General features: G+C 45.2%; 2 protein-coding genes across 4 annotated transcripts in view; both read left to right on the top strand.

Moving 5' to 3' along the window:
* The window catches only part of CEP20 (centrosomal protein 20), a 95,900-nt gene extending 94,463 nt beyond the window's left edge, over window positions 1-1,437 (top strand). The window contains exon 5 of the mRNA XM_073647681.1: window positions 1,252-1,437. Coding sequence (XP_073503782.1) covers window positions 1,252-1,319 — 68 coding nt within the window. The 3' untranslated portion in view covers window positions 1,320-1,437. The remainder of the gene's footprint in view (window positions 1-1,251) is intronic.
* Window positions 1,438-163,187: 161,750 nt separating this feature from the next.
* MYH11 (myosin heavy chain 11) lies at window positions 163,188-282,300 on the top strand. 3 transcript variants are annotated; one of them, XM_073647678.1, is made up of 43 exons: window positions 163,188-163,339; window positions 166,554-166,909; window positions 177,996-178,152; window positions 214,504-214,531; window positions 231,742-231,844; window positions 235,256-235,276; window positions 241,439-241,531; window positions 246,168-246,231; window positions 247,679-247,777; window positions 248,460-248,603; window positions 249,162-249,257; window positions 253,564-253,682; window positions 256,311-256,463; window positions 256,658-256,831; window positions 256,921-257,094; window positions 257,191-257,305; window positions 257,432-257,625; window positions 258,831-258,952; window positions 259,743-259,812; window positions 262,080-262,240; window positions 264,005-264,113; window positions 264,265-264,396; window positions 264,513-264,719; window positions 265,024-265,161; window positions 265,252-265,375; window positions 265,708-265,879; window positions 266,136-266,348; window positions 267,166-267,310; window positions 267,395-267,601; window positions 267,680-267,784; window positions 267,892-268,044; window positions 269,254-269,502; window positions 269,587-269,799; window positions 269,932-270,144; window positions 270,373-270,534; window positions 270,691-270,819; window positions 270,903-270,991; window positions 271,089-271,212; window positions 271,290-271,498; window positions 272,418-272,526; window positions 272,949-273,121; window positions 275,252-275,284; window positions 281,182-281,340. In XM_073647678.1, the coding sequence occupies exons 2-42, from the start codon at window positions 166,571-166,573 to the stop codon at window positions 275,274-275,276; spliced, it is 5,826 nt and encodes a 1,941-aa protein (XP_073503779.1). In that variant the 5' UTR covers window positions 163,188-163,339; window positions 166,554-166,570; the 3' UTR covers window positions 275,277-275,284; window positions 281,182-281,340. The 3 variants fall into 3 exon arrangements, with proteins under 3 accessions (XP_073503779.1, XP_073503776.1, XP_073503777.1); XM_073647675.1 differs by lacking the exon at window positions 275,252-275,284 and having other exon boundaries at window positions 281,182-282,300; XM_073647676.1 differs by lacking the exons at window positions 235,256-235,276; window positions 275,252-275,284 and having other exon boundaries at window positions 281,182-282,300.
* The last annotated feature ends 6,058 nt before the right edge of the window (window positions 282,301-288,358 follow it).

The following is a 288,358-nucleotide window of genomic DNA, read 5'->3' as shown; positions in this document are numbered from 1 at the left end:
GCAGTGAGTGGCTGTTTGCTGACACACGTTACTGATTGTACAGGGGGCAGTGAGGGGCTGTTTGCTGACACACGTTACTGATTGTACAGGGGGCAGTGAGGGGCTGTTTGCTGACACATGTTACTGATTGTACAGGGGGCAGTGAGGGGCTGTTTGCTGACACACATTACAGTGTACAGGGGGCAGTGAGGGGCTGTTTTCTGACACACATTACAGTGTACAGGGGGCAGTGAGGGGCTGTTTGCTGACACACGTTACTGATTGTACAGGGGGCAGTGAGGGGCTGTTTGCTGACACACGTTACTGATTGTACAGGGGGCAGTGAGGGGTTGTTTGCTGACACACTTTACTGATTGTACAGGGGGCAGTGAGGGACTGTTTGCTGACACACGTTACAGAGTGTACAGGGGGCAGTGAGGGGCTGTTTACTGACACATGTTACAGAGTGTACAGGGGGCAGTGAGGGGCTGTTTACTGACACATGTTACAGAGTGTACAGGGGGCAGTGAGGGGCTGTTTACTGACACACGTTACTGATTGTACAGGGGGCAGTGAGGGGCTGTTTGCTGACACACGTTACAGACATTACTTCTCGTCCTGGAGTGTTAGGAGATGATGCCACTAGATCGGCAGTGTCTGGACCTGTGCTGGTGCCACCTCTATGACTGGAAGCCGAGAATAAAGTTAATTTCCTCCTGGCAGCGGGGCTCTTAGTGTCGGTGCAGCACGGTATCAGAACGCTATTAACCTGCAGATTAACACTATATCTGCAGGTTTATAGTGTTATTTTACATGACGTTAGGTTCCCTTTAATCATTTTATAATAAAGTATTTAAATTTCAAAATGAGCATGTGCTTGTTACTCACCCGATCTCTGCTAGCTACCATTGAGTGGAAACTACATGCACTATTGCAAATAAACCTCATTATCGGTAAAATGTTTAATTTCCCTTTTAATAGAATTAGAAGGTGGGGAAGACTGAGGGAATACAGAGATATAGATGCATATGTACTTATCTAAAATATTGCATGTTCCCATCTCCGTATGCTCCAATACAATATTAAGGTGATGCACTTTTTTCAAAGAGCTATTTCGTACTGGGACCAAGCAAGTTCTGAGTAGTGTTACATTATTTATAATGAATGGATGGGTCACATCATCATTGATATCTGCACACCTGTTAAAAGAAAATGTAAATCAGAATAATTTTTATTCTAGATTAAATATTTCATATATTTCTTATTTTTCAGGCGCTCATCTAGAACCCACAGAAATGATGCAGCCCAGCTCTGCAGATTCATATGTACCCAACAGATGACAACCTGTTATGTGTAGTTTTATTTATTTGTTGATTTTTTTTTATATATTTTAATAATTTTATTTTGGGGAGACTGCTGGAAAAACTGTACTTGTTGCAATAAAATTTTCAACATCTATATCCGTGTATTGAGTGCTTTGATTTCTAAGTTATATATTAGAATGGTAATAAATGATCCTCATTGTTCTATTTGTGTTTCTGTAATTGGACTGAATCATTACAAAAATATGCGAAATATACAGGAATAACATACCCGTATCCATCAGTTGAGGATTTGGCTTATGCTGAGCTGAAGCTTTTTATTTGGAGTGGATATTACTGGTAACTTTAAGTTTTTTAGTTGGATAAATCTAATGTACAAACTAATGTTCTAACTAGTGCCCATTACTCGAGTTTGCCTAGGGTGCTCAGGTATGCACAGAGTATCGCCGGTGCTCGAGTGACATGTTCAAGTTCCCCCGGCTGCATGTTTCGCTGCTGTTACTGCCACAAAACATGCAGGGATTGTCTGTGTTTTTCAGGCAATCCCTGCATGTTTTATGACTGTCTAACAGCTGCGAAACATGCAGCCGTGGGGACTCGAACATGTCACTCGAGCCCCCGCGATACTCGGTGCAAATTTGAGTAACGAGCACTTGCGATCATCACTAGTTTTAAGGTCTGTTGACACATGACAGGTCAAACCAGGTACAAACGCTTGGTGCACCCTTAGTGTGGCCAAAGCTGTTCAGTTCATTTTCTCATATGCTTGGTTTCCATCTATCTCTACTTTCTTATAAAGTCAGAGCTGTCAAAGGAAGACAGCAGAGATGGATGAAAATCAAATAGACGGGGTTGCACTGAGCTGCTTGGTTTGAACGGTACCATTTTGTTACTGGAGATACCCTTAAGGCCGGGGTCCCACTAGCATATGGCATCAGCTGTGATATGTTAATGACACTCGGCTCCTGCTCTGCTGCGAGCTGGAGCCGAGTGTCAGTCCTCTCGCACAGAGAGAATCGCTGCACATCTGCAGAGGAGACGGAGAAAGTATTTTCTCTGTCCTCTGTTACTGGTGTCGGCGGGAATCGCACCGCACTCAGGTGATATCCAAGTGCAGTGCGATGTTTCACACGCACCCATAGGCTTATATGGGTGCATTTGATTTGAATACAGCACACAATCGCAGCATGCTGCAATGTTTTTTCAGTCCTATCGGAGATGAAAAAAAAAAACGACACGGAGCACACCACATTGCTACAAATGCAATCTGATTTTTTTTATCGGATTGCATTCATCCGATTTAATCGCAAGTGACAGCGAGCCCTAAAGGAGCGCTACAGTTATTTATTTTTTTATATTTTCCCTTTGTTAGCAATTGTATGTTTGTGTAATGAGTGCAAATCACTTGGTGTCTGCTATGTGGAGTGGAGATAACTTTTTTTTTTTTTTTTTCATTGTTAGTCTTAGACTCATAACCAGGTATTTTATTTCATGAAATAAGAATTTGATACAATAGAAAAACAGAACTTAATATTTGGTACAGAAACCTTTGTTTGCAATTACAGAAGTCAGATGTTTCCTGTAGTTCTTGACCAAGTTTGCACACACTGCAGCAGGGACTTTATCCCACTCCTCCATACAGATCTTCTCCAGATATTTCAGGTTTTGGGGCTGTCACTGGGCAACATGGAGTTTGATTCCTCCAAAGATTTTCTATTAGGTTCAGGTCTGTAGACTGGCTAGGCCACTCTAGGACCTTGAAATGCTTCTTACGGAGCCACTCGTTAGTTGCCCTGACTGTGTGTTTCAGGTCTTTGTCATGCTGGAAAACCCAGCCGTGACCCATCTTCAATGCACTTACTGAAGGAAGGAGGTTGTTGGCCAAAATCTCGTGATACACACTACCCCATCCATCCTCCCTTCAATACAGTGCAGTTGTTCTGTCCCTTTTGCAGGAAAGCACCTCCAAAGTATGTTTCCCCCACCATGCTTCACGGTAGGAACAGTGTTCTTGGGGTTGTACTCATCCTTCTTCTTCCTGCAAACACAGCTAGTGGAGTTGATACCAAAAAGTTCTATTTTGGTCTCATCTGACCACATGACCTTCTACCAAGCCTCCTCTGGATCATCCAGAAGATCATTGGCAAACTTCAAACTCAAACTGGCCTGGACATGTGCTGGTGTAAGCAGGGGTACCTTGCTTGCCCTGCAGGATTTTAATCCATAACAGCGTAGTGTGTTACTAATGGTAATGTTTGAGACTGTGGTTCCAGCTCTCTTCAGGTCATTGACCAGGTCCTCCCATGTAGTTCTGGGCTGATTCCTGACATTTCTCAGAATCATCCTTACCCCACGAGGTGAGATCTTGCATGGAGCCCCAGACCAATGAAGATTGACAGTCATCTTGTGCTTCTTCCATTTTCTAATAATTGTGCCAACAGTTGCCTTCTCATCAAGCTTCTTGCCTATTGTCCTGTAGCCCATCCCAGCCTTGTGCATGTCTACAATTTTGTCCCTGGTGTCCTTAGTCAGCTCTTTGGTCTTGGCCATGTTGGAGAGGTTGGAGTGTGATTGTGTGTAGACAGGTGTCTTCTATACAGGTAACGAGTTCTAACAGATATAACAGGTAATGAGTGCAGAGTAGAAGGGCTTCTTAAAGAAAAACTAACAGGTCTGTAAGAGTCAGAATTCTTTCTGGTTGGTAGATGATCAAATACTTTATTCCATGCAATAAAATGCAATTTAATTATGTAAAAATCATACAATGTGATTTTCTGTTTTTTCTTTTTATATTTGGTCTCTCACATTTGAAGTGTACCTACGATAAAAATTACAGACCTCGCCATTCTTTGTAGGTGGCAAAACTTGCAAAATCAGCAGTGCATCAAATACTTATTTTCCCCAGTGTGTGTGTGTGTGTGTGTGTATACACACACACACACACACACACACACACACACACACTGCTCTGATGGAGTATTAAAGGTGTTGTCCATGTTTGTCATGAAAGTCTGCAGTCACTATCCAGGCTTAGGGTTCAAATCTGCAGACTTGTGAATCTTCACAGTGCGCGCTGTAAGGATCATCCATTGCCGGCGTTGAGACCGAGCAGTCATGTGATGACAAGTATGTGATATGCATACTCCCGGCCACATTCTGACTAGACGTGTAAGACCTTGCCCAATTCAAGTTATATGATGACCTGGTCTCGCTGCCAGCATCGGAGAATCCTTACAGTGCGCTGTGAAGTGTTCTCAAGTCTGCTTTCACATAGTGACTGCAGACTTTCGTGAAAGCCCTGGACAACCCCCTTTTTTTTTAATCAAATAATTTTTATTGAAAACTCCAAATACAAATTTTCCATCTTTCAAATAACATAAATGACATAGTAATTCCACAGTATAAAAGATGAGCAAAGTATCTCAACCTCAATTCCCTAACCCACCCTAAACCCAAATCCCAACATTCCAGAGAACCATTTTCAGAGCAGTTCTAGAATAACGGAGTATAACATTCGTAGAAGGGGGAAAAAAGTTAAAGTGACTAACAAAGGAATAGCCTGGTTAATATTCTATCTCTAATTAGAAGATTTGTGGGCAACCCTGGAGTATCCAACCAAGGACTCCATATCATGGCCAACCCCTTTTATGTATAGAATAGAAAAAACGAAAATGAAGTCTTAACGGTTGGTACAAAAATATAACAACTTTATTGATACAAAAAATACACATTTATAAGTCTGCAAGTGCAAGGGATGTGTGTACAAAAGAATGGCAATACCGAAAAGCAGCAGGGACACAGAGGTAGAGAATCGATCAATCCTGCATTAATCAGAATGCATGAGACTCGATAGGGATAGATGGAGAGGAACAGTAGTATATCACAAGAGACCTACAGGTCAATGATATAGCTGTGCCTTATCATAATCACCATGAACATCCATGTATATCAACAAAATCATTACCTCAAAATATAAAAATGTGCCCCACCAGGTGGTAAGAAGGACTAGTGCCTCTCCCTCCCAAAGAAATTGACTTGCTGCATCTCGGAGACCCGCACCACAGGTGCGTAAAAAAGCACAGTGGGCATGAGATTTCTATTAATCCCATCCACTTTCCTTGTACTGTACAATGCAGCTTTTTGGGCGAAGCTAAAACACGCCCAGAGTGCTAGTATTCCTGATTGTGGGCACACAGCTTTAGGGTCATGATAGACTGTTATAGAGTGCAATAATATAATTTTAGTGGATTATAGAATCAAATTTTTTTTGTATTTAAAGTATCATAACTTTAATATATATTTTTCCACTTTTATCATTGATAAGTATTCAATAGTGTAGTACGATTCTACATTCTTACAGCAGAGCTGTATCAGAGATAGTCTTTTTAGCCAGACACAATAGAAATGAGTGCAAAGGTTCATATTTTGGAATGTGTTTGCTTCAATGAAGTTAAAGGGGCTGTCTAGGTTTGGGGCTCAAGTCTGCAGTCATTCTATGTGACTGCAGACTTGTGAATCCTCACAAGTATCCGATTTGCATACTTAGGGCCACATTCCAACTAGACATGTCCAGCTTTACTCACTTCACTTGCATTGAGCGAGGCTGAGTACGTCTAGTCGGCTTGTGACCACATGTATCCAAATCGCATACTTATGGTCATGTGCCCTCCCGGCACCAGAAAATCCTGACCGCGCGCACTTATGTGAAGATTCTTAAGTGTGCAGTCACATAGAAGTGACTGCTGACTTGAACCCTAAGACTGAACAACCCCACTAGCTCCATTAGTGACACATCTGTATCCCATTTTTTCGAGGATTCAGATGGAAGCCTCAAACAATACTAAATGGGGACACAGAACTGATGTGAAATCAGGACAACAAAAGGATCAGGCCCAAGTCAGCCATCATCTGTCACAGTAGAGTTGGGAAGCCCCATACACGTTGTTTGTTGGGTTTCTCCTACTCTAATCTGTATGGGGGACTGTAGAGGGACAGGGTCTTTACAAAAAAAAAAAAATACTTTCAAGCCCCTAACAAGTTTTGTGATGCATTTTTTGTGATACTGCGTAATGTGTGCTCAAATCTATAACTTCTGTATGATGCTGAATTTATTACCTTTCATAGTCCACATGTTAGGGGTTCTTTTTGCCCACCACTCATTTTTGTTTTCCTCTCCTCTTCCACACCTCTTAACAATGACTGTCTCAAGAGATACCATCTCTGCACAGATTCAGCTACATTGTGTTTCTAAGTTCTTGTAACTTTCTGGATTAACATGACTTTGAGGTTTTGCCAAATTTACATCAATCTGTCCAACACTGAAGAGGTTAATTGCTGACATTAAACTATTGGGATAGCAGTTCAGCAACCTGTTTCTTTCCGGAGAGTAAGCCAAAGCTTTGAAAGTGACCATGTATGGGGAAAATGCAACAACAATTTATACGTTGTAGTATATGCTTCCATCCAGCAGACTTCTCTCTTCCATCAAGTTCTCTTGTCCGCATTCCTGAGACTTCTCCGAAACATTTTCCAGTGGAGCATTAAAATGTTAATGTCTTGTAGAGAAAAGAAAACGTGCCTGTCTTCTCAGTACGGCGTGATTTGTTCATGTAGATTACGGTTTACGTAATGGCAGCATTATATTTCAGTGTTCCTCATTTTGTAGGAGAACGCTCTAAGAACATCACCGTGGCAGAATAACTTGTGCATTCATATGGACCATTAAAGGGGTTTTTCTTAGGATAGGTCATCAGTCTCAGATCAGTGCAGGTTCCGCAGCAGCCAGTATACAGTCACTGCCCCACAGCCCCAGTACACTTTATAGTGCATATTCTCGGGTACAGCAGCCCAGCTCCCATTCAGTTCAAAGAAGCTGCTCTGCAGTACCCCAGAACAGCAACTACACAGGGTGCAGAGCTACAACAGGATGTGCAAACCACTGATCGTGGGGGTACCAGATGCCTGATCCTCACTGTTCTGATATTAATCTACCCTAAAGAGGGGGTTTTCTACTCCTCAAGTTTTTTGTTTAGCTGTTATAACCAAGCAGCTGACTACCAAAGAGGAAAAAAGATATACTTACCACTGTTAACGTGGCCTGTGATTGGCAGCAGAGATCATGAACCATCACTGCTGGAAGAGGAAGCACGTGGATTAGTGGGGAACCTGGGCAGGGTTAGAGGGGAAGGGCATCGTAAGGTGAGTATGATTTGTTTTGTTTACAACCCCAATTCTAAAAAAGAGTTGAGACGCTATGTAAAGAATAAAATAATATAATGAATTTGGAAATATCTTGTAGCCATAATTTATTCACAACAGAACATAGAATACAGATCAGAAGACATTTTTCCATTGCATTTTAAAAAGTTAAAGGGGTTATCCAGGACTATTTTTAATATTTTTACTATGGGCCTAAGAACTAACAGAAAAGTAGTTGCTAACTACCTGTTGTGCCCGGCACTGATCACAGACTGCTCCTGCCGGTGATTCAGCAGCTTCCGCTGACGTCACGTCGACAGAACGGCGGCTTTTATTCCATTCTGTTCTGTTGATGGTCCGTGACCTCTAACGACATGCTGATTGACAGCTGGCTCCCCGCTGCCTAACTGCGGGGAGCCAGCTATTTATCAGCATGATGTCGGCAGTCACATCCCGTAGTTAGAGCAGCCTGGAAGAAGAAGAACTGTTCTGTTGATGTGGAGCAGCTGAATCACCGGCAGGAGCAGTCTGTTAGCAACTACTTGCTTGTTATTTTTTAAGCCCATGTTAACAAAAATAGTCCTGGATAACTCCTTTAATTCATTTATGCAAATTGCCTCTTCAGCAATTTGAATATTTATTTTCCTAAAGGAGTATCGCATGGCTTATAAGCCTTACACTGGCATGCCTGCCAGGCATGTCACCCTCCACTAGGAGAAATGTTACCACTTACAGTGGTGTGAAAAAAAGTGTTTGCCCCCTTCCTGATTTCTTATTCTTTTGCATGTTTTTCACACTTAAATGTTTTCGATCACAAAACAAATTTAAATATTAGACAAAGATAACACAAATAAATACAAAATGTAGTTTTTAAATGAAGGTCTTTATTATTAAGGGAAAAAGAAATCTACGGAACAGTGTGTGAAAAAGTGATTGCCCCCTTCCCCTTAAAACATAAATTAACTGTGGTTTAGCACATCTTTGAGAAGCAGAGTTCAATTTCCCTAGCCACATACAGGCCTCGTTACTGCCACACCTGTTCTCAATCAAGAAATCACATAAATAGGCCTGACAGAGTGAAGTAGACCAAAAGATCCTCAAAAGCTAGACATCATGCTGCAATGCAAAGAAATTCAGGAACAAATGAGAAACAAAGTAATTGAGATCTGTTAGTCTGGAAAAGGTTATAAAGCAATTTCTAAACCTTTGGGACTCCAGCGAACCACAGTGGGAGCCATTATCCACAAATGGCGAAAACATGGAACAGTGGAGAACGTTCCCAGGAGTGGTTGGCTGACCAAATTTACCCCAAGAGCGCAGCGATGACTCATCCAAGAGGTCACAAAACCCCACAACAACATCCAAAGAGCAGCAGGCCTCACTTGCCTCAGTTAAGGTCAGTGTTCAGGACTCCACAATAAGAAAGACTGGGCAAAAATGGCATGCATGGCAGAGTTTCAAGACGAAAACCACTGCTGAGCAAAAAGAACATAAAGGCTGGTCTCAGTTTTGCTAGAAAACATCTTGATAATTGCCAAGACTTTTGGGAGAATACTCTGTGGACTGACTAGACAAAAGTTGAACTTTTTGGAAGGTGTATGTCCACTTTCATCTGGCGTAGAAGTAACATAGCATTTCAGAAAAGGAACATCATAACAGTAAAATATGGTGGTGGTAGTGTGATGGTCTGGGCTGTTTTGCTGCTTCAGTACCTGGAAGACTTGCTGTGGTAAATGGAACAATGAATTCTGCGGTCTATCAAAAAATCCTGAAGGAGAATATCCGGCCATCTGTTTGTGACCTCAAGTTGAAGCGCACTTGGGATATACAGCAGGACATTGATCCAAAACTCGTCCAGCAAGTCCACCTCTGAATGGTTTAAGAAAAACAAAATTAAGACTTTGGAGTGGCCTAGTCAAAGTCCTGACCTCAATCCGATTGAGATGCTGTGACGTGACCTTAAAAAGGCGGTTCATGCTCGGAAACCCACCAATGTTGCTAAATTACAACAATTTTGCAAAGATGCGTGGGCCAAAAATTCCTCCTGAGTGGTGTAAAACAGTGGTCCCCAACCTTTTTTGCACCAGGGACCGGCTTGAAGCAAGATCATTTTTCCATGGCCCAGCAAGGAGGGGGTGGGGTGGGCGGGGCTTTGGTCATATGGGGGCGGGGTAATGGAGGGATTTGGAGTTTAGTGCATACTTATCATATAGTGTAGACCAGGTCCCCGCCAGGAGCTATGCCAGGAGCCCCACATAATGTGCTGTGCCAGGAGCCGCATCACTGAGGCCCCATCACGCCCTGCAGCAGGACAGGGCAGCTGTCCTGACAGCTGCTGTTCAGCTGCATTTACTTCATCCCAGGGGCGGACACAGACTGTAGTGGGCCCCTGTGCAAGAAATTTTTGGGGGCCCCCCCCGCCCTTCATAAGGCAACAAAGTTATGTAAACATAACCCCCCCATGTGCATCTCTCACCCCACCATGTGCAGCTCACCCCCGTGCATCTCTCATCCCCCTCCGTGCATCTCTCATCCACCCCCCGTGCATCTCTCATCCCCTCCGTGCATCTCTCATCCCCCCCGTGCATCTCTCATCCACCCCCCGTGCATCTCTCATCCCCCCCGTGCATCTCTCATCCCCCCCCGTGCATCTCTCATCCACCCCCCGTGCATCTCTCATCCCCCCCCGTGCATCTCTCATCTCTCCCCTCCCTCCCATGTGCATCTCTCCCCTCCCCCCATGTGCATCTCTCATCTCTCCCCTCCCCCCATGTGCATCTCTCATCTCTCCCCTCCCCCCATGTGCATCTCTCATCTCTCCCCTCCCCCCATGTGGATCTCTCATCTCTCCCCTCCCCCATGTGCATCTCTCATCTCTCCCCTCCCCCCCATGTGGATCTCTCATCTCTCCCCTCCCCCATGTGCATCTCTCATCTCTCCCCTCCCCCCCATGTGGATCTCTCATCTCTCCCCTCCCCCATGTGCATCTCTCATCTCTCCCCTCCCCCCATGTGCATCTCCCATTCCCCCCACTCCTAGTTAATTGTATTTAAAAAAAAATAAAACTTGTTATACTTACCCCCATGCGATCCCTGCAGAATCCTGGCGCTCGTCCAAATCGCTGACACCAGGTTCTCCTGACTTCCGGCCATGTGACGGCGCCGTCACATGACCAGAAGTCAGGGGAATCATGAAGGTGCTGCCGCAGCAGCGCGGCGCTTAGCATGCGGCCGGGGGCCCCATGAGGAGAGAGACGCACAAGAGGGGGGCTCCGAGGGGGCTCCTACCGGCCGGGCCCCATACTGGAGTCAGGGCAGTCATGCCCTGATGGCGGCCCTGCTGGAGGCTGGAGGGGCCCCCTCTCCCCGCGGACCGGCTGAAAAACCCCAACGGCCCGGTCCTGGTCCGCGGACCGGCGGTTGGGGACCTCTGGTGTAAAAGACTCATCGTCAGTTATCGCAAATGCTTGATTGCAATTGTTGCTGCTAAGGGTGGCCCAACCAGTTATTAAGTTTAGGAGGCAATTACTTTTCACACAGGGCCCTGTAGGTTAGGATTCTTTTTCCCTTAATAATAAAGCCCTTCATTTAAAAACTGCATCTCGTGTTTACTTGTGTTATCCATTTATAATATTTAAATTTGTTTGGTGATATGAAACATTTAAATGGGACAAACATGCGAAAGAATAAGAAATCATGGAAGGGGGCAAACACTTTTTCACACCACTGTAGATCCCATTTAATACATATAGACATTGATGGCTGCAGCGCATTTAAAAAAAAAGTTGCAACATGGCTGTGTCTACAATTGGGAAGCATCCCCTCTTCTTACAACAGTCTGTAAATGTCTGTTGGAATTGGGGTTGTAAAATAAATCTAAGGTGGAGTTGGGCATATCATGTTTGCAACCTGTGCGTCTACCCAGTTGCCCAAGAAATAAGGGGGCAACATCTACCTCCAAAGAGGGTAGAATGGTGCATTATGTACAGGGGCCCTCTCCTGTCTGTGTCCGTCAGTCTCGATAAATTACACAATATCAGAGTTACAGGACAATAAGAGAGACATTTGTTGCAGTTATTTATTTTTAGCGCACCATTAATCCCATGCTGCTGTACATGTACAGTTCTGCTTATAAAAAATATACTGTGTATATTGAGCCATAGACTAATTCAAATGGGCATATATTTTAACCACTTCGCGCCAGAGCCTGTTTTTGCCTTCGTGACCGGGCCAATTTTTTCAATTCTGACCACTGTCACTTTATGAAGTAATTACTCTGGAACGCTTCAACGTATTCCCCTGATTCTGAGACTGTTTTTTCATGACATATTGTACTTCATGATAGTGGTAAAATTTCTTCCATATAACTTGCGTTTATTTGTGAAAAAATCGGAAATTTGGCAAAAATTTAGAAAATTTTGCAATTTTCAAACTTTGAATTTTCATGCCCTTAAATCAGAGAGATATGTCACACAAAATAGTTAATAAATAACATTTCCCACATGTCTACTTTACATCAGCACAATTTTGGAACCAAAATTTTTTTTTGTTAGGGAGCTATAAGGGTTAAAAGTTGACCAGCGATTTCTCATTTTTCCAACAAAATTTACAAAAACATTTTTTTAGGGACCACATCATATTTGAAGTCACTTTGAGGGGTCTTTATGACAGAAAATACCCAAAAGTGACACCATTCTAAAAACTGCACCCCTCAAGGTGCTCAAAACCACATTCAAGAACTTTATTAACCCTTCAGGTGCTTCACAGGAATTTTTGGAATGTGGAAAAAAAAAATTAACATTTAACTTTTTTCACAAAAATGTTACTTTAGACCCAATTTTTTTTATTTTCACAGGGGTAACAGGAAAAAATGGACCCCAAATTTTTTTGTGCAATTTCTCTTGAGCGTGCTGATACCCCATATGTGAGGGAAAACCACTGTTTGGGCGCACTGCAGGGTTCGGAAGGGAAGGAGCGCCATTAGACTTTTTGAATGTAAAATTTGTCTGAATAATTAGCAGACGCCATGTTGCGTTTGGAGAGCTCCTGATGTGCCTAAACAGTGGAAACCCCCCACAAGTGACACCATTTTGGAAACTAGACCCCTTAGGGAACTTATCTAGATGTGTGGTGAGCACCTTGAACCCCAAGGTGCTTCACAGAAGTTTATAATATTGAGCTGTAAAAATAAAATTTTCACATTTTTCCCACAAAACCGTTTTTCATCCCTTAATTTTGCATTATCATAAGGGTAATAGGATAAATTGCACCATGAAATTTGTTGTGCAATTTCTCCTGAACACGCTGATACCCCATATGTGGAGGCAAATTACTGTTTGGGCGCATGGCAGGGTTTGAAAGGGAAGGAGCGCCATTTGACTTTTTGAATGTAAAATTTGTTTGAATAATTAGCAGACGCCATGTCGCATTTGGGGAGCCCCTAATGTGACTAAACAGTGGAAACCCCCACAAGTGCCACCATTTTGGAAACTAGACCCCTTAGGGAACTTATCTAGATGTGTGGTGAGCACCTCGCACCCCCAGCTGCTTCACAGAAGTTTATAATATTGAGCCGTGAAAATAAAATTTTCACATTTTTCCCACAAAAAATCTTTTTCATTCTCTAATTTTGTATTATCATAAGGGTAACAGGATAAATTGCGCCATGAAATTTGTTGTGCAATTTCTCCTGAGTACGCCGATACACCATATGTGGGGGAAAACCACTGCTTTGGTGTACGGCAGGGTTCGGAAGAGAAAGGAGCGCTATGTTGGCTGGGATAGGCAGCAGACACCATGTCACATTTGAAGAGTCGCTGACATGCCGAAACAGCAGAAACCCCCACAAGTGACCCCATTTTGTAAACTACACCTCTCAAGAAATTCATCTAGGGAAGTAGTGAGTATTTTTTAATTTTTATATTTATACCATTGGGCAGTGAAAAAATCATAATTATATTTTTACCACAAAAAAATGTTTTACCCTCAGATTTTACATTTTCACACAGGGCAACGGGTAAAAATGGTGCCGAAATGTGTCACACAATTTCTTCTAAAAGTGGCAATACCCCATATGTGGCTGTATCGTACCGCTCAGCCATACGGCGAGATCTGGGAGGGACGGAGCGCTATTTGACAATTGGAGAACAAATTATTGTAGAATAGGCATTTGGATTTGGGAGCACAACATTTTCTGAATTTCTTTTGGGGGGCAAGGGTCATTTTGTTTTTCCAGAGCCTTTCTGCTACCAGTAACTTGGAAGTCCCTTATATTTTTAACAGATGACGGACCTGAGTGGGGACTAGCTTTTTTTGAGGACTGAGTTGAAGCTTTTATTGGGAACATTTTACGTAACATTTATCCGGCGCTCTAGGCTGAGCACTTACATCGGGGTTTCCATCTAAATTTCCAAGTGATGTAATTCAGATGAAACCCCTGCGGGATCCATTCACTGTAATGAGGCAGCAGAGTTACTCTGGACTCCGTCTGGCCTCTGTTTAGCGGTGTCCTTTTTTTCAGAAGTGCACAAAACTGTGGCCAACCGCACTTTTATGCACGCCTAAAACAAATGACACCGTGGGATCCCAGGCTAGACGGCGTCCACAGTGGCCTATATCTGTCTCATTACAGGGAATCTTCCGTCATGGGTTCCGGCTGAATCATGTATTTCAGAGATTTACACGGAAACTCTGGTGTAAGTGCTCAGCGCAGAGCACAGGATAAATGTGGGCAGAGCCTTACTGGGATCTTTGGGGACATAATAAACAAATCAGTAGCAGGTGAAGAATTGGTTTTATTTATTTTTTACGCCGTTCCTAGTGTGATATAACTGATTAGATTACTTTATTCTTCGGGTCGGTGTGATTACAGAGATACCAGATTGATATCGGGTTTTTATGACTGACAGCTGTCACACACTAAAAGACGCTTTTTTTGCAAAATCTAGTTTTTGCATCACCATATTTTGAGAGCTATAATTTTTCCATATTTCGGCCGACAGAGTCATGTGACGGCTTGTTTTTTGCGGGACGAGTTGACATTTTTATTGGTACCATTTTTGGGGACGTGACATTTTTTGATCGCTTTCTATTCCGTTTTTTGGGAGGTAAAATTAACAAAAACAATTCAGGAATTGTTTTTTGAGGTTTTTTTTTATGCCGTTCTGCGTGTGGTAAAAGTGATCAGGCAGCGTTATTCTTCGGGTCAGTACGTTTACAGCGATACTACACTTACTGTATTTTTTTTTATGTTTTGGCGCTTTTACACAATAAAACTATTTTATAGAAAAAAATATTTTTTTTGCATTGCTTTATTCTGAGCGCTATAACTTTTTTATTTTTCGGCTGATGGAGCTGTATGGCGGCTTTTTTTTTGCGTAACAAGATGACGTTTTCAGTGGTACCATTTTTATTTCTATTTTGTTTTTTGATCGCATTTTTTTCCACTTTTTGTTTGGCAATATGATGAAAAAGCATATTTTTTTGCTCCGTTTTTTATTTATTTTTATTACGGTGTGCACAGAAGGAGTTAATTAGTGTGACAGTTTTATAGCTCGGGTTGTTTCGGACGCGGCGATACCAAATATGTGTACTTTTTTTGGTTTTGTAAAAATATACGGATTTATTGGTTTAATATTTTATTTATTTTTATTTATTTTGTGATTTTTTTATTAATAGTTTAAAAACTTTTTTTTTACTTTTTTTCACATTTTTTCTTAGTCCCTGTATGGGACATTAATTTTTATTTTTCTGATCTCTGATCTCATGTAATGTAATAGACATATATTACATTACATGAGATCTTCCCTGACTGTTTCAGTCAGAGTCTCCTGTCTGGCTACAGCTGCAGCTGAGCCAGACAGGACACCATATATGGCAGAGCTGGAGGCGGTCATGTGACCTCCAGCTGCCATAGCAACCCCAGGTCCTGGAAGGACTCGGAGGTCTTCGGAGAGGTAAGTTGACGACCCCCTCTCCTCCTGCTGTCTCCTATATGCCGCGATCACTATAGATCACAGCATATAGAAGACAGCTAAGGGTTAACATCACTGGGACCTGATCTAATCAGGTCCCGATGATGTTCCCTGTCAGAGCTAACGCTCTGCACCGGAATCGCAGCGCTTGCAGGACCCTGGGGGTCCTGAGCGCTGCGAGACCACCCACCGTTTTTAAACGTCGGCGCTGCACAGAGCCCGGCAAGCGCCGACGTTTATCTACAGTGGGCGGTCGGGAACCGGTTAAAAGTTTGTACAATATTAATAACCACTGCATACTCCACAAAGAAAATGATTCAGTATTCGGTCGTCTGTTGTCCATAAAACCAAACACTATTTTATTACAGAGGACCAGTCACTAAATTAAAAGTTACTTTTTTTCCTAATTTTTTTACATGGTTTCAGAGATCTGGGCCTTTTTATTTAGTGCTAATTGTTATAATTAGGGATGAGTAAACCCGAACTGTAAAGTTCAGGGCTTGCATCGGACACCTGGTGTCTGATACCAAATCTCGAACATGAACTTTTCCCCAGAAGTCTAGTATACAGTTCGGGTTCGGATGCCTAATAAAGTTTGTTGAAAGGCTGCAGCACAGCCAATCAACAAACTTTTAGGCTGTGGGCACATCCCGAGCCAACATAGACATGCCAAGTACTGGCATGGCTGAGATTGGCCGGCGGACCACGTGACCCTGCCGGATCACAGGTGCCACCGCCATTCTGCTCTGATAAGTGTAGGGACAGGATTAGACTTTGTGTGTGAGCACTCTGCAAAAAAAGCCTCTGTGTGTACTCTGTATGCGCCTCAGTGGGAGTACTGTGCCTTTAAGCCTCTGTATGTACTCCTCACCCCTGCCTGTGGGAGTACTGTGCCAAAAAACCTCTTTGTGTACTCTGCACCCCCTCCTGTGGACGTACTATGCCTTTGAGCCTCTGTGTGTACTCTGTACCCCTGCCTGTGGGTGTAATGTGCCAAAAAGCCTCTTTGTGTACTCTGCACCCCCGCCTGTGGACGTACTGCACCTTTAAGCCTCTGTGTACTCTGCAGCCATGTCTGTACGAGTAGTGGGCCTAAAAAATAATTATACTCTACCGCTGTGTCTGTACAAGTTGTGGCCATGCCTAAAAAAATAATTACCGTATTTTTTTGGACTATAAGACGCACTGGACCATAAGACGCACCTAAGTTTTAGAGGAGGAAAATAGAAAAAAAAATGTAAGCAAAAAATGTGGTCATGATGCCCTGTTAAGGGGAAGGGGGTCTGCTGCTGACACTGGTATAGGGGTAGGGGTAATGTTCCCCAATTCTGTTAATATCCTCCATCCTGGTATATATGCCCCCCCCTTAATATTATACGTGGCCCCCATCCCCATCCTGATATGTGTGGCACCCCTCCATCCTGGTATACATGGCACCCCTCATCCTTATCCTGGTATGCATGGCACCCCTCATCCCTATCCTGGTATGCATGGCACACCAATCCCCATCCTGGTATGCATGGCACCCCTCATCCTTATCCTGGTATGCATGGCACCCCTCATCCTTATCCTGGTATGCATGGCACAGCAATCCCCATCCTGGTATGCATGGCACCCCTCATCCCTATCCTGGTATGCATGGTACCCTTCATCCCTATCCTGGTATGCATGGCGCCCCTCATCCCTATCCTGGTATGCATGACGCGCCTCATCCCTATCCTTGTATGCCCGCAATGATCTCGCCATGTGAGTCGCGCATGACGTCACTGCCATGCGCGGCTGACAAGGTGAGATCAGCTGCTGGAAGAGTCACTGCTCCTCATGCCGGGGAGCAGTGACTTCATGCTCCTTAATAGCCGGCACACAGTGTAGCCGCAGCTCGGCTCCTGCTGCTGCCGGGAGATCGCATGTGCCCGCAATTAAAGGACATGAATATTCACCCCTCCCCACGCCCATGGGCATTGAGAGGGGGTGAATATTCATGCCCTTTAATAGCGGGCACACGCGATCGCCCGGCAGCAGCAGGAACCGCGCTGCGGCTACACTGTGTGTCGGCTATTAAGGACAATGAATATTCAGTGAAAATTCATTTTCTTTAGCAGCTGGGACAGTGTAGGCTGCAGCAGGCAGCTGCTGCCTCCTATGCCCCACTCCTCCGCCGCTACCACTCTCCCCACACAGTATATATATATATATATATATATATATATATATATATATATATAAGAAAAAACCTGGGAGTCTGAACTGAAACGTAAATTGATGTGCATGCAAAATGTAAATGCATGTTCACATAAGGGCACTAGACAGAGAAAAACCAATGTCCCGCTCCTCCGCCGCTACCGCTCTCCCCACACAGTATATATACTGTATATATATATATATATATATATATATATATATATATATACTGCTGAAAAAATAAAGGGAATATTCAAATAACACATCCTAGATCTGAATGAATGAAATATTCTCATTGAATACTTTGTTCTGTACAAAGTTGAATGTGCTGACAACAAAATCACACAAAAATCATCAATGGAAATCAAATGTATTATCCAATGGAGGCCGGGATTTGGAGTCACCCCCAAAATTAAAGTGGAAAAACACACTACAGCCTGATCCAACTTTGATGTAATGTCCTTAAAACAAGTCAAAATGAGGCTCAGTATTGTGTGTGGCCTCCACGTGCCTGTATGACCTCCCTACAACGCCTGGGCATGCTCCTGATGAGGTTGTGGATGGTCTCCTGTGGGATCTCCTCCCAGACCTGGATTAAAGCATCTGCCAACTCCTGGACAGTCTAAGGTGTAACATGACGTTGGTGGATGGAGTGAGACATGATGTCCCAGATGTGCTCAATCGGATTCAGGTCTGGGGAACGGGTGGGCCAGTCCATAGCTTCAATGACTTCATCTTGCATGAACTGTTGACACACTCCAGCCACATGAGGTCTGGCATTGTCCTGCATTAGGAGGAACCCAGGGCCAACCGCACCAGCATATGGTCTCACAAGGGGTCTGAGGATCTCATCTCGGTACCTAATATATACCATATATTTATTTTGATTATCAATGTATGGGACTTATTGGCTATTGCCCTATTCTCTCTATCTTGACTACTGATCTGTTCTTGCTATTTGATTTGGATTCTTACTATTTGCCCTTTACTTGTCCCTCACTACAAATGGCCGCCACTAGTAGAGCATGCGCGGTGTACCACTGGTCTGGCTGCGTCTTACAAGACTTCCGCATGACGGGAGTGTTGTTCACTGATGTCACTGGAATAATTGTTCCCACCCACACTCTCGTCAGGAACTGGCCGGAAATGATGTGACGGAAGTGGATGACACCATCGCGCATGCGCCGTGATACCGGCGCATGTCCTAGTTACACCTGGTGAGGCAGATATATAAGGAAAGCCCTCATACACACAACCACAACCCCCCGAGGAAGCATACGTGAAACGCGCGTCGGGGTTACAGCGCGGTACCGAGTCCTTATCTCAAATATGAATGAGTCCTGTAGGTTGTTAGATGGGTAGTCATATGACTTCCCCTTACCGCTTTCACCCTATTCACACTCATTATTCAAGTTTACTGCTGATATACATCACTTGAGAATAGGCACTTTCCTTGCGTTCCACTTGGATAGAACTAGAGAAATTAAAGTCCATTGAGACTTATCTATGTATGTGCCTGCTACTTGCATTTCTTGAATCATGTAACAACTTCATAGATAACCCCATGTGGACCTAATGGGTTACCGCTCTGATTTTTTGTGTATTCCCCTCCATTGAGCTGCTATTTTTAACAATTTTGTCTTGTCTATTATCAATCATGTACAATAAAATTTGTTTTAGATGCACTTAATTTGTCATTGTCTATGACTTTTTCTCGGGTACCATACTCTGTTTTTTTGTAGGTTGTTGGTTCACGGAGTCGACTAAGCCGCCATGTGACCTTGGTCGGGCCGAGTAGGCACTTAGTCATGCCCCTCTGGTCCCTCCTTGCACCGAAGCACAGAGGTTCCACCACACGGACTCGTAACAGTTTGCACAGGCCATGGAACCCGGTGGCCCCCAGGCTCCTTCGCTCTCTGATCTGTATCAGGAGGTCTCACGTCAGAGATCTCAACAGGAAACTATCCTGTCCTATCTGCGGACTGTCAACTCCCGCCTGGACACGCTGTCCACCCCGTCTGTGTCCATCTCTAGCCGAGCGGCATCTCAACCTACTGGCGCCATGGCACCCGGCTCTGGACCCCGGCTCTCTGCGCCTCCACGTTTTGGTGGTGACTCCGTCTTATGTCGGGGCTTCCTAAATCAGTGCATGCTGCACTTTGAACTCCTGGCACATCAGTTCCCCTCTGACCGGGCCAAGGTGGCGTTCATCATGTCTCACCTCACTGGGGAGGCACTGGCATGGCTAAACCCTCTGTGGGAAAGAGGGGATCCCCTGGTGTCCGATCTTCTGGCTTTCCTCGCTGCCTTCCGGAAGGTCTTCGATGAGCCCGGACGAAAATCTGCTACTGCCTCCTCACTTCTCCGTCTCCGCTAAGGGAGTCTCTCCGTAGGCCAGTATGCCATACGTTTCCGAACCCTAGCATCTGAGCTTGCCTGGAACAACGAGGCCCTGGTGTCCACCTTCTGGGAGGGTCTTTCCGGACGGATCAAGGATGAGCTAGCCGGTCGTGACATCCCTTCCACCCTGGACGACATGGTGTCATTAGCTACCCGGATTGACATCCGTTATCTGAAATGTGCTAAGGAGACTATCTGGGAGAGAAGATTTACGCGTCTCGCTCCTGTATTCCAAAAGCCAGCCTCGCAACCAGCAATTCCCCGGGCATGTTCGCCTGAGCCCATTCCAATTGACCAAACCAAGATGGTCAAGTCTCGGCAGGAGATGCGTTGAGCTGAGGGGAGTTGCTTCTACTGTGGCAGTAAAGAGCATCTGATCCGTTCCTGCCCGGTGAGGCCGGGAAACTACAGTGTCTAGGACCGCTCAGAGAGGTCGTCCTAGGCAAGAGTAAATCCTCTCTGTCCTTGACTCTGTCTGTTTCTATTTCCAGTGGTGAGACCCGCTTCTTCGAGATTGCCCATCTGGATTCTGGAGCCGCTGGGAATCTCATTCAACAGGCTGTTGTGGAGCGGTATCAGATTCCTAATGTACGTCTGGCTGAACCGTTGGCGGTTGCCTCCGTGGATGGGAGGCTTCTTCCGGAGACCATCTTGGTCATCACGGAGCCTGTAACCCTTCAGGTGGGAATGCTGCACTTGGAGAAGATCTCCTTTCACGTGCTGCCCGGCCTCTCTCACCCCCTCTTGCTTGGTCTACCCTGGTTACAAAGACATGAGCCCATCCTGAATTGGAGATCTGGTGAAGTGCTCCGTTGGGGTCAGGAATGCCATGAGTCCTGTCTGGTTCCGGTTCGTCCTGCTCGACCCCCGTCTACTCCGGCTAATCTACCTGGTCTGCCGGCACCCTACTGGTCCCATGCGGACGTCTTCGACAAAACGGAACCAGAGACACTACCACCTCATAGGCCGTATGATTGCCCCATCTACCTGGTACCTGGTGCTTCTCCTCCCCGCGGGCGTATCTACCCCTTGTCGCTGGCTGAGACCCGGGCCATGTCTGAGTACATAGAGGAGAATCTTGCTAGGGGATTTATCCAGAAATCCACCTCTCCGTCTGGAGCAGGATTCTTCTTCGTCAAGAAGAAAGACGGCTCTCTACGTCCCTGTATCGATTACAGGGGTCTTAACCAGATTACCATCAAAAATAAGTACCCCCTGCCTCTCATCTCGGAGCTGTTCGACCACCTTAAAGGCGCCAAGATCTTCACCAAGCTCGATCTTCGCTGGGCGTACAATTTGGTCTGGATCCGCCAGGGAGATGAGTGGAAGACGGCATTCAACACCCGGGACGGTCACTGCGAATACCACGTAATGCCCTTTGGTCTCTGTAACGCTCCAGCCGTCTTCCAGGAGCTGGATAACGATCTCCTGTATTCTTGCGTGGTGGTGTACCTGGACGATATCTTGGTCTTCTCTCCGGATCTGCCCTCTCACCGGAGGGATGTTCGCCAGGTTCTGCTAAGGCTCTGGCAGAATCGCCTATATGCTAAGTTCGAGAAATGCCTCTTTGAGAAGACCTCTCTACCGTTCCTGGGCTATATTATCTCCGAGACTGGTCTGCGGATGTATCCCGAGAAGGTCTCTGCCGTCTTGAAGTGGCCCCAACCGGAGGGGCTGAAGGCGATTCAGCGATTCCTGGGCTTCGCAAATTATTACCGCCTCTTCATTCCTCATTTGTCCTCCCGGACTGCTCCCATCTCCGCGCTCCCCCGTAAAGGAGCAAATCCCAGGGAATGGACTTCCGAAGTAGAGGAGGCCTTCGTCTCCCTCAAACAAGCCTTCTCCTTCGCTCCTGTGCTGCACCATCTGGATTGCAACAAGCTGTTCTTCCTGGAGGTTGATGCATCCTCCTCTGGAGCCGAAGCGGTGCTCACCCAGAAATCCTCGTCCGGGAGAGTTGTAACCTGCAGCTTCTTCTCCAAGCTCTTCTCCTCGTCCGAGCGCAACTACTCCATAGGAGATCGTGAGCTGCTGGCCATCAAATTAGCACTGGAGGAGTGGTGTTACTTGCTGGAGGGGGCTCTGCACCCGGTGGTCATCTACACTAACCACAAAAACCTCGCTTATTTGCAGAACGCTCAAAGATTACATCCGCGTCAGGCCAGCTGGTCTCTATTCTTTGCTCGATTCTGCTTCACCGCCCGGCGGACAAGAACATTAAAGCTGATGCTCTATCCCGCTCATTCCTGTCTTCCGACCAAGAGGAGGAGCCTCTACATATCATCGACCCCTCCAAACTAATGACTGTGGCTCCATTTGACCTGTCTCATCTTCCACCCGATAAGACCTTTGTAGTGGTTCCGGATCGTAAGAAGGTTCTACTCTGGGGCCATTCATCCAAACTAGCCAGTCATGCTGGCCAGAGGAAGACCTTTCTGCTCATCGCCCGACATTACTGGTGGCCTTCCCTGCGCAAGGTTGTTGCGGACTTCGTCGCGGCTTGTTCCTCCTGTGCCCGTAACAAGGTTCCCAGGCACCTTCCATCCGGCTGTCTCCTTCCTCTCCCCCTGCCTTCCGCTCTGTGGCAACACATTGCAATGGACTTCATTACTGATCTCCCTGTTTCTGCCGGTTGTACTGTCATTTGAGTGGTCGCTGACCGCTTTTCTAAAATGGCCCACTTCATCCCTCTGACTGGTCTTCCGTCTGCATCTGTGCTGGCTAAGGACTTCATCCATCACATCTTTCGTCTTCACGGCCTACCCCTCCACATTGCGTCTGATCGCGGGGTTCAGTTCACTTCGCGATTCTGGAGATTTACGTGTAAGCTGCTGGATGTCTCCTTGGATTTCTCCTCTGCTTATTATCCTCAATCCAATGGTCAAGTGGAATGTATCAACCAGGTCCTTATCAGCTTTCTTCGGCACTTTGTCAATGCTCACCATAACGATTGGGTTGAGCTCCTGCCCTGGGCCGAGTTCTCCTATAACAACCATGAGAGCGAGTCTTCTTCTAAATCCCCATTCTTTGTGGTCTACGGTCAACACCCCCGGATTCTGTTTCCCGTCTCCTCTTCAGTGGACAATCCTGCCGCGGAGTCTCTGGTCAGCGAATTTTTGGCTATTTGGTAAGACACTAAATCTGCGCTTCTTCAGTCCTCCAAGCGGATGAAGAAGCATGCTGATAAGAGACTTCTGGATCCGCCTCAATTCCATCCGGGAGACCAGGTCTGGCTTTCCTCCAAATATGTTAGTCTCAAGATACCTTCCTATAAGTTGGGTCCGCGGTTCATCGGTCCGTTCGAGGTTCTGAACCAAATCAATCCCGTGGCTTACAAGCTGAAACTCCTGGTCACCTTACGGATTCCCAACTCCTTTCATGTATCCCTCCTCAAACCTGTTGTCCTTAATTCTTTCTCTGACGATCCAGGTACCGCTCCAGCTCCAGTCTCTGCTTAGGACATCTTTGAGGAAGAAAACATTTTGGCCACCAAGAGGGTAAGAGGAAAGACTTTCTTTCTAGTGGATTGGAAGGGGTTTGGCCCTGAGGAGAGGTCTTGGGAACCCAGGGTGAACATTCATGCCCCTGCACCTCCCTCTTAAAGGGGCCGCACGCGCCGTCCTATAGAGTCCCCGGCCAATGGCAGGAGGACTTCCCCTATATAAGGCACCTCTCCCAAAATGGAGATGCCTGTGCAAGGTTGTTGTTCCGTGTGCTTAACACTTGCTCCAGCCCTCAGGTCCCGCGGTCTATCAGTCCTGCCTCCCAGTCTGTCTGTCAGTCCAGCCCGCCAGCCTGTCTAACAGTTCGGTTCTCAAGTCTGTCTACAGTTGTGCCAACCAACCTGCTTACCTGGAGCACCTGTCTGTAACCTGCCATGCACGCCAGTCTACCTACCTGGAGCACCTACCTGTTACCTGTTGTACCCGCCAGCCAGTCTACCCAGAGCACCTGCCAGTTACCTGCCGTGCCCGCCTGCTCGCCTACCCGGAGCACCCGTCTGGCTATCTGCCGAACCAGCCTGCTTATCTACCTGATCCACCCATCAGCCTTCCTGCCGTGCTCATCCGCTGTACCGGTCAGTTCCTGCCATCTGACCCATGGGAGTCACCTGCTCTCACACAAGGTCGGTCCCAGAGTGGCACCTGGTCCACCTGCCCGGTTCTTGCATTTCTTTACATATCCAATATGGGGTCTTACGAGGGATTTATAGAGGGGTAATAGTACATTTGGATCACAGGATTTTATTTCTCTTTTTACACACCCTAAAATCTTGTTTGCTTTTCCAGCTGCTGCTTGACATTGAGTACTGCTGTTCAGCTTACTTGTAACCAGAATACCCAAATCCTTCTCCTGTTCTGTAATCTCTATTATGTTTATATTTAATGTATATGCAGCAGTACGATTACTCCGGTCGTGGTGCATTACTCTATTTATTTATTTATTTATTTATTAGCATTAACCCCTTAATGACTGCCAATACGACTTAAAACTGACCTGCGATATAAGAGACTAGTATCCTCTGAAGGGTGAAAATCCAGCAGCTATCAGCTGTACGTTATAGCTGACAACTTGCTGCATCAGCCACGATCAGTGTTGGCACCGACCATGGTCGTTTAACCCCTTAAATACTGCTGTCAATAGTGACTACAGCATCTAGATGGTTAACAATGTGTGTGGGGGGCTCTCTCTTTAACCCCATCGGCACCCTGAGATCTTAATCGTGTGGTCCTGATGTTTGCCATGGCAATTCATGGCCAAATGACGACCTTAAAGTCTTCCTGCTATAGTGGCCTGTTCAGAAGTGAGAAACATCTAGGTGGTAAAAATCCTGTTTTTCATTCCTGTCATGTCACTTTGCATTAATTCCTGAAAAGCATCTGAAGGGTTAAAAAATCACCTGAAAGCAATTTTGAATACGTTGTTTTTAAAACGGTGTCACTTTTGTGGGTTTCCAATATATAGGACCCCCAAAGTCACTTCAAAAATGAAAACAGGTCCCTAAAAAAATAAGTTTTGTAAATTTCCTTTAAAAAAATGGAAAATTACTGCTACATTTTGAAACTTTCTAAAATGTTAACAAAATAAAACAACATTTTACAAATGGTGCTGATGTACGGTAGACATGAGGGAAATGTTATTTATTAACGTTTTTGTGTGGTATGACTGTCTGGATTAAAGGGATAATCATTCAAAGTTTGAAAATTGCAAATTATTTGAAATTTTTGACACATTTCTGATATTTTTTATAAATAAACACAAAACATATCAAGCTAAATTTACCATTATCATTAAGTATAATGTGTCACAAAAAAACATTCTCAAAATCAATGGGATATGTTGAAGAATTTCAGAGTTATTACCACATGAAGTGACACATGTCAGATTTCAAAAATATGGCCTGGTCATTAAGGAGTACTTCATCTGCGATGTGTTTGCCCTTGCTGGAATGTTTTCCAGATCCTTTTGTAATATTATAATGTCAAAGGTTAATAATCAACATGTGCAGTTTGGAGGGTGCCTTGATCCATTGGAAAAGATAGGCTGTCGATAAAAAAATAAAAAAAATATACCGTATTTTTCGGACTATAAGACGCACCTAGGTTTTAGAGGAGGAAAATAGGGAAAAAATGTAAGCAAAAAATGTGGTCATGATGATGCCCTGTTATGGGGAAGGGGGTCTGCTGCTGACACTGGTATTGGGGTAATGTCCCCCAATTCTGTTAATATCCCCCATCCTGGTATGTATGCCCCCCTCCTTCCTGGTATACGTGGCCCCCACCCCATCCTGGTATACGTGGCCCCCATCCCATCCTGGTATACGTGGTCCACATACCGATCCTGGAATGCATGGTACCTCTTGATCCCCCATCCTGGTATGCATGGCACCCCTTGATCCTCCATCCTGGTATTCATGGCACCCCTTGATCCCCCATCCTGGTATGCATGGCACCCCTTGATCCCTCATCCTGGTATGCATGGCACCCCTTCATCCCCCATCCTGGTATTCATGGCACCCCCTGATCCCCATCCTAGTATTCATGGCACCCCTTTATCCCCCATCCTGGTATTCATGGCACCCCTGATCCCCATCCTGGTATGCAGGACACCCCTTGATACCCCATCCTGGTATGCATGGCACCCCTTGATCCCCCATCCTGGTATGCATGGCACCCCTTGAGCCCCCATCCTGGTATGCATGGCACCCCTTGATCCCCCATCCTGGTATTCATGGCACCTCTGATCCCCATCCTGGTATGCATGGCACCCCTTGATCCCCCATGCTGGTATGCATGGCACCCCTTGATCCCCCACCCTGGTATGCATGGCACCACTTGATCCGCCATGCTGGTATTCATGGCACCCCTTGATCCCCCACCCTGGTATGCATGGCACCCTCTGAGCCCCCATCACGCTGTCCAAAAAAAAAAAAAATAAACAATCATACTCCTCTCTCCTCCAGCGCTGTCCCGCTCTGCTGCTGACACTCTCACTGCCATGCACCCTCACACGGTGTGAGATGCTGTGTCGGAATAGTCACTGCTCCCCACGCCAGGACTATGTGCGTGGGGAGTAGTGACCATTCAGTCTCTTCAATAGCCAGCACATTGTACCGCAGCGCGGCTCCTACTGCCGCTCTGCGGTCAGTGTGTCTACTATTAAAGACCATGAATATTCACTACAACCCATGGGAGTGGGTTGTAGGGAATATTCATGGTCTTTAATAGCGGGCACACAGACCGCCGGCCGCAGCAGGAGCCGCACTGCAGTTACAGTGCGCCGGCTATTAAGGAAGATGAATATTTAGTGCTCTCCATGCCCATGGGCGTAGGGAGCAGGGAATATTAATTTCCTTTAGTAGCGGGCACAGGGTGGGCAGCAGCGGGCGACTGCTGCCTCCTGTGCCACGCTGATCCCCAGCTGCCGCTCCCCCACACCCACCACCATGCACGGCCATACAGTAATATAGTATTCGGACTATAAGATGCACCCCCCACTTTCCTCCAAAATTTTGGAGGAAAAAAGTGCGTCTTATAGTTTGAAAAATACGGTATATATTAGTAGAATTGAATAAAAACAGAACATTTTGGAAAAGGTCTCATATTTTTTTCTATTATACTGGGGATGTTCTGTTTTTATTGAATTATACTAACAAAAGTTTTTTTTTATCCTTAAAATGGCTGGATATTGCTACCACAGAGCAGGTGTAGTTTTTCATCCGAGCTGAGGATTCAATGGCTAGTTCAATGTGGGTGAGCTGGTTCACTCTCTCTTATTTATTGCCTTGATACATTACTTTTAGATTCAGAACAGCCACAGAGTTAAAATCATTTTTACTTAAAAGGAATCTGTCAGCAGTTTTTTGCTATTTCATCTGAGAGCAGTATAATGTAGGAAAAAATACCCTGAATCCAGCGATGCATCACTTAGTTTACGGAGTGCAGCCGTTCTGACACAATCAGAGTTTTTAGATTTAGCCATGCAGCAGAGCTGAGAAAGCTAACCCCGCCCACACTAGGATCTCAGTGTACATAGCTATAGACAGTGAGGTGCTTGTCATGGAAGGGGGTGGAGTCGGACCAGGGCTCACAAAACCAGCTAGTCACTAGGGGTGTGTCCATGTGATAAAATCTACGTTGAGTTCACATCTAGGGAGCTACGTATTCGAACTCGAGAGCATGCTAGGGACATTGTTGCGGCAAGGGAGGTGGAGGACTTGGTGTCTCTGAAAACCATCCCCAAGCATTTTAAGCTCTTCCACAACTCTAATCCCTGTGGTTTTAAAATAAGAGGGATTGACAGAATTCATTGTGGAATTAGGGGAGGGAACACTAAGAAAGCTCTGGCTCAACTTGAGCTTACATGGATTGTTAATTTGGGAACTATGTCACCAACCGGATTAAATGAGAAACTTAGGGTTTCTGACCTTTCTTATGATCTCTACATTTTTAACCCTGATTTTATATTTGTGTGGTTTTAATTCTCTTCAATTTCGCCTCTTTACCCTAGTAAGATCCTTCCTTTATTTCACAGCCACACCGCTGAGGCCTGGGTCCGCCGATTCGTTGGAGATGTACGTCCCGTTCTTTTTGGTGTGCTCGCTGTGGCCTTCCGGTGTGCAGTCATCCCTCCAGTTCGTATAAAGAATGTAAAAAGAATGGAAATTTCGATCCTATAGTCATGGACAGTCCTTGATTTGGAAAGGATTCTCTTGTATAAATTATATGTGCCACACTTCTTGATATATGTCTTGATGTACATTGTTCTAGACTGTTATCTGTATATATTGACATATGTGACATATGTGCATATGTGTGCTTACATATCTAATTGTAAGACAAGTCTATCTCTCCTTCCTCTTCTCTTTTTCATCTTTTTTCAACTTTTATTTTTATGTAATACTTTTGGATGATACTATGATCTGTGTTGGGGGGCACCATGTGGGTTATTTTCTCTGCGGTATGCCCACTGTGGGCTTTCATCTATAGAATGAATGGCCCTTACCTTCTTCTGTATGTGGGCGCTGCGTGGATTGACTTTGTGGCGGTGCTTTCCGGGGCGGATGCTTGCTGGAGTGCCTTCTGTCTGTGTTTGTATGAGTGGTCCAAGTTCACAGCGGAATGTATGATGATGAGATGAGACGCCGGTAAAATGGCGCCGGCAGGCGCATGCGCACTGAAACAGTTTGTCCATGGACGGGCAAAGGCCTCCGTCATTTCCGGCATGCACTAATGACGTCAGATGGGGATTTCCCCGGATGCATGCCTGAAAGAAGAGTCGGATCTCGTGCTTCTGGAGACGCTGTGACAGCGCTGACATGCGGTGCAATAATTGGCGGACATTGGACGGGGATACTTATAAATGTGGTGAGGCATGACTTTTTACATTACACACTCCCCTTGAGAAAGCACTGAGTGTGCGAAGCGTGCGTCGAGGCGTTACCTGTGGTGCGGGACCGGGCATTTTTACATTCCTGATGAGTAAGTTCGATAAACTTAAACCGGTGCTCCTATTTGGCAGGGCATTAACTTATAACTCTTTTGCATAGACTCATATTATTTCAGAAGTTGTATTAGTATATTTAACAGCAAGGTTTATATCGAGCTGAGCCCTATGTAGGGACGTTTTTTGTATATTTACACCCTATGTTGTTCACTGGGTAGAGAGGTGGGGCCTATATTGGAAAGAAAACCCCTCCTATGACTACTAATTTATATGTATGAGATCTGAACATCGGGAGATGTTGTAGTCTTCATGTGTTCTTCTGTTTTGCAGAAAATTTCATAAGGAACAAAACTGTTTAATAAGTAATGAGTTGCAGAATATCGCGTCAATGTCGCAATGGCAGTGACCTCTTTTGTTATATATGTGGAGATTATACCCTTAAAGCCCAGAAAAGGAGTATAACTGCAGTTGTTAAGAAGACATATGAGTTATATTTTGGATGCAAAATTAGTGACCAAGACAGAGCATGGGCTCCTCATTTATGCTGCTCATCTTGCACTACGAGTTTGAGGTCTTGACTGATGAGTGTGTGACCATCGATGCCGTTTGCCATTCCAATGATCTGAAGGGAGCAGAAGGACCATATAACCGATTATTACTTCTGCATGACAAATGTATCCATTTTTTCTTCTAAGAACAGGAGGTCTATTGGATATCCCAACCTTGCTTCTGCAATTAGACCAGTGGCGCACAATGAAAGATTGCCAGTTCCAAAACCACCGCCGGTGTGGAGAAAAGAAGATGACAATGAAATGACGGTTGATTCATTAGAGATGGAAGCTGCTGCTGATTCAGATTTCAAATCATCAATATCAACTACTCCCCGTTTAATATCTCAAGCAAGACTCAATGATCTAGTCAGAGATTTGGGTTTATTAAAGAGTCAGGCAGAACTTGTTGGATCAAGGTTGCATGGGTGATATCTGTTGCAACCAGGTACAAAATTTTCAGTATTTCGCAGTCGTCATCAAGATTTGACCAAATATTTCAGTCAAGCTGACAGTCTCACTTTTTGCAGTGATATTACTGGATTGTTTTTTGTCCTTGGAGTTGACCATGACTCAAGGGAATGGCGACTGTTCATTGATTCATCGGTCTTAAGTTTGAAGGCTGTCTTGCTACACAATGGCAATGTCTACCCTTCGATACCTATCGAAGAACAGGTTGAAAGTCTTCTTCAGGCTTACAAGTCAATGACGTGCAACATGTCACTTAAAATACATTTCCTTCATTCACACATTGACGTTTTTCCCACCAAACCTCGGAGCTGTAAGTGATGAACATGGTGAAAGGTTTCATCAAGACATTTCCCAGATGGAGAAACGGTACCAGGGAAGGTGGAGTCCCTCGATGCTGATTGACTATTGTTGGAATCTTGTCCGTGAATGTAGCGTCGGCGTCCCTGCCTCCTGCTAGGCAGGGACACCGTTCCCCTCACCTCTCCGCTCCGTGCCCGGCGTCTTCCTCCCGCTCTGCTGGCGGCGCGCGCTCCCCCTCTCTTAAAGGGGCCGCGCGCGCCGTCCCAAGGAGTCCCCGGCCAATGGCCGGAGGACCTCACCATATATAAGGCACCTCCTCCAAAATGGAGGTGCCCGAGCAATGTTGTTGCAAAGCCTTTCAACTCTGCTTCAGCCATCAGGTCCCGTTACCAGTTACCTGCCAGTCACCTGCCAGATTCCTGCTTGATACCTGCCTGATATCTGCTTACCTGCTGGCTATCCTGTGGTCCGACAGTCTGCCTACCAGCACCTGCCAGTCTGTCTATGGATCAGTCCGCCTGCGGACCAGGAAGTACCTGCTAGATACCAGCCTGATACCTGCCTGCCTGTCCAGAGACTCTTACTCGCTCACCTGGGAGCGCTCACCTGCTACCTACCTGCTAGCCTACCTGGAGGCTTAGCCGTCACTTGCTGTGACCACCTGCCTGTCCAGAGACTCTTACTCGCTCACCTGGGAGCGCTCACCTGCTACCTACCTGCTAGCCTACCTGGAGGCTTAGCCGTCACTTGCTGTGACCACCTGCCTGTCCAGAGACTCTTGCCCGCTCACCTGGGAGCGCTCACCTGCTACCTGCCTGCTAGCCTACCTGGAGGCTCTGCCGTCACTTGCCGTGACCACCTGCCTGTCCAGAGACTCTTGCCCGCTCACCTGGGAGCGCTCACCTGCTGCCTGCCTGCTAGCCTACCTGGAGGCTCTGCTGTCACTTGCCGTGACCACCTGCCCGTCTAGAGACTCATACCCTGCTGTCACTTGCCGTGACCATCCGCCTGTCAAGAGACTGTCCCCGTCACTTGCCGTGACTTCCTGCCCTTCTACCCAGAGACTGTCCCTGTCACTTGCCGTGACTACCTGCCCGCCTTCCCTGGGAGCCACCCGCTTCCTTACAAGGACTGCCCCTTTGTATAGTTGCTCAGAGGTTCCACCTCCCAGACCCGTTACAGTTTGCTCGGGCCATGGAACCCGGTGGCACCCAAGCTCCCTCGCTCTCGGACCTATGCCATGAACTGTCCCGTCAGAGGTCCCAACAGGAGTCCATCCTGAGCCACCTGCGTAGTGTTAACTCCCGCCTGGACACACTGACTACATCTTCGGGACCGGCTTCCAGTCGCACGACTCCTACCCCGGCAGCGCCGCTGCCCATCAATTCCATGGCATCTCTTCCCGGTCCCCGCCTCACCGCCCCGCCTTGTTTAGGCGGAGATCCTGGTCAGGCACGGGGCTTCATTAACCTGTGCACTCTGCACTTCGAACTGTTGGCACACCAGTTTTCCACCGACCGAACCAAAGTAGCCTTCATCATGTCCCATCTCACGGGGGAGGCGCTGGCTTGGCTAAATCCTCTATGGGAAAGAGGAGATCCCCTGGTGTCCAATCTGCCAGCCTTTCTCTCGGCTTTCCAGAAGGTCTTCGACGAACCAGGACGGAGGACCTCATCCGCCTCATCTCTGCTACGCCTCCGCCAAGGAAGTCTCACCGTGGGCCAATATGCCATACGGTTCCGTACCCTTGCTTCGGAGCTTGCCTGGGATAACGACGCCCTGGTGTCTGTCTTCTGGCAGGGTCTGTCCGGCCGTATTAAAGATGAACTCGCCGGTCGGGACATTCCTACCACTCTTGACGACTTAATTACACTTGCCACCCGGATTGACATCCGGTTCCAGGAGCGCACCAAAGAGGTCACCCGTGAGAGGAGGTTTCCACGCCTTGCCCCTACCTTCCAGAGATCCGTCACTTCCTCCGTTACTCCTCCGGCGCACTCACCCGAGCCTATGCAGGTCGACCAGACCAAGATGGTCAAGACCCGTCAAGAATTACGCCGTGCCGAGGGGAGCTGCTTCTCTGTGGCAGTAAGGAGCACCGGATCCGTTCCTGCCCGGAGAGGTCGGGAAACGCCTGTGTCTAGGATCGCTCAGACAGGTCACCCTAGACAGAAATAAACCCTCTCCATCTCTAATGCTGTCGATCTCTATCATCTGCGGGGAGAACCGTTATTTTGAACTGGCTCAACTTGACTCTGGAGCTGCCGGAAATCTCATTTCTCAGTCCCTGGTAGAGAAATACCGCATTCCCACCAAACCTCTGGCTGTACCCTTATCTGTCACCGCCGTGGATGGGGGCCTCTTACCACATCCCATCCAACTCATCACCGAATCCATAACTCTGCAGGTGGGAATGCTGCACTCTGAGAGCATCTGCTTCCATGTTCTGCCTGGACTCTCTCACGCCCTCTTGCTAGGCCTACCTTGGCTCCAGAGACACGCTCCCATGCTTGATTGGCAGACCGGATAAGTTCTTCACTGGGGACAGGACTGCCATAAGACTTGTTTAGTTCCCGTTCATCCTGCTCGTCCTTCTCCTACCCCAGCCAATCTACCCGGCCTACCGGCTCCCTATTGGTCTTTTGCGGACGTCTTTAATAAAAGAGAAGCAGAGACATTACCCCCTTATAGACCATACGACTGCCCAATTGACCTGGTGCCCGGCGCTACTCCTCCCCGTGGGCGTATTTACACTTTGTCCGCTGCTGAGACCCGGTCCATGTCTGAATATATTGAGGAGAATCTGGCCCGGGGATTTATCCGGAAATCTACCTCCCCGGCGGGAGCAGGCTTCTTCTTCGTCAAAAAGAAGGACGGCTCACTCCGTCCCTGTATAGACTATAGAGGCCTTAACCAGATCACGGTGAAGAATAAATACCCCCTTCCGCTCATTCCTGAATTATTTGACCGTCTGAGGGGGGCTAGAATCTTCACCAAGCTAGACCTCCGTGGGGCGTATGATCTGGTCCGTATCCGTCAGGGGGATGAATGGAAGACGGCATTCAACACCCGGGATGGCCACTATGAATATCTTGTAATGCCCTTCGGTCTCTGTAACGCTCCCGCCGTCTTTCAAGAGTTGGTCAATGACATCTTCCGTGACCTTCTCTACTCCTGCGTGGTGGTGTACCTGGACGACATCTTGGTCTTCTCTCCGGATCTTCTCACTCACCGGAGGGACGTTCGTCAGGTCCTGCTCAGACTCAGGCAGAACCACCTCTACGCTAAATATGAGAAGTGCCTCTTTGAGCAGACCTCGCTTCCGTTTCTAGGCTACATAATCTCTCAGACCGGACTACAAATGGACCCTGAGAAACTGTCTGCCATCCAGAAGTGGCCCCGACCAGAGGGGTTGAAGGCTATTCAGCGGTTCCTGGGCTTCGCCAACTACTACCGCCTCTTCATTCCGCACTTCTCTTCCTGGACTGCCCCTATCTCAGCGCTCACCCGTAAGGGCGCTAATTCCAGAGAATGGCCGCCCGAAGCAGAGGAGGCCTTCCTTTCCTTAAAACAAGCTTTTTCCTCCGCCCCTGTGCTGCATCGTCCGGACGGCAACAAACAATTCTTTCTAGAAGTCGACGCTTCCTCCTCCGGAGCCGGAGCAGTACTTACCCAAAAGTCGTCTTCCGGAAGAATGGTAACTTGCGGCTTCTTCTCCAAACTCTTCTCCTCTTCTGAGCGCAATTATTCTATAGGAGACCGAGAATTGTTGGCCATTAAGCTGGCACTGGAGGAGTGGCGTTACCTGCTCGAGGGGGCTCTGTTAGAACCTTGCTGTTAGGTTTTTTTTTCCTTTGCTGGTCACATGACCTTGTTGGCCTATTTAATCCTGCTCCGCCCTTCTGGCTTTGCTGGACTTCATTGTATATCTACTTTCTAGCTAGCCTGTGCTCTGTATCTAACTCTGTTAGTTTGCTTGGTCTACTGACCTCTATGTTCTATATATTTTGTTTGTTCGTCTGTCTGCTACTATTTCTGTTAGGAGGTGTCCCATATTCCTCCCAGTCCTTAGTACTTGTAGGGATTCCCTCCCCACATCTATAGGTCTCCGTACAGACTAGCTTAGGACTTTAGCAGGTCTGATCGCAGGATCAGGTCCCCTGTTACATCGTAGGGATTAAGCTGAGTTCTATCGTAGGGACAGATCTCCTCTCTTTCCTTAGCTCTGGTAGCAGAACATAACAGTAAGTCCAGCCAGCAAATTCTCTAAGGAAAGATTTTTCTGTTCCATCATGGTGTCGGTTCAGGATTTGGTTCATCGCCTGCAGGGACTCTCTCTGGAGGTGGCCGAGCTCCGTCAGCACGTGAGTAACTGTCCTGGAGCACATTTCTTGGAGCCTAAGGTATGTTTGCCGGATTTATTTTTTGGTGAACACCGAGAATTTTTTTCATTTAAAAATGCTTGCTTATTGTATTTTCGTTTGAGACCTAAGTCCTCTGGGGATGAATCCCAGCGCGTAGGGTTCATAATGTCACTTTTGCGCAAAGAGCCTCAGGAGTGGGCCTTTTCTTTGCAACCTAGTGATTCATGCTTCAGATCAGTGGATAGTTTTTTTTCTGCTTTGGGACTATTATATGATGATCCTGACCGTGTCGCATCAGCTGAGACTGAGTTGAGACGTTTAAAACAAGGATCAGGTAATGTTGAAAAATATTGTACTCATTTCCGTCGTTGGTCGACTCAAACAGGGTGGAACGATTCTGCTCTGAAAAGTCTATTTCTTGCTGGGCTCAGTGAAAGGGTTAAAGACCTGCTAATTGCTTATCCTACACCTGAGGATTTGCAACAGGCTATGCAATTAGCTATACGGGTGGATAGAAGACTGCGTGCTAGGGTTAATGAGAGCAAATCCTCTGCTATGTCAGTTTCTGGTTATGATAATGTGTGTACTAACAGTGGTGAACCGATGGAGATTGGATCGGTGGCACCTCGCTCTCAAGAAAAAGACCGTCGTTTTTCGGAAGGCTTGTGTTTCTATTGCGGAAAATCTGGTCATTTGATTAAAGGCTGTGAGCTTCGTATGAAGAAAGAAAAAAAAATGGTCAGTCACGCCCGTATTGCCTGTTTAAATTCCAAGGGTATATTTTTAGCTGCTTCCACGATTGCTCAGGAAAAATTAATGGAATTTCGGGTGTTTGTTGATTGCGGGTCTACACTGAATGTAATTGATGGGGGATTCGTGGAAAAACTCAATTTAAAACCTGAACCTTTATCATCCCCCATTGCTGTGGTTTCTGTGGATGGCTCCCCTTTGAAGAATATTACTCTCAAGGTCAGTGAATTTCCTCTCACTATTAATGGTGTTCACCATGAGAAATTGGATTTGGTAGTGTTGAATAACTTGCCTTCTCCAGTAATATTGGGTTTGCCCTGGTTAAAATTTCACAATCCTGTACTCGATTGGTCTACCAGTGAAATTAAATCCTGGAGCCATAAATGTTATGACAAGTGTTGTAACGGGCGTATTGCAGCTTTGGATAGGGGAGAATTGCCTGTTCCTATTCAGGATTTTTGGAGAGTTTTTTCTGAGAAAGAATCGCAGGTTTTGCCTCCCCATAGAGACTATGATTGTTCTATTGAATTTGTCCCTGGAGCGACTCTTCCTAAAAGTCGTTTATTTAACCTTACTATTCCTGAGAGGAAGGCTTTGGAGGAATACATACAGACAAGTTTGGCCGCCGGTCACATTAGGCCCTCTAAGTCTCCTGTGGCGGTTGGATTTTTTTTTGTAAAAAAAAAGGACGGCGGTTTACGTCCTTGTCTGGATTTTCGTGAGATTAACAAAATTACGGTACGCAATCCTTACCCACTGCCATTGATTCCTGATCTGTTTAACCAGTTATTGGGGGCCAAGTGGTTCTCTAAAATTGACCTTAAGGGGGCATACAATCTGTTGCGCATGAAGGAGGGTGATGAATGGAAGACTGCTTTTAACACTCCTGTGGGTCATTTTGAGAATCTGGTTATGCCTTTTGGTCTTACTAATGCTCCTGCATTTTTTCAGAATCTGATTAATGACATCCTTAGACCTTTGATCGGTAAAAATGTGGTTGTGTATTTGGATGACATTTTGATTTATTCGCCAGATCTGGAGTCTCATTGGCGGAGCGTGCGTGAGGTATTACAGTTATTAATGGACAATTCGCTTTTTGCTAAGCTGGAGAAATGTGAGTTCGCTGTACAGAGAATTAGTTTTTTGGGCTACATTATCTCCAGCAAAGGTTTTGAGATGGATCCGGTTAAGGTTCAGGCTGTGCAGGAATGGCCTAGGCCTATTGGTTTGAAATCGATACAGAGGTTTTTGGGTTTCGCCAATTACTATAGAAAATTCATAAAAAATTTTTCTAGTATTGTCAAACCTCTGACTGATCTCACCAGGAAAGGTGCTGATGCGGTTCAGTGGTCTTCTGAGGCCATTGAAGCTTTTGTGTATCTCAAGGAGAGGTTCACCTCTGCTCCCATCCTTATGCAGCCTGATGTTACTAGGCCGTTTTTGGTTGAGGTTGATGCTTCCTCTGTGGGGGTTGGCGCAGTATTGTCTCAGGATAACGGGGATGGATTACATCCCTGTGCCTTTTTTTTCAAAAAAATTTTTGGAGACTGAATTGAATTACGATATTGGTAATCGGGAATTATTGGCTATTAAACTCGCATTTGAACACTGGCGCCACTTCTTGGAAGGTGCGGAATTTCCCGTTCAGGTTCTTACGGATCATAAAAATCTGATATATCTTGATGCTGCCAAGCGCCTGAATGCCCGTCAGGCTAGGTGGGCACTGTTTTTCTCGCGGTTTAATTTCTCCGTTACTTACATCCCTGGTACTAAGAATGTTAAGGCGGATGCCTTGTCTCGCAGTTTTTCTCCCATAGTCGGTGCTGAGAAAGAGGAAAAGATTTTACAAGAAGGTGTTGTGATAGCTGCTTTAGACTCCGTTTTGGAAGATGAGATTCTTAAAGCTCAGGAGAATGCCCCATCTAACACTCCTCATGGGAGGTTGTTTGTGCCTGGGACCTTTAGGAGAGATTTGTTTGTTGAGTGTCACGAATCTCGGTTGGCAGGTCATCCCGGAATCTCTGAGACCAAGAGACTGGTGGGTCGCAGTTTTTGGTGGCCTGGATGGCAGAAGGAAGTCATTAAGTGGGTGCGCCAATGTACTATATGTGCTAGATCTAAGTCCTCACATACTCCTGCTGCAGGGTTGCTTTGTCCTTTGGAGGTCCCCAGTGCTCCTTGGACACATTTGGCTATGGACTTTATAACTGACCTTCCCCCCTCTGAGGGTTTTACTGTCATCTAGGTGGTCGTGGACCGTTTTAGCAAGATGTGTCACTTGGTTCCCTTCGTCAAACTGCCCTGCGCTAAAACTCTCGCTAAGGCCTTTGTCAAGGAAATTGTCAGACTTCATGGCGTTCCTACTGACATTGTTTCTGATAGGGGTCCTCAGTTCGTGGCTCGTTTTTGGCGTGCCTTTTGTGACAGGTTGGGAATTCATTTGTCGTTTTCGTCCGGATATCATCCTGAATCTAATGGCCAGACAGAAAGGAAAAACCAGGATGTTGAGCAGTTCTTGCGTTGTTTTGTGGCAGACAATCAAGAGGGGTGGTCTGAGTTTCTGTCACTTGCCGAATTTGCTCTGAACAATCATACATCTTCTTCTGCTGGTTGTTCGCCTTTTTTTTGTTGTTCTGGGAGACATCCGTCGTTTGGGTCGTTCTCCAAGTTGGGATCTGCCGTGCCTGAGGAGGAGAATTTTTCCGGTGATTTGGAAAGAGTTTGGACGGATGTGCGTGGTAATCTTCAGGAGGCCAACAGAAAATCTAAAGACTACTTTGATAGGAAACGACAGGAGGTTTTGTTCGCTGTTGGTGACATGGTTTGGTTGTCCTCTAGGAATCTGCGGTTGAGGATTCCTTCTAAGAAATTGGGTCCCAAGTTTGTAGGGCCCTTTAAGGTGCTTCAGGTTGTCAACCAATCTGCTGTTAGGTTGGAGGTTCCTACCTCCTGGAGAATTAATCCGGTCTTTCATATCTCTCTGTTAAAAAAAGCTGTTGTGTCGGATGGTGACGCCTCTGCCTCTGTTCCTCCGGTGGTGGAGGACGGGGAATATGAAATTTCTCGCATCCTTGACTCTAGACGGTATAGAGGTAGTTTGCAGTATCTTGTGGCCTGGAAAGGTTTCGGACCCGAGGATAACTCTTGGGTGAGGTCAGATGATGTTTCCGCGTCCAGACTTATCAGAGCATTTCACAGGAGATTTCCTGATAAGCCTGGTCCTAGGGGATCCGGAGGATCCTCTTAGAAGGGGGGGTACTGTTAGAACCTTGCTGTTAGGTTTTTTTTTCCTTTGCTGGTCACATGACCTTGTTGGCCTATTTAATCCTGCTCCGCCCTTCTGGCTTTGCTGGACTTCATTGTATATCTACTTTCTAGCTAGCCTGTGCTCTGTATCTAACTCTGTTAGTTAGTTGGTCTACTGACCTCTATGTTCTATATATTTTGTTTGTTCGTCTGTCTGCTACTATTTCTGTTAGGAGGTGTCCCATATTCCTCCCAGTCCTTAGTACTTGTAGGGATTCCCTCCCCACATCTATAGGTCTCCGTACAGACTAGCTTAGGACTTTAGCAGGTCTGATCGCAGGATCAGGTCCCCTGTTACATCGTAGGGATTAAGCTGAGTTCTATCGTAGGGACAGATCTCCTCTCTTTCCTTAGCTCTGGTAGCAGAACATAACAGGCTCTTCACCTGGTAATAATTTACACGGACCACAAGAACCTGGCTTACCTCCAGAGTGCCCAGAGACTTAACCCGCGCCAAGCCCGGTAGTCCTTGTTCTTCGCCCGCTTTAATTTCATTCTTCATTTTCACCCGGCTGACAAAAACATCAAAGCTGATGCCTTATCCCGATCCTTTTTGGTCTCTGATCTTGAGGAGGAGCCTAAACACATCATCGACCCCGCCAAAGTAATGCAAGTGGCCCCCGTGAATCTAAATCGTCTTCCACCCGGTAAGACGTTCGTAACTGTTCCTGATCGTGAGAAGGTTCTACACTGGGGACACTCGTCCAAGCTAGCTGGCCATGCTGGTCAGAAAAAGACCCTCCAGCTTATTACCCGGCATTACTGGTGGCCTACCCTGCACAAGGACGTAATAGACTTTGTTTCAGCCTGTGTGTCCTGCGCCCGCAACAAGGTTCCGAGACATCTGCCAGCCGGCCGTCTCCTTCCACTTCCTGTACCTGCTGCCCCGTGGCAGCATATAGCTATGGACTTTATAACGGACCTCCCTGTCTCTGCCGGTTGTATGGTCATATGGGTGGTCGCTGACCGTTTTTCCAAAATGGCTCACTTTATTCCCCTGCCGGGTCTCCCGTCTGCATCAGAGTTAGCTAAAGACTTTATCCATCATGTCTTCCGTCTTCATGGTCTTCCTCTCCACATCGTATCCGACCGAGGGGTTCAGTTCACCTCTCGTTTTTGGCGAGCCATGTGTAAACTGCTGGGGGTCACCTTGGACTTTTCTTCCGCTTATCACCCACAGTCCAATGGCCAAGTAGAACGGATCAACCAAATTTTAACCAGTTACCTCCGGCACTTTGTTAATGCTCACCATTCCGACTGGGTGGATCTTTTACCGTGGGCCGAATTTTCTTACAATAATCACGAGAGCGAATCTTCCTCCAAATCCCCGTTTTTTGTAGTCTTCGGTCAGCATCCTTGGATCCCGTTTCCCGTCTCCGCCTCGGTGGACAATCCGGCTGCGGAATCTCTCGTTAACGAATTTTCCTCCATTTGGGAAAGTACCAGATCCGCACTTCTTGAGTCATCCGAGCGGATGAAAAAACAGGCTGACAAGAGACGTCTGGATCCACCACAATTCCGTCCTGGAGATAAGGTCTGGCTCTCGTCCAAATATGTCCGGCTCAAGATTCCTTCCTACAAGTTAGGGCCTCGGTTCATCGGCCCACTGGAAGTTATCAAACAAATCAACCCGGTGGCCTATAAATTGAAACTCCCGGCCAATTTGCGGATTCCTAACTCCTTCCATGTATCTCTACTCAAACCCGTGATACTTAACTCTTTTTCCAAGTCTACAGGTATGCCTCCTGCTCCGGTTTCCGCTGAAAACGAGTTTGAGGTAGAGAACATTCTGGCCACCAAAAGGGTAAGAGGAAGGACCTTTTTTCTAGTGGATTGGAAGGGGTTTGGTCCTGAGGAGAGAACATCCATGCCCCGCTCATCCTTGATAAATTTCTGTCTGGCCTAAAAAAGGGGGGGCCTAAAGGGGGGGGTACTGTAGCGTCGGCGTCCCTGCCTCCTGCTAGGCAGGGACGCCGTTCCCCTTACCTCTCCGCTCCGTGCCCAGCGTCTTCCTCCCGCTCTGCTGGCAGCGCGCGCTGCTTCCTGGCCTCTGTGCTTAGGGCGCGCGCGCGCTCCCCCTCTCTTAAAGGGGCCGCGCGCGCCGTCCTAAGGAGTTCCCGGCCGGAGGACCTCACCATATATAAGGCACCTCCTCCAAAATGGAGGTGCCCGAGCAATGTTGTTGCAAAGCCTTTCAACTCTGCTTCAGCCCTCAGGTCCCGTTACCAGTTACCTGCCAGTCACCTGCCAGATTCCTGCTTGATACCTGCCTGATACCTGCCTGATATCTGCTTACCTGCTGGCTATCCTGTGGTCCGACAGTCTGCCTACCAGCACCTGCCAGTCTGTCTATGGATCAGTCCGCCTGCGGACCAGGAAGTACCTGCTAGATACCTGCCTGCCTGTCCAGAGACTCTTACTCGCTCACCTGGGAGCGCTCACCTGCTACCTACCTGCTAGCCTACCTGGAGGCTTAGCCGTCACTTGCCGTGACCACCTGTCTGTCCATAGACTCTTGGCCGCTCACCTGGGAGTGCTCACCTGCTACCTGCTGTAGCATCGGCGTCTCTGCCCCGTTCTAGGCAGAGATGCCGTCCCTCTCACCTCCCCGCTCCTGGCGCGGCGTCCTCCAGCGCTGCTCTCCCCGCTGCTTCCGGCGCGCGCTCCTTCCCCGGCAGTGTGCTTAGGGCGTGCGCGCGCGCGCTCCCCCTCTCTTAAAGGGACCGCGCGCGCCGTCCTAAGGAGTCCCCGGCCAATTGCCGGAGGACCTCCCATATAAAGGGCACCTCCTCCAAAATGGAGGTGCCCGAGCAATGTTGTTTGCACCTGTGTCTCACCTGTGCTTCAGCCCTCAGGTCCCGTTGCCAGTTACCTGCCAGTTACCTGCTAGATTCCTGCCAGCTTGCTGCCTTTGTCCTGCCTGATATCCAGTCACCTGCCTGCTAGCCTGAGGTCCGACGGTCTGCCTTCCAACTCCTGTCAGTCTGTCTATGGACCAGCTTGCCCGCTCACCTGGGAGCGCACACCTGTTACCTGCCTGCTAGCCTACCTGGAGGCTCCGCCGTCACGTGCTGTGACCATCTGCCTTTTCAGAGACTCCTGCCCGCTCACCTGGGAGCGCACACCTGTTACCTGCCTGCTAGCCTACCTGGAGGCTCCGCCGTCACGTGCTGTGACCATCTGCCTTTCCAGAGACTCCTGCCCGCTCACCTGGGAGCGCCCACCTGTTACCTGCCTGCTAGCCTACCTGGAGGCTTCGCCGTCACGTGCTGTGACCACCTACCATTCCAGAGACTCTCGCTTGCTCACCTGGGAGCACACATCTACCATCTGCCTGCTAGCCTACCCGGAGGCTCTGCCATCACAGGTCGTACCTACCCTTTACCCAGAGACTGCCCCGGTCACTTGCCGTAACTCCCTGCCCGTTCATCCAGAGACTGCCCCGGTCACTTGCCGTAACTCCCTGCCCGTTCTTCCAGAGACTGCCCCGGTCACTTGCCGTGACCTCCTGCCCGTTCTTCCAGAGACTGCCCCGGTCACTTGCCGTGACCTCCAGCCCGTCCACTCAGAGACTGTCCCGGTCACCTGCTGTGACTGCCTGCCCGTCATCCCTGATTGCCACCCGCTCCCTTACAAGGACCGCCCCCTTGTATAGTAGCTCAGAGGTTCCGCCTCCCAGACCCGTTACAGTTTGCTCGGGCCATGGAACCCGGTGGCACCCAAGCTCCCTCGCTCTCGGACCTGTGTCATGAACTGTCCCGCCAGAGGTCCCAACAGGAGTCCATCCTGGGTCACCTGCGGAATGTCAATTCTCGCCTGGACACTCTGACTGCTCCGCCAGCAACCTCCGCCAGCGCCATGATTCGCAATCCGACAGCTCCGCTGTCCACCAACACTATGGTATCCTACCCCGGACCCCGGCTTTCTGCACCTCCTCGCTTCGGAGGCGACTCCGCTCAGGCTCGGGGCTTCATAAATCAGTGCACCCTGCACTTTGAACTCCTGTCCCACCAGTTTAACTCCGACCGGGCCAAAATTGCCTTCATCATGTCCCATCTCACCGGAGAGGCTCTGGCCTGGCTAAATCCTCTATGGGAGAGAGGAGACCCCCTGGTGTCCAACTTGCCTGCCTTTCTCACGGCCTTCCGGAAAGTCTTCGACGAACCCGGACGGAAGACCTCATCCGCATCGTTACTGCTACGCCTCCGTCAGGGAAGCCTCACCGTGGGCCAATATGCCATACGGTTCCGTACCCTTGCCTCGGAGCTGGCCTGGGATAATGACGCTCTGGTTTCAGTCTTCTGGGAGGATCTGTCCGGCCGTATTAAAGATGAACTTGCCGGTCGGGACATTCCTACCACCCTCGATGACCTGATAGCTCTTGCCACCCGGATTGACCTGCGGTTCCAGGAGCGTGCCAAAGAGGTCACCCGTGAGAGGAGGTTTCCACGCCTAGCTCCTACTTTTCAGCAACCCGTCACTCCCTCCGTCTCTCCTGAGGCTATGCAGGTCGACCAGACCAAGATGGTCGGTTCTCGCCAAGAATCTCGCCGAGCCGAGGGAAGCTGTTTCTATTGTGGCAGTAAGAAGCACTTCATCCGTTCCTGCCCGGAAAAGCCGGGAAACGCCAGTGTCTAGGACCACTCGGAGAGGTCGTCCTAGACAAAAGTAAGTCCTCTCCGTCTCTGACCTTACCGGTCTCTATTGCTTGGGGAGAAAACCGTCTCTTCGAACTCGCCCATCTGGATTCTGGAGCTGCTGGAAACCTCATCGCCCAGTCTCTGGTAGAGAGATACCATATTCCCACCAAGTCCCTGGCGGAGCCATTGTCAGTTGCTTCCGTGGATGGAAGACTTCTCTCGGAGACCATCCTGCTCGTCACCGAACCTATAACCCTACAGGTGGGAATGCTGCACTCTGAGGAGATCTCATTCCATGTGCTGTCCGGACTTTCTCACTCCTTGTTGCTAGGTCTACCTTGGCTCCAGACACATGAACCCGTATTGAACTGGCGGTCCGGTGAAGTACTCCGATGGGGTCCTGACTGCCATAGGACCTGCCTGGTTCCGGTCCGTCCACTTCGCCCTCAGCCTACTCCAGCTAATTTACCTGGTCTCCCGGCTCCCTACTGGCCCTATGCGGACGTCTTCGGTAACAAGGAAGCTGAGACGTTGCCGCCCCATAGGCCATACGATTGCCCGATCGACCTGGTACCTGGCACCACTCCTCCCCGTGGGCGTATCTACCCGTTATCTGCAGCCGAGACCCGAGCCATGTCTGAGTACATTGAAGAGAATCTGGCTAGGGGATTTATCCGAAAATCTACCTCCCCGGCTGGAGCCGGATTCTTCTTTGTCAAAAAGAAAGACGGCTCGCTACGTCCCTGTATTAACTACAGAGGACTCAATCTCATTACGGTAAAAAACAAATATCCCCTGCCACTCATCTCCGAATTGTTTGACCGGCTCAAGGGCGCCAGGATCTTCTCCAAGCTGGATCTTCGAGGAGCGTATAATCTGGTCCGTATCCGTCAAGGAGACGAGTGGAAGACGGCATTCAATACCCGGGACGGTCACTACGAGTACCTTGTGATGCCCTTCGGTCTCTGTAATGCTCCCGCGGTCTTTCAGGAACTAGTCAATGACATCTTCCGTGACCTCCTGTACTCCTGCGTAGTGGTATACCTGGACGATATCTTGGTCTTCTCTCCGGATCTCCCCACACACCGGAGGGATGTTCGTCAGGTCCTGCTTAGGATTCGGCAGAACCACCTTTACGCCAAATACGAGAAGTGCCTCTTCGATCAGACCTCCCTTCCGTTCTTGGGCTATGTCATCTCCCAAACAGGTCTGCAAATGGATCCCGAGAAGCTCTCTTCCGTTCTAAAATGGCCTCGTCCTGAAGGTTTGAAGGCGATACAGCGATTCCTGGGCTTCGCTAATTATTATCGTCTTTTCATCCCACACTTCTCGTCTCGGACTGCTCCCATATCTGCACTTACCCGTAAGGGGGCTAACCCCAGGATATGGTCTCCTGAAGCCGAGGAGGCCTTCCTTTCCCTAAAGAAAGCCTTCGCCTCTGCTCCCGTCCTGCACCGTCCGGACTGTAATAAACAATTCTACCTGAAGGTTGATGCTTCCTCCTCCGGAGCCGGAGCGGTGCTCACCCAGAAGTCTTCTACCGGGAGAATGGTAACGTGCGGCTTCTTCTCCAAAATCTTCTCCTCGTCGGAGCGCAACTACTCCATTGGAGACCGGGAATTGCTAGCCATCAAATTGGCACTAGGAGAGTGGCGCTATCTGCTTGAAGGGGCTCTCTACCCGGTAATTATCTACACGGATCACAAAAACCTGGCATATCTCCAAAATGCCCAGAGGCTCAATCCTCGCCAGGCCCGGTGGTCGTTGTTTTTTGCCCGCTTCGACTTCACTCTTCATTTCCGTCCGGCGGACAAGAACGTCAAAGCTGATGCCTTGTCTCGGTCTTTCCTGTCCTCCGATCAAGAGGAGGAACCTACGCACATCATCGACTCCTCCAAGGTGATGAATGTGGCTCCCTTGGATCTAACTCGTCTTCCACCCGGTAAGACGTTCATAGCTGTGCCAGATCGGGAGAGGGTTCTTCGCTGGGGACATTCTTCTAAACTAGCTGGCCATGCTGGCCAAAAAAAGACCTTTCAACTTATTGCCCAGCATTACTGGTGGCCTACCCTACGTAAGGACGTGGTAGACTTCGTCGCGGCCTGTTCATCCTGTGCTCGTAACAAAGTTCCCCGACATCTACCTGCCGGCCATCTCCTGCCCCTTCCCGTACCTGCTGCTCCTTGGCAACACATCGCTATGGACTTTATCACCGACCTTCCAGTTTCTGCCGGTTGTACCGTCATTTGGGTTGTCGCTGACCGTTTTTCTAAGATGGCCCACTTCATTCCCCTGCCTGGTCTTCCGTCTGCACCCGAGTTGGCTAAAGACTTTATCCGCCACATCTTCCGTCTCCATGGTCTGCCCCTCCACATCGTGTCGGATCGTGGGGTTCAGTTCACCTCTCGTTTCTGGAGAGCCACTTGTAAGCTGCTGGACATTACCCTGGATTTCTCCTCCGCTTACCACCCTCAGTCCAATGGTCAAGTGGAGCGGATCAATCAGATCTTGTCCAGCTACCTCCGGCACTTCGTGGATGCTCACCACTCGGACTGGGTGGATCTTCTACCGTGGGTCGAGTTCTCTTATAACAACCATGAGAGCGAGTCCTCTTCCAAATCCCCGTTCTTTATAGTTGGTGGCCAACATCCCCGGATTCCACTTCCTGTCTCCGTTTCTGTGGACAACCCTGCTGCGGAGTCTCTTGTCAGCGAATTTTCTACTATTTGGGAGAGCACCAGGTCCGCTCTTCTTCTCTCCTCTGAGCGGATGAAGAGATATGCTGATAAGAGACGTCTGGATCCGCCCCAATTCCGTCCGGGAGACAAGGTTTGGCTCTCATCCAAACATGTGCGGCTCAAAATACCCTCCTACAAGTTGGGTCCTCGATTCATCGGCCCCTTCGAAGTCCTCAGGCAAATTAACCCTGTGGCCTACAAATTAAAACTCCCGGCCACCCTACGGATCCCCAACTCCCTCCACGTATCTCTCCTCAAACCCGTTGTCTTTAACTCTTTTTCCAAAAATCCAGGTGCCCCTCCTGCTCCGGTTTCCGCTGATGACATCTTTGAGGTAGAGAGTATTCTGGCCTCCAAGAGGGTAAGAGGAAAAACCTTTTTTCTGGTAGATTGGAAGGGGTTTGGTCCTGAGGAGAGAACTTGGGAACCCAGGGAGAACATCAACGCCCCGCTTCTCCTTGAAAAATTTCTTTCTGGCCTAAAAAAGAGGGGGCCTAAAGGGGGGGGGTACTGTAGCATCGGCGTCTCTGCCCCGTTCTAGTCAGAGACGCCGTCCCTCTCACCTCCCCGCTCCTGGCGCGGCGTCCTCCAGCGCTGCTCTCCCCGCTGCTTCCGGCGCGCACTCCTTCCCCGGCAGTGTGCTTAGGGCGCGCGCGCGCTCCCCCTCTCTTAAAGGGACCGCACGCGCCGTCCTAAGGAGTCCCCGGCCAATTGCCGGAGGACCTCCCATATAAAGGGCACCTCCTCCAAAATGGAGATGCCCGAGCAATGTTGTTTGCACCTGTGTCTCACCTGTGCTTCAGCCCTCAGGTCCCGTTGCCAGTTACCTGCCAGATTCCTGCCAGCTTGCTGCCTTTGTCCTGCCTGATATCCAGTCACCTGCCTGCTAGCCTGAGGTCCGACGGTCTGCCTTCCAACTCCTGTCAGTCTGTCTATGGACCAGCTTGCCCGCTCACCTGGGAGCGCACACCTGTTACCTGCCTGCTAGCCTACCTGGAGGCTCCGCCGTCACGTGCTGTGACCATCTGCCTTTTCAGAGACTCCTGCCCGCTCACCTGGGAGCGCACACCTGTTACCTGCCTGCTAGCCTACCTGGAGGCTCCGCCGTCACGTGCTGTGACCATCTGCCTTTCCAGAGACTCCTGCCCGCTCACCTGGGAGCGCCCACCTGTTACCTGCCTGCTAGCCTACCTGGAGGCTTCGCCGTCACGTGCTGTGACCACCTACCATTCCAGAGACTCTCGCTTGCTCACCTGGGAGCACACATCTACCATCTGCCTGCTAGCCTACCCGGAGGCTCTGCCATCACAGGTCGTACCTACCCTTTACCCAGAGACTGCCCCGGTCACTTGCCGTAACTCCCTGCCCGTTCATCCAGAGACTGCCCCGGTCACTTGCCGTAACTCCCTGCCCGTTCTTCCAGAGACTGCCCCGGTCACTTGCCGTGACCTCCAGCCCGTCCACTCAGAGACTGTCCCGGTCACCTGCTGTGACTGCCTGCCCGTCATCCCTGATTGCCACCCGCTCCCTTACAAGGACCGCCCTCTTGTATAGTAGCTCAGAGGTTCCGCCTCCCAGACCCGTTACACCTGCCTGCTAGCCTATCTAGAGACTCTTCCCTGCTGTCACTTGCCGTGACCATCCGCCTGTCAAGAGACTGTCCCCGTCACTTGCCGTGACTTCCTGCCCTTCTACCCAGAAACTGTCCCTGTCACTTGCCGTGACTACCTGCCCGCCTTCGCTGGGAGCCACCCGCTTCCTTACAAGGACTGCCCCTTTGTATAGTTGCTCAGAGGTTCCACCTCCCAGACCCGTTACAGTGAATCATCGGAGAGTGATTATAAGCGAAAATCAATGGCAAAACATTTCTAAACTTGATCTCTGTTGCTGATTTTTCATTCGGAATATTGGAATATCACATGCCACCACGAATTTGACAGTATTCAATGCATACATATAATTGCATTTTTCTCAAAAGTCATACGTGATAGAGCAATTCTGAAGTTATTTTTGAACTCAGCATGGCAATTCTGATAAGATTCATTCAATTTCATGCAGTAAACAAAAACCTTGTTGAACAGTGTAATATACGAGGTTACAACCAGGTTTCGCCTGAGGAAGGCAGCACTAGTTAGTCCTCAGGAGCACATAACCCTGAAATATGCAGTGATTATACACTAACCATTATAAAAGTGTCTAATCTGTTACTTACTACCATATTTTATCTAAGATTCAAGACATACTTGTAAGGAGAGATGAAAAAGGTAATGGGGATGACATATAAATATACTGAGGAACTCTATATAACAGAATATAAGAAAAAAGAAAGGGAAGAACGGCTGGCACATCTATTCTTTCTTTTAAAAAAGATATTGAGTCTTATCACCTCTAGAATGAGCTCAGCGTGTCCAAACAGTGAGAAGATAAGACCATACATGGCCCAAGGACAGAAAAAGCAAGACTCCCTAAAGTAAGGCTGTGTTCACATGTGCAGTAATCAGCAGTTAGAACGGATCCAGCAGCAATCCGTTACAGTCTGCAGGTGTAAATGCATCTTTCTCCTGTTCACAATAATTGTTGAAGTCCGTATCTAATACAGATAACAGCCCATAGTCCGCAATGTTTACTGGTAATGAAATGGTGCTGGTATATGCACACAATAAGAATTTGCTGCAGATATTTCTGCACCAGAAACGTGTCTCTTGGCAGGAAAATCGCCTTAATATTGCTGCATTTTTTATAGGATTTTTACCTGTTCTTTAGAATGGGTGAAAAACACTGCAAAAATGCTGAAAGAGTAGAAGAAACTGCATGAAACTGCTTCAAATCAGCAAGGAAAAAAATAAGCTGCTTTTCCATGAGATTTCAGACATCTCATTCACTTTTCTGGTGCTATCAAACATAGAGTTTTTGGGATCATTGAGCTCTATATTACAAATATGTCTGTCCCTCCAGTTGCAAGAAATTAACATTTCCCTTGAGGGAAATTTATATTTTACTTTATGTCAGTTCAGTTTTGCCTGTCGGTGATAAATTGCAATTTGCAACAATTTTTATTCAAAAAATGTGACATATACCCAAATCAGTAATAACCCACAAGCGCACAACAATATTTCATACTCACCACGGGTGGGCCTGTGTGCTCTCAAATGCCAGAGCAGAGCTTCAGTTCCAGTCCGGCCCTGTATTGAGGCCATGAATGGAGTAGCGTAGTTGTTGGGAACACTAAAGGTTTCCCTATGGGCAGTATGTCTGTGTGAGCACATAAAAAGGATTGGACGAGATTAAGAGTGTGGCTTAGTGAACAAAACATTTGGCTGCCTCAATCCATGTCCCTTTTTCCTGTCTTTCAAAGTTTGGAAGTATTCACATGCGCAGTCAGCTCATACACACAGTTGTATACATCTTGGACAGGGGTGGATATATTGCCGGTGCAGCTGCACCTGGGCCCAGAGGTGGAGGGAGGCCCACCAACACCAGCGACTTCTTTAGCTGGATGTGCAACCTTAGACGCACATTCATCTGAAATGAATTGCGGTGCAGGGGTCCTGCCAGCTCCATGCTCTGCAATAGGTGATGCCTGCCAATTAGAGGCTGGCTGCTGACATCGGTGTGCCTGTGACAAGGGGTGCATGGCAGTGACGTCATGTGTAGCGGTGGGGACGCAGAAGTCAGCTGCCAGCTACTGTGCCGGCTGTAGAAGAGGACACTGTGTGGGGTGGGAGCGAGGAGGAGGTGAGTAGTATCATTTTTTTTAAATGTATTGGAGAACAGAACAGAGCACATTATCCCAGGGAATGGACCAGGATGGGGCACATTATCAAAGGAAGGGGACCAGGATGGGGAACATACCAGGAAGGGGACATTATACCAAGAAAGAGACCAGGATAGGGGACATTATACCAGGAAGGGGATATTATACCAGGAAGGGGACCAGGGTGGGGAACATTATACCAGGAAGGGGACATTATACCAGGCAGTGGACCAGGATAGGGGCCATTATACAAGAAAGGGACCAGGATGGAGGACATTATACCAGGAAAGGGACATTATACCTGGAAGGGGACCAGGGTGGGGAACATTATACCAGGAAGGAGACATTATACCAGGAAGTGGACCAGGATAGGGGACATTATACCAAGAAAGGGACCAGGATACGGTACATTATATTAAGAAGTAGGCCAGGTTGGGGCACATTATCCCAGGAATGGGCCCAGTATGGGGGACATTATTCAGGAAAGGGGTCGTCCCTTATTACGTACCATTCTCTCGAGTTATGTATGGAGTGGTCCCTTACTACGTAGCATCCTCTGTTGTTATGTACAGTGCTGTACTATTAATACATAGTATTATGTCTTGTTATATATAATACCGTCCCTTAAATAGCGTATTCTCATTATTTTTGTTAGTCGCATTGCCCTCTCTATTACATAGCTGTCTCTTGTTAGATGTAAATGACTGCTGATGGAGCAGCACCTGATCAGAAGACCAGTCCATCAGCTCCTCCATTGAAAAGAAGCTTTCCCATGCTCCATCAGCAGTCATTTTATTTTATATCTAACATTTTATATTTATTTATTTATTTATTTATATTTATTATATCTAGCTATTTTATATCTAACCATCCTGTCTGGATGGTATGTAGTAAAGACAAGTCATATATATTGTGAGGCAGTGACCGGGATCGTATACGAGGGACGTTATATATCCCCCAGAATGTGTACAGAGACCTATTAAATCCATTGGAGTGCATTGCAGTCACAGACACAGCTGCGGCTGCAATGCAGGAATGAAGGTGAGCAATGACCTGGTCAGACTACCTGGCTAAGGCAGATTAGTAAAACCCGGCAGGGTCTTCATTTCTTGGAGGAGGTCACAGGAGGCAGTGGGGCGGCCTCCTCCCTCCAACCCGGGTTTTCCAGTGGCTTTTGCCACAGGTCCTTTAAAACCCCTGCACTAAGGATTAGTGTTGTTCTATGTTGGATCCTGCTAGGAGCAAATCAGGAAAGCTCAGCAGGATTGAGTGTGGCTGAACCCCACCTGGGAAGGCTCTGCACCTGTCAGGCTCTGAGCGGCTGGCGCGGCTGTTGCCCACGGCAACCGTTGTTTAAAGACTTGTGTTAACCCGGCTGCGAACCGGAGGACTGTCCTGTTTACCCGTGAGTTGCTGAATAAAAGCTGTTTATGTTGGACTTGCTTGGATCACTGCCTCAGTTTCTGCACGGTGTGAACACCGCCGCCTTACAGCTTAGTGGAGAATGCGGGCATTGTGACTGAGGCATACCCCCACCGGCAGCTGCATGACCACAATCCGGCCTGCCACCTTTCAGTTCCACCCCGTGGACAAAATGGACGAACTAGTAAAGCAACTGACACTCGCCCAGCAGCTGCTGCTGCAGTCTCAGCGGCAACAGCAGGAGCGGGAGCAGCAGCGTAACCAGCAGCAGCAAAAAACAAACGAACTGCTGCTGCAACAGATTGCTGCCCTGCGGGAGACACCCACAGCATCAGCCCCGGAACGTCGAGAGGCCCGGGACAAGGTTCGCTCAGCGTTGAGGAAGATGGGACCGGAGGACGACGTGGAAGCCTTCCTGACCATTTATGAGCGCACAGCGGAGCGAGAAAACCTACCGACCGGCCAATGGGTAGAAGTTGTGGCTCCGTTTCTGGTCGGCGATGCCCAAAAGGCCTACTTCGACCTAAGTCGAGAGGATGCCCAGGACTACCAGAGGCTCAAAGGTGAGATCCCTGCCCGGCTGGGGGTCAATACATACGTGAGGGCTCAGCGTGTGTTTTCGTGGGCTTATGTGGAGACCCGATCTGCCCGGTCTCAGGCTTATGACCTCCTGCAGCTGGTAAAGAGGTGGCTTCAGCCTGAGACTTTGTCTCCTGCCCAGATGGTGGAGAAGGTGGTGGTTGACCGGCTGGTGAGGACTCTGCCAGCCGCTATCTAACGTTAGGTGGTGCAAGGGGACCCCGGCACACTTGACCAGGTGGTCAGCCTGATCGAGCGCTACTCGGCCACTCAGGACTTTATCCCGGACTCTGCCCCCTCGCGGCTGTCACGCCGATCCCTGCCAACCCAGGAGTCGGGAAAAGGGTCGCGTCCCTCTGCTGGGGACAGTCAGCACCGTACCCGTGCTGAAGGGGAACCTCGGAGTAAGAGTGGCAGGAGACCGATTCCCTCCCAAACTGTCATAAAATCTAACAGTACCTCCACCCTTAGGTGCTGGCGGTGTCAGGGGCCGGGACATGTGGTTGCTAATTGTCCCCTGACTACGGAACCCATGGACTGCGGATATAGCCGCCGGGTCTCAATGTATGCCCAGACCGTCTGCACAGCGAACGCCGACCCCCGGGACAGTGAACTCCAACTATGCCAAGTACTGGTTAATGGGTACCCCACGGAGGCCCTCCTGGACTCAGGGAGCCTCGTGACTCTGGTACATGGGTCGCTGGTGGCAGGAGACAACCCCAGTGGACGGCCAGTCGGGGTTGTGTGTATCCATGGGGACCTCCGAGAGTACCCAACTGCGGAGGTAGTTTTGTCGACGCCATGTGGAGACATAAAACATGTGGTGGGAGTGGTAAAAACTCTTCCCTACAGGACTGTGTTGGGAAGAGACTTGCCCCTGTTCTGGACTCTGTGGAAAAACAAAATTCACTCTCCCCCGGTAAAATGTATTACAGACGCTGTACCCGACGAACCTGCCGTAGGGGTGTCCAACCTAGGGACAGAGTGTGACCCCGATAGGTTTCCCTTAGAGGTGCTGGCAGGACAGGTCGAGGAGACCCCATCGATCCCCGAGCTGGAAGTGTCCTGGGACACGTTTGGGATGGCTCAGCTACAGGATCCCACCCTGACTCAGGCGCGGGAAAGGGTGGTAGAGGTAAACGGCGTAGCCCAACAGCCCAATGCAGATACTGTATTTCCACGCATGGTAGTCAATGGTGAGTTGCTCTATAGGATAGATAAGATCAGGGATGAGGTTGTGGAACAGTTGGTAGTACCTCAGTCGTACTGTCGGGTGGTTCTAGATTTGGCACACACACACTTGCTGGGTGGACACTTAGGGAAAAAAAAACACAAGAACGTATCTTGCGGAGGTCAAAAGGAACTGCGAATCCTGCCCCGAATGTCAGTTGACCTCACCCACCGCAAGTTTCCGTAGCCCATTGGTACCCCTGCCAGTGATAGAGGTACCTTTTGAACGGATTGCAATGGATTTGGTAGGGCCCATTGTAAAATCCGCCCATGGCCACCAACATATACTGGTGGTCGTCGACTATGCCACCCGGTACCCGGAGGCTATACCACTATGCCACACCTCGGCAAAACTGATTGCACGGGAGCTGTTTGCCATGTTCTGTCACCTTGGACTACCTAAGGAGATCTTGACGGATCAGGGGACCCCTTTTATGTCCAAAATTACAAGGGAACTGTGCAAATTGCTAAAAATTAAACAATTGCGCACCCCGGTGTACCACGCTCAAACCGACGGGCTAGTAGAACGGTTCAATAAAACCCTCAAGTCCATGTTAAAAAAGGTGGTTTTTAAGGACGGAAGGGATTGGGACATGTTGCTACCCTATTTGATGTTTGCCGTCTGTGAGGTACCCCAGGCTTCCACAGGGTTCTCTCCCTTTGAGTTATTGTACGGCAGACACCCTAGGGGTCTGTTCGACGTAGCCAAAGAGACATGGGAACAAGAGCCGACTCCACATAGGAGTATAATTCAACACGTGGCTAGTATGCAGGAGCGGATCGCGGCGGTCATGCCCATCGTGAAAGAACATCTGTTAGATGCCCAGGCAGCCCAGAGGCGCACATATAATAAAATAGCCAGAGTCAGGTCTTTTAACAAGGGTCGATCGGGTGTTAGTACTGGTACCCACAGCCGAGAGTAAGCTCATGGCCAAGTGGCAAGAGCCATATGAGATTCTAGAAAAAGTGGAGGAGGTAAATTATCGGGTGTATCAGCCCGGAAGGAGGAAACCTGAGCAGCTTTACCATGTAAACCTGCTAAAGACTTGGAAATATCGAGAGTGTTTAGTTACAGATGTCACTCCGGGCATATCAACAGAGAGTTCTCTACCTTCAGCCAGCGAAGCGTCCGAGCGGGAGGTCAGGATAAGTGATGCCCTCACTAAACAGCAGCGACGGGAGGCTCGCTCGCTGGTGCAGCACAATACCGACGTGTTCTCAGAGTTACCAGGTAGGACTACGCTTATCCAACATGACATTGTCACTGAACCTGGGGTAAGGGTGCGAATAAGACCGTACCGGGTGCCCGAAGCCCGGAGGCAAGCAATCATGGCTGAGGTAAAACAAATGCTTCAGTTAGGCATCATAGAGGAATCACGGAGTGAGTGGGCTAGCCCCATCGTACTGATTCCAAAACCAGACGGATCGTTACGCTTCTGTAACGATTTCTGGAAATTGAATGAAGTGTCAAAGTTTGACCTTTATCCAATACCCAGGGTGGACGAGCTGATTGAGAGACTGGGGCAGGCCCAGTACTTTAACACGCTCGATCTCACCAAGGGTTACTGGCAGGTACCTCTCATGGATTCGGCGAAGGAAAAGATCGCCTTCGTAACTCCGGAGGGTCTATATCACTATGTGGTCTTACCTTTTGGGTTACATGGGGCCCCGGCTACATTCCAGAGGTTGATGGACATAGTGCTCAAGCCTCATCAGGAGTACGCATCCGCGTATCTAGATGATATTATCATCTTTAGCACCGACTGGCATACGCACCTATCACAGGTACAAGCGGTGCTGGATTCTCTCAGAGCTGCGGGGTTAACGGCAAACCCCAAAAAATGTGCGATAGGGCTAGAGGAAGCCCGATATTTTGGGTATGTGATAGGCCGAGGAGCTATCAAGCCCCAAATCAATAAAGTTGAGGCCATAAAAAACTGGCCTAAACCGTCAAGTACAAAACAGGTGAGGGCGTTCCTTGGCATCCTTGGGTATTACCGCCGGTTTATACCTAATTTTGCTGGGCGAACGGCGGCCCTGACCGATCTCTTGAAAGGAAAAAAATCGGTAATGGTTCGGTGCAACCCTCAGGCAGAAGAAGCTTTTCAGTCCATGAAGTTGGCTCTGTGTGGACAGCCGGTCCTCATCAGCCCCAACTCCAAGGAAACCTTCATTGTACAGACAGATGCCTCGGAGGTAGGCCTAGGAGCGGTATTGTCACAAAAAGTGAATGGTGAAGAGCACCAGGTCACCTATTTGAGTAGAAAACTTGTCCCGGCAGAGAAAAACGATAGCGTGGTAGAGAAGGAGTGTTTGGCTATTAGGCTATGTGCCCACGATGCAGAAATGAAGCAGAAAATTTCTGCAGCATTTCTGCATCTCCCTGGCAGAAAAAACGCATGCAGATTGTGCATGCGTTTTTCCTGCAGAATACATGCGGAATACATGCGGATTCACATGCGTTTCCGCATGCAGATTGACAAGCGCTTTCCAGGCGATTAGCATCACTTGGAAAGTGCTTGACAACTAGGTCACACTATATAAATCCATGCAAATAGCATGGATTTATATAGTGTGACCGTAAAACAATGCTTAAAATAAAGCTATACTCACCCCCGATGCCCCGGCGTGTGCTGCAGCGCTCGTTCCTGTCTGGTTCCTGGCTGCCGGCATATCGCGAGACACAGCGGTGAATGGCCTGCGGTCACATGACTGTGACGTCACCGAAGGTCCTTCAGCGATGCCGGCATGCAGAGAGAGCCGTCGGAAAGGTGAATATAAACTTTATTTGTTATTTTATTCTTTTTTTCACAGGTACAATGGTACCTAGGTCTGGATGAGAGTCTTCTCTCCTCCAGACCTGGGTACCATCCGCACATAGAAACGCATATAATCCGCGTGTACAAATGTACTGACACGGATTATATGCGTCTCAATGCAAGTCAATGGCGGCTCTTCCGCTGCGTGTCCGCAAAATTAATGAACATGCTGCGGATTTTTGAGCGCCGCTGAAACGCTGCGGAAAAATCCGCAGCATGTGCATTGACATTGCGGAATGCCATTGAGGACCATGTGGTGCGGATTACCAAGCGTTTTTGATGCGTTTCCGCTGCGGAAATTCAGCAGCGGAAACGCATGAAAAAACGCATCGTGGGCACGCAGCCTTAAGTGGGCCTTGGAATCACTACGTTATTATTTACTCGGGCGTCAGTTCCGCTTGGTGACGGACCACTCACCCTTGGTATGGATGAGGAATGCGCGAGTCACCAGGTGGTTCCTGTCACTGCAAAATTTCAGTTTCTCTGTAGAACATTGCCCTGGGAAGTTGCAAGCAAACGCGGATGCCCTGTCCCGGGTACCCTGTATTGTGGCAAATGTTCAACCCCACAAGTTTGAACAGAGGGGGGGATATGTGAGGCAGTGACAGGGATCGTATACGAGGGACGTTATATATCCCCCAGAATGTGTACAGAGACCTATTAAATCCATTGGAGTGCATTGCAGTCACAGACACAGTTGCGGCTGTAATGCAGGAATGAAGGTGAGCATTGACCTGGTCAGGCTATCTGGCTAAGGCAGATTAGTAAAACCCGGCAGGGCCTTCATTTCTTGGAGGAGGTCACAGGAGGCAGTGGGGCGGCCTCCTCCCTCCAACCCGGGTTTTCCAGTGGCTTTTGCCACAGGTCCTTTAAAACCCCTGCACTAAGGATTAGTGTTGTTCTATGTTGGAACCTGCTAGGAGCAAATCAGGAAAGCTCAGCAGGATTGAGTGTGGCTGAACCCACGCCTGGGAAGGCTCTGCACCTGTTAGGCTCTAAGCGGCCCGGCGCGGCCGTTGCCCACGGCAACCGTTGTTTAAAGACTTGTGTTAACCCGGCTGCGAACCGGAGGACTGTCCTGTTTACCCGTGAGTTGCTGAATAAAGCTGTTTAAGTTGGACTTGCATGAGTCACTGCCTCAGTTACTGCACGGTGTGAACACCGCCGCCTCACAATATATATATATATATATATGACGCGCCCCCTGGGCCTGTGCTGTGGTGCAGCGTTGCGCACGCGGGGAATACCCGGAGCCGGATCTGTTGGGGGTAGTAGTCCTCGTGGCGGTGACCCGGTCCGTGCCCAGGGTGTCAAACTAAATGGCAGTCTTTAGCAGTAGATGTTAGAGTGTTCGACTACGCCACCCGTTGAATGCGGCTATGAAGCCGCCGCTGCAGGGCAGACCGCTGAGGCCGGTGGTACGGATGTGCAGCGTGGATGGTATAACCCCCAACGGGAGGGGTATGGCCTCAGGGCAGCCGACGTGAATGATGGGGTTAGCAGAGTTGCACGCAGGCACCAGGAACCACTCAGAGACGGTGCGGTGTAGTTCAGGGTCTTTACTGGTGGCAAAGGTAGACCCTCCCGGAGTACTGGCTAGCGATCAGGGCCTGGTCAGTCTGTGAGCAGATAGGATCTCCCCTGGCCAGGTGGAGTTGTAGGCCTCCCCAACTAATTGTACTCTTCTGGCTACCTTGCTAGAGGCGGGTAAAAGTAGCCCACGTCCCTGAGTGTACCGTGTGGTGCTCACCCGTATGGCCGGTGACTCGGGGCCTTCTGGTAGCTTCCGCTCCACGACGGCGGTGGTGGTCCCTTGCGTGTGACCGTGCCTTCGGGTTTCTGGGCCAGAGGACCTGAAATCCCCTGCCGGTCGGTTTCTGCTGCTGGGTAAGGATTAGTCCCCACAGCCTCGGACTCCGGGTCCGGTGAGAACTCTTCAATCAGGGCGAGCTCTACAGCTTCCAGCCCCTGACTCCTTTTAGCACTGCTCCCACTGAGCTCCTGATCTTTCTTTCCTTGCTTTTGCTACACTCCAGACCAGACTGTGTCTCTGTCTGGGACTCCTCTTCTTCTCCCTAACCCTGCCTCAGCCCTAGTTTTATATAGGGGAAGTTCTTCCCCTCCCAGGACTGGGCAGGAGGTGTGGCATGCATAGGATTCCTGACCAGGAGACCTCCCACCTGCTCTCAGACGTAATATTGCTATTACTGTGGAAACCAGACCCCTGGGGTGCCACATTCCCCCCTAGTAAAATTTAGTACTCCGGGACTAAACATATTTTTGTAAACATAATAAGTTATAAACAGAAACAGTACAATAAAGAAAAACACATTAGGATGGTCACGGCGTGTCCGCAACCGGGTGCAGTTTTTGAAGAAAACAAGGGTGTCCATTTCACCAAGGAACAGGGAGCCGTAACCAGATAGGGGTCTGTCCTACCCCGAGTCTTTAACAGTCTTAGTCCTTTCCTGAGTTACGCTCCAAACATATATACAAAGGATTCCGGATAATCCATAACTGACACCTATAAAATAACTGGAAATACATAATTATTTACAAGCAACAATAAACAGGTAAATACAAATAAAACAGTCTAAACACTTTAGATCCTCCAACGTACGGGCAACTGGCCTCTAGTGGCTCTAGTGGACCTACGGAGCTTACTGACTGGTCCTGAGCTACAAGATGTAGGAGCTGTCAAAGGTAAACTGGGCAGCTGTCTACGGGCTCTTTGGCTCACTAGGGGTACGGCAGGCTCACTATAAGCAGAGGGTTGATTCTCCTGGTCTGCTTGTGTGGGGTCTTCTGCCTCCTGGACCGGCTGCTCTTCCAGCTCTACCTGTTTCTCCGTAGGCACTTGGGATGCTGGTTGGAGGAAGGTGAGGACGGGTACCACAACAGCGCCATTTACTTGAGTCCAAGACCGAGGGAAGTCTCCGAGTACAGTACGGACCATCTCTTCCCTTTCCTCTGCGGGTCGAGGGTCTTCTTGTTCTTCTTCAGGGTTTCGTAGCTGTTCGGGACACTTCTTCAGGTGATCTCGGGAGACAATGGCTGTGGTTTCTCCTCCGTCCTTACTGATTGTGCAGACCTTTGGGTTCTCATGGCTTGAGGGCAGTACGGTGTACGGGTCTTTCTCCCACTGGTCGTCCAACTTGTGGAGCCATCTCTTCCTCTTCAAGACCTGCTCTGCAGGTACCAGGGGAACAGCGGGAGCATACTGGTTGTAAGCCTTCTCCTGTCTTTCTCTAGCTTGACAGAGACTTCGCTCAACGCTCTCCTGTACTTTCCGGTACTGCTGCTGCCTCTCTGTGTCCCAGTCTGCTTCTGGTGAAGTGTCCTCGGGTGTCAGGACTCCCATATCCAGATCAACAGGCAGCTTACCAGGTCTTGCTCTCATCAGGTAAGCCGGGGTACAGTTGGTAGAACCTACCGGGATGTGGTTGTATAGGTCCACCAGATCAGGCAGTTTCTCAGGCCACAGACTGCGTTCTTCCAGGGGCAATGTTTTCAGAAGGTCTATCACCACCTGGTTCATTTTCTCACAGAGTCCATTGGTTTGCGGATGATAGGGTGTTGTTCTTATCTTCCGGCAGCCATACAGAGTGCAGAACTCCTGGAAGACTTCCGCTTCAAAGGCAGGTCCTTGGTCCGTCAGCACCTGTTCTGGGTATCCGTGTGGACGGCAGAAGTGCTGCTGGAAGGCTCTAGCTGCTGTTTGAGCCGTTAAGTCCTTGACCGGGACCACCACCAGGAACCGGGAGTAATGATCTACGATTGTGAGGGCGTAGACATACCCAGATCTGCTTGGAGCCAGTTTCACATGGTCCAGGGCTACCAGTTCCAGTGGCTGTCGGGTGATGATGGGCTGCAAGGGAGTCTTCTGGCTGGCACGGTCCTTCCTTCTTAGGTGGCACGGTCCACAGTCTCTGAACCACCTCTCGATGGTTCCTCTCATGCCTACCCAGTGGAACCGCCCGCGCAGCAGGAACTCCAGCTTCTTCCATCCAAAGTGCCCAGCTCCGTCGTGGTATGCCTCCAGTACCATAGCCGCGTCTCTTCTTGGCACCACTACTTGCCAGATCAGTTCATGCGTCCGGGAGTTAACCATTCTGCGGCACAACTTCCCCTTGTAAAGGAACAGTCGACTCTTCTCAGCCCACAGTTGCTTGGTCTCCTCCGGAGCGTCTGGGTCAAGGCGGGCATCTGGCTGAGTCAGCATCTCCTTCACCAGTCGGACGGCGGGGTCACTGTCTTGCGTTTCCGCCCAGTTGTAATGAGGTAAGGGGTTGAACGTAGCGGATTGCTTACCCCTTACATGGTGGGAATACTGGATAGTCCCATGACGGTGGAACGCGGGGAGTTCAACTTCTTCCAATTCCTCTGGATCTTCCCCTACGTCCGGTAGGTTTGGCATTCTGGACAGGGCATCCGCGTTGGTATTGGAGCGTCCTGCCCGGTATTTGATCGTGAACTCATAGTTGGACAGGCGGGCCATCCATCTCTGCTCCAGGGCACCGAGTCTTGCCGTATCCAGGTGTGTCAACGGGTTGTTATCCGTGTACACGGTGAACCGGGAAGAGGCGAGGTAGTGCTTAAAGCGTTCGGTGACTGCCCACACCACCGCCAGGAATTCTAGCTTGAATGAGCTGTAATTCTCAGGGTTTCTTTCGGTGGGTCGCAGTTTTCAGCTGGCGTAAGCAATTACCCGTTACTTCCCCTGCTGGATCTGGGACAGTACGGCTCCTAGCCCGATGTTACTTGCGTCGGTGTAGAGGATAAAGGGCTGGCTGTAATCCGGGTACGCCAGGATTTCATCCCCCGTGAGGGCCATCTTCAGCTGGCGGAAGGACTCTTCTTCTAACTTCTCCCATCTGAAGGGCGGCTTCTGGTTCTTGGCCTTCCTGGACTGGCCTATCAGGAGGTCCTGCATAGGAGCTGCCTTTTTGGTGAAACCGGGAATGAACCTTCGGTAGTAGCCTACCAACCCGAGGAACTGCCGCACTTCCTTTACGCTGGAGGGTCTTGGCCATTCCTTAATCGCGGTGATCTTATCAGGGTCGGGAGCCACTCCGTCAGCACTCACCACGTGTCACAGGTACTGCACCCTTGGTTTCAGGAGGTGACACTTGGAGGGTTTCACCTTTAGGCCGTAGTTTGCCAGGGCTTCGAACACTTCTGCCAGGTGTTTCAGGTGGTCCTCGTAGGTCTTGGAGTAGACGATGACATCGTCCAGGTATAACAGGACCGTCTCGAAGTTTCGGTGTCCCAGACAGCATTCCATCAACCGTTGGAAGGTTCCTGGTGCGTTGCAGAGTCCGAACGGCATGCAGGTAAACTCGCTAAGTCCCATCGGGGTGGTGAATGCGGTCTTCTCCCGGTCCGCCTCTGCTACAGGAACCTGCCAGTACCCGCTAGTGAGATCCAAAGTAGAGAAGAAGTTAGCAGATTTTAAAGCGGCCAAAGACTCCTCTATCCTTGGTAAGGGGTACGCATCTTTGTGTGTGATACGGTTGATTTTCCGGTAATCTACACACATTCTCATGGTGTTGTCTTTTTTTTTAACCAAGACCAGTGGAGCTGCCCAGGGGCTACAGCTATCCCTGATTACCCCAGCCTCCTTCATGTCTCTAAGCATTCCCTTGGCGTGTTGGTAGTGTGCAGGGGGTACGGGTCGGTATCTCTCCTTTATGGGAGGATGGTCTCCCGTGGGGATATGATGTTCTACCCCCTTTACTCGCCCGAAGTCTAACGGGTGTTTACTAAACACTCTCTCGTACTCTTGAACCACCCGATAGACTCCCTGTTTCTGGTGTGAGGGAGTGGAGTCAGTACCCAAATGTAGTTGCTGACACCAGTCCTCTATTGCTTTCTTAGAGCCGTTACCTTCCTCTGGATGAGATGGAGGCAAGGGTTCCACGGACTGTACAGAATTTTGATTGATGGTATACAATTTGGCTAGGGTAGCATACCGGGGCAGGTACACTTCCCTTTTCCCGATGTTTATTATGCGAACGGGCACCCTCCCATGGCGTACATCAACCACCCCCCGTGCTGTCAAAATGGTGGGCCTACTGTCTGAGTAGACGGGTTCTACCATTGCTTGGTAGTCTCTACCTCTTAGACCAATAGCTGCCCGGCACCAAATCATCATTTCACTTTTTGGGGGCATGGCAATAGGGAAAGGGTCACACATTCTCACGCTTCCAATCTCACCACCGGAGAGTTCCACCTGTTGCCGCCGCATCAGTGCCCGGATCTCTTTTTGGAGCACTCGCTGTTGGCCGGAGCTGGCGTTCTTGGCAACCTGCTGTAAAATGAAAATCACCTCTGCAAGACAATTTTCAATCACATTAGTTCCTAGAGTTATCTTTGGGTGACTCTCGCGCTTGTCAATGTCTACAATGATCAGTCCCTGTGCTGCCAGTTCGACTCTACCGACTTTAATGGTCATCTCTTTAAATCCGATCTGTGGCACGGGTTGACCATTGCTGGCGATGATACTCAAGTCGTCGTCAGGGTAGCGGGTTATATCCGAGTCATTCCAGTACTGCTTAAAGAGCACGTACGGGATGGTGGTGACCTGTGACCTGGTGTCAAGTAGGGCACTCAAAGGAATGCCATCCAGTACTATAGGCAAGACTGGACGTCCTCCCACGTATTTGTCACGCCAGTTCGATGGGCCTGGTGATCTTATTCCTAGGGGTTGGCCCTCTACCCCAGGTTGTGCCAGTTTAAAGGACAGTACCTTGCCATATGTCCGGGTTGATTGCAGCGGCGGCAGATGGGTTGTCCGTCCTCGTTGTATCGGTCGCTGGGTCTTCCTCTGGCCGGTGGGGTCCTCCTTGGTCGACGCCACGGGATGTCCTCCGGTCCGGATGCCAGCTGGATCTTCCCTGGAGCAGCAACCTGTAAAGACTGCACAGTTCGGGTTAGCGCAGCTACGCTTTTAGCTAGCTCTTGGACCTGATGGTGCAGGTCTGGAGCCGGGTCATTGTTCAAAGCCTGCGCATCAGCTCCCACAGGCCCTGCCGACAAGGGCGCCGCCTCCTGGTGGTAAGCGGTAGTAGGGCGCCTGTGGGCCACAACGCCACCCGGTGCCGGTTCTCGGAGCACCCGGATGGCTCTGTCCTTGAACTGTGCAAAGTCCAGATGAGGATCCTGTAAGGCCATTGCCCGCAACTGGGTTCGGTGGGCATTGCAATATAGTCCCTCTATAAATTGTTCGGTCAATAGCCTGTCCTCGTTTCCCACGCCGTCAGGGTCGGCCTGCTTAATGGCTCTCAGGGCCTCTTGTAGGTTTAGTGCATAGTCCCTTATATTCTCATGTGCTCGCTGTTTGCACCCGTAGAATCTAAGCTTAATCTCAGCTGAGGTGCGGGTATCAAAGGTGTCCTTCAGCCGGATTAATATCCCTGCTACAGTCCTCCTCCCAGGTGGCCAGGACTTTACCTCCCTTTGGGCTGCCCCGAATAGTTGGGCCACCAGGATGCTCACTTTTTGCTCTTCTGTGAGGGGGTACACCTGGAAGAGGCTATCCAGCTTTTCTCTAAAGTCATTGAGGGTATGTGACTCCCCTGAGTACTGGGGTAGCCAGGCTGCCCCAGGGATATAGGGCGTCGTGAAAGGCATGACCGCTGCAGCGGTGGCGCTGGCGGTGGCTGTGGCAGTGAAGCTCTCCTCCGTATCCGACATCCTCCTCCCCCCTAGTGGACCGTGGCCTACCTTGCGATGATCCTCTTCCGTAGGCCGCGGCTCCGCAGTGGATCGTCAGGGTCGAGGACCTTCCGTCGCGCTCCTGTGACGTCGGCGTCTGCTGGGCTCCTTCCAGGACCTTACGCAACGTCCGGACGTGAGGCGGAGCTCCAGTTCTCGTGCGCTTTCGGAGTCCACGCCCCTCTTCTTCCCGCGCGGCGTCTCCAAGATGGTGTCCAACGGCGGGAAAACTCCACGGATGGCGGGAAGAAGGCAGAAGATGGCGTCCAACGGCGGGAAAACTCCACGGATGGCGGGAAGAAGGTAGAAGATGGCGTCGGATGGCGGGAATCTTCACCACAGGTAAGTTTAAAAGTCTCTTTTTCAGGCACGCAGTACCCGGTGGTTGCGGGCACGTAATCCTGCCGACTACGCCAAAAGTTGACGCGCCCCCTGGGCCTGTGCTGTGGTGCAGCGTTGCGCACGCGGGGAATACCCGGAGCCGGATCTGTTGGGGGTAGTAGTCCTCGTGGCGGTGACCCGGTCCGTGCCCAGGGTGTCAAACTAAATGGCAGTCTTTAGCAGTAGATGTTAGAGTGTTCGACTACGCCACCCGTTGAATGCGGCTATGAAGCCGCCGCTGCAGGGCAGACCGCTGAGGCCGGTGGTACGGATGTGCAGCGTGGATGGTATAACCCCCAACGGGAGGGGTATGGCCTCAGGGCAGCCGATGTGAATGATGGGGTTAGCAGAGTTGCACGCAGGCACCAGGAACCACTCAGAGACGGTGCGGTGTAGTTCAGGGTCTTTACTGGTGGCAAAGGTAGACCCTCCCGGAGTACTGGCTAGCGATCAGGGCCTGGTCAGTCTGTGAGCAGATAGGATCTCCCCTGGCCAGGCGGAGTTGTAGGCCTCCCCAACTAATTGTACTCTTCTGGCTACCTTGCTAGAGGCGGGTAAAAGTAGCCCACGTCCCTGAGTGTACCGTGTGGTGCTCACCCGTATGGCCGGTGACTCGGGGCCTTCTGGTAGCTTCCGCTCCACGACGGCGGTGCTGGTCCCTTGCGTGTGACCGTGCCTTCGGGTTTCTGGGCCAGAGGACCTGAAATCCCCTGCCGGTCGGTTTCTGCTGCTGGGTAAGGATTAGTCCCCACAGCCTCGGACTCCGGGTCCGGTGAGAACTCTTCAATCAGGGCGAGCTCTACAGCTTCCAGCCCCTGACTCCTTTTAGCACTGCTCCCACTGAGCTCCTGATCTTTCTTTCCTTGCTTTTGCTACACTCCAGACCAGACTGTGTCTCTGTCTGGGACTCCTCTTCTTCTCCCTAACCCTGCCTCAGCCCTAGTTTTATATAGGGGAAGTTCTTCCCCTCCCAGGACTGGGCAGGAGGTGTGGCATGTATAGGATTCCTGACCAGGAGACCTCCCACCTGCTCTCAGACGTAATATTGCTATTACTGTGGAAACCAGACCCCTGGGGTGCCACATATACAGTACAGACCAAAAGTTTGGACACACCTTCTCATTTAAAGATTTTTCTGTAGTTTCATGACTTTGAAAATTGTACATTCACGCTGAAGGCATCAAAACTATGAATTAACACATGTGGAATTATATACTTAACAAAAAAGTGTGAAACAACTGAAAATATGTCTTATATTCTTGGTTCTTCAAAGTAGCCACCTTTTGCTTTGATGACTGCTTTGCACACTCTTGGCATTCTTTTGATGAGCTTCAAGAGGTAGTCACTGGAAATGGTCTTCCAACAATCTTGAAGGAGTTCCCAGAGATGCTTAGCACTTGTTGGCCCTTTTGCCTTCACTCTGTGGTCCAGCTCACCCCAAACCATCTCGATTGGGTTCATGTCTGGTGACTGTGGAGGCCGGGTCATCTGGCGTAGCACCCCATCACTCTCTTTCTTGGTCAAATAGCCCTTATACAGCCTGGAGATGTGTTTGGGGTCATTGTCCTGTTGAAAAATAAATGATGGTCCAACTAAACGCAAACCGGATGGAATAACATGCCGCTGCAGGATGCTGTGGTAGCCATGCTGGTTCAGTATGCCTTCAATTTTGAATAAATCTCCAACAGTGTCACCAGCAAAGCACCCCCACACCATCACACCTCCTCCTCCATGCTTCACAGTGGGAACCAGGCATGTAGAGTCCATCCGTTCACCTTTTCTGCGTCGCACAAAGACACGGTGGTTGGAACCAAAGATCTCAAATTTGGACTCATCAGACCAAAGCACAGATTTCCTCTGGTCTAATGTCCATTCCTTGTGTTCTTTAGCCCAAACAATTCTCTTCTGCTTGTTGCCTGTCCTTAGCAGTGGTTTCCTAGCAGCTATTTTACCATGAAGGTCTGCTGCACAAAGTCTCCTCTTAACAGTTGTTGTAGAGATGTGTCTGCTTCTAGAACTCTGTGTGGCATTGACCTGGTCTCTAAACTTAGCTGCTGTTAACCTGCGATTTTTGAGGCTGGTGACTCAGATAAACTTATCCTCAGAAGCAGAGGTGACTCTTGGTCTTCCTTTCCTGGGGAGGTCCTCATGTGAGCCAGTTTCTTTGTAGCGCTTGATGGTTTTTGCAACTGCATTTGGGGACACATTCAAAGTTTGCCCAATTTTTCACACTGACTGACCTTCATTTCTTAAAGTAATGATGGCCACTCGTTTTTCTTTACTTAGCTGCTTTTTTCTTGCCATAATACAAATAGTAACAGTCTATTCAGTAGGAGTATCAGCTGTGTATCCACCTGACTTCTGCACAACACAACTGATGGTCCCAACCCCATTTATAAGGCAAGAAATCCCACTTATTAAACCTGACAGGGCACACCTGTGAAGTGAAAACCATTTCCGGTGACTACCTCTTGAAGCTCATCAAGAGAATGCCAAGAGTGTGCAAAGCAGTTGTGGCGCCCCTGAGGGTTCGGTCGCCACAGAAGTATTGCATCTCATCCAGAGGTGTGGTATCTCACTCTCAGGTAAGGAAGGAGTATGGCTCAGGTCCCTGACACTACATCCACTACACCACATTTCCGGGGGACAGGGCAATAATGCTCCTACGAGAGAGCACAAGTGTCCCTGATCCCTGGCTGGAGTGGGGAGGAACCACCTAGAGAGGGGGAACTATGTAGTGGGTGGGTGGAGGACGTAGATCCTGGGAGCACTGGAGTAGGAGATATAAAAGTAGGAACCATTTTGGTTCAAGGGAAGTAGTCAGTCAGAGGAGGAGAGTGTCAGGAGCAAGGGCTCTGTACGAGCTCTGCTCCACAGGCAGGCCTAGTTAAGAGGCCTGAGCCTGGAAGGAGAGAACAGAGGAAAGAGGGAGCAGGAAGGCTCCAAGACAGGAACCGAAGGGACCCTAGGGGTACGGGCCGTGCAACTGCCACCCGTACGCCCGCCGCTGCCAGGAGGTAGGGGGGTCAGGCCAGAAGAAGGGAACCGGATCCCTCAACCATCAGAGACTACAGGGCTCAACTGGGAACCGGAGGCTGCAGCACTTCAAGTACAGCAAGCCGTCCACACCAGCCACTAGGAAAGTAGCCACATAGGGCCAGGGGACGGAACACACGTCGCCCGCTAAGGCCCGAGAACACTGGACAGAGGTGCCGCTAGGTGTAAGGTACAAGGAGAGAGGCCAGAGAGGACACACAGAAGGGGGTCCTGCTAAATGCTCCAGAGATACCTGAGGGTCGACCGAGCCCCTTACTGCGTGAGCACAGGACGCCGTGGGCTCTTACACTGGCCCTGTAAGTGGAACTGCTTAAACCGTGAGTAAAGGATCTGGGACTGCATCATCTGGACTCTGTGATGATTCTTGCACCGCGACACATTGCACCATCACCACCATCATCCCTACACGCTGCCCTGAAGCTACACTCTACCTGTGGGGAGTTACATCACCTTGCTGCACATACCACCAGCTTCAGCGGACTGCCCCGCAGCGGCGGTTACCAATAACCGCATTCCACAGGTGGCGTAGTCGGACATTGATATTAGTACACATAGACTACCCCTGGTTTGACCGCCCTGGGTCACGGACCGGGCGGGTCACCGCCACGGTGACTACAACCCCCAGCATCTACAAGGCCCGGCTCCGGGTATCGCCACGGACCAGGGGGCGTGTCACAGTCATCAAAGCAAAAGGTGGCTACTTTGAAGAGCCTAGAATATAAGACATATTTTCAGTTGTTTCACACTTTTTTGTTAAGTATATAATTCCACATGTGTTAATTCATAGTTTTAATGCCTTCAGTGTGAATGTACAATTTTCATAGTCCTGAAAATACAGAAAAATCTTTAAATGAGGTGTGTCCAAACTTTTGGTCTGTACTGTATATATATATATATATATATATATATATATATATATATACACCTTTGGTATTTCAGTAATCATAATGACCATAAACATCATGCTGCCAGATCATTCTTACTGGACAATTAAAACTGAAAACTAAGCCAAAAAAACAACAGCGGAATTGCTTTTATTTCACCAATTCATCCCATTTTTCCCTGTTTTTCACGGGATTATATCATAAAATGAATGGTGTCATTCAAAGCTATGACTCTTCCTGCAACAAAAATAAATAAAATAAACAGAAAGAGTCACTAGAAAGAGAGGCCCAGCTTGTTATATAAATCTCTGTCATATTAAAGAAAACATTTGAGTAAAATTCTGTGTTAATATAATCGATGATATTAATTCCAAAGACCGTTCACCTTTTGATATATCATTATGTCTTCTCCAAATTCTTTTTGGCTTTTTGTCCTGTTTTGATTATTTTTTACGAATGCAGTCGCTCAGTCGCGCAGTTTAGAGGAAGCTCTGTCCACATTGCTTATTTGTGTTCTGTATAAATATATCCCTATATAATCTATTGTCGTACTATTCCACAGCTGTGGCCCTAATCTAAACCCCATCAAACCCTCGTAGCCTGGGGCCAAGATTTGTTGTTGTTTATGTTGGCAAAAAATATTAACATTTCATTTAATGTTTAAAAGGAAGTTTTACCAAGACTGACCAACTTTAAGAAACACATCAAAAACGACATAGTCTTGTAGTTAGATTAATGTTACTTTTAATCTTTTATTATCATTCTTAGATTATTATAGCATGTATTGGCTAACTAATGTGTTTTCTAAAGAGAGAACCAACAAAAATGTTATCTGAGCACGTAAAACTGAACCTAACAAACTTGTTAATAGGGGTTGTCCACTTCAGGAAAAATCTTCAGCAAGCGCTGCAGGTTACCGTATCCTTACAGTGTGTAATACACACACCGTTAGGATTTGGCTTCTCTTGCCAGTCCCAACAGTCGTCACGTCATGCGAGTGCAATTATGCGATATGAGAGAAGGTCATATCTCATTTAGACATCTATTCACTGATGTACACCACCGAAAAACATGTTCAATTATAGAAAGAAGAGAAAAGGAGCGAATAGAAAAAAAAAATCTATTCAAATTAATCTTTATTGTAAATAATTAAAATTGATTTATTCTGGTATAAATCACATGCATCTATTAATGCATATAAGGTCGAAGTCTAGATGATATTCAACGACGACCCACAGAAATCCCGGTTGCACAGTGACGTGAGATCGATGTTATAGGGAATATCTAACCCGGTCCCTTAAAGTCAATAGCTTAGAATTATAAAAATGTTATACCCCACTTGTGATAATAGATATATCTATAATTACATCAAAATATGTCAAATTACTGATTATGTACTATGACTTCTATCGGACAGTTAGCTATTCCATGTGTGGCTAAATTGGTGAAAATATGGAATATAATTCTGATACTATCTGAATCAATTTACTGTTATAAAAAGAATGATTCATACACTGGGCAAGTTGAATGTATTGCCATACCCAGTTAGAGGCACAAAATCATAATGCCGCTTATACAGACTGTGCAGTGTATGCTAATGGGTGCATACATGGTCTTATAACCACAAAGGGTATAGCCCTTTGATGATAGACCATAACCATGTCACCCACAGCTTGTTGGCGGTGCGTTCAACCCCGCCGGTGTATCGGCATGTGTAGTCCCTGTTGGTATGAATCACGAACAGCAACAGGGCTGCATGAGCGCAGAGAAGATCTCTACTACAGGGGTAGTCCGTATATCGGGCCACACCATGTGCCGCCAATACTTCTGTCTGATGCGGTCAGTAGCTAAGCCGCATTAAGCGTATGCACAGCTGATCGCTTCAAATATAGTCACCGCCAGGCAACAACTAGGATTTTGCGCTGTGTCAGCGGTGTATAGCGGTATATAGGTAAAGTGAACGTTGTGGTCACAGTATTAATCTATAAAGGTACATAGTAACTTCCCACAGAGGTACTGCATCTCAACCAGAGGTGTGGTATCTCACTCTCAGGTAAGGAAGGAGTACGGCTAAGGACCCTAACACCTGCATCCAACACACCACTACAGGCAAACGGGAGGGCAAGATGTCTCTGGTGCTTGCTGAGCCCTCCCCTTGGCTGGAGTGGGGGGAACCTAGTGAGGGGGAACCATGTAGTGGGTGTTGGTGGAGGAAGTAGCTTAGGGGAGCACATGAGAGGGAGGTATAAAAGAGGGAGCCATCTTAGAAAGACAAGTCAGTCAGAGGAGGAGAAGTGAGGGGAGCAGAGGCTCTGCAGGAGCTCTGCTCCAGAGGCGGGCCTAGCCAGTGGGGCCCAAGACTGAAAGGAGAAGAGAGAGAGAGGAGCAGAAAGGCTCCAGGAACCAGGAAAGGACCCCAGGGGTACGGGCCGTGCAGAAGGCCACCCGTACGCCCGCATCTGCCAGGCGGTGGAGGGGTCAGGCCATCTAAAGGGAACCGGTCCCTCAACTAGCGGAGGACTTTATGCCCAACTAGAAACCAGAGGCTGCAGTACTTTATGTCCTGTAGCCGCAAGTCTACGCCTGTCTCACCGAGAAGGTAGCCATATAGGACCCAGGGGACGGAACAGACGTTGCCTGCCAAGGCCCGCGAGTACCGGACTGGAGATACTAGGTGTGAGGTGCAGGAAGAAGGCCAGAGAGTGAGGACACACAGAAGGGGGTGCTGCCAAGTACTCCGGAGTTACTTGGGGGTAGACCTAACCCCTCCCTGAGTAAACACAGGATGACGAGGGCAGTTACATGGATCCCTGTAATCTGGACTGCAACAACTGTGAGTAAAGATCCTGGGACTGCACTTCCTTGACTCTGTGTTTCTTGCTGCGCCATCAACCCCTGCACTACAACGCCCAGCATAACCTTCAACACCTACACTGCCCTGGAGCTAGCTCTTCCTGTGGAGAGCCACACCATCCCTGCTGCAGTAACATCAGCTTCAGAGGACTGCTCCGCAGCGGCGGCTCCCTTTGGCCGCATTCCACAGGTGGCGTCACGAACTCTATAAAAACACTATAAATCCCCTCCTTTTATTGACCGCCCTGGGTCACGGACCGGGTCACCGCCACTGTGACATCCCCCGGCATCTACTGGCCCGGCGCGGGGTACCCCGCGGCGCAGGGGGTGCGTCATACTTGGCGTCACGAACAGGATTTCATGCCCGTTATCACCGGCTACTGTGTGCCTAGAGACTGTGTTTTATACTGAATGTGGCGCCCGCCCCAGAAGAACGGGCGCCATTATGTGCGAGCCAAACGACAGCAAGAAATCACCTCCCATCGTGGGCCGGGTCCCAGAATGGCACCAAAGGCACGGCCCATCCTCAGCAACTGTGGCTATAACCCTGGACCTGTCCATCGGTCTGGAGGAGACGCCCCCGGATGTGACCGACAACAAGCAGACATGGGACCGCCCCAGAAAGGGGAGAGGGAAGAATAAAACTGGGAGACGGGGTGTGGTCTGGGCCCATTTAGACAGACCATACCCGGCAGGGAACATGGAATCCCTGCCAGCGGCCTGCTACGACCGGAGGCACCCTTCACCCTGGAGGGGTTAGTTGCCAGGCTGTCCTGGGAGGATTCAGAGTTCCTCTACGCCGGGATGGAAGACCTGAACCACAGGATGGAGAGGGCCCAGCAAGATGCTATTGACTCGCCCAGGGGAATGGGGATGACTCGGTACCCGGGCCTTTAGCCTGGCCTTTAGGAATGTCGCGGTGGTCGGCTCCCGGGCCCGTACCCTGGGGTCTCTCCTAAAAAAGGGTGGATAGTTTGTTAAATTTATAAAAGAGTTCGTGACGCCACCCGTGGCTTCTGGTGAGGATCACCAGTGCTGCACAGTCCACTGAGGCCGATGATAAGGCAGCTCGATGGTATAGCTCCCCACAGGTGGAGCTAGGCGTCAGGGCAGTGTATGGCGGGATAATGCAGGACAGGCGAGACCCAGCCGTGTTAGAGCAAGAACAGGGACAGACACGATAGTCACTTCGGTACCTTTTACTGATGGAAATTCAGGCACGTCCCGGAGCACTGTAGGGTGAAGGGTGCATGTCAGGATCCTCCCCAATGAGTTGGTTTTGGGCCTCCTGTTTCTTGCCTTCTGCGTAGTAAGTTTCTGACCTGCCTGGAGCTAGGCGTAACTTTGTCTCTGTCCTGCGCTGGCTGACCTTGTGGTAGGGCCTTTCCTTGGAGTACACGCTCCTCAGCTTGCGGGGCCTATGTGTCTCCTGGCTCTGTTACGTATCAGCACTTTAGCGATCCTGGGACTTGTAGTTCCCCAGGGATTCCGGTTATATCTTACTGGGTCATAGAGATCCCGGTAAGCTTCGGACCTGGTGTCCGGTAACTGCTTCGGGGTGAGCTAGTTAAGCTCCTCTGCCCCCTATGTACTAACTCTCCACTCGCCTTCGGCCTACTCGGGCCCTCACTAGGCTACTCACACTAACGGCAGCTTGCCGCGCTTCACCGATCTTATGGCGCCGGCATACCTAAAGCTCACCACTCTGAGCTACGCTGAGTCTTGGTCTGGATAAGCTCCACTGCAGGAAAGCAATTGCAGGAGCTGGAACAGGCTTTTGTCCTCTGAGGTTACTCTTCTCAGACTGTACTGGACTCACTGCTAAACCAGACTGAACTCGACTCTGACTCCAACTAACTGTCGACTCCAGACTAGACTAACTGCTGCCTGGCTCCACCTTCAGTATTTATCTAACGGGCTCCCTCTGGTGGTCTGAGGTGGAAGGTGGAGATGTGTGAATGGTTGTGGGGGCCTTTTGTGGAGGAATCCATCAATACACCCTTCTAGGATCTGTGATACCAAGCACAGCTGGGCGTCACACTATCACAAGCTGGAAAAAGGAGATGGTGGAAAGGATGGCAAGCCGGCAGCAAACAATGCTGCCAAGCACAGGCAGCGCGCCAGCCTTGGCGGATCCGGACCAGCGCCAAGAGGCAGAGTGCAGCGCAAGAGCGGCCGCGGGAGCAGGTAAGAGGAGTCTCCCTGTCCCGGGCGCTAGAGCCGCTGACCTGCTCCTGGGCCCCCTGGTGGAACCGCCGATCCCGGGCGCTACTGACACCGGCCCGCTCCTGACACCCCAGAAAGGCCGTCTGCCCCCGGGCGCGGAAGACGCGGACCCATTCCGGACCCTCCTCCCAGGACATCTGTCCCCGGGCGCGCCCGCCCTAGACGTCCTCCAGGCCCCAGAACCGTCACCTCCGGGCACCAGTGACACCGGCCCATTCCTGGGCCCCTTATGGGAACAGCCTCCCCCGACACTCGAATGGGTGTGTAGACGCCGTCCCTGGGATTGGTCCGCGGAGGTGGAGGACCAGCGGTCTCCACTCCTACCAGCTCCCCTGCCCCCTGCCGTCTCCCGAAGTGAGGAGGATCAATTTGAGTGGGACAACCCTGGGGGAGACCTCATGGGGTTTCCCCAAGAAACGAAAGCAGAGGCGGCCCGCAGGAGAGAGCACTGCAGGAGGGAGCTGGAGCAGCTCGAGAGGGAGTGGCACATCCGACGGGTGCGTTGGGAGAAGCTGGAGACCCGGAACATGGAGGAGAAGGCCCGGGCCCCCAAAGACAGGAGGGCAGCATACGGTCCCCGTGCCGAAGGGACCGTAGTGAAGTTCAACCTGGAAGGAGGTTGGGGCATCATCCGGGACCCGCAGTCCGAGACAGATCTTTTTGTGAACCGGAGGGACGTGGAGTCCCACCTAAAGGAAGGTCACCTGGACCGGAATCTGTACCCGGGTGATTACGTCACCTACACCAGACACAGAGGTGAGAGGGGCTGGTATGCCCTGAATGTCCACCGGGTGGGAAAGGGAGCAGTTCCTCACCTTACAGCGCTGAAGACCCGGCTGGGCCAGCCTACAGTGGACAAGAGCTTCCCCGGAGGGAGCACCGCTACTAAGCATAGTAGCTGGAACCTTGAACTATATATAGTTGCCCGGAAGGGTATAGCAGGAATACTGCAAGTTTGAAAAAAAAAAAAAAAGAAGTTTATTTGTTTTTGTGTGCGTAGTTACCCGGAAAGGGTACAAAGAACTGACAGGCTGAGGACTGTGAGCAGCCAAAGACTTTCAGTGTAAATAGTTGCACTTCCTAAAGTGCCCCTTATTGGTTTTATAAATATACAACAATGACCTGAGAACAAAAACCCGTTTGGCGTGGCCGAAGACGTGGTCCAACACCTGGATCACCTATGCCCTGCAGCCACGCCCAGGGCCTACGTTGAGGGTTTTTGGACGGGTCCCTCATGCTCATGTTGCTCAAATTGCACCTTGATAAAGAAAATGGACACCTGGTTGCAGATCATGCTTTAACCTGTTAAGGAACAGTTTATATGAAAAATGTTTTGTCTGGAAAATGTTTTATAAGTGAAGGAAAATGTTATTTAACAAGTCTTATAATGTTTTAATATGGTAACCTTAAACGTTTAAGAAAATGTGCCTCCCATAAAGGGAAGAAAAGATGTTATGTTTATGATCTTCTAAGCGAATGCATTCAAAAATTTTGCATGTCTTTAAAATTGTTTTTACTCTGTTCCAGCCTGCGGACGTGCTGTGTTTTACCAGGGGGTATGTGGCGCCCCTGTGGGTTCGGTCGCCACAGAGGTACTGCATCTCAACCAGAGGTGTGGTATCTCGCTCTCAGGTAAGGAAGGAGTACGGCTCAGGACCCTAACACCTGCATCCAACACACCACTCCAGGCAAACAGGGGAGGGCAAGATGTCTCTGGTGCTTGCTGAGCCCTTCCCTTGGCTGGAGTCGGGGGAACCTAGTGAGGGGGAACCATGTAGTGGGTGTGGGTGGAGGAAGTAGCTTAGGGGAGCACATGAGAGGGAGGTATAAAAGAGGGAGCCATCTTAGAAAGACAAGTCAGTCAGAGGAGGAGAAGTGAGGGGAGCAGAGGCTCTGCAGGAGCCCTGCTCCAGAGGTGGGCCTAGCCAGTGGGGCCCAAGACTGAAAGGAGAAGAGCGAGAGAGAGAGGAGCAGAAAGGCTCCAGGAACCAGGAAAGGACCCCAGGGGTACGGGCCGTGCAGAAGGCCACCCGTACGCCCGCATCTGCCAGGCGGTGGAGGGGTCAGGCCATCTAAAGGGAACCGGTCCCTCAACTAATGGAGGACTTTATGCCCAACTAGAAACAGGAGGCTGCAGTACTTTATGTCCTGTAGCCGCAAGTTCACGCCAGTCTCACCGAGAAGGTAGCCATATAGGACCCAGGGGACGGAACAGACGTCGCCCGCCAAGGCCCGCGGGTACCGGATTGGAGATACTAGGTGTGAGGTGGAGGAAGAAGGCCAGAGAGTGAGGACACACAGAAGGGGATCCTGTCAAGTACTCCAGAGTTACCTGGGGGTAGACTGAACCCCTCCCTGAGTAAACACAGGACGACGAGGGCAGTTACATGGATCCCTGTAATCTGGACTGCAACAACTGTGAGTAAAGATCCTGGGACTGCACTTCCTTGACTCTGTGTTTCTTGCTGCGCCATCAACCCCTGCACTACAACGCCCAGCATAACCTTCAACACCTACACTGCCCTGGAGCTAGCTCTTCCTGTGGAGAGCCACACCATCCCTGCTGCAGTAACATCAGCTTCAGAGGACTGCTCCGCAGCGGCGGCTCCCTTTGGCCGCATTCCACAGGTGGCGTCATGAACTCTATAAAAACACTATAAATCCCCTATCCATCACCCCCTTTTATTGACCGCCCTGGGTCACGGACCGGGTCACCGCCACTGTGACATTCCCCGGAATCTACCGGCCCAGCGCCGGGTACCCCACGGCCCAGGGGGCGCGTCACTATTACTTGCATATCTCGGGACAGAGTCCCTGATGCACGTTTCACCGGTATACCGGCTTTTTCTAAGGCTTTAGAAAAAGCCGGTATACCGGCGAAACGCGTGTCAGGGACTCTGTGAGGTCATAGTACATAATCAGTAATTTGACATATTTTGATGTAATTATAGATATATCTATTATCACAAGTGGGGTATAACATTTTTATAATTCTAAGCTATTAACTTTAAGGGACCGGGTTAGAAATTCCCTATAACATCGATGTCACGTCACTGTGCAACTGGGATTTCTGTGGGTTGTCGTCGAATATCATCTAGACTTCCACCTTATATGCATTAATAGATGCATGTGATTTATGCCAGAATAAATCAATTTTAGTTATTTACAATAAAGATTAATTTTAATAGAATTTTTTTTTTAGATTCACTCCTTTTCTCTTCTTTCTGTAATTTAACAAGTATGCGATATACATACTTATGCCGATAAAAGTCTCAGCCACGTTTCACAATGTTCCATTGAGAGACGCAGCTGAAACTTTAATCAGAGCCGAATCCTAACAGTATGTACATTACACACTGTTAGGATTTGGCAAGCGGCAGCTTAAACAGGAGAGCACAACCCTTTAATTGGGTATCACTGGATACCTGCCATGAGACAGATATATTATGGCTTTCAATGCTTAAACCACTGTAACGCTGGTGGGAGTGGACCCACTGTGCCATGGACTGAAGGGGCATGACTAAGTGTCTTCCTGGTATTCACTAGAGCCTCTGATGGTAAGGATAAGCTAGGCTGCCGGTTGACAACAGTTACCAAGCCAGGGCAGTCCCCAGGACTGCAGCAGCTGACCGGAGGGTCAGAGACTCTGGTATACGGTATTGATGGACAAAAGTGTAGTCAGATGGTCTGAGGTCGGGGAAGGCAGCACAGGTTCAGAGTTAGTAGCCGAGGTCAGGAGCTGAGAGATCAAGATAAAAGAGAAGGCAAGCCGGGTCGATAACAGGTGGGAGTAAGCCGGAATAAGGCAATACAGGACTAGAGGCAGAGCTTCTAGAAACCTAAGTTCAGGGGAGGAATGGAGGTTGGAATCGCCTGATATATCACCTGCTGGCAGGTAATAGGCCAGGGAAGCAGATCTCTGCAGGACAGCATGGAAACAAATTCCTGCAGAGATTGGCCCCTATGACTCACAAACAGCAGAGCTGAAAGAGAAGCACCAGGCAACTCAGAGAGATGGTCAGGTACTGGGTGGAGCAGAGCGAAACACGCGGTGAATAGGTCGTCGGTTAGAAGGAGTGCGAGTGGCACAAGCTGATTCTGTCGTTTTAAAGAATGCTGAAGTTTGTTAAAAGAGGTAACGTGCACATTCTTTGGGGGTCTCTCACTTGGAAGCCGCCCACTCTCTAAACCTCACAGTATAGAACAAGGGACACTGGCTGCGAGAACGACATCAAAGGCACTGGCAAAACCACTTAAGGATAATGACCACTAGCGTTTTCCTTGAGCGGCTTCACCTGAAAAAACTCTGCGGCTGCGCAGTCATCTAAAAGACTCTGTGTGCACATAGCATCACAAATCGTAGTGTGGATTTCATGTGCTTGTTCTTTCTGCAAAAATGTTTCAATTTAGATGCGAGTATAGTACTATACATTCCATCAGTCCTTCTTTCTCCTTACGTTTCTGAATATTTCTTAACAAAGTTGTTAAAATACACAGGGCAGCAGGGGGGCTATAAGAAAGCATTTTGGCTATTTTTAATGTCATGAGAACTCAAGGGTTGATCTACCAGGATTTTTGCTTTTCCTTTACTATTTTCCAGATAGTGAACAGTTATCTGTAGTAAAGTAATTTTATAGAAAAGTGTAGATTGCTGCAATGTGTATATGTCTGTAGTTGATCTAATAATAGTGACTCCTTTTTTATGTTTAGAACAGTTCAAGCTCCCAATTTGTTTTATGATTGAAAGGGAAGGAGTAAAGACGCCATACACATTAGATGGGTGTTGTCCGAGCGATGGTTTCGGGAGACTGTTTGGCCGACAGCTCTTCCATACACAGGAGCGCTCAATCGGCTGAGCACTCTTGTGTTCTCTATGAGAAAGCTGCTGACTGACATGTCTACTAGTGGTCTATCTCCTGGAGACAATAAGATCTGCAACCTGAAATAGGAGATAGTGGATCGATATTTCCCCCCGACAATAAATTGTTCGGGGCACCCATTCACATTAGAATGTGAACCGAATGGGAGCGGGGAGCCGGCTGTCAATCAGCACGATGTCAGCAGTCACGCCCCATCAACAGAGCAGAGCGGAAGAGAAGCCACTGCTCTGCCGACGAGATGTCCGCGGAAGCCACTGAATCGCTGCAAGAGTGGTCTGTGAGATCGGTGCCGGGCACAACAGGCAGGTAGTTAGTAACTACCTGCCTGTTAGTTCTTAGGCTCAAAGTAATAAAGATAAATAGTCCTGGATAACCCCTTTAAGTGCTTTTGACATGACAGATCACTTCCTGAGTCTCTGTCTCCCGAGATTGTTTCCCAGCCCACCTCCAGCCTCTTTAGCTTGATTAGCTTGCCTGATGTCTGACATTACAGACAGTGAGCTATCAATCAAGTTAAAGAGGCTGGTGCTGGATGGGGAAACTTCCTGGGAAGGCAGAGGCTCAGTAAGTGCTCTGTCATGCCCAAAGCACTTAACACATTTTAAGGCCATGAATTAAAATGTTGATATTTCAATGGAACAGCAACAAATAGAAGATATAAAGGTGTCGATGGATTTAGCTTTTAAAGACCTGCATAGAAAGCTTCATACTGGGAAACAGGCTTTATTACAACCAAAACCCAATAAGAAAACAAAATGAGCATATACCCTATAGCAAGTAAACAAGTAAATAGTAATAGTTCATGTAAATAACATAGGGCACTTAGTTATCACTATTTTGATCAAGACAGAATAAAAGCCTCTTTAACTTGATTAGCTTGTCTGGCGCCTGATGTCACAGACCGTGAGCCATCAGTCAAGCTAAAGAGGCTGGTGCTTGGTGGGGAAACAACTTGGGGAGGCAGAGGCTCAGGAAGTACTCTGTCATGCCCAAAGCACTTAACACGTTAATTAAAATGGTGATGTTTCAAGGGAGCAGCAACAGATAGAAGATATAAAGGTGTTGATGGATTTAGCTTTCAAAGACCTGCATAGAAAGCTTCATACGGTCAAACAGGCTTTATTACAAACCCATAATTGTGTACGTATTGTGCAAAAATCCATTCTATAGATCTAAATAAAACCATTACGTTATATTACTTCTGCTTTTATGCACTGATGTAAGCTGAAGATTCCACATGTATTGACTCACCTCTAATGATTACATGACTTTCTGGTAAGAACACAATATATTCTCTGTAATACCTCACAGTCACCTCATTGTATACATTCTATCTGTTTTCTGGCTATGAATGGGTAATATATTACAATACAAGGATTCCCTATGTGGTGCTGGTATTGCCCAATAGCTTCCAGGCTCCGACCTCTTGTAGTTGTAACTCAAAGTGATAAATCCCAGTGACGGATAAACATCTCTGTAGAGAGTTTCCTTTCCATAACTTCAGAACAAAGGTAGTTCCAGTTACAAGTTGGGCCGTGTCTCCTGCCAGAAGTTTAAGCGTATGTTCACACGTGCAACTCATCTACACCTTGTTGACTTTTTTTGCATAGAAATTGTCCAGAATAAATTGCGAATTTCTATATTTGCAATAAAGAAGATGAAAACTGTGGCAAATCCAGAGATGTAGGTAAAGTTGTAATGGATACTTCCCTTTAGGCTACATTCTGCGGGTTTGCTATGGCAGTGGCACACATTGAAATCACAGGGCCCCATAGCAAAAGTTTTACTTGCCCCTCAAAAAAAAAAAATATCCCTATTGAAGCCCCTTAGTGTGTTCACCAGCATCACCCAATTTATGGCTATTTTAGAATAATGCTCTCAACCCCCCCCCCACACACACACACACACACACATACACCGGGTATGGTATCCTCGCAGTGAATCCTATACCTATTTCTGGTTTAAATCCCCTTTCTGCTTCAAATTTTAAATTTCCTTTCCTAATGTTCAAGGTCTTCAAGGAGGAAAGTTTGCAATAATGCTCCATTTTGCAGACAATAAAATTGTTTTCCACTGCTTTTATCACTAATCCGTATACATATTGAATTCAGTGGTGCTTGGAAGTTTTTGGACCCTTCAGAATTTTACACATATCTGTATACATTTGACCTAAAGCGACAACAGATTTTCAAATAAGTCCTATAAGTAAATAAAGAGGATCAAATCAAATAATTGAGGAAAAATTATTAGACTTTCTATTTTTTTTTATCGAGGAAAATTATCCAATATTATATATCTTTGATGGCAAAAGTATGTGAACCTATAGAACTAGCAGAAAATTTGAAGATGAAATTAAAGTCTAATGTTTTCAAACAATGGGATGACAATCATCTGTGAGTGGGCGACGAGTTCTATTTAACCCCTTTACAACACAAGGTGGTTTGCACGTTAATGACCAGGCCAATTTTTACAATTCTGACCACTGTCACTTTATGAGGTAATTACTCTGGAACGCTTAAACGGATCCTCCTGATTCTGAGACTGTTTTTCCGTGACATATTGTACTTCATGACTGTGGTAAAATTTCGTCGATATCACTTGCGTTTATTTGTGAAAAAAATGGAAATTTGGTGAAAATTTTCCAATTTTCAAAATTTTAATTTTTATGCCCTTAAATCAGAGAGATACAGTACAGACCAAAACTTTGGACACACCTTCTCATTTAAAGATTTTTCTGTATTTTCATGACTTTGAAAATTGTACATTCACACTGAAGGCATCAAAACTATGAATTAACACATGTGGAATTATGTACTTAACAAAAAAGTGTGAAACAACTGAAAATATGTCTTATATTCTAGGTTCTTCAAAGTAGCCACCTTTTGCTTGGATGACTGCTTTGCACACTCTTAAATGAGAAGATGTGTCCTAACTTTTGGTCTGTGCTGTATGTGTGGCGCCCCTGAGGGTTCGGTCGCCACAGAGTTATTGCATCTCATCCAGAGATGTGGTACCTCACTCTCAGGTAAAGAAGGAGTATGGCTCAGGACCCTAACACCTGCATTCACTACACCACATTTCCGGGGGACAGGGCGAGATTGCTCCTACGGGAGAGCACAGTCCCTGATCCCTGGCTGGAGTGGGGAGGAACCACTTAGAGAGGGGGAACTATGTAGTGGATGGGGTGGAGGACGTAGATCCTGGGAGCACATGTGTAGGAGGTATAAAAACTAGACACCATCTTAGATCAGGGGAGTTCCAGTCAGACAGTGAGAGGAGGAAGGTGACAGGAGCAGAGGCTCTGCACGAGCTCTGCTCCGGAGGCGGGCCTAGCACTGAGGCCCAAGTCTGAGAGGAGAGGGAGCAGGACGGCTCCAGGAATAAGGAGAGAAGGGACCCTAGGGGTACGGGCCGTGTAGCAAGCCACCCGTATGCCCGCCGCTACAAGGAGGTAGAGGGGTCAGGCCAGAACAGGGAACCGGGTCCCTCAACTAGTGGAGAAACAGCAAATGCTTAACTAGGAACCGGAGGCTGCAGTGTTTCAAGTGCTGTAGCCACAAGTCCACACCAGCCGCACTAAGAAGGTAGCCACATAGGACCCAGGGGACGGAACATACGTCGCCCGCCAAGGCCCGAGGGTACCGGATAGAAGAGGCGCTGGGTGTGAGGTGCAGGAAGAGGCCAGAGGAAGGTACACAGGATGAGGTCCTGATAAGTGCTCTGGAAATAACTGAGGGTGGACTGAACCCCTCTCTGAGTATGCACAGCACGATGGGGGAAGATTGCTTGGTACCTGTAATCTGAACTACAACAACAGTGAGTAAAGACCCTGGGACTGCACTATCCTGTCTGTGTTCCTTGCGGCGCCAGCACTCACAGCTGTAGAACGCCCTGCAGAATCACCACCATCATCCAGTCACGCTGCCCTGAAGCTACACTCCTCCTGTGGGGAGTCACATCACCTTGCTGCACATACCACCAGCTTCAGCGGACTGCTCCGCAGCGGCGGTTACCAATAACCGCATTCCACAGGTGGCGTAGTCGGACATTAACATTTGTACACATAGACTACCCCCTTGGTTTGACCGCCCTGGGTCACGGACCGGGTCGCCGCCACGGTGACTACAATCCCCAGCATCTACAGGCCTGGCTCCGGGTACCCCACGGCCCAGGGGGCGCGTCATATGTCACACAAAATAGTTAATAAATAACATTTCCCACATGTCTACTTTACATCAGCACAATTTTGGAACTAATTTTTTTTTTTATTAGGGAGCTATAAGGGTTAAAAGTTGACCAGCGATTTCTCATTTTTCCAACAAAATTTACAAAACCATTTTTTTAGGGACCACATCATATTTGAAGTCACTTTGAGGGGTCTTCATGACAGAAAATACCCAAAAGTGACACCATTCGAAAAACTGCACCCCTCAAGGTGCTCAAAACCACATTCAAGAACTTTATTAACCCTTCAGGTGCTTCACAGGAATTTTTGGAATGTGTAAGAAAAAAATTAACATTTAACTTTTTTCACAAAAATGTTACTTTAGACCCATTTTTTTTAATTTTCGCAGGGGTAAGAGGAAAAAATGGACCCCAAAATTTGTTGTGCAATTTCCCCTGGGCACGCAGATACCCAATATCTGGGGAAAAAACACTGTTTGGGCACACGGCAGGGTTCGGAAGGGAAGGAGCGCCATTTGACTTTTTGAATGTAAAATTTGCTTGAATAATTAGCGGACGCCATGTTGCATTTGGGGAGCCCCTGATGTGCCTAAACAGTAGAAAACCCCCACAAGTAACATCATTTTGGAAACTAGACCCCTCAGGGAACTTATCTAGATGTGTGGTGAGCACCTTGAACCCCCAGGTGCTTCACAGAAGTTTATAACATTGAGCCGTAAAAATAAAATTTTCACATTTTTCCCACAAAAATGTTTTTCAGCCCCCAATTTTGCATTTTCATAAGGGTAACAGGAGAAATTGCACAATGCAGTTTGTTGTGCGATTTCTCCTGAGTAAGCAGATACCCCATATGTGGGGAAAAACTACCGTTTGGGCGTACGGCAGGGTTCGGAAGGGAAGGAGCACCATTTGACTTTTTGAATTTTGGAAACTAGACCCATCAAGGAACTTATCTAGATGTGTGGTGAGCACCCTGAGCCCCCAAGTCCTTTACAGAAGTTTATAACATGGAGCCGTGAAAATAAAAAAATCAAACTTTTTTCACAAAATTATGTTTTAGCCTCAATTTTTTGTTATTTTCACAAGGGTAAGAGGAGAAAATGGACCCCAAAATCTGTTGTGCAATTTCTCCTGAGTACGCCAATACCCCATATGTGGGGAAAATACAGTGTTTGGGCGCACGGCAGAGTTCAGAAGGGTAGGAGCACTGTGTGACTTTTTGAACGCAAAATCGTCTGGAATCGAGAGAGGACGCCATGTCGCGTTTGGAGAGCCCCTGATGTGCCTAAATAGTGGAAACCCCCCACAAGTGACCTCATTTTGGAAACTACACCCCTCAAGGATTTTATCAAGGGGTATAGTGAACATTTTGAACCCAGAGGTACGATACAGAATTTGATAACATTAGGTCATCATATTGAATAAGTTGTCATTAGTCTTGAGCGCAAGTGCTCGCTGCTTGAGTTTGCATCGGGTACTCAGGTATTCACCATGCATCAAGGGTGCTCGAGTGACAAGTTTGAGTCCTCGCCCGCATGTTTCACGGTTATTAGACACCCAAAAAAAACCATGCGGAGATCGCTCGTGCATGGCAGGCAATCCCAGCGAGTTTTTTTTGGCCGCGAAACATATGGGGCGGAGACTCGAGCATGTCAGTCGAGCACCCACGATACTCAAGGCATACCCGAGCACCCGATGCAAACTCAAGTAGCGAGCACTTGCGCTCAACACTAGCTGCCATATCGTCATCTTATTTTCTTTTTTTTTTTACTTTTGAAAAAAATCCCTAGCCCAATCCTAACCCCAACCCCAACCCTAACCACAACCCCAACCCCAACCCTAACCCTAGCCAAACCCTAACCCCAACCCTAGCCCTAACCCTAACCCCCAACCTCAACCCTAAAGCCCAACCCTAACCCTAGCCCAACCCTAGCCCAACCCTAACCCTAGCACAACCCTAACCCGAGAGTTTATTTTTTATGCCGTTCCTCATGTGGTATAAGTGATTACACGACTTTATTCTTCGGTTCGGTGCGATTACAGCGATACCAGAATAATATTGGGTTTTTATGATTGACAGCTGTCACACACTAAAAGACGCATTTTTTTGTAAAATCTAGTTTTTGCATCGCCATATTTTGAGAGCTATAATTTTTCCATATTTTGGCCGACAGAGTCATGTGACGGCTTGTTTTTTGCGGGATGAGTTGTCGTTTTTATTGGTGCCATTTTCAGACACGTGACATTTTTTGATCGCTTTCTATTCCGATTTTTGGGAGGCAGAATAAACAAAAACCAACAATTCAGGAATAGCTTTTTTTAAAAAAAAATTTATTCTGCTCCGCATGTGATAAGGTAGCTTTATTCTTCGGGTCAGTACGTTTACAGCGGTACCACATTTATATCGTTTTTCTATGTTTTGGCGCTTTTACATAATAAAAGCAATTTTATAGAAAAAAAACATTTTTTGCATCGCTTTATTCTGAGAGCTATAACTTTTTTATTTTTCGGCTGATGGAGCTGTATGGTTTTTTTTTTTTGCGGAACGAGATGACGTTTTCAGCGGTACCATTTTTATTTATATTCATCTTTTTGATCGCATGTTATTCCATTTTTTGTTTGGCGGTATGATGATAAAGCATTGTTTTTTGCTTCACTTTTTTTTTTTTTTTTTTTTACCGTGTTCACTGAAGGGGTTAACTAGTGGCACAGTTTTATAGGTCAGGTCATTCCGGACGCGGCTATACCAAATATGTGTACTTTTATTATTATTTTTTTTTCAGAATAATATTTATTGATGTGTACATTATATTTTTATTTTTGTTGGATTATTATTATTATTATTTTTTTTTAACATCTTTACAATTTTTTTTTTATTTTTTTTCACTTTCTGACAGTTTTTTTTACTTTTATACTTTGTCCCACTATGGAACTTTCAGTTTTTTTACCCTGATCGCCTGCATATTACAGGAATGGAGCACCATATCTGTGCTATGCAGGCTGTCAGCGCTGCACAGGTCGAAGATAGTTTGGTCATGCACTGCGCATGACCAAAAAATCTTCCTGCTGTCTGGTGACCCGGATGATGTCATGACGACATCGGGTCGTCATGGCAACATCCAGGAAGCCGCGGCAGACAGCGCTGGAGACCGGAAGAGGAGGTGAGTATTGCAATCACCTCCCCTTAGCCACTGCAATGCTGCGATCAACTTCGATCGCAGCATTGCGGGGGTTAATGTGCCGAGAGCGGTGCGGGACCGCTCCCTGCACATAGCACCGGGTGTCAGCTGTGACAATCAGCTGACACCCAGCGGCGATCGCGCCCGCACAGCCTGTGTGCGCGCGCAATCGCAATGACGTATTAATAGGTATCAGGCTCTTAAAGCCCAGGGCGCAGATACGTATTAAAACATCTTGGCCTTTAAAGGGGTTAAAGAATATGGATCTAGCAAAGTCTGATCTTCACAAAACATATTTATGGAAGTCCAATAAAGAGGAGATGATGAAAAGCTGCACTCACCGTTTATGTAAAAATAAGAGTCCTTTATTTCATATTCGGATAAAATGAATGAAAAGCAGGGAGTGCGGGGAGGAGGTGGACGACTGCTGTTTCACGCTCTAACTAGCGCTTCTGCGGGTAAAGGACTCTTATTTTTACATAAACGGTGAGTGCAGCTTTTCATCATCTCCTCTCTATTGGAGTATTGTTTCTGCATTTTAAAGCTGGCACCGCAAGTTTATGCAATGTATATTTGCAGTTAAGATTCAGGTGCAGTCATTACGCATTTAGAAGGTGGTGCAGGCTCATGAAGTCATAAAGCCCACAATTGATTAACATACTTAAATTAATAAAAGAACCACACTACCATTATATATGGGGTAAACTTATTTATTGGTCGGGTACCTTTGTCAAGTTTAATCAAATAATCAATATAGTAAATCCATAAATAATCAAATACATTAAATATTAAAACTGCTCCAGACATAAATAAATAATTTAATAAATAACTCATTAATAATTATCTCCATACGGATCCACCCAAGTATCTGGGTGACCCATCCTCTGACAAAGCACCCAAACCTAGCAGTATAAATACCAAAGCAAAATAACCGGGGCGGGAGGGCGGAGCTTCTTCAGCTCTTGAGGTAAAACTGACCCCTCCTGACAGGAGCCGTCACCTTATATAGGCATATGCCCCCACTCTCCCCCCCTTTCAGAACCAATCAGCTGTTCTCCATTTCCCACTCAAAAAAACCGGTTCAGGCCAGATTTGTACCACTTCTGAAACTTCCAAGTAATATTGTCAGTTACCTCATAACCTGACTAGACCATGTAATACATTAGGGGCTTATTCCCTCATGATGTCCCCATTTAAGGCAATGTGGCCATCTCATTCTCCATTTAGCTATATTTATGGAAGTGTATCTTGGCACGAAAAAAAAAAGAATTTTCTTAGTACCTTAGAAAAAGAGGTGTTGCACATCAGGCTGAAAAAGATTACAAAACCATCTTTAAGGCTGTGTGCCCACGATGCGCTTTTTAAGCGTTTCCGCAGCGGCCATTCCGCTGCAGAAACACTTAAAAAACGCATGGTAGAAGGTCTGCCATGTTCCCCAATGATAATCTGTTTGTGCTGTGCACATGCTGCGGAAATTTCCGCTGCGGATTATCATTGCGGAAAAAAACGCAGCACTACCACTTATTTTGCGGAAGTGCTGCGTTTTCGCCGCCATTGACTTGCATTAGACCGCATGGATTACGCATCACTGTATATGTAGATGCGCATTCCATGTGTTCTAATGTGCGGATGGTACCCAGGTCTAGAGAAGAGGAGGCTCTCCTCCGGACCTGGGTACCATAGAAAACTGTTAAAAAAAAGAATAAAATAAAAAATATATACTTACCTTCTGGCGGCCCCCGCTCTCCTTCTCTTCACTTGCCGGCAGTTCGCGATGGACTGAAGGACCTGCAGTGACGTCAGAGTCATGTGACGGGTCACGCGATGCTGACATCGGCAGGTCCTTCAGTGTAACGCGATCTGCCGGCAGCCGGGACGATGAAGCAAGACAGCGCGGGCCATCGGAAGGTAAGTATAGATTTATTTTTTTATTTTTTTACATTATTTTACGGTCACACTATATAAATCCATACTGTTTTTTCTACAGGAAAATGGCATGCCGAGTCGGCCATTTTCCTGTAGATTACAGGCCACCGAAAACCGCTCATTCTGCTCTGCCTCTCCGCTCACAGCAATACACCGGCCCGGCACCAGGCCCCCAGCACCCCAGGTACGAGGCCACCAGGACCAGGGCACCAGACTACCAGCACCCCAGGTACCAGGCACCAGCACCCCAGGTACCAGGCCCCCAGCACCCTGGCCCCCAGCACCCCAGGTACCAGGCTACCAGTACCCCAGGTACCAGGCCCCCAGCTACCAGCACCCCAGGTACCAGGCCACCAGCACCCCGGCCCCCAGGCACCAGCACCAGGCCCCCAGCACCCCAGGTACCAGGCCACCAGCACCCCGGCCCCCAGCACCCCAGGTACCAGGCCACTAGCACCCCAGGTACCAGGCCCCCAGCACCCCAGGTACTAGGCACCAGTGTCACGGGTGTGTCGCCACGAAGATCGTCACGATTACACAGCCTGACTTCTCACAGCTGAGTTTTTTTTTTTTGTGTTTTTCGGCAGTGAGGGAGTTAACTCTCTCTCTCTGTGCTAGACGAGGTCCAGCCTCGCCCAGCTGCAATCAATGCTGCAGTAGTGGGACTCCTTCAAATGCCTGCCGGTCTGTTAGGGAAGTGTCGGTGAAAGCATTTCATACAGAGCAGATCGTGGTATTTTGGAGTTCTGAGCTAAGTGTATTTGGTGTGGTTTTTCCCTTCCTTGCTTTATCATTTATCTCCTTTCCCGTTGGTGTTCCCTCTGTAGTTGTGGTGTAGTTTTTGTATGCAAGGTGGTTTTTGGTTTGACCCTTGTACTGTCTCGTTCGTCTAAGTACTGAGTGTTGGCATATAATTTCCTGTCCCCTTTTGTTGTGATCGGGGTCCTTCTCAGGACTAGATTACTGAGGTGCAGGGATCCTCAGGAGGTAGGGGTTACGCTGGCGGCCTGGACCTCTGTACCTTTAACAGTACCTCCAGGTAGAGGGATTAGTCAGGGCCCCAGCTTAGGGTCAGCTTAGGCCCCTGACCTCCTGTACGCAGAGTCAGTGTGACAACCAGTCCACCAGCACCCCGGCCCCCAGCACCACAGGTATGAGGCCACCAGGACCAGGGCACCAGACTACCAGCACCCCAGGTACCAGGCCCCCAGCACCCCGGCCCCCAGCACCCCAGGTACCAGGCCACCAGTACCCCAGGTACCAGGCCCCCAGCTACCAGGCACCAGCACCCCAGGTACCAGGCCACCAGCACCCCGGCCCCCAGCACCCCAGGTACGAGGCCACCAGGACCAGGGCACCAGACTACCAGCACCCAGGTACCAGGCACCAGCACCCCAGGTACCAGGCCCCCAGCACCCCGGCCCCCAGCACCCCAGGTACCAGACCCCAGCTACCAGGCACCAGCACCCCAGGTACCAGGCCACCAGCACCCCGGCCCCCAGGTACCAGGCCCCCAGCACCCCAGGCCACCTGCACCAGGCCACCAGCACCCCGGCCCCAAGCACCCCAGGTACCAGGCCACTAGCACCCTAGGCACCAGTCCACCAGCACCCCAGGTACCATGCCACCAGCACCCCGGCCCCCAGCACCCCAGGTACGAGGCCACCAGGACCAGGGCACCAGACTACCAGCACCCCAGGTACCAGGCACCAGCACCCCAGGTACCAGGCCCCCAGCACACCGGCCCCAGGCCACCAGCACCCCAGGTACCAGGCCCCCAGCTACCAGGCACCAGCACCCCGGCCCCCAGCACCCCGGCCCCCAGCACCCCGGCCCCCAGCACCCCAGGCCACCAGCACCCCGGCCCCCAGCACAGCACCCCAGGTACCAGGCCACCAGCACCCCAGGTACTAGGTACCAGTCCACCAGCACCCCAGGTACCAGGTCACCAGCACCCTGGCCCCCAGCGCCCGGCACCAGCACCCTGGCCCCCAGCGCCCCAGGTACCAGGCCCCCAGCACCCCAGGTACCAGGCCCCCAGCACCCCAGGTACCAGGCCCCCAGCACCCCAAGTACTAGGCACCAGCACCCCAGTGCCAGGCACCAGACCCCCAGGTACCAGGGCACCAGGCCCCCAGGTACCAGGGCGCCAGGCCACCAGGTACAAGCATGCCTCCACTTCTGCTGGCTTCCTGAAGGACCCTGCCTCCTGTGACACCAGCTCCACCGCCCCCAGGTAAGATACCTATTCAGACTATAAGACGGACCTCCATCTTATAAAAAATATATTTTTTCCTATTTTCCACCCTAAAATTTTGGGAGCGTCTTATGGTCTGGTGCGTCTTATAGTCCGAAAAATACGGTAATTATCTGTTTGACTCAATATACCAAGATCATTTTCAAATTGATAATTTTGTGCAGCCCCCAAATGATGATATAAATATACAAATAGCCCTTGTGGGAAAAAAAGGTTCCCACCCCTATCCTAGTTGATAAATTTGATGCAGTTTTGGGGCTCATTCAGACGTCCGCTGATCTCGGTCCGATCACGGACCACAATGCACGGATAGGCTGCGGGTCTTCCGAACTGAGTGTTCCGGCCTGAAAGAAATATGTGACCTATTAGTTACACTACTTTGTACTCAAAATTTGTGGCAACATTTTTCAGAGTTTATGCTCTCATAATACACTGCTCAAAAAATAAAGGGAACACTCAAATAACACATTCTAGATCTGAATGAATGAAATATTCTCATTGAATACTTTGTTCTGTACAAAGTTGAATGTGCTGACAACAAAATCACACAAAAATCATCAATGGAAATCAAATTTATTAACCAATGGAGGCCTGGATTTGGAGTCACCCCTAAAGTTAAAGTGGAAAAACACACTACAGGCTGATCCAACTTTGATGTAATGTCCTTAAAACAAGTCAAAATGAGGCTCAGTATTGTGTGTGGCCTCCACGTGCCTGTATGACCTCCCTACAATGCCTGGGCATGCTCCTGATGAGGTTGCGGATGGTCTCCTGTGGGATCTCCTCCAGGATGGCACATCAATGCGAGCTGTGGCAAGAAGGTTTGCTGTGTCTGTCAGCGTAGTGTCCAGAGGCTGGAGGTGCTACCAGGAGACAGGCCAGTACACCAGGAGATGTGGAGGGGGCTGTAGGAGGGCAACAATCCAGCAGCAGGACCGCTACCTCCGCGTTTGTGCAAGGAGGAACAGGAGGAGCACTGCCAGAGCCCTGCAAAATGACCTCCAGCAGGCCACAAATGTGCAGGTGTCTGCACAAACGGTTAGAAACCTGCTCCATGAGGGTGTATGAGGGCCCGATGTCCACAGATGGGGGTTGTGCTCACAGCCCAACACCGTGCAGGACGCTTGCCATTTGCCACAGAACACCAGGATTGGCAAAGTCGCCACTGGCGCCCTGTGCTCTTCACAGATGAAAGCAGGTTCACACTGAGCACATGTGACAGACGTGACAGAGTCTGGAGACGCCGTGGAGAGCGATCTGCCTGCAACATCCTTCAGCATGACCGGTTTGGCAGTGGGTCAGTAATGGTGTGGGGTGGCATTTCTTTGGAGGGCCGCACAGCCCTCCGTGTGCTCACCAGAGGTAGCCTGACTGCCATTAGGTACCGAGATGAGATCCTCAGACCCCTTGTGAGACCATATGCTGGTGCGGTTGGCCCTGGGTTCCTCCTAATGCAGGACAATGCCAGACCTCATGTGGCTGGAGTGTGTCAGCAGTTCCTGCAAGATGAAGGCATTGAAGCTATGGACTGGCCAGCTCGTTCCCCAGATCCGAATCTGATTGAGCACATCTGGGACATCATGTCTCGCTCCATCCACGAACAGACTGTCCAGGAGTTGACGGATGCTTTAGTCCAAGTCTGAGAGGAGATCTCACAGGAGACCATCCGCAACCTCATCAGGAACATGCCCAGGCGTTGTAGGGAGGTCATACAGGCACGTGGAGGCCACACACAATACTGAGCCTCATTTTGACTTGTTTTAAGGACATTACATCAAAGTTGGATCAGCCTGTAGTGTGTTTTTCCACTTTAATTTTGGGGGTGACTCCAAATCCAGGCCTCCATTGGTTAATAAATTTGATTTCCATTGATGATTTTTGTGTGATTTTGTTGTCAGCACAATGAGAATATTTCATTCATTCAGATCTAGGATGTGTTATTTGAGTGTTCCCTTTATTTTTTTGAGCAGTGTATTTAGAGAAGCCAAAGAAGTTTCATTCTGAATCTGGGACAATATCTAGAATTTATAGCACATTAATCCATGGAATTCAAAGCAGCAAGAACATATGGTGAGTGGTCATGTGGGTTCACATGGGTTAAATCATAATGAAAGGAGCCACTTCTGAAACAAGATCCTTCTTTCATCTTAAGGAAATTCAGCTTCAACAAGTAATTGTTTCACCCTTCAGGCAGTTCCTGATAAGATGGTTTGGAAACATTGCTAACACCATTAAATCTCTAGAGCATCTTAGGAGCAATGATTGGTCGAAAAAATTGTTAAATCGAGAGAACATCACAATTATTGTCCAGCAGTCGAACAATCGGCGATAATTCACTGTATTGTACTTGATAGCATTTTTATGATCTAAAAATCACTGTTTGGCAGTGTCATATCCCTTGTGTGAAGCAGCTCCTGCTAGTTGTTAGCAGAGGGGACAGGAGGAAAGATAAATAATCTCACAAGAGATCGCAATTACTAAAAAACGTGATCATTTCCAGTAGACAAATGCATACACTACCGTTCAAAAGTTTGGGGTCATTTAGAAATTTCATAATTTTTTCAAAGAAAAGAACATTTTTTTTTCAATGAAGCTAACATTAAATGAATCAGAAATACATTCTATACATTGTTAATGTGGTAAATGACTATTCTAGCTGCAAACGTCTTGTTTTTATTGCAATATCTATAGGTGTATAGAGGCCCGTTTCCAACAACCACCACTCCAGTGTTTCAATGGTACATTGTGTTTGCTAACTGTGTAAGTGTGGCGCCCCTGAGGGTTCGGTCGCCACAAGGGGGGATATTGCAGCCTGTCAGCAGGTGTAGTGTCTCCTCACCCAGGTAAGGAAGGTGCACTGGTCAGGACCCTAATCTACATTCAACACTACACACTCCTGACGTATGGGAGGCAAGTATGCACCATAGTGCTGCCTCAGCAGGATCACAAGTGGGGGGAACCAAAAGTTAGGGGAACCCTGTAGTGGGTGAAGGGTAGAACACAGTTTTAGTTTACACACATAATTTAATATATAATAGCCAGCCATCTTGAGCACAAGGTTCTTGGTTCCGTTCTTGATTCTTAGTTCCTATTCATGGAGTGTGATCTTCACAGCTGGCAGCGGCCATGTGTTGGAGCCTGCAGCATGTTGTAGATGCACGGTCCTAGTGCTCTGACCTTGACATGAGGAGCGGGTATGAGTTAACAGTGTCTCTACCCCGGTCAAGTTCCCTTGCTCAAGAAAGTCAGGAGCTATAGTGAAACGGCTCCACAAGCAAAAGGATCCCAGGGAGCACGGACGGAGCGGCGTACGCAACCTGTACTCTCCATTCTGGCCTAGCCAGAGGGACTCCTGCTGCAAGAGGGGTACCGGCCCCCGATATCTGACTTTGCCACTTCACGTCTCTGTCAGAGAAGCCCGGTAGGCTACAGTGGATCCCGTCGGGTGACGGGCAGAACGGAATTGCCGCCTTACCCTATATCTGTGCATAGTCCAGAGGGAGACCCAGCCTTTGCACGTACACGGACAGGAGAGGTCGAAAGGGACAGTTTAGGAACACTCAGAGGGTCCTGATCGAAGTGCCTGAATATCCTGGGTGCGCTGAGCCCTCGTCTCTGGTGGCCGCAGAGCGCCGTGAGGAGCAGGGAGAAGCCTTGCCGCTGCTTACAAAAACCGTGAGTAAAGATGTGGAAGACTATCCCTAAGGCCTCCGGACTCTTATTATTACACCGCACCGCTCAGCACCAGAACTTCCTCACTACTACTCCCTCCATCCGTACCTCTGCCCTGAGGCCCAGCTCCGCCTGTGGGGAGTTATAACATCTCAAGTTGCCATAACATCCAGCCTCAGAGAACTGCTAACAGCGCTGGTGGCGCATCACCAGACACCGCAGGTGGCGTAGTCGATAAATACCACTCAACCCTGATAGCCCATTATTTTTAATGTGACGGCCCTGGGCACGGAACGGGTCCAGGCCACGACTGCCTCCCCAACATCTGACCCGGCTCCAAGTACCCCATTTCCCAGGGAGGGCTGTGAGCGTCGCATAAGAAGGCTAATGGATGTTTAGAAAACCCTAGGAAACCCTTGCACAAGTATGTTAGCCCAGCTGAAAACGGTTTGGCTGATTTGAGAAGCTATAAAATTGACCTTCCTTTGAGCTAGTTGAGGATCTGGAGCATTACATTTGTTTGTTCTATGAAACTCTCAAAATGGCCAGAAACAGAGAACTTTCATGTGAAACTCGACAGTCTATTCTTGTTCTTAGAAATGAAGGCTATTCCATGCGAGAATTTACCAAGAAACTGAAGATTTCCTACATCGGTGTGTACTACTCCCTTCAGAGGAGAGCACAAACAGGTTCTTACCAGAGTAGAAAGAGAAGTGGGAGGCCCTGCTGCACAACTGAGCAACAAGACAAGTACATTAGAGTCTCTAGTTTGAGAAATCGACGCCACACAGCTCCTCAACTGGCAGCTTCATTAAATAGTACACACGCCAGTGTCAACGTCTACAGTGAAGAGGCGACTCTGGGATGCTGGCCTTTAGGGCAAAGTGGCGAAGAAAAAGCCATATCTGAGACTGGCTAAAAAAAGGAAAAGATTAATATGGGCAAAAGAACACAGACATGGGACAGAGGAAGATTGGAAAAAAGGTTTATGGACAGGCGAATCAAAGTTTGAGGTGTTTGGATCACACGGAAGAACATTTGTGAGATGCAGAACAACTGACAAGATGCTGGAAGAGTGCCTGACGCCATCTGTCAAGCATGGTGGAGGTAATGTGATGGTCTGGGGTTGCTTTGGTGCTGGTGACTCGCCCAGGGGAATGGGGATAACTCGGTACCCGGGCCTTTAGCCTTAGGGATGTCGCGGTGGTCGGCTCCCGGGTCCGTACCCTGGGGTCGCTCCTTTAAAAGGGTTGGTGGTTGGTTTATTTAATTTATAAAAGTTTGTGACGCCACCTGTGGCTTCTGGTGAGAATCACCAGTGCTGCGCAGTCCACTGAGGCCGGTGATAAGGCAGCTGGGTGGTATAGCTCCCCACAGGTGGAGCTAGGCCTCAGGGCAGTATATGACGGGGAATGCAGGACAGGCGAGACCCAGCCGGGTCAGAGCAAGAACAGGGACTGACACGGTAGTCACTTCAATACCTTTTACTGATGGAAGTTCAGGCACGTCCCGGAGCACTGTAGGAAGAAGGGTGCATGTCAGGATCCTCCCCAATGAGCGGGTTTTGGGCCTCCTGTTTCTTGCCTCTGCGTAGTAAGTTTCTGACCTGCCTGGAGCTAGGCCTAACTTTGTCTCTGTCCTGCGCTGGCTGACCTTGTGGTAGGGCCTTCTCTTGGAGTACACGCACCTTAGCTGCGGGCCTATGTGTCTCCTGGCTCTGTTACGTATCAGCTCTTTAGCGATCCTGGGACTTGTAGCTCTCCAGGGATTCCGGTTTATCTTACTGGGTCGTAGAGATCCCGGTAAGCTTCGGACCCGGTGTCCGGTAAATTCTTTGGGGTGAGCTAGTTAAGCTCCTCTGCCCCCTATGTACTCACTCTCCACTCGCCTTCGGTCCCGCTCGGGGCCCTTACTGTACTACACACACTGCAGCCGGGACACTGCTCTTCTTCGCCGCTCTCAGAGCGTCGGCACACTCCTAGCTCTCTATCCTGAGCTCAGTGAGTTCTAGTTTGGACTCACTCTACAGACTATACTGAACTCTTTCTGCAGGAACTGCTAGGCTCTGGCTCGACTGCACTGAGTCCTTCTGTGTCTGAGCAGGAAACTGCTGAATCACGTTCTGGGCTGCCTGGCTCCACCTTCCCTTTATATCTCCCTAATGGGCTCCCTCTGGTGGCTTGAGGTGGAAGGTGGAGGTGTGTGTATGCTGTGGGGTCCTCTTGTGGAGGAATCCGGTAATACACCCCTCTAGGATCTGTGATACCAATGGGCGCAGCTGGGCGCCACACTGGTAAAGTGGGAGATTTGTACAAGGTAAATGGGATTTTGAATAAGAAGGCTATCACTCCATTTTGCAACGCCATGCCATACCCTGTCGACAGCGCTTGATTGGAGCCAATTTCATCCTACAACAGGACAATGACCCAAAGCACACCTCCAAATTATGCATGAACTATTTAGGGAAGAAGCAGGCAGCTGGTATTTTATCTGTAATGGAGTGGCCAGCACAGTCACCAGATCTCAACCCCATTGAGCTGTTGTGGGAGCAGCTTGACCGTATGGTACGCAAATAGTGCCCATCAAGCCAATCCAACTTGTGGGAGGGGCTTCAGGAAGCATGGGGGGAAATGTCTCAAGATTACCTCAGCAAATGAACAGAATGCCAAAGGTCTGCAATGCTGTAATTGCAGCAAAGGGAGCATTCTTTGACGAAAGCAAAGTTTGAAGGAGAAAATTATTCTTTCTAATAAAAATCATTATTTTTAACCTTGTCAATGTCTGGACTATATTTTCTATTCATTTTTCAACTCATTTGACCAATAAAAGTATGAGTTTTCATGGAAAACACAAAATTTGTCTGGGTGACCCCAAACTTTTGAACGGTAGTGTATATTGAGAAAGTAAACTACAGTACTTTGCTTATACAGTTGACTGGTGCTTGTTTGACCATTTAGGCAATGTTCACACATATTATTTTCAAAGAGTTTTATGGAGCAGATGTTCTCCAAAATCCTCCTCAAAATCGCTTGGAAAGCTCTTCTATTAATTTCTAAAAAAAATCCACTTTGCTGTTCAGATGAAGAGTTTTTCAATGTTTTTTTTTTATCTGAAGAGGTTTTGGAAAATGCCTGATGGAAAAAAAGATACACGTCACTTCTTTGAAGCACATCCTGATGGAATCAGCTCCAAACTAGGCACCAGGATTTCTACTGCTGTTCTGCCCTGTTGTAGAGGGCAAAGGATCTCTTAATGTGCCCAGGGGGACTGCTTCCTTCAACCCTTGATGTCATCTATTCCTTGGTAAATTCAAAAAAACTAAACATGTTCTATTGGCCATGGATCAATCTGAGTGGAGGAGGTACTACATCTAGGTGTCGGCAGATGTCACTTCTTTATACACCATAATACCACATGATCTTCTGCTACTTTTCCTTAAATGATTCTTAAACACTTATAGTGTTGAGGAGAGCCATAGGATCAAATACTTAATTAACCTCAAGACATAGGAGTTTGAAAGAAAAGACCTATAAAGTGTATTATTTTACCTTTCACAAGCTTGTTTAGATCAAAAGATGGCTGCCTTTTCCTGTTTCATTACACCATGCTTTGGTAAGCAAGATGGTGACTTGACCTATGACTACATCCTGTTGTACATGTGGCAAAGGTGGAGACTTTATTTATGACTACATCCTGTCGTACAAGGAAGTTCCGGGAGGAAGCTGAATTCTATAGAAGGACTAACCAATCACAGAGCGACACATCGCTTGGAGACACCCAATCGAGACCACGCCCCCTGATGACCTCATGGACCAACCCTGATGACCGATGACCTCATGGATCCGCCCATGGACTTGCCCATTGCCCAATCCATTAACCAGTGAATACATCTGGGTACTCCCATTCTAGGGCTAACTGAGCCATTTTACAGAGTTTATATAAGTCTATGTTCGGGTTCAATAAAGACACTTGGAGCTGTGCCATAGCTGATCAAGGAGAGCTTATATCCGACTGTGTGTGTCTGATGTTATTCTTTCTTGCATGCACTTGATCATATCCATTAGGCCAGGAGCAGGCAACTAGTGAACATATCAAAGTGTTCACCCTAACAATAGTGACTATGCACATGATCATCAGAAATTTCTTATATCTGACATTAGGTTTTGCTAAAACTTTATATTATTTTTTATTCTAATTTTTATCTTCAATTATCTGGCACTTCAATGGTGGCTAAATTTTCTCTATCATTTGCCAATATTTATATGTCCTGATTAAAGCGCAAATATTTATTCAATTCTAATCCACTTTTGTCTAATATTGTCTGGTATGGTCGCTATATCGATGACTACCTCATTATATGGAGAAGGGTGGGGCAGTATATTGACCGTGCCAGACAAAAATGACAGCACCTATAGTGCTGGCAGAATGTGGATCTAGAAGAACTGCCACTCAAAAATAGTGGGTGGCAAGTTACTGAGCAGCAGAACTATAACTGTTCTTGGACATATTAGACTGGTATGTGCACAAAAAATCGGTTCTAACTTGTGAGGAATAAGGACAATAAAACCATGCATTTAAAGTCCCACTTCAGCAATTTTTAAATGTAATTATTAGTTAGCTATCAGTAATGTACAAACAGTATATGCATTAAAATATTTCTAGATTGCAGACTTCTGCCGTTTTCAGCGCTGCTCTGGTTCTCTCCTAGATCATGTGACCGCAGTTGTGACCAACTAATTCACTACAGCGTCTTCTGCGTGGACCGGAAGTCACTTTCTCAATGTAAGTCCATGATACTCAGAATGAGGCTTATAGACTTACATTTAAGGAAAGAACTAACAGTTCGTGGTATGAGCTAGCGAAAAACAGCTGTGGTCACATGAGGCAGGAGAGAGACTGGAGCTGCGCTGAAAACGGCAGAAGACAACGATCAATAAGTATTTGAATGCGCACACTTAACATACATTACTAATAGCTAGTTAATGCTGAAATAATTCATTTGTAGGTTTATAGTTAAAGAGGATTTTACTAGTGGGCATGGAATAACAAAAGCAATGTGATTGATTCATGCTGGCCCTCTAAAAGCGGTGCAAAGACTGTAAATGCCACATTTCTAAGCCGGCAGTTTACAAGTCACTGCACGCCTCTTCAGAGTGAGTGGTTTGAAATTGGTCCCGTATCTTTCCTAAAGTGCTCTTTCTTGTTCAATCCCTGTTTACTAGTTAACCCAATGCAGCCTATTTTAGTCAACCGCAGCCATCTGAAGGAGGATTGTGCCGTAGCCCTCTGGGTTTTAACTTGACACCATATTTAGTATGTTACAATGTGGCTGGCTTCTATATTTCATATCCGGTATGTTGATGGGATTCCTAGAGGATCCTTGCTTTCCTTTTTGGGATGTCTCAGAGTCCCCTTGCATCGGGAGGTTGTCAGAGGTTGTTTTACTGGGAAGGCTTGGAAAGCTGAAAGCTGCAGTCTCTTTCTAAATTCACTTGGCATTGATGAGGAGCAGAGATGTGCAGCGCTGCTGAATTCTCTCCAGTGTCAGTATGGTTGGATACACAGCTCTCTCCAGCTTCAGTGCACCCCGTCTGCTTACTATTACTACAGGGACATCGGAAAATTGGATCCCTTCTATTAAAGCAGATAGATTAGAATAAAACATCCTTAAAAATGCACAATTTGTAGTTTTAACTTCAGTATTGCCCTAAATTTCTGAAGGAATCATCATTTTGACATAAAAATAAGTAGAGCAGTCAAATCAAAGTCAACTTATAACCATGTGCAACGTTCAGTAAGTTCAACTCGGAATTCCATACAACACAAGAATTGACATCTATCAACCCTCAGGATATTGAAAGATTTCTACCTCTGTTCCTATGTATTGTTCTATAGATAAAGTATACATACAGAAATGCCGTTGTGGGGGGCGTAGAGGTAGCAGGTGCACTGTGGACCTGAGGAGGTTGAAACGTCCCTATGTTACATTGTCCCTTGAAGTAGACCACCAGTATATACACACTCATACACATCATATGGACAAAAATATTAAGGCACACCTCTTAATCATTGAATTCTGGATTTTTATTCAGTTCCATTGCCACAGGTGTATATAATAAAAGCCTTACATCACCAAGCACAATGTCAAGCTTCGGATGGAGTGGTATAAAGCTGCCATAGTTGGAAACAAGTTCTGAGAAGTGACGGATCATGCTTGTCTATTTAGCATATGATGAACGAGTTTGGGCTTGGTGAAAGCCAGGAGAACGTTACCTGCCTAAAAGCATTATGCCAGCTGTAAAGTTTGGTGGAGGAGGGAAAATGCTGTGGGATGTTCAGGGGTTGATATAGGCCTCTTAGTTCCAGTCAAGGGAAATCTTAATGTTTCAGCATACCAGACATTATAATCTGTTGTAACTTCCAACTTTTTGGGAACCTATAGGGAAGGCCGTTTTCTGTTCTGCATGACTGCCCCAGTAAACAAAGCAAAGTCTGACATCACTAATGCTCTTCTGGATGAATGGGCAAAAATTCCCAAAGACATGCTCCAAAATCTTGTAGAAAGTCTTTCCAAAAGAGTGTGAGCTGTCATAGATGCAAAGGAGTGGCCAACTCCATATTAATGCCTATGGATTTAGAATTGTGGTGGTGTGCCCCTTTAAATTATACAATAATAGAATGTAGTGGCATGTCATTACACATGATTACATTTTCACAGTATTAATCTCACTTAAAGAAGCACTCCTCCTATGAAAGTTTTTATCCTCTTAATATATTGGAGTCATCATATTACATAGCTCTGTGTACTTACAATTGCTCATTTTGCTTTTCTATCCAGTTAATTCTTCTCTTTTCCATTAGGTCTATGACATCACGTGATTAAAAACTGACTAGCTGAATCCTTCTGAGCTCCATGTAGAAACCGGAGGTCAATTTTCCTTGCATGAGTCATCATTGGAGCTACAATTCTATATCACTGCAAACTCCCTGGCAGCCCAGCTCCACCCCCTCTTCAACTCCTGACCCAGCTGCTCGTCTCCTCCACCTCCCTGCCAGGTAGTTTGCAATGATGTAGATGCAAGTCTGCATTTTTAGTGGCAGGTGATGGCTGAATTATTCAGCCATTGTTTGCCTCTAACAGCCGCAGGTGGAGCGGAGCTACCCCCGTGGCTGTTAACTTGTTAAATTCCGCTGTCAATCAATGACAGTGCCATTCAACGTGTGCCGGCAAGGGGGGGGGGGGGCATTATTCTATGCACCAATCGGCATGCCCATAACGTGATAGCATGGCGTCGATGTGATGCCATGACCGTTGGGGGTCTGCTGAAGACCCCCATGCCTGTCATTACGATACTCCTGTGAAAGCCAACCTGTAGCTGACGTTCAAAGGAGATTGTGATTTTAGCTTTGCACTGCTATGTATAGCACAAGCGATCAGACGATCGCAACTTCATGTCCTTTAAGGGGACTAGCAAATACAATAAAAAAGTGAGTGTTTTTTTAAAAAAATATGAAAAAATAAAGAAATAAAAAAGTTCAAATCACCGCCCCTTTTGCCCCATGAAAAATAAAGCAATTAAAACAAAACAAAAAAAACCCCACATATTTGCTATCAATGCATTCGTAGAAATCCAATCTATCAAAATCTAAAATAAATAAATCCGATCAGTAAATAGCGTAACAAGAAAAAAAATTGAAACGTCAGAATTACTTTTTTGGCTGCCGCAACATTGCAATATAATGCACTAATAGGCAATGAAAACATTGTCTCTACCCCAAAATGATATCAGTAAAAACGTCAGCTCAGGGTGCAAAAAATAAGTCCTCACACAGCTCCAGATCCTGAAAATTGAAAGAGTTATGGGTCTTGGAAAATGGCGACACAAACAAACAACTTTTTTTTTATTTTTATTTTTTTTTTACAAATTTCAGAATTTTTTTCAGCACTTAAATTTAAAAAAAAACTACACGTTTGGTATCCAAGTAATCGTACTGACCTGGTGTCACGTACACACTTTTCAGCACGTGACGCGGGTTTATCACCAAGGGTTAATTTATATCCTCTCACTCAATCTAGCACTCAACCTCTGTTACAGCTATAAAGTGAGCATAAATCACACCCACCCCGGCACAGACTCCACAACACGGATACAGATATGCAGCATGCTGCCACCACTCAACAAACACACAGGGTGATGAGTCCAGAAAGTAAGTTACCGTCAGACAATTAAAAAAAGTCACACACTCTCTGAAAGACAATGGATTCTTTAGAGCAAGCAAGGATCAAACTTATTAAAGATTTTAATCTTTAATATAAAATATATAGTGCTTACAATAAAAGATATAAAAAGAGGAAAATAAAATGACACACGAAAATATGCAAAACAGTTAAACTGAAAAGGGAGAAACAACAGAAATACCTAAACGTTTCAGTCTACAGCTATCTTCTGCTTTCTTGAGGAAAGGAGAAATTAATTATGGATCACAATCAGCAGGCGCTGATCTCCACATGTGAACAACTTTCCTATTGTGTCATCCATCTTTTATGCGCCTGGTCCTGGGCTCATATTTCCAGGACGGCCTGGATTGGACTATTTAAAGATTGCTGTTTGTGACTGGATGGCAGCTAATTTAGGGGCCAGGACCTTGCATTTCAAATATCATGTGTCTCTAGCTACCCCCTCCATACACTACATAGGAAATATTCACCTTGATTATAATCACCATCTGCCCACACTTTGAAGCTTGGCTCACTAAACTGAGGTATCACGGTTGACACGTCTCAGTACTCTTCCAGGAGACCCCCTATGGTTCTGAGTTCTAAATGTAACTCTACTGCTGATATATAATCCCCTACAATTAAATTTTCCTTCACACCTCTAGAATCATATTCACAAGTCAGTTTAAGCTCATAGTGAATAAAACCCCCAAAAAACAATTGTGGAATCACACTTTTTTTTTGCAATTTCGACACCTCTGGTCTGGGAGACTTTGCTCTCCACAGTTCTACTGTCTATCGAAATGGACGACTTGCACTTTTCCTGCCTGAACAGATCAATTTATCCATTGAGGGACAGTCAGGAGACCTACATACACATGTCCACCAATCCTGCCAAAAAAGTCATGCTTGGCTGACATTTTTCTTATGTGCATGGAGATCTTTAGGAGCCATTCTCATTTGCTGTGGAGCAATGCTCTTTAACCTCTGGTGCAGTCAATCCACATTTTTTCAGGAAAAGCGGGTCATGTTACTCTTATTAGGCACTCACCGAACCAACCTATAGTGCTCCACAGCACCCCTTAAATAGGATATCATGATCTTCACTCTACTCTACTCTTCCCTTACTCTACCACCAAAAAATTGTCAATCCAAAATCATCACAGCCAAAATAGAAGCATAAATGAGCAACGTCTCTTAGAAAATATAACTTCTTTATAAAGGGCTTAAAAACATCTTTATTTATAAATCATAAAAAAATAATAAATCAATATAGCAAAATATCAATACAAATGGGGGGGTACAGATGAAGTGAAGATTGGTAAACCTGGTAAGTAACGTATATGGCACACTATATAAACACCACATAAGGTCAAAGAGCATGTCCCAGATACAGACATAGTGTCAATACATAAAAAATAACAAACACAGATCACTTGATATTTAAACGAAGTAAATATCATTCAATTATATAATAATAAGTCACAATATGACCTGCATAAGAAGACTCAAAACATAAAGGAACTATGCATGTGATAGCAATGGGGAGTAAAGGTAACGTTACCTATAGGGCACCAGACCAGGGACCCACCACACTCGACGCTCGTTTCACAGAGAAATGCTTCATCCAGGGGTCACCCCTTACTCTGTTGCACCAACTTCTTTGACACATTGTCATGATTACAACAGGTCACTCGTGTTAATATCCTCCAGAAACATAGCAACAGGTCCAAGCAGGCTCATGAGCTGTGCCTGCTCCATATCTAGCAAATGCTAGCTGGGTTATACAGTCAGCATTTGCCTCTAATAGCAGCAATCGGAGTTACGCTCTGATCGCTGCTGCTAATCCCTTATATACTGCCTGCAATCTCTGACTGCAGCATTCAAGTTGCATTGACCAGGGTGGAACCACTGTGCCACGGACCGAGGAGTGCCTGGAGGGGCGTAACTAGGGGCCTTGCCTAATCCGAACCCGGAGAGCTTGCCAGAATCTGTAAGTGAACTGCAAACCTTGATCGGACACAGATGACGACGAAATGTTTGATGAAGCTGTCAGCCAGTTCGAGAGCAGACGGAAGAGCAGACAATGGGGTAAAATGCGCCATTTTGGAGAAGCGATCTACGACTACCTAGATGACAGTGCAGCCCTCGGGAGAATCGGTAGCAAGTCGTCTGGGGACTTTATTGCGAGCAAAATTCGGACAGGCAGACACGTAGGCATAGATATCCCTACTGTTATGCACACGCCCGGGCTAAGCGGCGTGTGCGTGTGATTGGTAGTGATTCCACTGGACCGTGCCGGAGAGTGAATGCCTGGAGGGGCGTGACTAAGTATTCACCCGATCCGACCAGGGTCGCACGACGGCATACGACGCCAGTGCACCAAGGAGGAACCGAGCAGAGGGACCAGGTGCTACTCCAGGACAGACCCCGGACACGGCTGTTGACCCACACAGGGAAATACAGGAACAGGCTGGTAGGCTGGCACACAGACTGGAGGGTATAGGCAGGCACGACTGGTATGCAGGCAGGCGGGTATGCAGGCAGGGGGGTAAAGGCAAGCACAGCTAGAGTGCAGACAGGGAGGCACTAGCAGGTAGGAACACAGGCGGGATAGGACCCAGTACACACCGGGACTCAGGAACAATACAGGCAGAGGGTTACAGGCAAGCACAGCTAGAGTGCAGACAAGGAGGCACTAGCAGGTAGGAACACAGGCGGGATAGGACCCAGTACACACCGGGACTCAGGAACAATACAGGCAGAGGGTTACAGGCAAGCACAGCTAGAGTGCAGACAAGGCTGAGCAGGGAGGACAGGGCTCTGTTCACACGGAACAGACAGGAAGGGAAAGACAGAGCCAGATACTCACACAGTACTTGCAGAGACAACAAGCAGGAGTTAGGTACGAGTTCAGACTCTGCAGAAAAAGGAAGGGAACGGACATAGAGGCAAAACAGGTAAAGGACAGGAGAGAGTTCAGACTGGAACTGAGTGTACGGAGGAGACCGACACTGCAGAGGGATACAGGAGCGGGTCTGGGAATACGGCCCCCAGAGAGGCGGAACGAACAGGCAAGGAGCGTGTTCAGACAGGACAGACCAGACACAGGAGCGGGTCTAGGAAAACGGCCACTAGAAGGCGAGAGGAACAGGCTAGGAGCGAGTTCAGACAGGTCAGACAAGATACAGGAACGGGTCTAGGTAATCGGCCCCTAGAAGGCAGGAGGAACAGGCTAGGAGCGTGTTCAGACAGGACTGACAAGAGACAGGAGCGGGTCTAGGTAATCGGCCCCTAGAAGGCGGGGGGAACAGGCTAGGAGCGTGTTCAGACAGGACAGACAAGATACACAGGAAGGACTCAGTTCAGACACGGGAACTAATACCGCAAAGCAGGAGACATACAGGACACAGTTCAGACAGGCCTGGAAATACAGCCTCCAGGAAAGGCAGACAAGGAAACAAAGGACGGGACCTGGCACCTTCAGAGTGCAAGCACACACTGAAGGAAACACTTATGCTCAGGCACGGATAGAAGGGAGCTGCTGAGCTATATACCAAGTGACAGACAGCAATAGGCTGAGGACGCACAAGGGGTGTGACCCACAGCAGGTACAAAAGGCAGGAAGTGATCGGGCGCCGCCCTTAAGCAGCAGAAACAGACACAAACAGACAGCATGGAGGGAAGCCAGAGAGACATTCTGGACAGGAGATCAAGTGCGCCCTCTTGCACAGTGGGAGATGGACCACCATGCAAGGACGCCGCCAGGTATGTTACAGTACCTCCCCCCTTACGCCCCCTCTTCTTCAGGCCTGCCAGAATCTTCCGCAGGGAATTCGAGGGCCAGTCGTTCACTGGGTTGGAGGGGGACAGAGACTTAAGGGTAATCTCTGCTTCGAGGTACATCTTGTCAAGCTCACAGGAAGAAATAGACGGGTTATCACGTACATAATGAGGAAAAGTCACTGTCTCTTCGTTATCTGGTGGTATCCCGGAGGATTCAGGAAACAACTGGAGGTCCTCCGCCGGGTCAGAAGAGTGCAGAGGCTCAGAGAAAACAACTGCTTCAGAGTACACTAGGTCGGACTCACTGGAGGAAGCAGGCGAGGTATCGGGTACCGAGTATAGGAAAGTCTCTGTCCATTCACCACCAGGTGGCACCCCGAAGGGTTCTGGAGACAGCTGGCGGTCCTCCGCCTGGTCAGAGGGGTGTAGAGACTCACGGGTAACCTCTGCTTCAGAGTACACTAGGTCGGACTCACTGGAGGAAGCAGGCGAGGTATCGGGTACCGAGTATAGGAAAGTCTCTGTCCATTCACCACCAGGTGGCACCCCGAAGGGTTCTGGAGACAGCTGGCGGTCCTCCGCCTGGTCAGAGGGGTGTAGAGACTCACGGGTAACCTCTGCTTCAGAGTACACTAGGTCGGACTCACTGGAGGAAGCAGGCGAGGTATCGGGTACCGAGTATAGGAAAGTCTCTGTCCATTCACCACCAGGTGGCACCCCGAAGGGTTCTGAACACAACTGGAGGTCCTCCGCCTGGTCGGAGGGGTGTAGAGACTCAGGAGTAACCTCTGCTTCGGAGTACACTAGGTTGGACTTACTGGACGAAGCGAGCGAGGTATCAGGTACAGAGTATAGGAGAGTCTCTGTCCTTTCGCTACCAGGTAGCACCCCGAAGGGTTCAGGAGACAACTGGAGATCCTCCGCCTGGTCGGAGGGGTGCACAGACTCTGAGGTAACCACAGCTTTGGAGCATCCTTGGACATGCACACCGGTTAAAGAGAAAGAAGCATCTGATGATCCCAAGACTACCTTCCCGGCTTCCCCGGGGGACTATAGACCGGTGGCCTTAACATCGCATGCGATGAAGTCCTTGGAGAGAATAGTACTTGCTCACTTGTGTCCGAGGGTGATGGCGCATACTGATGCTCTTCAGTTTGCGTACCGGCAGGGACTGGGGGTGGACGATGCTGTAGCGTCTCTGCTACAAACAGTACATTCCTTTTTGGACAATGATGGAACCACAGTGCGTGCTTTGTTCTTTGATTTCTCTAGTGCGTTCAACACATTACAGCCACTCTTACTGCGTGGAAAGTTGATTAAAATGGCGGTGGATGAGGGACTTGTGAATTGGATAATTGACTACCTGTCGGATAGGCCACAGTTTGTTAGGTGGGGGACGGCTACATCAGATAGTGTACTGAGCAGTGTCGGAGCCCCGCAGGGAACAGTGCTGTCGCCATTCCTCTTTACATTGTACACAGCTGACTTTCAGTATAAATCAGACCGTTGTCACCTCCAGAAGTACTCGGATGACTCTGTGATAGTTGGCGGTATTGGGAAGGACCAGGATGAAGAGGAATATAGAAGGGTAGTTGCGGACTTTGTAGTATGGTGCCAGGCTAACCATCTAGAACTAAATGTTAAGAAAACCAGGGAGTTGGTGATGAGCTATGGAAGGTGCAAGAAGGTATGCCTACCTGTTACCATTGACGGTCAGGATGTGGAGATGGTGGACAGTTTCAAATATTTGGGGGTTTACCTGGATAGCTAGCTAGACTGGAAGTGCCACATGGAGAAGGTCTACAAGAAGGGGATGAGTAGATTGTACTTCCTAAGGAAGTTAAGGTCTTTTAATGTGTGTGGCAAAATGCTTGAGGTGTTCTACCAATCCATTGTGGCTAGTGCCACCTTTGCGGCAATAATTTGCTGGGGTAACAGTGTGCGTGTTGCTGACGCCAACAAGCTCAACAAACTTATAAAGAAGGCTAGCGCGACGGTGGGCCTACAGTTTGGGACTTTTGAAGAGGTGGTAGAGGATAGGATTAAGAAGAAGTGCAGAGCTATAATGGGCAACAACACACACCCGCTTTATGAACTGTTTGCGAAACAGAAGAGCACATTCAGCAATCGCCTAATACAACTAAGGTGTAAAAAGGAAAAATACAGGAGATCGTTTGTTCCAACAGCTATGGGGGTGTTTAACAAATGTCTGAAAAGCAATGTCTAAAGCATTCCAAATGTTATGTTATCATATGTGTCATGTTCGAGATCTGTGTTCTGCTGCTGTGATACCGCAATTTCCTCCGGGATAAATAAAGTATATCTTATCTTATCTTATCTTATCTTATGCCGGGTGCAGGAAGTTCTCCTGTGTGGAGTCTGGATGGGCAGAAGTCTCTTCGGCCAGGAGAACTGGTGCACTACCCACGCACATTACCCATTGGGGTTTCTCCGGGATACAGGGAGATGAAGCTTCAGTAGGGACTTCAAGGTTGGGGTCAGGAGGTCTCAGGGAGGACAGACCCTGGCGTGACGGCTTGCCTCTAAGTCTAGCACGTCTGGGCTGCCTCTTGAGGTTGAGAGAAGTATTCCGGAAAGCGTAGTCACCCTGTGAGGATTCTGGGTGGGCAGTAGTCTCATTGGGCTGGAGGACTATTGCGCTACCCACACACATTACCCGTCGGGGCTGCTCCGGGATATTGGGAAGTGAAGCTTCAGCAGGGGCTTCAGAGTTAGGGTCCTCGAAGACCATACGAAAGGCCACCAGGAAGGCCTGCAGGTCAAGGATGACAGGATCCCATGCTTCCCATAGGGGGGTGACCCATTTCAAGGCATCACCCGCTAGGTAGTCAATCATAAAGGCCACTTTAGCCCAATCGGAAGGAAAATAGAGAGGGTAGGCCTTAAAGTGTAGCATGCATTGCTCCACAAATGCACGACACTGTCTTGGATCCCCATAGTAACGTGGCGGATCCGCAGGAACGAGGGCTGATAGATCCATCTGGACGGGTGCGTAACTCGCCTGGAACTCAGCTAAAGGGGAAAAAAAATTTATTTATTTTATTTTAATGCATGTATTCGCTGGAAAACTTCTCAAAGAGCGAAGGCCGTGGGGCTCAACGGGAACCATGGCCTGAGCATGCTGTTATGCACACGCCCGGGCTAAGCGGCGTGTGCGTGTGATTGGTAGTGATTCCACTGGACCGTGCCGGAGAGTGAATGCCTGGAGGGGCGTGACTAAGTATTCACCCGATCCGACCAGGGTCGCACGACGGCATACGACGCCAGTGCACCAAGGAGGAACCGAGCAGAGGGACCAGGTGCTACTCCAGGACAGACCCCGGACACGGCTGTTGACCCACACAGGGAAATACAGGAACAGGCTGGTAGGCTGGCACACAGACTGGAGGGTATAGGCAGGCACGACTGGTATGCAGGCAGGCGGGTATGCAGGCAGGGGGGTAAAGGCAAGCACAGCTAGAGTGCAGACAGGGAGGCACTAGCAGGTAGGAACACAGGCGGGATAGGACCCAGTACACACCGGGACTCAGGAACAATACAGGCAGAGGGTTACAGGCAAGCACAGCTAGAGTGCAGACAAGGAGGCACTAGCAGGTAGGAACACAGGCGGGATAGGACCCAGTACACACCGGGACTCAGGAACAATACAGGCAGAGGGTTACAGGCAAGCACAGCTAGAGTGCAGACAAGGCTGAGCAGGGAGGACAGGGCTCTGTTCACACGGAACAGACAGGAAGGGAAAGACAGAGCCAGATACTCACACAGTACTTGCAGAGACAACAAGCAGGAGTTAGGTACGAGTTCAGACTCTGCAGAAAAAGGAAGGGAACGGACATAGAGGCAAAACAGGTAAAGGACAGGAGAGAGTTCAGACTGGAACTGAGTGTACGGAGGAGACCGACACTGCAGAGGGATACAGGAGCGGGTCTGGGAATACGGCCCCCAGAGAGGCGGAACGAACAGGCAAGGAGCGTGTTCAGACAGGACAGACCAGACACAGGAGCGGGTCTAGGAAAACGGCCACTAGAAGGCGAGAGGAACAGGCTAGGAGCGAGTTCAGACAGGTCAGACAAGATACAGGAACGGGTCTAGGTAATCGGCCCCTAGAAGGCAGGAGGAACAGGCTAGGAGCGTGTTCAGACAGGACTGACAAGAGACAGGAGCGGGTCTAGGTAATCGGCCCCTAGAAGGCGGGGGGAACAGGCTAGGAGCGTGTTCAGACAGGACAGACAAGATACACAGGAAGGACTCAGTTCAGACACGGGAACTAATACCGCAAAGCAGGAGACATACAGGACACAGTTCAGACAGGCCTGGAAATACAGCCTCCAGGAAAGGCAGACAAGGAAACAAAGGACGGGACCTGGCACCTTCAGAGTGCAAGCACACACTGAAGGAAACACTTATGCTCAGGCACGGATAGAAGGGAGCTGCTGAGCTATATACCAAGTGACAGACAGCAATAGGCTGAGGACGCACAAGGGGTGTGACCCACAGCAGGTACAAAAGGCAGGAAGTGATCGGGCGCCGCCCTTAAGCAGCAGAAACAGACACAAACAGACAGCATGGAGGGAAGCCAGAGAGACATTCTGGACAGGAGATCAAGTGCGCCCTCTTGCACAGTGGGAGATGGACCACCATGCAAGGACGCCGCCAGGTATGTTACACCTACTTATGGATAGCCACCAGTAGTGGCGAGAAATCAACTGTAGCGTCTTCCTTTGTTCCGCGTGACCAGCCACCTAGGATGAGTGGCCCCATGACAAAACTCGCTCCCTCTCGGATTCGGCTACAAGGGTTTTTCCTGGGGGAATTCGCGACAGGCTGACTGGAGCGACAGTAACCATCTTGGACGCTTCAATGATAAATTGAGGATCCTCCTTTTGGTCCCCGGACAGAAATGAGCGAGAGAGGGCATCAGCTCTGATATTCTTGTCATCGGACCTGAAATGTAACAAAAAGTTAAAGCGGGCAAAAAACAAAAAACACCTGGCCTGGTGTGGATTAAGTCTCTGGGCAGACTGAAGATACACCACGTTCTTATGGTCCGTGTAAATGACCACCGGATAGATTGCGCCCTCCAGCAGGTATCGCAACTCCTCCAAAGCCATCTTAATGGCGAGTAACTCTCGGTCACCGATGGAGTAGTTACGCTCTGGAGCGGAGAAGGCCTTAGAGAAGAAACCGCAGGACACTCGGCGACCCGAGGAAGACTTTTGAGTGAGTACAGCCCCAGCCCCTAACGAGGATTCGTTCACCTCTAGGAAGAATGGTTTGTTCAAATCTGGACGATGGAGAATGGGAGCGGTGGAGAAGGACCGTTTCAGAGAGCGGAAGGCCTCCTCAGCCTCAGAGGACCAGTTCTTTGGATCGGCTCCTTTTCGGGTCATGGCAGAGATGGGAGCGGTAAGAGTGGAGAAGTGAGGAACGAATTATCGATAATAGTTAGCAAAGCCAAGAAATCTCTGAATTGCTTTGACTCCAACGGGCAGCGGCCATTTAAGGATGAAAGAGACTTTCTCAGGATCTATCCTGAGTCCGGTATCCAAGATAACATAACCCAAGAAGGGAAGGATGGACTGCTCAAAAACGCATTTCTCATACTTGGCGTAGAGTCGATTCTCCCTAAGACGCTGAAGAACTTGCCGAACTGCTCATCTGTGGGAGGCCACATCCGGGGAAAATACCAAAATATCATCCAGATACACAACAATGCAGGAATAAAGTAGGTCTCGGAAGATGTCATTGACAAACTCTTGAAAAACTGCAGGTGCGTTACTGAGACCGAAGGGCATCACTTGGTATTCATAATGCCCATCCCTGGTGTTGAAGGCCGTCTTCCACTCGTCTCCCCGGTGAATGCGGATTAGATTGTAGGCGCCTCTTAAATCTAATTTGGTGAAGATCCTGGCATCCCTTAATCGATCAAACAACTCAGGGATTAGTGGGATAGGGTATTTATTCTCCACTGTGATGTGGCTGAGACCCCGATAATCTATACAGGGTCGGAGATATCCATCTTTCTTTTTGACGAAGAAAAACCCGGCCCTGGCGGGAGAGGAAGACTTCTGAATGAACCCCCTGAAATTCTCCTGAATGTATTCCAACATAGCTTGAGTCTCAGCTGGGGACAGAGGATAAATTCGGCCTCTAGGGGGTATAGATCCGGGAATCAAGTCGATAGGGAGTCATACGGCCTGTCAGGTGGCAAAGTCTCTGCTTCCTTTTTGTTGAATATATCAGCAAAAGACCAATAGGTGGACGGCAAACCAGGCAGCGACGCTGGAGAAGATGGGCTCTTAGCCAGACGTACGGGGGCCAGACAATTCTCATGACAGGAATGTCCCCAGCGGAGCACCTCTGCAGTCCTCCAATTCAACACAGGCTTGTGTTGTCGTAGCCATGGTAGGCCTAAGAGAAAGGCATGAGACATGTGGGCAAGGACATAGAAGGCAATCCTCTCAGTATGAAGCATCCTGATATGGACCTCGAGTGGCTCAGTGATCAGACGAACCGTCTCCCGAAGAGCTCTCCCATCGACAGATGTTTTTGCAAGAGGGTTTTGGAGCGGACGAACTGGGATTTGGAAGCGATCCACTACAGCCTGGAGGATAAAATTTCATGCTTCCCCGGAATTCAAACACGCAGTCTCAATAAACTGGAATTCACCGGTTGTCACGGCCACAGTAAGGGTCGGGGTAGAGAGGTGTCTTTTTCGTCTAGGGAGGCCTCTCCTATCAACCCTAGACGCTGGAGTTTTCCGGCTTCACTGGACAGGCACGAATGAAGTGACTTATGTCTCCATAGTACAGGCACTGACCTTTAGCGGGCGACCCCTCTGTCGCTGTTTAGCGAGAGCAAAGCGGTCAACCTGCATGGGCTCAGGAGAAGCCACGGTAGGGGACGGCGGAGGAACCGGCCTTTGGAAGGATGGAGCCAGGTGCCGGGATCCTCTCTCACTTGCCACCTCCCGGAAACGCTCCTGGAAACAAAGCACTATACGGATGGAGAGGGAGATCAGGTCCTCGATGGTAGTTGGTAGATCTCGATCAGCTAGCTCATCCTTAATATTTACGGAAAGCCCCTCCCAGAAATTCGTCACCACCAGCACCTCGTTTTTCCAGTTGAGTCCGGATGCCAGAGTGCGAAAGCGTACCGCGTATTGTCCCGCCAATAAGCTGGACTGGCGTAAACGGAGAAGAGTGGAAGACGAAGAAGTGGTTCATCCAGGTTCATCGAATACTTTACGAAAAGCCTCCAAATGCCGGCAAGTTGGAGATGTTCGGATCATCTCTCTCCCATAATGGATTTAACCATGCCAGGGCCTTGCCTCCAAGGTGTGACATCAGGAATGCCACCTTAGTTTGGTCCGACGGGAAGAGGTGAGGTAGAAGTTCAAAATATAACTGGCACTGATTAATGAACCCCCAGCACAGCTTCGGATTACCATCAAAGCGTGGTGTAGCGGTGAGTCGAGGTCCTGAACCTTGGACAAAAGAAAACAGATGGAGAAGGTCCTGAAGACGACAGGGCTGCTTGTACATGGGAGGACTTAGGCTGCGTGCCCACTATGCGTTTTTCAAGCGCTTTTGCCGCGGAATTTCCGCAGCAAAAACGCTTAAAAAACGCTTGGTAATAGGTGCCCCATGGTCCCCAATGATAATCCGCATGTGCTGTTCACATGCAGCGGAAATTTCCACAGCGGATTATCATTGCGGAAAAATACGCAGCATGTCCATTAATTTTGCGGACACGCAGCGTAATCACCGCCATTGACTTGCATTGGACCGCGTGACATCCGCATCACTGCATCTGCACAAGCGGATACCACACGGTTCAATGTGCGGATGGTACCCGGTCTGGAAGAGAGGAGACACTCATCCAGACCTGGGTACCATAGAAACTGTAAAAAAAATAATTTAAAATAAAAAATAAAGATTATACTCACCTTCCAATGTCCTCCCGTTGTTTTCTCCCCTCCGTCTGGTCTGCTGTATGGGTCGCAGTGTTGTGAAGGACCTGCCATGACGTCATTGAGTCATGTGACCTGACACATGACTCAATGACGTCACTGCAGGTCCTTCACACCACCGCGAGCCGCCCAAGACACCGGACGCAGCAGAGAAAACACCGGGAGGACATCGGAAGGTAAGTATAATCTTTTTTTTTTTTATTTTTTACCATTCTTATTCTTTTTTTTTTAACTAACTTGGTCACACTACTATAAATCCATGCCGGTTGCATGGATTTATAAAGTATGAACAAGTTGTCAAGCTCTTTTCCAAGTGATGTTAAAATCGCTTGGAAAAGTGCTTGATAACCCGCATGCAGAAATGCATGCAAAAACGCTTGACTAACGCTTCTACCTGGCGGGAAAAATGCATGTAAAAACCGCATGCGTTTTTCCTGCCAGGGAGAAGCGTTTGTCAAGCGTTTTTGCATGCATTTCTGCATCGTGGGCACTTAGCCTTAGGCTATGTGCCCACGATGCAGAAATGAAGCAGAATGCGGATTCTATGCGTCTCAATGCAAGTCAATGGCGGCCATTCCGCTGCGCTTCCGCAAAATTAATGAACATGCTGCGGATTTTTGTACGCAGCATAAACGCTGCGGAAAAATCCGCAGCATGTGCATAGAACATGCGGAATCCCCTTGGGGACCATGGGGTGCAGATTACCTAGCGTTTCACAAGCGTTTATGCTGCGGAAATTCCGCAGCATAAGCGCTTGAAAAATGCTACGTGAGCACGCAGCCTAAGTGAGATGTTTAAAGCCTCCAGCTTGATAGTCAGGGACTGTAACTGCATCGTCAACTTCTCCTGCACGCCTTTCTGTCGGCAAAACACTTGGTACATGGTCTGATCAGACAGGAGCCAGGTCCCAGCGGATTCCATGGCCTGAGCTAACTGTCACGTACGTGGTTTGTGGAACCACTGGCCACAGACCGAGGAGTGCCTGGAGGGGCGTAAGTAGGGGCCTCGCCCAATCCGGCCCCGGATGCACCGCGGCTTTACGACTCCGCGATCCGAGGAGTGATGAGGGAGGTGGCCCAGTTGTTACTCCAAAACAGACCAACGGACGCGCAGCGGCTGGGCCCAGTAGGACAGCTAGGTTGGGTTGCTCCGGAGTGCAGCAGGATTGCACCAGAGTGCGGCAGGCTTGATTGCACCGGAGTGCAGCAGGATTGCACCGAAGTGCTGCAGACTTGGTTGCAACGGAGTGCAGCAGACTTGGTTGCACCGGAATGCATCAGGTTTGTTTGCACCAGAGTGCAGCAGGTTTGTTTGCACCAGAGTGCAGCAGGTTTGTTTGCACCAGAGTGCAGCAGGATTGTTTGCACTGGAGTGCAGCAGGCTTGGTAGCATGAACTAGTACACACCCTTCACAACATAGACTGTGGAACAGGAAGTTGCTCAGACACCTCCCCAGTGGGGAGGAAGCAATATGTACAGTGGGGAAAAAAAAGTATTTAGTCAGTCACCAATTGTGCAAGTTCTCCCACTTAAAAAGATGAGAGAGGCCTGTAATTGACATCATAGGTAGACCTCAACTATGAGAGACAAAATGAGAAAACAAATCCTGAAAATCACATTGTCTGATTTGGAAAGAATTTTTTTTTTCAAATTTTGGTGGAAAATAAGTATTTGGTCAGTTACAAACAAGCAAGATTTCTGGCTCTCACAGACCTGTAACTTCTTCTTTAGGCTGTGTGCCCACGATGCGTTTTTTAAGCTTTTCCGCAGCGGCAAAAACGCTGCAGAAACGCTTAAAAAACGCATGGTAGAAGGCCTGCCATGTTCCCCAATGATAATCCGCATGTGCTATACACATGCTGTGGAAATTTCTGCTGCGAATTATCATTGCGGAAAAAAATGCAGCACTACCAATTATTTTGCAGAAGCGCGGCGCTTTCGCCGCCATTGACTTGCATTGGAATGCATGTAATCCACATCACTGCATCTGTACATGCGGATTCCATGAGTTCCAATGTGCGGATGGTACCCGGGTGTGGTGGACAGGAGACTCTCCTCCGGACCCAGGTAAATAGTACCTGTAAATAAAAAAAGAATTAAATAAAAAATAAATATTATATTTACCTTCTGATGGCCCGCGCTGCGCTTGTCCTCCCTTGCCGGCAGCTCGCGGTGGACTGAAGGACCTGCGCTGATGTCATTTAGTCATGTGACGGCAGGTCCTTCAGTGTAGTGTACCACGAGCTGCCGGCACGCCAGGATGGAGCGAAGCAAGACTGCAGGCACCATCAGAAGGTAAGTATAGATTTATTTTTTTATTTTTTACCATTCTGTCGGGTCACACTATATAAATCCATGCTGGTTTCATGGATTTATATAGTGTGACCAAGTTGTCAAGCACTTTTCAAGTGATGCTAAAATCGCTTAGAAAGCGCTTGTCAACCCGCATGCGGAAATGCAAGTGAAGAACGCTTCACATCCGCATGTCCCTGGCAGGAAAAACGCATGTACAATCCGCATGTACAATCCGCATGTACAATCCGCATGTACAATCCGCATGCGTTTTTTTCTGCCAGGGAGATGCAGAAACGCTCAGGAAAAATCCTGAGCATTTCTGCATCGTGGGCACATAGCCTTAAGAGGCTCCTCTGTCCTCCACTCATTACCTGTAGTACTGGCATCTGTTTGAACTTGTTATCAGTATAAAAGATTTGTTTTCTCATTTTGTCTCTCATAGTTGGGGTCTACCTATGATGTCAATTACAGGCCTCTCTCATCTTTTTAAGTGGGAGAACTTGCACAATTGGTGGCTGACTAAATACTTTTTTCCCCCACTGTATGTAATGTCTCACAGCCATTGGCTCGAGACATAATAGCAAGTGCCCGCGCTGGCCCTTTAAGAGGGCAGGAGAGCACACGCGTGCCCTAAAGACATGGCTGGAAGCAGGCAGAGCACGGGGGAGGGAAGCGCCGGCTGCAGCGCGGGTGAGTGAAGTGACACGCCGGAGACCCTGCTTGTTAGAGCGGGGATCTGGCGTGGTGCTAACAGCCTGCCATGTTGGTACTTTTGTATATGAGACCAGGATTTTAGTTTATTACTGCAATATTGTTATGTTGCAGTATATATAACAAGTCATAGATGATGGAAGGTTCAAGTCCCCCAAAGTCTGTTCTGTAAAAATATAAAATTATATGCTGAAAGACATAAAGAGACAGCAAAGCGCCAAAATTGTGTTTTTTTTTTGGTTCCTACAACTCCACCAAACAATGCAAACAGTGATCAAAACGTTGTATATTCCCCAAATCAGTATAAATCAAAACATCAGCTCACCATGCAAAAAATGCCCTTAAACAGCTCCATTGATCCAAAAATGAAAATAAGAGTCCTAAAAAATGGTGACATAAAACAATTTTTTTTCAAATATTAGATTTTTTTTCACCATTTAACCCATTAAGAACTGATCCACTCTGTACATTAATGACAGAGCCTCATTTTTTAAATGTGACCACTGTCACTTTATCAGGTAATAACGCTTCTACGGATCCCACTGACTCTGAGATTGTTTTTTTATTGACATAAAATTTGTTCGATATGACTTGCGCTTATTGGTGAAAATATTGGAAATTTAGCGAAAATTTTCAAATTTTCTAAATTTTAATTCTTATGTCCTTAAACCAGAGCATTATATCAACAAAATAGTTAATAAATAATATTTACCATGTCTACCTTACATCAGCACAATTTTTGAAACATAATTTTTTTTTGTTAAGAAGTTAGAAGGGTTAAAAGTTAATTAAAAATTTCTAATTTTTACAACAAAATTTACTAAACCAATTTGGACATGGTTCCAATTTGTTAGCGGACACCATGTCGCTTTTGGAGAGCTCCTGTGTGCCTAAACATTGGAGCTCCCCCACAAGTGACCCCATTTTGGAAACTATACCCCTCAAGGATTTTATTAAGGGGTATAGTGAACATTTTGAACCCAGAGGTACGACACAGAATTTGATAACATTAGGTCATCATATTGAATAAGTTGTCAGTAGTCTTGAGCGCAAGTGCTCGCTACTTGAGTTTGCATCGGGTACTCAGGTATGCACCATGTACTGCGTGTGCTCGAGTGACATGCTCGAGTCCCTGCTCCGCATGGTTCACGGTTATTAGACACCCAAAAAAAATCATGCGGGGATCTCTCGTGCATGGCAGGCAATCCCCGCAAAGTTTTTTTGGCCGCGAAGCATATGGGGCGGAGACTCGAGCATGTCACTCAAATACCCACGATACTCAATGCATACCAGAGCACCCGATGCAAACTCAAATAGCGAGCACTTGCGCTCAACACTAGTCACCATATCGTCATCTTTTTTTTTCTTACTTTTGAAAAAAATCCCAACCCCATCACAACCCTAACCACAACCCCTGCCCTAACCCTAGCCCAACCCTAACCGTAGCACAACCCTAACCCGAGAGTTTATTTTTTACGCCGTTCCTCGTGCGGTATAAGTGATTAGACGACCTTATTCTTCGGGTCGGTGCGACTACAGCGATACCAGAATCATATGGGGTTTTTATGACTGACAGCTTCACACACTAAAAGACGCATTTTTTGTAAAATCTAGTTTTTGCATCGCCATATTTTGAGAGCTATAATTTTTCCAGATTTTGGCAGACAGTCATGTGACGGCTTGTTTTTTGCGGGATGAGTTGACGTTATTATTGATGCCATTTTCAGGCACGTGACATTTTTTTGATCGCTTTCTATTCCGATTTTTGGTAGGCAGAATAAACAAAAACCAACAATTCAAGAATTGTTTTTTTTTTTTTTTTTTATTCTGCTCCGCTTGTGGTAAAATTGATAAGGTAGCTTTATTCTTCGAGTCAGTACGTTTACAGTGGTACCACATTTATATCGTTTTTCTATGTTTTGCACTTTTACATAATAAAAGCAATTTTATAGAAAAAATAATTTTTTAGCATCACTTTATTCTGAGAGCTATAACTCTTTTATTTTTCGGCTGATGGAGCTGTATGGTGGCTTGTTTTTTGCGGGACGAGATGACGTTTTCAGCGGTACCATTTTTATTTATATTCGTCTTTTTGATCGCGTGTTATTCCATTTTTTGTTTGGCGGTACGGTGATAAAGCATTGTTTTTTGCTTCGTTTTTTTTTTTTTTACCGTGTTCACTGAAGGGGTTAACTAGTGGGACAGCGATACCAAATATGTGAACTTTTATTGTTTTTTGTTTTTTTATAATAATATTTATTGATGGGTACATTATATTTTTATTTTTGGTGGATTATTTTTAATTTTTTTTTAAATATTTTTACAATTTTTTTTTTTAATTTTTTTTTTCACTTTATGACACTTTTTTTTACTTTTTTACTTTGTCCCACTATGGGACTTTCACTTTTTTTTCTCTGATCGCCTGCATGGCACAGGAATGGAGCACCACCATCCCTGTGCCATGCAGGCTGTCAGCGCTGGACAGGGAGAAGATAGTTTGGAGATGCACTGCGCATGTCCAAAAAATCTTCCTGCTGTCTGGTGACCCGGATGTTGTCATGACAGCATCGGGTCGTCATGGCAACATCCTGGAAGCCACGGCAGACAGCGCTGGAGGCTGGAAGAGGAGGTGAGTATTCTGATCACCTCCCCTTGCCACCGCAATGCTACGATCTACTGCGATCGACTTCGATCGCAGCATTGCGGGGGTTAATGTTCCGGGAGCGGTGCGGGACCATTCCCTGCACTTAGTACTGGGTGTCAGCTGTGACAATCAGCTGACACCCGGCGGCGATCGCACCCACACAGCATGTGTGCGGGCGAAATCGCCAGGGCGTATAAATACGTATCTGTTCCATAAGTCCCAGGGCACAGATACGTACTAATACGCCCTATGTCGTAAAGGGGTTAATGTTGATGATTATGGCTTACATCCAATGAAAACGCAAGTTTTGTATTGAAGAACGGAAATAAATTAACTTTTTGATATTCTAATTTAGTGAGAAGCACTTGTATATGTATATTTATACTGTAAGGATTCACACTCTCAGGTAGGCATTAGGTAGTGTTCACACAGGAAATGCAGTTTGGTCCAAAAATGCAGTTTTATTGCTTTCATAAAACTCCAAGGAATTCAAAACCAAAAACAGCCTTGTACCTTTTGGGTACAAAGGTATCACAGCAAATAAACAGTTCATTCAGCAAGCACATATATGTCAGTGCGGGCTCATCTTAACAGATTATAGTCCTTCCTCACAGAAGAGATGCGGTCCTGTCAGTCTTGGTATCCCCTTGAGCCTGAGCTCCAGCAGCGTCCAGCACCAAACATAAGTGTTCATCTCCATGCACAGTTCACACTGAACAGGCTGCAGCTTCTACCACATTAATCTGCAGCTCCAATACACAGACTGCTCTGGATTGCAGCTGCAGGTCACATTTTGGCTGGCCACTCACCAGCTTCGACACACTCCACCCTGCTCAACATCCAGCAGACTGACACAGGGTGAACCCATTTCCTGGTTCTTAGACACCTAGCCAGATACATCTAATTAAAACCTGCAATGCTAATCAGTGCTAGGGGAATGGATAGGCTAGGACTCAGGAGGCCAGTTGTCCTGTAGTGATAATCACCTGCTGATAAAACACTGATTGTATTGAAACAGCAAAACACAGCATAGTCAGTAACACATAGCTGGAATCAAGGTCTCTGCTCCTACATTATGGTGCTCTCAGATTAAATAGCAAAAACCTGCTGACAAATTCCCTTTAATAGGCATTGTAAAGCAAGGCACTGTGTACTTATCTTGCTTATTAGTTTGCTTATCTTGGCGCACAACATTATTATTGTTATTTTACTATTACCATACTATTTATTTAGCACTGTGCACACATGTCATAATGCACAGAGATGCTCTTCTTACACAATAGCATTTTCTTTAGCTAAGCACACATACTGACACTCACCCACAAAAAAAACCTACTTTACTACTAAATGTCTACAATGTTCCCATGCTGCTGATCACCAAATCAACCATAAATCCACTACTAAATGGAGATTATCACAGGTTGTTTTTATGTTGCAATGTATATGTTAACTCTTTTAGTGTTCATTTAGTGTTTTTTTATTTTCAGGTGCGTTACTGAATGTATCCACCTGAAAAAGATGTCATGTGCACACTGTATACTGTAAGGATGCATCTGCACTGGATGACTATTGTGAGTATTATACGTTTCATGACAAATGGCCTTTGTAATAAGGCTAACAATCACCCAGCGAATTAGCAAAATGCTCGTTCGTCAGGTGAAATGATTTCTAAGTTTGCTTAAAAAACATCATTCTTGGCAGCACATCTTCCTATGTAAACAATAACAGCTCCCTAAACTGTTTAGCGGCTATTGCTGAGAACGGCAAATCATCTCACATTTGGCAAATACTCGGAAAATTATTTCTCAATCACTATATTTCCCCTAGTAAAATAATAACACTTACAGTGGGTACGGAAAGTATCCAGACGCCTTTACATTTTTCACTCTTTGTTTCATTGCAGCCATTTGGTAAATTCTAAAAAGTTCATTTTTTTTCTCATTAATGTACACTCTGCACCCCATCTTGACTGCAAAAGAAAACAGAAATGTAGAAATTTTTACAAATTAATTAAAAAAGAAAATCTGAAATATCACATGGTCATAAGTATTCAGACCCTTTGCTCAGTATTGAGTAGAAGCACCCTTTTGAGCTAGTACAGCCATGAGTTTTCTTGGGAATGATGCAACAAGTTTTTCACACCAGGATTTGGGGATCCTCTGCCATTCTTCCTTGCAGATCCTCTCCAGTTACGTCAGGTTGGATGGTGAACGTTGGTGGACAGCCATTTTCAGGTCTCTCCAGAGATGCACAATTGGGTTTAGGCCAGGGCTTTTGCTGGGCCAGTCAGGAATGGTCAGAGAGTTGTTCTGAAGCCACTCCTTTGTTATTTTAGCTGTGTGCTTATGGTTATTATCTTGTTGGAAGGTGAACTTTCGGCCAAGTCTGAGGTCCAGAGCACTCTGGAAGAGGTTTTCATCCAGGATATCTCTGTACTTGGCTGCATTCATGTTTCCTTCAATTGCAACCAGTCGTCCTTTCCATGCAGCTGAAAAACACCCCCATAGTATGATGCTGCCACCACCGTGTTTAACTGTTGGGATTGTTTTGGGCTGGTGTTGAGCAGTGCCTGGTTTTCTCCAAACATAGCGCTTAGAATTATCACCAAAAAGTTCTATCTTCGTCTCATCAGACCAGAGAATCTTATTTCTCATAGTATGGGAGTCCTTCATGTGTTTTTGAGCAAACTCTATGCAGGCTTTCATATGTTTTGCACTGAGGAGAGGCTTCCGTCAGGTCACTCTGCCATAAAGGCCCGACTGGTGGAGGGCTGAAGTGATAGATGACTTTGTGGAACTTTCTCCCATCTCCCTACTGCATCTCTGGAGCTCAGCCACAGTGATCTTGGGGTTCTTCTTTACCTCTATCACCAAGGCTCTTCTCCCACGATTGCTCAGTTTGGCTGGACGGCAAGATCTAGGAGGACTTCTGGTGGTCCAAAACTTCTTCCATTTAAGGATTAAGGAGGCCACTGTGCTCTTAGGAACCTTGAGTAATGCAGAAATTCTTTTGTAACCTTGGCCAGATCTATGCCTTGCCACAATTCTGTCTCTGAGCTCCTTGGGCAGTTCCTTTGAGCTCATAATTCTCATTTGGGCTGACATGCACTGTGAGCTGTGAGGTCTTATATAGACAGGTATGTGCCTTTCCAAATCAAGTCCTATCAGTTTAATTAAACACAGCCGGACTCCAATGAAGGAGTAGAACCATCTCAAGGAGGATCACAAGGAAATGGACAGCATGTGACTTAAATATAAGTGTCTGAGCAAAGGGCCTGAATACTTATGACCATGTGATATTCAGTTTTTCTCTTTTAATAAATTTGCAAAAATTTCTACATTTCTGTTTTTTTTGCAGTCAAGATGGGGTGCAGAGTGTACTTTAATGAGAAAAAAAATGAACTTTTTAGAATTTACCAAATGGCTGCAATGAAACAAAGAGTGAAAAATTTAAAGGGGTCTGAATACTTTCTGTACCCACTGTATACTCACCTTCATTGCCGTGCTGTTCCAGCAGTGTCTGCACTGTCTCTCCCAGGCTCCCTGGGGGCAGCTTTACGGACCCCTCTTTTAGACATAATTGACATCAGGAGGAAGTGAGAGAGCAGCAATAGCTCTGACTTTCTCCAGATTTCTGATTTGTCCGAAGGAGGTATCACTAAAGCGGCCACTGATTGGCTGTAGGATGCCCGGGAGAGACAGTGCAGACACTGCTGGAACAGTACCGGCAATGCAGACACAGGTGAGTATAAGTGTCATTATTTTACTGGTTCGAAACTTACTGATTGAAAAGGGGTTATCCGACTAGTTGACAACCCCTTTAAGTTCTCCAAATTTAAGTTCTCCTACTACAATTTATTTAAAGATCATAAAATCCTTAGCCTTACAAATAGGCAACATTAAAAAAAATCTAGAAAGCTGCTCATACCCTTTTTAATAAAATCATTTAATCAAAGAATGTCCTTATTTTTACCACTATACCTGGAAACACTGAATTGACACTTCTCAAATGCATAGATATAATCAAAGACCCCACCAGATGTTCTATTTGCTCCTGGTGGTAATTAGAAGTGACACAAATTAGTTCAATAAAATAGTTTTTTATTTGAAATATTTTAAAAAAATTATTATTATATTAAAAAAAACAGAAAAAGGTGCAGGAAAAAAGGTACAGGAGCTATCATTCACAGAAAATGAAAGCGATAATAGTAATTACAACATCAATTATAGTTCTAAACCATGTTCAAAAAATGTATATTTATCTTGGTTTTCATTTGCACATTGCCACCTTGGCTTAAACTACTAATGCACAATGTCCTTAGGAATATTGAGATACTGTCTTATTGCAGACCCTCCAGATAGAAAGATATGCTATTTTAGGCTCAAAGGCCATATACTAATTAAACATGGGAGGTTAAATTTCATGCATATAAGGTGCTAGTGCAATTGCAAATATGATTTTGTCCAATACATTCTATTGCCTACTGCCCTCTGACCTCAATAGTTAGTTATTAATGATGAGCGAGCATGCTCGCCACTGCTCGGTACTCGCCCAAGCATCTCAGTACTCGAGATGCTCGGAGCTCGCCGAGTACTTTCGCGATGCTCTGGCGGGAGCTCGGATCCCCGTCCTGCATGTTTGGCGCTATTTAGAGCACCAATCATGCAGGGATTGTCTGCCACTCACTGTAATGTCACAGCCATGGTGGTTGTGGCATTACAGTGATTGCCCAAATCGATGGGAACAGTGCTCACAGTGAAACATGAAAAGCCGGCAATTCATCAGCGGCATATACCGGTACCCGACAATGTAGAACAGAAAGAATAGAGAATCACACATCGATTAGATAGATAGAAACATGTCAGTCACATATATATGAAGTACAGTGATAGTGTTGATTACTGTACTTGTCATTTAATGTTAAAATAAAGGATTTATTAAAAAACAAATTGGCGTGGGGTTCCCCGTAATTTTAGTCTCTAGCGGAGGTTAAGCAGACGGCTGGGGCAGATGTTTGAAGCCTGGGAAGGGGGTAATACCCACTGAGCTTCCAAGGCTACTAATATCAGCCCTCAACTGAATACCTAGCCTTTACTAGCTATTAAAATGGAGGACCCCCCCAAAAAAATGACGTAGGGTCCCCCCTATTTTAATAGCTAGCAAAGGCTAGGCAGACAACTGGGGGCTGATATTAATAGCCCAGGAAGGGTGCTATGAATATTGGCCCCCTCCCAGGCTAGAAACCCCAGCCGTCAGCCGCCCCAGAAATGTGGGGTAATAGGGATGGGGTTGATGTCAGCTTATAATGCCAGCTGACATCAAGCCCAGGTTAGTAATGGAGAGGCGTCTATGAGACGCCCCCATTACTAACCCCATAGTGAAAGTTTAAAAAAAACACAAACACCCAGAATAAAGTCCTTTAATTGAAATAAAGACACAATTATTTAATGTTCTAAATTAAACTCTACTTACCGTCACGCCCATTCCAGCTGAAGCCAACGATCTCCTGCAATAAAAGTAAAATAATAAACCAACCTCATCCTTACCTTTCCATGGTCCCCAGGACGGCTTCAGCTCAGCTACAGTGACATGACAGGCTGGATCGCAGCAGAACGTTGCCATCCAGCTTGCCATGCCTCAGACGCTGAGAAGCTCCTCAGTGAAGCTCCTCAGTGTCTGGCTGTGACAGCATCCAGATGAGCCGAGTTCATGTCCAATGAACTCAGCTCACCTCATGCACGTCACTGACAGCGTGGGAGAATTCTCTTGCGTATGCGGTGCCGGCAAATGATGTCACAGCTTGAGCAGGAGAATATTCCCACGCTGGGACTACATTGAGATGGCAGGCTGGATGGTAGCAGAACGCTGCCATCCAGCATGCCATCCTTCAGAGACACTGCGGAGCGCAGGCAATGTTTCTGAAGCGTGACAAGCTGGATGGCAGCGTTCTGCTACCATCCAGCCTGCCATCTCAATGCCATCCCAGCGTGGGAGAATTCTCCTGCTCAAGCGGTGACGTCATTTGCCGCCACCGCATGTGACGCGCCCCCTGGGCCGAGTGTGCGCGTGTGTGGGATACCCGGAGCCGGGTCTCTGGGGGTTGTAGTCTCCGTGGCGGCGACCTGGTCCCGTGGCTCAGGGTGGTCAAACCAGTGGCAGTCTTTATAGGGTTTTTGTGGTTTAATGTCCGACTACGCCTCCCGTGGATTGCGGTCAGGGTGTACCGCCGCTGCGAGGCAGACCGCTGAGGCTGGTGTGGTGTGCGCAGCAAAGGATGGGATAACTCCCCACGGGAAGAGTATAGCCTCAGGGCAGGGAACGTGGATGATGGGAATGATGGTGCGCGGGCGTCCCAGTACTAGTAGTGCTGTTTGCAGTGAGAAAGCAGGAACGACTCAGAGTCTTTGCAGTGTAGTTCAGGGTCTTTACTGGTGATATTAAGGCAGACCCTCCCGGGAGTACTGGCTAGCATAAGGGGCCTGGTCAGTCTGCGAGCAAGCAGGAGTTCCCCTGGCCAGGTGGAGTTGTAGGCCTCCCCGTCTATCTGCACTCTTCCTGGCTACCTTGCTGTAAGCGAGTGGAAGTAGCCCACGTCCCTGAGTATACCGTGTGGTGCTCACCCGTATGGCTGGTGACTTGGGGCCTTCTGATAGCCTCCGCTCCTCGATGGCGATGCTGATCCCTTCCTTGTGACTGAGCCTCCGGGCTTCTATGGCCAGAGGACCTGGAATCCCCTGCCGGCTGGGTTCTACTGCTGGACTTAGAGGTTCCCACAGCCTCGGACTCCGTTGTCCGGTAGTAGTCTCTTCAGCCAGGACGAGCAATATATCTGTTTCCAGTCCCTGGCACTCAGCTCCTGCTCCTACAGAGCTCCTAGCTGTCTCTTGCCCTGTGTCTAGAACTTCACTCCAGGCTCTGACTGACTAATCCCGACCCAGTTTATAAGGGCAGATTCCTCCCCTCCCAGGTCTGGGCAGGAGGTGTTGCATGCTTAAGGGCTCCTGACCAGAGAAACCTCCCACTTGCTCTCAGACTTAATATTTCTATCACTGTGGCAACCAGACCCCTGGGGTGCCACATTCCCCCCTAGTAAATTTTAGTACTCCGGGACTAAACACATTTTTAATAAAACACAAATACAGGGTGTAACGGGTCTGGGAGGCGGAACCTCTGAGCAACTATACAAGGGGGCGGTCCTTGTAAGGAAGCGGGTGGCTCCCAGGGAAGACAGGCAGGTAATCACGGCAAGTGACAGGGACAGTCTCTGGGTAGAAGGGCAGGTAGTCACGGCAAGTGACAGGGACAGTCTCTGGACAGGGAGGTGGTCACGGCTAGTGACGGCAGAGCCTCCAGGTAGGCTAGCAGGCAGGTAGCAGGTGAGCGCTCCTAGGTGAGCAGGCGAGAGTCTCTGGACAGGCAGGTGGTCACGGCAAGTGACGGCGGAGCCTCCAGGTAGGCTAGCAGGCAGGTAGCAGACGAGCGCTCCCAGGTGAGCGGGCAGGCTGGTCCATAGACAGACTGACAGGTGTCAGAAGGCAGACCGTCGGACCGCAGGCTTGCAAGCAGGTAAACGGATATCTGGCAGGTATCAAGCAGGTAACAGGCAGGAATCTGGCAGGTGACTGGCAGGTAACAGGCAGGAATCTGGCAGGTGACTGGCAGGTAACAGGCAGGAATCTGGCAGGTGACTGGCAGGTAACTGGAAACGGAACCTGAGGGCTGAAGCAGAGTGAAGGCTTTGCAACAACATTGCTCGGGCACCTCCATTTTGGAGGAGGTGCCTTATATATGGTGAAGTCCTCCAGCCATTGGCCGGGGACTCCTTAGGACGGCGCGCGCGGCCCCTTTAAGAGAGGGGGAGCGCGCGCGCCCTAAGCACCATGGCCGGGAAGCAGCGCGCGCTGCCAGCAGAGCGGGAGGAAGACGCCGAGCACAGAGCGGAGAGGTGAGGGGAACAGCGTCCCTGCCTAGCAGGAGGCAGGGACGCCGACGCTACAGTACCCCCCCCCTTTAGGCCCCCCCTTTTTTAGGCCAGAGAGAAATTTATCAAGGATGAGAGGGGCATGGATGTTCTCCCGGGGCTCCCACGTTCTCTCCTCAGGACCAAACCCCTTCCAATCTACCAGAAAAAAGGTTTTTCCTCTTACCCTTTTGTTGGCCACAATGTTCTCTACCTCAAACTCGTTCTCAGCGGAAACCGGAGCAGGAGGCGTACCTGTAGACTTGGAAAAAGAGTTAAGTACCACGGGTTTGAGGAGAGATACATGGAAGGAGTTAAGGATCCGCAAGTTGGCCGGGAGTTTTAATTTATAGGCCACCGAGTTGATCTGTTTGATAACTTCCAGTGGGCCGATGAACCGAGGCCCTAACTTGTAGGAGGGAATCTTGAGCCGGACATATTTGGACGAGAGCCAGACTTTATCTCCAGGACGGAATTGTGGAGGATCCAGGCGTTTCTTGTCAGCGTGTTTTTTCATCCGTTCGGACGACTGAAGGAGTACGGATCGGGTACTCTCCCAAATGGAGGAGAATTTGCGAACGAGAGATTCCGCAGCCGGATTGTCCACCGAGGTGGAGACGGGAAATGGGATCCGAGGATGCTGATCGAAGACTACAAAAAACGGGGATTTGGAGGAAGATTCGCTCTCGTGATTATTGTAAGAGAACTCGGCCCATGGTAGGAGATCCACCCAGTCCGAATGGTGGGCATTAACGAAGTGCCGGAGGTAGCTGGTCAGGTTCTGATTGATCCGCTCCACTTGACCATTGGACTGTGGATGGTAAGCGGAGGAGAAGTCCAGAGTGACGTCAAGCAACTTACATGTGGCTCTCCAGAAGCGTGAGGTGAACTGAACCCCACGATCTGACACGATGTGGAGGGGCAGGCCATGGAGACGGAAGATGTGGCGGATAAAGTCTTTAGCCAGTTCGGGTGCAGACGGGAGACCCGGCAGGGGAATGAAGTGCGCCATCTTGGAGAAGCGATCAGCGACCACCCAAATGACCGTACAACCGGCAGAGACAGGAAGATCCGTTATAAAGTCCATAGCAATATGCTGCCACGGGGCAGCAGGTACTGGAAGAGGAAGAAGGCGACCGGCTGGCAGGTGTCTCGGAACTTTGTTGCGGGCGCAGGACACACAGGCAGAAATAAAGTCTATTACATCCTTGTGCAGGGTAGGCCACCAGTAATGCCGGGTAATGAGCTGAAGGGTCTTTTTCTGACCGGCGTGGCCAGCTAGCTTAGACGAATGACCCCAGTGTAGGACCTTCTTCCGATCAGGTACAGTTACAAACGTCTTACCGGGAGGGAGACGATTTAGATTCACGGGAGCCACTTGCATTACTCTGGCGGGATCAATAATGTGCTTAGGTTCCTCCTCTAGATCAGACACCAGGAAGGATCGGGACAAGGCGTCAGCTTTGATGTTTTTGTCTGCCGGGCGAAAATGAAGAACAAAATCAAAGCGGGCAAAAAACAAGGACCACCGGGCTTGGCGCGGGTTAAGTCTCTGGGCGCTCTGAAGGTAAGCCAAGTTCTTGTGGTCCGTGTAAATTATTACCGGGTGAAGAGCCCCCTCGAGCAGGTAACGCCACTCCTCCAGTGCCAGCTTGATGGCTAACAATTCACGATCTCCAATAGAATAGTTGCGCTCAGAAGAGGAGAAGAGTTTGGAGAAAAAAACGCAGGTTACCATTCTCCTGGAAGATGACTTTTGGGTAAGTACCGCCCCGGCTCCGGAGGAGGAAGCGTCAACTTCTAGGAAGAATTGTTTGTTGCCGTCCGGATGATGCAGCACCGGGGCGGAGGAGAAGGCCTGTTTTAAGGAAAGAAAGGCCTCCTCAGCTTCGGGCGGCCATCTTCTGGGATTAGTACCCTTACGGGTGAGCGCAGAGATAGGGGCAGTCCGGGAAGAGAAGTGCGGTATGAAGAGGCGGTAATAGTTGGCGAAGCCCAGGAACCGCTGAATAGCCTTCAACCCCTCTGGTCGGGGCCACTTCTGGATGGCAGACAGTTTCTCAGGATCCATTTGTAGGCCGGTCTGAGAGATTATGTAGCCCAGAAATGGAAGAGAGGTCTGCTCAAAGATGCACTTCTCATATTTAGCGTAGAGGTGGTTCTGCCTGAGCAGGACCTGACGAACATCCCTCCGGTGAGTAGGAAGGTCCGGAGAGAAGACCAAGATGTCGTCCAGGTACACCACCACGCAGGAGTAGAGAAGGTCACGGAAGATGTAATTGACCAACTCTTGAAAGACGGCAGGAGCGTTACAGAGACCGAAGGGCATTACAAGGTACTCATAGTGGCCGTCCCGGGTGTTGAATGCCGTCTTCCACTCATCCCCCTGACGGATACGGACCAGGTTATACTCCCCACGGAGATCCAGTTTGGTGAAGATTCTAGCCCCCCTCAGGCGGTCAAATAATTCAGGAATGAGCGGGAGGGGGTATTTATTCTTCACTGTAATCTGGTTAAGGCCTCTATAATTTATATACATGGACGGAGTGAGCCGTCCTTCTTTTTGACGAAGAAGAAGCCTGCTCCCGCCGGGAAGGTAGATTTCCGGATAAATCCCCGGGCCAGATTCTCCTCAATATATTCTGACATCCGCATAAGACCAATAGGGAACCGGTAGACCGGGTAGACTGACTGGGGTAGGAGAAGGACGAGCAGGATGAACGGGAACTAGACAAGTCCTATGGCAGTCCTGTCCCCAGCGAAGGACTTCTCCGGTCTGCCAGTCAAGCACGGGTGCATGTTTCTGGAGCCAAGGTAGGCCTAACAAGAGTGCGCGAGAGAGTCCAGGCAGAACATGAAAGGAGATGCTCTCAGAATGCAGCATTCCCACCTGCAGAGTTATGGATTCGGTGATGATTTGGATGGGATGTGGTAAGAGGCCCCCATCCACGGCGGCGACAGATAAGGGTACAGCCAGAGGTTTGGTGGGAATGCGGTATTTCTCTACCAGAGACTGAGAAATGAGATTTCCAGCAGCTCCTGAGTCAAGTTGAGCCAGTTCGAAATAGCGGTTCTCTCCGCAGGTGATAGAGACTGACAGCATCAGAGATGGAGAGGGTTTACTTTTGTCTAGGGCGACCTCTCTGAGCGATCCTAGACACAGGCGTTTCCCGACCTCTCTGGGCAGGAACGGATCCGGTGCTCCTTACTGCCACAGTAGAAACAGCTCCCCTCGGCACGGCGTAAGTCTTGACGGGTTTTGACCATCTTGGTCTGGTCGACCTGCATAGGCTCAGGTGAGTGTGCCTGGGGAGTAACGGAGGGAGAGATGGGTTTCTGGAAGGTGGGGGCTAGACGTGGAAACCTCCTCTCACGGGTGACCTCTTTGGCGCACTCCTGGAATCGGATGTCAATCCGGGTGGCAAGTGTTATTAAGTCGTCGAGAGTGGTAGGAATGTCCCGACCGGCGAGTTCATCTTTAATACGGCCGGACAGACCCTCCCAGAAGACAGACACCAGAGCGTCGTTATCCCAGGCCAGCTCCGAAGCAAGGGTACGGAACCGTATGGCATATTGGCCCACGGTGAGATCTCCTTGACGGAGGCGTAGCAGAGACGATGCGGATGAGGTCTTCCGTCCGGGTTCGTCGAAGACTTTCCGGAAAGCCGTGAGAAAGGCTGGCAGGTCGGACACCAGGGGATCTCCTCTCTCCCACAGAGGATTTAGCCAAGCCAGAGCCTCCCCCGTGAGGTGGGACATGATAAAGGCTACTTTGGACCGGTCGGAGATAAACTGGTGGGACAAGAGTTCAAAGTGCAGGGTGCACTGGTTTATGAAGCCCCGAGCTTGAGCGGAGTCACCTCCGAAACGAGGAGGTGCAGAAAACCGGGGTCCGGGACAGGATACCATGGTATTGGTGGGCAGCGGCGCTGCCGGGTTGCGAGTCATGACACTAGCGGTGGTTGCAGGTGGAGCAGACAGTGTCCAGGCAAGAGTTGACACTCCGCAGGTGACTCAGGATGGACTCCTGTTGGGACCTCTGATGGGACAGTTCATGACATAGGTCCGAGAGCGAGGGAGCTTGGGTGCCACCGGATTCCATGGCCCGAGCAAACTGTAACGGGTCTGGGAGGCGGAACCTCTGAGCAACTATACAAGGGGGCGGTCCTTGTAAGGAAGCGGGTGGCTCCCAGGGAAGATGGGCAGGTAATCACGGCAAGTGACAGGGACAGTCTCTGGGTAGAAGGGCAGGTAGTCACGGCAAGTGACAGGGACAGTCTCTGGGTAGAAGGGCAGGTAGTCACGGCAAGTGACAGGGACAGTCTCTGGGTAGAAGGACGGGTACTCACGGCAAGTGACAGGGACAGTCTCTGGACAGGCAGGTGGTCACAGCTAGTGACGGCAGAGCCTCCAGGTAGGCTAGCAGGCAGGTAGCAGGTGAGCGCTCCTAGGTGAGCAGGCGAGAGTCTCTGGACAGGCAGGTGGTCACGGCAAGTGACGGCGGAGCCTCCAGGTAGGCTAGCAGGCAGGTAGCAGACGAGCGCTCCCAGGTGAGCGGGCAGGCTGGTCCATAGACAGACTGACAGGTGTCGGAAGGCAGACCGTCGGACCGCAGGCTTGCAAGCAGGTAAAAGGATATCTGGCAGGTATCAAGCAGGAATCTGGCAGGTGACTGGCAGATAACAGGCAGGAATCTGGCAGGTGACTGGCAGGTAACAGGCAGGAATCTGGCAGGTGACTGGCAGGTAACTGGAAACGGAACCTGAGGGCTGAAGCAGAGTGAAGGCTTTGCAACAACATTGCTCGGGCACCTCCATTTTGGAGGAGGTGCCTTATATATGGTGAAGTCCTCCGGCCATTGGCCGGGGACTCCTTAGGACGGCGCGCGCGGCCCCTTTAAGGGAGGGGGAGCGCGCGCGCGCGCCCTAAGCACCGTGGCCGGGAAGCAGCGCGCGCTGCCAGCAGAGCGGGAGGAAGACGCCGGGCACAGAGCGGAGAGGTGAGGGGAACAGCGTCCCTGCCTAGCAGGAGGCAGGGACGCCGACGCTACACAGGGTATAACAGAGCATAACATATGTACAAGAAGTTTTAGTCTTTAGAGGTCACGGCGTGTCCGTAACCGGGTGTCCATGTCACCCAACAAGGTGAAGTCTTGGAGCAGAGTAGGGGACCTGTCCAAAGCAAACCCCAAACGTTGGCCCTGGGCGTGGCTGCAAGGCTGAGGCTAGCTACTTTGGGCCACAAGGAGACCACGCTAGACAGGTTTTTCTCTTCCGCGGCCATCTTCGCAAGAGGCACCAAGGTGCAACTATCTACATATCTCATATATATTCAGCTCTGGCTGGGAATAGCACGCGTGCTGGGTCACGCGTGCAATAGATTTTAAGTGCAATAATTACAAGTGCAGCTAGACCATGGCCGGAAGCTGTTAATCCACTCTCCTCTCTTCTTCTTCACACAGGTATTTAATCCATCCATCCGTTTGTGTGCTGTCTGATAAGTGTGAACAGAGTCATATTCTCTAGCAACATTTTTCCATGGTATTTAATCCATCCATCCGTTTGTGTGCTGTCTGATAAGTGTGAACAGAGTCATATTCTCTAGCAACATTTTTCCATGGTATTTAATCCATCCATCCGTTTGTGTGCTGTCTGATAAGTGTGAACAGAGTCATATTCTCTAGCAACATTTTTCCATGGTATTTAATCCATCCATCCGTTTGTGTGCTGTCTGATAAGTGTGAACAGAGTCATATTCTCTAGCAACATTTTTCCATGGTATTTAATTGTTTGGTCCTGCATCTTTTTGTCTTTTTGTTTTGTTTCTATTTTAAAATGTTCAAAGCCTTCTCTTTCACTGGTTTATGGCCTCTGTGTTTATCTTACATAGCATTGCCTGCTCTAGCCCAGTGCTAATTGGCTAATTACTCAGTTTGTCCAACTGGTGCTGGCCTCTAGCAGACATTTCATTTCATATATATTCAGCTCTGGCTGGGAATAGCACGCGTGCTGGGTCACGCGTGCTGGGTCACGCTTGCAATAATTACAAGTGCAGTTAGACCATGGCAGTTGGGCAGGAGACAGGTAAGGTGCATAAAATTTTCATACAAACATGCTTCTTGGTCAGTCATACTGCATTATGCATTAGTCTTATCAATCTGCTTTTTATTTGTTTTCACTTCTGCTTTCTCACAACTCACCCGCCCTTCAAAACATTCTGTGCACTCTCTCTATATCAGCCCCTCCCTTCTCCCCTCTCCCATGTATAACTCTGAGGCTCTACTGACATTCCTCACCCACTGCAAACCATCCTCTACCTCCATACAGCATTCAAAACGTTCATACAAATCATTAGACCACCTGCTCTTTCTCTTCTTTCTCCTTTTACTAGTCGCAGGCGACATCTCCCCCAACCCTGGGCCCCCCTCCACTAGCGTACACCACTGTCCTCCAGCTGCATATAGAAACCCTGCTAATCTTATTAACGTTCAGTGCATGCCCTCTCCTATTGATTACTATTGCGCTCTCTGGAACGCACGGTCTGTGTGTAACAAACTAACTTACATCCATGATTTTTTCCTCTCTAATTCTCTTAACCTTCTGGCTATCACAGAAACCTGGCTTCAGCAGCTAGACACCACCGCTGCTGCTGCTCTCTCGTTTGGTGGGCTGAAATTTTCACATACCGCCAGACATGGCAACAGACAGGGTGGAGGTGTTGGTCTGCTCCTTTCCTCACAATGTGCTTTCCAGGTCATCCCCCCGGTTCCCTCACTTATGTTTCCTTCCTTTGAAGTCCACACCATCAGACTCTTTAAACCCTTCTCCCTGCGAGTGGCAGTCGTGTATCGCCCTCCAGGCTCCGCCCGCCAGTTCTTGGATCACTTTGCCACCTGGCTTCCTCACTTTCTATCCTGTGACATCCCCACCCTCATCATGGGCGACTTTAACATCCCCATCGATGACCCCCTCTCCCAATCTGCCTCTCATCTACTTTCTCTAACTTCTTCATTCCGTCTCTCACAGTTTACGAATTCTCCTACCCATGAAGACGGGAACACTCTGGACCTGGTTTTTTCCAGTCTCTGCTTGCTGGATGACTTTACCAACTTCCCTCTCCCGCTCTCGGACCACAACCTTCTCTCCTTCTCTGTTAAGAATTGTCTCCTCACCCGGGACACCCCCACTTACCACACTTATAGGAATACACGTACCATTAATACCCAGCAGCTTATGGACAATCTCCACACATCTTTAGCCCCCATCTCCTCCTTCTCCTGTCCAGACTTGGCATTGTCACACTACAACAATACACTGAAGAGCGCCCTAGATGAAGCAGCTCCTTCTACTCGCAGAAAGATCCGACACAGACAACGGCAGCCCTGGCACACGATGCAAACACGCTTTCTTCAACGTTGCTCGAGGTGTGCTGAGCGTCAGTGGAGAAAATCTCTTTTAGCAGAGGACTTCATCCACTATAAATTCATGCTCAAAACCTATAACTCTGCCCTTCATCTGGCCAAACAATTCTACTTCACCACCCTCATCACTTCAATGTCCAACAACCCAAAACGACTTTTCGAAACCTTAAACTCCCTCCTGAAACCTAAAGCACAGGCCCCCACCACCAACCTCAGCAGTGAGGATCTGGCCACTTATTTCTTGGAAAAAATCAACCACATCCATCAGGACATCTCAGCCCAATCTCCTCAGTGCCTGGATCCCCTTCCCTACTGCACTTCAAGCTCACTAGCCATCTTTGAGCCTGTCACAGAAGAAGAGGTTACCCAGCTCCTCGCTTCTTCTCGGCCTACAACCTGCAACAGTGACCCCATTCCTTCACATCTCCTGCAGTCCCTCTCACCGGTGGTCACCACTCACCTGACTAAAATATTTAACCTCTCTCTTTCGTCAGGTATCTTTCCCTCATCATTTAAACATGCCATCATAACCCCTTTACTTAAAAAGCCATCCCTGGACCAGAACTGCACTGCTAACTATAGACCTGTCTCTAATCTTCCCTTCATCTCTAAACTCCTGGAACGCTTGGTCCACTCCCGTCTAATCCGCTATCTCTCAGATAACTCTCTCCTCGACCCTCTACAATCTGGTTTCCGCTCCTTACACTCCACTGAAACTGCCCTCACTAAAGTCTCTAACGATCTACTAACAGCCAAATCCAAAGGTCACTGCTCCCTGCTGATTCTCCTGGATCTCTCTGCAGCATTTGACACTGTGGATCACCAGCTCCTCCTCACTATGCTCCGCTCTATAGGCCTCAAGGAAACCATTCTCTCCTGGTTCTCTCCTCCTACCTCTCTGACCGCTCCTTCACTGTATCTTTTGCCGGCTCCTCTTCCCCTCCTCATCCCCTTACTATCGGGGTTCCTCAGGGCTCAGTCCTAGGCCCCCTCCTCTTCTCTCTATACACTGCCCCTATTGGACAAACAATCAGCAGATTTGGGTTCCAGTATCATCTCTATGCTGACGACACCCAACTATACACTTCTTCCCCTGACATCACCCCTACCCTAATACAAAACACCAAGGATTGTTTATCTGCTGTGTCTAGCATCATGTCCTCCCTCTATCTCAAATTGAATCTCTCCAAAACTGAACTTCTTGTGTTTCCCCCCTCTAGTAACCTAACTCTACCTAATATCGAAATTACCTTGGAGGGGTCAACCATAACTCCCAAGCAGCACGCCCGCTGCCTTGGGGTCATATTCGACACTAACCTTTCCTTTACTCCCTATATCCGATCACTCACTCGCTCTTGTCACCTGCATCTTAAAAACATCTCCAGAATCCGACCTTTTCTCACTTTGGAAACTGCTAAAACTCTTACTGTCGCTCTTATTCACTCTCGTCTGGACTACTGCAACTCTCTTCTGATCGGTCTCCCTCTTACCAAAATTTCCCCTCTCCAATCTGTCCTGAATGCGGCAGCCAGGGTCGTATTTATGTCCAGCCGCTTCACCGATGCCTCCACCTTGTGCCAGTCATTACACTGGTTACCCATTCACTACAGGGTCCAATATAAACTCATTGCTCTCACCCACAAAGCTCTCTACAGTTCTGCACCACCTTATATCTCCTCTCTCATCTCAGTCTATCGTCCTACACGTGCCCTCCGTTCCACAAATGACCTAAGGCTAACATCCCCCATAATCCGAACCTCACACCTCCGTCTCCAAGACTTCTCTCGTGCTGCACCAGTTCTCTGGAATGCTCTACCCCAGACGATCCGATTGATGCCTAGCCCCGATGTCTTCAAGCGCGCTTTAAAAACCCATCTCTTTAAACAAGCCTACCACCTCAACTACTCAGTAAACTAACTTTCCCCTGTTCCCTCCTAAATACTATTCAGAATCTGCACCCTACTGTTCATCTGTTTCTACACCCTCCATGCACTCGATAACTGCACTCGGTAATTGAGTATTGCACTTTAACATACAGGCTGATGACCGGATCATACAGCTTTATATGATAATCCCGACTTATTATAATTGCCAGACCTGAAATAACAAGCACTTTCCACCTATTGTGTCCCCCCATTTCCATGTAGATTGTAAGCTTGCGAGCAGGGACCTCACTCCTGATATAACTGTTTAAACTGTCTCACCTTGTATTGAATTTATTGTTTGTACATGTCCCCGCTTAATTGTAAAGTGCTGCGGAATATATTGGCGCTATATAAATAAAAATTATTATTATTATTATCTACAATGTAGTTCCGGTTTCTCAGCGTCCATAACCTGTCAGTCCAAATAAACCTGCAGGGTAACTAGAGAAACAGAATTAGTAACCAGATAACAAAAACATAAACCTTTTTCAACATTGGCAATTTACAAGCAAATTCACATTACATTTTAGATTCTCCAGCGAGCGGGCATTTGTCCTCTAGTGCTCCTGGTGGATCTACGTAACCCACTATCTGGTTCTGCACTACAGGGTGTAGGAGGTGTTGTTGGTAGGTCTAGCAGCTTTCTGCGTACTCTTTAGGGGCACGGCAGGCTCACTACTAGCAGAGGGTTGATTATCCTGGGCTGCTGGTATGGATTCTTCTGCCTCCTGGGCCGGCTGCTCTTCTGACAATACCTGTTCTTCTGTAGGCCCTAGAGGGGCTGGCTGGAGAAAGGTGAGGACGGGTACCACGACTGCGTTGTTGATTTGAGTCCCGGACCGGGGAAAGTCTCCGAGTACGGTACTGATCATTTCTTCCCTTTCCTCTGCGGGTTGAGGGTTCTCTTGATCTTCATCAGGGCTTTGCAGCTGCTCGGGACACTTTTTCAGGTGGTCTCTGGAGACAATGGCTGTGGTCTCTCCTCCATCCTTACTGATTACACAGACTTTTGGGTTATCATGACTTGAAGGCAGTATTGTGTACGGGTACTTCTCCCAATGGTCGTCCAACTTGTGGAGCCGCCTTTTTCTCTTCAAGACCTGCTCTCCAGGTACCAGGGGAACAGCGGGAGCATGCTGGTTATAAGTCTTCTCTTGCCTTTCTCTTCCTTGAGACAGACTTCGCTCGACGCTCTCCTGTACTTTCCGACACTGCTGCTGCCGTTCTGTATCCCAGTCTGCCTCTGGCGAGGTGTCCTCAGGTGTCAGGACTCCCATATCCAGGTCAATAGGCAGCTTACCAGGTCTTGCTCTCATTAGGTAAGCCGGGGTACAGTTGGTGGACCCTTCGGGGATGTGATTGTATAAGTCCACCAGGCAGTTTTTCAGGCCAGAGACTGCGTTCTTCGAGGGGCAACGTTTTTAGCAAGTCTATCACCACCTGGTTCATTTTCTCACATAGTCCGTTGGTCTGAGGGTGATAGGGCGTTGTTATTATCTTCCTGCAGCCATACAGATTGCAGAACTCTTGGAAGACCTCCGCTTCGAAGGCTGGCCCTTGGTCAGTCAACACTTGCTCCGGATACCCGCGTGGACGGCAGAAGTGCTGCTGGAAGGCTCTAGCTGCTGTTTGAGCCGTTAAGTCCTTGACAGGGACCACCACCAGGAACCGGGAGTAGTGATCTACGATGGTGAGGGTGTAGACGTACCCAGATCTGCTTGGAGCCAGTTTTACATGGTCCAGGGCTACCAGTTCCAGTGGCTGTCTGGTGATGGTGGGCTGCAGGGGAGTCTTCTGGCTGGCACGGTCCTTCCTTCTTAGGTTGCACGGGCCACAGTCTCTACACCACCTCTCGATGGGTCCTCTCATGCCTACCCAGTAGAACCGTCCACGCAACAGGAACTCCAGCTTCTTCCATCCGAAGTGTCCTGCTCCGTCATGGTATGCCTCCAGAACCATAGCCGCGTCTCGTCTTGGGAGCACTACCTACCAGGTCAGCTCATGTGTTCTAGAGTTGACTATTCTCCGGCACAGCTTCTCCTTGTAAAGAAACAGTCTACTTTTCTCCTTCCACAGTTGCTTGGTCTCCTCCGGAGCGTCTGGGTCAAGACGGGCATCGGCCTGTGTCAACATTTCCTTCACCAGACGGACTGCGGGATCACTGTCTTGTGTCTCCGCCCAGTTGTAGTGGGGTAAGGGATTGAACGTGGCAGAGTGCCTGTCCTTTACACGGTGGGAATACAGGGTAATCCCATGACGGTGGAACACAGGGAGTTCGACTTCTTCCAGTTCTTCTGGATCTTCCCCTATGTCCGGTAAGTTTGGCATTCTGGACAGGGCATCCGCGTTGGCATTTGAGCGTCCCGCCCGGTATTTGATGGTGAATTCATAGTTGGACAGGCGGGCCATCCATCTCTGCTCCAGGGCACCAAGTCTTGCAGTGTCCAGGTGTGTCAACGGGTTGTTATCCGTGTACACGGTGAACTTGGAAGAGGCATGGTAATGCTTGAAACGTTCGGTCACTGCCCACACCACTGCCAGGAACTGTAGCTTGAATGAGCTATAATTCTCAGGGTTCCTCTCCGTGGGCCGTAGTTTTCGGCTGGCGTAAGCGATTACCCGTTCTTTCCCCTGCTGGATCTGGGACAGTATGGCTCCTAGCCCGATGTTGCTCGCGTCCGTGTGGAGGATAAAGGGCTGGCTGTAGTCAGGGTACGCCAGGATTTCATCCCCCGTGAGGGCCATCTTCAGCTGGCGGAAGGACTCCTCTTCCAGCTTTTCCCACCTGAAGGGCGGCTTCTGTTTTTTGGCCTTCCTGGATTGACCTATCAGGAGGTCCTGCATAGGAGCTGCCATTTTGGTGAAACCGGGAATGAATCTTTGGTAGTAGCCTACCAACCCGAGAAACTGCCGCACTTCCTTTGTGCTGGAGGGTCTTGGCCAGTCTTTAATCACGGTGATCTTATCAGGGTCGGGAGCCACTCCGTCAGCACTCACCACGTGTCCCAGGTACTGCACTTTTGGTTTCAGCAGGTGACACTTGGATGGTTTCACCTTTAGGCCATAGCTTGCCAGGGCGTCAAACACTTCTGCCAGGTGTTTCAAATGGTCCTCGTAGGTTTTGGAATAAACGATGACATCGTCCAGGTATAACAGGACCGTTTTGAAATTCCGGTGTCCCAGACAGCATTCCATCAACCGCTGGAAGGTTCCTGGTGCGTTGCAGAGCCCGAACGGGGTGGTGAATGCAGTCTTCTCCTTGTCCGCCTCTGCTACAGGAACCTGCCAGTACCCGCTAGTAAGATCCAAAGTGGAGAAGAAGTTAGCAGATTTTAATGCAGCTAAAGATTCTTTTTTTCTAGGTAACGGGTACGCATCTTTGTGTGTGATACGGTTGACCTTTCTGTAGTCTACACACATTCTCATGGTGTTGTACTTCTTTTTCACTAGAACTAGTGGAGCTGCCCAGGGGCTACAGCTGTCCCTGATTACCCCAGCCTCCTTCATGTCCCGCAATATCCCCTTTGCATGCTGATAGTGTGCAGGGGGTACAGGTTGGTATCTTTCCTTTATGGGTGGATGGTCTCCTGTGGGGATGTGATGCTCTACCCCCTTTACTCGCCCGAAGTCTAGCGGGTGTTTGCTAAAGACTCTTTCATACTCCTGAACCACCTGGTAGACTCCCTGTTTTTGGTGTGAGGGAGTGGAGTCAGTACCCAAATGCAGTTACTGACACCAGTCCTCCATTTGTTTCTTAGAGCCGTTACTGTTATGTTCTGCTACCAGAGCTAAGGAAAGAGAGGAGATCTGTCCCTACGATAGAACTCAGCTGAATCCCTACGATGTAACAGGGAACCTGATCCTGCGATCAGACCTGCTAAAGTCCTAAGCTAGTCTGTACGGAGACCTATAGATGTGGGGAAGGAATCCCTACAAGTACTAAGGACTGGGAGGAATATGGGACACCTCCTAACAGAAATAGTAGCAGACAGACGAACAAGCAAAATATATAGAACATAGAGGTCCGTAGACCAAGCAAACTAACAGAGTTAGATACAGAGCACAGGCTAGCTAGAAAGTAGTTATACAATGAAGTCCAGCAAAGCCAGAAGGGCGGAGCAGGATTAAATAGGCCAACAAGGTCATGTGACCAGCAAAGGAAAAAACCTAAGAGCAAGGTTCTAACAGTACCCCCCCTTCTAAGAGGATCCTCCGGATCCCCTAGGACCAGGCTTATCAGGAAATCTCCTGTGAAACGCTCTGATAAGTCTGGACGCGGAAACATCATCTGACCTCACCCAAGAGTTATCCTCGGGTCCGAAACCTTTCCAGGCCACAAGATACTGCAAACTACCTCTATACCGTCTAGAGTTAAGGATGCGAGAAATTTCATATTCCCCGTCCTCCACCACCGGAGGAACAGAGGCAGAGGCGTCACCATCCGACACAACAGCTTTTTTTAACAGAGAGACATGAAATACCGGATTAATTCTCCAAGAGGTAGGAACCTCCAACCTAACAGCAGATTGGTTGACAACCTGAAGCACCTTAAAGGGCCCTACAAACTTGGGACCCAATTTCTTAGAAGGAATCCTCAACCGCAGATTCCTAGAGGACAACCAAACCATGTCACCAACAGCGAACAAAACCTCCTGTCGTTTCCTATCAAAGTAGTCTTTAGATTTTCTGTTGGCCTCCTGAAGATTACCACGCACCTCCGTCCAAACTCTCTCCAAATCACCGGAAAAATTCTCCTCCTCAGGCACGGCAGATCCCAACTTGGAGAACGACCCAAACGACGGATGTCTCCCAGAACAACAAAAAAAAGGCGAACAACCAGCAGAAGAAGATGTATGATTGTTCAGAGCAAATTCAGCAAGTGGCAGAAACTCAGACCACCCCTCTTGATTGTCTGCCACAAAACAACGCAAGAACTGCTCAACATCTTGGTTTTTCCTTTCTGTCTGGCCATTAGATTCAGGATGATATCCGGACGAGAACGACAAATGAACTCCCAACCTGTCACAAAAGGCACGCCAAAAACGAGCCACGAACTGAGGACCCCTATCAGAAACAATGTCAGTAGGAACGCCATGAAGTCTGACAATTTCCTTGACAAAGGCCTTAGCGAGAGTTTTAGCGCAGGGCAGTTTGACGAAGGGAACCAAGTGACACATCTTGCTAAAACGGTCCACGACCACCCAGATGACAGTAAAACCCTCAGAGGGGGGAAGGTCAGTTATAAAGTCCATAGCCAAATGTGTCCAAGGAGCACTGGGAACCTCCAAAGGACAAAGCAACCCCGCAGCAGGAGTATGTGAGGACTTAGATCTAGCACATATAGTACATTGACGCACCCACTTAATGACTTCCTTCTGCCATCCAGGCCACCAAAAACTGCGACCCACCAGTCTCTTGGTCTCAGAGATTCCGGGATGACCTGCCAACCGAGATTCGTGACACTCAACAAACAAATCTCTCCTAAAGGTCCCAGGCACAAACAACCTCCCATGAGGAGTGTTAGATGGGGCATTCTCCTGTGCTTTAAGAATCTCATCTTCCAAAACAGAGTCCAAAGCAGCTATCACAACACCTTCTTGTAAAATGTTCTCCTCTTTCTCAGCACCGACTATGGGAGAAAAACTGCGAGACAAGGCATCCGCCTTAACATTCTTAGTACCAGGGATGTAAGTAACGGAGAAATTAAACCGCGAGAAAAACAGTGCCCACCTAGCCTGACGGGCATTCAGGCGCTTGGCAGCATCAAGATATATCAGATTTTTATGATCCGTAAGAACCTGAACGGGAAATTCCGCACCTTCCAAGAAGTGGCGCTAATGTTCAAATGCGAGTTTAATAGCCAATAATTCCCGATTACCAATATCGTAATTCAGTTCAGTCTCCGAAAATTTTTTTGAAAGAAAGGCACAGGGATGTAATCCATCCCCGTTATCCTGAGACAATACTGCGCCAACCCCCACAGAGGAAGCATCAACCTCAACCAAAAACGGCTTAGTCACATCAGGCTGCATAAGGATGGGAGCAGAGGTGAACCTCTCCTTGAGATACACAAAAGCTTCAATGGCCTCAGAAGACCACTGAACCGCATCAGCACCTTTCCTGGTGAGATCGGTCAGAGGTTTGACAATACTAGAAAAATGTTTTATGAATTTTCTGTAATAATTGGCGAAACCTAAAAACCTCTGTATCGATTTCAAACCAATAGGCCTAGGCCATTCCTGTACAGCTTGAACTTTAACCGGGTCCATCTCAAAACCTTCGCTGGAGATAATGTAGCCCAAAAAACTAATTCTCTGTACAGCGAACTCACATTTCTCCAGCTTAGCAAAAAGCGAATTGTCCATTAATAACTGTAATACCTCACGTACGCTCCGCCAATGAGACTCCAGATCCGGCGAATAAATCAAAATGTCATCCAAATACACAACCACATTTTTGCCGATCAAAGGTCTAAGGATGTCATTAATAAGATTCTGAAAAAATGCAGGAGCATTAGTAAGACCAAAAGGCATAACCAGATTCTCAAAATGACCCACAGGAGTGTTAAAAGCAGTCTTCCATTCGTCACCCTCCTTCATGCGCAACAGATTGTATGCCCCCTTAAGGTCAATTTTAGAGAACCACTTGGCCCCCATTAACTGGTTAAACAGATCAGGAATCAATGGCAGTGGGTAAGGATTGCGTACAGTAATTTTGTTAATCTCACGAAAATCCAGACAAGGACGTAAACCGCCGTCCTTTTTTTTTACAAAAAAAAATCCAACCGCCACAGGAGACTTAGAGGGCCTAATGTGACCGGCGGCCAAACTTGTCTGTATGTATTCCTCCAAAGCCTTCCTCTCAGGAATAGTAAGGTTAAATAAACGACTTTTAGGAAGAGTCGCTCCAGGGACAAATTCAATAGAACAATCATAGTCTCTATGGGGAGGCAAAACCTGCGATTCCTTCTCAGAAAAACTCTCCAAAAATCCTGAATATGAACAGGTAATTCCCCCCTATCCACAGCTGCAATACGCCCGTTACAACACTTGTCATAACATTTATGGCTCCAGGATTTAATTTCTTTGGTAGACCAATCCAGTACAGGATTGTGAAATTTTAACCAGGGCAATCCCAATATTACTGGAGAAGGCAAGTTATTCAAAACTACCAAATCCAATTTCTCATGGTGAACACCATTAATAGTGAGAGGAAATTCACAGACCTTGAGAGTAATATTCTTCAAAGGGGAACCATCCACAGAAACCACAGCAATGGGGGATGATAAAGGTTCGGGTTTTAAATTGAGTCTTTCCAAGAATCCCCCATCAATTACATTCAGAGTAGACCCACAATCAACAAACACCCGAAATTCCATTAATTTTTCCTGAGCAATCGTGGAAGCAGCTAAAAATACACCCTTGGAATTTAAACAGGCAATACGGGCATGACTGACCATTTTTTTTTCTTTCTTCATACGAAGCTCACAGCTGTTATGTTCTGCTACCAAAGCTAAGGAAAGAGAGGAGATCTGTCCCTACTATAAGACTCAGCTGAATCCCTACGATGTAACAGGGAACCTGATCCTGCGATCAGACCTGCTAAAGTCCTAATCTAGTCTGTACGGAGACCTATAGATGTGAGGAGGGAATCCCTACAAGTACTAAGGACTGGGAGGAATATGGGACACCTCCTAACAGAAATAGTAGCAGACAGACGAACAAACAAAATAGATAGAACATAGAGGTCCGTAGACCAAGCAAACTAACAGAGTTAGATACAGAGCACAGGCTAGCTAGAAAGTAGATATACAATGAAGTCCAGCAAAGCCAGAAGGGCGGAGCAGGATTAAATAGGCCAACAAGGTCATGTGACCAGCAAAGGAAAAAAAACCTAACAGCAAGGTTCTAACAGTACCCCCCCTTCTAAGAGGATCCTCCGGATCCCCCAGGACCAGGCCTATCAGGAAATCTCCTGTGAAACGCTCTGACAAGTCTGGACGCGGAAACATCATCCGACCTCACCCAAGAGTTATCCTCGGGTCCGAAACCTTTCCAGGCCACAAGATACTGCAAACTACCTCTATACCGTCTAGAGTCAAGGATGCGAGAAATTTCATATTCCCCGTCCTCCACCACCGGAGGAACAGAGGCAGAGGCGTCACCATCCGACACAACAGCTTTTTTTAACAGAGAGACATGAAAGACCGGATTAATTCTCCAGGAGGTAGGAACCTCCAACCTAACAGCAGATTGGTTGACAACCTGAAGCACCTTAAAGGGCCCTACAAACTTGGGACCCAATTTCTTAGAAGGAATCCTCAACCGCAGATTCCTAGAGGACAACCAAACCATGTCACCAACAGCGAACAAAACCTCCTGTCGTTTCCTATCAAAGTAGTCTTTAGATTTTCTGTTGGCCTCCTGAAGATTACCACGCACATCCGTCCAAACTCTTTCCAAATCACCGGAAAAATTCTCCTCCTCAGGCACGGCAGATCCCAACTTGGAGAACGACCCAAACGACGGATGTCTCCCAGAACAACAAAAAAAAGGCGAACAACCAGCAGAAGAAGATGTATGATTGTTCAGAGCAAATTCGGCAAGTGGCAGAAACTCAGACCACCCCTCTTGATTGTCTGCCACAAAACAACGCAAGAACTGCTCAACATCCTGGTTTTTCCTTTCTGTCTGGCCATTAGATTCAGGATGATATCCGGACGAAAACGACAAATGAATTCCCAAAATGTCACAAAAGGCACGCCAAAAACGAGCCACGAACTGAGGACCCCTATCAGAAACAATGTCAGTAGGAACGCCATGAAGTCTGACAATTTCCTTGACAAAGGCCTTAGCGAGAGTTTTAGCGCAGGGCAGTTTGACGAAGGGAACCAAGTGACACATCTTGTTAAAACGGTCCACGACCACCCAGATGACAGTAAAACCCTCAGAGGAGGGAAGGTCAGTTATAAAGTCCATAGCCAAATGTGTCCAAGGAGCACTGGGGACCTCCAAAGGACAAAGCAACCCCGCAGCAGGAGTATGTGAGGACTTAGATCTAGCACATATAGTACATTGGCGCACCCACTTAATGACTTCCTTCTGCCATCCAGGCCACCAAAAACTGCGACCCACCAGTCTCTTGGTCTCAGAGATTCCGGGATGACCTGCCAACCGAGATTCGTGACACTCAACAAACAAATCTCTCCTAAAGGTCCCAGGCACAAACAACCTCCCATGAGGAGTGTTAGATGGGGCATTCTCCTGTGCTTTAAGAATCTCATCTTCCAAAACGGAGTCTAAAGCAGCTATCACAACACCTTCTTGTAAAATGTTCTCCTCTTTCTCAGCACCGACTATGGGAGAAAAACTGCGAGACAAGGCATCCGCCTTAACATTCTTAGTACCAGGGATGTAAGTAACGGAGAAATTAAACCGCGAGAAAAACAGTGCCCACCTAGCCTGACGGGCATTCAGGCGCTTGGCAGCATCAAGATATATCAGATTTTTATGATCCGTAAGAACCTGAACGGGAAATTCCGCACCTTCCAAGAAGTGGCGCTAGTGTTCAAATGCGAGTTTAATAGCCAATAATTCCCGATTACCAATATCGTAATTCAGTTCAGTCTCCGAAAATTTTTTTGAAAGAAAGGCACAGGGATGTAATCCATCCCCGTTATCCTGAGACAATACTGCGCCAACCCCCACAGAGGAAGCATCAACCTCAACCAAAAACGGCTTAGTCACATCAGGCTGCATAAGGATGGGAGCAGAGGTGAACCTCTCCTTGAGATACACAAAAGCTTCAATGGCCTCAGAAGACCACTGAACCGCATCAGCACCTTTCCTGGTGAGATCGGTCAGAGGTTTGACAATACTAGAAAAATGTTTTATGAATTTTCTGTAATAATTGGCGAAACCTAAAAACCTCTGTATCGATTTCAAACCAATAGGCCTAGGCCATTCCTGTACAGCTTGAACTTTAACCGGGTCCATCTCAAAACCTTCGCTGGAGATAATGTAGCCCAAAAAACTAATTCTCTGTACAGCGAACTCACATTTCTCCAGCTTAGCAAAAAGCGAATTGTCCATTAATAACTGTAATACCTCACGTACGCTCCGCCAATGAGACTCCAGATCCGGCGAATAAATCAAAATGTCATCCAAATACACAACCACATTTTTGCCGATCAAAGGTCTAAGGATGTCATTAATAAGATTCTGAAAAAATGCAGGAGCATTAGTAAGACCAAAAGGCATAACCAGATTCTCAAAATGACCCACAGGAGTGTTAAAAGCAGTCTTCCATTCGTCACCCTCCTTCATGCGCAACAGATTGTATGCCCCCTTAAGGTCAATTTTAGAGAACCACTTGGCCCCCATTAACTGGTTAAACAGATCAGGAATCAATGGCAGTGGGTAAGGATTGCGTACAGTAATTTTGTTAATCTCACGAAAATCCAGACAAGGACGTAAACCGCCGTCCTTTTTTTTTACAAAAAAAAATCCAACCGCCACAGGAGACTTAGAGGGCCTAATGTGACCGGCGGCCAAACTTGTCTGTATGTATTCCTCCAAAGCCTTCCTCTCAGGAATAGTAAGGTTAAATAAACGACTTTTAGGAAGAGTCGCTCCAGGGACAAATTCAATAGAACAATCATAGTCTCTATGGGGAGGCAAAACCTGCGATTCCTTCTCAGAAAAACTCTCCAAAAATCCTGAATATGAACAGGTAATTCCCCCCTATCCACAGCTGCAATACGCCCGTTACAACACTTGTCATAACATTTATGGCTCCAGGATTTAATTTCTTTGGTAGACCAATCCAGTACAGGATTGTGAAATTTTAACCAGGGCAATCCCAATATTACTGGAGAAGGCAAGTTATTCAAAACTACCAAATCCAATTTCTCATGGTGAACACCATTAATAGTGAGAGGAAATTCACAGACCTTGAGAGTAATATTCTTCAAAGGGGAACCATCCACAGAAACCACAGCAATGGGGGATGATAAAGGTTCGGGTTTTAAATTGAGTCTTTCCAAGAATCCCCCATCAATTACATTCAGAGTAGACCCACAATCAACAAACACCCGAAATTCCATTAATTTTTCCTGAGCAATCGTGGAAGCAGCTAAAAATACACCCTTGGAATTTAAACAGGCAATACGGGCATGACTGACCATTTTTTTTTCTTTCTTCATACGAAGCTCACAGCTGTTATGTTCTGCTACCAAAGCTAAGGAAAGAGAGGAGATCTGTCCCTACTATAAGACTCAGCTGAATCCCTACGATGTAACAGGGAACCTGATCCTGCGATCAGACCTGCTAAAGTCCTAATCTAGTCTGTACGGAGACCTATAGATGTGAGGAGGGAATCCCTACAAGTACTAAGGACTGGGAGGAATATGGGACACCTCCTAACAGAAATAGTAGCAGACAGACGAACAAACAAAATAGATAGAACATAGAGGTCCGTAGACCAAGCAAACTAACAGAGTTAGATACAGAGCACAGGCTAGCTAGAAAGTAGATATACAATGAAGTCCAGCAAAGCCAGAAGGGCGGAGCAGGATTAAATAGGCCAACAAGGTCATGTGACCAGCAAAGGAAAAAAAACCTAACAGCAAGGTTCTAACAGTACCCCCCCTTCTAAGAGGATCCTCCGGATCCCCCAGGACCAGGCCTATCAGGAAATCTCCTGTGAAACGCTCTGACAAGTCTGGACGCGGAAACATCATCCGACCTCACCCAAGAGTTATCCTCGGGTCCGAAACCTTTCCAGGCCACAAGATACTGCAAACTACCTCTATACCGTCTAGAGTCAAGGATGCGAGAAATTTCATATTCCCCGTCCTCCACCACCGGAGGAACAGAGGCAGAGGCGTCACCATCCGACACAACAGCTTTTTTTAACAGAGAGACATGAAAGACCGGATTAATTCTCCAGGAGGTAGGAACCTCCAACCTAACAGCAGATTGGTTGACAACCTGAAGCACCTTAAAGGGCCCTACAAACTTGGGACCCAATTTCTTAGAAGGAATCCTCAACCGCAGATTCCTAGAGGACAACCAAACCATGTCACCAACAGCGAACAAAACCTCCTGTCGTTTCCTATCAAAGTAGTCTTTAGATTTTCTGTTGGCCTCCTGAAGATTACCACGCACATCCGTCCAAACTCTTTCCAAATCACCGGAAAAATTCTCCTCCTCAGGCACGGCAGATCCCAACTTGGAGAACGACCCAAACGACGGATGTCTCCCAGAACAACAAAAAAAAGGCGAACAACCAGCAGAAGAAGATGTATGATTGTTCAGAGCAAATTCGGCAAGTGGCAGAAACTCAGACCACCCCTCTTGATTGTCTGCCACAAAACAACGCAAGAACTGCTCAACATCCTGGTTTTTCCTTTCTGTCTGGCCATTAGATTCAGGATGATATCCGGACGAAAACGACAAATGAATTCCCAAAATGTCACAAAAGGCACGCCAAAAACGAGCCACGAACTGAGGACCCCTATCAGAAACAATGTCAGTAGGAACGCCATGAAGTCTGACAATTTCCTTGACAAAGGCCTTAGCGAGAGTTTTAGCGCAGGGCAGTTTGACGAAGGGAACCAAGTGACACATCTTGTTAAAACGGTCCACGACCACCCAGATGACAGTAAAACCCTCAGAGGAGGGAAGGTCAGTTATAAAGTCCATAGCCAAATGTGTCCAAGGAGCACTGGGGACCTCCAAAGGACAAAGCAACCCCGCAGCAGGAGTATGTGAGGACTTAGATCTAGCACATATAGTACATTGGCGCACCCACTTAATGACTTCCTTCTGCCATCCAGGCCACCAAAAACTGCGACCCACCAGTCTCTTGGTCTCAGAGATTCCGGGATGACCTGCCAACCGAGATTCGTGACACTCAACAAACAAATCTCTCCTAAAGGTCCCAGGCACAAACAACCTCCCATGAGGAGTGTTAGATGGGGCATTCTCCTGTGCTTTAAGAATCTCATCTTCCAAAACGGAGTCTAAAGCAGCTATCACAACACCTTCTTGTAAAATGTTTTCCTCTTTCTCAGCACCGACTATGGGAGAAAAACTGCGAGACAAGGCATCCGCCTTAACATTCTTAGTACCAGGGATGTAAGTAACGGAGAAATTAAACCGCGAGAAAAACAGTGCCCACCTAGCCTGACGGGCATTCAGGCGCTTGGCAGCATCAAGATATATCAGATTTTTATGATCCGTAAGAACCTGAACGGGAAATTCCGCACCTTCCAAGAAGTGGCGCCAGTGTTCAAATGCGAGTTTAATAGCCAATAATTCCCGATTACCAATATCGTAATTCAGTTCAGTCTCCGAAAATTTTTTTGAAAAAAAGGCACAGGGATGTAATCCATCCCCGTTATCCTGAGACAATACTGCGCCAACCCCCACAGAGGAAGCATCAACCTCAACCAAAAACGGCCTAGTAACATCAGGCTGCATAAGGATGGGAGCAGAGGTGAACCTCTCCTTGAGATACACAAAAGCTTCAATGGCCTCAGAAGACCACTGAACCGCATCAGCACCTTTCCTGGTGAGATCAGTCAGAGGTTTGACAATACTAGAAAAATTTTTTATGAATTTTCTGTAGTAATTGGCGAAACCCAAAAACCTCTGTATCGATTTCAAACCAATAGGCCTAGGCCATTCCTGCACAGCCTGAACCTTAACCGGATCCATCTCAAAACCTTTGCTGGAGATAATGTAGCCCAAAAAACTAATTCTCTGTACAGCGAACTCACATTTCTCCAGCTTAGCAAAAAGCGAATTGTCCATTAATAACTGTAATACCTCACGCACGCTCCGCCAATGAGACTCCAGATCTGGCGAATAAATCAAAATGTCATCCAAATACACAACCACATTTTTACCGATCAAAGGTCTAAGGATGTCATTAATCAGATTCTGAAAAAATGCAGGAGCATTAGTAAGACCAAAAGGCATAACCAGATTCTCAAAATGACCCACAGGAGTGTTAAAAGCAGTCTTCCATTCATCACCCTCCTTCATGCGCAACAGATTGTATGCCCCCTTAAGGTCAATTTTAGAGAACCACTTGGCCCCCAATAACTGGTTAAACAGATCAGGAATCAATGGCAGTGGGTAAGGATTGCGTACCGTAATTTTGTTAATCTCACGAAAATCCAGACAAGGACGTAAACCGCCGTCCTTTTTTTTTACAAAAAAAAATCCAACCGCCACAGGAGACTTAGAGGGCCTAATGTGACCGGCGGCCAAACTTGTCTGTATGTATTCCTCCAAAGCCTTCCTCTCAGGAATGGTAAGGTTAAATAAACGACTTTTAGGAAGAGTCGCTCCAGGGACAAATTCAATAGAACAATCATAGTCTCTATGGGGAGGCAAAACCTGCGATTCCTTCTCAGAAAAAACTCTCCAAAAATCCTGAATAGGAACAGGCAATTCTCCCCTATCCAAAGCTGCAATACGCCCGTTACAACACTTGTCATAACATTTATGGCTCCAGGATTTAATTTCACTGGTAGACCAATCCAGTACAGGATTGTGAAATTTTAACCAGGGCAAACCCAATATTACTGGAGAAGGCAAGTTATTCAACACTACCAAATCCAATTTCTCATGGTGAACACCATTAATAGTGAGAGGAAATTCACTGACCTTGAGAGTAATATTCTTCAAAGGGGAGCCATCCACAGAAACCACAGCAATGGGGGATGATAAAGGTTCAGGTTTTAAATTGAGTTTTTCCACGAATCCCCCATCAATTACATTCAGTGTAGACCCGCAATCAACAAACACCCGAAATTCCATTAATTTTTCCTGAGCAATCGTGGAAGCAGCTAAAAATATACCCTTGGAATTTAAACAGGCAATACGGGCGTGACTGACCATTTTTTTTTCTTTCTTCATACGAAGCTCACAGCCTTTAATCAAATGACCAGATTTTCCGCAATAGAAACACAAGCCTTCTGAAAAACGACGGTCTTTTTCTTGAGAGCGAGGTGCCACCGATCCAATCTCCATCGGTTCACCACTGTTAGTACACACATTATCATAACCAGAAACTGACATAGCAGAGGATTTGCTCTCATTAACCCTAGCACGCAGTCTTCTATCCACCCGTATAGCTAATTGCATAGCCTGTTGCAAATCCTCACGTGTAGGATAAGCAATTAGCAGGTCTTTAACCCTTTCACTGAGCCCAGCAAGAAATAGACTTTTCAGAGCAGAATCGTTCCACCCTGTTTGAGTGGACCAACGACGAAAATGAGTACAATATTTTTCGACATTACCTGATCCTTGTTTTAAACGTCTCAACTCAGTCTCAGCTGATGCCACACGGTCAGGATCATCATATAATAGTCCTAAAGCAGAAAAAAAACTATCCACTGATCTGAAGCATGTATCACTAGGTTGCAAAGAAAAGGCCCACTCCTGAGGCTCTTTGCGCAAAAGTGACATTATGAACCCTACGCGCTGGGATTCATCCCCAGAGGACTTGGGTCACAAACGAAAATACAATAAGCAAGCATTTTTAAATGAAAAAAATTCTCGATGTTCACCAAAAAATAAATCCGGCAAACATACCTTAGGCTCCAAGAAATATGCTCCAGGACAGTTACGTGCTGACGGAGCTCGGCCACTTCCAGAGAGAGTCCCTGCAGGTGTTTAGCCAAATCCTGAACCGACACCATGATGGAACAAAAAAAAAAAAAAAAAATCTTTCCTTAGAGAATTTGCAGGCTGGACTTACTGTTATGTTCTGCTACCAAAGCTAAGGAAAGAGAGGAGATCTGTCCCTACTATAAGACTCAGCTGAATCCCTACGATGTAACAGGGAACCTGATCCTGCGATCAGACCTGCTAAAGTCCTAATCTAGTCTGTACGGAGACCTATAGATGTGAGGAGGGAATCCCTACAAGTACTAAGGACTGGGAGGAATATGGGACACCTCCTAACAGAAATAGTAGCAGACAGACGAACAAACAAAATAGATAGAACATAGAGGTCCGTAGACCAAGCAAACTAACAGAGTTAGATACAGAGCACAGGCTAGCTAGAAAGTAGATATACAATGAAGTCCAGCAAAGCCAGAAGGGCGGAGCAGGATTAAATAGGCCAACAAGGTCATGTGACCAGCAAAGGAAAAAAAACCTAACAGCAAGGTTCTAACAACAGCCTTTAATCAAATGACCAGATTTTCCGCAATAGAAACACAAGCCTTCAGAAAATCTACGGTCTTTTTCTTGAGAGCGAGGTGCCACCGATCCAATCTCCATCGGTTCACCACTGTTAGTACACACATTCTCATAACCAGAAACTGACATAGCAGAGGATTTGCTCTCATTAACCCTTGCACGCAGTCTCCTATCCACCCGTATAGCTAATTGCATAGCCTGTTGCAAATCTTCAGGTGTAGGATAAGCAATTAGCAGGTCTTTAACCCTTTCATTGAGCCCAGCAAGAAATAGACTTTTCAGAGCAGAATCGTTCCACCCTGTTTGAGTAGACCAACGACGGAAATGAGTACAATATTTTTCCACATTACCTGATCCCTGTTTCAAACGTCTCAACTCAGTCTCAGCTGATGCGACACGGTCAGGATCATCATATAATAGTCCCAAAGCAGAAAAAAAACTATCCACTGATCTGAAGCATGTATCACTAGGTTGCAAAGAAAAGGCCCACTCCTGAAGCTCTTTGCGCAAAAGTGACATTATGAACTCTATGCTCTGGGATTCATCCCCAGAGGACTTGGGTCTCAAACGAAAATACAATAAGCAAGCATTTTTAAATGAAAAAAATTCTCGGTGTTCACCAAAAAATAAATCCGGCAAACATACCTTAGGCTCCAAGAAATGTGCTCCAGGACAGTTACTCACGTGCTGACGGAGCTCGGCCACTTCCAGAGAGAGTCCCTGCAGGTGTTTAGCCAAATCCTGAACCGACACCATAATGGAACAGAAAAATCTTTCCTAAGAGAATTTGCAGGCTGGACTTACTGTTATGTTCTGCTACCAGAGCTAAGGAAAGAGAGGAGATCTGTCCCTACGATAGAACTCAGCTGAATCCCTACGATGTAACAGGGAACCTGATCCTGCGATCAGACCTGCTAAAGTCCTAAGCTAGTCTGTACGGAGACCTATAGATGTGGGGAAGGAATCCCTACAAGTACTAAGGACTGGGAGGAATATGGGACACCTCCTAACAGAAATAGTAGCAGACAGACGAACAAACAAAATATATAGAACATAGAGGTCCGTAGACCAAGCAAACTAACAGAGTTAGATACAGAGCACAGGCTAGCTAGAAAGTAGTTATACAATGAAGTCCAGCAAAGCCAGAAGGGCGGAGCAGGATTAAATAGGCCAACAAGGTCATGTGACCAGCAAAGGAAAAAACCTAAGAGCAAGGTTCTAACAGTTACCTTCCTCTTGTTGAGATGGAGGCAAGGTTTCTACGGCCTTTACAGAATTTGGGTTTATGGTGAACAATTTGGCTAGCGTGGCATACCGGGGCAGGTGTACTTCTCTCTCCCCGATATTTATGATGCGGACAGGTACCCTCCCATGGCGTACATCGACCAATCCCCGTGCTGTCAAAATGGTGGGCCTACTGTCTGAGTAGACGGGCTCTACCATTGCTTGGTAGTCTCTACCTCTTAGACCAATGGCTGCCCGGCACCATATCATCATCTCACTTTTCGGGGGCATGGCAATAGGGAACGGGTCACACATTCTCACGCTACCAATCTCACCACCAGATAATTCCACCTGTTGCCGTTTCATCAGTGCCCCGATCTCTTTTTGGAGGACACGCTGCTGGCTGGAACTGGCGTTCTTGGCAACCTGCTGTAAAATGAGAATCACCTCTGCTAGACAATTTTCAATCACGTTAGTTCCCAAGGTTATTCTAGGGTGACTCTCATGACGGTCAATGTCCACAATAATCAGTCCTTGTGCCGCCAGTTCGACTTTACCGATTTTAATGGTCACCTCTTTGAATCCCACCTGCGGCACGGGCTGACCATTGCTGGCGATGATACTCAGGTCGTCTTCTGGGTAGCGGGTTATGTCCGAGTCATTCCAGTACCGCTTAAAGAGCACGTACGGGATGGTAGTCACCTGTGACCCAGTGTCTAGTAGGGCACTCATAGGAATGCCATCCAGTACCACAGGCAAGACCGGACGTCCCCCTACGTATTTATCACGCCAGTTCGATGGGCCTGATGATCTTATGCCTGGGGGTTGGCCCTCTGCCCCAGGTTGTGCCCTTTTAAATGACAGTACCTTGCCATATGTCCGGGTTGATTGCAGCGGCGGCAGATGGGTTGTCCGTCCTCGTTGTATCTGTCACTGGGTCTTCCTCTGGACGATCCTCCTCTGTCGGTGCCACGGGACGTCCTCCGGACTGGTGGCCAGCTTGATCATTCCTGGAGGAGAGACCTGTAAAGACTGCACAGTTCGGGTTAGCGCGGCTACGCTTTTAGTTAGCTCTTGGACCTGATGGTGCAGGTCTGTAGCCGGGTTGTTGTCCAAAGTCTGCGCACCAGCTCCTACAGGCTCTGCAGACAAGGGCGCCGCCGCTTGATGATAGGCAATAGCAGGGCGCCGGTGGGTTACAGCGCTACCCGGTGCCGGTTCTCGGAGCACCCGGATGGCCCTGTCCTTGAACTTTGCAAAGTCTAAACCAGGGTTCTGCAAGGCCATTGCACGCAACTGGGTTCGGTGGGCGTTGGACAGCAGACTCTCAATGAATTGCTCAGTTAACAGTTCATCTGCATTCCGCACACTGTCAGGGTCTGCCTGTTTAATGGCTCCCAGGGCCTCTTGCAAACTCAAAGCATAGTCTCTTATACTGTCTTGGGCCCGCTGCTTGCACCCATAAAATCTCATTTTGATCTCGGCTGAGGTGCGGGTATCAAAATTGTCCTTCAGACAGGCCAAGATCTCTTTTACGGTCTCCTTGTCCCGGACTGACCAGGACTTTACTTCAAGCTGGGCTGCGCCGGTTAGCTGGCCTATCAATATGCTCACTTTCTGGCCCTCCATCAGGAGGTATACCTTAAATAGGCTGTACAGTCTCTCTTTAAAGTCGCTTAGGGTATGCGACTCCCCTGAGTATTGGGGCAGCCAGTCCGCTCCGGGGATGTAAGGCATTGTAAATGGCATTACTGCGGCAGTGGCCGCGCTGGTGGTAGAGGGTCCCTCCGTGTCCGTCATCTTCCTCCCCCCTAGTTAAGTGTGGCCTACCTTCCGGCGATCCTCTTCTGTAGGCCGCGGCTCCGCTGGTGCTGCTCCGGACGAGGACCTTGCGTCGCGTCCTGGTGACGTCAGCGTCGCTCTCTCTCCCTTCCAGGACCTTGCACAGCGTCGGTACGTGGGGCGGAGCTTCGGGTCTCGCGTGCTTTCGGCGTCCACGCCCCTCTTCTTCCCGCGCGGCGTCCTGAAGATGGCGTCCGATGGCGGGAAAACTACTTCGGATGGTGGGAAAACAGCTGAGGATGGCGGGAAACTTCTGAAGATGGCGGGAAACGGCTCCCGATGGCGGTAACCTTCACCACGGTAGGTATGACAGTCTTTTGAAGGCACGCAGTACCCGGTGGTTGCGGGCACGAATTCCTGCCGACTACGCCAAAGTTGACGTGCCCCCTGGGCTGAGTGTGCGCGTCTGTGGGATACCCGGAGCCGGGTCTCTGGGGGTTGTAGTCTCCTTGGCAGCAACCCGGTCCTGTGGCTCAGGGTGGTCAAACCAGTGGCAGTCTTTATAGGGTTTTTGTGGTTTAATGTCCGACTATGCCACCCGTGGATTGTGGTCAGGGTGTACTGCCGCTGCGAGGCAGACCGCTGAGGCTGGTGTGGTGTGTGCAGCAAAGGATGGGATAACTCCCCAGGGGAAGAGTATAGCCTCAGGGCAGGGAACGTGGATGATGGGAGTGATGGTGCGCGGGTGTCCCAGTACTAGTAGTGCTGTATGCAGTGAGAAAGCAGGAACGACTCAGAGTCTTTGCAGTGTAGTTCAGGGTCTTTACTGGTGATATTAAGGCAGACCCTCCCGGGAGTACTGGCTAGCATAAGGGGCCTGGTCAGTCTGCGAGCAAGCAGGAGTTCCCCTGGCCAGGTGGAGTTGTAGGCCTCCCCGTCTATCTGCACTCTTCCTGGCTACCTTGCTGTAAGCGAGTAGAAGTAGCCCACGTCCCTGAGTATACCGTGTGGTGCTCACCCGTATGGCTGGTGACTTGGGGCCTTCTGATAGCCTCCGCTCCTCGATGGCGGTGCTGGTCCCTTCCTTGTGACTGAGCCTCCGGGCTTCTATGGCCAGAGGACCTGGAATCCCCTGCCGGCTGGGTTCTGCTGCTGGACTTAGAGGTTCCCACAGTCTCGGACTCCGTTGTCCGGTAGTAGTCTCTTCAGCCAGGACGAGCAATATATCTGCTTCCAGTCCCTGGCACTCAGCTCCTGCTCCTACAGAGCTCCTAGCTGTCTCTTGCCCTGTGTCTGGAACTTCACTCCAGGCTCTGACTGACTAATCCCGCCCCAGACCCAGTTTATAAGGGCAAATTCCTCCCCTCCCTGGTCTGGGCAGGAGGTGTTGCATGCTTAAGGGCTCCTGACCAGAGAAACCTCCCACTTGCTCTCAGACGTAATATTTCTATCACTGTGGCAACCAGACCCCTGGGGTGCCACACATGCGCAGGAGAATTCTCCCACGCTGTCAGTGACGTGTATGAGGTGAGCTGAGTTCATTGGACATGAACTCGGCTCATCTGGATGCCGTCACAGTGAGACACTGAGGAGCGCAAGTATGCCTGCGCTTCTCAGTGTCTGCAGCATGGCAAGCTGGATGGCAGCTTTCTGCTGCGATTCAGCCTGTGATGTCAATGTAGCAGAGCTGAAGCCGTCCTGGGAACTATGGAAAGGTAAGGATGAGGTTGGTTTATTATTTTACTTTTATTGCAGAAGACATTGGCTTCAACTGGAATGGGCGATACGGTAAGTAGAGTTTAATTTAGAACAATAAAGAATTGTGTGTTTATTTCAATTAAAGGACTTTTTTCTGGGTGTTGTGTTGTTTTTAAATACTTTACTAGAAATTCATGGCGGTCATGTCTAATATTGGCGTGACCCCATGAATTTCGGGCTTAGGGCCAGCTGATAATACAAAGCCCATTCCTGGATGCTGTACCTGGCTGACATACAAAAATATGGCGAAGCTCATGTCAAAATTTTTGGGAAAAATTAATTAAAAAATAAAAATAAAAAAATAATTTAGGGACGGCATCTTTATTAGCCCCTCTCTGGAGTAAAGGACTTACACATATGTACAAAAAACTGGTAGAACTTAAGTTGTTTTTACCTGGTTAAGAAAGATGCTATGCTGTCAGTGCGGGAGCTCCTGTACACTGCCCCGACGTGCACGTTTCGGCCAGCCCATAAAGGTTCTGCAGTAATACAGGACTGAGACCTTGGGGAATGTATAACTAACTTTTGAGGTCAGAGGGCAGTAGGCAATAGAATGTATTGGACAAAATCATATTTGCAATTGCACTAGCACCTTGTATGCATGAAATTTAACCTCCCATGTTTAATTAGTATATGGCCTTTGAGCCTAAAATAGCATATCTTTCTATCTGGAGGGTCTGCAATAAGACAGTATCTCAATATTCCTAAGGACCAGGGCCGGCCCGAGAGATTACGGCGCCCTAGGCGAAACTATTTTGTTGCACCCCTACTATTCTTGGCAGTAGATGAAAACTTGGGATATAAATTTAGGAGCAAAATAAACCACAACAATAATGATTAATTAACTCTCTCCTAACTCTTTAATCTTCTGAGAAGTTGTATAGGACAAATATATACAAAGTAATCAATAACACAAAACAAAAACGACCATAGGTAATTAAAATTTTTGTTTCCTTGCCTTTTTTTTTTAAAAGGATGACACTAAGTCACCGAGATTAATTTGTTTAGCAACTTCAGATTCTATCGAAATTGTTGCCAACCCAACCAACCTCTCTTGCGTCATATTTGCCCTTAAATATGTTTTAATTAGCTTTAGTTTTGAGAAGCTTCTCTCTCCTGAGGCCACGGACACAGGCAGAGTCAAAAGAATTCTTAGAGCCACCAGCAGGTTGGAGACACTTTCTTTCAAGTCAGATTTAAGCAAAAGTTCAAGAAAGTCTTTTGGTGATGAATCTTCTGGAACACGTCTTGACATTGCCTGCAGTTCACCACATAGCTCTATGGCATCGATGTCTTTTACTTCGTTGTGTGTAAGAGACTTCTCCAGAGCTTTACACTTATCCAGAACAAATTTGCTTGGTTTTCCCTCAAGTGAACGGATGTGGTACAAAAATCCAAATTTCAATTCCATTTCTTTCAGCTGAGTGAACCGCTCATCAACTGAATTTATAGCAGTATCTAAGATCGCAAAGTAAAAGTTAATTTTGAAACTCTGTTTCTCATCTCTTATGGGCTCATCTTTCCCTTCATAAGAGAACTGTCTGTTTTTTTTCTTTAAACCTTTTGGCGCAGAACTTGACTCAAAATTAGCTGGTATGCCAAGCTCCTCTGCGATTTCCCTCGCATCAACTAACAGCTTCTCAAACTCTTCATCGCTTCTTAATGATTGCAGATATTTCTTTGTTTTGTCAAGGTGTTGAGAAGCAGCAGCTAAATCGAATTCTTGTGACTGAAGTAACTTACTTGTCAAATTGATTTCAAACAAAATGTTGAACCATACTAGAACAGATGTAACAAAAGAAAAGATTCCAACTTGTTTAGCAAGACCTTGAGCTTCTAGCCGGGAGACATTTCCAGAGCTTCCTGTGAGACTAATATTTTCTGCTATGTCCATTAGGGCATCATGGACTTCGCTCACTTGGTAACGGAGTGGGGCCAGAGCATCAATTCTACTTTCCCACCTTGTTTCGCTTAGAGGTTTTAGAGTCAGAGATGGTAAATGACGCATGAGTACTTCCCAACGCTGAGTTGACGAAGAGAAAAATACGTAGAGATTTTGAACTAACAGGAAAAAAGTTGTCGCTCCAAAACAACATTTAGCGGCATCGTTGACGACTAAGTTTAGAGAATGGGAGCTGCAAGGCACAAAGAATGCACGTGGGTTTATGTCCAAAATTCGTCTTTGTAGTCCAATGTTTTTTCCCTTCATGTTGCTCCCATTGTCATAGCCTTGCCCTCATAAGTTGTCCACAGAGAGCGACAGTTCTTCAAATTTGTTCAAGACAGCGGCTGTCAAACCACCTCCAGTTGTATCAGAAACAGGAATGAATCCCAAGAAGTGCTCTTTAATTTCAAACTTTTTGTCTTCTGATGTGGAAACGAACCGAACAATGATAGTCATTTGTTCAACATGAGACACGTCAGAAGTACAATCCAGCACTACAGAAAAGTATTTTGCAGTTTTGACATCGTCAAGAATCTTTTCCTGAATACCATTACTAGCAGTTGAATCATCTCATTCTGTATTGTTTTTCCCAAATAATGGGCATGAATCTCTTTGTCCCGGATTTTCCGAATGTGCTCACACATGACGGGATCGAACATAGCCAAATACTCCACAAATTTCAAAAAGTTCCCATTATTAGATGCAAACAATGCATCATTTGATCCACGGAATGCTAAGTTTTTGCGTACCTAGTACCCTCACTAGAGCTATCAACCTTTCTAAAATTTGATGCCAGTATTTTTCTTGCTCTTCAATTTTGCGTAAGTGTTCTTCGTCAATGGTCTTGTTCATCTTAAGTTTATTTTCGAGCTCCTTCCATTTTTGAAAGCTAATCATGTGATCTTTGCTTTTTTCGTGGCTGGCTAAAACAGCAGATATGTATTTCCAGTCATTTACACCATCAGTACCTAAGGCTGAGCGTTTGATGATTCCTAGTTGAAGTGATGAGTCTGGAAACAACGTGCAGCAAAAACAAAAAACTGAATTTTTCGGAATAGAATACATTAGCCAATTGCGTTCAAGACTTTCACCATTGACAAGACGACGTTTATAGTGAACACAAGAAAATTTTCTACGATTAGTGTCCAAAGGAAAATCGAAATCTTTAAGTTGTGTGGGGCCGAGTTTTACTACATCTAGGCGTAAGTCATCATTGATTACGGTCCACGTAGCGGGATCGTCCGAATAGTCTTTGCGTAGTATTTCTATAGATGTACCAGCCTCCATGTCAGTACTGGTACTTTGATCAGATCTACCACCAGATATTGATGGTTGTAGTTCACTATTTTCAGCATGAGAAACAAATTCTATTTCCACATTCGATATTTCTGAGGCAACAGAAGCCTATTGTTCCAACGTTTGGAATTCCGCGTCTTCATTTCTATTGCTTAGATATTTTAAAAATGACCCTTTGATTATTGAAAGTGATTTCTCCTCCTCAGCTTTTCTTTTACGGTTCTGAAACCCCGAAAGTTTTTTCTTCTTATCAGCCATGACTCGTTACAACACACAGCATTTACCTAAAAGTTAACGCGCCTAATAGTTATCTGAACATTATATAATACGATTTTACTTTTAAGACAAAAACCACAAATTTCTTTAACAATTTCCAATGTTTCCAATATTTTTGAAAATCAAAACAATATACCTACCTCGCAGCGCCTAACACTTTAGAACCTAGGCCAAAAATTTACTAAAAACCTCCTATTTTCTATTTGCATTCATGAAACCTCATGGAACAATGAATCTAATCAATATACAAAATAACAGCAATGGCTCACATGATAAAGCATGCAAACAGTAGAGACAAACCTCGAAAATATTATAATCGCGTGCGCCGATATGCAAAAAACGTAGATACTATCTCCCTTGCCTTAGCTGGCCTGACTGGCAGTCCAGTCAGTCTACGCCAATGCGTCAAAACAGACTCCTCCCACTAGCCGCATCGACTGCTGATGACATCTATCAATATAATCGCCAACTAGTACCTAGTACCTAAAGTCCAAACTACATATAAATAGGCCATAAGGTACACCTACCTTTTAAGTATACGTATTTTTTTCTCTCGGGCGCGCCCTTAGTGTAGTGTGTGCATTTTTGGTTGTTTGCTTTGCCAACATTTGAAAACTTAGGAGCAAAATAAACGCGCGGGATCAAACACCTGTCAGCAGACGATGCAAACGACTCACGTCCGTAGTTTAGCGCCTCCTTTCCATACGTAAATTGAAGCTCAACGGTTTTTCTTTTAAATTTATGGTAAAAAAATGTATGTACACTTTTTTCTTTCCATCCCTAAAACTTTTTGCCTTTTGAAAAGATTTTTTATAATTTTTTCTATTTTTTCTCTGGCGCCCCCTTAGGGTCGGCGCCCTAGGCGGCCGCCTAGTTCGCCTATACGTTCGGGTCGGCCCTGCTAAGGACATTGTGCATTAGTAGTTTAAGCCAAGGTGGTAATGTGCAAATGAAAACCTAGATAAATATACATTTTTTTAACATAGTTTAGAACTATAATTGATGTTGTATTTACTATTATCGCTTTCATTTTCTATGAATGATAGCTCCTGTACCTTTTTTCCTGCACCTTTTTCTGTTTTTTTTTAATATAATAATAATTTTTTAAAAATATTTCAAATGAAAAACTATTTTATTGAACTAATTTGTGTCACTTCTTATTACCACCAGGAGCAAATAGAACATCTGGTGGGGTCTTTGATTATACCTTTTTAATAAAAATAAATGAAATGACTTCTTTCCTATAAGGAGGATATACACAGGATATATAATCATTTCAAGTAGTGCTGCTTATTTAATAAAACGAATGTAACATCTTACAACTACTATGTTCTGCCAAAGTTACAAACAAAATCCCTTGTAAGTATGAAACGAGAGATTGCCGCAATAGGCGGACTTGGAAGAAGCGCTTAAGGTAACAGGGGATTTGCATGTTTACACATCGCAGTATAACTAATTCTTAAGGCTGTTCAGCATTAACGGGTTAAATGGAGGCGCTCGCCCTTATTTATGGCATTATATGTTTAAAAGACTCCTCTCTTTCCTTCAAGTCATCCAGCAGCCTCTCTCCTACCCTGAGAACAGACAGCCCCTAACATAGAAGAACACGGTGCAGAAAGAGTTCCCGTCTCCTTATTTGGGCAGATGGAGTCATATCATCATAGAGGTTTTTTTTTTTTCCTTTCTCAGGAACATGCATGGGAAGCCCCCAGCTATAACCACACAGCCAGTGAGGCTGGGAATCATATACTCCCCACTAGGGAGTAGGATGTCCCTGAGCTCCAAGCCAGATGTGGATGACAGGAATTATCCTATTCCTTACAAATAATGCAAAATATATCGGGAGAGAAGTTATAGAGAGATACAATCAGGGGTGAACATATCAGTTGCACAGGGGCCCAAGATGTAAGGGGGCTCACTCCTACCTTCAGCTTCTGTCACAGACGCATAAAGGGGCACAGTATGAAGGACCCATATACTGTTCTTGCACAGGGACCCTCTTCTGTCTGTATCCGCCCCTGTATATACCACTAGTTAATGCTGTATGTTTACATTCCGTGCTATTTGAAAAGTATTTGTTTGTTTACAAAACTTTGCTACATGTTAATGTAAATATTTCAATAATGTTATAACGCTCAAATAGGATCTAACTTTCCCCATTAATGTAGATTATATCAAAGTTTGGGGTCAGGAAGCAGAAAGGGGGCTCTTTAAATACATTCATTTACTGTATATAGGTGTTCTATGGACACACTATACACATTAGTTTCTGTGTATGTATCAGCCCTTGGTAACAAGCTATGAGAAGAAAGAACAATACATGCCCTGCGCTGGTTTAGGTTTCTTTACAGGGTAAAGTTTACAGAACTTTTTTAAAGTATTGGGTAAAAAAGTTGGATCAAAAAGTTTGCAGTGATGAAGTGCGCCTTCCATATCTTCTGCAATGATAGAACTTTAGTAGTATATTCTATTCCAATGGTAAAATCCTATTTTGGCAGCTGAGGGGTTACTGTCAAATCCACATCCACACTGTACTAAGGTGCACTGACCAGCCCATACCTAATAGCAGAGGATGAGCTCTCAAGCCCTCCCTCCAGCTCTCCCCAGGCTGCATCCCTCCCACTGAGGAGATGGCTCAGTCTATATAGAGGGACTGCAAACTGAAGGGGAATTTGGACTGTCCCAGCTGTGAGCTGCACAGGTTCCAGTCTCTGTCTTCAAATCAGCCTCTGCTTAAGTAATTGGATATCTGTAAGTAGGCACTGTTGTTTTTACTATAGGATTCAGTATCATTCTATTTACAAAATAGTGTAATGTACAAATATATAGCTACATACAGAAAGGATAAGAAGAGGGCGACTGTGGCAGTGAATTAGTTAACATACATCGATGTTTCAAGCCCAGTACCTGTGCAGAAGTTGAATGTGTCATATGTCATAGGGTTATCATAGTCTGTGTTAGGTTAACCTTGCAGTCATAAAAGTTCAGTGCATCATGTGAAAGTGTCAGATTTTCAGCACAATGAGGGCTTCAGTCATGGGTGTCAAAGTGCAAATGACTAAGAGCAGGTACATCTCGTATTCATTTTAGAAATAATGGCAAAATATGTTCCTTTTTTTTATTTCAAATATATTTTTTTTCCGTTTATTCTGGTTTTATAGGATTTTTGTACAAAACAAACATAATGTCATATAGTCAAGGACAGATGTTTTTGTTACAAAGTATCACAACATATACAGAAAATAACATCACTGTTTAGATGTATCGAAACCACAGCTAAGTCTCTTTTCCATCTATTAGTCTTTCCAAACTTCATAAACCCTTTCATTTCCATAGCTATATTGAGCATCCGTGCTTTTAATATAGAATTATCCACTATGTGAGGATGCTGTTGCCTGGATCACAGGATTGTATAACAAGCATTGTTTGGACTCTTACTTTTACTAATTGACGTTTTACTTTACTTTTTTCGGACTGACTTTTTTCCCCCTAAAAGGTATTTGTTATGAATCATTACCGTGTCTTCAGGGTAACATGACCTTATATGGGTCCATGCAAAGGACCGCTGCTGCCAAACGCCTGTTAGCTCCATGTCTTCTAATATCCTATTGATCTGCACATATGTAATATTCTAAGTAAGCAATTCTAGCAAATAATTAATATTAAATTGCATTTTTATGTTACGTTAGCTCCACAGGGAAGCTTTTTATTTTCATTGAGTTTTTATTTCTGTTTTAACCCTTCAAGGGAAATAGGGTATATATACTGTACATTAGGCTAGACTAAAGAGATTGAATAAAGAAAAGTATCTGTAACTTAAGACAAGAAGGAGAAGGTCTTGTCAAAACGTTCTGCGACTTTAGGTCACCAAATATTGAAGGAACCTTTCATTAGATTCATGTCTCCTGAGCCTAGATCAAAACATGGTTGTACAATTGCAATTTCTTTGAAAACACTGCAACGTTTCAGAGTAGACCTACTTAGAAAAGTCAGCCAGGGAGTGTTGGGAGAGACCAACTGGAGTGGGCCAGGGAGAAGTCTTCCAGGGACCACATCGGACCAGTCATGTCTAACCCTATAAGTATGTTTACTTGGTTATGCCGCAGCGTTTTAGAGTAAAACATACCTGTGGTTCAGGTAGCATGAACCTATTGACAGGTTCCCTTTAATTGTGTGCTACTGTCGTAGCATTTTTTCTTTACTGTTGCTTGTATAGGGCCAACATATTCCGCAGCACTGTATAGAGATGTATCATCACCGGCATCACATTCTGTTTCTCATAAAACTCACAAATTTCAGTTATTCATTGATAAAGGCCCCCATACACATTAGATAAAAGTCGGCTGAATCCACCGAGCTTATGATCTAATGTTCATGGGGCAACCTGACTTTTCCCCAGCAGATGTCAAGGTAGAGAGGGATCAAACATGTTGAATTCCAGTGCCATATCCTTGAGTGCCATTCCAGTGCCATATCCATGAGTACCATATCCTTAAGTGCCATTCCAGTGCCATATCCTTGAAATATCTGGCCCTTGCCAGAGGTGTCTGGCAGCAGCTTATTCCGCACTCCCCAGTGAAAATACATGCTGGTCCAAGCATGCATGCATAAGGGATAGCTCATAAAAGATAACTGTTGGCTATCCAACTTGGGCACCTTAGGAAGCCTACTGACCTGTATCAGTCTGTTTTTGAGGTGTCAGAGATAAACTAAATCCTATCTGGTCTTTTCAAGGATTTATCAATTGTATCTGGAATCCACCATAAAGGCCAGTGACACATTGTTGGTTATCACCAGTGTTAGTAACTTGTCTTTCATCTTTGTTTGTGTTTGAGCCAGACAACATACTAATATGTTTTACATTCCTCCTCTGCAGATCTCCTGCAGATAACATTCTTATTGTCACGTCAAAGTATGGAATAAACTGTGCTTTGGTGGGAACTTAGTGTAACTCAAAGGGGCTTTCCTAGTGTAAGTTCCTTCCTTGCACTAATTACTGGAAAAAGTTGAATAGTGGAAATGGATTAAAGAAAAACTGCAGAAGACAAACTATCTTTAAAAAACCCAGATAATTGAAAGCCTTTTCCTCTATGCTTTTTTTCCCTTCTGATTTATCGTGTTTAGATCTAAAGACGGTGAAACTACATCATTCACCTACATTGTATCAACCAAAGCTGGATCATAGACATCATGATATGACCAGTAATGAGCCTTTGCTGCCCTCACGCTACCGAAACCAGCAATATTCAGAAAGTATATTAAGCATTGATTACCAGATATAGTTCTTGGGTTAATACCATGTAAAAAGTCAAATAAAATTGCTTGTCACCAGTATAATAAGTACTTCTGTTCCACTAAGAGTACATAACAGTCACCCTACTAATTGGGCTTTCACTTCATTTGAAATTGGGCTTTTACTTCTTCAGTAATTGGGCTTTTACTTCTTCATTCTTTAGGTGGCATTGGCTAACTCATGGCAGGAGCTTTTATGAAGCTTTATGTAGATAGTCCATCATACCAAATCTATACCCTTGTGTTTGTCATCACCTGGTCCTGTAGACTAATTGTTTCCTAATCACTAGAACCAGGCTTTCAATTCAGCTAATTACCTCCTGTACTTTTAATCTCAAGTTCTTATCCTTCCTTCAACTGTCTTTTTTCCTTCCTAACCACTCACCAGAATAATACACTCAAAAAAATCCAGATTTAGCTCCATTAAATGGAAAGTTTGGGGGTATTTTATGAGAACGGACATAACCGTAAAGCCTAAATACCCTTCCTCTTCTCTTGTCTGAGTTCTGCTTGTAGTCCATTTGGTGTGGTAAAGAGAATATATATTTATTTATATTATACATTTGCCATGTTAGTTTGAATATACTGCATATATAGATTTATATACATTATCTACACATTAGCTTTGACCACCTTTTATCATTATTAAGCTTCTCTTTTCATTTTTTTTTAGGTGACCTTTAAGTCAAAATGTCGCAAAAACCACTGACTGAGGATGAGAAGTTCCTATTTTTGGACAAGAACTTCATGAACAGCCCCACAGCCCAAGCAGATTGGTCGGCCAAAAAGTTGGTTTGGATTCCTTCTGAGAAACATGGATTTGAAGCTGCAAGTATCAAGGAAGAAAAAGGTGAAGAGGTTATGGTTGAATTGGAGAATGGAAAGAAATTAACCGTAGGCAAGGATGATATCCAAAAGATGAACCCCCCCAAATTCTCCAAGGTTGAGGACATGGCAGAGCTGACTTGCCTAAATGAAGCATCTGTGCTGCACAATTTAAGAGAAAGATATTTCTCCGGCCTTATCTATGTAAGTCATTGGTGATATAATATGATGATTTTTTTTTGTTATGTGCAGAATAGCTTCATGGTTGTAAATTGTGGGATCTATATATTTTGGTAAAAAAAGGGGAAAAAGATGGGATATACCTACTTTTGACCCAAAGCCCAGGCACTGAACTGCTCATTTTCACTTTTTATAGTATATTTTAATATATATTTCATCCTTAAAATCGACATTCCCTCATCCTTAAATCAGACGAATTTTGGTATTTGGTCAATGGCACATATAGTAAAAGGGAAAATAGCAAACATAACAATTCTGGGGCTGGAACAATTGTGAAGTTGTTCCCTATCCTATGGAAAGGGAATAACTTCCAAACCTGGCACTAACCCTTTAAGCGCTCTATAAAAAAGTATGCCAATCATGGAGTTCATGCTCAGCTGTCTGACTACAAATGGGAGTCATCATCAATGAGCCAACCTGACTCAATGGAGTGTAGTGCCAAGTAAGGAAAGGGGGCATATCAACCTGAGGAAGGGGTTTTCCTTAAGTGGCTTGCTTTCGATCATAAAATACATCAGCGATCCTTTTCTTATGTCTTCTATACACGTGATTATTGGTAAAGTTGTTTTTCTAGTTGCCTGATCTGTAAAGGATTCATATTGGACTAAAGTCGTCGGCTCCTTCCGATATCAGCGTGCGCCACCAACAGTCTAATGTGTATAGAGGCCTCCCAACTCTTTCCAGACAGATAATGTTGGGGTAGGTAAGGATCCAGACTGTCTGATTTAGACTGCCGATTCTTTTGTTCTCGAATAAATTAGATGTCTAGTAGCAAAGGTCTCATAGAGAACACAGGAGCGCTCAGCCGACCAAGTGCTCCTATGTACGGAGGTGTCAGGAGAGGTAGCTGCTTGGCGAACAATCGGCTGAACCATCATTTGGCCGACATCTGTCTAATGTCTGTGGGGCCTCAAAGTCAGTTCTGGACTTTTATAGCCCAACATAAGATTTAGTATATTTTTACATTTTGTATAAGAACTAAGAGCAACCAATGAGATAAAACACATTAGGGATATTTAAAGAGGTGGTCCACTACTATCAATGTCTACTACCAATGTCTGATTGGCCGGGGTCCGACACCCCGCACCCTGCCAATCAGCTGTTTCCTGTGTCGGTCGCCCGAAAGTACTTACTTGCAGTGCTGGCCGTCCACTTGTAGTACCCTGCCTCGGCCACTACAAGTAGACGGCCAGCTACGCAACTAATTACTTCTGGCCGACGGCCGCTGCCACCACCGATAACAGCTGATCGTCGGAGGTGCCGGGTGTCGGACGTTGGCCAATCAGACATTGATGACCTATCCTAAGGATAGGCCATCAATGTAAAAGTAGTGAACAACCTCTTTAAGTACAAGTTAACTTATAATTGTTTTTTGGAGTGAACATAGGAGAACATACAAACTCTCTGCAGCAGATGTTGCACTGACCTGAATTAAACCCATGGCCCCTCGTTCTGTAGCTCAAGAGTGCAAGCCATTAAGCCACCCATGTACATAAGAACATCTTAATATCTTTTCTACATCTTCACATCTTCTATGTCTTTTTCACATTTCTACACTGACTCACACATATTTGTTAATAGAAAGCAAGTGAGGGTCATTGACATCCATTCTCCGTTCACTGTTTACATCTGCAGATATTCACATATGTTGATCCATCGTCCACCCGGGCAAAAGAGCAGCTGCTGACTGGTCTAATACATACTGTACATGCTGTTACCAGGGTTGCGCCTGTATTTGCATAGTCCATAGAGGTGAGCGCATCCGCTGTCCTCAACCTTGCTTAGCTATTTCTGCCAGACCTATAGACAGTGAATGTAGCAACAGGGCACATGCTCGACCACCGCAAAACTCCTCCTCACTGGAGTCATGCAGTGATGAGATCTGGGAAGTTTGGGACCGCAGGGGCCGTCCGAAGTCATGTACCTACCAATAAGTGTAACAATGTATTTCCCAGCAAAATTACACATCTGATCCTCATACCATGTTTATTAGCTATGTTCATCTAGCTTTTGCCTGTGTTCAAGGTCTAGATTTGTCCACATGGCACAATGGACATGTTATATGGCATGAAAGCATAGCTGATAGCAGTTTTTGGGTTTCATTCTCTGATAGTCGCTTGGATAAGCATTGGCACAGGGTTTCAATGTCAAAACAAAACAAAGTTTATTTTCCTTCATAAACTTTACAGCTCCAAAATGAAAGCAGCCTTACTTCAGCACAAATGAATAACATAAACAGTCCTTTCTTCAGCACAATAAAACAAAGTAAATGTGACGGTCTTACCTATTTCGGTATTGCAGGCAGTGGCAGCTAAAGCAGTTTTAAAGAGAAAAGACAAACTGGTTGGCACTCCGTATGGTTCTGTGGTGCTCGTGGTACAAGTGCAGATCAAACCAAAAAAGGATCCTGGTACTCACGTGTGGAATAATTAGCTGTTTATTGTGATTTCAACATAAAAATCATCAGATGTTTCAGCCCATCCCAAGCTTTTTTCGAATATTGAAAAAAGCCTGGGATGGGCTGAAACATCTGATGATTTTTGTGTTGAAAGCAGTTTTAAACACTTTCAGAAATAAAGACACCTCTATTCAGCTACAACACAACTCGCCATCTGAGCAGTCTCAGCTGCCTATCATTCAACTTGTAAAAACCGGACTGGAATATGGGAGCGACCTTTCCCACCCAAGCTCTTTTAGTCACTCCTAAATCCCGTACCTAAAATCCACTTAAACAAACTACTCAGTAACCTAGTGTTACTAGTAAAGACTTGCCCGGGATTTACATTACCAAAGCCAGCCACCTTGGTGGCACATACACGCTGTGAACCACTTTTCCTGACGCTCTCTTTCACAGCATATGCACAAATTCTAATGTTGGATGACGAGATTATGGTTTATCTAATGTCTTGAAATGTATTACATACCATAAGTAAATGAAAAGAGCCCGTCTGTGATTTTCATGCTGCTTCCCATTCCGGTGAACCAAGGTTAAGGCCCCTTCCCACTCATAATAAATGGGGGCATGAGAGTTGAGAACTGCATACACTTGACGGTCCTTACATGGGGCCTGTAAACTAATTAAGCCCAAACAACTATTCTTTGACCCCATGGCTCAGCTGTAGCATTGTCTAGACTTTTATATTGATATCAAGTGAGACTTGAGGCCAGATACATGAATACATGCTTCTATGTACATAATGATTTTGGAGGGTGAATCATCCTAAATTAACTAAATTTTGTAAGACAACACAACCGTTTCTTTATTACTAACCTTCATGTTTCCAAACAGGCACTATTTCAGGAATGTATTTTACACATAATGCTGATAACAATTATTAATTAACCCCCCTTTGGAGTCCAAAAATTGGGAGAACACTGAGACCGGATTTCTAGTTGTATTTGTATGGTACTACCATGTAAGGAAAGCATGGAATGTAATTTAGGACCTTTGGTAAATCTTTAAAGGGGTTGTCCGGGCATAGGTAATTGATGGCCTATCTACCTGATAGCTCATTAATAGCAGATCGGTGAGGGTCCAACACCCAGCGTAACCAACCATCAACTGTTATTTGCTCTGGCAGCACCCGCGTGTAAACACTTTGAACGGAGCTGCTGAGTGCACCTCCTTTCAAAGAGTAATGGCCACTATCGGCCATTGATGGCTCCCGCTATTTTGGGTAGAAGCTTTACTGCAGTAGCCGGCAGTGGCTGCTGCACTATGAATGGAGCTGTGGTTTGTGGAACAACTTCTTTCAAAGTTTTTACAACAAGCTGATACCAGAGCAACAAACAGCTGATTGGTGGGGCATCGGTCATCGGACCCACACCAATTTGCTGAAGATGACTTATCATGTAGATAGGTCATCAAATATCTAAGCCCGGACAACCAGTTTAATCAATGGTACAGTACAATTCTTGTCTGGCATGGTCCCTGCAGTTGTTTCTCATCAAAATTACTAAACAGCAGCCCTGTAACAGCAACTTGCCCCAACAGATGAGGTGGAGAAACAGTATATTTGTCGGTGATGTTATTAATCGCCATATCACCAACCAAGGTCATGTGAAGCAAAGTACATGGGGAATCGTCAATTACACCTCTAGAATAGATTAATAGGGCATCTGGGTGTAGAAAGAAGGGTGATTTTTTTCCCGAGAAATGTAGGGGGGTTTCTTCTAGTGGAGACCACGAGCTGATGGAAGGAGATTTAGGAAACACTCAGAAAGGAAAAGGTATGCAAATTAGCTCCTACAGGAGGAAGAAAACTGTCTCTCTAGTGACCCTTTTGAAAGTAGCTGCCCTATAAGCCAACATTTGGCCATTCACCGAGCCTTGCCACATGACTAATGATATTTAACCAAACAAGAGTGTTATCCAAAAGGAAAATACACCCATCTGCAGACAGCTATTTCAGGGTTCTTGCCTCTCCTCAGTACAGAGCGGGAAACTGGTTGCTAAAGGGTCTTTGACAGAGGTCTAGGAGAGTACTGTTTTTTCTTGTGCAGATCACTAACTTTTATTGAGCTAGCCCATGTTCTCTGGAAAAAAGAAGAATATGAGTATAATTTTCACTAGAAAGTCCAGAGGGTAAAGTTTCTCCTTGTAGAGAGCACCAAGTTAGCATAGGGAGACTTATAGTCCATGCAATGCTCCCCTGGGAATTTAAATGTTTCTTTGCTTAGGAATAACACCACTTTTGTCAATGGGCTATGACTGGTATTGTATCTCATCCACTTTAAAGTAAATGAAACTGCAATGCAAGATACTACTCTACTACATGATTATCTTCCAATCTGATGAGATACTGAGAAAAAGGCACTCTGTGAAATGGAACTCATGCTCTCCTGTTTACAAGACAGATGCAATAACCCAGTACGCCACAGAAACATCACCTGTGATGTTCCTGTGGCGTACTGGGTTATTGCGCCTCTCTTGTAAACAGGTGATTATGAGTTTGAATCCACAGAGTACCTGAGATACTGAAAAAGTTACAAATCACCAGTCCATCTGTATGATATGTTTATAGTTGGCACCATTGACTCTCATACAGCCTTAAAGAATAGCCATTGATTTATTTTTTTCCATAACTCAATAGTAGATATGAAAATACAAAGCTTTGTAATATTTTATTGGAGAAATTTGTTCCTTTCTCCTTTTTGACTGATCTTTCATTCTCAAAATTCTCAAAATTCATTCTCAAAAATCTGTCTTCAGTGAATACAGACTTTCCCATTACTTAGATAGGATATGACAGTAGGTGCTCATATCCTTCTATGGTCGGCCTCTAGCTCCTCCCTCTCTTCTCCATTGGATTTTAAAAGCACCAACCATCATCTCCTATCTCTGTAAAGAGAACGTCTGTCTTCACTGAATATAGATTTTACCAATGAATTGAGAGTTAAAGATCAATACAGGAGGTGAAAGGAGCAGATTTCTCTGATAAGATATATTACAAAGTTGCTTATTTTCACGTGTACCATTGATTCATGAAACAAAAATTAAAATGCCTGTTACTTTTTAAGTATTATTTAGTTTAAGACCGCAATGGATGAAATCGCTTATGGTCTAAGTAGTAGAAAGATTGGTAGATATACACACAGGAAAACATATTGGAAGAGGTTTTAGACGACCTATCATCTGGAAAAGGTCCAGCCTATGGTATGAAATGGCATAGTCAGATAATAGCTGAAGTAGCCAGTATTAAGGGCGGCATCCTGTTACATATTGTGAAGCTCTTAATACAGTAATGTTGAGCTTTAAATGGAATAGTGGTAATTTTTGATTAATTAGGTAATCTAATGTCGGTAACAATTATCATTCTGTATACAGACATCTATTGAATGTCTGAATCTGGAGGCTATATATCTATATATAATACATGTCGTGAGCTGTAATCCCATGTTGAGGAATGAGGACTGTCTGTTCAGAATTTCCCTTTGCCAGAAGGGGCACGTCTAGTCTGCCAAGTCACCTGGGTGAAGACTTGTCTGTGAATTAGGCTTTAAGTGCATATACTGACATGCTCGACACTTCATCAAGTGCAATATTATGTCCAAAAGGCAAATGAAATCCAATAAATATCTTCCCACACTACAGACAAGCTTAACTGGCCATGAAATGAGTTTTCTTTTCTTTGATCGTCAGTACAAGAAGTAGGAAGGGTTTTCGCAGAATACGTAGAATTACATTGAGCACTACATATATATATATATATATATATATATATATATACATATATATATATATATATATATATATATATTATTTATATGTTACATCTATACAGATAAAATCTCACATAAGAACATTTAGTTGTTCAACCTTAAAAATCAAAGATTGAAGAATACATGTAGATACGTCTCACATATATGTATAATCTGTAATGTGGAAATACCTACAAATCTACTGACACTTATAATAATAATTGTTATTTATATAGCTCCAACATAATTCGCAGCACTTTACAATTATGACCATAGGCCAAGTAATTAATCAGCGGTGGGACTAAGTTTTTCCCCCTAATTTAACTTTTATTTAACACACATACAGATAAGTGTATACATATCTAAATCACAATATATAGTTGCAAGTTTTATACAATATTACACTTAAAGGGAGTCTGTCCCCCAAAATGCCAATTCATTTACACAAACATTTATATAAGAGACATAGCTTCTATAAAAAAAATTATACCAGGTGTATACAGTTTATCTTAATATTTGCAGAAATCATTATTATTTTTTAAGATGCAAATGAGGGTGCTTTGGTGCCCCCTTGGAGTGACCTCTGCTTTGGTGCCCCCTTGGAGTGACCTCTGCTTTGGTGCCCCCTTGGCGTGACCTCCGCATTGGTGCACCCTTGGAGTGACCTCCGCATTGGTGCACCCTTGGAGTGACCTCCGCATTGGTGCACCCTTGGAGTGACCTCTGCATTGGTGTACCCTTGGAGTGACCTCTGCATTGGTGTACCCTTGGAGTGACCTCTGCATTGGTGTACCCTTGGAGTGACCTCTGCATTGGTGCACCCTTGGAGTGACCTCTGCATTGGTATACCCTTGGAGTGACCTCTGCATTGGTATACCCTTGGAGTGACCTCTGCATTGGTATACCCTTGGAGTGACCTCTGCATTGGTATACCCTTGGAGTGACCTCTGCATTGGTATACCCTTGGAGTGACCTCCGCATTGGTGCACCCTTGGAGTGACCTCCGCATTGGTGACCATTACGCCCTCCTATTTGCATATTAAAGCCAGTCCCTTATTTTTATTGACAGCTCTCCATTGTCAAGAGCAAATGTTGTCTGAAATCACTTTGAGTGTCTGCATCTGTGCACTGACACTGGAATATCATAGCGGTGTCAGTGTGGGCGCGCAGGCAGTTGGTGTGCTCTGACACCTGGTCCCGCCTGTCTCTGGCCTCCACTTGAGGAGGAGTTGGTGTTGAAGTGAACAGATGGCACAAAACCCTTCCACCTCACTGAAGCTACTTGCTTATTATACTTTTTAGGTTCGTTGAGCCACAAACGGACAGGAACCAGTCCTTAGAGGGTGCCCACATCCACATTGTGTGCGCACCCGCCCTGACACTTGGAGCGCACCCTGCACTCTTCCTGGGTCAGTGCACAATCGCAGATGTGTAAACTTATTTTAGACAGCGTTTGCTCCTATCAACAGGACAAAGGACTGGCTCCAATATGCAAATAGGAGGGCATAACGGTGCACCAAGGCATAGGCTTGCCGAGGGGGCACAGAAGCGCCCTCATTTGCATATTACATAAATGTTGATTTTCAGAAAATATTAAGTTAAACTGTATATGCCTGGTATGATTTTTGTATGGGCTACGTCCCCTACAAAAATGTTTATGTAGTTTTATTGGCATTTTGGGAGTGACAGACTCCTTTTTAAGAGAGACTGGTTGGGTTTCCATTACCTATTGAAAGCATGTTTTGTACATTGTTCCAGATCACCTTTTAGGCTATAGATGGTTATATGATACTATGAGTTTATCGTTACAGGCACGTATTATATGGTACAGTGTCTGCTGGTATTATTATGTTAAGACTGTTAACACCCTTATTTCTATGATACGGATCCCTGACCCAACTTGTATTTCCTGATAGAGGAGATAAGAACTTTTCTATCTAAATTGTTTGTTAAAAATAAATAAGAGGGAACAAAGATGGCCATTGTTGTAAAGCAAGACAAAACCTATGTATGTGAGAGTATGTGCATAAAGATGTTTAGAAAAGATGGTTCATTATACCCCATAATGGTGCGTTCTACAAAAGAATCATCTAGTATTAACAAAATTTGTGGCAAGTACCACTATTAATTTAACATCAACACATTAAAGAGGACCTGTCACCAGGTCAAAAGTGTCAGGTTTTTATTTTACTCTTGTTTCTCCCAAGTATACTGTTGTTTTCTTTTTTTAAAATCCTCCATACAGTTCCAGAGATATGGGCTTTTTTATTTAGTGATAATATTTATACTTTTTACTAAGGGGACTTTGTTCACAGGCTAATTATGCAGAGCAGCCTAATGACACACCCCAGAGGATCCTGTGAGTCACACCCTCCTGTAAAGACCATAAAAAATAGGAGTAAATAAAAGGTCCCATATCTTTGGAACTGTATCACAGATTAAAAAAATCCCAGAAAACTGAGGGGAGCAAAAGAACAAAATCTGGCCTCTTTTGACCTTCTGGCAGGTCCTCTTTATATACTCCCATCCTTAACCACGAAACGTGCCCACCCAGACCTTGAACAAGCAAGTGATGCTGTCATACCTACTGTACCTTCCATGACTCTAATCTGCCCTCCTCACACACCCAGGCAGCCGCCTGGGCCTCTGTTTGACATTCGCGACTAGCAAGGTCCAACACGTTCTCCATACAGCTAGTGCTCCCATATTTATGTTCACCCTGCCAAGAAGCTTGTACATACTGACCTACTTTACACAATCTAAAATATTATAATGAATAGGGTGGGATGGGTTGGTCTCTGGGCTCTCTTCGGTAAGGAATGATCTACCACTACCTTGTCCTCCTCCTACCTCCCTATTACTAATCACTGTTTTCCACCTCTTCTTCCACTTCCTGCTGTTTCTACCATGTTCTCTCCTTCAGCAGCTAGACAAAAGCTTAACTCTCCCTGGGTCATTCTGGTGCCTTGCGGCCATTTTATCTCTATCGAAATCACTACTACACCTCCAACTGCATACTATGTTCCAAGAATGACCTGACCTCCTATAAGACTTTTTATGCTGAGTCCCTCATCCTTAAACAGATGTGGCTTATGCCATTTAGAGGTGCTACTACTGGTTTATGAGCCTTGCCTCTGGCATCACTGTCCCAGAACTTTACAACTTGCCATGCACAACCTAATTCTGCCCAGATGTTCAGATGTGAGAATCAGACAACATATAGTTTCCCTCAAACATTAATGAGAACTTCTGACCACTACGTTCCAATCCTCCTCTTTTCTAATAGTTCCCATTTGGTTTGGGGACAGAAATGTCTCTGACATCCTGCCATCTTCACTAATATGTCTGCCCATAGAGGCCACCCCCAAACACCACAGACCTAAGATATTTCAGGGCAGGTCTCTCCAACTGCAACTTGCAGCTAGTGCCCCAATGCTAGACAATGGGCAAAACAAAGATTGGAGAGGATGGACCTCGACTTATCTGTTCCTGTTTTTTTCCACCTGGATACGAAGTCTCGAGATCTGCTTAGGGTTTATGAGTAGGTATCTATATGTGTCAATGCTACCATCAAATTAAATATCATATTGACCCTAATAGTCATGTTTATGGTAAAATTATTTCAATCTTGGGATTTCTTGCTTGTTCATTAAATTTTTATTAGATGGTTTTCCCAATAGTAGTTGGTCACATCTGCTGTAATCCCAAAAGATAAAACTGAAATCTCTGGGGGAATTTGGCAGCATGTTTCCAATTTCCATGCAGCACTCCCGCAGGTAAATGACAGTATTACACTCTTCCCAATTAAATTCACGGTTTTGTCTATGCAATGCATTAATGTGCTGAGTCCCCCTGGAGAATAAGATAAGAGTCCTCAAAGAGAAATCCCCTCTATTAATTTAGATTTTTTTAATGGGATTTCTAAACCAGATAACCACTTTTAATTCTGCTATGAAGAACAAAAAACACAAAATATTTCAATAAATCATTTGCCTGGTAAGATTTCCCCACACTACATGTAGATGCACTGTCTATTCCATACTGCACCATCCTGGTATTGGACATTATTGGTTCTCTGTTGGGGGAAAGAGGTTGCACTGGGGTCTAGGTTGACCCTTTGCTATATGATGGGGGTAGCAATTCTATAAATGACCAGTCTGAGTCTGGAGATGTAACGTCATGTCACAATTAGGATTTTAGAGATTTTGGCTTAATGCACTTGTACAGAAAAAAAAATAGGAATGCGTAAAATTGTGGTTTGGTGCTGAGATCCATAGCACAATGAGAAATGCAACCCAACACCGGTGGAATGCACTTAACCTTGCTACATAGGATAATGGAAACAGCAAAAAGTATCTGCGTCATATATTGTCGAACTGTTCCTCTGCAACAAACATATTCCCATTTATGTTCTTTCTGTTTCTAAATACCAAGCAAACCATACATACCAGCGCTTTAAACAAGACGGACTTTGTTCTCCTTTTATGGCCATGCCAAAAGGGATCTCGGTACCCGTATGTCAAGCCTTTTTTCTTCAGGTGCCAGAAGATGAAATAACTAATATATTAATATTTCACGCACAAATAACACAACTAATCATGTCATATATCTGCATTAAATCGTTGCTATGATTTATAATGATGACCTTAATCATTTGACATGAAATTTACATACTGTCGGAAACCACTTATGACTTACGTTGGGTTCATCTGACCCTGCTAATGGTCTCATACATGTATATGTATCCATGATTGCTTTCATATATGTACAGGTTTATGCAATCACAGAAGGGGGCAGTATAGGGGGTAATATTCCTGTTATATGAATATGCCTCGTCTTTGTATTTCAGACATATTCCGGTCTCTTTTGCGTCGTGGTCAACCCTTACAAATCCCTACCAATTTATTCGGAGAAGATCATTGACATGTACAAAGGCAAGAAAAGACATGAAATGCCCCCTCATATCTACGCAATAGCTGACAACGCCTACAGGAGTATGTTACAAGGTAAGATTACCTGTTGTCAAGTCCAAAGGGCAAAGTTTATTCTATATATATTTTTTTTATATTAGCGCCATGGTTTCATAATTGAGCCTTTTCAAATACGCTTTCAACAAATTTGGCCTATGATGACGTTGATGAGAATTCTGGTTATTTTGATGCCAAGTTTAGCGTTGAAGATTACACAATTCTTGCTATTAAAAATACCCAAACCTCTGGAATGGCAAAAATCTCTGTGTGAACTGAGCATAAGTTTTGGTTGGGAAAGAGCTGGAATGTAATGTTGTAATCATATGTTAGACGTGTTACGATGCCCATGCGGCTCAGACACTGGCAAATACAGACAGAAGAGGGCACCTGTGCAAGAACAGTATATGGGACCTTTGCAGCCCAATAGCACATCATAATACAAAATTCCACCAGCTTTGGAGATGACAGCGGGCCCCCTTACCTCTTGGACCAATGCTATGTCTGACCTTAGACCTTGGATCTCTCCCAACTTTCCCATACACATACAGTTATATGAAAAAGTTTGGGCACCCCTATTAATCTTAAGCTTAATGTTTTATAAAAATTGGTGTTTTTGCAACAGCTATTTCAGTTTGATATATGTAATAACTGTTGGACACAGTAATGTTTCTGCCTTGAAATGAGGTTTATTGTACTAACAGAAAATGTGCAATCTGCACACCAGAAAAGTGACATTAATATTTAGTAGATCCTCCTTTTGCAAAAATAACAGCCTCTAGTCGCTTCCTGTAGCGTTTAATGAGTTCCTGGATCCTGGATGAAGGTATTTTTGACCATTCCTCTTTACAAAACAATTCCAGTTCAGTTAAGTTTGATGGTCGCCGAGCATGGACAGCCCTCTTCAAATGATCCCACAGATGTTCAATGATATTCAGGTCTGGGGACTGGGATGGCCATTCCAGAACATTGTAATTGTTCCTCTGCATGAATGCCTGAGTAGATTTGGAGCGGTGTTTTGGATCATTGTCTTGCTGAAAGATCCAACCCCTGCATAACTTCAACTTTATCACTGATTCTTGAACAATATTGTCAAGAATCTGCTGATACTGAGTGGAATCCATGCGTCCCTCAACTTTAACAAGATTCCCGGTGCCGACATTGGCCACACAGCCCCAAAGCATGATGGACCCTCCACCAAATTTTACTGTGGGTAGCAAGTGTTTTTCTTGGAATGCTGTGTTTTTTTGCCGCCATGCATAACGCCTTTTTGTATGACCAAACAACTCAATCTTGGTTTCATCAGTCCACAGGACCTTCTTCCAAAAAGAAATTGGCTTCTCCAAATGTGCTTTTGCATACCTCAGCCGACTCTGTTTGTGGCGTGCTTGCAGAAACGGCTTCTTTCGCATCACTCTCCCATACAGCTTCTCCTTGTGCAAAGTGCGTTGTATAGTTGACCGATGCACAGTGACACCATCTGCAGCAAGTTGATGCTGCAGCTCTCTGGAGGTGGTCTGAGGATTGTCCTTGACTGATCTCACCATTCTTCTTCTCTGCCTTTCTGATGTTTTTCTTGGCCTGCCACTTCTGGCCTTAACAAGAATTGTCCCTGTGTTCTTCCATTTCCTTACTATGTTCCTCACAGTGGAAACTGACTGGTTAAATCTCTGAGACAGCTTTTTGTATCCTTCCCCTGAACAACTATGTTGAATAATCTTTGGTTTCAGATCATTTGACAGTTGTTTTGAGGAGCCCATGATGCCACTCTTCAGAGGAGATTCAAACAGGAGAACAACTTGCAAGTGGCCACTTTAAGTAGCTTTTCTCATGATTGCATACACCTGGCTATGAAGTTCAAAGCTCAATGAGGTTACAAAACCAAAAAAAGTGCTTTAGTAAGTCAGTAAAAAGTAGGTAGGAGTATTTAAAACAAGAAAATGATAAGGGTGCCAATACTTATGCACCTGTCAAATTTTGTTGGAATGCAGATTGCACATTTTCTGTTAGTACAATAAACCTCATTTCAAGGCAGAAACATTACTGTGTCCAACAGTTATTACATATATCAAACTGAAATAGCTGTTGCAAAAACACCAATTTTTATAAAACATTAAGCTTAAGATTAATAGGGGTGCCCAAACTTTTTCATATAACTGTATATGCTTGGCATAGTTAATCTTTCTATGGGGAGAGCTGAGTTAATTGCTGCCCAACTTGTCTGGTAGTGGACTTTTGGTAGGAGAACAAAGAAAGAAATATAGGAGTTTGAGTTCAAGACACCATCTGTCAGGAGAGAGTCAGGAGTCCATCATAGACATCAGATGATCACCAAGTCCTGCTGAAGTTGGTGGGTATGGCTGACAATGTGACGGAGACCTTTAGTTAGCTCTTTGTCCTCATACATGTCCATACTTATCAATTTTAGGCCATATACTTTCAATTAAACTATGGTATCTACTTGCTGCAAAGGGGGCGCAGAGCTCAGGTCAGTGGCTCAGCCATACCAGCGTTTGGCCAACACCTATCTCATATGTTCGGCAAGCATCAAAACTGTTAGATTGGGTTCGGTGACATACTCCACCTGACAGCAATCAGCAATATTTGGAAAGCCCAAACTTGGATTTTTTTGTCTTATATCTGAATTTTTGGAAGTCTTTGTGATGAGAAATAGGGAAAGTCTAGCTTTTGACTCTGTCTGCATCTACCGTATATTAAATCATCGGCTAATTCCAAAGTGTTGAAATTAAAGAGTGACTACACTTTCACAAACATTTTGACATGTCATAGAGACATGTTAGAAATTTTGATCAGAGAGCGTCCGGGTACTGAGACCCTCACTGATCATTAAAATGGAAGGGCAAAAGCATTCAGCAGACACCTGCTCTCCTCAAAGACTGAAGACTGGCTCAAAAGATAGACCATGAGCCCATCATCCTCTATAGGAAGGAGAGAACGTGCCTTTGCTTTTGAAATGTCAGAACCTGACCAATCAGAACATCTGGCAAAAGAACTTCTGACGTGTCTCTAGAATACGTCAAAACTCTTGTAAAAGTGCAAATACCTTTTAAAGGGAACAAAAAGAAAAGCAATGAACTGGAATATAAGTTGGCATGCATGCAGCTTGTAGGGGCACGTTCACACTGGCCACTAAACAGACAAAACCTAAGATCAAAACATAGTAAGCAAATACCCTACTGTAAATAAATAAATAGCAATAGTGCATGAAAATAATAGAGGGTACTTGGTTAACATAATTTTGATTAAAAAAAAAACGTGAAAGGCATCCCACCACATCAAGGTGACCTTATTCGGGATAGTCCTAACCTCTAGTATTAAAGCCTTACCATGTGTCTAATGACGTAAATGTGAATAAGGGCTCAGAAGGACCGAGACACTGACTAATGGACACCCAGCCATGGGGAGCTATATAAATCAAATGTCCAGCTCAATGAAAAGGGAGGCCACACAAAGCGCAAAAACCTGAAACAAAAACCAAAAGCAATGAACTGGAATATAAGTTGGTATGCAAGCAGCATCTAGGAGCATGTTCTTTCTGGCCACTAAACAGACAAAACCTAAAATAAAAACAAAATGAGCAAATACCCTGCAGCAAATAAATAAATAGCAATAGTGCATGAAAATAATATAGGGTACTTAATTATCATAATTTTGATTAAAAAAAAATGTAAAAGCCATCCTACCATGTCACGGTGACCCTGTTTGGGACGGTCCTAACCTCCAGTATTAAAATCTTAACATGTGTCTCGAATAGGGTCACCGTGACATGATGGGGTGGCTTTTGCGTTTTTTTTTAATTAAAATTATGATAACCAAGTATCCTATGTTATTTTCATGCACTATTGCTATTTATTTATTTACTGCAGGGTATTTGCTCATTTTGTTTTTATCTTACTTTTTAAAGGGGTACACACCGCTAGGATTCAGTTCTGCATTCTGGTTTCAGAAAGTATGCAATTTTTCATACTTGTGGTCATGTGCTGATTAAAGACCTTAGGGGGCACATGACCCCATACTTGCAGACTACTGTAAATGACAAGCAGAGACAGATCCTAACGGTGTGTGTATTACACACCGTTAGTATTTGCCAGACTGCACGTCTTGCCAGAAATGTACTTTGAGGACAACCCCTTTAAACAATGAGCAGTTGCATATGCTAGATATATATGGTAAGGTATCCATCCATGTCGCATCTGTGACTTGTTCCCAGTGTCACACAGAGCTGTAGAGACATCAAGAAAACTATGTCCTTCCAAATAAAAAAAGACAAGCAGCAGGAAGCCGGCGGTGGATGTACAGCTCTATTGCCTTTTTTGGTGGTTGGAGCAAACGTTACACAGACCTAATAAATCCTTGGGAGCATTTTTGCAGAGTGGCGATGTGAAGATTGCATTCTTCGCTTTATTGGGGGGATGTTCATATAAACCGTGGTCACGTTAGACCCATGAGATAAATCACAATGTGAGGAGCTTGTTTACAATTCTGGACTTTATTAATTGTTTTAGGGTTAGGAATATTATCTAGAAGCTTTGACCTATAGAATAAGCGTATGGATTACTCTGCCATTAGATGATATATTTGCCTTGGTGGTTCGTACCAATTTTGGAGATTAAATTCAATGTCTATGATGAGAACTGAATGATGTTCCCTCAACATATATATTTTCACATGCATGAGTGGTGCTAAATGTGGCCATATTACAGGTGCACGCAGTGTCGGACTGGGGTGCCAAGGGTCCACCAATAACAACATAACAACTCCAGGGCCCCACTTTTAAGCTATATACAAATGTGACATTATCTTCAATCACAAATTTATATAACAATGAACTGGGTAGATTAAATGAATAAAATGCTGCCTTTGTCTGTACATAGTGATTCATGTATATTGTGTTCATATAAGAGTGTGGAGGCCCACCGGAGGATTCTCCTGCTCTCCTGTGGGCCAGTCCGAGCCTGGGTGCAGGAGGATGTGAAGTTGTAACAGATAGTTGTGGGCTGATTGATGATTAACCCAAGAACTAAACCACTGTCTTTTTTTTTTTTTTATTTTAGTTCCTAAGATCTTCCACTCAATTTATTCTGATTTATTTTTCGATGTATAACTGCATTGACAGCAGTTTTTATGTATGATAAAAAGTTATAATATATTCCTTAGATACACACAGATACACCTCACACCTCTTGTAAAAGGCTATGTTCACACGTTGCGTTTTTGGTGCGTTTTTTTTTATGCAGTTTTTAATGCAAATTTGCACCTGCTTTTTACAGTACCAACAAAGTCTATGAGATTTCAGAAATGCACGCACCTTGGTTTTTTTGTACTCATTATTTAGAGCTTTTGCTTGATTTTTGCAAAATGCAGCATGCCACTCCTTTCAGCGTTTTTTTCAGAGTTTTTCACCCATTGGTAGTGGAAAAAACGCAGGTATCAGGTTTTTCTACGTTTTCAGTGCCAAAACCTGCTGAATTCATTTTTTTGGGCGCTAAACTTTATCAACAAGCGCAAGGGACAATGTACAGTTGCAAAAACGCTCCAAAAATGCAGGAAAAACCAAGGAAAACCTGCTTTTTGGAGGCAGAAACTTGCTTGCCAAGAGAGCAGGTTTTGCTGCAGAAAAAAACTGCACCAAAAACGCAACGTGTGAACATAGCCTTACAGTGCAGTTATCAGAGTTGTGTCTTGTAAGGAGCTGTGCACACTTGTGATCATCACATGGATCAGAATAGATTTACATCCACTGGAAATTAACATTGGAACCTACTATTGACTGACAAAAAGCAGAGATCTTGGGAACCAAGTGAAACTGATATAGAGAGTATATTAGAAATTATAATAATTTCTTATTATAAATAAAAACTCATTTTGGGTCAGACAAGGTCAGCACCAGCGTCTTATTAACTCTGGGGATAAGCAGCTGCTGGAGATTGTTCTGATAAGCACATCGCTCAGAGGAGGACCCCTCACTGCCATCATCTGTACTCTAAATCAGTATGTTCTGCAACTGAAGACAGGCAAATAAACTGGGGAAAAATATGGGGTTTAGAACCCTCTTACTTGTAATTTTTTTTTTTTTTTGCAGGAATTAGGACAAATCCCCTAAAAAGTGATTTATAAAGTTTTATAACTTTCCATGTTGTAAAAAATTATTAAAAAAAAGAAAGTTTAGTTACTCTTTAAAGCACCACTCCCACATTTTTTTTATTGCAGCTCTGGAGTGGTGCTACTAATGTAATGCCCCTACACTTAGACTAAGGCCATGTTCAGTATTGGGTCAGTATTTTACATCAGTATTTGTAAGTCAAAACCAGGAGAGGAACAATCAGAGGAAAAGTATAATAGAAACACGTCACAACTTCTGTATTTATCACCCACTCCTGGTTTTGGCTTACAAATACTGATGTAAAATACTGACCAGATACTAAATGTGTGAACATGGCCTTATACTTACCATCCGCCGTCTTCTTGCTGGAGCAAGCTGGAGGTCACTTTTCAATGCAAATCTATGAGATCCTTATTCTGGCTCTCATAGACTTACACTGAGAGCTTGCGACTGTTAGGCTATGTTCCCACACGTTGTGTTTTTTTCAGAAATCTGCAGCAAATCTGATCTCTGGCAGGAAATCAGCTGCGTCAAATCTGCATTTTTTGCTGCGTTTTTTATGTGTTTTTTTCAGCGTTTTTTTCCACTGTCCTTCTGTCTCTCTTTATGCATGTACATAAAGTTCTGTGAAAAAAAGAACCCCATTCTATTCTGCCATCAAAAATGCTGAAAAAAAAACTGAAAAAATGTACCTGCGTTTTTTTGGTGCATTTTTTCAGCGTTTTTTAAATCACCCATTATTTCCTATGGGTGCAAAATGCAAAAACGCTGAAAATACGCTGAAAGAAGTGACCTCTATTCTCCAAGAACACAACCAAGGCGCAAAATACGCAGCAAAAAAAAAACACAAGATGTAGAACAGAGAATTCTGGTTCCTCATAGACTTTGCTGGTACTGCAAAACGCAGATGAAAATTTGCATAAAAATCTGCAGCAAAAAACTCAGAAAAACCCAACGTGTGGGAACATAGTCTAACTGTTACCTCTGACTTTCAGCCAATCAGAGGTTGCGGTCACAAGTTAGCGGTGCAACAGGGGCGCGGGGAAGAGCTGTAAACAGCGGGTGGTAAATGTAATATTAAGGGAGGGGAACTTAGATTAGTAGCACCAAAAAAAAGGCTGGAGTGGTGCTTTAAGCCCTAAATATGTTAGGATACATAGAGCAAATTTCAATTTGTTGGAATTATTTATATTAGATCAGTCTAATAATTTATTATAGAAAGTCAGGGTTGGCTAGAAAATAATAGTGTGCCACCACTGTTCCCATTCACCTAATGTAATGTTTATTATTGTATGCATTCATTGTGGATTCATAATAATTATTATTATAATATTTATTATTATTCTGTTTCAATTGTAAAAGCCAACATAAAAGTTAGTGTAGTAGTCATAAACAATAAGTGGGCTTCATTTGGTTTTTGTGGCTCAGGAGCTGGATAGATATGGCTATAATGTTTTATTGACTGGATTTTCCTTGCGCCTTCCTCTATTATTATCCCGACTATATATATATATATATATGTGCTGGCTTGAGAAAGGTTCTGTGAACCGAAATGTTGCCTTTGGGCTCATTAAAGTCCATTTTTCTATAATATTTTTGGAGTGCTGCCTCTTGATATTCTTTATATATATATATATATATATATATATATATATATATATATGTGCTGTCTGTTTGCTGAGTAACTTCTGAAGGATCGGTTGAGTTTTCCTGTTAACAAACCACTTTTACAGCTCGTTCTTGTGTTAGAAAGAGATAAGATAGACAAGGACCAGAAGGAACTCTCTGTTTAAGCTGATAGTACGGAAACAGAAAGTAGTTCATTATATGCAGCACATTTAATATGTTCCTCCACTGGCAAATATAGGAATATTAGAGATCACAAAGGAGATCTTTGACCAAAAAAAAAGAATAAAGCTCTTGAATCGACTTTCTAATATTCTTTCATATATACAGTAAGGGGTTTTATGACGTTCACTAATCCTGCTGAACATTTCCATAAGGGCAAGCCTCTTTCTCATGCTTATTGAGGTCCATATTCCTTAACAAGAAGTTTTGCAGAAATTGTAGTTGAGGAAATATCTTTCGTAAGGTCTCTTGAGCTGTTTCAAGGCAAAACCATGTGAGTTTTACTCCTTGTTTAAAGCGTATGTGCGTTTTTATTTTTTCATTGAAATTATAAGGAAAAAAGATGTAATAGTTCTATATGTAAACTGTGCTGTCAATGCAGACTTGGACTGGCCCAAAGGAGAACAGGGGAAGCCTCCGGTGGGCCACCACCCTCTTATATGAGCAGTACTTGGCACAATATACTGGAATCACTATGTACAGACAAAGGCGGCATCTTATTCTTTTAATATTCTACCCAGGTCATTGTTATATAAATTTGTGATTGAGGATAATGTCACATTTGCATGTAGCTGAAAAGTGGGGCCCTGGAGTTGCTTACTGGTGGGCCCTTGGCACTGCAGTCCGACACTGTGTCAATGGGACATAATATGGTGCCTCCTTTTATTAGGCTAAAGTGTCTAAGCCTTGGGTCACACGACCGTATGTTCTCTTATCTGAGAGAATCTCTTTGATGTGGAGAAGATAGGGAAAAATAAATTCTCCATCTTCTCCATTCTGTCAGTCTGTGAAAATCGGACTGCACTTGGCTGTCATCTGATTTTATTGACGGTCTCATGAACTTGCATGGTCAAGTGTGATCTTATTTATGGATGCAAATCGTGCATGCTGCAAATTTTTCCTTGGACAGACTCGGTCCAGGGAAAAAATCGGACATGTGCGCGACCCCATAGAATAACATTAGTCCGACAGAAAATACAGTCACCTGCACGAGCCCTTATACTGAAGTGTCTCCATCCTGGAGCATCCTGATCAGTTACTTTACAGCTGAGAAATCAAGAGAAAAGACTTAAGGAGTAGATTTCTTCCAAATCTGGTAATGCCCTCAGGCAGACACAGCTGGCAACAATGCAATGGTTCTTTATCTAAGAGCTGGAATTACGTGAACCATCTATATACAATTAGAAACATCTGCACCACCGCACCATAGTAAAGCTTTTCTCTGAATGACTGTTGTTCCAATGGGTCTGAAATATTTATACAAGATCCTCGAAATCTAATAATAGACCTGAATTATTGTACACAAGTTTCCGCCAAATCTGATAATTTCTGCAGGAAGAGCACGCCATGTCAGGAAATCCGATTACGAGACATTCTGATGCCCTTAAAGAAGTTGTCCACAACTCAGACAAGCCCTTCTCTAATACTATATCCCCCCATGTAAGATAAAAAATGCCTGTACTCTCCTCCGGTGCTGGTCGCTGTTGCAGTGATGTCTGCACCTGGCATCCTGGGCCACGTGTAGTATTTTTATGTCACGTGGCTCCTGCATCCAATGGGCCATTGCACTCTCGTGTCCTTCGGACAAAACTAACATCTGGAAGCAGTCAGGACTTCCAGATGTCAGTTTTGTCCGAAGGAAGTGACAGTCTTATATACACCTCTTACTACATTTGGTTTGAAAAAGGCCTCATGTGGCTGAAACGTTGCATGTACTTTTTACCTTCTATATGCAGTAACCATTAAAGAGAGTCCTTGGAGGACAACATCCGATGCCTTGGACTTTTTTCGATTTTTCATGATCTGGCAGTATTGTGGGGAGTTGCACAAAACTGCACTGATCAAGGACTGGTGCATGGGACAAGACACTCTTTAAATGGAAGTAAGAGTGAAGTGACCCATTAACAGCAACAGTGCTCACATGTCATAATGTCATGCAAGCCCCAAGAAACCGAGCACTGACATCGCAGGAACGTCGCCAGCTTCGGAGGTGAGTACAAACTGTTTTTATTTTACAAGGGGGAATATGGTAACCGAGAAGGGGATGTCCGACTAGTGAATATCCCCTTTCATGCCCCATACTCATTGGATAAAGATTAGCTGAATCGATTTCGGGGGGGGGGGGGGGGACTGGCCAACCATCCAATGTATAAGATGGCTTGTTGACTGATGTCAATGAAGAGAAGGATTAGGCAGTTGGAATATTAACTCCTTAGCCTCTTGTTTTCAGGGAGAGCTGCCAGAGGAGTCTGAGAGACTTTCTCATTTTTCCCTATTGAAAAGACACGAATGTTCAGAAAAGCGCTTGTGTGTTTTGCTGACAACTATGGCCAGCTTTAGAATTAATAGCGAGCGAAGGAGCGCTATTGTTGGCCATAGGCATAACAGATCTTGTCCCTATCTGTCAATTTTATAATAATTGCATCTTCTCTTTGTGCTTTTATTTATAGTGAATTAAGCAGATTCTTTTTTTTATAAATGTGGGCTGTCCCAGGATTCAAACTCACAACCTCTTGTATGACAGGCAGGAGCTTTAGCAATGAGCCCTAAGCTGCACACCTAGATATACGGATATTGTTTTTCTGCCTAACGAGCTAAACAGTATTCTTTTTCTATACAATCATATTGTACTGGAGCAGCACAAGAGAAGTTTTGGTGATGTAGGTGGAAAGTTTGGTTTATGAAGGGTGTTAGTCTTAGATTGTTACCAGAATGTAGAGCTCAGCAGGGGTGGACATTAAATTGGGGAAATCTGTGCAGCTACACAGAGGCCCAAGAGATAAGGAGCCTCATTTCCATCTCAAAAGCAGGTGGAATTGTGCGTTATGATGAACTATTGGATTGCAAATTGTTCTTGTCCTTTTCGGTCAGTGCCGGCCAGTGGAGCTCAGGTAGGATGGAGAGTGTAGAAAGAGATGAGGTAGGAGATACAGAGAGGTACAACTCTATTAAGGGTACGGGCATCGGTGTAGACGTTGGACAGCTAAGCCTTGCTTCAGCATTCACAATCATTTGAAGACGGGAGAGCTTGGAGAAAGGAAAACTGATTAGCAATGAGTGAGTTGCAATGACTAAGATGGGAATAATTCAGAGCTGGAATAAAAGTTTGGTTTGTTTCCAGTAAGAAAAGGGCATATTATGGAGAAGTTTTATAGAAAATGTAGAAAACTGCATGAGTATCAATGCCCCAATCCATCTTTGACATCAGTATTGCTTTTGGCAAATGATCTACAGTTCTACAGTTATCTTGTAAATCCATCAGTGGATTATATCTGCTGTTTACGGGATTTTACAGGCTCTAAAAGGGTCTGAAAAACATCCTGTATCTCTTTTGAAGCTGCAAGTAATTTCACTTCCCCCATAGGGTGTTTTTATCGTCATGGATTACTGCATAATCTATTCTTAAAATCCATCCAGCAGCACAAAATCACGTTGTATATTGTATGGAATGTTACTTGCTGGCACTTATATGCACCATGATGTCCCAGTTTCAGCCCCTCTCGCTCTTCCAGCAGTTCCACTTCTACGCTCATCTTGACACAGGAAAGCTTTTGGTTCCCCTGTCGTACATGTTGAATGGGGCTGGTTTGTTTCAGCTAAGCTATACCCTCTTTCTAGCCATGGCTGATGCATATAGAAGGGGGCTGGCCTTGCTATTAAAAATAGATCCACCAGCCAGCCTCATTTATTATATGGGAAACGGAAGGGGGGTAGAGGAAGATCTTTTCTGCACCGAGACAAAAATGGAAATGGTTATGACGTGAGCGAAGCTAGTACTGGAACATTGGGAGACATTTGAAAAGTAATATTAAGGTACAAATTGAATTAACATTTGATACACAAACATGATATTGTGTTGCTGGACAATTCCCCTAAACTAAATGTATGAACGGTATTCATGAACTTCCTTAGCTCCCTTTACTGTCAGAATTTTATCACTTAGTAAACTTTTCTTTTTATTTAGTCATCCCCCAGGTATAGTAAAATTATGATTTTTTTTTTATGATTTTTTTTATAATATTCTTTATTACCTTATTTTGCTTCCTTCTTTCTGAACACTATATTGCAGTGCTGTTTCAATTCATGCTTCTTTAAAAGCTGCTTTTAACTGCTGCTCGGCAAGATTCTTACACTATATTGTCTGTGGCCGGGAATTCCCTTGTTTAGTTAATGAGGTTAAGAGCAGAAAGGCTCATACAGGGAAAATCTCACACACAGATTGTTTGAATATAGCATATTGATCAGGAAGTAGCTTCTAAAGGTTCTTGAACTGACCAGATGAAACAATAATGTAGGAAAGTTTTTGGGAGAGAAGGAAACAAAATAAGGTAATGGTTTATGTTACAAAATTTCACACATTTCCAAAGCTTAATGGCTAATGGATAAAAATAGAGGTTATTTACTCTGTGATGAAATTTGTGGGCCACAAACCCCCCCCCCCCCCATACAGATATGTATACATTAAAATATGCCTATCATCTGACTACTAAAAATTTAAATGGGAACCTGTCACCAGCTGCTGCAATGACACCCATCGGACCTAACTGTCTGAATTTGCATACCTGGCTGAAGAACTTTAAAAAGTTTTTTTGGGGATGAACAGGGGAATCAGGACATAATGGACAACTTTCTGAAATTCATACATGAAAAAACTGGTGACAGGTTCCCTTTAACTTAGCACCCAATGCTAGCAGCTTTGACAAAGACCAGATATTCGGTGGGACTTGCATGCACCCTTCATACTCTTCTTTCCTCATCCACCTCTCATATAATATTTCATTTTGCATGCAAGTAAAGTTTACATGAGCAGAGGTGTAATGGGCCGATCGGTGAGGGTCCCATCTTCCTATAGGTAAGTCACAGTGATAATAGTTTTGTAGATTGGAATAGCTCTTTATACATGGAAGGCAGGATTGTGCAAAACCAAATAATTTATAAATATCATTAGAAGTGAGAGGTTTACAGATATTTTAGGGAACAAAATTCTAAATTAACAAATGAGATATCCTAAACTATACATGTAAGACACGCTCAGATCTGCTTACTCAAGACCAAGGAAAATAAACCATTACAGTTCATATCCTTGTTTGCTTTTTCCTGTTACACACAATTTACACACAAAACCCCCACACACAAAAATGATCTTCAACTGAAGGAATCTGTCCTTCATTAACATTCTCCTAACTCTATGGTGATTTTTATCATTTCCATATATTTTACATTTAAAGGGGTTGTACCAAGTTTGGAAGTTATCCCCTATCCATAGGATAGGGAATTAATTCCCAATCGCTGGGGGTCTGATTGTTGGGACTGCCACTGATCCGAGAACCGGCGCTCTGAAGAGCTCCGTATGAATGGAGTTGTGGTCAATCAAGCACCTCTGCTCCATTTATTCTTTATGGGACCGGCGGTGATAGCCAAGTACAGCATTCGGCTGGTTTTCAGCACTTCCTTAAGAATGAATGGAGCGGCATTCACATGATCGATCACTATTCCATTCACACTCTCTCTCGTCCATGGATAGAGGATATCTTCCAAATTTGGTGCAGCCCCTTTAAAGAGTTTGTCTCATTTTCTTTCTTCAGGAGTGCACCGCTCCTCTTGCCTCCCTGCTTCCCGTTTGCCAGGGGGCGGTGCGCTCCCGAAGATTGACAGTTTGGACTGGCCGCAAGGTTGTACTGCTGGTCCGAAAAGAGTGCTTTCCCATGCTGCCAACAGAAGCAGCTTTGCCATCGGCAACATGAACGAAGTGCAGGGGGACTGAAACTGACCGGATACAGCAATCTAACTTCAGAGCGGCACTAAAACATAGAGACGCTACTTTGGTCTCATGCCGCCATCTTGGGACCGCAACTTCTGACTGACGGAAGTCATAGGTGACGGTCACAAACTCTCAATGTAAGTCTATGAGAGCCTCGTTGAGTTGTGATTTCTGGATCGTCCAGCTACCACTGGAGCAATGCGGCAGGTCACAAACTGCAGAAGACTGTTTCTAGGAAATGTAATATTGGTGGCAGAGAACTCAGATTAGTGACACCACTCCAGGAGTAAAATAAAAAAGACGTTGAAGTGGTGGTTTATACGATCTCTCCTGACCTTCAGGACATCTTCCATGGAGGGACCATGGTGTTCGCAGCTTGCGCAGACACATCGGCTTGTCTATAATGGTGGCTGTGCTTGATATTGCCGCTGCTTTGATTCACTTATGGGACTGTCTGGAGTGCTAGGCAGAGCCGCATGTACAGATGTGCCTGTATAAAAGAGGCTTTGCGCTCATACAACTCATCACTGCTCAGACTTTCAAGCTCTGTCATAATGATAGCTTATCAATGATTACGGTACATCCTGAAAAACATATTTTTTACTCGTTCCTTTTGTAAGCAATTAGAAGGAAAATTTACTAAAGTAAAAGGCGAATTCTTGTGTAGTATAGGTAAAGCTTAAATGGAGTTTTCTAAGATTTTTAAGATTTTTCAGAATTTGCATGAGCAAAGGGATCACTGTAAAATAAAGAAGTGTTACTTACCACTTCATTCCCTGTGGATCCAGCACCACTGCTAAGGTTGTCTCAGCCACGACCAGAAGTGATAACTTCACATCCATCAGCACCTGACACTGACCCAATCAGTGGCCATAGCAGTCAGGGACCAATGGATGGTAATTCATCACTTCTGGTCCTTGCAGAGACCACTCGAGTGTCGGCCTGGGGGAATCAGGGAATCTGTGTGTTAAACATTTCTTTATTTTACAATAGACCCTTGCTGTCACAAATTCTGAAAAGGCATGAAAATCCCATTTAATCACCATTTTCCAATTCTCTGCTTATAGTCAGTGGATAGGAACATTAATGTCTGGCTTCTCTAACCTACTATGACAATATCTTATTAGGAATGTCCATGAGGCCACTGAATGGAAAATGCAGTATCATAGGACATCCATTCATCCAGGGTCATAATTTTGTCCAGCTGCTACACAGATTCCTCCACCCTGTGCCATTGCACTGGTTGCTCTTCTGCTGCAAAATCCAATATAAACTTATCACACTCACCCACAAAGCTTTACACAGTTCTGTACTGCCCTATATCTCCTCTCTCATCTCTGTCTACCACCCTCCTATGCCCTCCATTCTGCTAATGACCTAAGACTAACATCCTCTATAATCCAACCTCACACTCCTGTCTCCAAAACTTCTCTCGTGCTTTGACAGTTCTCGGGAATACACTACCCCAGCAAGCCCTAAAGACACAGACTTACCACCTCACATCACTAGTCTAACTAATCCCTGTTCTCACTTCCTTCTTGAGAATCTGGTCCTTCCAATCATCTCTTACTGTAACATACCTGGCGGCGTCCTTGCATGGTGGTCCATCTCCCACTGTGCAAGATCGCGCACTTGATCTCCAGTCCAGAATGTCTCTCTGGCTTCCCTCCTTGCTGTCTGTTTGTCTGTTTTGGCTGCATAGGGCGACGCCCGCTGAACTTCCTGTTTCTTGTACCTGCTGCGGACACGCCCCTGTTGCATCTTCAGCCTATTACTGTCCATCTTTGGGTATTTATACCACCTTCTTCCTCAAGATGGCGCCTGAGCACTGTGTCCTGTCAGTCGGCTTTTTGTCTCTGACATGCCAGGTCCTATCCTGTTTTCCTGCCTGTTTTCCAGTTCTGTGTCTGAACTGTGGTCTGTTCTTGTGAACACGCTTCTTGCCTGTTCTTTCGCCTTCTAGGGGCCGTATTCCTAGATCTGCCTGTCTGGGCCTTGCGGTATCTGTTCCCGTCTGAACAGAGTCCTGTTTGTGTCCCTGCCTTGCGGTATCTGTTCCTGTCTGAACTGAGTCCTGTCTATTTCTCCTGTCTTGCAGTATCTGTTCCCGTGTCTGAACTGAGTCCTGTCTATGTCTCCTGCCTTGCGGTATCAGTTCCCGTGTCTGAACTGAGTCCTGTCTGTGTACTCTTGCCTGCTGCCTTTCCTGGAGGCTGTATTTCCAGGCCTGTCTGAACATGCTCCTAGCCTGTTCCTCCCGCCTTCTAGGGGCCGATTACCTAGATCCGTTCCTGTATCTTGTCTGTCCTGTCTGAACACGCTCCTTGCCTGTTTGTCCCGCCTCTCTGGGGGCCGTATTCCCAGACCCGCTCCTGTATCCCGCTGCAGTGTCGGTCTCTTCCGTACACTCTTGGTGAGGACCGGGGAGCGCCGCTGCCTGTGCGGGTACTTCCGCTGCGAGAACCCAGGACATGAGCGGGCGCTCGCAGGAGAAGTATCCCGACCTGCAGCGCCGCTCCTCGTTCCTCTCTTCCGCATGGAGGTCAGCGACGCCGGCGGTCCATCCGCTGCTACCGGCCGGGAGATGAGCGCCTCGCGGCGCTCATCTCCCGGCTGCATCGCTGCTCAGCTCCGTCCCGCAGATGAGCCGCTAACGGCTGCCATCTTTTTTCAGAAATCCCGCGGCGCTGATTGGCTGCTGCCGGACCAATGAGCGACGCGGGATTTCCTGGACAGACAGACAGACAGACAGACAGACAGACGGGATAACACGATTATATATATATAGATGGGTCCTCCTGCCAGGGTTCTGCCATGATCTATTTGCATGTGCAAAACTATAATATATTTTGCAAAAAAAGATTTGAAATTGAACAAACATTAAATCCTTTGCATTTGGCCCAATCTGATGCTTAAATAGGGCTCCAATACAAGTCTGAATTAAAAAGTAATTTTTTTGTAAATCGTGAATTGCTCTGTAGCACACAAGTCAAACTCTGGCCTGCAGGCCAAATCTGGTCCTCAAGTTGATTATATTTGACTCGCAACGACGTCAGGGACTATATAAGGCCATTGTAGTGTATGGAGGACTAGATGGGGCCCATTATACTGTATGGAGCACTATGTGGGGTCATTATTCTGTATGGAGCACTATGTGGGGTCATTATTCTGTATGGAGGACTATGTGGGGTCCATTATTCTGTATGGAGGGCTATGTGGGGCCCATTATACTGTATGGAGGACTATGTGGGGCCATTATACTGTATGGAGGACCATGTGGGCCATTCTACTGTATGGAGGACTATGTGGGGCCCATTATACTGTATGGAGGGCTATGTGGGGCCATTGCACTGTATGGAGGACTATATGGGGCCCATTATATTGTATGGAGCACTGTGTGGGGCCTTTATTCTGTATGGAGGGCTATGTGGGGCCATTGTACTGTATGGAGGACTAAGTGGGGCCCATTATACTGTATGGAGGATTATGTGGGTCCGTTATACTGTATGGAGGACTATGTGGGGACCATTATACTGTATGGAGGACTATGTGGGGCCCATTATACTGTATGGAGGGCTATGTGGGGCCGTTATTCTGTATGGGGGACTATGTGGGACCCATTATACTGTATGGAAGACTATGTGGGGACTATTATACTGTATGGGGGACTATTATACTGTATGGAGGACTATGTGGGGCCAATTATACTGTATGTAGGACTATGTGGGGCCCATTATACTGTATGGAGGACTATGTGGGGCCCATTATACTGTATGGTGGACTATGTGGGGCACATTAATCTGCATGGAGGACTATGTGAGGCCCATTATACTGTATGGAGGACTATGTGGGGGGCTATTATACTGTATTATGTGCTAATTTTATTTTAATTATTAATATCAAGGTTGGCCTGTGACTCTGTCCAAGTTATTAATATTGGTCCTCTGTGCATTTGAGTTTGACATCCCTGCTCTGTAACATGCTGTGTTATGTACCCTGTACTATGACTGCCCTAAATATGAAGACAAGGTACTTCATAGCGGAGTTTTGATAACTAATGCCCAATGTGTGCTACCATACAGATTCTTTTTCCATAGTCCAGAATCTGATTTAAAGGGATTTTCGGTGCCATGAAGAAAAAGCGATGTTTTCTTTGTGGCCTGGACAACCCCTTTAAGTGTTAGCAGTATCAGTGGCTGTGGATGCTTTGTACTGTAGAGCCAGCGCTCTGTCTGGGGAATGATACATGATAAAGATTCCCATAGCCGGTCCCTGATCGGTATTACTGCCTGTTTGTATCCATTTATGGTAAAACTGCCGACATCGCCGTGATAAACGTCAGATTATGCTTCAGATTAGGAAGAAGTTGCTGTTTTCAAAGCCCTGAGAATCGTTAGATATGAGATAAGAACAAAGCGTCATCCTGCAAATTTACAACATGAATCCTTGTAAATGAAATGGGGAGGAAGCTCCGGATTCTCCTTTGTGACTTTCTAGGGACTTTCTAGGGACCGCAATATGTGAACATGATTGATTTCTAAATGTCAGATCCAGACAGAGTTGCCAACTTGACTTTTTATTTTTTCTGAACTATCAAAAAATCACAGATAGACAATATTTTTTATGGACACATTGGAAAAACATAATAAATCATTGTGATTATAAGTGATACATATCTACAGCCCAGAATTCTGATATGAAGACATCCACTGTGACCTGTGATATGATGATAATTACAATCAGAATAATCTGTATATGTTTCTTCAGCTTCAAAAAAATCACAGATGCTTCAAAAAATTTTTTACGGACAGGGCAAAAAAACACCCTATTTTTATGGACTGTTCTGGAATTTCTGGACGGTTGGCAACCATGCATCCAGAGATGAGATAAAGCTGATAGAATACCAGTAGTCAGAGTGAAAGGTTTTTTTGAGAGGTTTATCACTTATTCAGAGGATAGGTGATAAATGTCTTGTTGCTTGGTGCCTCACCATTGGGACCTACAGTGCTGGCCAAAAGTATTGGCACCCCTGCAATTCTATCAGATAATACTCAGTTTCTTCCTGAAAATGATTGCAATCACAAATTCTTTGGTATTATTCTCTTCATTTCATTTGCTTGCAAGGAAAAAACACCAAAGAGAATGAAGCAAAAATCAAATCATTGATCATTTCACACAAAACTCCAAAAAAGGGCCGGACAAAAGTATTGGCACCCTCAGCCTAATACTTGGTTGCACAACCTTTAGCCAAAATAACTGCGAACAACCGCTTCTGGTAACCATCAATGAGTTCCTTACAATGCTCTGCTGGAATTGTAGACCATTCCTCTTTGGCAAACTGCTCCAGGTCCCTGATATTTGAAGGGTGCCTTCTCCAAACTGCCATTTTGAGATCTCTCCACAGGTGTTCTATGGGATTCAGGTCTGGACTCATTGCTGGCCACCTTAGAAGTCTCCAGTGCTTTCTCTCAAACCATTTTATAGTGCTTTTGGAAGTGTGTTTTGGGTCATTGTCCTGCTGGAAGACCTATGACCTCTGAGGGAGACCCAGCTTTCTCACACTGGGCCCTACATTATGCTGCAAAATTTGTTGATAGTCTTCAGAATTCATAATGCCATGCACACGGTCAAGCAGTCCAGTGCCAGAGGCAGCAAAGCAACCCCAAAACATCAGGGAACCTCCGCCATGTTTGACTGTAGGGACCGTGTTCTTTTCTTTGAATGCCTCTTTTTTTTTCCTGTACACTCTATGTTGATGCTTTTTCCCAAAAAAGCTCTACTTTTGTCTCATCTGACCAGAGAACATTCTTCCAAAACGTTTTAGGCTTTCTCAGGTAAGTTTTGGCAAACTCCAGCCTGGCTTTTTTATGTCTCGGGGTAAGAAGTGGGGTCTTCCTGGGTATCCTACCATACAGTCCCTTTTCATTCAGACGGCGACGGATAGTACGGGTTGACACTGTTGTACCCTCGGACTGCAGGGCACCTTGAACTTGTTTGGATGTTAGTCGAGGTTCTTTATCCACCATCCGCACAATCTTGCGTTGAAATCTCTCGTCAATTTTTCTTTTCCGTGCACATCTAGGGAGGTTAGCCACAGTGCCATGGGCTTTAAACTTCTTGATGACACTGCGCACGGAAGACACAGGAACATTCAGGTCTTTGGAGATGGACTTGTAGCCTTGAGATTGCTCATGCTTCCTCACAATTTGGTTTCTCAAGTCCTCAGACAGTTCTTTGGTCTTCTTTCTTTTCTCCATGCTCAATGTGGCACACACAAGGACACAGGACAGAGGTTGAGTCAACTTTAATCCATGTTAACTGGCTGCAAGTGTGATTTAGTTATTGCCAACACCTGTTAGGTGCCACAGGTAAGTTACAGGTGCTGTTAATTACACGAATTAGAGAAGCATCACATGATTTTTCAAAGGGTGCCAATACTTTTGTCCACCCCCTTTTTTAGGTTTGGTGTGGAATTATATCCAATTTGGCTGTAGGACAATTCTTTTTGTGTTTTTTTCATTGAAGACAAATTAAGTTAAGAGAATAATACCAAAGAATTTGTGATTGCAATCATTTTCAGGAAGAAACTGAGTATTATCTGACAGAATTGCTGGGGTGCCAATACTTTTGGCCAGCACTGTACATCGATCACCAGATCAGGGGTCCTTACCCTCTTCTTTCTCTTTAGTGGATGATCCATGGGAGAAGGAGCTGTGGGCGAGCATATCATCACATATAACAACACATTTTACATTGCGCATGTGTACTCATACTTAAAAGCTCTTTACTGGGGGTGAAAATAATGCCTTAAAGAGGGGTATTCCCATCTCCGAGATCCTATCCCAATATGTAGAAGGTATAATAATAATATTATCAAATATTTCAAATTAGAAATGTAGTATAGTTTTTATGATTCGTTATGTCTCATTCCTTATGTGCAGGGCATTGCAGGACCTTAGGTATCCATGGTTACGACCACTAGCAACTAGCTAACTAACTGTCACTATATCAGTGGTCATAACCATGGATACCTAAGGTCCTGCAATGCCTGCACATGAGGAAAGAGACATAGCGAAAAAGAATAACTATACTACATTACTACTTGGAGGGATTTGCTAATATTATTAATATTAATCCTACTACATATTGGGATAGGATCTTGGAGATGGGAATACCCCTTTAAGCCCCCAAACATTTTAGACAACTATCTCTCCCGGCTGACCTATATACAGGAATGCTCGGCTCAACCAAGCGCTACTGTGTTTATTATGAGAGACACTACAAAACACATGTTTAATATGTACATGTGCATCTCACAAAATTAGAATATCATCAAAAAGTTAATTTATTTCAGCTCTTCAATACAGAAAGTGAAACTCATATATTTTTTTACTGCAAGGAAAGTGAAAAACCTGCACCACCTGCAAGCAGCTGCAATAGTCCGTGCAAAGCTGAGCATGTACAATGCAGACACCTAAATAGGACTTGGTAACATTTCAGGTGCAAAAGCTCATAAAAAAGTTTAAACAGTCCAAAATAACCATAAGAAAAAAAAATGAGCTGCACTCACCAGTCCTTAAAAGCAATATCTTTATTCCATAAGGATAAAAGGTCCGGCAAGCAGGGAGAGCGGGGAAGAAAAAAGCTGACAACAGCTGTTTCGCGTGAAAACGCTTCTACAGATCTGTGTTAATGTTGATGATTATGGCTTACAGCCAATGAAAACACAAAAGTCATTATCTCAGTAAATTGAAATAACTAACAAAAAACACCTGAAAAGGCTTCCTAAGCGTTTAAAAAGGCCCCTTAGTCTGTTTCAGTAGGCTCCATAATCATGGGGAAGACTGCTGACTTGACAGATGTCCAGAAGGCAGTCATTGACACACTCCACAAGGTCCCAGAGTTCCAATTTTCATTTGGAAATCAAGGTCCCAGAGTCTGGAGGAAGAGTGGAGAGGCCACAATCCAAGCTGCTGGAGGTCTAGTGTGAAGTTTCCACAATCAGTGATGGTTTGGGGAGCCATGTCATCTGCTGGTGTTGGTCCACTGTGTTTTATGAAGACCAAAGTCAGCGCAGCCGTCTACCAGGAAATTTTACAGCACTTCATGCTTCTCTCTGCCGACAAGCTTTTTGGAGATGGAAATGTCATTCTCCTGCAGGACTTGGCACCTGTCCACACTGCCAAAAGTACCAATACCTGGTTTAAAAGCAACAGTATCACTGTGCTTCATTGGCCAGCAAACTCGCCTGACCTTAACTCCATAGAGAATCTATGGGGTATTGTCAAGAGGAAGATGAGAGACACCAGACCCAACAATGCAGATGAGCTGAAGGCTGCTATCAAAGCAACCTGGGCTTCCATAACACCTCAGCAGTGCCACAGGCTGATCACCTCCATGCCACGCCGCATTGATGCAGTAAGTGATGCAAAAGGAGCCCGACCAAGTATTGAGGGCATTTACTGAACATATATTACAGTAGGACAACATTTCAGATTTTAAAAACATCTTTCAAGCTGTTGTTATAAAGTATTCTAATTTACTGAGATAATGACTTTTGTGTTTTCATTGGCTGTAAGCCATAATCATCAACATTAACAGAAATAAACACTTGAAATAGATCACTCTGTTTGCACCTGTATGAGGGCCTCGACCAACTGATGGTAGAGGAAGATGTCAATCTGGCATGTCCGATTTCAGACTGCTGATCGCATTGTCCTTCCAGCAATAACCCGTTGGCCAATATTTCAGCTGGTGGCTTTCTCATAGAGGACACTCTTGTTTATGGGAAAGTCAGCTGAGATTACTTTTGGCCAAAGCATCATTTGACTGGCAGCCATCTATGGGGCATGGCCGGCCTTAGTCTTATCTTCCCACTTCACCAGCCAGCAAGATGACTGTACTGCTTCTGCACAACCACTTGGTGCTGACCGCTCTGTGGGATTCTAGCATGTACCCAATGTAATAGGGATTTTAGATCCAATCAGTAATTATATACAATGATTGCAGCAGATATGATGATCGGATCAGCAGAGGACTGTACTGAGAGGTGATACAGAAAGAAAGAATAGAATGTCAATCAGTTTTTTTAACATTACAGTGATGTTACAAATGCATGAAGTGTGCGGTTGTGTTGCACTGTGCGATCTCGACTTATTGAGTAAGTGTCGCTCTTCTATACTGTTATTGAGTGTAGTTGTAACATAAGAAATCATTCAGGAGAAGTGGAAACAAAGCTTCTTATAAAGAGTGAGAACACCGCTGGCATTCACAACATTTTCCTGTGCAGTTCTACATGTATAACTCCGAGGCACAATGCCACATTACAGTAACATCGAATGCACATATATGGTGCGTTGGCCTCTAGCCCATAATCTTGGATATACTACACAGACACCTGGGGATCCTAAAAATGTTTGTTAATATGTGACTGGATTATGGAAGATCATTCCTGACACAGCGCAGACCCCGTTCCATATTTCTATAGAGCTACTGTTAATAACTATACTGTACTACACACGTGGTCAAAATTATTGGTACCCCTCGTTTAATGAAAGAAAAACCCACAATGGTCACAGGAATAACTTGAATCTGACGAAAGTAATAATAAATTATAAATCTATGAAAATGAACAAATGAAAGTCAGTCATTGCTTTTCTGCTTCCACAGATTTTAAAAAAAAAATTAAGCTCATGAAATAGGCCTGGACAGAAATGATGGTTCTTCTTAACTTAATATTTTGTTGAACAACCTTTTTAGGCAATCACTGCAATAAAACGATTCCTGTAACTGTCAATGAGACTTCTGCACCTCTCGACAGGTATTTTGGCCCACTCCTCATGAGCAAACTGCTCCAGTTGTCTCGTGTTTGAAGGATGCCTTTTCCAGATGACATGTTTCAGCTCTTTACAAAGATGCTCAATAGGATTTAGGTCAGGGCTCATATAAGACCACTTCAGAATAGTCCAATGTTTTCCTCTTAGCCATTCTTGGGTGTTTTTAGCTGTGTGCTTTGGGTCATTATCCTGTTGCAAGACACATGACCTGCGACTGAGACCAAGCTTTCTGACACTGGGCAGCACATTTCTCTCTAGAATCCCTTGATAGTCTTGAGATTTCATTGTACCCTGCACAGATTCAAGACACCCTGTGCCAGATGCAGCAAAGCAGCCCCAGAACATAACAGAGCCTCCTCCATGTTTCACAGTAGGGACAGTGTTCTTTTCTTGATATGCTTCATTTTTACATCTGTGAACATAGAGCTGATGTGCCTTGCCAAAAACTTCCATTTTTGTCTCATCTGTCCATAGGACATTCTCCCAGAAGCTTTGTGGCTTGTCAACATGTAGTTTGGCAAATTCCAGTCTGACTTTTTTATGATTTTTTTTCAACAATGGTGTTCTCCTTGGTCGTCTCCCATGAAGTCCATTTTGGATCAAACAATGATGGATGGTGCGATCTGACACTTGTTACGGATCCGGGTGGTGGAACCTCTGTGCTGCGGTGCAAGGAGGGACCAAAGGGGCGTAACTAGGTATCAACTCGGACCGACCAAGGTCGTACGGCAGCTCAATCGACTCAGAGACCAGGGAGGGACCGAGCAGAGAGACCAGGTGCTACTCTGGGACCGACCTTGTATGAGAGCAGGTGACTCCCACGGGTCAGAAGGCAGGGACTGACCGGTACAGCAGATGAGCACGGCAGGCAGGCTGACAGGTGATCCGGGCAGACGGACTGGCAGACACGGCAGGTAACAAGCAGGAGCCTCCAGGTAGGCTGGCTGGTAGGCACGGCAGGTAACAGGCAGGTGCTTTTAGGTAAACGGGCTGGCAGGCACGGCAGGTAACAGGCAGGTGCTTCCAGGTAAGTGGGCAGGCAGGCACGGCAGGTAACAGGCAGGTGCTTCCAGGTAAGCAGGCAGGCAGGGCCCATAGACAGACTGGCGAACTGGACTGTAGACAGACTGTCGGGCTGAAGAGTAAAGCTGGCGGACAGGGCTGGTAGTCAGGCTGGCGGACTGGACTTGTAGTCAGGCTGGCGGGCTGGACTGGTAGTCAGGCTAGCAGCGGCACCTGAGGGCTGAAGCAGAGTTTAACATGTGGCACCCCAGGGGTCTGGTTTCCACAGTAATAGCAGTATTACGTCTGTGAGCAGGTGGGAGGTCTCCTGGGCAGGAATCCTAAGCATGCCACACCTCCTGCCCAGTCCTGGGAGGGGAAGAACTTCCCCTATATAAACTGGGGCTGAGGCAGGGTTAGGGAGAGGAGTTCCAGACAGAGATGGAGTCTGGTCTGGACACGCAGAAACAGGGACAGATAGACATCAGGAGCTCTGTAGGAGCCAAGGAGAAGCGCCAGGGGCTGGAGCTGTGCAGAGCTCGCCCTGGGAGAAGGTACTAAAACCGGACACAGGAGTCCGAGGCTGTGGGGACTAAGATATACCCAGCAGCAGAATCCATCCGGCAGGGGATTCCAGGTCCTCTGGCCATAAAAGCCCGGAGGCTCAGTCACAACGAAGGGACCAGCACCGCCATCCCAGAGCGGAGGCTAACAGGAGGCCCCAGGTCACCAGCCATACGGGTGAGCACCACACGGTATACCCAGGGACGTGGGCTACTTGTAACCGCCGAAAGCAGGGTAGCCAGGAAGGGTACAGACTAACGGGAAGGCCTACAACTCCACCTGGCCAGGGGAACTCCGGCTTACTCGCAGACTAACCAGGCCCCAACTACTAGCCAGTACTCCCGGGGGAATTTGCCTTGTACCATCAGTAAAGGCCCTGAACTGTACCCTCGCGTTTCCGTGCTTCCTTGTCGCACCGTTAGTGCTGGGACATTCACACCATCACTCCCAACATCATCCACATCCGCTGCCCTGAGGCCATACCTCTCCCGTTGGGGGTTATATCAACATTGCTGCACACCTATACCACCGGCCTCAGCGGTCTGCCCTGCAGCGGCGGTTTCATAACCGCATTCAACGGGTGGCGTAGTCGGACACTAATACCATCATACCAATAACCGCCACTTAGTTTAACCACCCTGGGCGCGGACCGGGTCACCGCCACACGAAGACTACTACCCCCATCGGATCCGGCTCCGGGTATCCCCCGCGCGCACGCGCGCCGCACTACAGCACTGGCCCAGGGGGTGAGTCAAACACACAAGCTACTACCTTGCACGGGCACCTCCATTTTGGAGGAGGTGCCTTTTATATGAGAGGTCCTCCGGCCATTGGCCGGGGACTCCTTAGGATGGCGCACGGCCCCTTTAAGAGGAAGGGAGCGTGCGCGCCCCCTAAGCACAGTGCCCGGGAAGCTGCGCGCGCCGGCAGCAACAGAGGCAGGCGCGCCGGAGGATGCCGGGCAGGGAGCGCGGCGGTAAGTGGGACGGCGTCTCTCCCTGTCAGGGAGCAGAGATGCCGATACTACAACACTGATGTTCCTTGAGCTTGAAGTTCACCTTTAATCTCTTTAGAAGTAATCCTGGGCTCTTTTGTTACCATTCATATTATCCGGCTCTTTGATTTGTCATCAATATTCCTCCTGCGGCCACGTCCAGGGAGGTTGGCTACAGTCCCATGGATCTTAAATTTCTGAATAATATGTGCAACTGTAGTCACAGGAACATCAAGCTGCTTGGAGATGGTCTTATAACCTTTACCTTTAACATGCTTGTCTATAATTTCCTTTCTAATCTCCTGAGACAACTCTTTCCTTTGCTTCCTCTGATCCATGTTGAGTGTGGTACACACCATGTCACTGTGGCACCCCAGGGGTCTGGTCTCCACAATAATAGCAATATTATGTCTGAGAGCAGGTGGGAGGTCTCTTGGTCAGGGATCTTATGCATGCCACACCTCCTGCCCAGTCCTGGGAGGGGAAGAACTTCCCCTATATAAACCTGGGGCTGAGGCAGGGTTAGAGAGTTCAGAGGGAGAGTGCAGCCAGGAGGGCTGACAGGGAGCTGTGGCTCCGGCTGGGCCCAGCTCCTGGGCCATGCCAGAAGTAGAGAAGAGAAGCAGCATAGGAAGAAACAACAGGAGCTCTGTGGGAGCAGTGTTACAAGGAGTCAGGGGCTGGCAGCTGCAGAGCTCGCCCTGACTGAGAAGATTTCTTACCGGACCCGGAGTCCGAGGCTGTGGGGACTAACTCCTACCCAGCAGCAGAATCCGTCAGGCAGGGGATTTCAGGTCCTCTGGCCAAGAAACCCGAAGGCACGGTCACACGCATGGGACCAGCACCGCCGTCGTGGAGCGGAAGCTACTAGAAGGCCCCGAGTCACTGGCCATACGGGTGAGCACCACACGGTACACTCAGGGACGTGGGCTACTTATACCCGCCTCTAGCAAGGTAGCCAGAAGAGTTCAGTCAGTTTGGGAGGCCTACAACTCCGCCTGGCCAGGGGAGATCCCATCTGCTCAAGGACTGACCAGGCCCCGATCGCTAGCCAGTACTCCGGGAGGGTCTATCTTTGTCACCAGTAAAGACCCTGAATCACACCGCATCGTCTCTGAGTGATTCCTGCTACCCCCATCATCCACGTCGGCTGCCCTGAGGCCATACCCCTCCCGTTGGGGGTTATACCATCTACGCTGCACTATCCTACCACCGGCCTCAGCGGTCTGCCCTGCAGCGGCAGCTCCATAGCTGCATTCAACGGGTGGCGTAGTCGTCCTACATCTACCGCTGATACAGCGCCACTTAGTCTGACTCCCTGGGCACGGACCGGGTCACCGCCACGAGACTACAACCCTCAACAGATCCGGCTCCGGGTAAGCTTCCGCGTGCGCAACGCTGCGCGACACAGGCCCAGGGGTGCGTCAACTTTTGGCGTAGTCGGCAGGATCTCGTGCCCGCAACCACCGGGTACTGCGTGCCTGAAAAAGACTGTTCAAACTTACCTGTGGTGAAGATTCCCGCCATCCGGCGCCATCTTCCGCTTCCTTCCCGCCATCGGTGGAGTTTTCCCGCCATCCGGCGCCATCTTCAGCCTTCTTCCCGCCACACGTGGAGTTTTCCCGCCATTGGACGCCATCTTGAGGACGCCGCGCGGGAAGAAGAGGGGCGTGGACTCCAAAAGCGCGCGAAAACTGAAGCCCCGCCTCACGTCCAGACGTCGCGTAAGGTCCTGGAAGGAGCCCAGCAGACGCTGACGTCACAGGAGCGCGACGGAAGGTCCTCAACCCTGACGATCCACTGCGGAGCCGCGGCCTACGGAAGAGGATCATCGCAAGGTAGGCCACGGTCCACTAGGGGGGAGAAGGATGTCGGATACGGAGGAGAGCTTCACCGCTTCAACCCCCGCCAGCGCCACCGCTGTTGCGGTCATGCCTTTCACCATGCCCTATATCCCGGGGGCAGCCTGGCTACCCCAGTACTCAGGGGAGTCACATACCCTGCATGACTTTAGAGAAAAGCTGGATAGCCTCTTCCAGGTGTACCCCCTCACAGAGGAGCAAAAAGTGAGCATCCTGGTGGCCCAATTAACCGGGGCAGCCCAAAGGGAGGTAAAGTCCTGGCCACCTGGGAGGAGGACTGTCGCAGAGATACTAACCCAGCTAACCGAGGAGGAGCTGCAGTACTACCAATACGAGGAAAGCCAAGAGGACCCGGACGGGTCTGAGGACTACCCTCAGGAGGGAGCACAAAGAGGACATAGCTACTGAAGGGAAGTAGCGTGAATAAAGAGCTGTAAATAGTTACCCGAAAGGGTACAAGGACTGCTGCTAATTAAAATATGGTCCCCGTTGGGATTAGTGAATTGTTCCCCATGTGCCCCTATCTTAAACCAGGCTGAGGACTGTGAGCAGCCATTCCTTATCCCCACTGACCGAGGACTGAGAGCGGTCGTTCTTTCCCTCTACCTGGCCGAGGACTGAGAGCGGCCATATCCTGTAAATAATTATGTGTTTCTAGTTATTTTTAGGAGTCCTTGGTGGATTTACCGGGAATCCTTGTACATGGTTGGAGCGTAACCTAGGAATGGACTAAAGACTGTTAAGGACTCGGGGCAGGACAGACCCCTACCTGGTTACGTCTCCCTGTTTTGGTGAAATGGACACCTTTGTTTTCTTCAAAGACTGCACCCGGTTGCGGACACACCGTGACCATCTTTATGTGTTTCCTTATTGTATTTTATTGTTGTTGTTATACCCTGTTATGTTTTTGTAAAATATGTTTAGTCCCGGAGTACTAAATTTCACTAGGGGGGAATGTGGCACCCCAGGGGTCTGGTCTCCACAATAATAGCAATATTATGTCTGAGAGCAGGTGGGAGGTCTCTTGGTCAGGGATCTTATGCATGCCACACCTCCTGCCCAGTCCTGGGAGGGGAAGAACTTCCCCTATATAAACCTGGGGCTGAGGCAGGGTTAGAGAGTTCAGAGGGAGAGTGCAGCCAGGAGGGCTGACAGGGAGCTGTGGCTCCGGCTGGGCCCAGCTCCTGGGCCATGCCAGAAGTAGAGAAGAGAAGCAGCATAGGAAGAAACAACAGGAGCTCTGTGGGGGCAGTGTTACAAGGAGTCAGGGGCTGGCAGCTGCAGAGCTCGCCCTGACTGAGAAGATTTCTTACCGGACCCGGAGTCCGAGGCTGTGGGGACTAACTCCTACCCAGCAGCAGAATCCGTCAGGCAGGGGATTTCAGGTCCTCTGGCCAAGAAACCCGAAGGCACGGTCACACGCATGGGACCAGCACCGCCATCGTGGAGCGGAAGCTACTAGAAGGCCCCGAGTCACCGGCCATACGGGTGAGCACCACACGGTACACTCAGGGACGTGGGCTACTTATACCCGCCTCTAGCAAGGTAGCCAGAAGAGTACAGTCAGTTTGGGAGGCCTACAACTCCGCCTGGCCAGGGGAGATCCCATCTGCTCAAGGACTGACCAGGCCCCGATCGCTAGACAGTACTCCGGGAGGGTCTATCTTTGTCACCAGTAAAGACCCTGAATCACACCGCATCGTCTCTGAGTGATTCCTGCTACCCCCATCATCCACGTCGGCTGCCCTGAGGCCATACCCCTCCCGTTGGGGGTTATACCATCTACGCTGCACTATCCTACCACCGGCCTCAGCGGTCTGCCCTGCAGCGGCAGCTCCATAGCTGCATTCAACGGGTGGCGTAGTCGTCCTACATCTACCGCTGATACAGCGCCACTTAGTCTGACTCCCTGGGCACGGACCGGGTCACCGCCACGAGACTACAACCCTCAACAGATCCGGCTCCGGGTAAGCTCCCGCGTGCGCAACGCTGCGCGACACAGGCCCAGGGGTGCGTCATCACCAAACAGCACAGTGAGTATCTGTAACCCTATATACAGGCCCACTGACTAATTACAAGATTGTAGACACCTGTGATGCTAATTAGTGGACACAACTTGATTTAACATGTCCCTTTTGTCACATTATTTTCAAGGGTACTATTTCTGTCCAGGTCTATTTCATGAGTTTAATTTTTTTTTAATTCTGTGGAAGCAGGGTTGAAAAGCAATGTCTGACTTTCATTTGTTCGTTTTCATAGATTTATAATTTATTATCACTTTTGTCAGATTCAAGTTATTTCTGTGACCATTGTGAGTTTTTCTTTCATTAAACGAGGGGTACCAACAATTTTGACCACATGTGCATTTGCAACAGATATACAAAAGTTGGAATAGGTAGATAAAGTATAGTATTACACAGTCTCCAAATGTGGGCAACCTGTTTGATAGGGAGAAGTCACTTATTGGGACCCCTCATGGCAGCTCTAGCTGAGAGGAACTTCACTCATAGCTCTTTACCCTGGATGACCCCAGGAATCTATGATTTCAAGAACTTCCCTACAGTTTGGAGGGGTACTTTATTTTCTGGAGATTTCCAGATAGTATAAGGATACTTATAGACCAGGGATGTCAAACTCAAACAGATAGAGGGCCAAAATGAAAAACTTGGACAAAGTCTCTGTGCAATATGTTAAGACTGATGTGTCTTCCAGGAAACACTGAGATCTCACTGCCGGATCTACTGTTATTAAAGTGCAGAAAAAAGAGAAGAGGAAGGTACATCCAGCACTGCGTCTGAAACGCGTATGCGATTACTCTAGGTCTGGAGTTTTTATGGATTTGCAATAAAGAAGATTTTTTTACAAGGACCCAGTGCTGGATGTACCTTCTTTTTCTCTTCATTGTTATTTGCTTTTTTACCCCTGTATGATGCCTCTTCTTTATGATTGGGCAATATGATATAAGGTAAAAAGTTACCACATGCAGAGATGAATTTTTGCTAACGCCCCCTTGGGTGAAGTGGAAATTAACATATAAACTTTACAAGCTAATATCTTCGCAATGTAGATAAGAAAAAAAATAATACATTTTATTTAGCTCTTCAACAACTTTATCATGATGTGGCCAGTTTAGCATGTCAAAAAAAAGGTGAAACATCCCCTTTAAAGTGAATCTGTCAGCTGGTTTTTGCCACCTAATTTGAGTGCAGCATAATGTAGAGACAGAGAACCTTATTCCAGCAATGTGTTATTATAGCTTTAGGTTTTGTTTTTTTTCAGCAGGAAATTACCACCAGAAGACTAATAAACCTGCTGCCATGTAGTACTCCATATTCATCAGCTCTGTATAACATCGCTTCAACTACTGCTTGGCAGCTTTCTGCCTATGCACAGTGTACACAGAAAGCAGCCAATCAGTGGTGGGGGCGGGGTTATACACAGCTTAACAATCAGAGAACTGCTAGATTTTTAGCGGATACAACAGGGATTTTATCAAAACTACAGTAAAACCCCAGTAAGCGATACATCGCTGGAATCAGGGTTTCTGCCCCTACATCATGCTGCTCTCAGATGGGGTAGCAAATGCTGCTGATAGATTCCCTTTAAATGGGCGTTATGCAATATTTAATTTCCTCTGTGGTGGCGCTGCAAAGAAATGAAAATGTAAAATTCTACCACACATTACCGCTGATTGCTGGACATTTCAGTCCAGGACATTCTAGCAAAAAGGAATTATACACTGCTCAAAAAAATAAAGGGAACACTCAAATAACACATCCTAGATCTGAATGAATGAAATATTCTCATTGAATACTTTGTTCTGTACAAAGTTGAATGTGCTGACAACAAAAATACACAAAAATCATCAATGGAAATCAAATTTATTAACCAATGGAGGCCTGGATTTGGAGTCACCCCCAAAATTAAAGTGGAAAAACACACTACAGGCTGATCCAGCTCTGATGTAATGTCCTTAAAACAAGTCAAAATGAGGCTCAGTATTGTGTGTGGCCTCCATGTGCCTGTATGACCTCCCTACAATGCCTGGGCATGCTCCTGATGAGGTTGCGGATGGTCTCCTGTGGGATCTCCTCCCAGACCTGGACTAAAGCATCCGCCAACTCTTGGGCAGTCTGTGGTGCAACGTGATGCTGGTGGATGGAGCGAGACATGATGTCCCAGATGTGCTCAATCGGATTCAGATCTGGGGAACAGGCGGGCCAGTCCATAGCTTCAATGCCTTCATCTTGCAGGAACTGCTGACACACCCCAGCCACATGAGGTCTGGCATTGTCCTGCATTAGGAGGAACCCAAGGCCAACCGCACCAGCATATGGTCTCACTAGGGGTCTGAGGATCTCATCTCGGTACCTAATGGCAGACAGGCTACCTCTGGCGAGCACATGGAGGGCTGGGCGGCCCTTCAAAGAAATGCCACCCCACACCATTACTGACCCACTGCCAAACCGGTCATGCTGAAGGATGTTGCAGGCAGCAGATCGCTCTCTCACATGTGCTCAGTGTGAACCTGCTTTCATCTGTGAAGAGCACAGGGCGCCAGTAGCGACTTTGCCAATCCTGGTGTTCTGTGGCAAATGCCAAGCGTCCTGCACAGTGTTGGGCTGTGAGCACAACCCCCATCTGTGGGCGTTGGGCCCTCATACCACCCTCATGGAGTCGGTTTCTAACCGTTTGTGCAGACACATGCACATTTGTGGCCTGCTGGAGGTCATTTTGCAGGGCTCTGACAGTGCTACTCCTGTTCCTCCTTGCTCAAAGGTGGAGGTAGCAGTCCTGCTGCTGGGTTGTTGCCCTCCTTTGGCCCCCTCCATGTGTCCTGGTGTACTGGCCTGTCTCCTGGTAGCGCCTCCAGCCTCTGGACACTCCACTGACAGACACAGCAAACCTTCTTGCCACAGCTCGCATTGATGTGCCATCCTGGATGAGCTGCACTACCTGAGCAACTTCTGTGGGTTGTAGAGTCCGTCTTATGCTACCAGGAGTGTGAAAGCACAACCAACATTCAAAAGTGACCAAAACATCAGCCAGAAAGCATTGGTAGTGAGATGTGGTCTGTGGTTCCACCTGCAGAACCACTCCTTTATTGAGTGTGTCTTGATAATTGCCAAGAATTTCCATCTATTGTCTATTCCATTTGCACAAAAGCATGTGAAATTGATTGTTAATCAGTGTTGCTTCCAAAGTGGACAGTTTGATTTCACAGAAGTTTGATTTACTTGGAGTTATATTCTGTTAAGTGTTCTCTTTATTTTTTTGAGCAGTGTATAAAGTGAACAGTCCCTTTCCCTTAGGTTTTACTAGCTTTCTTTTTTTGGACACGAGACAAATACAACAACTCCTCTCTTGGGATTTGTTCTTTCTCTGAAAAAAATAAAGTACAAACCACAATGGATCTGCGATGTGCTAACACGGCCCAAACCTCCAGGATTATCTGGAACCAATATAGTAAATAAATTAATGGTTCTGCAATTCATCTACAAGCTGAAGTATACATGCTATCCTACTCTGCAAATATAAGAAAAAACAGTTCTCACCACATCTGTTATGTCCAAAAAACAACCACAATTTCTTATTATAAATCAACTCGAACTTTTCCATGTAAAAAAAAAAATATTATCATCTGTGACAGTGAGAAAGTCATCTACAGAAACAGGGAAACATGATGAGAAAACAATGCAGGATAAGAATATTAAGAACACAAAAACTAGTCCCCCATGGAGAACGAAAACTTCCATCCGGTTTGGACGGCGCTCAAGTTATGGACCTCAGCGGCACAAGATTTGTCCTTCAGAATTTTTGAAAGACTAGTCCAATCTTAGAATTTGGTGGATAAATCGCTAGGATATGCCATCAATTCACAAAAGGTGGTGCCAACAACTCTGGGACCCCAATCAGTCCTGAGAATGAGGGTGCCACAGCGATGGGGTAGAGCCAGGGTTGGACTGGCCCACCAGACAACTGGAGAATTGTCCGGTGGGCCCTGGCTTCTCCTTCAGGAGAGTTCATAGTGCAAACCTTGCAGCTGCTATGGGGCTCTTGAGTGGGGGAGAAAGGTGGGCTCTCAGAATTAAATCCTCTGGTGGGCCCAGTGTTCTCCAGTCTGACACTGGGTAGAGCTATGCCCCCTTTCTAAGTTTTTCGTTCACTGTGGTGTTCTCAGCCACCTGTCATCCGGCCCCATCCACCTTCCCAGCCAATCCAGGGGTGCCACAACCGTGAAGATGATGAAGCTCTACACCAGTGGCGACTCCTCATTTTCAGGATTGGTGGAGGTCCCAGAAATTGGTTAGCTACTTTTAAAGGGGACCTTTCACCAAACTTTACATGTTGAACTGGACACACAATGTAATAGTGGCTGCAGAGCGGAATAAAACGTTTCCGTTGCGGAGATATTAGCAATCAAAGTATTTGGCATTTAATCAGTTAACTTTATTTAAGTCCAAGTGGGTGTTATCAGATACTTTTCACTTGGGGGCGTGGGCATGTACTACTTCTCTCTGTGTGAGTTGCTGTCTGATAACAAGCACGTGGACATAAAGGGAATCTATCAGCAGATTTTTGCTATGTAATCTGAGGACAGCATGAGGTAGGGGTTCAAACATATATTTCAATGATGTGTCATGTGTCAGGCTGTGTGCTGTCGTTATCACCATGCTAGTCTGACTCCGCCCCCTCCTGTGATAAGCAGCTCACTGTCTAGACAATGTACATAGAGAGACTGGTGTGGGCGGGGTTAGCTTCCTCAACTCTGCTGCATTGCTAAAGCTAAAAACTCTGATTGTATCACAACTGCTGCACTCAGTAAACTAAGTGATACATCGTTGGTATCAGGGTCTCTTTGTCTACATCATGCTGCTCTCAGATGAGGTAGCAAAAACCTGGTGTCAGATTCCCTTTAACTCATTAGGCGCCAAATACTTTGAGTGCTAATATCTCTGCAACGGAGAGGCGAAATATTTAAAAAAGCAAAAACTTTTTTGCCGCTTTGCAGCCACTATTACTTCTTGTTTCCAGTTCAACATGAAAAATTTTGGGAAAAATTCTAGTATATCCTAGAGATATGTCATCACTTTATAATACTGGAGTACACATTTAATATCGTCTCTTTTGGACAAGTGTTACATTTTAAAACAGTCTAAAAAAAAGTGGTGAAAACCAAAAGAGTTGCCATTGTAGGAGCCACAAGGGTATCAGCCATCTTTCTGGTGTTATGGTCATACATTTAGGATTTAATGAGGTGTTAAGTATGGAAGTATGGAAGGTATAGAATACTTACTACCTCATTCATGTGCAGTTGGAAAAATGTGTGCAAAATAATGATGTGCCATGCTGATTACCTGCATGGATTGCCAAAACAGAGGACTACCCCACTGAATGGGACTAATCCTCATATATATCCATTGGCACATCCAAGGCAAAAAACTGGGTGTCAGTCTCAGACTTCAGAGACAAGTCCCACATGTTGGAGAAAAAATAATTACACTACTTTATAATAGCAAAATTTGGTAACAATAACAGAGGTGTAGCAGCTACTACGAGAGGCAAAATGGAGTTTTCATTTTGTGGTCAAAACAAGGTGGTGACTTTTTGAAGATTGATGTATCATATCCCTACAAAGAATTCTGGCCATAAAGCAGATCTGTCTCTTTAAGAAACAGATCTATTAGACCTGATGAGTCTGCTGTACTTATGGTACTTTTAAAAAATCTGTATCAGAATGGCTGTATAGTTCTGATATTAAGATCAGCATTTTATGAGTTGAGCTAAAGAGTGAAAGATCTCATGAGTCAAAGGGTATTCAGACCTGAGAGTTGTAGTTTGTACTGAGCTGAGTGAGATCTTAGCAGCAGCAGGGAGGAGTTACATTGAGGATCTATTAATTAGAGTAGTTTTCAAAAAGAACTATGTTGTTATTTTTACATGAATATTTAAAGTAAGTTAAGGTCTAAGCGATCTATTGAATAATGTGTGCAGTTTTTATTTTGGTGACAGATACGCTTTAAACCCCTTTGTGTATCATAATGGCTGACATTTTCATTATAGCACAGCTTTGCCAGAAATGGATATACTTGTGGAGCCTCTGAACTTTATTTCTGACTACAAGACTGCAGATGGCTAAATAACCTGTATATGCAACAGCTCATTATAGGTTAAGCAAGACAAATAGAAGCAAATACCACTATAGGACCTCAGATTGTGAACATCCCCTCAAAGACCCCAGACTATAGTAACTGGTAGAAAGTGAATAAAAAGTTTTCTGCTGCCTGTATAGAAATTGTACGGACATTTTACATCAGATTCCCACATAGCGTTATTTTTAAGCATAAAACAGAAAAGTATATTCTATAATAATTTTAATACTTTTTCTTTTTTTTCAGACCGTGAAGATCAGTCCATTCTGTGCACGTAAGTACAATCCAAATTATTGTCACATGATCTACATTTTATAATAAATGCTCGATCTACCGAACTGTGTAAAAGTTTGATTTTGATTTCTGTTTAGTTCATTCACTTTGCAATTTGTTAATTAATAAATATTAACTATTAGCAGTTTTCAGGTGACAGTCTGGCACCATATACCCTCTTTATATTCCCACTAATATTTAATGGGACATACACCTCCGATGGAATTGGATCCTGGGTGCCACCCTGAAGTGAGGCAAAAAAAATTATAGCTGGGTGAGAAAGAAAAAAGGTGGCACTCACCGTCCCTTAAATGTCCTTTTTATTCAGAAAAAGTTAAAAATAGTTGCAAAACGACATGAGGCAAGCAGGCGCAAAACAGCCGTCATCCACGACGTGTATTACGTACTCCTTCAACCATTTTGAACTTTTTCTGAATAAAAAGGACTTTTAAGGGACGGTGAGTGCCACCTTTTTCTTTCTCACCCTGTCACAATTAACTATTAACATTTCTATTTTTTAAATTATTGCAGCATTTTTTCCCACACCTGCCTAAATCTTTTGCACAGTACTGTACATTCCTATAGATAATTTTCACACTATGAGCGTTTCTTTTGCTTTATGTAAAATTTTTCACTTATGACACTTTCTTCGAACATTAGAAGCAATTTCCATAAATAGTTTGTACTGTTGAACCATTATTAGATGTCCCATGCATGACCCCATTGCTTTGTAGGAAGTCCATGACCAGACGTTGCACACTTTTGCATCATTTATTAGTCTACTGTAAACTTCCCTTGGGATTGACGACTCTAAGTGTTTGCTACATGTAGGATAAATGAACCCTAAGGAAAAAGTCAGATGGCCATATAACTCGGACGAGGATCGCAACGCAATACCAGCAAAGTGAAAGATTTCTGAAATCTCATGCACACGCGTTTTTTTTTCCTTGCAGATTTGAACCGTCAAAGTATTTTTTTTCAAATCTTCTACATGTCAATTTTTTTCAGCGTTTTTGCAGTGATTTTTTCCCATTCAAAGAAATAGGAAAAAACAGTAAAAAAGGACGAAAAAGTCACACAAAAATGCTGCAAAACCGTTCATATTTTATGCATCATTTTTCCTGCCAACACTCAGGTTTTTGCAGCAGAAAAATCTGCTGCAAATACTAAATGCACATACCCTAAATGGCACGAGATAAATCATGTTCACAATCTACAATCTTCTCACGGCGGATCCCTCTTTATGTATATTCTGGTTTAATGTCACAGCGAATAAGCAAGTTTCTATGAGTCTAATAATAGTTCAGTTCCATGTTGTTCGTAAATCCTATATAATAAAACCTATTTTCCCAGTGGAGCAGAAATAGCTCAGTGTTCTTAAATAATAAAGGTCCTGATAACTTCAGCCATCTGCCTCTTCTTAATCTGATATTTTCTTGGGGTCTAAAATGTAGGGCCGAGTTCAGATGAAAACAGGAAAAATTTTTGATTTTTATCCAGAAAAAAAATAATTCATCTGTATTGTTGTCCTTATGCCATCCATGTGTCCGTTCTTTGGTTTGTTTTCTTTTAACTCTGTTTAGCCTCCGTTTTTATATATTAGCAATAAATAAAATTAGCAAAATCAAATACAGTTTACTATGTTAAGAATTGTGATATATCAGTAAAAATCAGATGCTACATGGATGATACAGTAGTCTATATGACATCATCTAGGGCAGGGTTCCCCAACTCCAGTCCTCAAGGCCCACCAACAGGTCATGTTTTCAGGATTTCCTTAGTATTGCACATTGCACAGGTGATGGAATTATTGCCTGTGCAGGTGATGCAATTATCACCTGTGTAATACTAAGGAAATCCTGAAAACATGACCTGTTGGTGGGCCTTGAGGACTGGAGTTGGGGAACCCTGATCTAGGGTCTAACTTAGAGCTTATGTCCATTCCTTTAAGGCTGGGTTCATACTATCATTTGGTGTTCTTTTTTCTACTTGATCGGCAGGGGTGTCTAAAGAGTCAGACCCGTCCATTTTATTATTTATGGTGTATCCTAAGGATAGGCAATCATTTTAACCTAGGGGATCTGTCAGCAAGTTTTTGCTATTTAATGTGTGAACAGTATAATGTAAGAGTAGAGAGCCTGATTACAGCGATGTATCAGTTATTAGGCTTATTAAACAATCAGTGTTTTATCAACAGGAGATTATTACTACGACTAGAGGACTAGGTCTCACATGCAGACCAGTCAGGCTAATTAGTGTAATCCCACCCCCACCTCTGATTGGCAGCTTGCTGACAGTGTACAGTATGCACAAGAAGCTGCCAATGAGGGATGTGGGCGGGGTTATACATAGCTCAGTATTAATAGCACTGCCACATCTACAGCAGAGAAAATTGGGATTCTATCAAAACTGCACAAAGCAGCCCAGTAAGTGATATATCACTGGTGTCAGGGTCTCTGATCCTATATAATGCAGCTTTCAGATTCCATAGCAAAAAACTGCTGACAAATTCCCTTTAAACTAAGTAGCCTCTTTAATTTCTGGTGTTCAACTGATTCTGGAACAGTTTTCCTTTTTTTGCTGTGCCCCTCCATTCTAATATCATGCCTGCTGGTAATAAAGAGGCAAAGTTTGCCTTCAACTTACTGATCTATTGGGCATATTCCACAGAACTTCCCCTGTGGGTGCAGCCGTGTTTTGATTGGCCAGATTCAGAGGAGAAAAAGCACACGCCCACAGAGAAGTACTGTGGTATACGCCCAGTAGGGTGAAGGGAAACTTTGCCTCTTTATTACCAAGGGTCATAACTTTGGAACGGAGGGGCACAGAAGAAAAAGGAAAACCTGTTCCAAGGGCAATTGGAAGGTGCTAGTCAGTATAAGTTAAAAAATCCAGTGAAATGACCGCTTTTTAAGTGATAAAAACACATTAGTTAATTTATGCAATAAACTTTAGAGAATCAGGCATCAAGAGAATGGGACAGAGCTGCAACATACGGCCATGGGAATAAATAAATGTGAATGGTGCTTTGACATATATCATTTCAATTACGTTTTTGAATTTAGTTTTTGAAACCAATGCCAGAAGTGGATCATAACATAGTAACGTAACGTAGGTTGAATAAAGACCTAGGTCCATCAAGTTCAACCTTTCTCCCCAAATTGTACTCTCTACACTAACACTATACTAACTTACTAACTTACGGGACTTGGCCTCACAAATGTATTTTTGCCATTTTTATTATTGCTGCACTATTACAATTACAAATGAACCAGTTTATAATTTTTTAATTAGTTTTATCTTTGTATTACTCTTATGATTCTAATAATGGTATTAGTAAAATCCCTATGCCTAAATCTGTTGATCCAGAAGAAGGCAAAAAACCCAGGACACATTCAGCCAATTTGCATCACGGGGAAAAATTCCTTCTTGACCCCGAGAAAAGGCGATCAGTCCTAGAACCCTGGATCAAATATACTACTGTAGGTGTAACATTTCGCCTTATAAAGGGAGGAGAATTAAAAAGAAAAAAAATCCACCTTCCCTTTTTTAAAATTCGATTCTAGTTTTCGTTTGAAAACTGCATTAAAAATATGCTACATCTTTGTTCCCGCTCATGACTCCATCTGAGTACCCTAAAACAATTTGACTTAGACGTGTCTTCGATGGAGCCATTGACTTTTAAAAGAAAAATGGAGTTCAAAAGATGAAACTTTGGCTCGGTTTGGCCTCCTTTCCAGCAGTGTACATCTTTTTAGTCAGTCACACAGTCTACTTGATGTGAGGAGAACCCGGCCTTAGAGTCAATGTAGCTCAGATTTGGCAATGCAGATCAGATAGGTATCGGGCTGACAGCCATTTCTCCCACTTTCACCATAATCATTCATGCTTATTTCAATGTGGGAACTGCCATAGCCAGTCGCTTATGTTCTATGAGAATAAAAAAGGATTGGTCTATTGGTCATCCTAAATTCAGCATGGCTGATCCCTCTTTATCCCTACGTCTGCCAGTGTGAAGTCATCCATGCACACCAGTACATACTTTAGGCTGGGTGTAGACCAGGGATATCAAACTCAAATACAGAGAGGGCCAAAATAAAAAACTTGGACAAAGTTGGGGGCCAGCTTAATATGCATTAACAGCCTTCCACACGGTATAATGGGCCCCCACATAGTCCTCCATACAGAATAATGGGCCCCACATAGCGTTCCATACAGTATAATGGCCCCACATAGCCCTCCTTATAGAATAATGGCCCCACATAGTCCTCCATACAGAATAATGGGCCCCACATAGTCCTCCATACAGTATAATGGGCCCCAGATAGTCCTCCATATAGAATAATGGGCGCCACATAGTCCTCTATACAATATAATGGGCCCCACATAGTCCTCCATACAGAATAATGGGCCCCACATAGTGCTCCATACAGTATAATGGGCCCCACATAGTCCTCCATACAGTATAATGGCCCCACATAGTCCTCCATACAGTATAATGGCCCCACATAGTCCTCCATACTGAATAATGGACCCCACATAGTCCTCCATACAGTATTATGGGCCCCACATAGTCCTCCATATAGTATAATGAGCCCCACATAGTCCTCCATACAGTATAATGAGCCCCACATAGTCCACCATACAGTATAATGGCCCCACATAGTCCTCCATACAATATAATGGCCCCACATAGTCCTCCATACAGTATAATGGCCCCACATAGTCCTCCATACAGTATAATGGCCCCACATAGTCCTCCATACAGTATAATGGGCCCCACATAGTCCTCCATATAGTATAATGAGCCCCCACATAGTCCTCCATACAGTATAATGAGCCCCACATAGTCCACCATACAGTATAATGGCCCCACATAGTGCTCCATACAGAATAATGGCCTCACATAGTCCTCCATACAGTATAATGGGCCCCACATAGTGCTCCATACAGAATAATGGCCTCACATAGTCCTCCATACAGAATAATGGGGGGGCGGTGGCGGCGTCACGGGCCAAATATAATCACCCAGTGGGCCAGATTTGGCCCATGGGCTACAGTTTGACTTGTGTGGCCTAGATAGAGAGTGCGGCCAAAAGATTGCACTGTGCTGCTGTTACATTGCAACGCAATTATGGTGATTGTAACTTTTAAGGTACCACGACTGCAAAAAGCAAGTAAGAAAAAATCCAAATAGTTCTGATTCGTCTGTAAGTGTCTGACTTGCTTGTCGCGGTCACAGAACCTTAGTGGTTGCAATGTGACCCATTCACCTGCAGCAGAGGCACAGAACGATCTCTGGCCATTCAACCTTCGCTGTTGCCTTCTAGCCCCAGTCTCGGCAATGTGCACATTGTTACGATTCTCTTGCATTCCCGATGCTGTTGGGCGGTGACGTGACTGAATGTATGTGATCTGCAAAATGTGTTGATGTGCCGACTAGTTTCATCTGTTGCACCGTCACAGGTTATAGAGGGCAGTCGTAACAGCGTGCACATTGCACACTGTCACAATTCAACAGTCTGCAGTCACATAGTGTTAATTTTAATTTCTCTTGTAATAAATGAACTAGCAGCTTTTCTGCTTTATGTAACTCCTCTGTTATTCATCCTGGAAATACATGAATTAATTATTTGGGTGCCACTATTCCATTTATTAACATGTGTCCTGACAATATCAATGACAACTGATTGGAGTGTGTCAGACTATACAGCGATACACCCCTATAGGAAGAGAAATAGTATCAGCAGCTTTCATTCATACATTTTCAGGAAGAATAAAGGATTGATGCTGCAATGCAGAATTCTAAGAATAAATGCCCTTTAATTGATATTTTAAGGAAAATTCCAGTATTTCTGGTATTAATAAGATAGAAGAGCAGACAGGTGAACTCAATCATGGGTCACTAAGTAGTGATTCCCATTCTCCTCTTTTAGTTTGCTCATCCATCACACATAGCGCACAAGTGCTGCGCACTGTCATCGTGCATGAGAGCGTTTAGCTAGTAAAGCCTGGGAGCCTGGTATGAAAACTAGGAAGATATAAGGCCATATATGGCCGGGGAGCCAGGGATTTCTGAGAAATGCCAAGAGATAGGCACTTTTAGCCTGGGAGAAAGGAAATGCAATTTGAAGTCAGTATGACCACATTGTAACCTTTCAACCGGAGAAACCACTCCATACGCTCCTCTTAATGAAAGAGCTCAGCTTCCCAAAACACAAGCTGCAAGGTACAGCTATGGGGAACATCTGGAGGGTTCCCAAAGGATTGTATCTATATCACACACAGGGATATATGGGGCATGTCTGCCCCCATTACATGTCCCACTAAGGTAGTGAAGAAACAAAGTCATTATAAGCTGACAAATACTGATTGTCAGTCAGTGTCCTCTACAGGGTATCCTGCAGTTGGCATTCAGGCACTTTTTTGCAGTTGTTTCTTTTTGTAGCAGTGGCAGGTATTGTACCCTTTACCCCATTAGTAATGCCCCCTTGATGACAAATGATGGCCCTTTAAATGGAATCTGTCAGCAGGTGTTTGCTACCTCATCTGAGAGCAGCATAATGTAGCAAAATAGACCCTGATTCCAGCAATGTGTCACTTAGTTTACTGGGTGCAGCAGTCGTCACACAATCAGAGTTTTTAGATGTGGCAGAGCTGAGAAAGCTAACTTTGCCCACGCCACTGCTTTCTGTGTACATTGTATATTGACAGAGAGCTCCTTATCAGATTAGGGGGCGTGGTCGGACCAGTGCTCATGTGAGCTGTAGTCCAGGCAGTAATAATCTCCTGGTGATAAAACAGTCATTGCATTGAAACAGCAGCACACAGCCGAATAAGTGACACATCACTGAAATCAGTGTCTCAGTCCCTACCTCATCTTGTCCTCAAATTACATTGCCAAAACCTGCTGATAAATTCCCTTTAAAACAAACAATGGCCCTGATTGCCGCTCTAGAAAGTATTAATCCCTCCGTAAAAATAATGATGCCCCCTCTAAACGTATAATTGCCACCTCTGTGCTCCCCCCCCCAACCTTCCATACTCACACACAAAATTCCAACTTTATTGGCTTCATGTTGATACAGTTCAAAGTGACACTCACCCAGGATCTTCTTTACACCACCCCTACAAATTTTATGCCCAGAGCTATTGCCCATGTGGCCTCCACAACACATTTTGCCACTTGACAAAACCAAGCCTTATTTTTCAGGTAAAAAGCACTGAATGTGGCACAAACGTGATCTTTTTGGTGCATTTAATTGATAAGGTTGTATAAAATTATTTGCGAGAAATTCAGAATTCTGGCTCAACTGCAAGAGTAATTCCTCCAGTTATGTAATTTCAGATTTTCCATACACTTTCCCTAGTAAATAAAAAAAAGCATTAATTAAATCATGGGCGTTACTATAGTGGAGGGGGTGCAGTAATACCTGGCACTAAAGCCTAGGGAAACCAAAAGGGTTCCTTTGGCCCATATGTGATACCCCTTTCAGGGACTGTCCTAGTCTCTGCTGTACTGAGCATGGGTCGGTTGTATATTCTTACTGTGCAATATTCTTCTCAGTGCACATTGGCAGTGCGCTCCGTCACAGGCTGTAATTAGAAGGGACGAGTCGGTAACAGAGCGCATTGTCAGCACGCATTGAAAAGAGATAACACAGCGAGCAGAGACCAACCCCACTACCAAAACAGATGTTACTTTAGGGGGCAGAACTGGTTTCTGCTCGCCGCATTCTCTCCTTACAATGCGCACTGACAGTGTGCACTGTTGCCAGCTCGTCCCTTCTTACCATGTATCCGTGCTTCTAATATCATGCCTGCTAGTAATAAAGAGGCAAAGTTTCCCTTCAACCTACTGTTGCCAGCTCGTCCCTTCTAATTAGAGCCTCCGAAGGAGCGCACTGTCACTGTGCACGGAAAAAAATATTGCAAAGCAAAAAGGGAGCTCATACTGGGCATGTTTTGGAATTGACAACCTACGCATGCTCAGTAGAGCTGGGACTAGCACAGCCCTGAAACGGATGTCACTGATGACTCTTTGTTTCAGGGTGAGGGCAGAGGCTACAAGCAATGTACCCAGCCTCTGCCCCCTGATGGCGTCCCGTTTAACTATTCCAGCATGCTCTGGGGATTCTCAAACAAAACGTCATCAAAACGGACATAGGTAAAAAAATAAAGTGGTTAGATTAGAGAGGGAATGTACGGATTTTTTAATTAAAGCATATTAGAAAAGCGATTTGATTATTGCAATAAATAGAGACATTAAGATGAAAATCAATATTAGTTTCAGACAACCCCTTTAAAGACCTATGTGGGTATGTGTGTTGAGGGAGGGCAATAGCCCATCACGGTTGACCAAGTGAGTGTCAAATTATTATGTTGATTGCAATCCACAGAAAACCAAACGGAGACAATACTCTGTATGGGAGGATTCAAAGAATCTCTGATCCCGTTTATTTTGCTTAGCATTTTATATTGTTTTGAGTTTATTAATGTCCAATCATCTACAGCCGTACTACAGTACTACAGGCTTGAGCCAATGTTAGTGCAATTATTACGGAAACACATATATGGTCATATTATCGTTAGTTCGAAGCACGCTGGAAATTTACAAGGTCAATCCTGGCCTAGACTAGTCAGATAACAGGAGCAGAGTGTCTCACAGAATGTTCTTGGCAGAAAAGGTTAGTGTGATAAAGTTGCATGGAAAGAGAAAGAAAGGATGCATGTTATGCAAGGAGTGATAATAACATGATTTTAAAGCAAGCAGACAAAATGGAGTTGCTCTAGCATGAGTATCAATATGTCCTTTACACTTGGATAGCATGAATATTAATATGTCCTTTACATGTGTATCTGACGTCTTTTAGATCCCGGGCGTACCGCTGGTATTTGTCCAGAAATGTCTTTTTTGGTGTCTCTTCAATAACTTTACGCTGTCTTTGCCGCTGGCATTTTGGATAAAAAAAACTTGTAGTTATAAACTAGTGTTGGCATCCAAGCTGAAGCTGCCTGAAGAATGGACCGACTAAAAGAAGTTGAAAGGACTGAACATATACACAGCAAGTCGTTTTGACATTGCAGTGCATATGTTCATTCTTTTTAGTGTTTATTCAGCACTTTTTAAGGCGGGTTACAGGATCCGCTTGAGAAAGTTGTTGTGCGCATATACCCTCATAGTTGGGAGCCCTGTTGGAGATTATGCATTGGAGCCCACAAGCTTCAAATTAATAAACCAAATAGCATGTCAACCCAGAGGAAATGCCTGTTTATAGGAATTGGCATGACATATGTGTTAGGGAAGAATACTTCTATCCGATAAAATAGAAAAAAACCTTTGCAAGATTCCATATGAAATCATATGAATTGCAGCACTTTAACAGCACCTACCGTATACCCTAATTATCTCCATACAAAAACGAGCCATAATGTGACCGTATACTCGAATAATCTTTACATGATCTAAATTATGAAAATTCTGGCAATTAAGTTACTTTTTACATTGTTTAACCAGTTAATTAAATGACTAGTTAACCTGATTTATTATATGGATTTGCAGTGATTTTGTTGCTTTACTCTTGGTTTGAAGTTCATAAAAGAGAAAAAAAATCAGATTGAAGTTCAACTAAAATAAATCCAGGAGCCAAATAAATCTGCTCCTTACCCCCTGCCATAAGTGTGTATATAACTTTTAGGATATGTGTATACATTCATTCACTACCGAAAGAGATTTAAACAAACCGTAACTCTAATCTACTCCACCACATAAGTATAACAAAGACATAAGATGATCACAGCCCCGCGCTTGCACCATATATAGAGATCTCAGACTTTCTTTACAGTAGATCATTTTTCGATTTATTGTAGGGGGAAAACATGGTTATGTGTTCTCAGAGAATACAAGTACTAGACAATGTCCCTTCCCTTGGATGCTGGTAGCCTACGTGCCAACTTTTGGGGACTCCTGTACTCTTGTACTGGAGGCATGTTGATTGCGATGTCTAAAGCTAACATCTTGCCATAACCATGCCCTTTTTCGAGAGATGCTCCTCCACACCTCATACCCTGCCTTACAAATTGTACTTTTTTAATGTTTATTTTCCATCAAATGACGGGGCATGCTGGAATATTGTAGAAGAAACTTTCTGGAAAAGCTGTGTCCAGGAGGTTTTGGGAGCACTTAGGCAGCACTCAAGAGCTTTGCCAAAATATCAGGCCTTCAAGAGAGTACTTATTTTCATAGACTCATAGAATGTTAGAGTTGGAAGGGACCTCCAGGGTCATTGTGTCCAACCCCCTGCTCAGTGCAGGATTCACTAAACCATCTCAGACAGATGTCTGTCCAGCCTCTTTAAAGACTTCCATTGATGGAGAACTCACCACCTCTTGTGGCCGCCTGTTCCACTCATTGATCACCCTCACTTAGTGATGAGCGAGTATGTTCTGTTAACCCTTTTGGCGAGTATGCTCGGGCCGAGCACCGAGTAGTTATAGCTGCTCGGTGTTATGTTTGAATCACTCCCGTGTGCATGATTTGCGACTGTTTGACAACTTTAATACATGTGAGGAATGTGTAAGAAATAGACATTCCTTACATGTACTAAAGCTGTCAAACAGTCGCAAATCATGCACACGGGAGTGATTCAAACATAACTCCGAGCAGCTGTAACTACTCGGTGCTCGGCCCGAGCATACTCGGCGAAAGAGTTAACAAAACATACTCGCTCATCACTAGCCTCACTGTCAAAAAGTTGTTTCTACTATCTAATCTGTATCTTCTCCCTTTCCGTTTCTTTCCATTGCTTCTCGTGTTTCATGTGCAAATGAGAATAAGGATGATCCCTCTACACTGAGACATCCCTTCAGATATTTGTAGACCGCTATTAAGTCTCCTCCTAATCTTCTTTTTTGCAAGCTAAACATTCCCAGATCCTTTAACCATTCCTCGTAGGACATAGTTTACAGTCCCCTCATCATCCTGGTCGCTCTTCGCTGAATTTGCTCCAATTTTTCAATGTCTTTTTTAAAATGTGGTTCCCAGAACTGGACAGTATTCCAGATGGGGCCTGGCAACCCTATGAATGTTACCAGAGGGATGGCAAGTATGGCTTATATTTCCCCCCCCATCTTTTACACATCGGTTCTTGAGTCCGCTGTTGCCTTATTTTGCTTAGTCTGAGATTAGTGATGCATTTAGATGTCCTGATTTTGGTCCTTCAATGCACCCTAACAAGCACTGATTGACTATATACAAGTCCATCAGGACTTTTTTTTACTGGTCTCTTTACATAGGCTGATAAACAATGGTGGGGATAGAACGATGGTTGATAATATTATTCTCTCCCCATACAATATCATGTTATCGGCAGCACATCCCCTGTTTATACATGCGATGTGCTGCTGATGAGCAGACTTTTTGCTGGTAAAAACAATCTGATCGCCTGACGAACAAGCATTTTGCTCGTTCTGTGGGTGGTCGCCAGCATGTTTATACAGATTAATAGTAGGGATCGAGCATTACTACGATCACTTGTTCACTGATTATCTACCTTAGCAGTCCTCTGGTGCTGTCCATGCACTGCTATAACTGTTGTTAGAATTTTATTTTCATGAATTACTAGTACACATGGAAATTAGAAACAGTGTAATATATGTTATTAGAGAAATCTGCCTCTTACTTTTCCTGGACTGATCATTCAATCACAAAATGTTTAATTCATGGGTAAAAACTGTATTCAGTGAGTACAGATTTTCCTATTATTGAGATAGGAGATGACAGTTGGTGCTCATAAAGTTCTATGGAGATCTGTAACTGTCATTTCAAGAGACCGTGCAGTAGGATGTCTGTCTCCGCCTCTAGCTCCTCCCCCTCACTCTCCATAGAATTTTAAAAGCACCAACTGTCATCTCCTATCTCAGTAATGGGAAAATCTGTCTTCTCTGAAGACAGATTTTATCCAGAAATTGAGAGTGAAAGATCAGTCCAGGAGGAGAAAAAAGCAGATTTCTCTGATAAGATATGTTACAAAGATTCTTATTGTCATATGTACTAATGATTCATAAAATTAAAATGACTGTTAATCTTTGATAAACAGAAGAAGGAACCAAACACATAAATGTCCCTAAATTAATGAAGGATGCAGGACTCTTTAGGGACGACTGGAAATCCTGTTGAAGATTAAGGATTACATTTCCCTAATATTTAGAACTTTACAGTAAAGGTCTCTTAATTAATTAGGTAAAGCCCGGCAAGGATTACTGTAGTGGTTCTAGACCTTGCGCCACCTTCTCAGGATCGGGGTGCTTCCCCTGATTTCACATGCAGATTGGGACTTGGAAAGCTGAAATATTTCCAGTGTCGACTCGTAAATTAAATGCTTCTAAACTAGGATTATGGGGCATTAAATCTTATTAATGTATTGTTCTAAGCATAATGTTTGTTTGGGAGTCCTGCCGTAGTCAGAGCTGCCCTTAGACTAGAGCCCTGTGCCGTCCATTCTATCCTATGAATGCCCTCCATATATTGTGCCATGTAGTGCCCACAAAATATAATCATATAGCTGCAAAATTACATTGTCGCAAAATGCCAAAGTCACACCAACCAATCCATAAATTAGGGACTGTAACAGTTTTTTCACAGTTTTGAATCATTAGTTGGGCATTCTAGGTGCCTAGACCATCGGAGGCAAAGGTAAAAAGAGCCAATACTGCCCCTGGGCCTGGTCATTTGGGTGTTCATAGACACTAACATGTGGCATATTAAAAAATTGTTATTCACTTTTTTCATCGGAAACTAGTGATGGGCGAGCATGTTCGGGTGCTCGCCGAGTATCTTCAGTGTGCTCGGGTGTTATGTTTGAGTCACTCCGTGCTCATGATTTGCGACTGCTTGACAGCTTTAATATATGTGAGGAATGCCTAAGAAACAAGCATTCCTCACATGTATTAAAGCTGTCAAACAATCGCAAATCATAAGCACGGAGTGACTCAAACATAACAACCGAGCACGCTGAAGATACTTGGAAAACACTTGAGCATGCTCGTAAATCTAGAGTAACGAGCATGCTCGCTCGTCACTATTGGAGACCCATAGTTATATCGGTCAAGAATATGCCTTCTTGATCAGTTCCCTGAGTGCATGAACTAAACAAATGATAGTATCCTACGATGCGATAACGACAAGCAACATAGCAGTGAATTTTCTTCAATGAATATTCAGCAGCAAAATCTACAGTGGAAAAATCAGCCCTGAAATGTGTATTTTTCTGCAGAAATGTTGCAGAATTGAAATCCACAGTAATAATCTGGATCAGAAATTGACGTGAGATAATGATAAGAGTCCTAACGCTATTCATGAGGTGGCAGTAACTTCTAATCTTGGGGTATACATAGAATTTGTCTATTTTGTTAAAGGGAATTTATCAGCAGTTTTTTGCTTAGTAATCCAAGAGCAGCATGATTTAGAGGCTGTGACCCGGATTCCAGTGATGTGTCACTTACTGGGCTCCTTGGTGTAGTTTTGATACAATCACTGTTTTCTCTCCTGTAGATCTGGGAATGCTGTGCTCTGTATAACCCCGCCCACACCACTGATTGGTGGCTTTCTATGTACACTTCACAGTAGGGGGCTCAGTTATACAGAGCAGTTGACTAGGAGGCATGAGACACCTAGTCCTGTAGTGATAATCTCCTGCTGATAAAACACTAATTTTATGGAAACAACCCAATAAGTGACACATCGCTGGAATCAGCCTTTACATCATGCTACTCTCAGATTACATAGCAAAACCTGCTGAAAGATTCCCTTTAAGAGAATAATAGTGCTTTTAGCGGTGTGGAGGTACAATCACTATTGTACGTATGTGATTCTTATACAGCTACATATTATGGAAATATAGCAATGGTTTAATAATACAATATTAGATAATAATGAGAACTACTCTATAGAAGGACTCATTTCGTGGCAATTGCTTTTAGCTATGACGAGGTCACCTTGGGTTAATTGTGGTATGATTTGCGCTCTTGGAGTAGAAGGTTTCCATAGGTTATCTACTCAATTTGACAGCAAGGCTAGAGGAAATTGAGACAAATCATTACTAGAATAGATAATAATAGGAGATAACCGTTACTTAGCCATATGACTGACGCTGCCTCACTTTAATGCTAATAATCTGGTATTAATATGAAACCATTTGTCAGGTTTTAGAGGCATCTAAACGTAATGAACATAATATATGTAGCTGCCAACGCTGATTCAATTAGATAGGAAGCAATTACAGCCCGAATATTGTTATCCTACGTTCTCCTCCATCCAAGAAATATTTACCGAATGTAATAAGTACAGACGGTAATTAGAATTAAAACTCAGGGGCCAGATGATCAAGATTGGCATTTTTTTTTATACCAGTCTGGAAAAAAAAAAAAAAAGGTCAGAAAGTGTAAGATGTAGAAAAATCATTAAGAAGGTGAATGCCAATTAACCCCTTGACAACCTTTAACGTACATTTACGTCAAAGGTCGTGTATCTGACTTTGATGCGGACTCCAATGCTATGTATAGCATAGGCGATCAGACGATTGTAGCTTCAAGTCTCCTAAGGGGGACTATTGAAGACTAAAAGTAAAAAAAAGAAGTTCTTAAAAATCTGGAAAAAAAAAACACATAAAAGTTCAAATCATCCCCCTTTAAAAATAAAACAATAATAATAATAAAAAAATACATAAATATGGTATCTCTTCGTTCAGAAATGTCCATTCTATCAAGACATAAAATAAGTAAATCCGATCAGTAAAAGGCGGAACGAAAAAAAAAAATCAAAACGAACAAATTATTTTTTTTGGCCTCCGTAACATTGCAATAAAATGCAATAAAAGGCTATCAAAACATCGTATCTTCCCCAAAATGGTATCTATAAAAACGTCAGCTCAGGGCGCAAAAAAATAAGCCCTCACGCAACCCAAGAGGCCAAAATAGGAAAACGTTCTGAGAAAATGGCGACATAGGCAAAAAAAAAAAATTCTTACACATTTCGGAATTTTGTTTTTACAACTTAAATAAAAAAAACTGTACATGTTCGGTATCTGCGTACTCGTTCTGACCTGGGGAATCATATTGGCAGGTCAGTTTTACCATATAGTGAACATGGTAAATAAAAAAATCCCCCAAAAATTGTGGAATTGCACTGTTTTTTACAATTTCACTGCGCTTGGATTTTGTTTTCATCGTACACTGTATGGTAAGATCAATGGTGCCATTCAAAAGTACAACTCGTCCCACAAAAAAATAAGCCCTCATATGCCTATATTGACAGAAAAATAAAAAAAAGTTATGGCTCTTGGAAGAAGGGGGGGAGAATGAAAGCTCGAAAACAGAAAATCGCAAATGTCATGAAGAGGTTAATTAATTTGGCATATCCTTTGGGAATTCCCATGTGCCAGAAGCAGAAATCTGCTCCAGTCATGAGCTTGAGTAAATTTCTGCTATAATTTATGCAACTAAATTATAGTGAATTTTTCAAGCCGTGGTTGGCCATGTCTCCATCCTCTACGCATCCTCATCCTGCCAATATTTAATAAAAGTTGTGGCAACGTTTTTGCACTGCGGCTGCAGCGTGCATGCTATTAGGGAGAATGAATGGTCACTGCTCCCCATGCACACAGTCCCAGCGTGGGGAGCAGTGACTATTTCGGCACAGCATTTCGCTGTGTGAGAGCGCATGGCAGTTACACCATGCGCGGCTCACACAGTGAAAACCCTGAGGAGGCAGAGCGGGACACAGCGATGATGGGGAGAGGAGGTGAGTATATTTGTTTATTTTTTTCTGTGCAGCTTGATGGGGAACAGGGGGTGCCAAGCATACCAGGATGAGGGATCCATTCATACAGGGATGAAGGGTGCCATACATACCAGGAAGAGAGATGAGTGGGGCCATACATACAAGGATGAGGGGAGCCATAAATACAGGGATGAGGCATGAGAGGGGCCATACATACTGGGATGAAGGGTGCCATACATACCAGGAAGAGGGATGAGGGGGCCATACATACAAGGATGAAGGGGGCCATACATACAGGGATGAGGCATGAAGGGGGCCATACATACAGGGATGAAGGGTGCCATACATACCAAGAAGAGGGATGAGGGAGGCCATACATACAAGGATGAGGAGGACCATACATACAGGAATGAGGCATGAGGGGGGCCATTCATACAGGTATGAAGGGTGCCATACATACAAGGATGAGGGGGACCATAAATACAGGGATGAAGCATGAGGGGGCCATACATACAGGGATGAAGTGTGCCATACATACCAGGATGAGGGGGGCCATACATACAGGGATGAAGAGTGCAATACATACCAGGAAGAGAAATTAAGGTGTCATACATATCAGGAAGAGGGATGTAAGTGCCATACATACCAGGGTGGTTGTGAGGGGGGGCCATACATACCAGGATGGTTGTGAGGGGGGGCCCATACATACCAGGATGAAGGGTGTCATACATACCAGGAAGAGAGTTGAGGGGGGCCATGCATACCAGGATGGGGGATTTGGGTGCCATGCATACCGGGATGGTGGATTGGAGTGCCATGCGTATCAGGATGGGGACTAGGGCCACGTATAACAGGAAGGAGGGGGCAATGTATACCAGGATGGGGAATATTGACAGAATTGGGGGACATTACCCCTATAACAGTGTCAGCAGCAGACCCCCTCCCCCTTAACAGGGCATCATGACCACATTTTTTGCTTACATTTTTTTTTTTTTTTCCTCCCCTAAAACCTAGGTGCGTCTTATGGTCTGGTGCATCTTATAGTTCGAAAAAATACGGTATATTCCAAAGTTCTAGAACTTTTCATCCATACAAAAATGCTGAGATTTGCATACAATCTAAAAAAAAATACAAAACTTGTAGCGCCTGTTTGTGTCACATGATGGGGAATATGTTGGTGATGTATACATGGAGAAATGTTAAAATGTTTAAAGAAACAGAATCCGAACTTGTGTATTGGACAATGTAGTCAGAAGATGCTAAAAAGTCTGATTTGGTCCAGTTTGGCAAAAATCATCAGGAACTGCAGCTAATCAGGATGCAACATCTGATTCATCTCTCTTGTGCCAGTTATAATGCTGCTATGTGGCAGAAGGGCCTGATATGGGACTATTATCTCTGCCCTTATTGGATTTTTTTTCTTCTTATTTTAGAGGTGAATCTGGTGCTGGGAAGACAGAGAATACCAAGAAGGTCATCCAGTACCTGGCCGTGGTTGCATCGTCACACAAGGGAAAGAAAGACACCACCATCACTGTAAGTAGCATCCATTAATAATGAATCACTGATTTATAAAGCCGATGATCAATAGTAACACTCAGAAACTCTCCATAGGTTGGAGACTATTAAAGAAACATTGTAACGCCGCCATTTGTTCTCCTGCCAAGTAACTGACATGTTAAGAATACACAGCTACATTTCAGCTCTGGTGTTTATACGTAGCTAAGACTTTGTATAATATACTGTGTTGTGACCCGGCACAGTGTGTCGCGCTGACAATGTCACTTGGATCATCGAGTGAAATATTCTCCCACTAAATGTCATTATTTTCTCTAAATTGTTCATGGAGAGGCTTAGGAAAATGCTGACATGAGGGTTTTATTTTGGCTTAATATCGAAATTGTAACATTCGATATTGAGAAAGTAAACCGTTAGTGTCGTAAACAATGTATCCCTATAATAAATGTTATGTAGTTCTCAGTCAAGATGTTAAAGCAAGCCTGTCAGCACAAAATGACTGTTCAAACCAAGCACAGAAATCGTGCATGTAGAAAAAAGAAGCCAGCTCATCCTCCGATCAATTCAGTTCATGCGGAGGCTCGAGATCGGCGCCACTGCCCGACGCGCGCCAAATGCAGAAGACAGGAAGTGATCTAGCTTCCCAAAAAATTGCGCAGAAATAGAAATTGTGCACCATTGGTGTGGCCAAACAGTTAAAGTGGTTGTTCCCTTTCAATTAAGTTTCTTCCCTGGGTGCAATTTGTTATAAAACAGAAAAAAACATGCTGTACTCACCTTCCCCGGGTCCATCGGCAAGTCTCTACCACTGGTCCTGGTCACTGGCATCGGTTCCGGTGCCAACGTCACATCAACAAAGCAGCAACGGATCAAAGAGCTCAGCAGCTCTGAAGAGGCGATCAGTCTACACTGGCGGAGCCGTTGAGCACACTGATTGGCTGTCGAGGTGACGTACGCGCCGCACGCTGCCAATGGCAGACATGGGGAGCAGCAGCCAGGGTAGATAACCCCTTTAAGTTCACCTTCCCACATACATGATTTTGCATTTATCTCTGCACTCCTCATTCTTGATTGACAGCTCTTGCTTTAGAGGAAGGAGCCATAGGAGGGCAGAGATAGGTGGAAAATAAGTAGGTGTGAAGGTGCACTGAACTGTTTGACTGCGCCAAGGGTGCACCGAGCACCTGTGCTTGGTTTGAACAGTCACTTTGTGCTTTTCAGCAGGAAATACGAGTCAACTTGGATTTTAAAACCAGTCTTATCTTCACTATTCCCGCTGGACATTTTCCTCGACATATGAATGAGGTATACCATACATGCAGCTCTGGCTGACTCCCCAAACTGGGACTCGGTCTTTGTCAGCAGCGCTCCATGGTAATGAGTGGGGAACCCTCCTCTAATGTGTCTACATACCTTCATGAGACAATGGCTTTAAATATAAATTGTAGCTAAGATTGCATGTATCCACTCTCCTTCAAATGTGAGTAGAAGAAATAGTAATAAACGAGCGATATACTACTGCCTAAGACCTTAAAGGGGTTTTCCCATGAAAAAAAGTTGATTTTAATCAAAAGATCTTGGAATAATAATAATTTCCACAATTGGATGTGTTTAAATAAAATGTTCCTGTGCTGAGATAATCTTATAAATGTGCCCCTGCTGTGTACTGTGTAATGGCTGTGTCTGACCGCGCAGGAACATGGTCTGATCATACCACATCTCCTGGGCAGGGGAGGAAGAAAGAGTATACAGACAGGACAGACCGGGATCACAGCTCCTGGGCAGGGGAGGAAGTAGAAAAGTATACAGACATTACAGCATGGGATCGGAAATAATTCTTTCTTTGACGTAAACATTTTTTAAAAACAGGCAGAGAAATGTTTTACCTCACAGAAAGAATCAGCTGTGATCCCCTGCTGTAATGTCTGTATACTCTTTTGCTTCCTCCCCTGCCCAGGAGATGTGGTATGATCAGACCATGTACCTGCATGGTCAGACACAGCCATTACACAGTACACAGCAGGGGCAAATTTATAAGATTATCTCAGCACAGGAACATTTTATTTAAACACATCCAATTGTGGAACTTCTTATTATTCCAAGATCTATTGATTAAAATCAACTTTAAAATTAACTTTGTTCCTGGGAAAACCCTTTTAAAAGTTATTCCCATCTTTAGAAGTTATTATCTGTAATGCCTCGTCTAAATGAAGCGGCGTCCGAGCATGCACATCACGACTCCATTGATTCTTTGTGGGACTGATGGAAATAGCTGAGAGCTGTATTCAACTACCTCTGGCAGTCCTATAGAGAAAGAATGGAGCGGTGACGTGCATGCTCAGACACCGCTTCATACAGGTGATATACTTCAGAGCCCCATTCTTGGGATCATTTGTCCAACCCTTGAGGATTAGTACGTTATTAGCTATTCTGTCCATAGGTCGTAACGTATAAGATGGTAATTACTCCTTAAAGCACCACTCTAGCAATTTTTTTTAATTTCAGCATTGGAGTGTTGTCCTAACGTAAGGTCCCTGACCCTAGTCTTATACTTACCAGCTGCCATCTATTCCCAGCATCACTCCGGTCCTGTGCCGCCATCGTGACCACAACTAATGATTGACCAGAAGTCAGAGGTAATGTTCACAAGCTCTCAGTGTAAGTCTATGAGATCCTCGTTCTGGCCTCACTCCGGCTCTCATAGACTTGCATTGAGTAGTGACGTCTGGACCTCCCAGCAAACCCTGGAGCGATCCAGCGGTTTGCAACCTGCAGAAGACCGATCGGAGCGGTGCTGATAACAGATAAAGATGGCAGCTGCTAATTATAAGACTAGGGGCAAAAAACTTACATTAGTAGCACCACTCCCGCTCTGCAATAAAAAATGCCAGAGTGGCGCTTTAAAATAGGGAAAGTTATCACTTATTCAAACTTACTGATTTGTAGTGGACCGACCGCTGGGATCCCACTGATCCTGAGAGAGGAGCTTAGTGTAAAAGGAGAAGTGTTGGACTGGACCAATGCCCCATTTGAATGTACTGGTGGTCGACCACGACTACATTGATTCTATGTGGGACTGCTGGAAATAGCCGAGCACTGTATTCAACTTTCTCCGGCAGTCCCATAGAGAATTAATGAAGCAATGATCCACTTTTGCAGGCACTGCTCCATTCAGACTGGGTCCTTCAGTGCCCCGTTCTCGGGATCAGTGGGAGTCCCATCAGTTGGGCCCCCACCGATTATCACCTGAAAGTTGGGAATAACCCTTTAAATACTATATTGAACAGAACTTTCTGATGCTAGAATTGGGCCACTTTCTGCAGTTTTTTTTTCTTGTATTCTTTCTAATACTTTATTAAAATAGGGAAAAAATATGTTTTCTTCCATTTTTGTATCTGACATTTGTTTTACCACATTATTCAACTACAGCAAGGCCCGTCTTTTGCTTACGTGAGTAAATAGATTGTGCAGTGTGCGTGTGATAGCACCGAGTGAACATCTGCATGCTATTGTTGCACACTCAGATCCAGCGGTGGAGGAGAGATGATGATGATGATGGTGGTGGTGGTGATATCGTGTTGTATCACAGTGAAATGCAACAATAGCACTCGTGTTTGTCACAAACTAGTCCAATGAATGAGCTTTGACTCGTGCCGAACTGTGATTGTTCAGCAGGGACATCTAAAAAAAAAACGTAAAATCTGCAAGTGACATAATGTAATGGGTAGAAATATATTAATCTTGTGCCGTATTAGCAATAACTCACAGTTTAATTATTTGATATAAAAGTGGCTGACAATCACTGATCGCAAGTCAAACCTCATACAATCCTTTGTGTGTTTTTGATACTTTTTGGTTAACATTTCGACAATGCTGAATGAACCCAGCACCTTGAGTTTGGAAAGTCATCGAACTGAAATAAAAATGTAACTTCGTGTGAAATTATAGTGGGATTGCGATATAGCGTTCACCTTCTATATAGAGACTTCGATGTGCATGGCTGCATGATACTCTGCTTGCCGCTATTTCTGGTTGTCTTTAAATATTAACATATATTCAGCAGACTACAGTAAAATATATATTTTGGAGAGGAGGAAGCTCAGCTTCCATATTAATTATAGGAAAAAAATAAATTATAATCATAGTTATTTGAAAAAAAGTGGGTGCTGTGCATATTTTCTGTCTGCTCACTCATGCCGACAGTGCAATTTGAGGGTCTTCCAATTAATGTTTTGTTGTACTATGTGGCTGTGCACATGTCCGATTTTTTCCAATGCAAGTCTATGGATCCGTGGAAATCATTGGATGCACTCGGATGACATCCGAGTGCAGTCCGATTTTCACAGACTGACAGAATGGAGAAACTTTTTTTTTCCTCCTCTACTTCTAAGAAAAACTGATACCACTCTGATCCAATTGTGATTAAACTCGGATCACAGTTTGATCTGAAAAATAAGAACCTTTTTTTTCTCGTATGGAGAATACGGTCATGTGCACCTACCCTCAGAGTGAGTGGAAACTATGTATGGACCACAATTTGTGCTTTGGGATCTTTATATTGCTTGTCTAGCTCACACTTTTTAGGATATGGTCCACCCTTGGGGCCTTTTTTTTTATAAAATGCATGTATTTTGGGCTACAAAATAATTTTTGCAATTAGGTATCTTTAAAATTTACATTTTAGAGACTCTTTGTGTCCTTGCACATTGCTCGCTATAGTAAGAGCTAACAGTGAATCAATCAGCGAGCTTGTTAAAAAATGGAGTTTGTAAGGTCACGTTCAGCATTTGGTCAGTATTTTACCTCAGTATTTGTAAGCCAAAATCAGGAGTAGAACAATCAGAGGAAAAGTATAATAGAAACACTTGCACTTTTTCTACATTGTTCACCCACTCTTGGTTTTGGCTTACAAATACTGATGTGAAATACTGAAATGTATGGTAACTTTTTTATCTGTCTTTTTCTGAACTCCTCTGTGCTAATTTATGATCAAATCAATGTTGAACTGAACTTTGATGTTGTTAAATCACCTCTTAAAAAAGAGTTAGAGTTAGTCAGAATAAGCTCACTGACAGATTCTCAGTTACCTCATTCTGCAGCCAGCAATATACAGTGCAAAACAGAGGCTATAGAAGGCAAACAATGCAAAGTTTTTAATGAAACCCAATTGCAAAACATATTTTTAACCCCAAATACATGCATTTCGGAAAAGAAAAATGCCATTTTCCAAAGTATAGGGTATTATTTTGAATTTTTCATAGATTATGTGAATAGTGCACACAATTTGCTGTATCTGTTAAAGCTCATGTGGAATGGCAGTCCTCATGCTTGGCATGAGTTAATACATGGATTACATTATGAAAATTACCCAAGAGTTACATCTGATTTTTGTTTTAAATAGTAAAAAGGTGTTATGGTTTATGTCAGTGATCCCAACCAGTGGCCCGTGGGGCACATGTGACTCATGGCACAGCTTCTTTTTATTTGCGAGTCATTCGCTTGTTTTATGGTCCCTGCAATTAAAATTCTCAGTGTGAGGTTAATGCCGAGATCCCTTCTCTTTCCATAAATATGTCATATCTTTATCTGGATTTGATGCCGCTGTTCTCCTGAATCCGGCGATATTTTTCTTTGGTTCCTGCTCCTCTCCGTTTCTGAGATATGGCCCCTTCTTCCCCATATATAAGTGTAATCTTGTTAGCCAAGGGGGTGGACATCTCTCTATTGAGGATCCCACCAATTGGCTAACAAGACTAGATTTATATACAGAGTGCGCAATGGAAAATGGGACCATATCTCAGGACCAGAGAAGCACAGGAGCAAAAAATAAAAAACACCAAATTCAGGAGAACAGCAACATTTACACCAGGTAAAAAATATTATATTTATGGCAAGTGCCAGATCTTCTATAATATATTATTAGCTGCATATGACTGGTGCTTCTATGGACAAATTGATGCTCCTGGGTTCAAATGCAAAATCTGTACAAGGACTCCTACCCATGTGCCATTTATATTACTGGCGGCTTTGCTATGTGATCAAGTGGTTTCAAGCACCAGTCCCACATGCCCTTGCCAACTTTGCACCCCCTTTAGCTGGGCCCCTGCTGCAGAGATTACATAAGGAGTCTATTCTGAAAATACAATGAACAAATACCACCATTAAGTGAGTTATGATAAATATGATGCAGATCAGAGGTGGCCAGCTAATGGTGTTTAGTGCCACAATATTGGCTAGATGGCATTCAGGAGCCTCAATCATGCATGTGCCACTGCACCATGTTAACCCCACTCCTTATTATGGTTGCCACTACTCCTAAAACTAGTTATAATAACAATTTGATATTCTTAGCTCAAACGATGACCCCCACATAGACTCCACAGCCCACAGTCCGCACACTGGAGCAATACATAATGTACATAGTGGTGCCATCCTGCAGTTACACCCCATTATTACCCTATGGAGAAGTGGTAATATAACAGAATTACCCATACAGATAGGATGGGGAAGGTTCAATCAATTCAGTTTTTTGGTTAATGGTTAAAAAGGTTGTCTAATTTCAAAGAAATAAAATATTAATTAATTAATTTAATTAAAATAAAAAATGAAGTACCCCCTCTTTCAATTCTATGGTTGTACGACATAATAATAATAATAAAAATAAATATCTAGTTCTTAGAAAGTCTTAAAATTATGTAAATACAACCCCAGGTGAACAACACATGGAAAATTATATTGTGTCAATATTTATCCAACAAAATCTAGACAAAAAATGCAGAAGTCGTGTGTGCAAAATTAAGTACACCCTTAATACTTCCATAAGAATTAAGAGGATAATTGTTCATCAGCCAAGTGTGAACACTTCAATAAAAGCAGAAAGTTTGGGCAATTTACTGGTCAGGCTTTTGTTAACACAATGTCAAAGTTTAAAGACAAGCAATTGTTGCAGTCCATAAATCTGGGAAGGGTCATGAGGCCATTTCCTACCAATTTGGAGTCCATAATTCTATAGTTAGAAAGATTATTAATCTTCCCAGGAGTGGACATCCCAGTAAATTCACCCAAAGGTCAAACTGTACAATGCTCAAAAGAAATTGTAAAAAAAAAAAAAACAACCCAAGAGCTACAGCTTAGACTCTAAAGGCTTCATATAGCATATTAAATGTTCAAGTACATGAAAATTTAATTAGAAAAAGACTGAATAAGTATGGCCTGTTTGGAAGCTTTGCTAAGAGAAAGCTGCTTCTTTCTATTAAGAACATGACAGCATGAATAAAGTTTACAGCAAGCTACAATACTTCTGGAACAATGTCCTTTGGTCCGACGTGACAGAAGTAGCGATGTTTGACCATAATTTCTATACAAAGCTTATCAACACAAATGCGTCATACCAACTGTCAGTTGGCCCAGTTTTCGTTAAATAATGGCACATTGTAATTTGTGATGTGTTTTTGTTTCATTTACTTAATTTTAAGACTTTCTATTGTCCAGATATTTTTTTATTACGTACTTCAATGTAAAGTTAAAGAATTCAAAGGTTATAGTCATGATTATACATATATATAATATAAAGAAATTACTAACATTCTTGAATAAATGAAGCTCCACTGATATCTCCGTTTCACTGTATGTCTTGGGTCCCAGCAGTTTCAATCCTCCATTCAGGAGTGAGCTTACAATATCATCAGTGCGGTGTGTGAAGGAGATTGGCTAGCTGCTCGCTTCAGTAACTAATCCAGTCCCCTGATTTAGCCAGTCAGCCAGTCCCCTGCAAACTCACCACCGATGCTGGACCAGCACAGTAAACTCTCTCCGGAGTCACGTACAGGGCTAGAAACAAAGCTGTTGGGATGTGAGAGTTACAGTCAGTGCAGTGGAGCATTGCAAATACAAATACATTAGTAAGTCCTAAATAAATCAGGAACACATTTAAAAATAATTTTGTCAACAATTAAGTGGGTGGTCCGAAATTTTAATACACTTTCATCCTAATTCCCTATCTATTTAATGCCATAATCTAAACTATTTTCTGATATACTTAAATTAAAAATTCTGTATCCTTCCCTAGCTACACTATCTAACTGTTTATATTTATTTTTTTCTTACTTCCTTTTTGATGATACTTTGTTTGAGAATCCAAGTGCATGCTGGGATACTTAAATGAAGCATCATCAGGAGGCAGAGGCTGCGGTCAGTGCTGTAGCCTCCGCCTACTCCTTAAAATGAAGCGTCATTAGTGAAGTTTATTCCAGGGGCTGGGCGAGTCGTTGCTCTGTCACTATGTGCAGTGCACAATGACAGTGCTCTCTCTCACCAGTTCAGATCAGAAGTAATAAGTTGGCAAAAGAATGCACTGTCAGTGCACATTGTCAGAATACCTGGCGTGCAGAGACCCCAGATTCACACCTCCATAAGCTGGGTTTTCTGATACCACTCACTGGCAGTGCGCTCTGTTTCCGTCTCCTTACTGCTGGTCTGAGCCGGCGAGAGAGTGCACTGTCATCATGCATATCAAACAGTGCACATCGTGCAGCGACTAGCCCAGTCCTTGAAGCAAAGGTTACCGATGATGCTTTGTTGGGGGCAGAGGCTGTGGCAGTGACCGCAGCCACTGCCCCCTGATCACGCTTTGTTTGAGTATACCAGCATGCACTGGGATTCTCAAGCAAAGTGTCATCAAAAAGGGAGTAGTAAAAAAAAAGAAACACAGATAGTGTAATTAGGGAAGAATAGGACATGGTTAATTCAAGTATATTAGAAAATAGATTAGATTATGGAATTAAATAGATAGGGATTTAGGATGAAAATTAATTTGGACTCCAGACCGTCTCTTTAAAGACCATCCATTTATTCTGTATCATTTTGGATTGATTTTTTGCTAGCACTAGAAATGAATTAAAAACCACATGTACATGCATTATACCACTAGCCGTGCCTTTATTAATTACTTTGACCTCAGTCTGCATGTCGTGCTGTGTACACATTTATATCCTTATTACACTGCTTGTGTATCTGTGCATGCAAAATCAATGCTAATATTCCAAAGACATTGATTTTTTTTCCTGTTGCAGGCTAAGTATTGCTGCATTTAGCATTATTGTTTGCCTATATTGTGGAATGCAGTAGCAAACATTCAGAAAAGAGGGGGTTAAGCAACGCTGCTTTACAGCTTGGTGATGTGCATTACATCACAACATGGCACAATGCTGTGTATAGGGCAGAAGATAAGAAGAAGATTGTGAATATTTATTTTCTGATTTTAGTTTTTGCCAAAATTACCATTCATTCATCTGAGAGCTTGTGCCAAGTTCAATCAGGGCATCTCAGTAATGATACTCAGCAGATGCTGCTCTTGGTCTTTGATCTATGAACATTACAGTACTTACTGTATTATAGCGGCTGCTCTTGGCTTCATGCTACAATAGAGGTCTTAATTGCAATCCGCCAGCACATCAAGCAATTCCCTCAAAGGAGAAAGTGACCTTTAACCATCCATTAAAGTTCATATATTATAGGCATTTCAGGTTCTAATCTTGACCTAAGTTGCATGAATGTATACATCATTTTCACTTCTTGATTTCTATCCATCACACTGATTGCTATGAATTTCAGGGAGAGCTGGAAAAGCAGCTTCTTCAAGCTAATCCCATCCTTGAAGCTTTCGGTAATGCCAAAACTGTGAAAAATGACAACTCATCCCGATTTGTAAGTATCAAGCACGAAAGTGCATTCCTTAAGGAACTAAGATCATTTTAGTTTCATGCTAAAATAAAGTATTATTCTAAATATAAAGCCCTTGTTATCTGTTAGGAAGAGACTAATTATATCAGGAAAAATATTATATCATGTAACCAGGAGATGAAAAACTAAAATTGAGAGTCCTCAGTTGATGGCTAACTAAATAGTGATGACAAATAACGACTTTTGTCTGATGAAGAGACCTAAGAAGTCTCAAAAGCTTGCTACTTCTCATCACTTTTTCAATTAGCTATTAAAGGGTATCAACCACTGAGGACTCTCCATTTTTATTTTTTCTTCATATTATTTATACATCCCATTTTTTTTTACCAAGGTGCTTAAAAAAAAAGTTGGCTTTCCATGTCCAGTCTCATTCTTGCCTATTATGTCCATTCCTTCTTGCTCCACATGGACCTGGAAATAATAAAGTTAGTCTTATTCATTATAACAAACACTCAGCCCTTATCTGGTCTCGATGAGCTCCAAAGTAGGCAGTTGGTTAGTTAGGTACAACTTTGCTGCTCTCCTTCGCTTTACATACTTGTCTCCTTCAAGGTAAAGTAAAGGCAGAATTAGTAATAGTAGATTAGCCCTAACTTCAATTTAGAAGCTTTTGGGATTTAGTCGACAGTCGCTGAGAACAAAATTTTCCCAACAATCTCCAAGGGGTTCTGGAGTGTTTGGAAATTTATAGGCTTCATGATTATAGGCATTCCGTATCAATATTTAGGTGGTACATACATGATAGGAAATAACTGCATTTTAAGTAAAAGATGCTACCTGTGTCCACCCAGACTAATCACACCCCTCATAAGTTCTTTATTTTAGTGTTCTTGTGAGAATTACCACACTCCAAAAGTTCATGCACACGGCTGATTAGATCGGACAAGTTCTATCCGTGATTTTCAAGGATAGCACTCGTACCTATGTTATTCTATGGGGCTGCGTACGTGTCCGATTTTGATCTGAGTGTCGGATCAAAATCGGCAAAGCAAGTCTATGGGTCAGTGGAAAATGTCGGACATCCGAGTGCAGTCCGATTTCCATGGACTGACATAATGGAGAGGATGGAGAAACTTTTTTTTTTATATCCACTTCCAAGAAAAACTTATCTCACTCTGATCAAACTCTGATCAAGCTCTGATCCGAAAAATCAGACCGTTTTTCTCGGATGGGGAGAAAACGATCAAGTGCACCTACCCCTACTGTGAGATTTGGCAGGTCTGAAGACATAAACCCCTTCCTTACTCTAACAGTAATAACTTTAATTCTTAAGCATTTTCTGAAATATATTCATTAATAGAGGTTTAATATTTTGGCGCTTGTCAAAGTTCCGTAGTTTATCTAATATTTTTATATTCTCAATCTCTGGATCAGGTTTCTAGAACTTGGCACCAGCTCACTAGGCAAATGTCATGTTGTTAATTCGACATTTGAAATTAATGTGAAAACTAGGTGAAAGGATCATAAACATTAAACTGCTTACTATAGAGTAGGGGATGTCCATTTTCGATACACAGATCTGCCAATCCTTTGAAGCCGGTACAAACTAGGCCAAACGTATGGCACGTGGCCACTGATAAGTTCCATAAATCATGTTATAAAGTAGATTCATAGCTAAATGATATACACTGCTCAAAAAAATAAAGGGAAAGCTCAAATAACACATCCTAGATCTGAATGAATGAAATATTCTCATTGAATACTTTGTTCTGTACAAAGTTGAATGTGCTGACAACAAAATAACACAAAAATCATCAATGGAAATCAAATATATTAACCAATAAAGGCCCGGATTTGGAGTCACCCCCAAAATTAAAGTGGAAAAACACACTACAGGCTGATCCAACTTTGATGTAATGTCCTTAAAACAAGTCAAAATGAGGCTCAGTATTGTGTGTGGCCTCCACGTGCCTGTATGACCTCCCTACAATGCCTGGGCATGCTCCTGATGAGGTTGCGGATGGTCTCCTGTGGGATCTCCTCCCAGACCTCGACTAAAGCATCCACCAACTCCTGGACAGTCTGTGGTGCAACGTGACGTTGGTGGATGGAGCCAGACATGATGTCCCAGATGTGCTATGATGTCCCAGATGTGCTCAATCGGATTCAGGTCTGGGGAACGGGCGGGCCAGTCCATAGCTTCAATGCCTTCATCTTGCAGGAACTGCTGACACACTCCAGCCACATGAGGTCTGGCATTGTCCTGCAGTAGGAGGAACCCAGGGCCAACCGCACCAGCATATGGTCTCACAAGGGGTCTGAGGATCTCATCTCGGTACCTAATGGCAGTCAGGCTACCTCTGGTGAGCACATGGATGGCTGTGCAGCCCTTCAAAGAAATGCCACCCCACACCATTACTGACCCACTTCCAAACCGGTCATGCTGAAGGATGCTGCAGGCAGCAGATCGCTCTCCACGGCGTCTCCAGACTCTGTCACGTCTGTCACATGTGCTCAGTGTGAACCTGCCTTCATCTGTGAAGAGCACAGGGCGCCAGTGGCGACTTTGCCAATCCTGGTGTTCTGTGGCAAATGCCAAGCGTCCTGCATAGTGTTGGGCTGTGAGCACAACCCCCATCTGTGGACGTTGGGCCCTCATACCACCCTAATGGAGTCGGTTTCTAACCATTTGTGCAGACACATTCACATTTGTGGCCTGCTGGAGGTCATTTTGCAGGGCTCTGGCAGTGCTCCTCCTGTTCCTCCTTGCACAAAGGCGGAGGAAGCAGTCCTGCTGCTGGGTTGTTGCCCTCCTACGGCCCCCTCCACGTCTCCTGGTGTACTGGCCTGTCTCCTGGTAGCGCCTCCAGCCTCTGGACACTACTCTGACAGACACAGCAAACCTTCTTGCCACAGCTCGCATTGATGTGCCATCCTGGATGAGCTGCACTACCTGAGCAACTTCTGTGGGTTGTCCGTCTCATGCTACCACGAGTGTGAAAGCACAACCGACATTCAAAAGTGACCAAAACATCAGCCAGAAAGCATTGGTACTGAGATGTGGTCTGTGGTCCCCACCTGCTGAACCACTCCTTTATTGAGTGGGTCTTGATAATTGCCAATAATTTCCATCTATTATCTATTCCATTAGCACAACAGCATGTGAAATTGATTGTCAATCAGTGTTGCTTCCTAAATGGACAGTTTGATTTCACAGAAGATTGATTTTCTTAGAGTTATATTCTGTTGTTTAAGTGTTCCCTTTATTTTTTTGGGCAGTGTATTTAATGCCTGTACTTCAGTAATGTATTATTTGAAGCCCATGATATACAGATGTTACATTCTCCATTACAGTGCTAGTCTAACATTATTTTAGATGTAACACAATTTTGAGTAAGATGCAGACCAAAGAAACCTTTCATAGATTCAGTGTTAGTAGAAAACCTAAGTGATCCACAACAATGATCCATGCAAGTCACAAAGACGACTCTGAAGGAACTCTTCATAAAGGCAGTTTTCATAAAATCAGAAGAACACTTTAGGTCAAGGGCTCTTAAACTTTTACTACTTGGGCTTCACCACCCATTGACAAAGTCCATGGCAAATATAAAATACAGTATGAAACTAAAATAGGCACAAAGAGAGTCACACCACACAAATTAGGGAGCTCTCAGACTTGAAGTCTGGGAAGTATTATTTTCCTTAGTAGTATGCTACAACTATGTAGAATGTATGTCGGTAGTAGTATACATACAAAACATCACTTTTATGTTGATATGATGTCCTTCTGTCATTCAGTGTGTGGGAAAGACTTAGTGCAACACATAGGGAAGAGGGAAAGGGAGCCCAGACACTAGGGAAAGGGGGGAGTGGAGACCTCCTAAAACTACCGTCCCTATATTGGCTTTTCACCAATCGCTGCATGCGGGCCTCGCTCTGACTTTCCCTGGCGTAAGGCTAAGTCTAGGGAAGGGAGGAGATAAGCACTAGTCGATCTCCACTAAACTCTATAAACAACAAGGGTAGACAAACAGGGGGGGATTGCTTAGCTTTAGACGACTCCAGACAAATGCGCACATGGCCTCAAGCTCCAGAGAGGATGAAGTACTGCTCTTGCTAAAGCCTCACAAGTAGTAATGAATATCACCGCCACCTCCCTCTCAGATACACCAGGTATATATACACCCAGGCCAGGGAGCTAATTAGCCAGAGGGAGGTAGCCACTGGGTCCTAGAGACAGCCAGCCTCCAAGAAGATGTCTGCAATGCCAAACGTAGTGATCTGCTGCAACCAACTGCAGGGCGACTGTCTGTCACCTCTGACACACCCGTGACACTTTCTCACTGGAGAAGGACATCATGGTCGGAAGAATAGAAGAACAAGGCAAAGAGGAAGACCAGCAAGCAACCTGATGGCTTGATACAATCAAGATAATAACGGTGGAGAAGACCTTGGTGGACCTATCTAGGCTTGAACAAGATCGATCTTCCTACAGAATGTTCAACCACCATGGCTTGAGATCGCGCTGAAGGCCATTAATAATAATAATAATAATAATAATAATAGTATATTGTACACATTTGTTTGGTTGCTTGTTTACATAAAATTGTATAAAACACATTGTAACAATGTTTTTACTATATTTCTATTACTTGTCCAGGGTAAATTTATTCGTATCAACTTTGATGTTTCTGGATTCATCGTTGGAGCAAACATCGAAACTTGTATCCTTTTCAGTCCTCTAGAAAAGAATGCAGCCTGCTAGATAAACACATAGGACTGAAATGTCTAAGTAAGGGAAATGTCCGCAGGGAGAAAGATATAAACATCTAGAGATGTGGACACTGTTTACAGAGACACTGCATGTTCAGTTTCTTCTATTCCAAGAGGTACTTATCCTAGAGATGGCCAGAGCCAGAAGATTCTTTACTTTGAGTTAAATCACCCTGTCTCGACATCTCAGAGCATACAACACAATAATTTACCCTTTTCTTATAGTGTTCATTTTTATCTAAAATCCCAGTCATTTTAGTAAAAAAATAGAAAATCATGAAAAAATAATTAAATTTCATATACAAGCTTTCCTACGTTACCCCTTAGACCTCAGTCCAGAGCCTCTCATCTAGCCAAATCAGTTTTCATACTTTGCACTGATGAGGGGCAACACCCCGAAACACAGTGTCTGCAAATTGAGATTCTGATTTGGCTATTATCCTAAGTTATATTGCAAGACTTGTTAAAGGGTCGATTGTGACTTGTAGGATTGCTGCTTCCAATAGGTGGCGCTATAGAGTTCAAGTCTTCTTTTTCTCTGAAGAGGAAATTGGCCTACTATTCAAAGGCCTCCTTCTGTACCTTCCTAGGACCCAAGTAATTCAGCCCTATGTCACTTTTTATATAATGTGCAATTCGCACCTGAATAGCAAGGAAATATAGGTTTGAAATTGTAGCACCTGATAAGAGTTTTCCAAGATAGGTGATAAGTGTCTGATTGCTGGGGCTCCTACTGTTGGAATCCCCAAAGAACACGAGAACAGGGGCCCCATGTCCCCTATTTGGATGGCGTGGCATTAATGCATGTTAATACTTTATTAAATGTCTATTAGACTGACAAAATTAGCCAGGGGTTGTCCCATTCTTGTGATCAGAGGACGTTCCAGAGGAGGGAACCCAGATGATTACACACATCACCTATGGATGAATGATTATTTGTTATTTTGGGCCAAACTGCAACCTCTACAGGTTGGAGGATCCAGCGTAGTAACAGGACTGTTGTGGTGCTCCTGATGAAGTTTGCTAACTTCGAAACGCACTGAGAATAAAACGAGATAGACGTTCTGAAACCGCATATTGTGAACACAGAACCAGCAGAGCAGATTTATCCACTCTTCTCCGAATCCTAAAACAGTGCAATGTCTTGAACAGTCCAAGAGAAAAAGTGGTATGTGTAAGACTTTAAGTCAATAATCCCAAAATGTTGGCTGCAATGCTGGATGGATTGCGCTGAAATGTTTGGTACTGAAGCTAAATAACAGCAGGCTACTCCATATAAGGGCTAATAGGATTTTGGCATAAAGTGTCACTGTATAAACAAGCACTAAATTCCATCCAGTTATCATTAAACGTGGTTTTCTGTAGATGCTATGTTTGGTTCTTTAATAAAGAAACAAGATTTGCTTGAAAAATCTCGTTGTATCCGGCAAGCTAAAGATGAGAGGACCTTCCACATATTTTACTATATGATCCGAGGAGCTAAGCCTGCATGGAAGGGTATGTAGGGTGCACGCATGGCCATCTGTCCCTTCCAATAACTCCTGGATCCCCATTCATAACAGATAACATAACAGATTATATTCAGCAGCAATTGCTTATCTGTAGGGTTAGAGATGGCACCCAGGGGTGTCATCCACAAATAGAGAGGCAAATATTGCTTGTATAGAACTTAAATATGCAGCACATCTCCCTCCGACATGTTTCACTAAATTCTCGGCTTCATCAGGGGATTGTCCCATATGTCATTGTCCCATCCCCTGATGACGCTAAAAATTCGGTGAAACATGTCGGGGGGACATGTGCTGCATATTTAAGTTTTATACAATCAACATGTGCCTCTCTATTTGTGAATGACACCCTGGGGTGCAATCTCTAACACTACAGATAAGATAAGCAAGTGCTACTGAATATAATCTAAAGAAAGGTAATTTCTCTATATAGCAAATATAAAATATTTTAATCAATACCCTATTTAACGTATATATTTTAATTTCATTCGATAAAGGTTACGTTTTATGACCTGTTAGTAAGGGGTTATATCTCGTGTGGGTTTTCCCTTTTAGGCAATTAGAATATATTATTATACCCTTCCTAAGTCAGCTAATGTCCACCAAATTGTGCACATATTTATCTCCTCCAATTGGAAGTTCTCATATTGTCCTGTTTCTTTTTTTTCCAGAGGAGTTACTTCTAGAAGATTTTGGAAATTACACCTTCTTTTCCTATGGTTATGTACCCGTGCCTTCACAGGATGATGGAGACATGTTCCATGAGACTTTGGAGGCGATGGAAATCATGGGATTCATTGAAGAGGAACAGCTAGGTAAGAGATCATCCCAACCTACTGATCTACAGCTTCCACAAGATCTAATGACGTTACGCCTTACAATTAGAAGTATTATTACTCCTTGACCCTGAAAGGACCAGAGGGTCACATCTATATGAGCATTATGGAAATGGCTACATCAATGTAGTTGTCCAGCTGCTTCGAAGTAAAATATCTTGAACTAACCCTGACATAAGAATTTAGCAATTATAGTAAGTTGTTCTCCTTTGAAGTCTCCAAAATGACCAATTAAACTAATCTTGTGCATATGAAGCACTCATCCTTAATATTAAGGCTGGCATTCTTAATATTGTAGGCTTTAACCCTTTCCCCTTTAGTGCAATGGTCAGAACAACGTAGAGAAGTTCAGATCTGTGATGATGGTAATGATGTGCACAAGTGATGGTCCAGTAATGAGTTTCTTAAAGGGGGTCTTATGAATGCGCGGGGGCAATTCCTTAGTCTGGGAAAACAAAGGACTGAGAAAGTGTTGGTTTATTACAAATTCATATTGCGATTGCAAACATTTTTTTGTTTTTTTTCTCAACATGGCAGCAATGATGAAGGTGGTGTCTTCCGTCCTCCAACTTGGTAACATTGTGTTTAAGAAAGAAAGGAACACTGACCAGGCCTCCATGCCAGATGACACAGGTATACTAATCTTCTTGTCATTTTCATCAATTTCTGTTTTCCCCCTTACAATGTTCCTTTTTGCCATATACTCCATCCTGGAGGATATGTCACCAGTGGGAGAATTTTGCCAGAACTATATGTGCTGGAACTTCCCTGACCTGACTTCCCATCATGTATTGCATCCACCTATTTGGGAATCGAATAGGAATCTTCTATGATCTGCTGTCCTCCTCTCTGTTTGTCTCTCTCAGATGCCCTGCTGTTTGTAGGAGCCAGGAGTGTGTCTAGTACAGCAAAGACCCTCACACACTGCCTGCAACTGATCTCACCGACTCTACTGCTAGAGATAGATTTTACAGGACAACAGGCAGTGGAGAGCAAGTTAGGAGAAATTAAGACCCCCTATTTCACTCGCTTTTTAATTATATTCTTGTACAAAATATTCGTTTTTGGAAAATTAAGTGGTTGCCACTTTGGATACATTGTCTCACATGGGTGCAAGTTTGATAGGTGCCCAATCGCTGGGGTTGAACCACTGGAATCACCACATTCATAAGAATGGCAGTCCCATGAAAGGAGCAGCAGCTAACTATGCTCACTGCTGGCCCATGTAAAGCTTCCAGCAGTGATGGAAATAGCTGAGCTTAGCCATCTTATTCAGATATGATTTACAAGTAGTCAATATTTTATGAAGGACTTATATTATGTATATTAAAGAAGCACTCCTCCTCCCATCGAAATTTGTATCCTTTTACTATATTGCAATCATCATATTATATAGCACTGTGTACTTACAATTAGTGTTGAGCGAGCACTAAAATGCTCGGGTGCTCGAAGCTCAGGCCGAGCTCGCCGTGATACTCGGGTGCTCGACCCGAGCAACGAGCCCAATGTTAGTCTATGGGAGACCCGAGCATTTTTGCGATGGCACCCCCAGCAGTCTGTAGAAAGCCTAAAAAGTGCCCAAAACGATAGTGACAGTGCTCAAATGACATGGAGACAGCATGGGGATCGCCCCAGGAAGCATTTCTGACCCCCAGGTCACTGCTGTCAACAACGTGGTCAGAGGTATTAAGCCACTTTTACAGGCTCACAATAAAACGTTCAAAAACTAAACAAACTGCTTTCCTGTGAAATAGGTTAAGGAAGTTCCTTTCCAGGGTAAAGACTTGTGTATAAGGTAAAATAAATAACCAAAAACAAAAATACTCCTCCACACCTTGGGCTATGTTCACAAGTAGCATTTTTTATGCATTTTTGCACTTTTGTATTGCTTTCAACCGTGACAAATGCATTCACCGGGAAATGTCATTTTAACATTTTACAACCTTATCTGGCCATGTGCTGTGTGACAGATGCATACAGTGCTGAAAAGACATGGGAACAGCATGGGGAAGACCCCTGGAAGCATCTCTGACACCCAGGTCACTGCCTAAAAGTGTTCCCATCAGAAGTCATCCTTGCCGCATCAGAAGATGCAGACTTGCAACTATCCCCGTGCAAGTTCTTGTCCCAGGGCAGTGTTCAATTGTACCTCCCCATTCCTTGCAATGCAAGCGCAAATATGCAGCCAACCGCCCACCCACCCTCAGGCTGCAATACCATACTGCTTGCTTGCACTTGAAATTGGGCCTTTTAGGCATGTGGAGGCGGAATCTAGCCACCACGTCATGGCTGCGTTGGCGGCCTGGTATCCATACTCAGTCCCCAGCCGCCCGGCGGCCGGGTGTCCACACTCGGTCCCCAGCTGCCAGGGGGTGGCCGGGTGTCCACACACGGTCCCCAGCCGCCTGGGGGCAGCCGGGTGTCCATAAAAGGTCCCCAGCCGCCCCTATTTCTCCTGTCAACTTCCCCCCACACACTTTTCTTAGCCCGGCCTGCTTTAGGGCAGCATTGGACGAGCCCACCAGAGAACCAGACTCCTCCGGTGGGCCCTGGCTTCTCCATCAGGGGAGTTGAGAGTGCCAAGGTGAGGAGCATGATGATGATGATAGAAGTTAGCATCTGCTTTGTTTTCTTGGAATGCAAGCGCATGTATGTAGTAGCGGCTAGGCCTGAGGTGGTCAGCATTTTGGCGCATATCCTACCTCCTCCGAGGATTGCTGGATGTTTTCTTGCTACTATCCCAGTTCTATGACTCCCATTAAAACAAAGCTTCAGGTGATAAATGATGGATGAGGCAGTGGCAAAGAAGAAAGAGCAGGAGGAACAGGGACCATTCACATCAATATCAGGCCAGTCAACCACATATGTCTTGTAGGATATGTTTCTGTAACAAAAGGAGCGGTTCGGCTACACAGTTATAGGGCATACAGTGAGTGCAATGCCTACCAAAAATTTTGAGGCACTCCAATGCCCCTTGGAAATGACATGGAGGTCAGAGGGCCTTAACTAAACCGTTAACTAAAGTGTACAGGAGGCCCGAGAAATACAACAGATATATTTGTGTCTGAACAATCAGGAGACACTACTGTTTTTCTTTACAGCAAAAAATGCAAAAAAGCAGGATAATACAGAGATTTGACCCGTGGAACTGCAAAACCACACTTGTATTTCTCGGGCCTACACCAGACTATTTTCAACAGATATATTTGTGTCTGAACAATCAGGAGACACTACTGTTTTTCTTTACAGCAAAAAATGCAAAAAAGCAGGATAATAGAGACTTTTGACCGTGGAACAGCAAAACCACAGTTATAATTTACTGGTGTATACCAGACTATTTTAAATATATATATTTGCGGCTGAACAGTGAGCGACACGCTCAAACTGTTTTTTTTATATACAAATGGCCCAAAACTGGATAATACAGAGGTTTGAACTGTGGAACTGCAAAACCACACTTCTATTTCTCTAGGCTACGCCAGACTATTTTCAACAGATATATTTGTGTCTGAAAAATCAGAGACACACTTTTTTTTTGGGGGGGGGGACACACCAAAAGGTTAATAAGACGGGTATTTGTACAGTGTGAAGGAGGAAAAAAAAAAGAGGATTTAGATGAAAAAAAAAGGATTTTTCCTGGCCCCCGAGACCTGGAGCTAAGTCCAGAAATTTCAGCAACAGGAGCACACAGGACTGTAATGCAGCGTTTGCTGGTATAACCACTGCGTCTCCTATACAGCCTGCCTGCCTGCCTGATATCTGGGATGGATATTAGTCCTGAGAAGGACTGTTTGTTTGATCTGGCAGCATTTACAGACCCTACACTAACTATTTCGCAGGATATATCTCTCCCTAAATCAGCAGCGCTGTCCCTAGACTGTCTGATCCGGAGCGACAGTGTCCAAGATGGCGGCGCCCGGTTTTAAATACTCGAGGTGACGCTGTGCGGCCAGCCAATCACTGTAATGCCCACAAACAACATGGCTGCGGCATTACAGTGACTGGCTGGCAATCCCTGCATGTTCATTGGCTCTGTAAAGAGCGCCAAACATGCAGGGCGGAGACCCGAGCTCCCGCCCGAGTAACCAGGAAATGCTCGGTGCTCGCCGAACATCCCGAGTAGCGTGATGCTCGGGCGAATACCGAGCCGTGTCGAGCATGCTCACTCAACACTTCTTACAATTGCTCATTGTGCCTTTCTACCCAGATAATTCTTCTCTTTTCCATTAGGTCTATGACATCACGTGACTAAAACTGACTAGCTGAATCCTTCTAAGCTCCATGTAGAAATAGGAAGTCTTTTTTCCCTGTATGAGTCATCATTAGAACTACAAATCTACATCAATGCAAAGTCCCTGGCACGGAGAGGAGGGAGCATCTGGGTCAGGAGTTGAAGAAGGGAATGATAAATACAGGGACAAGAGACTTCCTGATTCTACAAAGAGCAGAGAAAATAGAAGAATTAGCTGGGTAGAAGGGATAAATGAGCAATTGTGAGTACACAGCGCTATATAATATGATGATTGTACTATATTAAGTGGATAAAAACTTTGATGGGAGGAGGAGGAGTGCTTCTTTAATGCTTTTCAAACTGCCAACACACCAGGAGTAGGTAAGCTGCTGTGGGAAGGGCATTTTTTGGCAGGAGGAATACTATGCCCAGGGCTTTATCTAGTTCCTGCAATTTCTGAAGTAGAAACATTTAGTAACAGTTGTATACTGAATTAGATACATGTTTAATGTTTTTTCACCAGCAACAACCAATTCTGAGACTACAACATGATGTTATGGTTTGTGAGACCCAATGCAAAAAGATTCAGAATCCATGATGTATATTATATTTACCCTCTATACTTTTAGACTTCCTGCTTCCACTGATAATAAAAATGGTTATACTGAATGAAAAATATGTCTAATCACTTCATGTTTTGCTCTTTAGCTGCCCAGAAATGCTGTCATCTGATGGGAATCAATGTAACCGACTTTACAAGGTCCATGCTGTCTCCTCGTATTAAAGTGGGAAGAGACCTTGTGCAGAAAGCTCAAACCAAAGAACAGGTAAGCTCGCAGAAATATATATGGTAAGGACTTGGACATAAATATTATATTGTCCTTAGTAAAGTAAAAATGAATTATGTAACTAGGTTAAAGGGAGTCCGTCAGCAGGTTTTTGCTATTTAAACTGAGAGCTGCATAATGTAGAGGCAGAGAGCTTGATTCCAAGAATGTGTCAATTGCTGGGCTGTGTGTTGTAATTTCAAGTATTTCAATACAATAAGTGATTTATCAGCTGGAGATTATCACTGTAGGACTAGGTGTGGAGTGCCAGGCAGTCAGGCTAATCTGTGTAACCCCGCCCCCACCTCTGATTGGCAGCTTTATGACAATAAACAGTGTACACAGGAAGCTACCAATCAGTGATGTGGACGGGCTTATACAGAGCTCAGCATCTAACCACTGCTTTCCAACAAACCTATATATCATTATACTCAGCTCTTTCTCTACAGTATACCATGCTGTCCATAGATCGGACTGCATGCAAAAGCTTCCTTTTAACAAACAGCAATAAAATGGGAGGAATTTGAAGAAAAATATGAATTTCACTGGCTACTGTCCATAAATATTGATACTGACCTCCATGTATTCCTACTTCAATGTAAATTACTAAATTACTATGAACATGTGTCCCTCCCCTAGGTTATAAAGTTTTTACTCATTAAAGGTGGCCGCAGATATTGGATAAAAGTTGACCAGAGAGTCTCTGCTGGGTCGTCAAACAACACCTATCTAATCTGGGGACATCACTTCCTGGAGAGATGCCACATAATCAAACTGTTCTGGAAAGATGACACAAAAGATTACCACCTTGAAAATGAAATGACTCAACTTGTCAGGAAGCCAACCCTTAACTCTATTTATCATCAGGAAGCCAACCCTTAACTCTATTTATCAGGCTATGAACACTCTACTGCAACCTTTTGTACCTAGAGTGCCTTTATGGATCTTACATTTTTTCTCTATGATACATCACTATAACAAACCAGCAGAAATAATTACCCAAGTGTTGCGATCCTCAGAGACTGAAGAAAGGAAGCAGAAAATGAATCCCAGTTCTGTCTTGGAGGAGAGCAGTACTCGGCTGAACACTTCTGCCCCTTTGATTTTGTAATTGATGGGGGGATCTCAACACTCCAACTCCTACTTATCAAAACTTTTCTGACATATAAAAAGTTATGTGAAAATACAATTACACTTTAATGACCAATTACAATAATATATTCAAGAATGTTACTTAAGATTATCCATAGATCACTTACATATCTGTCACCCTCATATCCAGTATAGGAGTATGGCTTCACTATGAATGGTGATTCAGGGCCGTGGGATGAATAGCTGACAATTCCTTCCTCCCATTTGTTCAACGACCCCCCGGTGAGCATAGGGTCTGTGAGACTCAGCCACCTCATTTGATATGGTCAATAGGACTATAAAACAACATGTTTGTGTGTGGTGACACTTTTCTGTCCGTTTGTAATTAGGCTTTTTCAGACTTCAAAGCAACAATGGAGCCACATGGCAATTGTCCCAGACTTTGTGGGGCCACATTAAAATATATTGAATATTGCGTTTTTAGTAACAGGTATAGGTTCTATAGAAATGTGAGACATAATTCCAGAATCATGGCACAGTGCCAAACACAAAGCATTCACTTGTTTTGCTGTGTGACCTACCCATTAGGCCATAATCAATATCGGCCACGTGGATAAAGTTGTATATGCCATGTCTGATATGTATAGAAAATTGTGATAGGAAATTTGTCATTAATTTCTTCTACCTGGGACCTCCAGGGGATCAGATATCCTTAAGATCAGGGATCTCCTAATTTTTGGTACTTGAGCCCGCATTTGATATACTAACCCCCATCTTAGGTCACTAGGGAAGGTAGGTGGGAGTGGCTGGTACCTGATAAATGATGGTTATGGCCTAGAATCCATGTTTCTTGCTGGAAGTCAACAGGTCAAGTAACTTTCTTTTGTTTAACCCTCTTATTTTTTATGTGACAGTATATACTGTATTGTTTTGTCCCCTTTGTAACATCTCTTGTATACTTTTATAAGCACTTCCTAATTGTCGGATTAAATATATAAAATTTAATAGCTTTGTTCCTTTTGCTCTATAAACTTCACCCCTGAAGCCTCGTGAGGCTCAACGTAAACCTGTAACAGACATCCAGTTGGCCTGTAATAAATAATTGGTGGTGGAAGCTAGTTTTTCTTTGGTTATTGCAGAGCTTGTCAGTGACTGTACCGAAGTAGATATATACCCATGTGGTGGATTATCCGTGGATGGTTGCTAGTCAACGGTGGAATCAAATGTGTCTATACTATACGTTCATTGTGAAATCGCACAATAACCTGCCTAGTAGCAATAGTAGTCGTTGTCTCATTCATCAATTGTCAGTCAGTCAATTGTGTGATGGTCCTGACAATTGGTGGCAGCGGTGGGATATCTCCCTGATGTCCCTTACAATATCTTTATCTCATGGTTTTCCAAACCTGTCCAAACCTTAAGAAATTTTCACTTTTCTGTCTTTAAGAAAGTCTTCAGTTTTGACTGATTAATTCAGAATATTGTTCTCTCAGGAGGCTGATCGAAGCAATAATTTTTCAATTTATTTTTAAACAGGCTGACTTTGCAGTTGAAGCTTTGGCAAAGGCAACTTATGAACGTCTCTTCCTATGGTTACTTGCGCGGGTCAACAAAGCTCTCGATAAAACCAAGAGACAAGGAGCTTCTTTCCTGGGTATTCTTGACATTGCTGGTTTTGAAATATTTGAGGTAAGTAAAATGAGAGGACATTGAAAATATAATATACTCAATAAGGTTTTGAAAAATCAGAAGTGTGATGATATTTCGAAGCCAACTAGGCATTAGAGTAGAGTCCGTGGATGCTCTAAGAGAAAATATTTCCATGCTCGATGGGATGTTGATTTTCCTTTACTGATCAAAACTTTTTTATTTTACTATTATAGGTCAACTCATTTGAGCAGCTCTGCATCAACTACACCAATGAAAAACTCCAGCAGCTGTTCAACCACACTATGTTCATTTTGGAGCAGGAAGAATACCAAAGGGAAGGCATTGAGTGGAATTTCATTGACTTTGGTCTAGATCTTCAACCATGCATAGAACTTATTGAGAGGCCTGTAAGTCATTTGTAAGATCTTATATAGTTTTTAAAATGCAAGATGAAATGGGTCATGTAGTGTATAAGTTATTATTTATTTTATTATAGAATAACCCACCCGGTGTGTTGGCTCTTCTGGATGAAGAGTGTTGGTTCCCCAAAGCCACTGATGTCTCATTTGTAGAAAAACTGTTCGCAGAACAAGGGAACCATATTAAATTCCAAAAACCCAAGCAACTGAAGGTTAAAACCATCTTCACCCTTGTTCACTATGCTGGAAAGGTACAAGGATTATATGATGACCTGGAAACATCTGTTGCCAATTTGCAAAAAAAAGACAAAAAAGCATTAAAAAAAATGTTGCTTTGTCTTCTACAGGTGGATTATGATGCCACTTCTTGGCTAACCAAGAACATGGACCCCCTGAACGACAACGTAACTTCATTATTGAACCAGTCATCAGATAAATTTGTTGCAGATCTATGGAAAGATGGTAGGATATGGTTTCAGACACCATGTACTGTATGTTGCTTGATAAGTTGGTTATAGCTCGTCCATTGTTTAAATCCATTTTTATATAAAATGTGACAGTTCTTACAATCCTATCTGCCTTTTCTAGTTGACCGTATTGTGGGGTTGGATCAGATGGCAAAAATGACTGAAAGTTCCCTACCAAGTGCTTCAAAGACCAAGAAAGGCATGTTTCGTACGGTCGGCCAACTATACAAGGAGCAACTGGGCAAACTAATGACAACACTGAGAAACACAAGTCCAAACTTTGTCCGTTGCATCATTCCAAATCATGAAAAACGGGTAAATATATATTATATATACATTGACTGCAAATGCTTTAGCTTTACAAGAACGTTACCTATGTAATTTGGTCAATCTGCAATGCTGAATCCTCGAAAGTAAGAGATGCTCTTTGAAGCCTTGCCTGATAAATGAGTCTTTCACCAGGTACTCCCTATATTTACTAAGATTATTTAGAGTATTTCTAAACCAGAGAACACATTGAATGTTCCCACAGGAATATAGCTGTCTAGTGTCATCCCAGGCTCTTAAATGGAATCTGGTAGCAGTTTTTTGCCATTTTATCTGACAGGATCATGATGTAGGGGCAGAGAACCTGATTCCAATGATGTGTCACTTACTGGGTTGCTTGTTGTTGTTTCAATATATTCAGTGTTTTATCAGCAGGAGATTATCACTGCAGGACTAGTTGTCTCATGCAATGTAGTCCTCTTGTTTGTGTAAACACTCCCCCATCACTGATTAGCAGTGTACACGGCTGCTAATCAGTGGTGTGGGCGGGGTTATAGAGAGCTCCACATTCAGAAAACTGGTAGATCTGCAGAGTACACAATGATTTTATCAAAACTACAGCAAACAGCCCAGAAAGTGATACATCACTGAAATCAGGGTCTCTGCTCCTATATTATTCTGCTTTCAGATTACATAGCAAAAACCTGGTGACCGATTCCCTTTAAAGGGAACCTGTCACCAGAGTTTGAGTATCTAAGCAAATGCCACCACCTTTATTTACTCCTTTACTTCAGTCAATAAACATGTATATCACCTACTAACTCTCCTTGTATACACCCAAAATAACCATTTGAATTTCTTTCACTATGTATGTAAATTAGCATGGTCCTGTCCGATCGCCATCATTGCTGTGGTGTCTGTACCCCCTCTCTTTTTCCAACCGCCGTCCTCCAGTTCTGATTAACTTGGATGACACGTCCTGCGCCATCCACATAGCGCAATGTAATCTCGCTCCTGTGCACACTCACGTAGGCACATTTTGCTCTACCCTACTGAGGACATCAATGTGCATATGCCAGAATGACGACTTTCGGCAGAGTTGTACCATACATTCTACATACGGTACATAGGTCCAAGAGGGTGTGTGCCTGCTGTGAGAAATCTAGTTGCAAATTATTCATATATTTTTTTTTCTTTTTGTATATCTGCTTATATCTCAGATTTTGTGTCTAATGTTATAACCATCTCTTCAGTCAGGAAAGCTCGATGCCCATCTTGTTCTGGAACAGTTGAGATGCAATGGTGTCTTAGAAGGCATCAGAATTTGTCGGCAAGGATTCCCCAACAGAATAGTATTCCAGGAGTTCCGTCAAAGGTAAGTCCCATGAAAGCATCATTCATTGCACAGTGTAATGCTGGTGGGTGTGGACCCACTGCACCAAGGGCCTTTCTTACCCTGAAGGGGCGTGACTGTCTACCGGGTATTTACTAGAGCCTCTGATGGGGAGGATAGACTGGGCCGCCGATACACACCAGGTACCAAGCCAGGGCAGTACCCGGGACTGCAGCAGCTGACCTGAGAGTCAGAAAGTTGGGTATGGGGTAGACGTGGGCAGCACAGGTTTAGAATTAGTAGCCGAGGTCAGGAGCGGATAGATTTGGATAAAGGAGAAGGCAAGCCAGGTCGATAACAGGTGAGACAAAACAGGAATAAGCCAAAAGGAATCTAGACGCTGAGCTACTAGGAACCTAAGTTCAGGCGAGGAATAGAGGGTGGAGTCGCCTAATATATCACCTGCAGGTGATAAGCAGGGGAAGCAGATCTCTGCAGGACAGAATGGATATAAATTCCTGCAGAGTTCGTCTGCGCTCCCCTATGGCTCACAAACAGCAGAGCTGGAAGAGGCAGAACTAGGAGAAGCAGAGCGAAACACAAAATCCATTCTTTCTTGTGAAACTGCCAGCATATTTTTGACACTGTTAAAAAGTAGGAAGAGGAGTAAAAAGTCAAAAAGTTTTTAATCAATCTACAAAAATGGTGTGCTCCAAAATTGACAATTTTTTTTACATAATAAAGGTGACACGTAATTTCATCCTGTGTGTATTTAATAGTGGCACACTTCTGCACTAAAGTCATTCTCATGTCCTTGTATTCTTTATAACAGATATGAAATCCTCGCTGCTGGATCTATCCCTAAAGGCTTTATGGATGGTAAACAGGCCTGCGTGATCATGGTACGTAAAACACAGTGGTGATTGAATATGCCACTGCTTCCTTATATTGCCTTCATGTGTCCATTCCTTAATGGTATATGTGTATAAAAATATGATTATTACATTTATATGCATTGTTTTTATACAAATATAAGGCGCAAATAACATACGGAATAATACGTCCACAATAAAAAAGTGGACTAGATGCCCATAGCAAACAATCTTTGAAAAATGAATTCTGCATCCTGATTGATTGCCAGGACTAACTACACCTCTTCTCCTATGAATATAGTTAATAATAGTTTAATAGTTTGTCTTCTAAAATGCACTGAACATTAGATGAGAAGTTGAAATGTTCCTTATGTACTTAAAGAGGACCTGTCACTTGCTCAAAAACAATTGTTAAATAATACCTCTTAAAAATCCCTGAGCTGCTCTGATTCTGCCGCTCTTTTCCATTTTGCAATAGGTCACTCCATTTCAGAGATATTCAAATTTGTTGCTTTTGGAGCGCAGTATGTGAAATCTCAGCTTGCAGTGCAACTGGGAGTTTCTTCAGAGTTTTCTGATGGGACGTGGGCTTTCACCCCTCTCATACGACAGCTTGACAGCGTCTGAGGCTTCTAGATCATTTGCTGAGCTATGATTGGCAAAGTCTTGGAGGTGTGAAAGTGAACACCCCCAAGAGAACCCAGTTGGACTCCAAGCAGAGATTTTACTTAGTGCTACCAAATAAACAAATGTAAATATCTCTACAATGGAGTGATACCGCAAAAAGGAAAAGAGCGGCAGTATTATGGGAGCTCTGGGATTTTTACAAGGTATTTAATGCAATTTTTTTAAGCAAGTGACAGATCCTCAATAAAAGGAGTTTTCCCAAAATCGCAAATTAGCCCCTACCAGCAGGATAGGGGGATAACCTGTTGATTGCTGGGTGTACAACCACTGGGACCTCCAGCAATCCCAAAATTGGAGTCCAGAACCCTCAGAATAGGGCTTAGCAGACCCCTGTCTTGAATGGAGCAGAAGTATGTGAATGAGGCTCAGCAGACCCCTGTCTTGAATGGAGCAGAAGTATGTGAATGAGGCTCAGCAGACCCCTGTCTTGAATGGAGCAGAAGTATGTGAATGAGGCTCAGCAAACCCCTGTCTTGAAAGGAGCAGAAGTATGTGAATGAGGCTCAGCAGACCCCTGTCTTGAATGGAGCAGAAGTATATGAACGAGGTTCAGCAGAGCCCTGTCTTGAATGTTGCAGATGTATGTGAATGGGGTTCAGCAGAGCTCTGTCTTGAATGGAGCAAAAGTATGTGAACGGGGTTCAGCAGAGCCCTGTCTTGAATGGAGCAGAAGTATGTGAACGGGGTTCAGCAGAGCCCTGTCTTGAATGGAGCAGAAGTATGTGAACGGGGTTCAGCAGAGCCCTGTCTTGAATGGAGCAGAAGTATGTGAACGGGGTTCAGCAGAGCCCTGTCTTGAATGGAGCAGAAGTATGTGAACGGGGTTCAGCAGAGCCCTGTCTTGAATGGAGCAGAAGTATGTGAACGGGGTTCAGCAGAGCCCTGTCTTGAATGGAGCAAAAGTATGTGAACGGGGTTCAGCAGAGCCCTGTCTTGAATGGAGCAAAAGTATGTGAACGGGGTTCAGCAGAGTCCTGTCTTGAATGGAGCAGAAGTATGTAGACTCAACCTACTCTCCATTTATTGTCTACAGTAGTGTCGGAGAAATCAAAGTATTGTGCTCTGCTACTTTGGACAGTCCCATTGATACTAATTGGAGCAAAGGCTTTGCCCTGTTCTCAGGTGTATTGGAGTCCTAGCAGTTGGATGCCGAGCAATGAGCAAGTTATTTCCTAACCCAATGATAAGGGGATAAGTTACGATTTTGAGAAAGCACCTTTAGTACAGAAGGTCTTCAAGCATAAAAGTCTGTACAGAGCATTATCGCTATGAATTTCACCCATCTGGATTCTTCACATTAATAAGCCCTGTAGGTCCAGATGAGGACAATACTATTTGGAGCTGTTTTTGGAGTTAATCACTTGACATTTGGGTCTTTTTCTTAGGGCATGATACATAAATATCCATTTGGACTTTATTCATAAAATGCCCTTGCATATACGATGATAACAATAGAGATTATTATGCAATTATATGTGGGCAGGTACTTGTTCTGTAGAGATTAAGCTTGGGTCTGGGTGCCCAAGTATCCCCAATCCAGCACTGTAATCTGTTTTTAACAGGGTTAATTTAAAGAAGTAATCTAAACATTTATTTTATGTCTTTGTCAGATCAAAGCCTTAGAACTTGACCCCAATCTGTACAGAGTTGGCCAAAGTAAGATATTCTTCAGGACAGGTGTCCTTGCTCACCTGGAAGAAGAACGAGACTTGAAGATCACAGATATAATCATTGCTTTCCAGGCTCAAAGTCGTGGTTATCTTGCAAGAAAGTAAGTAACAGCGGGACAAAGCAATATCAAAATGAGTAAAGACTCCATAATATCCCGCAGAAGATGAAAGACAAATCACTAGACATTATTATGGCCGTCTTGCTCATTATAGCTATTTTCCTCTACATTTTCTCCTACTTGTCATCAATGAGGAATAAGATTAGTATTCTATTACTTTGTTTTAAATTAAGCTACATCAGTTCATAGATTAAAACACAAAATTAATATTATGAAGGCAAAAGATGAAGAAGGAGGCAGCACCCTAATATTTTTAAGCTATACTTGATTTATTCACCCATGTAGCTCACATCATGTTTCAGCCATCCATGAAATGTTTTTCATTCTTCATTTGTTTTGACTGATAACTGAGGAGTTAGGTTCCCATTAGGCTCCCATACACATTAGATTAAAGTTGGCAGAACCTGCTGTTATTGGCTTGCTATCTAATGTGCATGCATTTAATGAAGTTCTTCTTAATGCAGAGTTCTAGAACCAAGGGAAGTTGCCCAAGCACCATAATACTTTTTGGATTTTAGTATAATCAAAGTATTAGTTAAAAAAATTAGCAATGATCTTAGTGTGTTCACATCTCCATTTCAAGCTCCTGTCATAGATTAGGCCAAAAATGCCTGATAAAATGTTGGCCACCATATGTGATGACTGTAAGAGGCCACAGGCTCCAAAAGGCTGCCTTGGACAGACTGGGCACAAGCCACTCCGTCTGGCTGATTCCAGAGGTACCCTGACCTTCATCCTTTAACCCCCTGTACAGGGATCTGGTCTTACAATGGGGTCCAGTGGATTTCTTCCACAGAAGGGCTGCCGTTCAAAGGAGCGAACCAAAGGCAGGAAGGGTTGTCAAGCAGGGTCAAAGCCAAGCGGTCACGTCAGGGACAAAATCTTAAACCTAGTAGGTAGTCAAAAGTCAAGCTGAGGTCAAAGAACAGGAATAATCAGAATAACAGACAGGAGCTCAGCACAGCAATATACACCAAGACAGCAATGCTATTGACTGGCAGAGAAGTCAGAGCTTCAGGGGTTTAAATAGCTGACTGCCCCACCCAGGGCTCTCAGGAAGGAGTGATCAAAACCTAGGCCAAAATTAGCCCCATAGCTCCCTTATAAAGCAGCAAGAAAAACCCCACGGAAAAAAAACAGGACTGGTACTGTCACTCGTCACAAGCAGGAAAGGCGCTTTGCTGCCCAGCGGCCAAAGCAGAAACAGAGGAGGTACAAATCGGCATAGATGTTACTCAATGGCAGAATCCCAACAGACCCTGTTATAGTCATTAGGGTCCAGTGAGCACCTTTTGGTGTCTGTCATGTTTGGATTCCCTGCATAACTAAAGCATGGAAGGTCACAGAATCTACAGCTCACTTTTTGCTGGTTGTATATTAATATACATGTATTTAATAATTAATACTATATATAGTATTATATTATATATACTATATATATATATTATATTATAAATACTTATATGCCAACAAACAACCCCAAATTAAGAGGAGTAACAAGCCAAGATAAATATTCTATATAGAAATTCCTCCCAATAAATCAATTTAAAAAAAAACTATATAGTTTATTAATAGTTTGTTAGTGATAACTTTTATTATGTGTGTGTTATCACAAATAAACTATTAATAAACTATATATTTTTTTGTTAAATGATTATTTATTGGGAGTCATTTCGATATAGGTTATTTGTATATTAATGTATGGTATAATTTTGAGTGCCTTCTCAACGTGTTTCATATTCATAGGGCTTTTGCAAAGAGACAGCAGCAGCTAACTGCAATGAAAGTCATCCAAAGAAATTGTGCTGCTTATCTGAAACTCAGAAACTGGCAATGGTGGAGACTGTTCACTAAGGTAAACTTCTAAAATCTTCACTTCTAAACAATGTCTGCCGCAAGGATCCCCATAATTACATACAAATTTCTGGTCTGGTAGAATAATATTTACTTGTATTACTAAAGGCTTATAAATTAAAATGCTCATTCATCATCTATATCTTTGTCAGGTGAAACCTCTACTGCAAGTCACCCGCCAGGAAGAAGAAATGCAAGCCAAAGATGACGAACTTGTAAGAGTCAGCGAGAGGTTCCACAAAACAGAGATTGAATTGAAAGAGATTCAGATGAAACATATCCAGGTATATGGAAACCAGAACATGTTTTCCGACACCTATTCCATCTAAGTCAATCCAACAAAAATATCTACTTCGTATAAAGGTAAATCTTATACTATGGTTATATTGTCCTTACCCAGTTGGCAGAAGAGAAGAATCAACTCCAGGAGCAGCTTCAGGCTGAGACTGAGCTATTTGCTGAAGCCGAAGAGATGAGGATACGACTGCAAGCCAAGAAACAAGAACTGGAAGAGATTCTTCATGAGATGGAAGTCAGAATAGAAGAAGAAGAGGAACAAAGCCAACTACTTCAAGCTGAGAAAAAGAAGATGTTGCAGCAGATGCAGGTGAGGTATCATTTGTCATCTCATGTCATGGTGGTTCAGTGGTTAGCACTGTTGCTTTGCAGCATTGGGGTCCTGCATTCAAATCCCACTAAAGACAACATCTGTGAAGAGTTTGTATGTTCTCCCCGTGTTTGTGTGGGTTTCCGCAGGGTTCTCCGGTTTTCTCCCAAACTCCAAACACATACTAGTAGGGAATTTAGATTGTAAGCCCCGATGGAGACTGTGAAGATGATTTGTATCAAGGGCTTTGGAAATGAATGTCAATATATAAGCAAATAAATACATATTTTGGTTTCCACTTTAGGACCTGGAGGAACAACTAGAAGAGGAAGAAGCAGCCAGACAGAAGCTACAGCTGGAGAAGGTGACAGCGGAAGCCAAGATAAAGAAATTGGAAGACGATGTTCTTTTAATGGACGATCAGAACAACAAGTTATCTAAGGTATCAGCACAGAGAGACATTTTTAACCTTATATAAAAGTCACTTATTACCTTAATAACAAATATTAATATACTTTTTTTTTTAAACTAGGAAAGAAAGGTGCTTGAGGAGAGAGTCAGCGACCTAACATCTAATTTGGCAGAAGAAGAAGAAAAAGCAAAGAACTTGACAAAATTAAAAAATAAACATGAATCTATGATCTCAGAACTGGAAGGTTAGTAAATGTATTGATCACTTATATATATATATATATATGATGCCCTAGGAGAATTGATTATATATACCACACATTGGGAACCTGTCCAGTGGTGTCCATCACCTTAAGGACCTAGGTGGTCTTCACCACCTTCCCTTCCTGATGATTGTTCAGTTACCCTCATACATTAAGATGCTTTTAGACCTTAGATCCAACTACAAATGATAATTATATACTGGTAAAACGTATTAACTAGCACTCTATACTGTAGATCATGATTAAAATGCTGAATAGAAGAACAAAACTTCAACAGCTTCATCCTTGATGACCTCTTTTTATCCTTCCTTTAGTGCGTCTAAAGAAAGAAGAGAAAAGCAGACAAGAGCTTGAAAAGGTGAAGAGAAAGATGGAAGGAGAATCCAGTGACCTTCATGAACAAATTGCCGACCTGCTTGCACAAATCGCTGAGCTCAAACAACAATTAGCTAAAAAAGAAGAGGAGTTACAAGCAGCTCTCGCCAGGTGACAAGAGCCGGTCAGGCGAGAAGGGCAATGTTTCCGGGATGATATAATACAGTATAAAGATGAACTGTGAGGGGATCGGGTAGGAATGTGTTAAATGTAATAGTAAAGTAGCTACAGTGCATTTAATATTTCCAGGTTTTATAGCAGTAAATCATGTAGGTTCATTTAGGATGGAGATGTTATACTTGACAAACCTGAGTGATTGTTCCCAATTTGTCTCTTGATTTTTTTTATTTTTTTTAATCACTTGAAGGTTGGAAGATGAAACGGCCCAGAAAAATAATGCTTTGAAAAAAATCAGAGAGTTGGAAGCTCATATCTCTGACCTTCAAGAAGACTTAGAATCAGAAAGAGCAGCGAGAAACAAGGCAGAGAAGCAGAAGAGAGACTTGGGTGAAGAGTTGGAATCACTGAAGACAGAGTTAGAAGACACACTCGACAGCACAGCCACGCAACAAGAACTCCGGTGAGTGAGTCAAAAATTCCTGAAAATAGAGAAAAGTAAGCGTTAGACACAATTCTTAAAAACTTGAGGAATTCTGTGCTCAAAGAAACAACTGGGGTGACTCCATTATCCTATAGGTAGGAGTCCCATTTTTACCAATCAGTCATTTAGGGCGTATACTAAGGATATGCCATAAGGGTCTGTAAATGGAGTATTGTCTTAAAGTGTAACTCTTGTTTCAGAACTTGCAGCAGAAAGTCTGTGTCTACATCTAGCTCTCACCCTACCCTTACATAGAACTTTATGAGCACCAATTGTCATCTCGTATCTCTATAATGTCAAAATCTGACACCATTAATGACAGATTTTACTCATGAATTAAGTTTGAATGATCAATCCAAAAGGATAAAGAAGCAGATTTCTCCAATAAGATATAATACAGAGTTTCTATTTTCATGTGTACTATTGTTTTATGAAAAAAAAAAAAGTTAAAACAACTTTTACTCTTTTAAGGAATGCTGTAACTTTCTAAGCAGTGCCTCCATTGTCAAGGAAACCATGGGCACTACTCTAATGCCCATGTGGCCAGTCCACTTGTTGAAATAATTTAGCTTAATTTCCAGAAATTATGGATATTAAAGGTAGTTTTATCATTGTCTAAATACATATAAATTTAAGCCACCATAAAAAAAAACTCAGTGTCCATTGGATGTGGTGACAGTTATGGTCAGTTATGGGGACCAAGATCACTAGTGTGTAGCTTGCATAATGAAGATTGATTGCAGACTCATAGTATATTGTAAGTATAATACATCATAATAAACCCACTTCATTACAGAGCAAAGAGAGAACAGGAGGTTACAGTACTGAAGAAGGCATTAGAAGAGGAGACAAGAACACATGAAGCCCAGGTCCAAGAAATGAGGCAGAAGCACACTCAAGCTGTTGAAGAGATAACAGAACAACTGGAACAAGTAAAAAGGGTAAGAATTCTTCATTGTTAGGATCAAATAATAAAACATGTATTAGTAAGACCCTCATTAATGCCATATTTTTCTAATATTCAGGTCAAAGTCAATTTGGAAAAGAGCAAACAAGGTTTGGAGAAGGAGAACTCCGAGCTCACGGTAGAGATCAGATCATTAAATCAGGCCAAGCAAGATGTAGAGCATAAGAAGAAAAAGCTTGAAGTCCAGTTGCAAGAGCTGCAGTCTAAGTATACCGAAGGAGAGCGGGCCAGAAATGAGCTGACAGAAAAATCCCACAGAGTACAGGTACAGCACGTTACCAAGTTTGGACCTCACTTTGGACGTCACTTTTCTCTGCTGCTTTACTGATTTTTATATTTGTAGGTGGAACTGGAAAATGTCACTGTCCTACTCAGCGAAGCAGAGACAAAATGCATCAAATTCTCCAAAGATGTTGCAAGCTTATCATCACAGCTCCAGGACAGTCAGGCAAGTGACTTGTGTTAAATAAATCAGTATTAATTATTTATGTTCTCCCCAAAATATGTTTTAGTCATCGTTCTTGTATATGTATATTAACAGACTTGATTTTGTAGGAGTTGCTGCAAGAAGAGACTCGTCAGAAGTTGAATGTGGCCACCAAGCTCCGTCAAGTAGAGGATGAAAAGAACAGTCTCCAAGAACAACTAGATGAAGAAACAGAGGCCAAGCAGAACCTTGAACGCCACATCTCCACACTGAATATCCAGGTAATTGATCTGTCATTTGATTGTTGTTATGGGCTTACCTGGTGAGGTTTATTCACTAAGCTGCAGGTCAGGGTGAAGAACATAGACCGAAGGCCCACACAGTGGGCAGGACTTGACAAATGGCAAATGGAACAGCAAGAATCAGGTTAGCAGGTAGACAAGTAGAGGAGGGAACACAAGAAAATGCAGATCCAGAAGTAACACACACAGAAACTGAAGATGTATAGTAAGTTCGGGACTTGCAACAGTGTTTGTAGTGTTAACAAGAGCAGAGAAGAGTTTGATGCGCTTACAGAAGATGAAGGCTTAAAAGCTAACAAATGAATAGCCCCTGGCAGCAGTGCTGAACAGGCAAACTTCTTTGTAGAGAAGATACATTCTGATGCTGGAGCATTTGTAGTGTGAACAAACCCAGAAATATAGTTCGGTATGCTTGCCAAAAATGTAGGGTTAGTTGCAGATCTGCACCAGGAAGCAATTGCAGATTGTAGAAACAAACAGGAGCTTAGTGAGATGATTGCCAGCTGAGAGAACTGGTGAGACAAACTCCAAGGCACAGGGTAACAGAAACACAAACGCGTACTTAATTCTCCAGTGATGATGTCACTAGAATCTCAACTTGTAAAACCTGATGTGGACCACAGAAATGGGCGGTGGCCATAGGGAAAGGGAGCAGGGAACGGCCCCAGGAGCCGAGGCTGGTTAATAAAAATTGTGTTGTATGACTAGGTGTAGATTGAAAGTAAAGATACCTATACAAATATTCGGCAAAGTTGACCAAACTTCCTGAAATCAGAAGCCTAGGGAAAATGTCTTATGTGTATTAGGGTATAAAGATTATCACCTGACAGATAATCTCAAGGGAATGAAAGATCAGGCTTGTGGAATTTTATCACCAGATCCTTTTGTTCTGAGTGGAGATAAGACACCGCCAAAGGTGTCTGTCTGTGGCTTACTCCCCTCTTCCTATTGAAACAACACAACCAAACCGAGAGTACATGTTTATGGGGTGATCAGGAGGAATAGTTGCCATCAAACAGCTATTGAAGGATTGTGGACTATGGAGTAAGGAGAAAATGTATCTGCTGATATAATGATATGATATGGATGTCAATGTCTTACATTGCTAAAAAATTAAATTATAAGCATATAGAATTCCATGGTTTTGGCCATTAGTGGGTTTATAATTTACCTGTTCTTCTAATTCAGCTGTCAGACTCCAAGAGGAAACTGCAAGAATTTACTTCCACAATAGAATCAATGGAAGAAGGCAAGAAAAAATTTCAGAGAGATATTGAGTCCATGACACAACAGTTTGAGGAGAAAGCGGCTGCTTTTGACAAATTGGAAAAGACAAAGAATCGCCTACAGCAGGAGCTTGATGACTTAGTAGTTGATTTGGAAAATCAGCGCCAACTGGTATCCGGCTTAGAGAAGAAACAGAAGAAGTTTGACCAGGTTGGTGACATTTGGATGATACTGACATTTATACTAGGTAATGATTTCATAGATGGTGGCTGACTATTCATTTTATATTGGCAGATGTTGGCAGAGGAGAAAAACATATCTTCAAAATACGCAGATGAGAGAGACCGAGCTGAGGCAGAAGCGAGAGAGAAGGAAACCAAAGCATTATCACTCGCCAGAGCTCTTGAAGAAGCCTTACAGTCCAAGGAAGAACTTGAGAGAGTTAATAAACTACTGAAGACTGAGATGGAAGACTTGGTCAGCTCCAAGGATGATGTAGGCAAGAATGTAAGTATTTCTGATATGTTGTTGTTACCAATGAAAATACCTTCTGAAATGTTGTCAGATTATCTCAAGCCACAAATTACACACAGTCAAGCTTAGAAATCCTGTTGACAAAGACTTGTTTTCACTACTAAGGTCCATGATTTGGAGAAATCCAAGAGAACCCTTGAACAACAAGTTGAAGAAATGAAGACACAGCTGGAGGAATTGGAAGATGAGCTCCAAGCAACAGAAGATGCCAAACTTAGACTCGAAGTCAACATGCAAGCCCTTAAGACACAATTCGAGAGAGATTTACAAGCCAGAGATGAGCAGAATGAGGAGAAGAGGAGGCAGCTGGTCAAACAGGTAATCAGAAATATGTACAAAAGTATAGTAATAATCATTATTATCACTATGCTGAAACTATGGCTGCAACCGCACAAAGTCAAATATAAGGAATGTAACAGATAATGGACAAAATATATAGAAAAAGAAAATAATAAGTTTCTGGAGTTCCTGTTATTTTAATGATTTACTTGTTAGCAACATAACCATAAAGCAGTCTTCAAAGTTTAATTATTCTCACTTTCTAAGGTTCATGAGTATGAAACAGAACTGGAAGATGAACGGAAACAGAGGACAGCAGCAGCTGCATCCAAGAAGAAATTAGAAGTTGATATCAAAGACTTGGAAGGACAAGTTGACTTTGCCAACAAAGGTCGGGATGAAGCTATCAAACAACTTAGGAAGCTGCAGGTCAGCACATCTAAATAAACAATTCCAACAAGCAAGAAGCAAAATGATACACAATTATTTTATGTCTGTGTATGTCAGTATTCATGCATTTTATTGCCTCTCTTAATAATATAATATAGAGGGGAAAAAATAACTATCAACATATATACATTTCAGGCTCAGATGAAAGACTTCCAGAGGGATCTTGATGATGCTCGTGCAGCACGAGAGGAGATCTTTGGTACAGCTAGAGAGAATGAGAAGAAAGCCAAGAGCTTAGAAGCTGAACTTATCCAACTACAAGAGGTAACAAATAAGATTATTGCAGATGAAACCATAAGGGGAAAAAGACAGTCTCAGAACTTCATAGATGACAATTACTCCTCTAGGATTTGGCTGCTGCTGAGAGAGCAAAAAAACAAGCAGACTTGGAGAAGGAGGAACTTGCAGAAGAACTTGCAGGCAGCGCATCAGGAAAGTAAGTGAAAGCCTTCAGGAAGAAAAGAATAAAAAAAACAATTATTCTAATACTTACTGTATCACAATAATTTACATCATTCATTTCATGTCAATAGATCCACCCTCCTGGATGACAAGCGGCGTCTGGAAGCCAGAATCACACAGCTGGAGGAGGAATTGGAGGAAGAACAGGGCAACATAGAAGGCATGAGTGACAGAATGAGGAAAGCAGTGCAGCAGGTAGGTACGAGGACGGTAGCCTATGTTTTATCATATTGGAACCGGCTTTTATAAGTTCTGTCTATCTTGGTTTGCAGGCAGAACAACTCAACAATGAACTGGTTGCTGAGCGCAGCACTTCACAGAAGAACGAGAGTGCACGCCAGCAGCTGGAGAGGCAGAACAAAGAGCTCAAGAGCAAATTGCAAGAAATGGAGGGCACCATCAAGTCCAAATTCAAGTCCTCAATGTCTGCAATGGAAGCTAAGATCGCTCAGCTTGAGGAACAGTTAGAACAGGAAGCCAGGTATGTCGTGTGTCCCACTTCTTTGACGATATTTGCAATCTTAAAAATAGTATTCTATAATAATGGCCCCTATAGATATTTGGATATAAGTAATCCTTTGGGTAACCTCAATGTCTCCATCCCATTCTAGCTACGTTAATTCACTTCACATCAGCACCAAAGAATAGGTTAAAGCTATAACAGTATCCTCTGATATTTCTTCTCATAGTTATGCAAGTCATAAGCTTGAAAAAGAGACGGTACCATAAAGTCCAATATATAATCACATAGTGTTGATCCAGAGAAAGGCAAAATTCTTCTGTGGTAGATACTAATTGCTCCATATTAAGGAGAAGATTCCTTTCCAACCCCCACTACCCTCCAAACTGCATATATTGTGAGGTAGGTCTTTGAAATGTAAGTCAATCAACATCTTTATATTTTTTTATCTGTTGCTGCATTCTTGAGAAATTGGTGTTTTAATTCACAGGCAAATTAGGGTTTAAGTGCTCTGGGCGTGACAAAGCACTTCCTGAGCCTCTGCCTCCCAGGTTATTTCCCTGCCAAGCACCAGCTCCTTTAGCTTGATTAATAGCTCACTGTCTGTGGGATGTCAGACTCCAGGCAAGGAAATCAGACAGAGAGCTATGAATCAAGCTAAAGAGGCTGGAAGTGGGTGGTGAAACAACCTAGGGAAGCAGTAGCTGCTTAAGTGGTCTGTTACACCCATAGCACTTAACACATCATTTGCATATAAATTAAATTACTAATTTCTTGGGAAAGCAGCAACAGACAAAATATATAAAAGTGTCAATGGATTTACATTTCAAAGACCTGCACGCTTTATATATTTGTGGTTTTGGGCAGTTGATCTTACTGACTGATTCCCTTTTTTCTGCATCATGCACACTTAACCTGATTTTTACTTCATACATTTCAGAGACAAACAAGCATCACTGAAAACATTAAAACAGAAAGACAAAAAGCTTAAGGAGGCTCTTCTTCAAGTTGAAGATGAAAGAAAGCAGGCCGAGCAGTACAAGGAACAGGTAAACTCATTTCAACAAACTGGAAATGGAAAACATTTGACTCTCGGCCCAATACATTATCATTCCCCTAAATGGCTAAAAGCTAGGCTAGAACTAAGGTTCCTTCCTCATCTGAAGGGTAATCCTCACTTTTACCACTATGCTGCAGCCCCCCTATGCCACTTTGCCATTTAAACCACCCACAGGGGTGTAACTATCGTGGGTGGAGAGGTAGCAGTCACGCCCATGCCCAAGCTAAGCTCGGCCCAAAAGGTCCCTTTGCCCCATATGAGAAGACCAAGACCAATCGCTGGAGACAATTACATTGGGATCTATGAGCTTCGAGTGACTTCACTGCCACCATATTGTGCAGATCATACCGTATAAATTTCATGGCCATATGTTCTAGAGGGTTTATGTATCGCAATTATTTCATATTTTAGGCCGAAAAGGGAAATGTAAAACAGAAACAACTGAAACGACAGCTGGAGGAGGCTGAGGAAGAAACACAACGTCTCAATGCTAACCGAAGGAAAATACAGAGAGAGCTGGATGAGGCCACTGAGAGCAACGAGACACTGACCAGAGAGCTCAGCGGACTTAAGACCAAACTCAGGTACGGTCATTATACAAGCAGCCTCTAAAGACAGAATATATATGGAAAATGAATTCTCAGATAATCGCTCAATATTCCCTAACAAAAAGGATAAGAATAACTACAAGATAGATGTTCTTGCCCCTTAGTAATGAGGGTACCTGAAACAACAATCTAGAGAGGCGGAAAAATGCTAGAACTTGTAAAACCTTCATGAAAACAGTCACAAAATAATATAGATACTTCTATAAATATAATAAGGTCGTATTCACACTGAGGTTTGTGGGGGAATTTTTAGAGCAGTAAATCTCCAAATCCTCTTAAAAAACTTGGAATTTCTGCTCCGAAAACTCTACAAAAAGTCAGTGTGCCACTAGACTATGCCTCATGTATAAATCTCAGTACCAGTAAGGTTATGTTCATAAGAAGGTTTTTTTGAGGCAGAAAACACTTCAGAAAAACTTCATCCTTTGGGGAATTTTTCGAAGAGTTTTTCTTTCATGACAAGGTTTTTGAAGAGTTTTGGAAAATGTTTTTCAGCTTTTTGATTGGACAGTGCCTAGTTTAGAATAGATTCCATCAGCAGTTGCTTCAATGAAGTGACGTGTATTATTTTGTTCATTTTCACCAAGAGTTTTTTTTCACCTCTTGGGAAGAAAAAAAATGCTCCAATAACTCCTAAGATGAACAGAAATGATTATAATGACTTTTTAAAGCCTCTATGAAGGCTGATCTTGAGGAAGATTTTGGAGCAGATTCGATTGAAAACCTGTGTGAACATAGCCCAACTGTTAAACCCTGGAAGAATGAAGGCTGGCAACTGGGGACTTCGGCCCAACTCTTTTTGTATATATAACTTGACTTCGAATAGACATTAAGAAATGTATAAATAAAAATGGCCAAATTCAGGCTCTTAAAAGACATATCCGAGTTTTCTGAATTGGGAAAGATGAGAAAAATCCCCAGGTAAAAAATATGCGTTTCTAGTGCATTTCAGAACGCACTAAAAAAGCATATAAACCACACGACTGTGTCAATAAAGTTTTGTCAAAGCTAAATACCAGGAAGTATCAAAAACAAAGCAGCTTTATTTAAAACATGAAGAGACAAAAACCGCAATGTCAAAAACAATGAAAAAAACACATCCTAATTTACCTAATAGGTTCAGAAAATCTGAAATATCAAAAACTCTCCAAATATGTGGGAATGTAGCCTTAGAATGGACCGCCTTCCCATTCATTCCCTATGTGGCCACTGAGCATTGCCCTTTGCTTACTTTGGAAGCCCCATAAAGAATGAATGGATTAACGGTCCGACATCCAACTTGCTCCACCATTTTGTAACGGGGTTAAAAGTGTCCCATAATTTTCCCGCACGGGTCCCAGCAGTTGGACCTCCACCGATCAGTAAGTTATCACCTATCCTGCGGACTTCTTTTCATTGGGACAAGCCCTTTAAGGAGTGCCATATAGTATAATAGTCCTTACATTATATTTTATCTTTATGTGACACATTTATTAGAAGTGTTGCAGCTGGGATGAAAGATATTAGATAGCAAGCAGCCAGGTTTTTAAGGACATATTTATTATTCCAGATTTTGACCACTTAAACCCCTTATTAGACCGCATTATCAGGGGATTCGAGTCTGCCAGTATGCCATGCCAAAGTTATCTAACTTCTCGTCATTTACATTACCTTGTATGGTAAAAAACATTGGGCTTTAAAATTAGTAAAGAATGTCGGTGGAGTGAAATTATGCAAAAGATTAACATGGAAAGCTATTCTTCTGGGTCTCTATCATTTTCCCCTTGTTTTGATTGGCTTGGTTTTGGTTGCCCGAGACCCCACTAATGGCTGTAGTAAAGGGGCAGGAGTTCTCTGATCGTCATTTTTTGGATCTGCTCAGCTCTTCCAGGAAAGTTGGCAAAACCTGTTGAAAGCCACAGTGTGCAACCTGTCGAAAAGCGAGAAGTATTGCCCCTTTATTACAGCAATCACTCAGGGTCTCCACACCCAGACCCCCACTAATCAAAACATTGAACATGTCGCTGTGATATTAGCGACCAGATAAAAATATACCTTTCTGATGTTGACACCTTTGATTTGAAGTTTTCGTTTTATGGTATAACAGCTGCAGACTTTCTATTGCAGAGGGACACAGGATACTACGCAATGACTAAGCAGGTACCAACGCCTTCAATTTTGCAGCTCCTCCTAAATGGGCGTATTTCCACTTTATTCTTTTTTTTTCCTTGGAAAGACACATTGAATGTCTCAGATTCTATCTAAAAAAAAAAAAACACACAAAAAACAAAAAGCAAAAAAAAAAAAAGAATGTAAAAAAAAAAAAAAAAAAAAAGAAAACATGTTCCAAAATGGAACCAAAAAGTTTTTAGCGGCATGAAACATGCAATGTGTCTTCAAACATCCACCCCTTTTCCTGCAAAATCTGAAGGCTTGGACATCTATGTATGGATATAATCTAATTCCTAAAAGACAACTAAGCAAATACAAAAACTAACGTCCCCACCCCTATGGATATAATGCAGACAGTATATTGCACTCAACTAACTTAACACACCTCAATCTCTCCATTGTCATGTGGAATGTGTCCGGCGTGCATGATAATGAGCACTATATGTCAGCATTAACTGTACTTTATCATAGGAAAAAATGGCATTTGAGTATTTTCTGATGCATTTTTTTAATAGTATGTTGTTTTTTTTTAAACACTATAGCTATGATACGAAGGATAAAAACATTTATCAGATGACTTTTAAAATGTCATTAAAGGGGTTGTTAACTTTTTTTATTTGGTGCCATCAGCTTTTTACAGAGATTCCCGTTGCTGGATCCCAGGCGGCTCAGCTTCTCACTGTTTAGGGGACGACAGTCCATCCCCAAAAAGATTTTTACAGAAACCATCCAGCCTAGCATACTCACATTACTGATCACCGCCACGCCGGCCTGCGTTCTTCTGGCGTCTCTGTTCTTCTTCATCCGGTCGGGGTGGGCATGTGACCACTGCAGCCCTCTAGCCACAACAGGGATTATGGTGGTCACAAGTCCATAAGGCCAGAACAGGCTGTACAGAGCTATACATTTTACCATTCCCAAATTAGCTATTTCCAAACTGAAGTATCAACCCAACCTCTCTACGTAAACTCATTTCAACAACCGCTTAACAATAAATGGTGGCATTTTGGAATCTGTTCTCCTGTACAGGGATCAGATGCCCAGGATTCAATCTCCTACACTAGGGAAGTATTGTCAGCTATATATGTATTTTTTCTATGGCCATCTATAGGAAAAATGGTGGCCATGTTGGTGCATACAACGTCCAGCATCCATGAATAATCATACATTATAGGCACCATACATTCATTATCTTAGTGACTTTTTCCAGTTATGTGATGTAAGTGAACAGGCATGAAATTAAGTTTAAAGGGGTTTACCAAAAATATCAATTTATTCCCTGTCCTTAGGGTGACGATCCCTTGCTGATCACTGAGAACGGGTCTCTGGAAACCAGAAAATGGGACTCTGAAAAGCCTCGCCTCGAAGCGAGTGGAAGATCCTTGTTTTATCGTCAACCTCCGCTCCATTCATTGTCTATGGTACTGATGGAAATTGCCAAGTACAGCCCTCAGCTATTTCCATCAGTCCCATTACAAATGGATGGAGCTGAGGCTGAGCATGTGCACTTCTGCTCAATCAGGACAAGACTACAGAGTTCCGCTCTCGGGATCGCTATGGGTTGCTGAGCTTGGACCTCCATTGATCAGCAATATGACATAGGGGGTGACTTGCAATTTTAGAAACACCCCTTTAGTCTAGAAGAGATATTTGCAGAAGTTACCCCAACAGGGGAGCCCAGTAGTGATTTGGGGGTTAGAAATGTTTTGCACCCCATTTACAGTAAGCCGTGATACGAGCTGTCTACCAAAAAGACTCCAGGACATTTTGTGGTGCCAGTGTACATAATGATAATCAGACTAAAAATGAATTTGATGCATATATAATTTATAACCAGGAATATTAATATTGTCATAAACCCCAATCATAGGATATTCTGCTAATACCTTATAATATTAACTGCAAGCAACTTTGCATGGTCAACGTAGTAACATGACTATTGTCAAAGGCAAACTGCATGCAGAACGTGAATGTAAGGACATGGTCGTAACTTACTGGACTAAATCTGTATCATTTAAGGTCATAGTCATTTCTACACTAATCCTTCTTATTACAGGATAATCCCATCTGATGTCTGTGCCATGTATCTGTTTTCTCTATTGCAGATACATATATTTAAAGGAGATGTCTACCATAAAATGAATCCATTTTGGATTAATGATTTCTGCAATTTACATTAAATGTAGCCATCACACATAGCACCTTGTAGGATGCTGCAGTTACGAGGGCATCTTTTTCGAAATATTATGTTCTCCACTGGATCAGACAGACTTTTACTGGTATAGAATTTGGTCTCCATGAACCCTTTCTTTAAGTCTGGTCCAGAAAAGGCAAACCTTGGTCATTCATGGGGAGAACCTGTCACCTCCAAAAATTCTTTTAGCTGCAGATAGAGGGGTAATATGCAGGTAAATAGCTTTTAAATCATGTCTGTCTGCCTTACTGGGCTGCAGGGAGAAAATGAAGTTATATTCTCCCTGCAGCCGCTCGCTTCAAGTCATCGAAGGGAGTAGGGGCTGTTACTGTTGCTGCTCAGTAATAATAAATAATAATTTTTAATATTATATAGCGCCAACATATTCCGCAGCGCTTTACATACATTAATATTGCTGTCCCTATTGGGGCTCACAATCTAAATTCCCTATCAGTATGTCTTTGGAGTGTGGGAGGAAACCGGAGAACCTGGAGGAAACCCACGCAAACACAGGGAGAACATACAAACTCCTTGCAAATGTTGTCCTTGGTGGGATTTGAACCCAGGATCCCAGCGCTGCAAAGCTGCAATGCTAACCACTGAGCCACCGTGCTCAGTATACAGTGAGTGCTGTTATCACTCCCTGGCACGTTGATTGACAGCTTCCTTTGCAGCATGTGTGCAGTGTGTTTGCAGAACACGCTGTCAATCAAAGTGCCGGGGAGTGATTACAGTGTTCACTATGGTCGTGGAAACCCCTTTCCAGGAAGAGCTATTTTGGGGTGAGACACAAGGGGGTCTCCAGCTCTGCCAGTGTTGGTCAAGTTATGAACAAGGAATCAAAGACAAGAACATACACAGCAATCTCTGCCAGACTTGTTAGGTCTCAGGTACCATGACAGAGGTTTTTATTGTACCCACAGAAAGAGGAATATACAGCACATTACCACAAAAGGATATGCAAGTTACAAAAAAAAGCCAACTGATTTCTGAAGACTGGCTCATACCATCTTCCAACAGCTCCTCGGTAAAGCAATATCCTGTTTTGTTGCTTTTACAAACAAAATTTGTACTGAGCATACAAAACACAGATATATTAAAGCTGGACATATATATAAATTGTTTAAATGATAATCAAAGCAAGCTATAAAATATTAACCATAGCACTATTTATAGTGAATAGTGACTGTAACAGCCCCCTGCACCGTCCCAATGCCTGGAAGCGAGCGGCTGCAGGGAGGATATAACTTCATTTTCTCCCTTTAGCTGCTACTCCAGTAAGCCGGCCAGATATTATTTAAATGCTATTTACCTGCAGATTACCCCTATATCTTCAGGAAAATAGTAGTTCTGGAGGTGACAGGTTCCCTTCAAAGGGGTCATTTCAATTTTAGCAGTTAAATGTATTTCCTTGTGTAATAAAAAGTTATACAATTTTACAACCTTTGAAAAGAAAGATCAGCGATCATATAATAAAAGAAATATTGTCCGCACATTTCAATTTATGGTTCCTTCCAAAATTAGGACTTTTCTCAAACAATCATGCGGTACTGTATATTTAAACAGTGAAAATGATAAAACAGATACATTTTTTCTTATGACATTATTTCTAATGTTTACTTAACAAATCTTTTGAGAAACGTCACAAATCAGAACGAAACCAAAAATTTTTTGTGCGTTACATATGCAAATTGCCTCTTCAGAGACGTAGAGGACTAGAACTCTAGCGCCACCTATTGGAAGTAGCAATCCTAAAAGTCAATATTGACTTTTAGTATCGGTGCTTCCAATAGGTGGCGCTAGAGGTTTTTTTTTCCACTACTCTGGATTTTAGTGCACCAACTCTGTGGGGAGGTGCAGGGGGTATGTCTAGGGAATGATTTTTTTTTTTTTTGGGGGGGGGGGGGGATCATGGTCAACTAAGTTTTTTCTGCGCATTAAAAAAAACTGATGTAAGCTCGACAGAACGTAATCAAAAACATTTTTTTTTACTACGTCTTACCCATTTTAATCTATAAATACAGTTTCTTCAAATTTGTGCATGTACATCCGGCAGAATGCACGGTATGAATGTGAACTTAGCCTTACAGTACCTCTACCATTAGTCATATGATGGACCCACAAGTATAGGTACAGAACAGGTATCGGAGCTTAGCCCTGTACCGAGCAGTGAACCTCTGTGCCCATCACAAGACCAGAATAATTTTTTTCCCCCCTAGAAGAAAGGCCTCATTCAGACCATGTGTTCTCCATTTTTTCATGGACCCATTGATTTGAATGGGTGATTTTGATCCGTGACTGATCAAAAACGAATGTGTTTCCATTTTATGTTTTGCGGACACCTAATCAGCGAAAAAAACTGGGAGATGTGAACAGCGGGAAAGATTATAATTTGTTCATGTTCTATCCATGAAAAACATGTACGTGTGAATAAGGCATAAGCAAAGTAAGTCAATGAATGCGCTCATATAATTACAGCAAGTAAAGGTTTTTAAAGGGAATCTGTCAGCAGTTTTTTTTGCCATGTAATCTGAGAGCAGCATGATGTAGGGGCAGAGAGCAGGATTCCAGCGATGTATCATTTACAGGATTGCTCTGTGCAGTTTTGATAAAATCCCTATTTTATTTGCTGTAGATGTACAGCTGTGTGTAACCCCAGCGACACCCCTGATTGGCAATTTCCTGTGTACACTGTTGGTAAGCTGCCAATCAGTTATACAGATTAGCGGGACTGCCTGGCACACGACGCCTTGTTTACAGTGATAATTTCATGCTAATAAAACACTGATTGTATTGAAACTCCAGAAAGCAGCTGAGAAAGTGACATATCCCTGAAATCAAAGAAAAATAGACAGGCACCACTCAGATAGTATGATACTGTGCTATATACCAAAAACGGAATACATAAAGAAAAAGAGGAATTGGTGTAGAAAAGCAAATATCCCTGGAATCAGGCTCTCAGCCCCTACATCATGCTGATCTGAGATTATATAGCAAAAGCCTTGTAACGGATTCCCTGGAAAACCACAAGGAATAAATATAGAGAACATATTAGAAAATCCAACTTTTCATTATACAAAGAGTATGATTTATTTAAAAAAAAAATAAATTAACTACCCCTTTAGAAAAGGACCTGTCACCAGATCAGAAGTAGCAAGTTTTTGCTCTTATTTTACTCTTGCTGTGCCCCCCCTGTTCCAGAGATATGGGCCATTTTCTTTAGTGCTGATAATTATGGTCTTTACAAGGGGGCGGAGCTCAGTGTAATTATGCAGTTCAGCCTAAAGACACGCCCCAGAGGAGTCAATGAGCACCGCCCCTTTTGGTTAAAACTATAAAAATTAACACTAATTAAAAAGGCCCATATCTCTGGAACTGAGTGGTGAATTAAAAAAAACAAACAAAAGAAATGGCATACTCAGGGGAGTAAAGTAAGAGCACTTTTAATCTGGTGAAAGGTTCTTTTTAAATGTGAATGAACACAATAAAAACATTTATGCCCAGATTTTTATACATCATAAACACATTTAATTATTTTGATTACTTTCCTATTTTTCTGATCAGTAAAATCCATGAACAAATTTGACATCCCTTTAAATATTCATGACGATCTTTCAGTAACTCTAGCAGCAAATAATAAAATGGCCAGCCAATATAAAACAGGTCTAACCATTCTTCTTATATCTGGCAGGCGGGGGAATGAACCATCATCGTTTGCCCCACCTAGACGATCCGCAGGAAACAGGAGAGCTGTAGAAAACGCAGCCGACGGGTCTGAGGAAGACGCTGACTCACGGGATGCGGATTACAACGGAACGAAAGCAAGTGAATAATCCTACTCCTTATCACATCACGTGCCTTTGGACTGTATCACAACTCTATTTATCCCCCTTCAATCCATGAGATTGTTCCCGGCTGCACTGGCAAAAAGCAAATTCTCTCTAACGCACGTGCAAAGGGTTGGACTGGTCCACCGGAGAACCGGAGAATCCTCCGGTGGGCCCTGGCTTCTCCTTCAGGAGAGGTCATAGTGCAAACCTTGCAGGTGCTATGGGGCTCTTGAGTGGGGGAGAAAGGTGGGCCCTCAGAATTAAATCATCTGGTGGGCCCAATGTTCTTCAGTCTGACACTGCACATGCACCATCATGGCGCCAGCGTGGAAGCCATGCAGAAGGTCCATCCACTACCAAAAGGAAGAAGTCTACCCTCCCCGCAGCACCAACCTAGATAAAGGCTCAGCTCCCGGTGTGTACTTCTAGTAGTGAAGGGGAGCTGAACTTTTAAGTCATTGGGCAGCGCCAACCACTGTCTGCCCAGTATAAGCCCCATCACACTGGTGGTATTGGGCGACTCAAGAGGACTACTCGAAATTGCTATTTGACCCCGTCATTCACTGGTTGACACAAAGAAAATGTTCTCGCTCAGTTCTCCGTCCTTTTGTGACCCAGTGTGCCACTTATCGGCTATTATCTCAAGATGGCAATTTATTTTTTTTAACTCTTCATGCACCAAGTGCCTTTCCGTTCACCGGTATTAAACGTAAACTCGGATGTATTACACTGTTTATTTGTACACCCTGATCGTGCTAAAGCCACCTCCACTCAGAAAATTATACAGCACAAAAATACATAGTACGCGACCTCCTGTATTAGTTGCTCATATTCTAGGGGTAGGATGATTGAGAGTTTCTTTGGTTTCGACAGCAGTGGACTCTTAATCCACCACCCCCTCCCTGTTGTGTTACTAATGTCTATTTAAATGCAATAACTTTTGATTTGGCTTCTCTAATAAAATTCAGTTTTATTGCAAACGCCATTGGTTGAGTCTTTAGTAATGTAATATTAAAGGAAGGGGAAAAATATGGTAGATAAACAAACTCAGAGAATATTACACTGTTATGGAGTGAGTCACACACAAAAAATACAATAAAAAAAGCAGAAAAACTTTTTTTGGGGGGTGGGGGGGTGCTTGGTCTGAAGTGGAGCAGGTTGCTGAATAATCTTTGTGTACCCAAGACCAAGTCATTAACAGATTTCCCTATCTGCTTTGCATATTTTGAATAAAGCCCAGTTGCCTAAGACGGACTATGAGGAAAGTTTTTGAAGATGACTCTTCAGGAAAACCCTGTCTTCTTTGGTACCTCTTTGGTCATTTACTCAGTTGCTTTTTTATTAAGGGGTTTGTTGGCCTTGGGATACAGGTCTGCAGTCACTCTATGTGACTGCAGACTAGTGAATCTAAACATTGCGCAGTGTGTGCGCTGTCAGGATTCTCCAGTGCCGGGAGCGAGCAGGCAGGCGTGTGACCGCAAGTATGCGATTTGCATACATGTGGTCACAGCAGACTAAACTTGCGTGCCGTTGCTCAAGACATGTGAAATGAGTAAAACCAGACATGTCTAGTTGGAACGTGGCCTAAGTATGAAAACCGCCCGCTCCCGGCACTGGAGAATCCTGACAGCGTGAACTGTGCACGCTGTGAAGCTTTACAAGTCTTCAGTCACATAGAGTGACAACAGACTGGCATCCCAAGGCTGGACTGCCCCTTTAATCATGTATATAAACTACTGAACAGCTTTGAAACAGAAGCCACCTGAAGAAAGGTCCGGTCATTTCTTTCAGCCACGTCACAGCTTTCGAAGTCTGAAGCAGTCAAGCGAAACTCAAAACGACGATACAGATGAAACGACTTGCTGTGTGACATTGCTGTGCATATGTTCATTCTTTTTAGCTCTTTTTCAGGTTTGTGCCAAGTCTGAAAAATACTCCATGTGCACATAACCTAAGAAAGCTCCCAGACTTGAGTATTTTACATATTCACATTACCAACCTTCACTCTGTATCAGGTAACATTTTCTAGAGATGGGAGAATCGATTAGCAGGACTCCGATCAGTAATCTGTGACCGCTGGGTGGGAGGCCTGCGAATCTCCTTACTCTCCCGTATCTTCTTTTGATTATCTTGGCTGGAGTGACTTCATCATTGTGGCTTGATGCTCGCACAACATAACGTCGGCCCAAGTAATCAAAGAAGAGCTGTGAACTACAGAGCTTCACAGGCTTCCCGTCCAGCGGTCACAGATTACTGACCGGACCGATGGTCGGGAAAGCTATGAATCGATTCTAGATAGATAGAAAACAAGCAGGTAGAAGGTGCACTTAAATGATTGGCCCCACCAAGGGTGCACTAAGCGCCTATACTTGGTTTGAACCGTCATTCTGTGCTAACTGTCCCTTTAAGAATAAAAGACGTAGTTACTTACCTGTAACGGGATTTCTCAGAGCCCATGACGACACCACGGAGAGAGAGGGGATCTGCCCTTCAAGGACAGGAAACCTATAGATAAAAAGGGCGGCACCTCTCTCCCGCATCAGTTGTTTACAGAGCACAGAGAGGACCCCCAGGTTAGTAACACAAATTTTAACAATTTTAAGGAGTTTACCAGACACACCTCGTGACTAAATATAGGTAACAAATAAATGTGCACACCCATGCGTGAAGGGAGGGAATGTACGGGTGCCATCATGGGCTCTGAGAAATCCCGTTACCGGTAAGTAACTTCGTCTTTCTCCTTCCCCCATGATGGCACCACGGAGAGAATTGCAGAGAAGTGTCGTTTAAGGAGGGACCACCGCTTCCAGAACCCTTCTACCAAAGGTAAGGTCCGAAGAAGAGGTTAGATCCAGCCGGCTTAAAGAATGTAGAAGGGGAAGACCAGGTTGCAGCTCTACATATCTGATCAATTGAAGCGCCGGCTTTCTCCGCCCAGGAGGCTGCCACTGCCCTAGTCAAGAGAACCTTTAAATCCACCGGGGCGGCCTCCCCGCTTGAAGAGTATGCCAGGGAGATGGCGTCTCTTATCCACCTTGCCAGTGTGCCCTTGGAAGCTTTGTGTCCCTTCCAAGGACCGTGGAAGCACACAAAGAGAGACCGGTCCTTCCTATACCCCCGTGTGGCCTCTAAGTATTGGATAATGCACCTTCTGACGTCTAAGGTGTGTAGGTCTTGTTCCCCCCTGTTTTTAGGATTTGGGCAAAAGGAAGGGGGGGTGACCTCCTGTGATCTATGGAAGTGTGATCCCACCTTAGGAAGGTATGCTGGGTCAGTCCTAAGAGTCACCCTGTCCTCTAGAATTTGCGTAAAGGGGGGCCCTGCTGATAAGGCTTGTATGTCGCTAACTCTACGTGCCGATGTGAGGGCTACTAAGAGTGACGTCTTAAGAGATAGGACTTTAAGAGAAGCATCTGCTAAAGGTTCAAAGGGTGTTTTGTTAGGGCTGAAAGAACTAAATGTAAGTCCCAAGCAGGAGTATTCCAGGAGGGGATGGACCTAGACCTGTGTGATGCCTTGATGAACCTAGAAATCCACCTATTTCTGGCCAGGTCGCAGTTGTATAGGGCTCCTAGTGCCGCAACCTGAACCTTTAGAGTGCTTGTGGCCAGACCCCGCTCCAACCCCTTTTGAAGGAACTCTAAGATGGAAGCAATGGGGGCCTCCCCTTGTACCTTTGCACCCGCAAATGAAAGGAATTTTCTCCAGGTTTTACCGTAAAGTCTGGTGGTTATGGGTTTCCACCTCTGTAATTGTTAGAACCCTCCTGTTAGTTTTTTTCTATTTTGTTGGTCACATGACTTTCTGCCTATATATCCAGCTCCGCCCTTCTGGCCTTGCTGGACTTCAGTGTTACATTTACTCTTAAGCTAGCCAGGTGCCTTGTACCTAACTCTGTAGTTTGCTTGGTCCTTGGACCACTAGTACTTTTTGTTTGTTTGTCTTTGCTCTGCTACAATTTCTGCTAGGAGGTGTCCAACTATATCCCAGTCCTTAGTTCTTGTAGGGACCCCTCCCTTATATCTATAGGTCTGCGTTCAGACTAGCCGAGGACTTAGGTGGGTCTGTTCACAAGGAACAGGTCCCCCGCTGCATCGTATGGAATCAGCTTAGTCCTATTGTAGGGACAGTTTTCCTATCTTTCCTTAGTGCTTGTAGCAGTTCATAACAGTAAGTCCAGCCCAAAAAATAAAACACTCTAAGGAAAGAAATCCAGATATCAGCATGGTGTCGGTTCAGGAGTTGGCTCAACGCCTGCAGGGACTGTCTTTGGAGGTTGCCGAGCTCCAGCAACATGTGAGTAGCTGTCCTGGAGCGCGTTTTGTCGAACCGAAGGTAGGACTGCCAGATTTTTTTTATGGTAAGCAGCAAGATTTTTTTTTCTTTAAAAACGCTTGTTTATTATATTTTCGTTTAAGACCCGGATCCTCGAGGAATGAATCACAGCGCATTGGGTTTATAATGTCACTTTTGCGCAAAGAACCACAGGGATGGGCCTTTTCTCTACAACCTAATGATCCGTGTTTTAGATCAGTGGAAGATTTTTTTTCTGCTATGGGGTTGTTGTATGATGATCCTGATCGAGTCTTATCTGCTGAAACTGAATTAAGACGTTTGAAGCAGGGATCAGGTGATGTGGAAAATTATTGTACATACTTCAGAAGATGGTCGACTGAAGTGGAATGGAATGGCTCGGCATTAAAGTGTCTGTTTCTTGCTGGTCTAGGTGAAAGGGTTAAGGATCTGCTGATTGCCTTCCCAACATCTGGAACCTTGCAGGAGGCAATGCAATTAGCTATACGTGTGGACAGGAGACTGCGTGCTAGGATTAATGAAGAGAACTCTACTGCTATGGCAGCTCCTAGTTTTCAGAGGGTCTGCTCGGAAGGTGTAGAACCGATGGAGATTGGGGCGATGTCACCCCACTCTCAGGAAAAAGACCTCAGGTTTGCTAAGGGATTGTGTTTTTATTGCGGTAAATCTGACCACTTTGTTCAAACGAAGCACACAGTTCTTAATAAAGAAAAAAAAAAGGTCAGTTACGCCCGTATAGCTTGTTTAAACTCAAAAGGAGTATTTCTTTCTGGGAGCACTTCATTCCAAGAGGAGTTGATTGAATTTCGGGTATTTGTGGATTGTGGTTCTACACTCAATGTGATTGATAAGGGATTTTTGGAAAAATTTAAATTAGAATCCAAACTTTTGTCATCTCCTATTTCTGTGGTTGCTGTTGATGGCTCTCCCTTGAAATGTATTACTCACAAGGTTTTTGAATTTCCCCTCACCATTAATGGTATTCACCAAGAGAATTTGGATTTGGCGGTATTAAATAATTTGCCTTCTCCAGTGGTTTTGGGGTTACCTTGGTTAAAATTGCACAATCCTGTACTGGACTGGTCTACCAATGAAATTAAGTCTTGGAGTCCTAAGTGTTATGATAAATGTTGTAACAGTCGCATTGCTGCTGTGGAAAGAGGGGAATTACCTGTACCTATTCAGGATTTTTGGAAGTTTTTTTCTGAGGAGGAGTCGCAAGTTTTGCCTCCTCATAGGGACTATGATTGCACCATTGAGTTTGTTCCTGGAGCTACTCTTCCCAAGAGTCGCTTATTTAATCTTACTATCCCTGAGAGAAAGGCCTTGGAGGAATACATACAGACAAGCTTGGCCGCCGGTCACATTAGACCTTCTAAGTCACCTGTGGCTGTTGGATTTTTTTTTGTCAAAAAAAAGGACGGCGGTTTACGTCCATGTCTGGACTTTCGCGAAATTAATAAAATTACAGTACGCAATTCCTACCCACTGCCATTAATTCCTGACTTGTTCAACCAGTTAGTGGGGGTCAAGTGGTTCTCTAAAATTGATCTCCGGGGGGCATACAATTTGTTACGTATGAAGGAAGGTGATTAATGGAAAACTGCTTTTAACACTCTGGTGGGTCATTTTGAGAATCTGGTTATGCCCTTTGGTCTTACCAACGCACTAGCGTTTTTTCAGAACCTTATTAATGACATCCTAAGACCGTTGATCGGTAAGAATGTGGTGGTGTATTTGGATGACATTTTGATTTATTCGCCGGATCTGGAGTCTCATTGGCAGAGCGTACGTGAGGTATTGCAGTTGTTAAGTGACAATTCACTTTTTGCTAAGCTGGAGAAATGTGATTTCGTTGTGCAGAGAATTCGTTTTTTGGGCTACATTATCTCCAGCGAGGGCTTTAAGATGGACCCGGTGAAGGTTCAGGAGGTGCAGGAATGGCCTAGGCCTATTGGTTTGAAATCGATACAGAGATTTTTGGGTTTTGCCAATTATTACAGAAAATTCATTAAGAATTTTTCTATAATTGTTAAGCCGCAGACTGTTCTCACCAGGAAAGGTGCGAATACGGTCCAGTGGACTACTGAGGCCATTGAAGCTTTTGTGTATCTCAAGGAGAGGTTCATTTCTGCCCCCATCCTTATGCAGCCTGATGAGACCAAGCCTTTTTTGGTCGAGAGTGATGCTTCTTCGGTGGGGGTCGGTGCTGTTTTGTCTGAGGAAAACAAGGATGGAGTACACCCCTGTGCTTTTTTTTTCAAAAAAATTTTCTGAGACCGAACTTAATTACGATGTCGGTAATCGGGAATTGCTGGCAATTAAACTCACATTTGAACACTGGCGTCATCTCTTGGAAGGTGCTAAATTTCCCATTCAGGTTTTCACTGATCATAAGAATCTGATCTATCTTGATGCTGCCAAGCGCTTGAATGCCCGTCAGGCTAGGTGGGCACTTTTTTTTTTTGCGGTTTAATTTTTCTGTTACTTACATCCCGGGTACCAAGAATGTAAAAGCTGATGCTTTATCTCGCAGTTTTTTTCCCATGGTTGGTACCGAGGAGGAGGAGAGCATTTTACAGGAAGGTGTTGTTGTGATAGCAGCATTGGACTCGGTTTTTGAAGATGGGATTCTGAAAGCCCAGGAGGATGCTCCATCTAACACTCCCCATGGGAGGTTGTTTGTGCCTAGGAACTTTAGGAGAGATTTGTTTGTGTAGTGTA

This window comes from Phyllobates terribilis, unplaced genomic scaffold (genome assembly GCF_046119375.1).
Source record: "Phyllobates terribilis strain yellow unplaced genomic scaffold, ASM4611937v1 Scaffold_9__5_contigs__length_417890890, whole genome shotgun sequence".
Lineage (NCBI taxonomy): Eukaryota > Metazoa > Chordata > Amphibia > Anura > Dendrobatidae > Phyllobates > Phyllobates terribilis.
The sequence above is the reverse complement of the archived record's forward strand: the minus strand, read 5'-3'. Positions and strand labels throughout refer to the sequence as shown.

What these genes read in the sequence shown, in the direction of transcription:
- MYH11 (XM_073647675.1), top strand. Translation starts at nt 166,571, where the DNA reads ATGTCGCAAAAACCACTGACTGAGGATGAGAAGTTCCTATTTTTGGAC. An exon ending in GATCAGTCCATTCTGTGCAC is followed by an intron (nt 214,532 to 231,741) that starts GTAAGTACAATC and finishes TTCTTATTTTAG; the next exon opens with AGGTGAATCTGGTGCTGGGA. An exon ending in GCCACGCAACAAGAACTCCG is followed by an intron (nt 266,349 to 267,165) that starts GTGAGTGAGTCA and finishes ACTTCATTACAG; the next exon opens with AGCAAAGAGAGAACAGGAGG.